Raw genomic sequence first — 244,879 nt, forward strand, 5'->3', positions numbered from 1 at the left:
CTGAGCCCTGAGCACCTCTTTCCAGCTTCAGGCCAGCAGCTGCCAGACGCTTTGGGACTAGTGATTCGCGCAGCTGGAGCCTTCTGTCCACCGGGGCAATTCTGCATCCGGCGCAAGGCCTCCTGGGAACTGGATGAATCCAGAAGCTGACAGTGCTAATGAGGGTCCCTAACGCCGGCGGTTGGGAGGGCGCATCCTATCTGCAAGGGCCGTGCCAGGCGTGCTACCATGCTGCAGCTTTCAGCTGCTGAAAAAAACTGACCTTCCCTCTCCCGGGGAAGTTCTTTTAAGACAAAAAGGGTGGAATTAATAACAAAATCCTCCTGGTCCAAAAGAGTAGGGTCTTTGACCAAGGAGTCTCGGTTTCTCCAGGGGGTGTGAGAACCTGGGACCACAATCAAAGGAACTGGTCTTGAAAAGAAAGCATGTGACGCCTGTCTATACCCAGGAGGCAATAGTTCTGTGAGTGCTTAAGTCTGCCACAGTCCTGGCAGAGACACTGAAGACTCTCCTGTCCCAGCAGCTCATGGGAGTGGTCCCAAGTCTCACTATTTCGAATTCATAAGCAATGATCCTCTAATATTAAACATAAACCCACCAAAACAAGGGCTCTGGGATGCCCGCTCCAGACCCGGACTTGTAAGGAAGGCAGAGCACATGTTGATCCTGAGAAGATTCCCAGGTCATTCAGTCTCCCCTCTCTCTACCTCTGCCCCACATCTCACACCCCTACACTGGATCGGTCCTCCAGCCCACCTTCTGTTCCTCTCCCAGACCCAGCTGCCCCTGAACGGTAGTTAAGTTTCCGGAGCTGACCCGTCCCCACCCCCTCCAGGGCACAGCTGCAGGAAACGGCCTCTAGCGAGCCTCTGGGGGCTCGGGAGACTTCAGTGCACTGAGGTGTTATCCCCTCTTTGTCTGGAACCCTGCCTGTCTTGACCTTCACCCTCCCACCTTGGAGCAGGACGATCCCGACAGCGAAGAGAGACCAGGATGAGTTAGGGATCCAGCTTGCGCTCCACCGCGGTCGCGCGGTGGATCGAAAGTGACTAGATTCCAACCGGGCAGCTCCGCGTTCTCACAACAGAGAAGGGGGGGGGAGGGGAGGGGAGAGGAGTGGGATGGGATGGGATGGGATGGGATGGGATGGGATGGGATGGGATGGGATGGGATGGGATGGGATGGGATGGGATGGGATGGGATGGCATGCCTCGAGGGCTGCAGCAAGGACATCTCCACGCCAGCCCCGCTCATTGAGTTCAAGCCTGGAAACTCAGATTTTAACCTCGTTGAGCTAATGGGACCCTGAAGCTAAACTTCCCCCATTTTACAGATGCGGAACCTGAGGCTGAGGCGGCATGCGACTTGTCCAAGGTCACATAGCAAGTCCGGGCTAGAGGAAAGGCTGTGGACCTGTAACATCTCTCAGAAGGGTCACTCCAGAGCCACTCTCGGGATGGCGGGGCTTTTGGGAGTGGCGTTGGGGAGACGGTACGAAATCAAGGAACCCAGCAGGGACAGGCCCGCGCAAACAGGTTTCCTTCCCAGACCTGGGAGGCTTGGGAAGAGTCCCTGGAGCGCTGCTCGGGTGGGATGGAACGGCAGGTGTTACCCAGAACGGAGATAGCTCAGATTCCTATTTCACACAGAAAAAAGGTGTCCCGCTTCCCGACGGTGTCGGGCTGCCCAACCTCTCCGGCGAGGGCAGCGCCCTGCCGCGCTGCGCGCTGCGCGGTCAGAGGAGCCTCCGGGCCCGGGGTAATTCACCGCCTCCGGGAACCTCTAACGCCGAGGCGCCGCCAGACCTGATATCCTGGCCACCTTGCCAGCCTTACAGCTACCGAACCGCGAGGCTTCCGCGCCTCAGTCCGGCCTCGGTCAGCTCACGAGCCCAAGAGTCTGGGTCCGAGAGAGAGACCCGCAGGGAATTGGTCTCGACGCCGCCGCCTCGAAAGTGGTTGGGCCCCGCTCTGCTCTACAGTCGCGGGTTTCATTCCCGCGGCAGCAGGACTTTGGGCCGGGCCCTGTGCCCTGTGCTAAGCGCGGGAGGGAGGGGACCGGGGAACGAAACCTTCCGTGAAGAAACCTAATTTATGTAAATCGAATTGCCTTTGAAAGTTTTGCTATTGAAAGAAAACCCATTGAGAATAATGTTTGAGAAGCCAAAACACCTTGAGAGAAACGTCCATCTCAGTCCGCAGCCACAAAACCTGGCTTCACTAGAACACTGCTTCCCGCTCCCCCCCCCCACGTCCAGCCCCTCCAGCGCCCCTCGGGGTCGGAGGTTTGGGGTTGCTATAGCTCTCCGTGGGCCTGAGACTGCCTCCCGCAGCCCAAGTCTAGCCCCATTTCCCTGCCCTTGCTTCCGGAAAAGCGAGGCCCACAATGCGCAGACTGGTTGCTCAGGTGGCCATCGCTACCCTAACTTGGTGGGTCCTTTCTAATCCTCATTTTAAAAACATCAAAGAGAGAAAGCAACCCACGGAGGTTACACAGCTAGTGGGGTCAGAGCTGATTCTTGCTCCTGGATCAGGGGTCTGCTCTGCCTGGCCCAGGTCTGTCTATAGGAACCATTGAAGTGGGTGAAAAGGGGGAAGAATTTAACCAGATTTTTCAAGAACCATGACAATTGCCTTTGTCAGGATTTGTTTTCATTACCAGTGCAGGGCTAGGTGGCTAGGTGTCACCTCTGGGGCTACCTTTCTCTCTCTCTAAAGACTTTAGGCAGTTGGGGCCCTTCTCCTAAGGCTCAGCTTCTCCATGTGCCTAATAGGGAGAAGAACCCCTGAGAGGAGGCCTCTAAAGGTTCTGAAAGATGAAGATCCATGGCTAGAGATTATTGTCATCATTCCACCAGCCTCATTCTAGAGCTGGGGGTCTGGATCCACTGCCTGGTCAAACAGTGTTCTGCCTAACCTGGTCTCCCTGGCCTCCAGGAGCCTTAACTCACACAGCAATTAGCTTTCACAATTGTAGTTTTTCTCCAAGGATGCTCCTGGGGGGGGGGGGGGGGGCGGCGGCAAGTTTCTATCTCCTCTCCCAGCAGGAATGAGAGGTCTAAGGGCAGAGAAGTCCCCCACAAGTTCCTGCCCCTCTCTGAACCTCTGTTTTTGTTTTGGTACCACAAGGAAGAAATTAGTCAAGAAAATCTAAGTGGTTTTCTGCTCAGGGCTGACCTCACCTAATCTTGGGCTTTGAGCTAGAAGGGCATAGAGTCTTCCCCATTGTACAGATGGGGAAACAGGTCAAGAGACAGAATGGAATACAGTTCTGAAGAAAGGAAAGGGAGGTCGAGAGGCCCATAAAAAGCCTCAAAGTTTGAAGAGGGAAGACGTTCACACAAAAAAAACCAAAAACAAGACCTGGATTCCCCCAGTCTGTCCAGCTTCTTGGCTCTCCTCTTCCCTAGCTGGGGCAGACAGGCTGAAGTGCAGTGTCACTTGAGATGTTCCCAGTTACCTAGGTAAGCGGCCCCTACCCCAACCATCATGAAGAGAGGGCGTGGCTCTTCAGAGTTATAAACTCTGGCCAGTCTAGCCGCACCCCCCCTCAGCCCCACCCGGGCCCATCTCACTGAGGATGAAATGCTTTATTGATTAAACGATTATTCAGGCGATTGAACTAATCAAAGAGCCTATCGACCGCCATGAATTACATTCTTCGTAGACAGCTTGTCCGGAAAGGCAGCCGGGGCCAGCTGTGCAGACCCAACCCTGAACACTCAGCGGTGTCTAACCCATTCCCAACACAAACACAAGCCTTAGTTCCAGCATTGGCACCTCTGGGAGTCCCACCTACTAAGAGACCCACTGGAGAAGAGAGGGCAGAGTAGGGATGGAGCAGAGGATGTTTTCAGGTTCCCCTTCCTGCACTCTCAACCAGGGAAATCCTCTTCAATTCTGCCTCTTCAATTTCTGCCTTAATTTCTCTTCAGTCAGGATTTTGGAAAAATATCTAAGCCCTGGAAATTGTCCTAGGTTTGGGGTATAAGTTCACCCCTCTCTTTTGGCTTTCTGACCTATATTTAGGGCTGAGGTACAGATGGGATTTCACAGATCCACAGGAATGGAGAAAAGAGAGTTCTTACCCCAGCCAGGAGTGTATTTGGGTGTGGGTTAGCACCCTTGGCCTACAGAGTAAAAGACGCTCCAATACCCAGCTTTTACCTCAGGGAAAACAGAGGCTTCCTCCTGCCTGCCACCTCCTCTCAGATATAAAAACACCTTGCTACTCACTGCCTGGGCCTGTGGGAGGCACACCTGGTTTTGTGCCAGAAAGGCCTGTGTGCATACCGGCACCAGAACTGGATGCCCAGGCAAGGCACACATGTCCACTGCACTTGAGCTCTCCTCCATTGGAGGGGCACCCACAAGATGAAACCTGAGCACACAGTACACACACACACACACACACACACACACACACACACACACACACACACCAGTGTCAGAGACTTGTCTAGGTGAAAGTGAAGGCAGACCAGGGGTCCCTAGAAACGTCTCAACTAGCCTACAGGCTTGCCTGCACTCACCTGCCAGGGCTGTGCCTGCCACTGGAGACCCTTTTATATAAATGGTAGGCTCAACTGTGCCTACAGAGAGAAGCAGTGCACACAACGCACTGAGGGTCTGCATGCACACCCTGAATTCACACCTCCACTCCTGGTTCTCCTAATAGAATGGGACCTGAGTCTGACTGTTCACAGGCTTAGCACAACAGACCCCCACAGGCCCCAGACTCATCTCTGTGCCTACAGGCTGGCACTTTCGTGTATATTGGCATGTACACAGTGGACAACTGTTGACATATACACATCTTTCTCACTTCCAAAATCACCTGGGATATGACTAATGAACACAGATCCTTAAAAGAGTAGATATACACACACTCAGACACTTTTCCAAATTATATATATGACACACATTTTGGATACAAAAGAACAGTACCCAGGAACATCAGCTCATAAACACACACTAACACATTCATGAATGTAAAGACATGCAGGCACCTAAACTCTTGGACACACACTCAGACATTTGAAAATGCGGTATACAGGGACACACAAACTCACTGTCACTCATGCACACCCTGGACCCATATGTAAACACACAGACCCAAACAAACTTTCAGACTCCCAGATAGACACCTACATAAATATTCAGAAACAGAGGGAAAATGGGCAAACTCTCTGACACTTGGACTGATGCAGAAGTCCGTGAATAGACTAGTGAAAAGACACACAAACGCGCCACAGACAGGCAGGCAGTCAATCCTGGCGAAAATGAGGCTCCCCCCCACCCCCAGGGCCCAAGCGCGGGAGGACCCGCACCCGGCTGGGTCCTGGAGTTAGCGCGCCTGGAGCCGGTATCGCGGTCCTACCTGTCCTGCCGGTCCGAGGAGTTGGGTAATTTTTCTCTAAATCCATTTTGATTTTTCAGAACTTGATGGAATGGACAGGGGGGAAAAGTTTCCACTTTTTTTGTGCTTCCTTTTTTTTTTTTTTTTTTTTTCTGGTGTCAGGGGCCGCTCACAGGTCGAAATAATTCAAGCCTTCCGCTCCCCCGCCGAGCTGGGGCAGCTGATCACTGAGCTGAAACTAAACGTTTTAGGTGGAAAAAAAGCGTCCGAAGGCACCGTGAAATGATTAAGGAACTAAAGAGCTTCTCGCCATGTGAGATCATGTCCTGTTCTCGCCAACATCACAAGATGTCCCCAGACACGCCGCGCCCCCAGCGTGCGGCCCCGCGCTGCGGGCCCAGAGCGGGGCCAGGGTGTCCGCGCCGCGCGGCGGGGCCCGCTCAGCTGGCCAGACGGGGCGGGCGGGCCGGGCCGGAGCAGCGCCGGAGGCCGGGAGAGCAGCAGCGTCGCCGCCGCACCGCCCAGGACTTTTATAGGGGGTTGTGGGGGGGAGGGAAGGAAGGCTTCAGACTGCCGGGAGCTAGCCCGCACTTACGGGAAGGGGCCGACCAAAGACAAGCCTGGAGCCCTGGCCTCACGGCAGCACCGTCTACAAACCCCTGCGTCTCGGTGTCGCGGCCCTCTTCTCGGAGCTCGGGGCCAGTGACCCCTCTAGGTGCAAATCCCGCGGCGTAGGCGGGTGCACACTGGGTTTTTGTTTTTAAAGAAATTAACCAATCTGCCAAGCAGGTGCTTTCGAAAGGGGGTGCAAAGGCAAGAGATGTTGCCAGGCATCCAATTTCCTCAGATTCACCCCTAGGGCGGCGCCCACCCCCAAAGTTCCCCGCTACCCCACCCCCACCCCAATTTGCAGCTCTAATACTCTTGCTGGGCCCCTAACTCTAGAACAGTGCCACAACCCTGAAGCCCCCAGGTCCCACTCTGCACCCTGCTCGCAGTTGTCCCCACACCATGTCTCATTCTGGCCCGTAACGCAGAGGTGAAGATGTGAAACGCTGGAGAAAAAATCCGGGCCTCCGCTTTGGAGCACCCGGGCTGAGCAGAACCATCTCAGGAGGTCCTGGAGGTTGGCAGGAGTCCCGGACCCCTTCCCCCGGCCCATAAATGGAATCCCTTTGCCCTCAAGCCCGGAGACGTCTCGGCGTCCCCGAGCCCCTGGGCTTGATTCCAAAGTGGAAATCGGCCCGAGAGAGACCAGGCAGAGGTGTGGCGAGTCCAGCTCGCTCTCTTCGGCCCAGGCTCAAGACCCCCTCCCCTGTCACCTCCCCAGTCCCGAGTCCAGCTGCTCGGCTCGGCCGCTGGAAGCTGTGGGGCCCCGCGGCGGGGTGGTCGAAGGGGCCAGGTTCTCCAGGGCGGGGGAGTGCTCCACGGGAGGACTCCGGGCCCGCCGGACAATGGCAGTTTCGGAAAGTGAACGGTCCTCAGCGAGGGTGTTGTTTGTTTTTTGGAGGGGGGTGGTCACGAGGCTGGGCCGCAACCTAGGGGGAAGAGCCCAGAGCTCGAGAAAAGGGGTGGGGGGCGCGGCGGGCACCGGACATCGCTTATCCACTGAGCGGATTTCGCCACAATCGGAAACCCTGCTGTGGACTCCCGGGCGGCCCCCCCACCGCGCAGCCTGCGCGGTGCCCCTGCACCGCCCCCTTTCTGCTGCCTGCGGGTCGGGGGTCCCTGCCCGGCGATTTGATTTTTGGCGGGTTTGGATCGCTTGGCTCTCCCCCTCGGCGGCCGGCCGGGCCCCTGCTTCCCGCGCTCCGCCGTGGCGCGCGCGGGGAGGCCGCGCCGGGCGAGAAAAGGCCCGTCCGCACCTGGAGGTCTAGAGCCCCCACGGAACTGACATTTCACCTCAGACTGAGGGCGGGAGTCGGTTGGGTTTCGTTTTGTTTTTCTATTTAGGCGGTTTGTTTGGTTTTGTCTTCTGTGAGTTTCTCTTTTTCAATTATCGGGGAGGCTTTTGTTTCGGCGTTCCGCGTGCTGTTTTTTCGTGGATTTCATCTTAGCGGGTTGCGCTCTGTGGGTCTTGATCTTCTGGGTGGGTTTTGATTTTGCGTGTGCGTGACACTTTGTTCTTGCAGGCTGTCTTTTTGTGTGTCGTTTGAAGTCTGCTCCTTCCGCGTGGTGCTTTGATGTGTTTTGGTTTTATATTCGTGGGCGTCACTTGCGTGGTTCGTGTCAGATGAATTTTGTGTTTTGTTTTCTTCTATTTTGATTGTTTTTATGGACTGTGCGTTTGGATGGGGTCTTGGGTTCATGTGTACTTGTGTTTGCTTCAGTTTTTGTGTTTGCAGAGTGAGTTTTGGGGCGTGTGTTTTTCTTTGTACGGCTTTTGGATTAGGGAGGGGACACCGGCCACCACCCCGTTCCAGTCCGCACCCGGGAAAGGCAAAGGATTGGGCCAAGACTCTCGAATGGAGGGTTCGCCGGGGTCCGAAATCCTTAACCCCCGCACCGTCGCGTCCTACTCTGCGTGTTCCAGACCAAGGCGAAACAATCGTGTTTCCCGAAGGGGCGCCCACCCCTAGTTATAACCCCTCGCGGGTCGTGTGGCTCCAGCGCCCAGGTCAGAATTCACAGAGCCCGCCCCCCCTCGCGGGGTACCCAGGCCCAGCCGCGGTCCTGTTGCCCACCCTTGCCGCTGTGGGTCCATCTCTTGCGCCTGGCCAGTGCGCTCCTGACCTCCGGGACTTCCGCAACGTGAGACCGAGGGCTGGCTCCCGGCCGCGGAGCAGGTGGCAAACCCCTTCCGAGCGCACGGAATCGATGCCGCCCGCGGCCCTAGAGATACTGGGCAAGGCGCTAGGGCTGCGTGGAGTGTAGGAGCAGATCGGCGTCGGAACCCCCCAAAAATCCCCCATTTCGCTTATCCGCAGCCTTAGAATCCTAGGAACCCAACTCCGTTCAGCTTTCGGTTTGGAGAGCCTGCCCTGGTTTGCAAGCAAAGCCCGAGAAATCCACACTCGATCACCCGCGCACACAGCTGGGGAAGGAGAGCGCGCCGGCGCCCTGGCAGCAGCGGCCTGCATGGCGAAGCCCGCGCTGGCATCGCCTCCAGGGGAAGCCAAACTAAAGGGCCCGGAAATGTTCCAAGGACAGAGCAGGCATTCTTTCTGTCCACGCTGGCGGAACTTCAACCTCCATACACGTGGGTTTGTTTAATGCTGCCCCAGGGAGAAATGGAGAGGCAAATTTAGAGGCAGAAAGACCTGCTGGCGAAAGCGGCAGAGGAATGCGGGGAGGATCTATATAGAGGCAAAAAATATGGAGAGAGAGAGACAGCGCTGTGGGGAAAGGCAGGCTGGAGGCACCGGAGAAGGGCTGGTGCGGAAGCTGTTCGGGGCCCCCGCGAGCTCTGGAGAAAGCAGAAACCGAGAACAGAGGGACAGGAAAAGGAGAGAGTCGCAGGAGGGGTTGGCCTGGTCAGGACGCGAGCTCTGCTCCAGCCGAGGGCACTGCAACCTCGGGAGGGGGGAGGTCGACGTGGATAAACGAGAAGCCTAGGTCGGGCTCTTCTACTCGGCCAGAAGACACCAAGGACTCCAGGGCTTATGGAGCCGGGACCCGGGCCCAGTTCCAGCCAGGCGCCCCCCTCCCCAATCCCCAAACGCCCAGCCCGGAATCCAGCAAAGGTTGGGCCACCGCGGCCCGCCGCTGGGCCTCGCACTGAGCCCCGGGAGAAGCCTCGGGGAACGGCCCTGGCCTTCGGGCTCTGGGCTGAGAGTGGGTGGGAGCCGCTGTCCAGGCGGGCGGCCAGGAGGAGGCCCCGCCCTAAGGCTGAGAGGCCCCTTCTGCGAGCCGCTGAGGCCGCAGCTGGGCTCGCAGGACTCGGGGTCCGCGCCGTGAGTGCGCACGTGGCACCAAACCTTGGGCAGGCGGCGCCCCTGAAGCCCAGTCCCGCCCCGCCCCGCTTCATTTGTCCCGCCTGGAGGGTGTCAGGTTTGAGAGTGGACGCCGAGTCGCGGCGCGTAGGTCCCTCTCGATACAAGCTGGGGGCTTGCTTAGGGGTGGCGCCCGGGTGGATGGGGGCGCCTCTCCACTCACATCTCTCCCGGCGCAGAGCGCAAAAAGCGCGCAACGCAGGCTAGTTGCCGCCGCAGGTTTTCAAGTGGCACCCGCGGCGGAAAACGGCTGAGGACTGGTTTGGGTCAAAGCACCCATTTCTGCTACCGGTAGGGTCCTCTGCGCATGCAGGGCTTCGAGCGCTGGCTCCCGACTCGCTGGGTCACCATGTGCTGGCGGCTCGCCACCCAAAATACTCGGGGACCGCTGGAAAATACGACGGGGCTGCTTTGCGGCTGGGGGGAGGGGGGGGACGGAACTGGTGCTCAGCGTGGGTGATTGCTATTGTTATTTTAGTTTACTGCCTTTCTTGCTTTAATTGTTATTGAGAGAAGCCTCAAAGAGCGTAGACCAGGGTCGTTTGGATGGGTTCATTTAAACTCAAATCCAGTAATTCAGTTCAGTTCCACGACTGGTTTCCAACGCACAGGTACGCACGGCAGACGACAAATGTATGCCGAATACATATGCACAGAGATCATTTGAAGGCAACTTTTGAAGAATTTTTAGATACAATTCACTCTCCTGGAGTTACATTCAAAATATACGAATATGGAAAACAGGCAGTCAGTTATATTTAAAATTTTCCAACACGTCCCAGCAATCCACTATTACCTAAGAACCCCAAACGAAGCATTGAAAAGATTTACTGGCACTCTGATTGCTTAACATTGAAAACAAGTGTAAATCAGTTTATTTCTTACATTTACTTTTAAATTTAACAATGCCATAATTTGTAAGTAATAAAATCATATGTTGCTAAAGAAAGTTTGCACGTAGGATGCTTTATTTCTAGCAATATTTATAATAACCATGAACTGTTAGCTCTCCCTACCCGTTTTCTTCTGATATTTCTGTGTGATGTGAGCTTTAAATATTCATGCACCAACCTAGACTTGCATTTATTTAATATGTTTCAAACTAATAACATTTTAATGTGATATATAATTTGATTCCATGAAGTACTGGAACTTAGAGGAGCCTACTTTCAAGCAATTCTGAGTAAGTGCACAGGTTAAACAGTTCAAGTTTTTGGATGTAGACTGGAATGTTAAACAGAAGTGAAGCCTGCCTGTGAGTAGGCCCTTTAATGTTCTCACTTAGTTCATTCTCCATTTTTTTCTGTACTAACATCAGAGCTATAGCAGAGGATCACAGCAGGATTGGGGCGCTTTCCCTAGAGCCTGTAGTGTGACCTTGCAGATACCTCAGTCTGCTGGCAGGTTGTGGACTGATGTTTATGACTTTTTTTTTTTTTTTTTGAGATGAAGCTTTATAGGGAGGAGAGGGTACTGTGGGATATAAAGTCTGGGTTTGAAAACATGCTTGAAATAACACTGTGCTCTAAAATGCTTTGCTGCTGATTACCTGATTTTAGCAACCTGAGGAGCTATTTGCTATTAGCTTCCTCCAGGACTCAGCCCAGAGTAAGATGGAAAAGAGGAGCTGGGCTGGGGTCCAAAAGGCCTTTGAGGTGAGCACCAGTGTCTATCGATCACCAGAGACACCTCCCACCATGCTTAACTTTCCTTTACTTTGTAGTGGAGGTGGGGGCCAGACCTTCAGACATTAAAAGCCAATAGACTAAAAAATTATCTAAAAGAAGGAAAAAAATGTCCCCTAATTTATTTTCAGTCAGATGAAAGCCATTTGGCTCACGCAGTTGGTATGAGGAGCTTATGAACATAGAACAAGAAAGTCATTCCCCTTCTAAATGATGGAAATATTTCTAGTGGTAAATCATGACGCTATAGTCTCCTTATAAATATATAACTGTCTACCTATCACACAAGGAAACTAACAGTCTGCTATTACTTAAGAATCCAAAATGGGACATTGGAAAGATTGGAGGTCTAAGACAAAATACTTATACTAAAAGAATCATACTAAATTATTTATACTAAAATGCTGCTAAAAATCTCAATGAAAGCAATTTTTAGGACAAATGTTGGTAATTTTCTGGAGAGATCTTTATAAATTCTCCCAGAGAAACAAGGACTATTTATTCAGATTTTATATTTTGTGTGTGTGTGTGTGTGTGTGTATGTATATGGGTGTGTGGGTGTGTGTATACACATATACATATATATATGGTTCTGTGCATAGGTAGGCTGAGAGCTCTCAGATGGGCTTCTTGTTAGGCACAAATTCTTACAAATAAGGTATGAGATGGAAACAGTTTGCTGAATTGAAAGGGGGCGACTTTCTCCTACTTTGGTACAGCAGTTGGCGTCTCATTTTTCATGCAATTTGCACGTAAACGCATGTACTCCATGAAGTGACAAAAGAGAATGAGTTGGGGACGAAAACCTGCTGGTGTCTGCATGCGGTGCCTCAAAGCGCTTCTTCGGACGCACGTTCCTGGTGGTGCGGAGTTTGCTGCCTCCAAACTAGGCCTGACCTTTTGTCTTTTGACCTCTGATGCATGAAATTAGGTAGCAAAAGAAAATGGCAAGAAAAGGATACAAACACATGGAAAAACAGCCCTCGGAGACAATAGTCATTGTATCAGATCATAGCGGAGCTGCCCTGCACAGCCCAAAGTGCTTGTTTATAAGGCTTGGGGTCTTCCTGGCCACTGGCAGTCCTGTTCTTTGTGGGCAATCTACATTTGTTGGGGGAGGGATTAAGCGCTCTTTTTAATTAAGCTAGTGCTGGGTTTTGTCCTGGCTCCTTTTACCAAAACCTGGTCAGTGAGCACTTGGTTCGGCTCCTCCATTTCCTCCGAAGCTCTCCGTGCAGGCCAGGCGCCTGGGTTTGGGCAGCCCAGCCAGCTTTGGAGACCCAGAGGAAAGCTCTGCCCTGAGCTCTTCTGGCCACCCAGGCAGAAGCTGTTTCCCGGCTGGCATGGGGGAGGGGGAGAGGCGTGCTTCCCAGTCCAGAAGGGTCATATACCCCACAAGGATAGTCTTTCTCCAGACCCAGTAGGGGAGTCTGATGCCTGAGGTACTGGGGTTCCCTGCCCCTTAGGCCTCATGGGCCAGCCCGGTGCCCTTCACTGTCATGAGTGCCAGAGAAGAGGGCAAGAACATTTGCGGAGAAGCCCTCAGTGGGTCTCCACACTGCAGTCATCTGATCCTTACAACCACCCCGAGAAAGGGTGCGTAGCCCTGTGTCAAGAGCCAGGGTGTACTGTCACTTGAGCCCCAGGCGCTGTGCAGAGGAGACAGACCTCTACTTAGCCCCCGAGAGTGTGGATGGATATAAGCAAAGGGGGCTGAAGGAGACGCAAGCAGGATGGTCAAGCCAGACTCTGGAGAGGGTGGAGACCATTTTGGGGGAGTGACCTAGAGGAGTGTTGAAGGGTGAGTAGGACTTTGTTAGATAAATAAGGACATGGAGAGCATGATTAGTATGGCCATTTTGCTAAGCAAAATGCTATGAAAAGAGCTGACCAAGGGCTTGGGTGCTGGTCGAAAAGCAAATGCTTCTGAGGAAAGGAATTTACTGCGGCTTAGGAAGTGAGGCAAAGGGAGGAGGCTGGATAAGGTGGGAGAGCCCCTGTCACCTCTCCCTCAAGTTTGCCAGAGCATCAGCTACAGAACACTCCCCTTACCAATCCACTCACAGAGTGTGTGTGGAATCCAGGGGCAAAGGGGGAGGGGTAAGGGAAAGGCCCTGGGACCAAAGGAGAGAAACATAAGAAAGCTTAATTTCTAACAGTTTTTGACTTTTGGCCCTGGGAAGTTTACAACAATCATGATCATCAAAATCCTCAGTCTGGAGCCCTGGCCAGTGTGGCCTGATCCCCTGTCTGAGGTGTGTGTATGGGAGGCAACAGGCCCATTTCTCCTCCTCTCCCCCTTTCCTCCTCTCTTCTTCCCCTCCCCCATTCCCCTCTCCTTCCTCCTCCCCCTCTCTCTCCCTCCTTCCCTCCCTCCCTCTTTCCCTTCCTCCAGTGTCATCCCAATGTGCCAAGGTTGCAAGTCAGGACACATACAAGAATCAACCAATGAATGCATAAATGGGTGGAGAGGCAGATGGGTACTTCTCTTTCTCTCCCCCTTCCTCTCCCTCTAAAATCAATAAATTTAAAAAACAAAACACCTCAGTATGGGATGTTAAACAAAACAGAACAAAACAACTCAGCCTGGGATGTCCCTGTTGCACCCTGCTAAATTCTCCCAGGCTGTGGGGGCCCTTCCAGAGCTAGAGCTGGTGGCTACCACCCACTGCTTTGGCCATGCAGGCCTGAGCACCCCCTTTCCTGTTTCCCTGCGCATGGGTGATAGGGTGCCCAGTCCTCGCCACTCCTTCTGGTCTGTGAGCTCCAATGAGCAGGGTTCCACCTGGGCCCCAGGCTCTTCCAGCAGTCATTCTGTTCCCTTCGAATACTAGCTTCTAAACTTCAGTGTGAGAAGAATCATATGCAGATCCCTGGGCTCCAAATCTTGGAACCTGAATGTTTAACAACTTTTCTAGGTGAATCAGATGCACCTTGAAACATCCATTGAGAATCATCCATTGAGAAGCTTTTCCAGGGCAAGGACTAAGCCGCTGTGATCCATTGACTCCTTCCCCCCTCACCAAGTCTACACCTGTCCCAATATTGAGAACTTGGAGCTTGTCAGGGTGGCAGCAACCAGATCCCAAAAGTACCAGCAACCCTATTTGTAAACTATTCTCAATTTGCCTCCAAAGGACCAAAGAACCGTTTGTCCCCTGCTCCCATTTTTAATTCAATTCCATTCAACAAAGAGCTCAGTGCTTAATACTAGAGAGACATGAGACTCTCCTTGAGTTGCTCAAAGTCAAGGCAGAGAAATAATCCTATAATATAAGGCTTTTAATTAAATACAGTTAGAAAAATGAAGGAGGAATCTTTTTCTGCTAGAGGGAATCTATGAAGACTTCTTGAGGGAGGTGGTATTTGATCTAAGCCTGGAAGACTGAGTTGGAAAAGATGGGCAGAAGGGTGCTATAGGTCAAGGGTTCAGTATGAGCAATGACTTAAAAACAGAAAATGCTTGGCCTGTTTAGGAATTGGCAGAACAGAAGGATAGCCAGTGTTTCCTGGTGATGAAACTGGGGCCAGCTGAGGAAACAGAGTCCCTAAGGAGATATAGTGAGAATTGCATTAGAGCAATCTCACAGTTTGAACCACTTAGCCACCACTCCCAGGTGGTACCCAGGGAAACATCTGAACTTCCTTCTGAGCTCTGCAAGACCCTCCTTCTTGCCGAGCCCCTCTGGCTAAACAGAGATCACTGCCACCTGCTTTTGGGGCTTTTGTGTCTGCCTTATGCCTAGGGTCACTCCCTGAGTGAGCACATCTGGTTCCCTCTAGGTCCCACATTTCTGCTAATATCTTCGTCACACTACTAGCATAGCAATTTTTGCCTTTCTCTCCTCTCACGAAAGTAGGGAGAGTGTCTGGTCCATCTCTGCAACCCCAGCACAACACAGGATTTTCACATAAAAGATGCTCATATGAGTCGAGTGTCTGATGAATGAAAACATGTGGTGAAGGGAAAGTCCTCTCTGGACGGGGCCTCTGCAGTACATACCTCATGCTTTCTTCTTTACCACATCCTAGCAGTATGACTTCAACTCTGCCCTCAGTTTTCTAACCTATATAATGGGGAGATTAATTGCCACCCACTCAATCTGCCTCTCAGGGCTACTGTGAGGGCCTAATCATATAATAGCCTAGCACTTGCTTCATGAAGCATTGTTACCATGGATTTGGATTTCCCAATGCTGTTTAAAGAAAATCTTTTTGAGTTGACTCAATATATTTCTCCTTTGGCAGAAGAGCCAATGGCCCAGCATTTGACAGGAGCTATGAGTGAAGGTTTGTGTAAGAAGAGGTCGACAGTACTCATGTGTTGAAAAATCATGTGGTTCTTTTTGAAGTATCCTTTGCCAGCCCTGCAAGAGAGAAAGCAAAGAACAAAAAATTCAACTCAAGCACATCTGAGAGCCATAGGTTAACAGCTGTCATGATACTGCTGCTACATTTCTGAAAAGGCAATGTGGGATCTAGAATTGCTGGGAAAAAACACAGCTGGGCAGAGCTGAAAGGAGAAGAAAACCTCAGGTCCTAGAGGGAAAATGAAAAGACATAATTGCAGTCAATAGTGCATTAATGAGGTGAACTCTACTATACACACACATTGTAGAAAGAATGTCACTGTGGGAAAGAAGGTTCAGAAAGACGAGTCATAAGTCATGTGTTCTGTCTGATTCTCCATCAGCACCTAACTCCAGGAGACCTCCAGTGGGCATTCTCTTCAGAGAGAAATTAGAATAAGCCTTGCCTGGCCGGGCGTGGCTCAGCGGTTGAGCGTCGACCTTGGATCCAGGCGATTGGGGTTCGATTCCCGGTCAGGGCACATGCCCGGGTTGTGGGCTGCAGCAGATCAATGACTCTCTCATCACTGATGTTTCTGTCTCTCTCTCTCCCCTTCCTTTTCTCTCTCTGAAATCAATAAAGATATATATATATATATATAAATTTTTAAAAAAAGAATAAGCCTTGAAGATGGTACAACAAGTATTAATGTATTGCTAAAATAATAATAAACCAGTAAATAGTTCATTAATAGCACAGGAACTTGGGATAGTGAGCCTCATTAAATTGTATAAGCTGTGTCTAGGCTGGCCTTTCTACAACATCCCTTTAAATAGTTACTAAGCCTGAGCTTGAATACCTCCAGGGACAGTGAGCTCACTAGTCCCTTATGGAATTGGTATTAGGAATGGCGGCCAGGAAGTTCTTTCCCTCTTTGAGCACACATCGGCTTCCGTGTAACTTCTATCTACTGGTTCTAGTTCAGCCCTTTGGGGATCAGTGCCCTCAGGAAAGAACAAACAATGTGTCACAGTGAAGGTTCCTGTGAAGATACCTGCTCAGACAGATATCTAAACTAAATATTATTAGACAAATTATCCCAGAGAGGCAGGACTAATGAGATTAACGGACATTTCCTGAGTGCTCACTATTTCCTGGGCACTGTGTTTTACATACATCACCACCGTGAGTTGAGTGAAGTCTCAACTCTGAGGCTCCATTGCAGAGCTGGAATTTGAAAGTCAGTTCTGACTTCACAGTCAAGTTTCTTTGCTTTTTAAAATTTTTATTTATTGATTTGAGAGAGAGGGAGGGGGGATTTGTTGTTCCACTTATTTATGTATTCATTGGTTGCCTCTTGTATGTGCGCTGACCACCAGGGATCAAACTTGCAACCTTGGCATTTCGGGAAGATACTCTAACCAACTGACCTACCAGGCCAGGGCTTAAACATCTTAACTGCTAACATGCGCTGCTTCTCTAAAACCCACTCCTCCTCTCTCCCAGACACTCACTCTCACCTAGATTCTACCTGTGTGTCCACCATTAGGCCACACTGACTCCTAAAGAAAAAAGACCCACAGGATGCGCTGCTGGAGGATTTGCAAAGCACTTTCATGCTTCCTACACATTATCTCAGGGGATGCCGACGACAGACCCCGGCGGCAGCCTGGGCAGGAATTAGTAGGCTCATTTCATGAAGCAGGACCAGGTGGGGCCCCTTCAATCCGACTGGACCTTCTCCACCACTGACCACACATCTGAGTGAGGGTCTTACAGACTGAGAAACGCGTGATGTGGGCATGGGGCCCCGGGTCCCGCTCACAGGGAAGAGCAGACATAGAGGGCTTGGCTGAGGAAACTTTTAATCCAAAAGAGAAAAGAGTGCGTTTTCTTTCTTTATACATTTTAAATAGAATAATGAGATAATCCTGGATTTTAAAAACTCAACTCTGGTGTTTATATTTTAATTTATTCTCAGAAAGGTAGGAGGGTCTGAAGGAAATGCAGTATGTGGGGCTTATTTTATGATTTGCTGTGGTAAGCCACCTTTAATCCCTTTCTTCAGTGAAAGGATTTATGAAGGATACAACAAAATGTACCTATCTGTTACTTTCATTGTATTTCCCCCACGTTTTTATTTAGTTCACAATGTTATAACTATAAAGGAAATTAAAAGGAAAAAAATCATCCATAATCTTACTATCCTAACAAATGAACAATTCACTGTTCCTTTTCTGTCCTTACATGCTGATAAAATTTACATAGGTAATTTATTAGTGTAGTTACAGCTTTGTATTCAGTTTTCTCACTTAACAGTTTATCATTATAATTCCACATGGTCTTTATAATTATCATTTAAAAATAAATGTTTTAATAATTATTTTAATGGCTGCTTAATACTCTTTTAAGTGGATATAGCACTCCCTAGTATTGTATATTTAGAAGGACTCAACTTAACACTATTACAGGTAATCCCAAAGTGCAACTTTCATACCTTTCACTTTTTCTTTTTCTTTTTTTTTTTGTTTGTTATTTTCTAAAATCTCCAGATCTAGATTTGCTGGATCAGAGGGCCCGAATTTTTATATGGTTCTTGATAAATATTGACAAATCACTTTGTAAAAGGCTTTTATAAATTTATTGTGCCTCTAATAATGGATGAGTATGATAATTTCATACCACCCTCTTGCCCAACCAAGGGCATTCTACTAATAAATGAAAGATAACTTATAAACAACAATTTTACTTGTTAAATACATGGTTTGACAAACCTGTCATTGGCTTTCCACTCTCTTATCTCTGTTGCTGTCATGAACTAAATGTCTTTGCCAAAGATTTGAGGAAAGCAGCAAAGCAATTGTTATTCCCACTTTATAGCTGAGGAAACTGAGTCTCAACTCAGGGCTTTGCCTAAGGATGATGCATACATAAGTGAATAAGTACCGGGACTGACAGTATTAGTAGTTGTAGTGAACCAAAGATGATTGCATTGTTTTCGTATAGCCTCCTGGAATATCTTTGGGTGTTTGTTTGTTTGTTTTGATCCCTGAGGTGTTTGAAGAACCTGGGAAAATATGTCCACATCAGGTACATTTGTAACTTCTTTCAACAGGCACCGTAGACCTCCTTGCCTCACATGGGCTCACTGTGGAGGAGATCTTTAATACAGCCTTGCCAGAACTCCAGAGCTGGAAGGAACTTCAGAGATAATCTCACAGAGTTGGCTTATTTTAGAAATGACAAAACTGAGATCTAGAGAAGAGAGGACTTAACTAGGTTCATTCATGAAGTTGGCAGCTGAGTCAATACCCACCTTTTTTCCACCCTCTGGTTTAAAATGTTGCCCAGAGTACGTTAGTGGGTCACTTGTGTTTTGTGAGATAGTAATAGGTGAATATTTTTGTAAAGGATTTTAGGGTCAAAACCTTTGGGAAACACTGGATACCTTATGTTTCTTTTGGAGTTCCTTGGTGAATTAACTCTGGTAACATAAATCAAGTTTATTTAGTAAAGTACTTCTCAAAGTCTTTAACGCCCCAAATGACATTTGTTTTTATTTATTTTATTTTTCTGGTGTTTTTGTATTTTGAGCAAATATTTCCTTTTTACTTGATTTTATTTTTAAATTTAATGTTGTAGTATTTTTAATTTGGTAGTACATATGTATGACTCAAACTCAAAAGGTACAAAAGGAACCTGAGGAAAAGCCTCTTCCTACTTCTGTCCCTCTGTCTTTCAACTATAGGTCCCCTCCTTGGTAATCTGGGAATCAGTGTTACCAGTATACTTCCAGAGATGGTCCATAAGTGTACACTTAACAATATATCTTGGTGATTATTTCACATTGGTAAATAAAGAGCTTTCTCATTCTTTGTTGTTGTTATTTCTGTCACACTGTATTCTGATCAATATTTGAATTTCCAATTGAAATATATTTTCCACCCTCAAGGAGCACACAGTGCCCTGGAAAAATAAGGTGTGTTCATTAAGATCACTAAAAGAAGATAGAAAATGCTCAGGGAAGAGCATGTAAAGTGTGGTGACCAAGTGAAAGGAGAAGATCACTCTCAGCTGGTTTGGTTTGGGGTGGGAGCCGGAACCTGAGAAGATGCCTGCAGCAACCGCCGAGAAATGGAGACAAGCAGTTATTCATCACATGACCTTTGTTTTAAAATAAAAAAGGCCAGTACGTGTGTATCTGGTCAGACCCAATATTTAGATGCTGAGCACAAAAGCTTGATTTTTATTAGCTGTATTTGTTGCCCATATAATGGAACCGATCTTAAAGTGGAAGTCAGACGTGTATATCAGATATCATTTGGAGTAATGAGTGTATTTTCCTAATCTTTCCAATACCAACCTTACAACTCATCTCCAATAGCATGCATACTAATTAATTTGTTTTCCATATAGTAATAAGATTAACAACCTCGCATTTACACGGGGTACTGAGTCATGTTCAAATAAAACAAGTTCTAATGAGAAAAATTGGATGTGGCAGCAAATTATGTCCCACTCGGCAATCCAGGTTTATGTGTGTTTGTCTGTCTTTGCTACACGTATTTTTGTCAGGAGCTCACTGTAAACAAGATGATTTCTTTCATGTTGGGTTAGTCTGGGTAAATTTGTTTAATGAACAACAAAGTCATTGTCAACATTTCACAAATCTAAATGCCTTGCAGCGTGGCTAGGAATCTTTTAAGCTGCTTCAAAAAATAAAACATGTTAACCACAAAAACAATATTGGGGGAAAACTATTAATATATCAAGGCTCTTAGCCCAGCTGGACGTGGCTCAGCAGTTGAACATTGACCTAGGATCCAGGAGATGAGGTTCGATTCCTGGTCAGGGCACGTGCCCAGGTTGCAGGCTTGATCTCCAGTCAGGGGCGTGCAGGAGGCAACTGATCAATGATGACTCTCTCATCACTGATGTTTCTATCTCTCTCTCTCCCTCTCCCTTCCTCTCTCTGAAATTAATAGAGATATATTTAAAAATATATACATATATATATATATATATATCTCAAGGCTCTTAGATATGCAGCCTGGCTCAGTTATCTCCTGAACAATTGAGATTGCGGTAAAAATACAGATTCCGGAACCCCAGGCCCCAGAGATTGGAGTTTAAGTAGAAATGGGAAATAGTAGAACAGCTTGGCCATTTGTATTACATTAAAGCCCCCCAGCTGATTCTGGTGGGACATTCATAGGCCTAGATAACTCTCTCTAGCGGATACAGAAAGAAACTGAGGTCCAGATTAAGGAAGGTCCAGAATGACTATACAAGGCCACATCCCATTTTACCACAGACTTGCCCCAAGGAGCAAGAAAAGCTGGAATAAGTTGAGTTTGAAATGGGGGAAGCCATGAGGGTCTTGGGAGTGCCTGTCTGTCTGTCTGTCAGGACATACCCTCATGCTCCTCTGAAAAAGAGCCAGATGGAGTAAGACCCACCACGGGGGAGGAGCCAGGAGAGACTCCTTTGCCTCAGAAGGATGAGCAGGTTCCTGCAGAGGAGCACAACCAGCCTTCACGACAATCGACAATCGCTGTTCTCAAAAGTCAGTTAGATGGCAGATGATATGCAAATGGATGAACCCGAAGGCATCAGAAATTAGGCTCTGGAATGTCGGGGAGGAAGGGCCTCAGCATTGCCTGGCCCAATGCCCTACTTGGCGAAGAGACTGAGATCCGGTGTAAAGTGACTTGTCCAGGGTCAGCTGGCGAGCTTGAGGGGAGCCCAGAACTAGAATCCAGGTTCCTGCTTTCGTAAATAGTTCTCTTTCTTGGCCCAGACCAGAGCAACAGTATTTTCCAACATGAGTTTTTAGAATCATGGGTTTTTATGGTAATGAAATCATGAAGAAGATAAATGTAAGAGCTGGAAAAGATCTTGGTAATTTGTCTAGTCCAGTGAGTCCCAAAGCAGGCAGGTCAGTGGGATCATTTGTCCATGTGTCTTCCTTCTTTCATTATACTTTATTTCCTGACTGGAATGGAGATTACCAGTGTTCACTTTTAATTACTCATTAAGTTATACATAGATGCTTTATGCATTTTTCAGTATCTATATTTCATGATAAAAGAAGAAAAACTGAGGGAGTACAAGACAGTTATTGTTCAATTTTGTCCCCAAGAGACAATATAGAATAGGTGCTCTAGTCCAGTTTTAGGAAAAGGAACCTGGGGTTCTGCAAGAATTTTTAGAAAAGGATCCTTGGGGAACATTTTCACTCAGCAACATTGCCTCAAAGTTCCCAATTACCTTTCCTTTCTCCACCCATTAGCCTGCATTCACTCAAGAGCAGCACTGCCCTCACCTCCTGGATCCTCCCCTAGCAAGTCCCCTAACGTGTTTCAGCTTCGGTTTCTTCATATGTAAAACGATGGTACTGCCTGGGGGTGGGGGCAGGGAGTGTGCACATACATAAGGTATCAGGACTCAACTTGCCAGACCTCTGATTGGGTCTGAATCTATACATGAGGGAAAGTAACAGTGTGGAAAATGGAAGTTAGAGGCTTTGTGTTTATAAACCCCCGAGTGAGGGGAGATCATCATTTTCCATTAGGAGACCCAGTTCAGCAACACTTCGGTATTACCTGCCTGGGCTGCCTCACGCGTGCTCTGTGGGGAGTCGGGGTTTAATGAAGTAGGATAAACCGCACACGCATAGTAGTTAGCCTCGGCACAGGCAGGATTAACTTTACACTCCATTTGCAAGAGCAAAGCTCCTCTCCTCGAGTTTGTTATAAAGGGATTTAGAATCACAGAATGATAGAGCTGGAAGGGAACCCCTAAGACATCATCATAATCCTCCCCTCCCATCATTTTATAGAGGGTCAAACAAGTCCAGAGAGTGGAAGGGACGTGCCCAAGGTCACCTACTGAATTAGAGGTGGAGCTGAGGTCAGAACTCAGGTGGGGGGTTCTGAGGTCCGTGTCCTCTCCAGGAATCTGGCACCATCTCCCCTTCTAGAGAGGGGGAGAAATGCCACGGCTTCTCCCTTTCCTCACCCTCCAGTCTCCAGCCAGTGCCTCCCATTGGTCAGTCCCATCAAAACCCAGCTGACATAGAAGCCAGAGACTGAGGGCCTGTGGGGGTCGGCACCCTCCGCCCCTGCAATCCAGAGAGGGGCAGGGTAAGGGCAGGGAATGGATATAAGGGCAAACAGGCCAGGGAGCAGCATGTCACTGCATGTCTTGTCAGAAGCCACATGGAATGAAGCAGCAGCAGTTCCCCAAAGGAGGTGGGTACTGTTTCCAGAAGGGGGAAAGAGTGGACAGTATTTGCCAACTGTCCAAGTATGAAATGGTTGCCCCATGAGGCAGTGCGAGGTCCATCACTGAAGAGGTTCAGAAACTGGACGCTCATCTATCAGGGATCCTATTAAGGGATGCATTGTTGAGTATATGCGAAGACGGATGGAACCGTCTCCAAATCCCTCCGGGTTACCTTGTGTATTTTCTACAAGGTTATTTTTACACGTCATTCCTCCTATAATGTAGGCCATTAATTTCTGTGATTAACACAGAATAACAAACTTGTAAACTGGAACATGCTGAGGAACCTGGCACCAGTAAGTGAGCCACTGACTGTGTTTCCACATCGCACCTGGTCCTTCCTGTTACACCTTCACTCCTGTGCCCGAAGGATGGTGGCCAAAAATGGTCAGAGACGTAAAAGTTTATCAGGAAGCTGGATCATTAAAGTTTTGTCTTCCCTCTTTGAAACTCCCCAAAGGAAAGAAATCACAAGAACAGATCTTGGCATAGAAAGAAAATGAGACAAAAAAATGTAATCATCATACTAGTGAATGGTTTTCAGACTGACATCTGTACATTAAGAATATGTAAAAATACCAATTTCATGCTCTGACAGCTTATTCTGCATCAGGGGTGGGGTAGTGCCTTGGGAATGCCAAATGTCAAAGCATTACATAACATCAGCTATTCATGTGCTCCTTTGATGAGATATCACTGGGAATGGGAATTCCTTAAGGGAGAAATGTCTTAAAAAGAGGGAGGGGAGAGCAGAAGCATAAGGAAAGGGAATAGAGGAAGGAAAACACTGTCAAATAATAAAAGAATGACTGTGCAAATTAAAGTTATATATATGTGACGCATAGATATTTATATACTTATATAAGTTATAAGTTTATGTGTTATGTATATGTAAACTTAGGTTTATATATGTATATAAAACTTATAAAACAATACATACAACCCAGAATCTAAGCTACCACATGTAAGGGTTACTTATCTCCAGTTAGAATATCCATGCTTGGTTTCTTTTCTTTCATATGTGTAGCAGTATTAATTTTTTGCCTGAATTTTTATAACATCAACAGAAATCTAAATGTAAAAATTCATCCATGATCTTATTGCTCCAACAAATCAAAGTTGCTTTTTCTGTTCCATTCTAGGTCTTGTCCAAATGCATCATTTCACACAGTGGCAATCAAAATAGTGTAAGTAAAAACTCCCATACTCTCTAAAATTTTGCCATAGGAATTTCCCATTATCATATGGACTTCAAAATGACCAGCAGAGTCCCTTTGCTCCCCATTTATGTTATTTTCACACTTAAGGTATGCTATTGAAGCTAAGTTGGTATCAATTTAAACTGGATTCATATAAATTTAGGATGTTATCTGTAATACCCATGGAAACCAATAATAAAATCACTAAAATACATACAGAAAAGGAAATAAACAGGGAAACAAAATGGTACACTAGAATAAATGAAAAACAAAAGGCAGTGTTGGAGGAATAAAAAAGATATCAGACATATAGAAAACAAATAGCAAAATGGCAGACATTAAGTCCTGCATTATCAATGATCAGTTTAAATGTAAAGAAATGCACCAATTAAAAGACAGAGATTGGCAGAATGGATTGAAATATAATCCAACTGTATGCTGTTTACAAGAGACACATTTTTGGCCCAAAGGCATAAATGCAGGGATTGGGTCTGTTATACTCATCATTTTCCATGCAAAACACATAGTAAACACTCAAGATTTATTTGAATGGATGAAACAATGAAGGTTAATATCAATCTTTTAAAATCTGTCAGTCTGATGAAATATATGGACATACATATCCAAGAAGCCCAACAAATTACAAGCAAAATAAACTGAGGTATGGTGGATAGGAAGACAGAATCTTCTGCAATTACTAGTCTGACACAAGAAATACACCACGCAATCTATGACTGGTATCAGTCATAGAATGTCAGATCCAGAATAAAGGCAGAGGAAGAAGACATTGACTGTCAGAATAGAGACAGGCCTTTGAAGCCCTGCTTTGCTAATGGCTTCACCAATTTAGTAAAAAATAATATTAGTGGCTGAAACACAAGGCATCACCCCTATAATTTATTGTGTATAACTGTGCTTAAGTCGACATTGTAAACTGTATACCAAACTCAGCTTGGTAGGGTGATCTTGATTATTCCCAATTATTTTTTATTTGTTGTCAGTCTATAGTCCTGAGTGAAGTAATTCATGCAAATGTCATTACAGAGACATGCCTGGCCTGAAAATTGCATGACTCTGGAGTCTGAGACAGGCAGGTGAAGAAAGTTGCCCCCTTACAGAATAAGACCTCAATAAAGTCTGTCCCTGTTTAAGCATGTGTCCCTTCATGCATTAAGAATCTGTGGGACCCAGACATTTAAAATAAAGACATGCCTTTTGGAGTGTGCGTACTTTGTCAACACATTACTGATGACATGCTTCGAGATTTCCTGTATGGAATCTAATGATTCTTAAGTAAATTAGAATCTCAATAGTTTTGCTAGTCAATGTTCATTACATAGTCACTCAGACGTAAGCTTTGAGGAATACACTTCCAACTAGGAATGATAACAAATGAGAAGAGGCTCCTTATTCCTTGGATTTTATTGTAATGAGGATATTATACAGTTTAATTTATAGTACATATATTTTAAATTTCATGATTTTATAAGGAAAAGCAGTCTCTAAGAAAAATTAAAAGCCATCTATATGAATGTCCAAATTTTCAAGAATGATTTCATAGCCTGGATGAAAATTGCGTGCTCTCTTCATCACCTTGCAATTTGAAGGACTGCAAAATCATGAATAATAAAAAAGGATGTTACACTTTTCAAGAAATCCAGATGGGTACCAATGTCATTGGGAATTCCTGAGAACCACCTTGATGGCTGCTTCAGACTAGGAGCCAGAGTTAAACAGTATTACTAGCTGCAAAGTATGGACTTTAAGTGACAACCGTTTCTATAATTATATCTTAAAATTGTACAGATACTGAGCCCGTATTTGTGGCAAATGAAAAGCAACCAAACTTTAAAGGGTAACATTCGTTCATTTCACTTGCCAGCCTCTATTTTTGCTTTAAGACTTTGGTGCCACAGAGAGAATGATGGGTGGCGAACTGGAAGCCAGTGTTAACACTAACTTTTGCTGGGACTTTGCAAACCCCTTCTCCGTTTTGGGTCTCAGTTTTCCCTTCTGCAACGGGAGGGAGTTGTACCAGATGTCCCTTTCAGCCACTATTCTACAGTCACTGGGTGAGGAGAGATTGCCAATGAAACCATTGGGCAGCCAGAACTCAAGTTTTTTCTTGCAGGGCTTGAGGCTGGATATAAAGATTTTAAATCTTCATTTCCAGTGCTAGGTAGCAGGGAAGTGCATACATCTGTGAATCAGGTTGCTTGTCATTTCTCTTCTCCCCCATCTCCCTTTGTCCCCACACCATGCTACATTCTGGACACTCAGAGCCACTGGCTGTTTCTCCACATGTGAGGCTCACACTTGTCAGTTTCCTTTGCTTCTCTTGTTCTTTTCCCAGAAGATTCCCCTGCCTTTTCTAACTGGTGAACTCTTATTCTTTTTACTTTTTCTATTTTGACATAATTTCAGACAGAGAAAAGCTGTAAAATTAGTATAAAGAATTCTCGTAGCCCTTTTACCCAGATTCCCCAAATGTTCACTTTTTAACGGCATTTGTGTCACCCTCTCTCTCCTCTTTTCCCCCAACACGTTTCTTTTCTGAATCCCTTGAGAATGAGTTTCAAATGATGATCTTTTACTCCAAGTACTTCAGTGTGTATAGCCTAAAAAAAGGACATTCTCTTACAGAACTGTAATAGAAATATAAAAATCAGGAAAATAATATCAATACAGCACTAAGTTTATTTGGATTTTGCGAATTGTCCCAATAATATCCTTTATGGAGAAAGAAAATCCTAGATCGTGCATTGTGTTTATTCTGTATCATGTCTGTTTTATTGTTGTCCTTTATTGGGGACAGTTCCTCCGTCTTCCTTTGTGTTTTATGACACTGACATTTTTGAACAGATAGAGTCCTTCAATTTGTGTTTGTCTGATGCTTTCTTCATGATTATATTTGGGTTATGAACTTCTAGTTGGATTATCACGTAAGTTATGTGGTTTTCTTCTCAATGAATCACATCTCACTCTTTTTTTTTTTAAGTGAAAGTCCCTCTTCATCTCCCTCTACTTCCACTCCCCTCCTCAGAGGTTACTGATTGGTATCCAGCCAGTACTTTCTCTATACATTTATATACACACATATCTATACACAGACTCACATATATCCTTTAAAATTATAACAAAAATGAGCACATAATAAATCTATTGCTCTGCAATTTTTCACTTAACTGTATGCCTTGGACTTCGTTCTATATTAGTAGATACAGATTCAAGTCATTCTTTTAAAAGCAGCATAGTTTTAAACATATATATCCTTATTTATTTTATTTCCCATGCATTAATATTTGTTTTCATTTGGCTATCACAAACTATCTTTGTATACACATTTAAGAATATAACTCATATACAATTTTGATACTGTCAAAAAGCTCCCCTAAAAGCCTTTTCCAATTTGTATTCCCATGGTCACCGTGTATGAGGTCATCTGCATTTTTCTGATTATTGGTGATGTTAAACACTTCTCTATCATAGTTCATGGAATTTTGGGTTTCTTCTGGGAATTGCCTGTTGGTGTCCTTTGCCACTAGAATGCTGGATTGCTGGTCTTTTCTTTTTTGGCCTACTCCTCCACAGAAGGGGGTTTCTCCACTTCCCCTAAGCAACCGGTTGCTCCCTTCTCTGTTGTCCCACACTGTGCATACTGCACTCAGGCCTTCATTTGACAGACATTTCATACTGGATCCACTCATTCCACAAGCATTCTCTGTGAGTTCACTATGTGATTGGCCTTGGGCTAGGTGCTGGGTGTAGAGAGAGGAGCAGGTCATCATAGTCTCTCAAGGAGTTTAGTTTTGAAAGGCAGCTTTGGGAAAAGAAAGGAGCATGGGTTTTTGATTCAGACAAGATTGGGGTTTGAATCTGTGTGATTTAGAGCAAGTCACATGACCTCGCCAAGTTGCAATTTCAATACTAGTGAAATGGGTTAACACCTCCCTTACAGATTCACTTTGAGAAGGGGAGAGAAACATCTCTCTCAAGTGGCTAGCAAGGGCCTGTTACATGGTAGCCTTTCAGTGAGTGAATAGTAATCAATAGGCAATTGTTAAGAGGTCAAAATGATTAGTTAGTTCTTAGAGGTTCTAGGCGCTACTAATAAATTGGAATAAAAGGGAGGTAGCTCCTCCTTCTGCAACAGAAGGGTAAGGATGAGTACTACATGCCTCTTGCGTAGACCCTGCCACAGTACATCTCTCATCTTGCCTGCCCTCTGTAGCAAGGCGAGCCCCTTGGTCCTGGCCCCTCAACCCAATTCAGCTGCTCAGTTGATGTAGCACCACCACTGCCCTGGGGAAAGCAGGTGCTTCCTTCCTCAAATAAATGAGCTCTTTAGAACACTCTCTGTAAGAGAGGCTTCAGGACAGTTGTGCATGCTGCCACCCATGATCTCAAGAAGTGTAGCCCAGAGACGACATGAGGTGGAAAGAGAAATACTGTGTGTGGCAGCCTCAAAGGGAGACTCAGAGACCTGCAACGCAGACAGTTCTGGCTCTGCTAGATGACTCTTGGCAAGTCTTCCCTTCTGGGCTTCAGTTTTCCCATCACTGCAACAGGACACTGGATCTTATGATTTCTAAAAGCCATCTAAATGAGAACTCACATGTAAAGGCAGAGTATGTGTCTGTATATACACTACTCTCTTTAGAAATCTTTTTATCCTTGGGACACCTATAGTTCTTTGTACCCACCTTAATGTCAGGGAGCACTACACTGCATTCTAGTTATTGGAGATTATGACATGGTTTCCACAGTGAACTGACAGCTGGTGGATCTACATCTGGTTCTTGGTTTCCTAGAGCCTATGTGGAGTTAGAGTGACTTCATTCTTTTAACACCTTTGAGTGCTCACTGTCTGCCAAGCACTATGTTAGCTGGGGAAAATACAAAGACAAAACGTCCGTTTCTGTCGTCAGGAAGTCCACAATCCATCAGGGAGAAAACGAATATAAACACAATATAGCTGCCTTAATGGAGGTTTGTCTAGGAGGTAGCCTATTCTGTTGGAAGGTTTCCCTGAAGACCCATGGCTTGGGCAGAGTAGGGTGAATAGGAGTATGTTAGATGGTCAGGGAGAATAACTTTACAGGCAGTGGGAATGCCCTCTGTAAAGGCACAGAGGTGGGAGAGCATAGTATGTTCTGGCTACTGCCTAGGATTTAGCATGGTGGTTAACAGGTAGGCAGATTCAGCTCATGAACTGCCCTTTATGCTATCCAAAGGACTCTAGGTTTCATGAAATAACCTAAAGCATTCTTAACATAGGAACATAGTAAACCTTGGTTGAATGCATGAGTAAGTGTGAGGATTGGGCACAGTAATTTGGAGCATTTCTAACCGTGTGACCTTGGGCAACTTAACTTATCGGAATCTATTTCCTTTTTTGTGAACTGGGAATTAAAAAATAACAACCTGGCACTTGATAAAAGCTCAATAAATTATTTTATTAAGATAACATTTGTTCTACACAACACACATTACCTAAACAATCTAGTAATCTCCGTGACCCATTTCTTAGTTGTTTCCTCCTCAGCAAAATGGGTCTTTCAATTTTACCTTTTCATTGTACCCTGTCCTCCTTCCTAGCTCTTACCATAATTTTAATTAAAATATCTAATTATTTTTCCCAGCCAAACTCTTAGATTTACAACCAAATTATCTTTATTTTGTGTTCCCAGCTAGACTCTTAGGTCTATGAGATCAGAGATTTAAAAAAAATTTACCACTATATCTGCAGTTGCCAGCACTGCATGCCTTTCAACAGAGGTTCAATACATGTTGGCCAAAAGAACCAATGTCAAGCGTGTCTTTCAGGACTGTTGCCAAGGGTCTGCGAATTGATCAAGCGCTTCATTATTTACAAAGTTGTACAGATGGGTTTATTATTACGAAATATTAAAATGAAGTGTGATAAGAGGAACCAAAGCCAGAAGCTCCCAACACAATCGTGTAACCTCTGGAGGTTTCTAAAGGGCCAGGATTCACTTCAATCTTTTGCAAGAGTCCAGCTTGTCAAGGTTCACAAAGAGTTAAATCTGCTGCCTGTAAGAAAAATAGAGCCGGAAACGCCCCAGAATGAACTAAGTTCAACTTCAAACTAGAGGTGGAAAGTACCTGCCTAAGGTCACCTAGCGCACAGGAGAATTTAGAAGCCAAGCGCTCTTGAAGAGGCTTCTCCCTCGCTGGGGATCCCTGGAGCAGCGGGCCAAGCTGCCGGCCACTCGGACCCCTGTCCTTACCTGGGCCTTGGCTCAGATCCCGCGCCACCCGGCCAAAGGAGGGTGACTCAAGAGGTGGAGAGAAAAAGAGGCGGAGCCCGTCCTGAAACCTGCCCAGGGGCATCATGGGAGATGTAGTTTTTGTCGCGGGCAAGTAATGGAGCGAGCTACCCCCTGGCTTTGTCAGGTAAGTAGGATCTCTTCCGCGCAGGTCATTCAAAGTGTCCCCTATTATAGATGTACCCCAGCTATCTTTGGAAGAAGCAGTGAAGTGAAAGGGGAAAAGCAAGGAAGACAAACTAAAAGATTATTAGCGGGGAAGGAAAAGGTTAACAGATGTTACGCATGCGTACAGAGGGCCCCCAGGGTGGGCGGGGACGGAAGAGGATTCCCAGGAGCTGTGTTTTCCCCGGAAGTGCCTGCCCTCCTCCTGGGTCGGCGCGGACGCGGTTTTCTTACCTCATTTCTCCTCGCCCCTCCCCGTCCCTCTACGCGTTTTGGTTCCTGGTTGGTGCTTCCTGGTCGCAGCCGCGGCAGTGAGTATGTGTGTGACAGACCCCGCGCCGCCCGTGGCCGGGGGACCCTTTCCCGCCCTCCGCCTCGCCCGCTGGGCTGTGGAACTAGCGCGTGTCCCCTCGCCGGCCTCCGCGTTCCCCGTCCGGCCCCGATTCGTGGCGGGGCGCGCCGTACTTGACCCCTTGGTGCGGCTCTGCCCCACGCGGCTCGGCTCACCAGCTGAGGTGTCTGCTTTACCCTGCCTGGCCAAAGCCTGAGGTCGTGGTTCGAAAAGGGCTTGCGCCCATGGCCTTGGTGGGGATAGCGATTCCGTATGTTTTACCTCCACTGCCCCCAAGATTCTCCTGTTTTGGGGGGGAAGCTGGTCAGTTTAACGCGGAGGTCCCGCCGCACCGTGAGGGGCCCGGCCTGTGAGGACCGAACAGCCCTCAGCCAACTCCGGTCAGAAGCAGCAGCTGCAGCGACAGAAAAATTTCAGGAGATGTGCCCCTTCCCCTTCTCTCCCGTGTAAAACGGGAGATGTGCACTGTGTTCGCTAAGATTCTCTTTATCCCTCACATCTCGTGAACCCGCAGTTAACTTCAGCTTTAAGGAAGAGCTGCTGGTGCGGTGGGAAAACTGCCTGGGAGTCAGCAGACCTGAGGTGTAGCAGCGGCTTTACAGCAGATTAGCTGGTGACTAGAAATCTCATCTTCACGTTGAGTTTATCCTTATTTGAGATTACAGGGTTGGATTAGGAGATCTTTTAGGCTCAAAGAATAAATAAGTAAGCTCAGATCTCGTTTCTCTGTGTAGAAAACAAGAGCGTTCAATTTAGTGACCCAGGTCCCTTACAAAACTCGATTTTGTGTTTTGAATACTTAGGCTATCACATCCAAAGACTTTTAAGTGAGTTGTGTGTATATTTCGACAGCATTATGCTTTTGGGACATTCAGTATTGCTGTTTTCTAGAGAATCTGAAGGTGGGGAAGAAGTGGAAGTGAGGATTGTTGAGATAGCTACAAGGATAAGATACTGCATAGCAAAAGGAAAAAGAGATGAGAAAGATGAAGGAAGTGCTTATGTATTCTGAATAAATTTAGTATAATTTTCTCCCATCAACATCTTGTATTCTTTTTTTTGTTTGTGGCTATTGTTTCACACCTTGGGTTCTCTACTCCAGTTAGATTTGCTTCAAAGTGAAAGTCACATTTGAAGAATGAGTAAACTTTAACACCAAAGTCAACTTAATAGTTTTAAATATCTGTCACTGTCAGGATAGCTCACTAAAAGTAAGTCAGATTTTAAGTTGAAAATTATTAATCACTTTCCAAGGAAAACTGGGTTTAAAATCAAGCTACCAATTTAAATCTTGAGAATTGGATACTTCTGTTATCAAGAAGTATCTAGGCGAAAAGTTGCTTGAAAGGAAATAACAGCAGAAGGTCCAGAATATTAAATTGGTAGACTGTTAGAGCAGAATTATTGGCTTTAAAGATTGTATAGTATAGTAAAATCCAAAAGCTTAAATAAGCCTTCAGTTGTCCAGTTTAAAAATCCAGTGAAGAAATACTGCTCCCACTTTTGAATGTTGAGAGCCTTTGCAGTTATTCTCTATGGCTGTTTAATATTCCTTAAGCCATTTTAATTGTTTAGGTAAGTTTCATTCCCAAACTAATATTTAAGTTTCTTAACATAGCCTAAATCTTTTTTGGTCATGGGATTGCTTTAATCTTTGAGTACCAGCTTGGGAGGCTCCAGGGTGATAAACTGACAAACTCAAATATGCTTTGCCTTTCATTTAAAATGCCTCTTTTACGGGTTTTATACTCCATTGGGAAGTAAAATGAATATTCATGAAGTAAATTTAGGTGTGAGAACCAATTCAAATATAGCTTTGAAGGAAGGTATTTTTTTGTTTTTTTCAATGTTTATTTAAAAAAATCTTAGTGAAGACTTGGCTGAGAGTTAGGGAAATGTGAATTGGTCCTAACTATATTCTTAACTACACCTCCTTATCTCTTTGGACCTCTGTTTCCTTATATGTAAATTGAGGATATTGTGTGAAATAATCTCAAAGTTCTTTATCAGATTTAAAATTTGTGGTCCTTTTAGGGAATTTATGTTATCTAGTTAAGTATGCTTGAGAATTGATAAAATTCTCAATTTATCAATGTATCAATTGATACATTGATAAAAAAGCTGAGAAAGCCTTCTGAATCAAGATATATTTCATATTCATCATCTTAATATACACTTAAAAAAAGTAAATTAAATGCATTTGAATCTAGTTACAGTAGTAACATAAAACAAAATAGCCTCAGGCAAACCTTAACCCTGGCATACATGAGCTACATAAATAGAAGAGCAAGTTATGCTGAGCACAATTTTCAAGTACAGAAGATACAAAATCCTCTTAAAGGCCATAGGGGCTAAATTGTTAAATTCATTTTTCTACATTTCAGGGAATGAGATAAACCCTTAGACCCAAGGAAGTCAGTTTTTATTATATTTCTGTAGTTTATTTTTGGCATACACTCACAGGTGTGCCTATGGCTCTATTCTTAATCCCTTTCCTTTGGGATGGCTCCAAGAGTAGCACAAATTTGTAACTCTGTAATTTAGCTCTTTAATTTTTTCTGTGCTGCACCGGAATTATGTTTTATCTTAAGTCCACACTGGATCCTCAGGATGGATCCAGTGAGGATTTTGAAGGAAGCATAATTCCTTTGACTTCTTTTAGAATTAATTTACCTATTAAATAAAAAGGAAAGGATTCATCTTTTATTTGAATTCCTCTGAGGCTAATATTTCAATATAAACTGATAAATGCTATGAGCATTATTATTCAGACAGCCACATTCAACTTGTATGACTACAACAGCATAGCAGCCTGAAGGACAGTGCAAGAAGGGAACAGGTAAAAAATATATATACCTTTTAGAAGAAAAAAGGCATTTCAAGTTTGTCCCCCCCCATATTTATATAATTGACAAATAACATTGTGTAAGTTTAAGGTGTACAACGTGATTTGATATACGTATATATGATTACCACATTAACATTAGTTAACACATCTATCATCTTACATATTTCCTTTTATTTTTTTTCAGTAAGAACATTTAAGATCTACTCTTTTAGCAGATTTCAAGTTTATAATACAGTATTGTTAACTCAGAACTTAATCATCTTTTTAAAAATCTAGTTTTATTGACGTGTAATTGACATACAACATTGTGTAAGTTTAAGATTCCCAATAAAAGTTGCTTTTTTTCTGTAAAAAATTTCCATTAATTCCATTATTGGCACTTATTTATTTGACTCTTGAAGTTAGCTGGTTTTATCACCAAAACTACCATCAGACCACCCTGACATTTTGGGCAGATAATTGGTAAACTAAGAAAATGGCTAGTCTTTCTAAATTATATCTGTATAAGTAAAAGGGGAGTAGAAAGAATAAACTGTCGTCATTGTTATTGTTCTCTAGGTTGTCCCTGGTTTTTGAACAAACACTTCTTTTTCCAGAGCTCTCATTTTGATCAATATTCCATCAGTACCTAATTGAAACATCTACCATATAGATTTTTGGTTGACGATATGAGAATAGTTGGAATAGTTGGTGACAACTGCAAAATCTATCCTATCATAATTTCCTTATTTTAGGCACATATTAGGTTTATTAGGGCTGAAGAACAAATGCCTGATGATTTATTCATTTATTTATTCTTTATTAATGCAACAGACATTTCTAGAGGTCCTGCTAAATAGCAGTTACTCTGCTGGGTTTTGGGGATCCATTGTTTAACGAAATGCATATAGTTCTGCCCTCCTGGGGTATGTGATCTGTGCTTGTGGGAGATTTACTTTAAATTAGTAATTAGAAATGTGGTGAGTGTTTTGAAAGTGCTATGGAAGCCTATGAAGAGGACACTTCATTTACTCTGGTGGGTCAAGTGAAGCTTCCCTGAGAAAGTGATGTTTAAGATGAGTTGAAGGATGACAGGATTTAATATGGTCACAGTTAGAAAGCAAGAGTTTTGCCTCCATTTTAGGTCCTTAGGAAGTTTATGTTTTATACATATCTTTATAGCTGGCACAGAAGTAAACCAGGGTTATCAGATACTTTTATGTTTTTTTGTTTTGTTTTGTTTTTTGTTGATTAGAAAGCCATGAGATTATTTTTTTAAGTTGAGAACAAAAATCTACACAAAAACAGTAAATATAATTGTTACCCATTGTAGATGTTGGTGATAGCTGAAGTAATATACCTATGAAAATGTATACCTGAAAAGGTGAGATCCAGAAACAAAGAGAAGATGAAGAATGGATGGAATAGTGAGAATTACCTAAAATATATTTGTGATTTTTAACATTTTGAAGAAAAAGTATTTGGTGTCTGAGGCAGTCTATCACAATCTTTTTTTTCCTTTCCAACATACCTGCAAAATACGACATTTCCTTTAATAACTACAACTCAATTTGTTGATAGTAATTTTCATTTGGGAGAGGTGGGAATTATTAGAGTAGGTCATAATTGGATTTAGAAATCCTTGGAAAAAAGGTGCTGTAAGAGAAAATGGTATTTTTTAATCCTCCCCCAAAGATATATTTGTATTGATTTTTAGAGAGAGAGGAAGGGGTTAGGGAGAGAGAGCGAGAGAGTTAGAGATAGAGAGAGAAAAAAACATTGGTTGCCTCCTATACTTGCCCTGACTGGGGATTGAACCCACAATCTTTACGGGACAATGCTCCAACCAACCAAGCCACCCAGCCAGGGCAAGAAAAAGGTATTTTAATATGTTAGTGAGAAATGTGATGGCTTTTGTATAAAAGTTAGCACTAAGCAGGCATGATCTGAGCTTTTAAAATACATTCTTTGTATGACTTTCTCTTACAGCATCACGGTTACAGACTTTCCATGATGTTTGGTGGTTATGAGACTATAGAAGCGTATGAAGATGACCTTTATCGTGAAGAGTCATCTAGTGAACTGAGTGTCGATAGTGAGGTGGAATTTCAGCTCTACAGCCAAGTTCATTATTCCCAAGATCTTGATAATGTCATCAGGGAGGAAGAACATGAAGACAAGAACTCTGGGGATTCTGAATCATCTAGTAGTAAGCCAAATCAGAAGAACTTAATTATCCTTTCAGATAGTGAGGTCATCCAGCTGTCAGATGGGTCAGAGGTCATCACTTTGTCTGATGAAGACAGTATTTATAAATGTAAAAGAAAGAATTTTAGAGTCCAAGCAAAAGGAAAGACCCGAGGTTCTCCTGCTTCTCTTCATTCTAATGAGTTGGATAATAAGAAGTGCAAGAGGGATATTGAGAAGCCTAAACCTGAAGAGAGATCGGGTACAGTCCGAGAGGTTATGATTATAGAGGTCAGTTCAAGTGAAGAAGAGAGCACCATTTCAGAAAGTGACAACGTGGAAAGCTGGATGCTGCTGGGATGTGGAGTTGAGGATAAAGATGATGATATCCTTCTCAATCTTGTGGGCTGTGATAACTCTGTTAATGAAGGTTAGTATCATATTGGCCATTTTGAAAAATAGTATCATCTTTAGAAGACTGCTTTCCTAGACACAATGGGTCTGCTCCATTTAATTCCTCACCTTTTGGTCTTGTTTTTTGCCTTGTTTCTTATGAGACTCATTTACCAGTGGCTACTCTAATGGTGGTTTGAGCATCAGAAAGAGTATGTCAGAATATCAAAGACAATGTGCTTCTGCTGTAAGCAATTTCACAGCTGCTTCTTCCTGTTTGGCTAGAGCCAGTTCTGGACCTGAAATCTTAGTTTCCCTCTCTCTCTGCTTGGTACCACAGGTGAGTACTCCATCCACCTGTGACATTGGTCCTGTGTTCTCATTCAGCCAACTCTGTTGGGACTGCTGCTTCCTAAGTGATTTGCTTACCTAGGAGTTATCTGGGTAGCAAGCATGGGGAATTTCTGGTACTCAGAGGATATGGAATTAGTATTAAGATTTTAGGAACTTCATAATCAGTAAGGTGGGAAACTGGAAAGCTCTAAGTCTACAGTAGGCTGTAGGAGAGAATGTGAATTCTGAAAGCCACATCATTGAGGATTGACATTTCGGTGTTAGCTTTGTCTCCTCTGTCACATGTGGTCGTCTAATATTGATACTTATCCTTTTGAAAAGTCCCTTTCATTTCTCGCCTTTATAGCTTCTGCGTAGTCTCTTATAATAGTTTCCTAAATGATTTTTCTTTTTAATATATCTTCTCTGCACACTGTTGTTAAACTAGTGGTCCTGAAATGCCCTTTTACTCATAGTACTTTACTACTGCTCCAAAACCTTTCATGGTACCTACTTGCCCTCAGAGGAATGATGATATTGAATGTCAATCATGCTTTGGAGCTCCAGAGATTGACAAACTTTTTATAAGGAGCCAGATAGGAAATATTTTAGGTTTCCAGGCCACAGAATCTCCTAGCTACTTAACTTTGCCCTTATTGTGGGCACAAAACCTAAGAAATGGGATGGTGGTTTCTGTCTTTATTTCTTCTTTTTTTTTTTGTTTTTTAGAGAGAGAGAGAGAAATGATGTGAAAGAGAAACATCAATTGGTTGGTTGCCTCCCACTCGCACCTGCCTGGGGATTGAACCTGAAACCTGGGTATGTGCCCTGACCCGGAATCCAACCTCCCACCTTTTGGTGTACAGGCAGATGCTCTAACCAACTGAGCCACACTGGTCAGGGCTGAGATGATTATTTCTACAAAATCTTATTTATAAAAACAGGTGGCTGCCTCAGGCTGTATTAGACCAACTGAGAATTTAACAGCAAAATGAAGAAAAGAAAAAGAATAGTATATAGAAGTAGTACTATTAATAGCAAAGAAGTAGAATAGAACATAGAGCAAAATCAAGGAAAGTTTTGTCACAATAAGGAAGATCTGATAATGTTTTTAGGTAGAAGGAAAAAACTTTTGAAGGAGATATTAAATCTGTTTGGTAGACTAGTAAGGGAGGAGCCAAGTAAAAGATGGGGTCAGGTATATATGTCTGAGTTAGTCTTAAAACGGAAGGCACACACCATTAATCATTAAATTATCAAATTTGTAGAGTAGAGAGCAGCATTGTTTTAGGGATATTTGTATTTAGTTTTATTGAGGTGTAATTAACATAAAATTAACTATTTTAAGGTGTTCAATTCAGTAGTATTTTGTTCATTCATAATATTTTAGAACCATTACATCTGTGTAGTTCCAAAACATTTTCATCACACCCAAAGGAAACCCTGCACCCATTGAAGTCACTTTCATTCCTTCCTCCTCAAACCCTGGCAACTGTTAATCTGTTTTCTGTTTCTATGGATTTACCTATTTTAGATATTTCATGTAAATAGAATCATACAGTATGTGCCCTTTTCTGCCTGGCTTTCACTTAGCATAATGTTTTGCAGATTTGTGCATGTTATATCCTGCATCAGTACTTCATTCCTTTTTAAGGCTGAATAATATTCCATTATTTGAATATACCACATTTTGTTTATCCATTCATTTGTTGATGGACATATGAGTGATTTCTATCTTTTGGCTATTGTGAACAGTGCTGCTGTGAACATTCATCCATATATAAGTATTTCTTTGAATACCTCTTTGGATATTCTTTTGGTTATATACCTATGAATGGAATTACTGGTATTTCTGTGTTTCACTTTTTGAGGAATTGCCAAACTGGTTTTCACAATGGCGTCACCATTATGCATTTCTACCAGTAATGTAAAAGGATTCCATTTAACTGCATTTTTTTTTATGATGACTTGTTGTGTTGCACATTTCTATATGATTTGCATATTTCTATTTGATAGGCTCTTTGTTATTTTTTATTTTTTTCTCCTAGTAGTCTGGTTTTTATAGCTGTTGCTTATGCTGGCTTATGTTTTTCTAGAATAGCTTTTTTGCATAAATTTTGCTTATATTTTTCATTCATTAATAGTTTTTAAAGAAACTAATTCATCCTTATAGTATGTATTCTTAAAAGTTTAGTGTATGTATTAGTAAAAATGTTTGATACAAGATCTGAGTAATACCAAGTAATTCTTGATTCCAGACATTCATTGTATGCTTCTGTTATCCATAGTGAAATGTATCCCTACTCTTTGCTTCAAGGATTTGTTTTTTTGTTTCAGCCAAATTGAAACAAATTCTGCAGTTCTGCAAATTAACTTGCTTGACTCTTGTAAACTCTTACAGATATTCAGACATATATCCCTATTTTATTTCCTTGATCTGCTAATGCCATAATCCTATTCTTTCCAGGTAATAAGCAGTATATTCAGTATTGATGCCTATTTGAGTGTGTTGTTATTCTCTAGTCATTATTATCTTGTTCATAAATAGATCTGGGGATAGATTTGGTTCAGTTTATATAATAGTCTTTGGAGAAAAGATTTTTTAATGTTGGTGGAAGTTTGTGGAAATTCTGGCATACTTTTGAAATGATGATTGTTAAACAGCAGCAACAGCTAATTTGTGTATTGCTCTCCCTCCCTCAACCCCTCCCCCCAAACTATGGCATATTAAAAATATCAATAGAATATAAGAGAAGAGATTATAAACTCCTTGAGGGTAGGTCTTTTCCATACTCAGAAGCCTCCTTATTATATTTAGAGTAATTCCCTGAAATACATATTACTTTGTTTTTCATTAATTGCTAAATAAACAAATACTTATTGAGCATCTACTCTATGTAGACTACATAGAGGGAATTTAAAGTGGTAAAAAGCAGTTTTAGCCTTAAGTTGCTTGTGTTTCACTGAAGAGACAAATATAATAAGAAGCTAAGTAATTTATGGAAGTCTCTTCTTAACCGTGGGAGTTAAGTCTCTCAAAATCCTGGTGATAGATGTGGTTGAAAACTTAATTCTTTACAAAAAATAAGATCAGTGAATTTGAGGTAGTACATAAACTTACAAAGGCCTGTGTAAGTACATACAGATTTCCCATTTACTATTATTAAATTTGTAGTAATGTGTACAGCACCACTCTTACCCTGTGGACAATTCAGGCTCTCTCCTATTATTTCAGTTCCAGTGAGATGCTTATATTTGTTTTATTTTAATACACAATTAGAGGCAATATACAATCAGGCAGATAATACATAATGGAAGGCCCCCCCCCTTCTGTTCTTCCTCCAGTTTCAATACTTTTCTGATTTTCTGATTTTGAATTTGTTGATTAGCTTCCTGAGGTTCCATTGAGGCCTTGGGGATGTAATGTTTATATAATGTGTTCAGCCTAGCCTTCCTCAGCATATACAGTTTTATGATGAGGGCTTTGCTTATAATAAATTCATGCCAAAACATAGGCCTTCAGTGCCTATTACATCTGGCTCTCAGTTTTCTCTACTGAGGGATGTAGGAGCTTATTTCTAAGATCAAGGCTTCATTCCTACATTTCTGTACTATTTTCTAAGGCTTCTTTATATAAGCGATGCCTGCTCTATCATTTGTTTTCTTTTAAAAATTCTCACCCTTTATTTTCTTTCTTTTATTATCCCCAGTAGGATTGACTCGCAGTTCTCATGTATTAGACAGATCACCTGGCTGAAGAAAAAAATGCACCAGAGGAAATCAGCATGGTTTTTTTAATTTGTGAGAGTGATCTCAAGTTTGGGAAGGACTATTGTATAAGACAGCCAAATGATGGGAAGAGACAATAAATACTGTAAGAATTATAAAAGAATAATCAGCAACTTATTTTCCTGCATAGGGAAGGGCTGTTATTAGCTCTGGAATTAATTGCTAACTCTGTTAATTTTTTATTATGGAAGTTTTAAAGTATATAAGAATAGAATGTTATAATGGACTCAGTATCATAAACCAGCTTCAACAAATTATCCACTTATAACCAATCTTTTCTTATCTTTAACTCCATGCCCCTGTATTATTTTGAAACAAATCACAAACATCATTTCATTCATATACAGGGTGGGGCAAAAGTAGGTTTACAGTGTAATTATGAGAAAGAGTTTATTCTTGTATTATTATTAATTATTGTATTATTTTCCATATGAACAACTATAAACCTTTTGCCCCACCTTGTGTATACATATACATACATTATTGCATTTTAATATGTATTTCTGAAAGGTAAAGATTATTCTTAAACAATCATATTATCACACCTAAACGATATACGCGTAAGAGTTTTGGATACAATTTCAGAGGATGAAAACTTTATTTAGAGGCAATTGCTGAATCCCTGGCATTTATTAGGCATTCAACCAAGACTTGATAATTAAAATTTGGGTAGAGTGGTTTACCTATTTGAATTTCAGTTTTTTAAATATGTCATATTTTATTTGGCCTGGATCTTTACATATGCTGTTTTTTTCTGCCTGGGTCAGTTTCTACCTTGTTTGGCTGATCTTACCTTGTCTCAGTTTAAAGTATACTTCTGAGTGAGGTAACAGTCATAGGTACTAAATTAGTGGTAGTTTATTAGGTTTGTTACAGCTCCACAGTTGACTAGCTGTAACTTTGGGTAACTTAATTTCTATATTGATAAAATAATAAATTTTATTTAATTAAGGTTATAAAGCTAAAATGAGACAAACGGATAGACTAAATTGAGGTAATAGGGAAATATCTTGACAAAACTCTTATAACTAAGATCGGGTCACGCTTACAAAGACAAGCATAGGCATATAGCCTCCACTTGTTTTTTTTGGTTAGAAGTTCCCAAGTTTTGCCTTGGCAGGTGTGGCTCAGTGGTTAGAGAGAGAGAGAGAGAGAGAGAGAGAGAGAGAGAGAGAGAGAGAGAGTGTGTGTGTGTGTGTGTGTGTGTGTGTGTGTGTCCCTTGCACCAAGGTGCTGCGGGTTCGATCCTAGTCAAGGGCACGTACCTGAGTTTCAGGTTTCATCCCCGTTTCTCATCCGTGGGAGACAGACCTGGGCAACCAATCGATGTGAAATATGTGAGATCAATGTTTCTCTCTCTCTCCCTCTCCCTCCCACTCTCTAAAAATCAGCAATCACTGGAAAAAATATCCTAGGGTGAGGATTAACAAACAAACAAAGTTCTCAAGTTTTTTTGTGAACTCAAGTTGCTTTTGAACAACATGTCTCTAGTATGACACTTTCATAACTAAATTTTCTTTGATTTGGTGACATTTTATGATCTAATAAAAACTAAATCTGAAGTCTTAAAAAATTAGTCCGAGACTTACTTATTGGATGCTTCCAGTGTACAAGCCACCATACCATTAAGATGTTGGGATTCAAGAATTGCTGTATAGGTCCTGCCTTTAGAAAACTTAAAATGCGAGACAATGTGGAAACTTCACTGTAATACCAGAGTTAAATATATTAATACAAATATAAGAGATGCCCCAGCACAATACATAATCATTTTCAGATGAATGTAATAGACTTTTAAAAAAAGTTACTGTGGGTAGGCAAAGTATAAGACTGAATTGAAAAGTAGCCCTTTGAACTCAGTCTTAAAGAATGGCTAAGATTTAAAGTTTAGGTTAAATGCAGAGAAAGAATAGAAGCTGAAAACCCTAATAGAAATTTAAGACTTTATGGTACCGTTAATGTTTAATTAATGGTTTAATATGTGGTTAATATGATTAAACATTTTAATAGTATGTTTTTTTAGACAACCACCTCAGCCTAAATGTAAATGAGAAAGAGCATTTATGTTTTGTATATGTTCAGAATGCTGACCAAGGTTTCTTGGTCATTATTTTGTTTCAATGTTTTCTACCTGTTCCTTGCTTTATATCTCCTTTTCTTTTTTAAAAAATTGGATAATTTATGTAATTTGTGGCAGATAGAAGAATTCTCTCAGAGGAACCAGGTGCTGTAAATTAGTCAAAAGACAGCTTTTTAAAGTGTGTACTTTATGCAGGGCTGTTCCAATTAGAGCATGTCTTAAATTATAACTGTGACATAGCTTGTATTCTTCCTTACCATCTTTAACATATTAATTTTAATTAATTAAATTTTGCTTTTAATACTCCTTACATCTTTTAAGGTAATATTCCCCTCCTTTCCTTTTTGCATTTGTCAGATAACTAGTCAGCTTAATTTCAGTAAATGCAGTTTCTTGAGAGATTTCATGGCCTGATAGGTCATAAGAGTGGGTTGCTGTTTGACATTCTTCTCGTTGATGTATAGTTTAATTTCTGCCTTATAATTGAAAATAGCCATATGCTAGAGTTCCAGTGACCAAGAGCATCAAGGAGCTTCCTCCCTGATGTTTTTAGCTTTTGTAAGCCTGTATTACACAATTCCTAAAGCTGCTTTTAAACTGTGTCTCTAGTTGTAGCATGTCACCTTACACTTAACTGTTGTAAGGGCATCTTTCTATTTAATTTCTAATTAGCATAATGACTTGAGCTGTTTTATTCACTGTTCCATGGTGAAGTTGTCATAGGGAAAGAAGAAATAAAAATGTTCAATTTCAACTTTACTTGTGAATGGAGTAAAGTTTGAAAGCCTTTCATGGCCATTGTTCAGCAGACTGAAAATCTCATTAGAAATCCCAGAAATGCTAAGGCAGTTTTGGGTTGGATTTCAATAACATTTTTGAATGTTGATATTGTATGCTGCTAATTTTTGTGATTTCACTATTGATCAACAAGCTAGGTATACATTCTTGCAAAGTCAATGTATGGCTTTTAGTCTAAATTCATTTGCAGTAGCTTTTCAACAGTGATAAGTACCTAGGGAGGGGATTAAATTTTACCTTTTTTTGACATGTCTTTTAGAAACTGATTTGATTTCCATATAAGATATACTAAATTTACTGAAAACTGCTTAATAAAAATACTATAATATATATTTATTGAGCTAATGACTTTATTTAGTTGCCATTATAAATTACTCATCTACAGGTTTACTTTTTTTTAATGGAGAAGCTTAAAATTAGGTGTGTTCATTTTCATTCTTATCTCCTTGTCATAGGAACTTTTATACTGATCTCTGGGTAAAGAGTGTTTAAATGTAATTTTCTTATAGTTGTTTGCTCTAAAGGTAGTGAATGTATTTCATGTAGTGATCACTTGTTTAAGAAGATAAGTATAATTTATAGATAGTATATTTTTATGGTCAGAAGGTAAATTTGATGGGAACTACATATGATTAGACTAAAACATTTTTCACAAGAAATACAAAATAGAGAACATTTGTTCTTTTTTTCTTGTAATAGTAAAGGCTATTCAGATAGTTCATGTCTTTAAGTAGGAGGTCCTGTTTTTAAGACTTTGCTAAATTTATATTTAATTTCCAAGTGATTTACTGATCTCTTGCTAACACTCCCCTGGCTGTTAACACTTAATAAATGGAAGTTATTAAACCAAAAGTTTTAATCTTTCAATCACTGTTTGTCTTTGTTTTGTTATAAATTAAAGTTATTGTCATGGTTAAATTTTTGGCATTTTGAGTATTTGCCAGATCGTTGTTGATTCTGCTTATAATAAATACATATTTTAATTGAGCATCCACCATGTATATAGTCATATTTTCTTTTTAAATTACACAGTTATACTTAAGAATATCTAAAAGAATAGATTTGACTTTTTTTTTAGTCTTTGAATCTTGATCTGATGGCATGAGATTTCAGATGTAATACTGGGGGTAAAAATTATTTTTGTAATATAGATTTGGATTCAAATGTAAATGAAATGTAATAACATATTATTTAAAAGTGGATCTTGTCTGCTAAATGTATAACTTTATTTCTATGACATTTTTACCTTAGAATTTCAGCTTTTGTCATTGTTTTGAAAATTGTCAGTGGTGGACTTGAGAGCATCTGCTCTTACTTTTGCAGATTCATTTTAAGGGAAGACAGCACAGTTCTAAAATGGTAAAATAATTTGTACTCCCTCCCCTGCTTTTGCCCAAATATATAGTTATTTTATAATTACCTCAATATGAAAGTTTGGCTGTTTAGAGCTACTTATTGAGAGGAAGTGTTTTTATTGGCACTACCCTTGAAGTGCATAGGTCACATTTGATTTTGCTTTGTGATGAATAGCGCCTGTAACAGAATTATCTACTCTAGGCAGGGAAAGCCCAATTTCTAGAAAATTTTTTAATACTATTTTTTTGTAGTTAATGAGAAATTTTAAAGATATAGGGAATAGACTATTTATATTAGCTGAAAAATGAGATTATTAAATCATTGAAAATTATACTTTGAAAAGTCGGGTGAGAGGAATTCAGGATATAGTGAGGAAAATGGCATATAAATTTAACTAAAGAAAAGAGGTTTTATTTAAAGAAAAGGTATGCAATTATATTAATCCTGTAATTACTCCTTATATTGCTCTAATCATTTTTTAGTGTGAAATGATCTGATTTAAACAAAAGTGAACTTTTGTCAGCGGTTTTACTTAGAAACAGTATTACTTCCACTTTTAAGGAAGATTTTAATTGCCAGTAAAATTTTATTGTTGTTCTAAGTACTTGAAAATTACCCCAATCCCATGTAATTAGTATTTTGCTTTTCATTCAGTACCCTGTGTCTACTTCATCTATTTTGGTTTGCTTTAAAAGTGACATAAATTTTGTGGGAGAGTAAATATAACAAATATTGCTGTAAATATGTTCTTACTTTAATATAGTATGATTGATTTTTATGTACATGAAATATTTTCCTAAAAAGGTTAATAATATTCAAGATGTTTTTGGATAGGTGAGTTACTGGTAAAAATTCATCAGGTCCTAAGTTGTGGAATATTTGTGTTGGTTTTTAACACCATGACTGTTTCAGTTGTATAAGTCCCTTTATTCTTCTGTTTGAGATGTTCTGGTTTTGGAAATTTCCTTTATTATCAGGTTTAACACATGAAATATAATGGTTGTACCACTGATTATCTAATTTTTAAGCCATTTTGATTAGTTAAACTAACTTGGGTATATAGTTCTTTATGGGATAGTCAAAGAGGAGCTGTGTGATCTTGCCACCACTTAGGTTAACAACAGGAGCAAGGGTCTTAATCTCTGACTTTTCTTTCTTTTGTTAAAATTTTTAATGGCTTTAACATCATTTAAATATGGAAGGAGATAGAGTTGTGAAGCAAATTTCTGATTTGCTAATTCTCAGTATTAAGCAGTGGGAATCCTTTCCCTTCCTTTAGATACATCACATACATATGCATATTTTGATTTAAGGGGAAATACTTAATCTTTATGGTACATTGTAGATAGTTATTCTTTTTTAAAATTAATAGTACTAATAAAGTTTGTTTGGAAATCTCAAAAGATCTTTAGTAGTATACCTGCAACCTCAGCAGTCCCTTTTTATCTATACAGATTTCCCTGCCTATTGTGGCCGTTTGCTCTAATTTAAATTTCCCATGGCTTTGGGTTGCAGACTTGGTTTTCTGCAAGAGTGCCCATGCTTACATGGTCATATATTCTGGGCGACTTTTCCACTTTTTCTTTTTTGTTATTTTGTTGATTGCTAAAGGGAAAGAGGATCTTTTTTCTTTTTTTTTTTTACTTGATTCTTTGTTTTGATCTTTCTTCCTTAGCCCATCTATTTGTGTGTTGTGTTGTTTTGTTTTGCAGATTGGGAAGAATTATTGTGTAGCTTTAGATCCATGGGGACTAGCAGGGAAAAACTAAACTAATTTTGTTCTTGGTTTTGTTTACTTAATAACTAGCAATTTTTGAGCCATTGAGAAGCTCAAAAGATATGTTAGCTTTATGCATGAAATTGATAGAAAAGTATCAATTCCAAAATTTTCTGTTCATGGTTGCTCTACTGGTGGAATAAAAATGTTATGTTATAGTTGAATTAAGTAAATACTACTAGAAATACTAATTAGCAGTAATACTGTTATAAATTTTTTAATTTATTATTGTATATTCAAAAGATATTCATGGGAAATCAGTTTAATCTGATATGTGATATCTCTTACATTCATTATTTCTTGTCATGGTGTATGTATATTCAAATAGACATATGAATATACATTTGATTGGATATGTACATTTTTAACTTGACCAGATCTTTAAAATTTGCTTATTTCTGCAAAACATGCTTACTTTTCAAATGTGAAGAATTTTGTTTTATGAAACAACTTTGTGCTGCTAAATGTTAAGTCTTTGGAGAAGTGATATGGCAATCTAAATGTTGAGTAATTTGTTACTGTTGTAAGGGAATAGTAGAGGCCTCTAATTCTACTTCAGAATATTTTTTCATTAATATGTGAAGACTTTAAAATATCAAATTAGTGTGATCAAAGCTACTTCTATTTTACATTTGTTTTGTGAGGATGCCATCATACAGTAGCATTATTTAACTGAACTTTCTATTCATTAAATTAATATAAAATAATAAGAGGTATATTTTAGCATTTAAAAAATTGTAATAATTTCCAAATATACCATGAAAACTGATGTTGTGATATACTGTTAACTAATAGGCTAAGAGAACTTTCTAACATTGATAAATAGGATGAAAAAGGATTTATTTTGATATGCATAATTTTAGGGTTTTTTGTTTGTTCAGTTGATTATACACCGTGGCAGTGAATTATCTAAAATTCTCTTTCTGGATGTATGTTAAGTACATTGGGAATTGGAGTAAGGGCAAGCCTTTGTTTCATGCCTGCTAACTGTAGTTTTTTTCTTGTGGATTTTAGTGCTCTTAGACTATGAAACTGATTTATAGAATTTGTTATTACCAAGAAACAAATGGCATTATTGAATTTGTGTTTTAACTATTATTTGCTAGTTATTATGTATTTCACATTTTGATTTCTATCTAATGATATCTCACAAAGCAATTTCTCTTAAAATCAGAGAGTTTCAAACTAAGAAAAAATGTATCCTGATAGTCTAATTAGTTGTATTATCCATTGCAATTAAAATAATCTTAAATTTTTTCTTTTCATCATTGTTGTAGAGGCTTCAAAAGTTTATAAAATTATTCTCCCTAATTCTAATTAGTATTTTTAAAGATAATTTATGTTTACTTTTGATATTCATATGTAATTATTAAAACACACTGACCTCTACGGTACATTTATTTCCAGTATTCACATCAAATCAGGATATAATCTGTGATATGAAAACTGATTCAACTGTGAAAGTGTACAGCTTTAAAAATAACAAAATTTTTCTGTTAGTGCATTTTACTAAATGTTTGTGTAAAATGTCATTAGGTCTTAAAGCTGTGGCACAGATTTGTTGTGTGTGGCTTTTAGTAGGAGAGCACTATAGAGCCGCGCTTTACAAAATTTATTAAGGAAAGCACACTGGTGAAGTGCTTTCATGCTATTAAAAAACTTCACAGTCGTCAGACAACTTTTTTTTTAAAAGGTCATGATTGCTTGATTCCTTTTCCAGTCTTTATTTGAAATTCTCATTTTGTAGGATTTCTTTTTTGTTCTCCCTCTCTTTTTTTCTTTTGGCAGTGGGTGGAAGATTCTCTTAAAACTGAATAGCTAAACATGTATAGTAACTATTAATGTGTAATGGAAATACTTTTACTCTTGATATTTTTTAGACCAGAAAATGCTGTGAAGGTAAGCCATTGAAGGTAAAATTACATGTGCGGTTGGAAACCTTTTAGTTTTTCCGTTTAAAAAAGTAGGCCCTAAATTAGAGCTTAAAATAGGGGTTGTTTGTGAAATATTTAAAATTCTCTTATTGCTTGGTAAGTTTGAGGTGTTTTTATGTTTCAGTGTTCTAGTTGATTGTTGGTATTTCCTGAAAAATACTAAACTGTGTGTGAGAGAAGATAGGGAGTGAGAACAGAACAGGAACTAGGAGGAAAGGGAAAGCTCATTTCCAAAATGTCTGTACTGACAGGTAGAGATTTATATGCCATTACAGATTTTCAAAACATAGAGTGCTTAAAGTCTTTTTTCTCAGAGTTTACTTAAACTTTGACATTATTTCACAGAGTTTGATTATATGTTTTAAAATTTTAAGTCTGGCATTTATCCTAAATTAATTTAAGCCTTTACAAAATTAACCAAACAATCCCTGATGGTAATTGCTTATATTCAATTAAGTTATGTTCAGTTAAGTAATAGTTCCTTGACTATGGTATTTTTTTCATTTAATATGATAAACTGAAATTATAAAAGGTCTATAAGAATGCAGACAGTGAATTATGTAAAATTTTTATATTTTGCTGTAGAGACAAATTAAAGTAGGTTTTGGTATATAATAATTTTATTTCTTAGTGTTATAAGGACATCTGCTGGCCTCCAGTATATAGAAAATTTAGACCTTTTAATTTAAAATATTGTAAATGAACTGTAGTTATATATATTTTTAATGCAAAAACTTGAAGCAAATGCATAAAATATGCTAGTGTTGGTTTATTTAGATTTTCAGCAATTAGACTTTGTGAAGTCAGAATAGACTTGGGATTTGATTTTATTTAAAAAACATAATTTAAAGATACTAGTAGAACTAGAGAAATCATGTCAAGTATAGTAAATCCATGTTCATAATTATTTTTAATCTCTAGTTAGAGAGGAAGGTATGAGATGCTAACGTCTTTGTTGGAAGTCATAAACTGTGTTTGGAAAGGATGAAAGGGAAAAAACTGATTTCAGGCAGATTTATATAATTTTGACATTGTATGTTGTTGATGGGTTCATGTCACAGAAACCTGTAAAACTTCACAGAAGTATTAGGTGTATTTTAATTCAGTAGGCTCGCTGAAAACTGTTTTGTGATACATCTAGAAAAATTTATATATGGAGTTTTTCTATTTTAAAATTTAGTGATTTTAGGTGACAAATAGATGACAAATCGTCTTGGCGCTTTTTCTCAATTTTAGTCTTGTTAATTTAGACAGATTCTTATTTGTTTAAAAATTTATTTACAGTAATATGTTATTGTTGGAATACAGTCTTACTATTCCAATTACATTTCATCCATCTATGACATTTTATCAGCCAGCTATTACTATATTATTGTTCTTTTTGTGTTGTTGTAAGGTACAGACTTCAAGTCTAAAGTAAGAGCTGGTGTATATTACAGTATATATGACCATTTCTAATTTGACCTGTTACTGTAAAGAAGGTTAACAAGTGTGTATAACTAGCCCACCCCTTCTGAAGCAGTTGAGAACAGGCCTCAGAAGACTCAAAGGAATTCTTTTAACTCCTAGCAGGGCCACGGGGTCAATGTCAGATTTAGTCATGCTGTTATTTTAGCCCAGTGGTCCAGAGAGATGACTGAAAAGTGAGTCTTTTATTTCTTTTTTTGTGTGGTTATTAACAGGATTAAATGTAAGCCATTGTGTACTTAGTACCAATTAGTTTCTCATCTGAGAGGTTCATTATGATTTTTTGTCACCCTTCGTCTTGTAATATTTGTTTCATTGTTTGATTAGTTAAGGGGCTGAATGGAGGAAAGAAAAGTTTTGTAGCAGTGCTTTTAAATTCATTGAGAATTTTAATACATAGTCAACTTTTCAGATATGTAGACCTTGATTGAAAAATGGACCACATTGAAAATTTGGAATGCAAGATGGTGAAGTTAATTGCTTAAAGTTTTCCTTTTTCTGTGTATTTTCTTTAGTCCTAAAAAACAGACTGTTATATCAAATAATACATTTACATTTTTAGAAGTCTGCTTCATATTCTTATGCATACTTTTAAATATTATGTTCAGTTTGCTGTGAATATGTAATTACTGTTTGGGAGGCACACACACCAAGAAACTCCAAAATTAAAAATCTCTTCTAATTTCTAGATTAGAAACATATGTTGAGCTATTAAAAACAGAACATAAAAATTCTAGACTAAAGATAATTATCAGGTGTAAATAAGCCTTAATTTAAAGGAAAGCAGCCTGAAAATTGATTCTTTATGCTATTATAAATAAGTAAAAATGCAAAGTTGTACCAGTTCAGAAAAGAGGAGCATACCTTTTAATTGCTTATTAAATTGGTGTGTGTTTTTGACCTTTGACTTAAAAAATTCTTATTAAAGTATTTTATTCAAAAACATTTCTTATTTAAAAATTGAGATATTTAAAATATTGAGATATATCAGTAAATTTTTGGATAAAAATTGGTCTTATAAATTGGATCAGAGGTGCTGATTTCAATTAAAAGCAACAAATATAAATCAGAATTAAAATAGAAGAATTATTTTGTTAGTGTATAATTGTCTGGGACAGTAGATATTATTATATTCTGTTGTTGAAGTATAGTTATATACTTTTACTCACGTATTCACCTTTAAATGAAATTAAATATATACATTTACTCACGTATTCACCTTTAAATGAAAATTCCTGTAGTCTGAGTCAGGCTTGACATTAAGTTCCTTTTTGTACATTAGAAACAATAAATATTAATTTAAGAAAGTGCAATTACTATTTTAGCTTTTTCTTTTCGAAGTGTTGCTTGATTTATCTCACATTGTTTGATGTACCGTATTTAGATGTTATACCCTGTACAAAGTCCTTTGCTTACTGCCAAAGTTGTTTTTTTAAGTACTTAGATTACTTTATCATAGAGTTGGTTATTGAAGATTTTATAACCCAAGTAATTATGAAGCATATAGAGTCTGACATAAAAGGTTTTTCCCCTCAAATTTGTTTCAGGCATAGTGAATTTATAGACTTTGCTTGTTAGTAGTTATGTGTCTAATTTTCTGAGAAACATATTTCTATAAAGTCTAGATGTATGTTACTTTTCTCTTTAATTATAATTTGGAAAGGATTTAGATATTCTAAATAAAAAATCTCATTTCTGACCTTATTACCATATTACCAAATACACCTAGTTTATTATTGTTTAACAGTCAATTTTTGCTTTACTCTTCCCACCCATTTTTAAAACTAAAAATGTGTGGTAGCTGAATTAAGTTGCTGGAAGATATTTAATTAACAAAAAGTAGTAAATCAGTAGTAACTTCCTCTTGTTATTTGTTGTTTATCAAATACGGAAGTAGTTTCTTTTGAGAGATAAATGAAATTTTTGCTGCCCAACATTTTCATAACATCTTTGGGAAATGAGAGGGAAGTCTTTAGTATGATGGCCTTGTAATATGGAAAAGGGCAGATTAAAATAAAAATCTATTTTGCCTTTTATTACTTTGTATTTGACTTCATAGGAAGCTGAAAGAAGTAGATGCTAAATTGAAAACCTGACCATCAGAGTAATAGAAATGCTCTGATGGTCATATAATGTAAAATTAGGAAATACCTGTATTGATTGACCTAATATTTGGAAAATGTAGCTAATAACATAAACTCTTTATAACTTGTATCTTGACTTAAAGTTAAATTAACTGTAGGTATCCAGTAGAATTGGTCTAGAAATTAACTTTCAAATAACTATAGGAAGTATAAGGTGAAGGACAGGCTAAAGGTAATTCATTAGGACTTCTGTTTCTTTAGCATGTTTAATAGTGACTACTATAAGGAATTGAATCGTATATATCAATTTAGTAAATAACTACACCCTTAATAGCATTCAGCCACATTTCTTTTATTTTGGTTTTGTTAATCTTCACCCAAGGATATTTTTTCCATTGAGTTTTTAGAGAGAGTGAGAAGGAGGGAGGGGGAGAGAGAGACAGAGAGAGAAACATTGATGTGAGAGATATATGGATTGGTTGCCTCCCGCACACACGCTTGCGCTCCGACTGGGGTGGGGATTGAACCTGCAACCCAGGTACATGCCTTTGAGGGGCAGTCGAACCCATGATCCTTTGGTGCCCGGGCCAACACTCCAGCCACTAAGCCACACCGGCCAGGGCCAGCCACATTTCTTGCGGTTTGTACCCAAACACCTTGAAGCTATGCTGTTTTAAAAACAGTACAGTGGAAGTTGGGGAACTTAGAGTAATACTATTTCAGCGTAAGACCACTATAGAATATTCTTTTCTTGATAAAGTTCTAGGGATAATTGATGTTGCAATGTAATTGAAAAATATTTTGTCTCATAAAAACTTTTAGTTTATACTTTGTTTTTCTGCCTAACCAGGTGAGGCCTAACAAATATAGCCCCCCAAAACCCCTAACCCTTTAAAAAGTGTCTAATGTTGTGGAATGTAGAGATAGATGTATTATCTTATTTTTTCTGTAAAATTAAAACTCAAAGTTAGAAGGGAAAAAAAACCTCTTAAATATCTAAATCCCAAGGAGATAAATGGAAGTTGAATGAGGAATGAATCAAATAAAGATCTAGTTTTTGGGTCTGTGAGCTAAATTTTATATCCACAGCTTTAACCTTTTGGGCTTTACAATTCCTGCAGTGCAAATGATTTTCTTTTGTTAAAAGCATGACAATCATGATAGAATTAAAAATTGTAGCTCATAGTGCTTTTTATTAACATCTAAGGAATCATCTGTATTTGAGTATATGGTAACTTAGAATTGATTTTCTTATGGCTTTGTAATGCAGACCAAACCTTTGTGGCTTTGGGGTAAAAAAAGAAAGCATTATTTTATTTTAACCTTTTGTATTTGATGAATATTTCATTTTCCATGAAAGGGCTATAGATCCTAACTACAAAGTAGTCATTTATATACTGTGATTTCATTGGTTCAGCCAGGCCCATTGACCACTTAAAAACATTTAGGTTTTTAAAATCACTACTATTTATCAGCTAATTTTTAATACATTATAACATACCAGTATTTGATTATAAAGTAATTTTTGCCTCTGTTTTATAGAGATGCTCTAAATAAAAGCACTGATGGTAATAATGTTTCTTTCTGTATCTTTTACTGACTTTTATCTGGTATCTTAAACTATCAGTAATTGCTTCTTTATATTAATTAGGAAAAAAGAAGACTGACTTGCCTCTGTGTTTTTGGGTTTTTTTTTACCATATAAGGCATGTTGTAGAAACTGAATTGAAAAGTCTGTAAACTTTTACCTATGATACTGGTTTGGAACAAAGATATAAACAACCTGAGACAGTAAATAATAGTCAAAGAAATATATTCTCTGCCCATTCATTCAGCCAACAAAAAATCAGGGCTTATGACTCACTGTAAGGTGTGCTGCTCCATACAGAGATGAACCAGCCATAGATCCTGACCTCAAAGATCCTATAGTTTAAGAGTCAGAGATGAATGGTCTAGGAAAGCTGTTGGGGTGCAGAAGAGGAAAGAATGCTTTCATATATAACACATGATTGGGGGACAGCAGACCCTCATTTCTGTTTTGAATAGGGCACTGTTTCTTTCACTGGGTTCTTCAAACTCTTAGGGTCCATTTTGTGGGGTTGGTCTTTGAGTTTATAAGAACTGTTAACATTTGTATTTTTGTTTTGATGTTTATAAAAGGTATTATACCAGTTATAAAGACAACACTTCACAGTGATAATTCACAATTGAAATACATTTGTTATAGAATGAGATCTGTTGCTTAAGTCATTGTTTGTCAGTTTGGGATTTGTAGACTGGTTTGATGTTTAAGAAAACTTTTCTTTTTTTAAAGGGGTTCATACATTTCTTAAGATTGAAAAACAAGGGCTTAGGCTAATATTTTGTATTCTCTGGACCACATTCAAATCCATGGCAGGAAGTAGGTGATCCAAAAGTATGTGAGTAGCAAGGGGATATATTTTGGGATTAAATTTTTTCAGGAGACAAGGCAGTTCTAGAAAGGTAGCTGAGAATTCACTGTAAGTCCCAAAATTCTTTGAGTTTTTTTGTAAGTCATTACCATTTAGGATTTAAATTGGTGGCAGTGCTGATGTATGGGCACAGTGTGTGTGATTTTAAACAGTAATGAACTATGAATTTATTAAATGGAGGGTAAAATTCCTAAATATATTCTGAACATAAACTAGACCGGTTAAAATGGTTTCTGTTATAAGCCTTCTACTCCAGTTTTAAATAGTATACTATACGATAGTCAAAGCCTCTTTGTAATTGATTATAGTATTACAATAAATGAACAGTGTAATTTCATTGAAGTTCATTAAACCTAGATTATTTTGTAGAGTATGGTCTAGAATTTTGTATCATAAGTTGGGAGGAAACTCATAAGGAATAAACAAGTACTTTGATTTACAGTTTATAGTCTCTAAAGAAAATTGGGTTTCACCATTAGTAAATTGAACATGGTAAGTTTAAGAATATCTATACCAAATATCCCCAAACTGGAAAAATTGGGGGGAAAAATACTGAAGAATATTTTCCATTATTTTCTCCTTTCTTTCCCTCTTAAAGTTTTTTAGGGATAAAAATACCCCCCCCCCCCCAAAAAAAAAACAAAACCCAAAACTGTCCGACCAAAGTAAGAATTACATGATGGCTTTAAGTTTCTTACATTTTTCTGAAATCTCTTCAGGCTTTTCGAATGAGGAATACCTATGCAGACTGTTTTGATAAGGGAGAGGAAGCTATGGTGACATTATTTGCTCACATTATACATAGAATAATTTTGGTTCGTCTGTGGATTCTTATTTTCTTACAGTGTTTTGCATGTAATATATGCTACTTTGAGGATATTTTATTACCATTTGAGGTTCTGATAGTCCCATGTGCCAGATTGCCTTTATTGAAAAATATATTTAAGTTGCTTTGACAGATACTTTAAATGGGAAACATGAATTTAGCATTGACATGTTCTTTTTTGTTTTTGCCTTTCTTATTTTTTTAAAAGCCTGGAGCAATTGTAAGCATTTCTCATAATTTCCTGTGAACAGAAATTTCCTGAAACATTAAGAAGCTGCTAAAAGACAAGCTCTGAAAGAAGTCCCAAAGATACATCACTGCTTGACTGCAAACATTTTTAAGAAGTCACTGATTATAATGAACACAGCCTTTAATGGCAGTTTTTCCTCTCCTTTTCAGGAGAATGTGACAGAGTGTCATTAAGGTTTTAGAAATGAATGCTCCTGAGGAAAGGAGGATCACTAGGACTACAATGATGCCCAGTATGTGGCCGTGGGATTCTCAGTTGGGCTCGTTTAGGTTTTTAATCAGGTTGGAGAAGGGGGATGGAGAGGAAGGGAATGGAAATAGACAGAAGCTTTGGGACACCTGTACACCAGAGCATTTTGCTTTCTCATTGATCTCTCTTAATGTTGAATTTGTTGGGTCTAATGTAGAAAGATAAACTAGATGCTAAATATTTTGAGAACCAATAAACATAATCAACCCTTAACAGTTTATATTTAGAAGCACATAATTCCTTTTTGCATTTAACTTAAACTGTTTGGATATATTAAATCTGAAATTTCATTTAAATTGTAATTCCACTTCTCTAAGGATATTGTTTTAAACCATTGTTCTTTTGTATGGTGACAGTAATTGCCCTTGATATATTCTGCAGGTCAGTCAGATTGTATCACAAAAGAGGCAAATAATAAATGTGTGCCAGAAAGAGCTATGTCTCAGTGCAAGAAAAGAAAAGCATAGTTTTGCATCAGGCATTGGAATAACGTTTAAGAAAGCATTGCATCACATATGTGTACAGATCTTTTTAGTGGAATGTAGGGTGAAAAGAGGAGTTATTTTGAAGTGTATGGCCATAATTTCCCTCTTTAGAATTCTTAAGAACAAACATTATAAACCTTATATTTTATATTTAATACATGATATTTAACAGCTAGGATTTGTTTTATGGCTTTTTAGTATTACAATATGTGTACAGGGCTGGATACTTTATTTTTCCTGTTTAATAAGTCTTAATGTAGTGTTTCTGAGCAGGTTTTTTCTTTCTTGTGAATCACTGTAGCATTGGAATTTATAAAGACATGACTTATTCAGTTTTTTTCAGCTGAAGTCATAAAGAAATTTTTAGAATACCTCAAGTGTGTTTCTCAGTAAGAGTAAGTCTTTTTTCTACCTAAAATGATCCTTCTGACCTTTATTTTACTTGGGATTTTTAAACATTAAAGCTGATACTGGAAAAGGTAACTTTAATTTTTTGGCCTTAGTTAGGTTTTATGAAAAATTATAAAATGATCTCCATATATTAAATTTTTTAAAAAATTATTTTTCCTTTGACTCTAGGGTGATGTTGAGGCATTTTTGAGCTCTGAATATAAATTTAGCTCCTGTTGGTTATTTCTAGATGGGCTTCCTAGTAGCTCAGTGTTTTTTAGCAATTCTTTATTTTGGCAGTGTTTACCCCCACACAAAATAATAACCCTTATGATCTCCCCTCTCCCCTTTTTTTTAAATGGTGAATTGAGACCAGCAATATTCCAGTTTCTTCTGAAAACCTAGGTTTAAGTTAGAGCACGCTAACAGTAATGGTAATACATACTAGGAAATATTTGAGAATTTCTTTCTCTTCAGATTGTTAAAGAAAGATTTCCAAATATCTACCTGAAGGTTAAATAATCTGCCTTGAATTATATAGAAAGTACTACTATGTAGGAAAGTAGTGCGATCTGAACTTTTCCCTTTCTTCTTTTTGGTCCCGTTTGCCTTTTTTCAAAAAATAAACTTTTTAGTTTAAAACAGTTTTAGGTTTACAGACAAATTGCAATCATAGTACAGAGAATTCTCATGTGTCCAACAGCCAGTTTCCCCTCATTAGTACCATCTTATATTAGTATGGTACATTTGTCAAAATTAATGAACTGATATTGATTTCTCATTATTAACTAAAGTCTATCTTTATTCATAGTTCTTTATTTTTACCTAATGCTCCTTTTTTTTTGTTCCAGGATCCTATTAGGGTAGTATATTACATTTAGTTGTCATGTTTCCTTAGGCTTCTTTTGGCTGTGACAGTTCTCAGACTTTCCTTGTTTTTGATGACCTTGCCAACTTTCGGGGGTACTGGTAAGGTATTTTGTAGAATGTCCCACAATTGGGATTTGTCTGTTTTTCTCATGGTTAGGCTGGGGTTATGGGTTTTGGGGATGAAGACCACAGATATAAAGTGCTATTCTCATCACATCTTAATCAAGTGTAAATGCTATCAACATGACTTGTCAGTGATAATGATAGCCTTGTAGCCTTGGTCATCTTGGTCACCAAGGTAGTGTTTATTTGCTTTCTCCACTGTCAAGTTACTGCCCCCACCCTTCCCACTTTTCTCACTTTTTGGAAGGAAGTCACTATATACAACCTGTACTTAATTAAGCAGCAGGAAGTTAATTCTCTGCCTCCTTGGCAGTGGGGCATACATATAAATTATTTGGATTTTTCTTGCATGGGAGATTGTCTGTTCTTGCTTATTCATTCATTCATACATTCATGTCAGTATGAACTTGTTGATAATTTATTTTATACTTCGGGTTATAATCCAGTACTGCTTTATTTTGTTTAAATTGTTTCAGCTTGGCCTTTGAGAGCTCTTTTAGTTGGTTTGTATATCTCTTTGACCTAATCCCATAATAATTTTTTGTTGTTGTATTCTTTTTAGCACTGCCTTACTTTCTGGCACTACAAGATGCTACAGGCTTATCTTGTATGTATATTTATTTTAGCATACCTAGAATCAGCTATTTCTCAAAGGAGCTCTTATTCCTTTTATTGGAGAATGATACTAGAAACCAGTATTTGAGGTTTCATTGTTTATATTTTTAACATAGTATAATGGACTGAGTCAAATTAGACATATTTGAATATCTACTCCTTAATAATATTGTCTAAAATGTAGTGACTGATTCAGATTGTAGCCACGTCCCTCATGGTTCATAAGAAAGACTTGGTTTATTTAGAAGTTAACTTTGATGTTTATATTTCTATATCAATTTAAAACTCTTTATTTGGTTGGTTTGTTTTGGTTCTTTCCAAAGGTCTTTGAAACTTCTTATATTTTAGTTCTAAGGAAACTTATTCCATAAGTTTTATTGTCTTTTGTATCTTTATAAAACTCATGTTAATGTTTTTATAAACCCTTTTGTAATTCAGTTATTACTTCTGAGAACTTGAGATATATGTTTTTCACCTTTGAGAGTTCTTAGACTCCGGATGGTTTTCAATAGGGCAGGTTACTCAAACCTTTGGCATGATTTCTTCCTTAATTATTGCAAGGTTTTTAAGCAATCATAGTATATGCAATATGCATTGTGTACTGGGATTATATGAAATATGTTAATGGACTTTAATGAATTTACTTTTTAGAGAAACTGCCATAAAATGGAAAGTTATTAGTAGCTAAGCTTTTTTAGGGTAGGGTGATGGTAAGAAAATAAGTCCTGTGTGGTAACCGTGTAGAAAATACTGCTGACTTGTCCTGAGAGCCTTCAGAAATCTTGATTCCTTTTGAGAGTGACAGGAAGGGGCAGACAACTCTGTTTTTTTTCCTTTTTTAATACTAGTTTCTGCCCCCCCTTCCTTCTTGGTATCTTTTCCTATTAAGCCTTCTCTTTCCTCATCTGTAAGGAAGGTAATAGTGCCTACCTTTTGGGTCTGTTATGATGATTAAATGCAATAATGTGTGTGGAACACATACCACAGTCCTTGGAACACTGTAAGAAGTAAATGTTAGTAACTGGATTGACCATATCACTAATCCACCTTGAGAGAACAACACTTTGAAGTGTTAGGGTGCCATGTAGGCAAGAATATGATATAAATATAAGGTTGTTTAGAATTGTATCTTTAATTGCATGGTATGTAACAACTTGATCTCAGTTTGATGTTTTAAAAAGTTAAGGTGAAGATTATAATATTTTGTAAAATAATCTTAATGAGTTTTGAGTTCTATTTCTTCAGATTTTATTTAAGTATAGAGAATTTAGAATTAAAAATAGTGTAATGTGTTTAAGTGACTTTTGGGAACAAATGAAATATATGTAGTTTTAAGACATGATTAGGTGGGACTTAATATTCTGAGGACCCACATTTGTGAGTGTTCTAACTATACCAAATATAGGAAGTATATCAAAATGGCAATTAAGATGACACTTATAGCCCAGCCGGGCGTGGCTCAGCGGTTGAGCGTCGACCTGGGATCCAGGCGATCGGGATTCGATTCCCAGTCAGGGCACATGCCCAGGTTGTGGGCTCGATCCCCAGTCGGGGGCGTGCAGGAGGCAGCCGATCAATGACTCTCATCATTGATGTTTCTATCTGTCTCTCTCCCTCTCCTTTCCTCTCTCTGAAATCAATAAAGATATATTTAAAAAAAAAAAAAAAAAAGACACTTATATCCTGGCTGCTATGGCACAGTGGATTGAGCGTTGTCCCATGCACCAAGAGGTTGCTGGTTCGATTTCTGGCCAGGGCACATGCGCGGGTTGCAGGCTCGATTCCCAGTAGGGGGCATAGAGGAGGCATCCGATCCATATTTCTCTCCCATTGATGTTTCTGTCTCTGTTTCCTTCTCCCTTCCTCTCACTAATATCATTAAAAACATATTTTTAAAAAATGATAATATTTATATAGTTCACTTAGCAATAACTAAGTCAATCAAACAGATTTTATTGGTATGCAACCCCCAGTGCACAGGACAGTGCCCAACCAACTGAGCCACACTGGCCAGGGCTAGTTTTATTAGTTTTAATAGTAATGTTTTATTATTGAATGTATTCTAGCAAATGCTTCTTAATTCTTCCTTTAAAATAATTGTTTTGTATAAATACTTATGAATTCAAGTTCTGTGATTGGATGTCTCATGTTATCAATTAAGACCATTCAGTTTGTGTAAACTAGCCATTGGTGTTCTGAGAAGCTGGATATTAGAGTGCTTTAATTTTTAATTTTTAAATTTTTATTAATTTTAGAGAGAGAGAAAGGGAGAGAGATAGAAACATCAATGATGAGTCATTGATCGGCTGCCTCCTGTAAGCCCCCTACTGGGGATGGAGCCCGCAACCCGAGCTTGTGCCTGGACAGAATCAAAGAGCGATCTCCTGGATCATAGGTCAATGCTCAGCCACTGAGCCACGCGACTGGGCTAGAATGCTTTAATTTTAAAAAGCCCTCGTTCTCAGAGTGCAGCCCAGTAAATTTCACCAAATTTCAGAGCTCTGTCTAACAGCCTTAAAATATACTGTCTTTGTTTTCTTTAAGTTCTTCCAAATAATCTTACCAACTGGTAATGGTTAAGACTGTGAATACAAGGAATATTTCATTTTGGCACCCCCTGTAATACAGTAGAAATGCCCCATCAGCTCACAAATTGATGGCTTTCTTTGTTACTAGCACTTATGATGTCTACAAATGAAATAAGACTAGTTTCTGACCTGTCAAGAATATTACCATCTGGTCCACCATCCATCTATAGCAAAGTGACCACAACTTTACTAAGTTTAGGCTCTACTGGTAGGTTGGACATGTTAGTTTGTATTAGCTATTGTTTTGTTTTTGTTTTATTTTTGTGGGAGACATGCTAAATATCTTAGGTAGCAAAACACTGGGATCAGGTACGCTTCATTCTCAGAACTCTTGATGGATTTCTTTGCTTTAAGCCATGATTTGCCTTTCTTGTTTTCTTCCTTCCTTCCATAGTAAAGCTATATTTTTCTGAATATTGAATTTAAAATGGTTTAAACCATTTAAATGAATTTTCTTCAAATTCATACTTTAATATTAGGTATCTCACTTCCTTTTAGAACGGCCATTGTGGTTCAATATATTTTGACTATAAAAAGGCTGTAAAAGAGATCACATTTTATTTCTCCTTATAAACTTCAGAGCATATAATAGAGTACCTGGTATTTGGCAGGTCTTCAATACATGTAGAATGCATTCTCTAAATGAAGTAAAAAATTTTGGAAATTCTTTTCTATAGAATGGATAATCCAAATGACCATTAAAAGATTAAAAAATATCTTGTATAAACATTTTGACTTTTGTTTAAGTTGTTAAATTCCTTGGAAGAGATCATTTTAAAAAGATGGCTACCATTATACAATAAGCCAAATTCTGTTACTCTGGTACCTGAAAGTTTATGAGCTTTTTAGTTGATTAATGGGAATGTTTAGATAGATTTGCCTTCATTGTCATCTTTTTCCTCTGTGATTGTTAAAATGGTATGCTTTCACTTTCTCAGTCTTCAGGTTAGTTGATATTTATTCTTTCATTAGAACACTTATTTGTTCATTAATTTAGATTTAACAGCTTTATTGTGGCAAGGTATTGTGATAAGTAAATTAATTTCCTGGCCCAAGGAGTTTGTAATCTAGTACAGCATTTCCCATAGTGTGGAGTGTGGACCCCTGTGGTTCTTGCAAGGTCAGAACTCTTTATCATCATAAGATGCTGTTATTTTCCTTTTTCATTGTATTGGTATTTGCTCTGATGGTGCAGAAGCAATGGTAGGTAAAACTGCTAATGCCTCAGCATGAATCAGTGCTATGGCAACAAACTGTACTAGTTGTCATTGTATTCTTCACCACTGCAAACTCAATTAAAAAAAAAAAAAAAGCTAGTTTCTCTTAATATCCTTGATGATGCAGACAAAATTATTTATTAAATCTCTACCCTTGTAATCACTTTTTCTCAATATTCTGTATGACAAAATGGGGCATACACATAAAGCACTTGTGTTATATTCTGAAGTATGATTGTTGTCTCAAGGAAAAGGTTTTGTTTAGTTTTGTGAGCTGAACTAGCCTCTAGCATGGAACATTTTTACTTCAAAGAACAACTTACAAGCTACAGCTATCAGAATTTGGTATTTTGCAGATATTTTCTTGAAAATGAATGAAGTAAACATGTCATATGAAGGAAAAACTGCCAATATTTGTTTCCAATGATAAAATTTGAGCTTCAAGCAAAAATAAGAATTTTGAAAAGCTTGTATCTGTCATGGTGAATTTGACAAAGCTTCCAAATTTTTGAAGACTTTCTGATGAGATCAGTTGTGATATTAACAAATGTGATTGTTTTTTGGATTAGTATAATGAAATATTTGTCAGCATTTGGAGGATTTTATAAATCAATGAACCAGTATATGACCAATGCATGATGTTACAAAATTGTGCATGGGTTAAAAGATCCTTTCAAGGTATAAGATAGACCAATGTATTTTAATGTTAACAGAGTACATGAAAGTTCACTGATATAGTTTCATATTCTGTACTGCAGCTAAGTTTTGTTAGAGTATCAAAGAAGAATATTTATAATTATTTGAATAGGCTATTAAAATACTCCTCTTTCCAACTACTTATCTATCAAACCTGATTTTCTTCATAATATTTCAACCAGGACAGCATATCACAACAGACTGAATGTAGAAGCAAATATGAGAAACAACTGCATTTTACTTATTTTTTTAATCCTCACCCAAGAATATGTTTTCATTGATTTTTAGAGAGAGATGGAGGATGGGATGGAGGGAGGGAAGGAAGGAGGAAGGGAGAAGAGAGAGAGATTGAAAGAGAAAGAAAGAGAAAAAGAGAGAAAGAGAAACATTGATGGTATAAGCTGATAGGACACATACTCAAATATAGTATGTTTGAATACAGTGGTAATTTGAATGTGTTAATAACTAAGTGATATAAAATTCCTTGTATTGAGAGAAGAAAGTTCTCTCGTTGAGAGAGCACCAAGAAAACTTCATGAAGGAAGTACAGATTAAACTAGGTTTTGAAAGAGAATGTGTAGCCTTTCTGGAGATGCGGACAGGATGAAAGAAGAGAATATTTAAGATAGCATCAAATGAACAATGTTCTTTTAAAAAATATGTAGGTAGAGGTATATATATCCACATATAGGTATATAGGTATATATAAAGGTTATCTGTATAAAGTTATCATAGCATTTATCTTCCTTACTGAATTGGTGAATTGATTTGTAGAGATTGAGGGTTGACCATTTTCAGAGACTCAGACTTCTTTGTAATTTTTTTCATTGCCTATCACTTCCCCATGCAAATGAGGTTTGGGAAATCTTTGGCTAAAAGCAAAGAGCTAATATTTCTTTTTGCATCTGTAGTTGCAAACAGAGAGCATGAACGTTGTTTTTATTGGCTGTAGTGTATGTAAAATCTAATGACGCAATTTTATTTTATGAAAGTTTTGCTTTGTCTGTCTATTCCTGTGCACATTTATGTTCTTCTGTGTTCTCTCTCTTTCCTTTTTCATTCTGGTTGTATTTCTTTCTATTTGACTTTTGTACCCAACTTGCTTATTGTGTCTATAGTTGATTCTCTGATTCCCCCCTTTTTTCATTTTTCTTTTCTCTCCTTTCATTATAGAACAAGAATAGATCAACATACTGTGTGTGTGTGTGTGTATGTGTGTGTATGATAGGCTTTTTCCTTTGACATAAAAATTGGAGTAATAATGTATTTTACATTTATTTCAGTAAATATTCCCAGGGAGAAAAAGAGCATTCTCATCAACAACAAACTTTGATGTGTGTGTATACGTGTCTGTTTATGCATGTGTGTGTACACATATATACCCCCCCCACACACCCCTTTTTCCTTAGGGCTAGAAGCTTGAGATTTTTCTGAGAACTAAAGTGCTTAGTTAGAGAGTCCACTCAGGTTCCTTAATGTTTAATATACTTACTAGATCTCTTTTGAGGGTTACTGGAAATTGAATGTGATATTTGGATTCACTAAGAAAATATGAACATTGTTTCTTGATTTTAGTAGAAACCCCTTTTTGTCTGGTGCCATCAGGATCTGTAGTCATTTATCTGATTAAAATGGAGAATCATGAAAAGTGATATATGTGAACATTAAATATATTTTAATGTAAAACACATTTTACATGTTAATATATACATATTTTAATATATACATATGTATATGTTAAAGTTAATATATACATATGTATATATTAAAGTTAATATATACATATATTCATTTGCCAATCTTGTGGTAGAAGATCAAGACCTTTTTTGAGTATCACTGCCACTCTGCTGATGAAGGTATTTCATCATATTTCTTTTATAAGCCAGTGTTTACAATTTGGTTTGCAAATGGCAACATGAGTGCAGACCCCCCCCCCCCGCCCCCGTGTTAGTTTTATATAATTGGCTTGTCTACAACTCATTTGACAACAACTTTTTGCAACTTGCTTAAGCCACAGCCCTGTCCTTTTAAATCATTTCATTGGTTAACTTAATACTTAATGACATTAAATATCACAATAAGAAGTACAACTGGCAAAATTAGCTTTGGAATAATATATAGCATATACTTCAGCTGATTAAAGTAGGAGTGGTTGAACTTGAGAGTGGCCTACTACTCATGAGCATTTAGCATTCCATAACATCAACACATTTTACAAAACAAATTGAGAGCATTGGTCATTTTAGTTAGTAGGTTAAGTAAAGATTTGTTAATATTTTGAGTCCAAGCAATGTTCCTGGACAGAAACTTAATTAAAATGCTCTAAGGAGTGAATAAATATATGCTATCTTTCCCTTTTTCTGTGTTCCTTAGGGCTGCTATAATCCCAAGGGAATTATTTGGTTTTTAAGCACTTAGCCCTACACTGAATAAGAACATGTAGGCAGGGGAAATCTGATGAGTGAGACAAAGGGAAGAAACAGATGCCAAAAAATTTTTTGATTATGGGTGGCGGTGGTCAAAGAAAAAAGAGATGTGGGAGCAGTGTGTAAGGAGTATCTGGAGGGAGTATGGAGGAGACTAAGTGTGTCCAACAGATTTGAAAGTTATATTCTTCCCTTGAGACTTGCACCTTTTATTATGAATTATATCAGCAAAGATAATAAATGCATATATTTAGCTAAGGTGGAAACAAAAGTTTCTTTTTCTGGAGTGGATTGACTAACATGTTTATTACAAACATAAATAAATTATAAAATTACAGTGGTAGCCTTCTTATTTTCTAATTCCCCTTAGAGTCTGTTGTTAGAAGAATGATTTTGTACAGAATGTGTGAAAGATCAAGGAATATGGGGCAACTAATGGTTGTTTACAATTTGGTTTGCAAATGGCAACAAAATATATTAGTTTGTCTGCTGAATAAAATTGAGCTTATTTTTCTTCCTGTAGCATATTAATTGTATTATAGTATGCCACAGCCACTTTCAGTACAATCCTCCTGGTCTTGGAATAGCAGCCAATTCCAGGAATTAAGAGAATTAGGTTACTTTGCCTAGTGGCACAAAACATACCCAAGTTATTAAATCATTGGCTTGTCTATTTGGGACACAATCAGAAATAAAGTTTAGAGATAAAAGTTGATTTGCATACTGTTCACATTTATTTACACTTTAACAGGTATATTTTTCTATTCTGTCTGGTTCATATAATCCTTTTTGAAATAGATTTTCAATTGCAGTTATGTCCAGAGGTACAGAATTTTAATAAAATTTTAGGATAAAGACTAAATTCAGGATTCAGCTATAATAACTTGATGCTGTTAGCTATGAAAATATTTTGTTTTGTCTTTAGACTATTTAAGCAAAGATAAAAAATACTGTGTTACCTTAATAGATGACTATGCAGTATAAAAATTTTTGAAGGATTTATTAATCTGTTGTCAAGTAATATAAGAAACCAGTTTGGAAGGAGAAGTGATAGTTTTATTTGAACTTATAGCTAACATGAGTACTGTATCTCTATAGTTTTATGAGATTTTTAGAAAAATTGTTTTAAATTTTTATTCCCAAGCTCTGAAGGCCTTGCAGAAATTTTTACCTTTCTGTTCCTATAATCATTGCTATGAAGCTACCAGAATATGGGATAAAATCTTCTGCTCTGTGGGATCTCTGATCTACAGTATCCCAAGAATTAGGGGAAGAGAATTGCTCAAGAATAAATGAGTAGAAATACACTGGATAGCTACAGAACTCTTAGTTGGTGGACCATGCTCAAATGCTTAAGACTAGCATTTCTGCATGTGACCCTTCAAGGCATTATGACACACAATGTTTCTTGAGCTATAGCAGACAGACATTGAGTCTTTTGCAGGAGAATGATTCAGAAGTCTCCTTATGCACATTAATATCCTATGAGTGAGCAGTCAGATACTTTGGGGAGGTGTAGAGATATCTTCAGTATCTAGCTCTGAATAAAAACCGACGAGTGAAGTATCATGTGGATGACTGTTAGCAAAGAAATACTTTTGTAAAAAAAGCTTTGTTAAGGTATAATTGACATTTAAAATGTACAGTTTGATAAATTTTGATGTTAGTATACACACAGGAAGCCATCACCATAATCAAGATAGTGAACATATCCAAAACCTTCAGAAATTTCCTCATACCACTTTGTAATCTTTATCTCTGCCCCTCATATCCTTCCTTTATCCCTAAGGAGCCACTGCTTTCTGTCACGGTAGGTTAGTTTGGCATTTTCTAAAAATTAGTCAAATTTATTGATCTTCTCAGAGTGAGCTTTTGTGTGTTTGGTTTCTTTGTGGTTTTTGTTTCAGTTTCTAATTTTTTTGTTTTTAGCTGTGATCTTTATTATTTTCTTTTTTTCTGTTTATAATGGATGTTACTTGCTTTTATTTATCTTGGTTCTTAAGGTGGAAGCCAAGGTTGTTAATTTGAAACTATTCTTTTAGTGCTATTATTCCCCCCTGAGTACCGTTTTAGCAGTGTCCCACAAATTTTGGTATGTTGCGTCTTCATTTACTCTCTCTGTTCAAAATATATTCTAATTTCCTTTTTTATTTCATCTTTGACCCATGGGTTATTTAGAAGTGTGTTATTTAATTCCCATACATATTTTGGGGTTCCCCAGAGAGCTCTCTGTTGTTGATTTCTAATTTAATGCATTGATTCAAATAACACAGTTTTGTATGACTTGAATCTTTTTAAGTTTATTGAAATTTGTTTTATAGTCCAGAATAAGGTCTCTTTTGGTAAATACTCTCAAAAAATTGTAATTTATGTCAAATTTGGAAACATTTCAGCCATTATTCAAAATTTTTTGGTCTCTCTCCCCACTTTGGATACTCCAGTTACATGTGTTAAATTACTTGAAATTGTTCCACAGCTCACTGATGCTGTTTTCATTATTTTTATTTATTTCTGTGTTTCTAGATCTTATTGCTATCTCTTCAGATTCACTAATCTTTTCTTTTGCAGTGTCCTCATCTGTCATTAATTCTGTCCAATGTATTTTTGATCAGAGATATGGTAGCTTTCATCTGTAGAAGTTTGATTTTGATTTTTTTAATGTCTTCCATGTCTGTACTTAATTTTTTGTAGATAAGAAATACAATTATTACAACTGTCTTAATGTTCTTTCTTAATTTTAACATCTCTGTCAAATCCGGGTTGGTTTCAGTTGACTGATTTTTCTCATTATGAGTCATATTTTCCTGCTTCTTTGCATACCTTCCAGTTTTTATTAGATTCCAGATACTAATTTTAACTTGTTTGGTGCTGATTATTTTTATATTCTTATAAAATATTCTTGACCTTTATTCTGTGACAAAATTAAATTAGCAATTGTTTGATCCTTTTGGGTCTTGCCTTTATGATTTGTTAGATGGGAACAGGAGAATGTTAGTTTGGGGCTGATTATTCCCCACTACTGAGGCAAGACCCTTCTGAATGCCCTACCTAATACCCCATGAAGTGTAAGATTTTGCAGCCTGACTGGTGAAAACAGACACTATTCTCATCCCTGGGTGATTCTATCTAATCCTTTTGGATGATTCTTTCCTTGGGCTCAGATGGTTTTCCTACACAAGTGTTGGATACTCTGCTAAATACTCAGTGGGTCAGACTTGCTGAGGATCCATGTGATTGTTTCTCTCCCCTTTGTTATTATATCTTTCAAATTTATCTGCCTTGGTGTTCCTGGACTCTCAGCTCTTTCTCTTAAGCTATTGGCATTTGTTAGCGTCTGCCTGGGTTCTCCTCCCTGTGCTGTGGTCTCCGGCAATAAGCTGGGACAATGCTAGGGCTCACCTACTGCTCTCTCAGGGATTTTATTGTCCTTTATTGCCTGATATCCAGTGCCTTAAACACTGTTGTTTGGTATGTTTTGTCTGTTGTTTTTATTGTTGTTCAGGGTTTTTAGGTGGCCTGGTAAGTCAGATCCCTGTTACTTTATCTTAGTTGTACGTAGAAGTCTGATACTCTTGATTTGTGTGTAATACGTTTTTGAGATTTGACTTTGTGCTTTATAGAGCACATTAGACTGTTTTTTCTGTATCCCTAAAGTTTTATATATTTGGATGCCAAAAAGCTTAGTTTTAAATGTGCTTATTGCAAAAATGGGTTTACTTTACATTTGGGATTTCCTTATATTTTGGCATATTCTACCATGTTCAGTATGTCCTCCATGATGTCTAGTAAAATGAATTACATAAACAAAGTACTGTGTTTGTATTTGTGGACTCAGTTAATAAAGTAATTTTAAAGGGCTAGGAGGCTTCCTGAATCCTGAGACATCACTCTAGTCCTGTGTACTTTGTGTAATAATTCTTTTGAACCGTTGAAAAATCTCCTAACAAGTTCATGTCGTGTTTAGCAGTCACCTTAACAGTAAATGAACTGGAAAGCCTAACTGTAAGTTCCTCTGTACATCAGGAAATAAAATACAAGGATTGTAGTCAGGATCTTGCCTAAGTTAGACTTCAGATTGTCTGAGTCTAGTAAGAATATAATCTTTCTTATCTTCTTTTGAGATTTGATATCACCTCAAGGGAACCATCCCATTGATGTCAGGGAGGCAGTTACTGTTGACTGAAATTCTGGCATAAACTCTTTCTAAACATACACAAATATTTTTTATGAGAATGGCAGCAAATATTTCACTGAGGGACCTAACTGCTGGGGTGAATTATCCTGATAGATGCTTGGAGGACTGAGAGACTCTTACATGTTTTGCCAGCTACATATCTGCCAGCTCCTCTGACCTATGTGGAGCTCCAGCAGGAATTTGACTATGGGTGCTTGATCTTAACTCTAATTCCTGTGGTAATTTAACATTACTGGTTTTATAATTTAATAGTCTCCAGAAATTCTTTAAGATAAATTTGGTATTTTCTTTATCATTGTCTAATGACTTTTGTAACAGGCTTATTGTTGCCAAAGAATGTTTTTATTGTGTTTATGCACTAGCATTCTTTTGGATACAAAGTAGACTATAAAGAAAGCTTCTAAATTCTGAATCCCATTTATTAGTAATTCTAATTATTGGTGTATTCTTTCTGGAAAATTTCGAGGCAGTGGAATATGGCATAGAAGTTATTGTGGCTCCTGAATCTGTTAGCTTGTCTTGTTTTACCTTCATGGTGCCCTGTTAATTTTACCTTTCTTGCCAAGTTTAATAAGTTTATTGGTGGTAACAGTTTCTCCCCTGATGTTTGTTTTTCAGCCAAATATGTAAATTTGTAACGTTGAGCAATTGGTAAATTAAGAATTAATTTAATGTATTTATTAGCCAAATAAAAAAGGCTACAGCCCGGCTGGGCGTGGCTCAGCTGTTGAGCGTCGACCTAGGATCCAGGCAATTGGGGGTTTGATTCCCGGTCAGGGCACATGCCCAGGTTGCAAGCTCAGTCCCCAGGTGGGGGCATGTAGGAGGCAGCCGATCAGTGACTCTCTCATTATTGATGTTTCTATTTCTCTCTCCCTCTCCTTTCCTCTCTCTGAAATCAATAAAGATATATTAAAAAATAAATAAATTAAAAAAGGCTACAAATTTAAATTTTTTAATTGAATTGTCCATATTAAATCACATTAAGTATGCATATAACTTTGCCAGTTCTGTTTGGATAGGGTCTCTTTTTGCCTGGAGAAGTTTAATCTGCCCAGTCACCTTTGCCTAGAACGAAGCATGTATTTTTCACCTGTTATAAACATGTCTTTCATAGAGGTGTGAGCACCTTTAAAAAAAAATTAAAGCAAAGTGGTGCCTACCATTTTTTTTCTCAAGCAAAATTAAAACCCTAAAACAAAAACATATTTGGGAGGAAGAGGAGATGCATAATTCTAAAATTTAAGAACATAAATGTTAGTCATTGTTAAATAGGTCTTACTTTATTATGGAGTGAGTTCATTAAAAATGAATTTCTGAGATTATAGAATTTCAGGGGTGATAAAAGTTTAGAAAGTATTTAATGATATTAAAAGTAGATGCGATATTACTGCTATGGTTATTTAGGATACAGTCCTTATTTTTAAGAAATGTATGCTAAAACAGCCCCATAGGCTCTTCCTTCAGTGCAGAAATGAGCACCAGGTTTTAAACAACAGTCTATCACTGTGTTTGGGGGAATTTAGAATTTTTTTAAAATATATGTATATTTTTATTTATTTCAGAGAGAGGAAGGGACAGGGAGAGAGAGAAACATCAATGATGAGCGATTCATTGATGGGCTACTTCCTGCATGCCTCCCGCTGGGGATTGAGCCTGCAACCTGGGCATGTGCCCTGACCAGGAATCGAACTGGGATCTCCAGGATCATAAGTCTATGCTCATCCGCTGAGCCACGCCAGCTGGACTAGAATGTTTTTATGCTAGTTCTGTATCCAGCCTTTTGAAGTTTTCACCTTGGTGTATGCATACTTTCGTCAGTAGTATTTCTAAATGTCAGTCACTGCCTCATGCCTGTGACTATGTTTTATCTGCTAGTGTTTAAATAACATTTCAGTGTCCTTGAGTTATACAGAGGTTTTTTTAAGCCCAAGCCATTTTACAGGAAGAATTAAAGAGACATAAGAAATGTAAACCCCAAACAGTATAGCATAGCTCTATGAACACTGTAACTGGGAAGACACATCAGCTTGCGTTGCGACATTCAATACAGAGCTAAAGCCTTGGACCAGTGATTCTCTTTCCTGGCTCTATATCAGATAACCTGGAGAGTTTTTAAAACTACTGTTGCCCAAGAATTCTGATTAAATTGGGACCTAGGTAATAGTATTTTTAAAAGCTCCTCCATAGGAGGATGGTCGGCCCAAGTTGAGTGCCTCTGTTTTAGACCAACTTTGAAAGCAAAGAGTCAGGCCAGACATATGTAGACTTGGAAAAATCACTATAGTGACTCAAAGAGTAATCATTGTGCAATACGGGAAGCACAGCTGGATTTTTTTCTCCCTGTAAGTCACATCTAAAGAGTTGTTAAAATAGTCATCTTCAACAGTGAAGAATAGTAGTATATTATTTTGGAATTTAGAAAAGTGTAAATGTGGTTTTTGTGAAGACTGAGGCTAAATTAAATCAGTGATAAGACAGATGATCAAGGCTGTCATCATCATTGATAAGTCATATCGATACCATTTACACTTGAGATTATGTGATGAGAAGGTCACTTTATCTCTGTGGTCTTCCTCCTAAAACCCCATAACTCCAGCCCCACCTTGAGAAAAGCAGATAAATCCCAATTGTGGGACATTTTATAAAATGACCTGATCAGTACTCCTCAAAGCTCGCAAGGTCATCAGAGACAAGGAAGTAAGTCACTGTCACAACCAAGAGGACCCTAAGGAGACATGACAACTAAATGTAATGTGCTATCCTGGTTAAGATCCTGGAACAGAAGAAAAAAATAGGTAAAAAATAAAGAACTATGAATAAAGTATGGATTTTAGTTATTGATAAAGAATCAATAATGGTTCATTAATTTTGACAAATGTACCATACTGCTGCCAGAAGAATACATGAGTGGGACCCCTTCATTGTTCATGAGGGTGGGGTTCTTGGGGCACCACTGAAATAAGAATTTTCAGAAGCCCCCATGGGGAGGATGAGAGACCATAGAAGATTTTATTGGTGTGGAGTTACATTCCTCAGTTTCTAATGTCCCATTTCCCCCAAGCCAGTCTTGAAAGAGGGACAGCTGGGAGTTCAGCAGAGCCAGACACAAGGCCAGTGTCCAGAGTTTCCGTTCCATGTTGTAGCCAGGTGTAGTTCAGCATCCAAGCTACTTAGTCTATTAGTCCATGTGTGGAGTCCAGCATGGCTGTGTGCCATGTGGGCACGGGGTAGTGTGCTCCTGCAACAGGAGCCCTAGGAGCCAGGCGCCCTGGAGCCAAGAGAGTGGCTTCTTTGTCTAGAAGTTTATATATTTGGATTTTGCAAGCTTGCAGTGGCCACACCCATCCTGGCCACTAATTTGACTGGCAGACAGGTAGGCAACCTTTCCACTTCACTCAGACCTTACTGGGAACATGTCTAAACTGCCTTTGTCTAGTCCCTTCCCCCATCAGTCTGTGGGGAACAGATTTAGAGAATGTTAAATGGAGCTGTTGGCAAAGTTGTATAAATGGCGTGCTTATATCTAGTCTTTTCTTTCACTCCTTTCCTGTTAAATAATAACCAGGTTATTACAATGGTATCAGTACTAATATAAGATGTTACTAATAAGGGGAAACTGGGTTTCGAGCATATGGGAATTCTGTACTATCTTCACAGTTTTTCTGTAAATCTTAAACTGATGCCTTGATAATTAAGACACATATACATTCTTGCTAGTTTTATTAACTAACCCCATGACAGTATAGATATGTCAGGCCAAATTCATCACTCCTTCTGGAAAAACAGTAACATCATGTGTGTATAATTTAGAGCACATTTCAGTGTTATGTACAGTTTCAACCTCTGCACCTCCACCTTATCCTCCCAAAGAAGAGAGAAAGTAAAACATAACAGGAAGGAAGGAGAGAGGAAAAGTAGAAGGAAAGAAAAGAGAAAGGCACAATGGTTGGCACATAAGCCTGTATATAGGGTAGGGCAAAAGTAAGTTTACAGTTCATGTGGAAAATAATAAATAATACAAGAATAAACTTTTGCATACTCAGAACTGTAAACCTTTTACCCCACCCAGTATTTCTAAAGTTGTGAGGATGAAACTAAACTATATTATAAATAAGTTATAAAAGATGTAACTTGGTATTGGTCATGATGTTGGAATAATTCACAATGTTATAAGCAGTGATATTAAGTTCAGCTGTTGCAGCAAAAGTATTTGAGTTTATAGGTATTAAGCAGTGAAAGTAAAAGTTGGGTTTCAATGGAGACAACTGAAATAGCCATTAGATTTTTTTAGATATCTGTGAAAGTAAATTTTGAAGACATGTTAGAAATGTTAACATTCCAGTTGTATAGGGAACTACAGGTGACTAAAATGGACTGGGCTTTTTATAAATAGGGTAAATTGACAATTTTTTATATATGGTGTTTTTGTTGTATATGAAATTAATGATCTGTACTGATGAGTGAAGTCCTAGTCATTTTATTTTGCAAAGTAGTGTAATATTGCTTGTTTTATTTGCTATTTCTTTTTTTTATCTTTTTCTTAATTTTATTTTTGTTTAAAATATTACAGATGTCCCTTTTTCTCCCCAGTGGCCCATCCCACTCCGTCCCATCCCCCTTCCCACACCCTTTCCCCACAATTGTCTGTGTATTTCTTGGTAAATTTTTTTTTTTAACCTGCCTTGTGTTAGACCATCATATTCTTGATAGTATATGATCATTGTTTCTTTGCCTTTTGCTGTGATATGTAATGTTTGCTTTTTTTTCTTAGCCTGGGATGTATCTTGATCTCCAAAATAACCAGGCATGCTATTTACATGCAGCAGATAAGCATAACCATGTAAATGTTCATTGATTCCCTGAGAGGTAGTGTATGTTTTTTTCCTTTAAAAAAATATTTATTTATTAATTTTTTTTGCTGTCAGCCTTAATAATGTTTTCATAAAATATGATGGATTTATAAGTCTGTTTAACATGCCTTTCCTTTTTTGTCTTAGTGCTTTGCTTCTAAGTTGCAGATGCAGTGGTTGAACAATACGCTCTGTGGTGTGACAGGTAAATTTCCCAATTTACCTGCCGTAATAGTGTGCTGTGTAATGCCATTCAATCATCTCTGAATTTTACTTGCCTGATTAGTTGAGTGAAGCAGATTTTCAATTTAAATGTAACTTCATCTGCTTGATTAAAAATGTAACAGAACATTATCTGCTGCAAATAAATTTCAGTGGAAGAGATGATTTTGCCTGTTTAAAAATAACATCTGTTTATATTGGCTGGAAGCAGACGATTAATACTTCTCTAATTTCGAGGTTTACCAGTCCAGCTCACCTGTCTCTTTGCATGGATAGTTGAAATTGATGGCTGTCGAGTATAAACATTTACCTGTTGATGTTTAGTTGATGGATTTCTTTTTTAAGGATAATACAGAATCCCATCATTGGGCATTCATTTATTTGCTGCTCATCAAGATGATTGACAGTTTTGCCAACAACGTGGAAAAAGAACCTTCCTTCATGATGCATACGAGAAAAAATTTTACCCCTCAGTGATGAGTGCCCTACAAAAAACACAGATTCTTGTGAATTCTTTTTTATAGTTGATATTTATTTGAATTCTGAGTGTAGAGTCTGTGAGTATAAATTTAAGTCAAGTGTGTAGTAAGTGAGAGTAGCTAGTACTCTCCTGCTGGCATCTTTCATCAAGTGATTATATGTGTAGGCCATAAGGAATCATCAGAGAAAAATAGGAAAAACCAAAATGGTTATTTTTCCCCCCAGCGCTTAGCATAGCGTTAGGCATGTAGTAGACCACTCAATAAATATTTATTGAATTTGAATTAAATATTAGACACAGCATATTTGATACTCCACAAATGCAAGAAACTAGATTTAATTGGTTTAAATATGTAGTTAAAAATTGTAGCAAAGAGAGATTATAGAATACTTGTCTCTTTTTTTAAATGAAAACTGCCCTTTAGGAGCTTATTAGAAGTATGTTTTTAAATGCAGAATTCTTCTATAAATATCCTCTAAAAAAAAGAAAGCCATTGTTCATTGTTAATTTTCCTAACTGGTAAGTAAAATTGAATTTAAAAAATAGATGTAAAAAAATTTTAACACCAGTGAAACAGCAGTTCAATCCAATGGTTTTTAGTATATTTAGTATATAGTAAAACAGTATTTGTCTTTAAAAATTTGGTATAGCTCCATCATCTCGGAAAATACTGCTTTTAAATTTTTTTTGAATGCTGTATTTATTTTGGTAGAGTATTCTGAACATGTCAGTTATTTGTAGAGGAATAATATTGCATTATTTTGATGACATTTTTTTCATAGAACAAACAAGATATTATTGACTTTAAAGTTACTAAATTGATGTATTGTAAACTCTTGTTTCCAGTTTATAACATTTAGGGTTCTTGGCCACATCTTATATAATTTAAATCAAAACTTATATTTTTCAGGCAGATATTTGAGGAGATCTGTAGCAAATGCTTTAAATCAACTAATTAAGAAAATTAATCATTTTTTGTTTACAAACCTAGGGTAAATTTTAACCTCCAGTCAGTTTTGCCATTTTGGACATTTTGGATGATTTAGTTCTGTTTACAAAAAGTAACTATTTGGAGGTTGAATCTTTTCAAATTCATCACTTTAATCTTGAATATTTAGTGCACATTTTTGCCATAGTGCTTTAGGAGAGTAGCTCAAACTGTAAAATGTACAGATACTTAAATAGAACCATATATGTTTGGTATGTTCTTTTATTGCAGATTTGTGATTTTATCATTGTAACAGATGACTTAAATTTTTAAAAAATATTTATGTCAAATGTGAGATATGTAGGTTTTTTTAAAAAACAAGATAAGATCAACATAAGAAACTTAGAATATTTTATGTTGTAGCTTTTTTCTAAGTTTTTTTTTCCTGTTTATTCATGTTTTGCAAAAGATAGATGAGAGGTTTTTTCTGTATCACTTGTTCATATGATATTTAATGAATAAGAATGAACTCAGAAGAGCAGTCTATACCTAAAGAAGAAGATTCTACTACTTGAAATTATATCAAGATCTTTAGGTTCTTCAGAGACCTGCTAGTGCCACTGTGATTTGCTTTAACTTAAAGCTTTGTCATATATCTTAAAAAGGGGGTGAAATGATAAAAAATGTTCATAGCAGCATTATTCATAATAGCTAAGATGGGGAAATAACCCGCATGTCCATCAGTCAATGAATGAACAAGTAAAATGTAGTACAGTAGTCCTCCCTTATCCACAGGTTCACTTTTCACAGTTACAGTTATCCCCAGTCAGCTGCGTTCCAAAAATATTAAATGGAAAATTTCAGAAATAAGCAATCATAAGTTTTAAATTGTGTGCTGTTCTGAGTAGCACGATGAAATTTTGTACTGTCCCGCTCCATTCCACTGGGACACGAATCATCCCCTTGTCCAGCACACCTAGGCTGTATGTATGACCGGCTGGTTAGTCATTTAGTAGACATCTTAGTTATCAGAGAGTGAGAGAGACCACATTCATGTACCTTTTATTACAGTTTATTGTTAAAACTGTTCTATTAGTAGTCATTGTTGCTAATGTCTTAACTGTGCCTAATTTATAAATTAAACTTTATCATAGGTATACATGTATAGAAAAAAACATAGTATATATAGGGTTTGGTACTATTTACAGTTTCAAGCCTTTTCTGGGGGTCTTGGAACATATGCCCCATGGGTAAAGGGGGGCAATATTGAGTATTCTTACAGTGGAATATTAGCCATAAAAAGTAATGAAGTACCGATACGTGCTGCAGCATGCATAAACCTCCAAAACATTATGCTAAGTGCAAGAAGCCAGGCGCAAAAGGCTACAAATTCTGTGATTTCATTTATGTGAAATATCCAAGAGGCAAATCTTAGAGGTAGAAAGTAGATATTAGTTACCAGGGGCTGGGAAGAGATAGGGATGGGAAGTGACTCTGTTGGGTATGGGGTTTATGGAAGATATGCTGGAATTAGATGATGGTCGTGGTTGTACACCTTTATGAATATGTTAAAAACCACTGAATTGTACATTTTAAAGGGGTGATTTTTATGGTGTGTGAATTATATCTCAGTTTCTTAAAAAGGGCTGGGGTGAAATAAAAATATATATGTACACACACACACACACACACACACACACACACACACACACAAATTGCCGGTTTATAGAGATTATTACCAGAAGAGCTGGCCTTTTTCATTCTTCTTTGATATATAAGACTATATAATCTGATGTATTAAATCATAGAGATATATTTTATCTAAATGTTATATCTTTATATTAGCATTACTTTTACTACATGTTTTTACATATCACTTAAAGATCCATAGTTCGGTTGTAGAAATTGAAAAGATGAACAGAAACATAAGATAGCTTTGTGCAATATCAAGCTATCTTGATATTGTGCAGTCAGTTTTTGAGGTTTTAGTGTACTTATTTCAGTTTGAGGGATTGACAAGCTTTAAGTTAGATTGTAGATACTATGTTAAATTGTAGAAATTTATCCTGCTGGAAATATTTAGGAAAATAAATAATTTTATATTAAAATCAGTGTAGATATTTTTGAATTATAATATGTCCTAATAAGAAATTATGTTGATTAAAAACTTTTAGCATTTTTTTGTATTAAAAAACCTTACACTCATATGTGGAATTTAATGAACATACTGAACTACCAAGCAAAATAGAGAAAGACTCACAGCAGGCAGACAGCTCTTGGGGGGAGGGAGGGAGGGAGTGGAGGGATTGAGCAAAAAAGAAAATAAAGAGAGAGAACTCATGAACGTGGACAACAGTGTGGTGACTGTGTGGGGAGGGGCTGTGGAGGGGGATGGGTGGAGGTGGAGGAGGGCTTAGAGGGGACAAATGGTGATGGGAAAAAGAAAAGAGAAAAAAAATTAACACATCAGCATTAACTTTGTAAATGTTCATATAATCAAAATTAGGCATTTTTAAAATTTAATAAATAACAGTACACAGGTTCCTTTTGACATTGTGAGAACATCCATTTTGTAACTTAGAGGAGAGAGGATAGATAATTGAATATAAAATATTAGTTCAGCTTTCAGAATCAATCCACTGTAAAATATTGGCTGATTTAGAGGCCAGTCATAGTGAAATGTGGTTTGTTTTAAACCTACTTCAGAAATTCCTTTCCTTCAGTTATATTTTAGAGCTGCCATGTGAATACATTGATGGGTTTTCTCTAATTTTTAGGGCTTGGGTCCTCTAGATATTCTTAGCAACTTATTTTCACACCTCTTTCTATTATATTCAGTTGAACCATTAAAAAACTGTTGCTGTTCAAATTGTTTTGACCTACAAAAATAGCAATTTTATATGGTTCAGCCCAATAGTAATTTACTTCCGGTTTCTGGGCAAGTAAGAGTACAATTTAAGTTCTAATAGTAAATATTCATTGTACTTTTCTGAGCACTTTATATGGATTAATTCATTTCACTCACCTAACAACCCAATGAATTGGTACTATTATCATCTCATTTATACATGAGGAAAAAGGCCTAACGAGGTAATGTCCCTAAATAAGTGGAAACTCGGGTTTCAACCCAGGCAGTCTTGCTCTGGAGCCTGCACTCTTAGCCACAGTGCTGTCTTGTCTTCTCCTCTTGACCTGGTCTCCTCTTCATTCCCTGATAGTTTTGTAAATTCAAGCCCAACTGTCTTGCTTTGAGAGCCTTTTCTTTCCCTACCCAATGTAATTTAGGCGTTAGGCTTTTATTGCAGTGTATTTGAACTATAGTTATGTGTTATTCCAGATGTGTGTTGTACTACAGGAGTAGGTACTCAAATGAGTCTTTGAGCAGAATGTATTACACTGACATTCACACTTGTGTTGTACATGTTATTTTGTAAATTTCAGAAGCCTTCTATAATTCCCATCAATTCAGCTAAGGCTTATTGAATGCTTTTGTGTCAGATCTTATGTAGCAACTTAATGTGTGTAATAATGTTGTTAACTGAATTGATAAATCTAGGAATCAACTTAGTCTTTGTCATCTGAAGATTCACACAATGTTTTGGATCACTGATAAAGTAAGTTGTTTCCTGTTTTATTCAGTCCTTAATGGCAGTTCTCCAAATTCCCATTATTGGCTTTCATCAAGGGAACAAGCATTTAAAAAAATATGCCAGACCTAAGAGGACAAGAAGTGTTTCATTTTTTACTGGTTGGGCTTGGCAGGATCCTGTTCCCGATCTTACTCATCCTGAATCCCCTGACACCTTTCTATCAGGAATTTTTATCTTTTGTACTTGGTATTAGGAGGGAAATAGTATCAGTACTCTAAAGAAGGCAGTTAGATTTAACATATTTAAATCACCATGGTATACAATTTGTTTAAAATTGTATAGTTCGTTGCATTGTCTTATGAATCTGGTTTGCTACAGGGGCAATTTGTGTATACTGCATATATAAGTAACAGATTCTTAGACTGATAAATATCTGGGTTGTTTTGTGGGTTTCTTACATTGAATAGAATGACCTTGGGCAGTAGAACTCTTGGGCCCAAATAACCTAAAATTCTGCCATAAGGAAATAAACTAAAGCTGACGGTTCATTTCAAAATGTGAAAAAGACAAGGCCAAGTTGAGCAATTTTTGAGTTTGAGAGTGAAATTATCATTCATTCTTTATTTGAATTACTGTTGTAATGACTTTTTAGCATATAAAAATTATTTGTTTCATTTTAGATTATCAGTAGTTTTATATTAGAGAGCCATTCAAGTAGGAGTGGAGGAGAGGGAAATTTTCATGCTATTTTTGGAATAACCTAAATAAGGAAGCCTAAGGAAGCAGCCATCTTATATATAAATTTAGAGCTGATTTTATTATTGTCTACTGTCACCACTAGATGTTTTTATTATGTATAGCTAAATAAATCTTTGATTTTAAAATTAGAGAAATAAATTGTGAATAAATATATCAAGACGAAAATTTCCATCATGATGTATCTAAGAGGAGAAGTAATATAAGTGGATAAACTTGGTGAAAATCAAAGTTAAAATGACCTATGCATGAAGAGTTTTGTTTTGTTTTCAGATTTAAGAAACATTTATTAAGACCTGCATCATTTCAATTCATACTCAGAATAGCCCCCACCAGATAATGTGCTGATTAAATGGAGAAACAGATTCACAAGGATAATTTCCCCAAAATCAACTTAGCAAAACAGTGGCATTATGGCTATTTCACATTCACGTCCAGAGGCTTCCAACAGCTTCATGAATCTAATCCCAGGTTGTCCGCTTTCTGTGCCTCTGGATGGTATTTAAGGTACCTTCCATTTCCCCAGACCCTGAGTTGTTATAAAGAGTTTTAAACTGGTGGGGTATTTTCTTTAGATTAGGTATTTTAAAATAAGGTCATATTCACAGGTGCTGGAAGTTAGAATTTATAACATAGCATTTTTGGAGGAAGCAGTATTCAGTGCACTACAAGGAATAAGTGTCCATTAGTGTATCTTATTTGTTGTAATTTCAGTCAATTTGATTAACATTTCATGCATTAAATCTCTTGCTTGTTTTTTCTGACACACAATATTTTGGAGGTTTGATTACTCAACTTCCCTCTCTCCCCCACCATTACTTAGAAAAATGAACTTTCATGGTGAGGAGGAATTTTTTTTTGTTAAACCCACTTTGCTGGCATTTTTTGGGAGGTATTAAAAATGTGTCCCAAACATATTGTATGATATATGCTTAGTTTAATGTTGTTTATTTTTAGATGTTTACTCCTTTTACTTTCTCTTCCTGTCCTGTCTATTGGGGATAGCATGTAAATAAATCTCAAAATTTGGGGCAGGAGAAGTGGAAAAGGTTAATCCACTTCTAAAGCTGACATAATTTTCAAAGTGAGTCCAGGGATGAGCAGAATATATTTTGTTTAATAACTATGAGAGATGGATTTTCATAAACTTTTATCCAAAGTAACTAGATTCACACATTCAGCATAAAGGGTGTTATGAAAATGTAAAGTTCATTAATATGCTGTATGTTTTTATCCCCTTGAATGTAATTTAGAGATTATATACTGTAATAGGATTTATGACATTATACTGTTTAATCTTTAGGGTGTTACTAACACATCAAGGACAGTTGGCAGTAACTGAAGTTTGCCTGAATTTTAAGAATGTGTTAGTATTACAGAATATCATGAGGTTTACGTAACACTAAACAAAATTTATACTCTTAAACTATTTACAGATTGAAAGAATTTTTTTCTGCAGGCCTAAAATAAAATCTTTAGGAACTAACAAGATGAGTTAAAGATAAAATGATTTGTTTCTAAGGTTAGGCTTTAATTACGACATGGGGGAGGGCTATGGCATGTCTTCAAAGTATTGTCTTCTGTGTATCTGAATTTGCTCCTCCTCAGTAAACTAACTGGGATTTATAAAATGGAACAATCTCTTCTCCCCAGTTTGGCACTGAAAAGGAGCTCTGATTTATAAAAGGAGGTAAGTGTATTTTTCTATCAGGAATAACTTGCCGCTCTAAAACACAGGGCATGCAAAACAGTGACCCTCTGAACCTTCCTCAGTGCTTTCTTTTCTTTGTGTATGACAAATACATCGAAATTTTACTGAAATAAAACGTGTATTTTACTTGAGTCTTTAAATCATTGCTCAATGTTTTTTTTTTGTTTTAATTCAGTTGTTTATATATTTTATGTTGGATTTAAATAGTTTAGATTGTAAGCTTCTAAAAGGGCAAAGAATCTGTTCAGCTTGTGTGCTTGACAATATCATGCACAAGTAGGTACTTACATGCTGTTTAATGTTGTCGTTTCTACTTTGGAAGAGAGGATCAATGGAAAGAAATGAGGAAAATGGCTGTGCTGTTAAAGATATATGGAAGTCAGGTTTTTCACTCAGTTGCCCTTTAAAAGATGCAAGTAGTAGTTTTGCTATTTTTTTGCCTTATTTTGAGTTTGGGGTTGCTTGATATATTTTTTGTCTAATGTATTTGATGTAGATACATTGGAAACTCCATCAGACATTGTTGCTCCTTTTGCTTTCTGTTTTCAAACATATTTTTAAGATCTTAACAGAAGGACTATTACTATTTCTGACTATTACTATTACTATTACTAATACTAATATTCAAGTTTTATTCTGATGTCATATTTGTTCTCTGAAGACTTCCCTTTAGCAGTTCTTTTAGAGCGGCCTGCTGGCAGTGAATTCTCTTAGGTTTCCTTCATCTGAAAATATCTTTATTTTACCTTTATTCCTGAAGGATATTTTCCTTAAATATAGAATTCTGGGTTAACATTCTTTTCTGTTAGTGCTTAAAAATGTCCTTCTATTTCCTTCTGGCCTCTGGTTTCTGATGAGAAACTCCCAGTCATTTCAGTTTTGTTGCCCTACAAGTAATGGAAGTAAAGCTGAGAATTTGAGTTTTCAGCCATTATTTCCTGTACCACATATTCTTTTCTTTTTCTGCTTGGATTCCAAAGAGATGAATATTAGATCTCTTGTTATTTTCCCACAAGTCCCTGACGTTTCGTGGTTTATATATATATATATTTCTTTCTGTTCAAATTAGAAATTCTTTTAAAAATATATATATCTTTATTGATTTCAGAGAGAGGAAGGGAGAGGGCGAGAGAGAAATGTCAATGATGAGAGTCATTGATTGGCTGCCTCTTGCACTCCCCCTACCTGGGGATGGAGCCCAAAACCCCGGGGATGTGCCCTTACTAGGTCGATGCTCAACTGCTGAGCCATGCCATCCAGGCAAAATAGATATTCTTTATTAATCTATCTTCAAGGTTACTGGCTCTTTCCTCTTATTGTCATTTGACTATTGAGCCTGTCCAATTGAGTTTTCATTTCAGTTACTTTATTTTTCAGTTTCTAAATTTTCCTTTTGGTTCTTTGTATCTTTTATTTCTTTGAAGAGATTTTCCATCTTTCCATTCATTCTGTGAGTGTTTGCTCTTGTTAGAGCATTTTCATATTAGCGTCTTTTGAAAGTCTTAGATAAATTCATCCTTTGTGTTATTTCAGTGTTGGGTCTATTGTCTTTTCTTAATGTGTCATTATTTTTAGACTGTATCCTGGACAATTTAAGTATTACATTGTGATGCTGTCATATTTAAATCATATGATAAATGTTGCTATTTTGTTTTAGTTGGCAATCAGTATGGTTGGGTACAGGCTGCAAGTTCTAACCAGCCTCCTATGGGTTGTGTTTTTAATATCAGTTCCTTTTACACAACCTTTGCAGTACAATTTGAATCTGACCTGCATTTGTGCCAAACAGTGGCCAATCTAGAAACTAGGTGGTTGTCCCATAGTTTACTTCTCAAAGTCTATGGTATGTTATTTAAGCATCGGCTCCATGTATGCACGCACAGCTTAGAGGTGAGCCCAGAAGTTCATCAACAACTTCATGGGATGGCTTTCCTCAGTTTCTCCCTGTTTATAATCTCCCTGGTACTTTTTGGTTATTTGGACCTCCCACCACAGAGTTGGGACTTTAATTATCCTCTTCTGTCATCATCTTATAATAATAATAATCATTATTATTTTTATTGATTGAGATTTTAGAAAGAGAGAAACATCCATTTGTTGTTCCACTTATTTATGCATTCACTGGTCGATTCTTGTATGTGCCCTGACGGGATCGAACCTGCAAGCTTGACATATCGGGACAATGCTCTGACTAACTGAGCTACCTGGCCAGGGCTGTATACTTCTCACAACTATGTCTACATGTGGGGTGAAGTAGCAGGTAGATGGAGAGAAAAAAGTAAGCAACAGGAGTTTATGCAATCCTCTTGAAAAAAGTTTCAGAGTTTAGACTTCAGACCCCATTGCTGCTGCTGTCCCTGCCTCCACTGCATCACAAGATTGCTTGGGGCCTGGGGTACAAAAGAATGTTGAAAAGAACACACATCTGATGGATTTCCTCTACTCTGAGCCCTAGGAGAATCCTTTCCTGATTCTCAAGCTGCAACTAGAAGGCTTGTCCCTGGAATTCCCTCTGTCTGCCCAAGTGCCCACTTGTAAGTTTCTGCTGGGTTGAGTCCAGGCCAGAGGATACCAAAGGGGAGAAAATAGTAAATTCACCACCAGTTTGGTGATAATTGGAATGCTGATCTTCCCCAGTCTGCCTCCTGATGTTTACTGTTCAGAGCCCTTATGCTGCTTTATGCAGTCTGTCTAGGTTTTATACTTGCATTCAGTGGGGAAGACAGGGTAGAGTGTGCTTATTCTATATTATCTGAGACTAGAACTCCTAATATATTTTTTAAATCACCAAAAATATATAGAACAAGTGACACAATTGTAACTCTATGGTATGAGTTTCCCCTCTGATTTCATGCCTCATGTCATAGTATGAGTACATGTGTTAGAACCACATGAAGAAACTAGCCTATTTATGGACATGTTAAAAGTGCAAATTTAGAAACACATTTTGGGCACTGGAAGCCACTGGGATTTTTGCTTTTCAGAGAAGCATGATAAATCTTTTCCTATGTGAAAAGTAATTTTATCTTCTTTTTATGCCTTTCTAACTTGACTTAAGATTCTAGTCTAGATACCTAACAACTATTTTCTAGCAAGTTTCCTTTTTGTTTGTTGACATAATTATTACCAAGCATTAGGCTTAGTTTTTTTATTTTTATTATTATTATTATTTTTAATCACCAGTGCATATTTTAAAAGTATATTGAAAATCTTTTTATATATTTTTTCTCTTCTTTCTCCCTTATTTTGTCTGTTTCTTCTTAACCTTTCTTTCCTTTTCTGTCCTTTATGTTTTATGACTGTATTTATTCAGGCTCCTTCCTCCCTCATCTTACTGCTAAAAGGAGTGGATAGGAATTATATAGGAGTGCTTCCCTGAGAGTTTAAACTCTGATTGGGAAAAGAATTCCTCCCCCCCCATGCTGTCTGCCTTGGCTAATTAGAATTCCAGAGGGCATAATAACCATTTTAAATTAATCCGATTATACCTGCAGTTGCTAAAGGTTGGGTTCAGGCTCTTTAACCTTCTATCGACAAACTTAAATACCAGTCAAAACTGGTACGAATTTCAACATTTTATTTTTATTTCTGCCCTATGGAAGAAAATCTGAAAACTTTAGGACATAAAGGTTATATAGACCACTCCACCTGCTCACTTGCAGCAATCTATTCCAACAGTGCAAGGAAGCTCTGTCATTATGTCAGCCTTCATTAGGAGATAAAAGCTAAATAGCTTGATCTTGTGAAAATACATTTGCATCGTTTGTGAAAGTCCTTTAGGGCAGAGCTGTAGAAAACCTCCTAACAGTAAATAATTTTTTAGTTAAAGGCAAAGTGTTATAAAGAGCTAAAAATTCTCTTAGCAGCTGATGTTGCAACAGTAATTTGACAATACAAATCTCCCAAGGGACATTAAGCAGGTGGAAAAACAGCTATAATTTTAAAACTTTCAATAAAATGGAGTGGAAATTGAGAATATCTTTTTATTTATATATTTTTATTGATTTCAGAGAGAGGAAGGGAGAAAGAGAGAAACATCAATGATGAGAGAGAATTGTTGATTGGCTGCCTCCTGCACATGCCCTACTGGGAATTGAGCCTGCAACCTAGGCATGCGCCCTGACTGGGAATTGCACCGTGACCTGGATCATGGGTTGATGCTCAACCACTGAGCCACACTGGGGAGGCAAAAGGAGTGGAAATTGAATGATCAGTCTTAGAGTCAGAAGAAACCTACAGGTTATCTAATTCAGCAAGTATTAAAAAGATAGTCCATGCTGCAACCAGATCACTTGTTAGTGTCAGAGAATCCTGATCTGAAATTAATAACTTTTTTTTCTTTTCTTTTACCCCCTGAGTCATAGAACATTATTTGACTACAGCTGCATGTTTGCTTATTTCCCCCCCTCTCCCATCCTCACGACCTCACCGCTAGATCAGGTGTGTATTTTTGAAATTTAAAAATATATTGGAGAATAAAATGTTTAATAAGCATGGCCATAAGAAAGCATTCTTCATACATGGTTGAAGCTGAAAAATTTTAAAGTAAGAATAGGAACAATCAATTGAAATGTATATCTCTTTCCATGTAACAGGCTATTTCTCAAGGAGTTACTCTTCATTTCTAATGTGTGTGCCAGCTATGGAAAAGTCTACATTCAGGAACTGAGTAAGAAAAATGAGTTGGTTTGAGAAAAAGACATCTACTGGAATCTGCACAGCACTCCTTCAACAAAGATATCTATTAGTCAATAGATGTCATCCCCTACACCTGTCTGAAAGGACTCATTTCTTTTCCTGATTACCACTTATAGATTTTTCCCTTTAAAAAAAAAACTTTACACAAAATGTAAACTTCATACATTGGGATTATTCTTTGGTCCGGATCTTTTCTTTGAATGAAATAAGCTTTGGGATGCTTATTTAGATGTTCAATGGAACAGTGTGGAGAACAGTAATTGTGTTTGGGCTAAAGAATTAATCCATTTAGTCATGGGAAGCATTACTTAGCTTTTCCTTAGCGGCTGAATTGTGGTGCGACTTAGGCGCTATTTTAGGATTTTAGCCTCAAATAGAAACTTTTAGGAATGAAAGTTTATTTGTATTGATGAACATACGCTTTTGAATAATGTGCCATTGAATTGATTTCAATGAAAATGAAATTGTTTTTCAATTTGTAGTTCTTTATGTTTAACCATGAATTGAAAGCTACATCTTTGTATTGCGCAAATCAAAAAAAAATCAGGACCTTTGAGTCAGTAAAGTACATTCTGACAGAGAATGGTTTAATAAGTAATAATTGGGATGGCTTCAAAAGGACCTGTAACTTCAAAATTTTCTGATGGACACTACTACACTTTTGTGTCATTCAGGCATTTTAATAAAATTATTTTTATCAACTGTAATTATTCTTTTAAAGTAGAAGAATTTACTGAATTTTGATATCCAGTAGGCCAAAGAAGGGGTGTCAGAAAGTTATGTTTTTATCTCAGAATAATAATTGTCCCATATGTGAATGTAAAGCATTTTTTTAAAATTGTTAGTTTAAATGATTGGGTAAAAAGGAATTTCCCAACTGATGGAAGCTTGCCTGCATCATGTGCACCTGTACTATAGTCTGCCAAGGTCTGCACCCTGAAGAAAAATAACTTTTTTTTTTAAACCTTGTGCTTATCGTAGCCCATTTATGCTATTGGATTTTCCTTTCTTTCATATTACATTTTATGTGCACTACCAATTAACATATTTATTGAGCATTTACGATCTGCCTAGTACAGATTTTAACTATACTGAGATGGATAGATATATAATAAGACAGAAGAAGAAACAAGTTGTTGTTTCAGCCCAGACCTTCAAAGCAGGAAGTTAAGGCTGTTTAGCTCACCTCCAGACCTCAAAGAATTAGCTGTATGTGTATTTTTGTGTGTGTATATGTACCTGTGTAGGGAGCGGTACTGGACTTTTTATACTCTGCAGTATAGTTTTATTTTTTTATTAAAAAAATTATTTTAGAGAGAAAGAGGAAGACAAATCAATTGGTTGCCTCCCACACCTCACCCCTGGGGCCGGGGATGGAACTTGCAACCAAGGTATGTGCCCTTGACCGGAATCGAACCTGAGACCCTTCAGTCTGAGGGTCAAGGCTCTAACCACTGACCCATGCCAGCCAGGGCCATGGAAACATTTCTTTATTCTATTGGGTATATGCCTAGGAATGGAATTGCTGGCTCTTACTCATTTTGTCTTTTTTAGAATTCATAATTTACTATTAGCTTAGTGTCTGTTTCTTCCAGTCTCACTGGATCTCTCCAAATCAGGCCCTACTTACTTTTCTGACCATCTCTCTGTCTCTGCCTGAGGAAATTGTATTTATTTTTCAAGGCATGGCTCAAATGTATATCCAGTCTTCAGCACTTGAGTTATATTGCTATTGTATTAAATTTTGTGATAGTTACATAATGTGATTATTCATATGTCTCACTAGATTTTGAATTCTTGAGTACAGAGATTGCCAAGAATCTTTGTTGTTTTTTTGTGTTTTTTCGCTTTTGTTTTCTTTTCTTTCGGTATATAGCAAAATGCCTGACACATAGCATTTAGAGCAGGGGTGGGGAGTGTCTGGCCTGAGGGCCGAATATGGCCTATGAAATCATTTGGTCTGGCCCTGCCACAGCTGTCTCAGGTGGGACTCGAAATTCAATAAATCTAGGAGCTTTTTTTCATAGCTAATTTTTAAGTTGATAATTTTGTATGGCCTGTGAATGATGTTATAAATATCCAAATCGCCCTTGGCAGAAAAAAGGTTCCCCACCTCTGACGTAGAGTAAGGGTTGTTGGATTAACTTTTAGAGTCGTCCTGCCCAGTTTCTCCATGATATAAATTCATCTTACACACTAATGATTTTCCTGTTTTTCGCTCTGGCATTCAAGACTTTTTGGTTTCTACATTGTCAACAAATGTTTTCATTGTTTCCCCATATTTTCTTGCTTTCCGGTTTTCTCATTTCTTCCTGCTTTTCCCCCTGTGCAGATTAGAATGTTCCTTTCTATCCTGTCTTAACCTTTTGATAGCCTTCTTACTTTTCAAGCCTGATTTGTGAAGCAGGTCATCAGACATGTATTCCTAAATGACATTTCAGAATGTTCATTTATATTCCTAGGGTTAGCCTAAACTTTAGAATCTATATTATGCATTTATCTTCTTAGGTTTAGACCCAGGAACAGAATGTACATTTAGGCAGTCTCTAGTTTTCAAAATCTATTTTACAAATTCCTGGTACAAATTAAAGACCACCAACACCTGTATGTGAACTCCCTACCCCAGTCACCCAAACAATTCTTTTCTCCTTCCTATTCCCTGTACTGCTTTTCTGTTTTACTCCTGTTAAAGTGCCCTTTTTCCTTGGTAGGTATATACCCAGCTTTTCTGGTAAGAATAAGACAGAATAATCACATTATTCTTTGCTGAGGATAGACCATGGATGAGTTATTTTTTATGGAAGGCACTCATTTGAATAACTATATATTTGCCAGAGAGGTACCTAGGTAACAGTACCTTTTAGTGCCAAATGTTTGCTGGGCAGGTAATATTGGATTTCTGCTTTTCTACAGGTCATATATTTATTTATGACAGTTTAAAGGTATACTTCATTTTGCATTGATAGAAGCAGTTTTAGGTATAAAATAGATGACAATGTGATAATAAAACCAGTTCTTAAAAAGAGTGGTAGTTTCATGTAAATCTATGTCAGAAGTATCAAAATTAACTTACCTTGGGTTGATAGCTTCTGTTTATTTTTGATAATCCAACTCTAGAAGAATGATAGTGATAAGGCATTAGAATCAAATTATTTCCTAAGAGGCCAAAGGCAGCTTAAGAAAGTTTAAAAGATGGAAGAGATACTGAGTGTTGTGTAAAAAATAGCTAGAAAAATATACTGTGGTTAAAGAATATAGAAAGTGTATAGGCTTTGGATTCAGATAGACCAGGGGCTTCTGCTTTAATTTTGGTGCTATGAGCCTCAGAGTTCTCTGCTATAAAAAGTGGAGTTGATAATACAAAGTTTTTCTGTTAGGAGGGAATGAGAACCTGTGAAATGCACTGAGCACAGTACCTGCACATAGGAGCTACATATAGATCTTAATTCTTTCTTCCCATAAATGTGTTTATTGAATCAAATTGCCTCTATTCTTTTGCTTTTCTCTGTCCTCAAGAATTTCCTTCTTCCTCCTTCCTGGTCAGTCTATTGAAATCTCATCTTTATTGAAGCATTTCATTTGTGACTTTTGTGACCTGATTTTCCTCATCTTTAAAGTACAAGAATTGAATTCACTTCATTATGACACTTAGAATCAGTCCAAGATATGGATACTGCTCTTTGATCTCCTCTGGCACTTACTTATACTACACAATTAAGTACACTGAGTTATCTTGTACTTGGTGTTAAGTTTTCATATGAATGTGGATATATTGGGGACAGACTGTAAAAATTGGACAAATACTCTCTGTATTTCACCACTTGTACCGTAGAGGCATTTGAATATATAGAGGAATATTATTCTTGTTTTGTTGGGTCAGTATTTTTAATGAAAAATTGGATGATGATTAGAATCTAGATTGTGGTTTAAGATACAATACAGAGGTCCTCTGAGACACTTTAGAGGCTAGTTATTGGATAGGGTAGAGTTAAATAGAGCCTGGCAACTCAAGAGCAAGAATCTTAGATCATACAGGTAGAGAAGGAAGCAGAATGAAAACCTGGAATTTCATATAGGGAATTGAATTATTTGGAGTAATGGTACTCAGGAAACACATCTTAAGTAATATAGAGAATGTGTGAGGTTAGATTAATAGACTCTAGAGACATTTGGAGGATTGGGGTGGAGCTCGGGTTTGCATTTTAACTTTAAATGATGTTTGCGCTTTAACTTTAAATGACGTATTCATTATTTTCATGGAGCAGTTATTCTTCTCAGAGGGAAGATTTATTTTGGGTGTTGCCCTGGTTAACTCAAGAAGGCTCCTTGCCTGGCTGGCGTAGCTCAGTGGTTGAGCATCAACCCCATGAACCAGGAGGTCTTGGTTCAATTTCCATGTCAAGGGCACATGCTGGGTTGCTGGCTCAATCCCTGGTAGGGGGCGTGCAGGAGGCAGCAAATCAATGACTCTTATCATTGGTGTTTCTGTCTCCCTCTCCCTTTCTCTCTCTCAAATCAATAAAAACATGTTTGTTTGTTTTTTAAAAAAAGAAGGCTTGTGTGTGAAATTATGCTGGAATTGGTTTTAAGGATATAAATTCCATAAATCCACAGCTTGAGTAACAAATTGAATCTCTAACAAAGAAAGGAATTTAAGAGAAAAATCCCACTTATAAAAGAATAATAATATATTACAAGCAGTTATTATAAATATAGGTTCTGTATCCAAAGGATATATTTGTATGTCATTGCTTGCCTACTCTAATTTAGGCATTGCAGAACTACAACCCAGATTTCTTGTGTTCTTTTGTCTCCTATAAAGGCAAAAAGGCCTTATAAAGCATACCACATTGCACACCTAAGTGCCTAAATGATTTTTTTGAAAAATTCAGTCAACATATAAATTATTTTATAAGCTACTGTAGGCACTACAGAAAAAATATATCATACAGTTTTTTTTGTTATTTATTCTCTTCCCATCTCCTTCAGATATGTGAAAAATACCACCAAGAAGTAATATTTGTGATGCAGTCATGCACACCAGTGTGTTTTGTGTCTAATGTAGCAGTTCAGCAGGGGGAAAGATGACTCCTGGAGATTCAAGCTTTGACTATGTAGTAGAAAAGGGAAAGGCATTTTAAACCAGGAGAAGTGGTGATGATGTGTACTGTGAGTAGATAGGAGAGACACTACCTACAGAACTGTTAGTTTAGTTCAAAGTTTGAGGAGGGGTAACTTATACTAGGCTGGTAATGGTAGTATTGAAGTAAATGAAATATTGCCAAAATAATTTTGAAATAAAAGTCAACAGGGCTTGATGGCTTATAGGATGATGAAAAGAGTTCAAGAGTTTTGAGATTGCAAGGTTGGGAATTTTTTTAAATGGTTCTGCTGCTGACAGAAATAGGGAAGTTGGGAGAAAAAGCCAGTTTAGAGAGAAGATTGCAAGTTTAGTTTTAGATGTATTGAGTTTGAGTAATCTACTAGATTCAAGTGAAGAAATTATGAAGGCATTTCAAAACACAGGACTAGAATGTTTGTGGTGATATAAGTATATGTAGATTTTTGGTCATGGAAGTTATCTCAGAAAGCATGTAATGCACCAATTTTATGATTTTTGGCACACCCAAACCTGCCTTTTTTCTTTTTTTAATCCTCACCTGAGGATATGTTTTATTGATTTTAGAGAGAGAAAGGAAGAGAGAAACATCGATCAATTGCCTCCAGTCCATGCTGCCTCCGGGCATCAAATCCTCAACTTTTTTGGTGTACGAGACGATACTCCAACTGACTGAGCCACCTGGCCGGGAACAAACTTTCTGCCTTTTGTGTCTCTGGGTCACACTGTCCACTACAGAAATATATTTGTTGTTATGTATTTTGAATTAACAGTGAAAGAATGAACCATTCCTCCTTACCAAACAGTTTATTAGAGTGGAATTTTATCTATAGGTGCAGCCACTTTGTCAGATCTCTGATGTGACTAACAGTAATATTGTCTACTTAATTTAATAAGCCCTTTGTCAAATGTTATTGAAATGAACAAGTGTAACTTATGATTCTATAGTAGATAAAAGAATATTTAATTGAAAAGACCCAATTTTAAGAAATAGGCATATTTTTAGTGGTGCAGTGATTTTGAGACTTTCTAGAGTAGAACTCATACCTTACAGAAGACATTTTGTTTCACATTTCCTATTCTGTTTTTAATAGCTCTTTGTTCAGTGTTAGCACTACAAAAGTTAAATATATTAATCAGTTTTAGCAAGTTACTGTTTACTGAGTACTTTTCTCCCCTTCTGTGTTCATTTTTGAGCTCCCTGTTCTTTTATATATATTTGATTTATAAATATTATAAATATTTGTTTTCTGTTTAATAAAATTTAGTGTTATGATTATTTTAATGTCATTTGAGGACATTAAAAATTCTCCCAAAATAATCTAGGATATTGTTAAATGGTTAAAATCTGTAGCTTTTTAAAAATATTTTAAGTGGCAATTTTAAAATTTATAATATCCACTTTGTTTTTTTAAGGATTAAGTTTTAATGATATCAGGTTGGGTAATTATTAAAATAACTGTAATTATTAAAATTCATATTGTTATCTGAATACATAACACTTTTAAATTGGTTGTGTTTTAAATTGGTTGTGGTTAAGAGGTCACTTTGTTATATTTTATTCTTATACAGGAGGCAGAAAAGCAATCCAGAACAATAATCAAAGCCAAGGTGGAGCAAGTTGTTAAACACTTTAGAATTACTCCCCCTCTCCCCCCTCCCCCCACTTCTGGTGTGATACTTTGAAGGCAGCTGCTACAGATAAACTCTAGAGCCCCAGATGGTGGTTGCCTAATCCTCATGAGAATTCATGTCCTGGAAGCAGCTCTTATCTCTCCAGACCTGACATTGTCTGTGAGCTTTCGCTACGGAGGGAATAATATAAACATGCTATGCATGAGTTTCACTTCTTGAATATGTCAAAGACACAGGAAGTTATAGTAAAGTACAGTGAGAACAGAGTTCATATTATGGAAAGTGATGTTGTTTAAAGCACTTGATGCTAACTTGTGATGAGTGATGGAGTGTGGTTTGGGAGGAAAGACTGAACATTTTTATAAAACAGAAATGCCACTCTCCCCAATATCATGAATTCCGAGATGTAGAGTTGTCATTAAGTGTGCAATACCCAAAAGAATTTGCGGTTATGTGATTTGCTTTCACAATTTAAAACAATTCATTCTATAAATGAATGTCTGGCTTTTATTTACCACCCACTAGTCCTCTTTGTTTGGAAAGTCAAAATTACAATTCTACGAGTCTGGATTTACTGGTTTGTTAAAAAAAAAAATTCCAAGAATCTTATCTGTGAGATCTGGGTAGACTGTGGCAACTAGAAATGGTTGTTTCTTTAGCATAGCAACCAGATGCTCTGAAGCGGGGTTGTAGAGACTATCTACTCCAGGCAGTGTCTCATTGACTATGTGAACGGGTGTCATCATGAATAATGTTGAATCAACCGTCATTTGATGATATGACTGGGGGGGGGGGGCTTTTTCTCTGAAAATCACAAAATTTGTAATCAAATGAGAAACTATAATGTCCCTCATAACAAGGCCTTAGCCTGTCTTTCAAGTCTGATATTCATTTCCTCTAAATACTCTGTTCTCTGGCCACTGTGGACCTCTCAGAAGATTTATTAGATAGGACAGATGATCGGGAGAAGGAAAAGGCATCAAAGACCCATGTTCAATCAAGTTTTTACATTGAATTAATTGATGGTCAGGCCTTGGTGTGTTCGTCATATTTTCCTTGCTTTATGAAATTCTTTTGCGTAGATTGTGCTAGAGTAATCTGAAATGTCCTGCTTACCTCCTGTGTCCTTTCACAGTCAACCCACTGAGCTCATTTTCCATTGCTTCCTGTTGCTGTCAAATTTGCCTCACTCCCCCTTCCCACCCACATTCTCTTTTTGGGGTTCTGTTTCATGCAGCACATTAAAAGGCCAATGGAAACATGCCCCAGATAGTGCCCTTCTTTATCTTGATCTCTTGCCACTTTGTGTTCCTATTTAAAAGAACAAACGAAAAGCAAAACAAAGACACTGCTGCTGATTTGTAACCCAGCTGGCTCTGATTTCTCTTATCCTTGTCTTTGCTGTTCTCTCTCATACTTGGTTTCTACTCTGTTTCTTTTTGTTACTTCACTGTGCTCCCATATCTGTTTTCCTGTTTGTATGCCACCGTTATAAACTCCTTTATATTCCTTCTCTCTGGCTCTATGGTACATTCTCTCACTTTTTCCCCCCAATTATAGTTGACATACAATATTATATTTGTTTCAGGTGTATAACCCAGTGATTGGACTTTATATAACTTACTACATGATCACCCCGATAAATCTGGTACCCACCTGATATCATCCACAGTTATTACAATATTATTGACTATATTCCTTATATTGTACTTTAACATCCTCGTGGCTATTCTATAACCACCAGTTTGGATCATACATTTTCTTATTCTTCCAATTCCAAATCCTCTCCTTTTCTCTCTTTTCTGTGTTTCTAATTTCATATCTGTCCATCATCTTTTCTCTCTGTTTTCTTCTCCGTTTCCACTTTTACCTTTATTATCCTCAACTCCAGTCTTCATTCTTTACTGCATATCAGTTTTTAAAAGTCAACACACAAACAGAAACCCCCAAACCTCAAAAGAAAACTTGTAACTCCCCAGCTGTATCCAGACCTCATTTTATATTTCATTTCCATATTTTCTGTTGCTTTCATTAGAGCTGACTGACTCCATGCTTTCCCTTCATTTATTACTTTTCATTCTGTTTTCCGTATTTTTCCCCCTAATAAATCTTAAAAAGCTATACTGGCTGTTCTTTATCATTCCTTTCCCACTCCATGTGCTCGCTTTTTCTATTATTTTACTGGTGGTGGTGGTGGTGGTGGTGGTGGTGGTGGTGGTGGTGGTTGTGGTTGGTGGTGGTGTGTGTGTGTTAAGGCCCTAAAATGAAGGTATGGCTACAGTACTGAGTCCTGCAATACTGGCCATTTTACGTCTTAGAAGCTGTAGTGGTAAGGGTAGAAGCAGGAGCCAAATCAAAAGGAGAAAATAAAGAGCCAAATAAGAAATTGGAGGATGTTTATAGCTCTTTTAATAAATTATGCTTTGTGGAAAATGGAGTTGGAAATGTAATTGAGGAACAAGAAGATAAGCTAAGTTGACCAAAAGTAGACCATTGGGAGGTTCTCTGCTCAAAGATATATATACATATTTTCTTCCCTTCCCCTCTGACTGTGTCTGCCACCAAGTTCTGTTCACTGGAAATGCATGTTTTTTAACTGGTCTTTTTAAAAATGCAAATGTCTTATTAAGTCTCATTTAGATCTTGTGTGAATTACCCCTAATCAGATTGTGAATAGGAATGTTAATTTTATGGAGTGTGCAGGAAGGCTAGTGTAAGGAGGGCAGGCTCATAGAAAGGACTATGGGAAACATGAGTATCACTGCAGTCTTTTGTAACTTTTGTTTTGAACTCATTGCATTTTTAAACTGAAGGAGTAATTACTGAAGCTCTAGCTTAATTTATTTTATAGGTAAAAAAAACATTCTAGAGAGAGGTTGAATTGTTTAGGTCTCCTAGCTTCTTAGTGATAGAAAAAGGACAATTCTATTGTTCTCGTTACAGCATCATATTATTTTTGTGCTACAATGGATTACTAGCCATTCCTTGGCTTGAAGTGGGAAGAACAGGATCAAAGAAAAAAAGGGACAAGAGATAATATATATACATGTGCCTACCACCTCCTCCTTCCTTTTTCCCATTATTCTCAGCATACTATAATATTCTAGATTTCCACATTTGCAGAATAGATCCCACTTGAGTAACTAAGGATGTGTTGTATTGCCATTAGAAGAAAACAAAAATATAAGATCTTTATTAAAGAGAAAAGCTAATAATAGGTTTATTTAAAAGTCTTTCTTCTCTGCTGTTTATGTTCATCAAAAACACGATTTCTGAGATGATAAGGTCACTTTTTGCAAGAAATTTTGAATGATTGAGAGGGAAGCCAAAACTGACTGGAGAATCAAGTGGCTCAACATTACTTGAAAAAGTAGAATGTGTATAAATCAGCAGGTCCCAATGACAAGCATCAGGGCACTTAAAGATTTGGCAGATATCATTGGAGAGGCACCAGCAAATACCATGTACAGGATGTGAAAAGGGCAGAGTAATGGTAGCCCTTCTCAGCCACCACTTTTGCCAGTCTAGTGCTCTTTACCTCCTCCCCCTAAAGCTATAGAAACAGACGCTATGCAAAACCCACATTATTTGCATTGCATTGGCCCTTGAAAACACCATTTACCCAGCCATACCTTATTTTTATTTGTCATCATCCCATCTTATGCATTCTAAATATAAATCCATTCTGGGTGTTAAGGACTCATATACTGTCTATGGAAAACTAGTACTTCTGTTCACTAGCGTTTCTAGAATTCCAGTGGTCAGAGTACTTTTAACAGACCGCCTCATTTCATCTCTAGCCAACCCATAACGTTTCTGGTGTACTGTGTAACAATGAAGAAAGGCTTGCATTTATTGGATTCAGTTTGTTATTAGTCCAGACTTAGTTACATGTTTATTTTTATATTATACATTCTTCCTTCTTCCACAGAAGGATTTGAGATAGATTGAGATAAGATGCATATACACTAGGACAGTTAAATATAAAGTCATAGAATAAAAGATCAGATAAGTTTCTCTCTTTTAGGAACCTGAAGTGAAATGAGTATTGCACTTAAACATTAAATTTAGCTCTCAGCTTTGGCAGCCAAAGCAAAGGGAAAATATGATGAGTTATATGGTTTTATGCTTAAAGGGAATCACATTAGTCTATACTTATTTCATGGTTATTTATGTACACAATGTATATGTCTGTAAACTCCTTTAGAGTAGGGACCACATGGATCCATGTTTCTTCTCGTGACAGTGGTTAGCATGAGTGAACAAGTAGTTAAATATGATTTCTTTTGAAGAAAATACTTCTTGTGGCACTGAAACCTAAGATAAGATTTGTCATTTGAAGTCTTATGAAAGAAACACTGAGTAACAAAAATTGTAGACAACTATCCGCCAAGGCTTTATAAGGGGTGCAGAACAGTTCTTCATATAGCCCTTGCTTATTATATTGAAACCCTTCCCCAACCCCAACACAGGAGATGAGTGGGAGGGTCAGAGTGGTCTCTGGAACAAATCAGCTTCAGAGTTAGATGGACCCAGGTCTAGTCCCAGGTCTACTCCTTTGGGCTCTGTGACCTTGGACAAGCTGTGTAACATTGCTGAGCTTTAATTCATTTGTAAAATAGGGCTATTAATACTGTTCTCATAGGAATTTGGGGTTGATTAAATGAATTCATCCAGGGAGCTACTCTGCTGTTTCTTTTTAGAGAAAGTAATATTTGAGCTGAGCAGCATGGTTTTGTGCATCCCTGTAGTTCTGTTTATTTTGTTTCCTTCAGTCCTTCATGCGATAGTTGTCATATATAATACATGTGTTTTTGATACCTCTATAATTAGCTAGTTATTAATAATAGGAAAGGAGCAAAAGGAAGGCCAAGTATTATAGGTGTGTCATTTGGGCAGCTTCACCAGAAAGGTAAAGCTTTACTCTCCTCAGGGAGCCACTGGTTTATTCCCCGCAGATCGCAGATAGCTGGGGGAAGGGACTGGACAGAGAGGAGAATAGATGCATTCCCAGTTAAGATGAGATGACTTCAGGAAGCTACTTATCTGTCAGTCACATCTGGGAACAGGTCATTAGCAAGAATGGGTGTGGCCACTGCAAAGGCACAAAACTTGGGATAGTTAATCCCCAAAACAAAGAAATTCGCTCTCTTGGTTTCCCTTGGTTCCTTTTATGCTCTTGGGACTCTTACTGCTCCGAGTGTGCTCTCCTGCATTCACCCACATGGCCCGTGGCATGTGGACCCCACACACAATGAACTAATGGACTGTAACTATCCTGATGCTGAACTGGACCTGGCTGCAACATGGAACGGAAACTCTGGACACTGGCTTTACTTCTAGCTTTACTGAAACCTCAGCTACACTTCTTCCAGGACTGGATTAAGGGAAATGGGATTTTGGAAACCCAGAGATGTAATTCCACACAAATATAAATCATTCATTCTCGCAGGTGAACCTTAGAAAAATTTTTTTCTTCAGGTATCGTAAGGACCCCACTCCCAGCACCCAGTGGGTAAGAGAACACCCCACTTTCTCCTATAACGTTTTCACTACAAAGCCCACAATAAATATTGAAATTTTTACTTTAGATAGTCATATTTTTTTAAACTTAGGAAGAAAAATATATATTTCTAATTTACCTGTTTGTTTATTGTACCTGTTGTTTTTCATTGCTTCCTGAAAATATGAAGTATCCACTTGGTATCATTTCCCTCCAGCCTGATGAGCTTTTTATCATTCTTGAAGTACAGATCTGCTTGTGATAAATTCTTAGTTTTCATTTATCTGAAAAGGTCTTTATCTTGCCTTCATCCATTTTTTTGTGGATATGTTTATTGAGGTACAATTTATATACTGTAAAATTCACTCTTTTAGGTAGAAAGTTTGATGAGTGCTGACAAATGTGTATAGTTTTATAGCCACTACTATAATCAAGATGAAGAAGATTCATATCACCCCTAAATATCCTCATGCCTCTTCTGGGTCAGTGGTTTGCCCTTTGTTTACTTCTTTGATGGATTTAGGGAGAGTTGTTGATTTACTCAGCTTTTTACATGTTAGGATGATTTTTAAGCTCCTTACATGCAGGACCAGAGACTAGAAGTCTGCAAGCATATTTAGGCTTACCTTGACTATAACATAGCTACTTTAGAATTCTTATCTGCTAATCCCAACATTTTGGTCATCCAGGATTAGTCTCCATTGATTGCCTTTTCTTTTGAGTTTACATAACATTTTCTGTTTTTCATATGTCTAGTAATTTGGGGCTGTTTGTTAGACGTTGCGAATGATACATTGTTAGAGACTTTTTGGATTCTGTTGTATTTCTCTGAAGTGTTGTTTTCTTTTTCTCTCATTTAAAAAATGCTTCTCAGAGCTAACACTACCTTGACTGTAATTTAAACTTCACACTTTATTTTTCTTACAGTTGACCACAGGTGGCATCTCTTCAATCCTTTTTGCCTTAGCTGGGCTGTTTGGAGTGTGTTCTACATATGGATAGGTCAGTAGTTAGTCATATATTTGGGCAGACTTTATTTATAGAATCTTGAGGTATGGCACATGCTCCCAGCTGAGGGGAAACAAATAGGCGATGCTCTGCCTTCTTGTTTCAGCTTTCATAGAGTGGTGACCAGAGATTGGAAGTGGTGGGAGACAGTACAGAAGCTTCAGCTCTGGGGCCAATTGGGCAGAATTTGAAACCCGATTTTGGCACCTCTTAGTGGGGCAGCCTCAGGCAAGTCACTTAACACCTCTGAACCTTGTTTTCCCTTTTGTAAAATAAAGAAAATAGAATCCACCAGGATGAGTTGTTTTGGGATATAAGATTATAATCTATGTGAGGTATGTTTGTATACACATATACATATGTATATTTCTCTTAGGAGCAGTGGCTCAGAATTCACTAATTCATTGTTCGTGGCAGCTTTATAGTACATACCTGCTGTGAACAAGATTCAAGTGCAGTTGTTTTTATATTCTGTGTAGAGTTAAGGTGTTCTTTCTCCTCTGCCTTTTTCAACTCAGCAGTCACATCGTTTTAAACATGAGTCAAATGATGTCATTCCTTTGCACAAAACTCTTCAGTGATTATCTGTTTTACTGAGAATAATATCTAGTGTCCATTCCATGGTATGAAAGGCCATGTATGATCTGGCTCTCTGTTACCTGTCTGATCTGATCTCCTATCGCTATCACCTATTATTACTCTTTTTCAGCCACACCGACTACTGTTTCTTGAAAGTGCTAAGTACATTCTAGCCTTAGGGCTTTTGCACTTAATATGCCCTCTCTTGGCTTTGCTTTTTCCTCAGTATTTGCATGGCTGTCTCCCTCACTCCTTTTAGATCTTTGCTCAAATGTCATCTTATCAGAAAGGATTTCTCTGACTTCCTTATATAAAATAGCATCTGCTCTTTACCCCATAATTCTCTATCTCCTTTCCCTATTTCATTTTTCCTGATAGATTGTATTGCCATCATATATATATATATATATAAAATATGCATATGTATGAATGTATATATGTATGTGTGTATGTATATAATAGTTTTACCCTACCTGCTAAAGCAGAGACCTTTTGGTTCATTATTTTATCCTCAGGGCCTAAAAGAGTACCCTGCTAGATACTCAAATATTTCTTTGAATGCATGATTGAATATATTAGATGGGATGGACAAGAAACGATTGTGTTTATAAGGAAAACCAATCGCCATATAACAAACAGCATTTAGAACTCTGTTGATGTGTGGAGAGTATGGTTAGTTAGGAGTGGCCTTAGGAGAAAAGGGACTGGAACATGTTTGTGCTGAAGATTGTTTAATGGGCTGATTAGTTAGGCCAATAGTAATACATGAAGTCAGAAGGCTTCAAGCCCATTCTGAATTGTCAGTCTGTTTTATCCACTAAGGATAAAGTTTCTTTCCATTTGCCTATTTAACCCCATGCTGTATAGTCCCTTTTTTGTGTGAGTGCATGTGTGTTGTTGGCAGTGGATTTTTTTTGCCTTACAGCATGAGTAACCTTTCTTTTACCCTTTCTTTGCTCTCTGGTTTCTTGTTGTGGCCAGTTTCCAGTCCTTTCCTGCCAACTTGTCTTCCCTCTAGTGGCTGGTTCTCATCTCCTTGGCTTCTTTTTTTTGTCAGGGAGGGCGTTTTATATGTGCACTTTATCCCTGAATAATGGGAAAGTACTTGTCAAACTGACAGATGTGGTGACTACTGGTTGCCACTTGACATGGAAAGCGACACCTAAAAGTTTACATTTGCAGCCATGGGCCTTCAAGAGACTCAGTGTAAGAGGCTGTACTTTATCAAGTAGAAATAACCATATTGATAAACATTTAGTATTTATGACATTAAAATGTGTCTTTTCTATAAACTTACATTTTTCTCATACTGTCCATGCTAGTCTTATATCATAGGTCTTTTTCATAGGATGAACAAGAGAATATAGAAAACACCAAGAATTATGAAGACTGGTGTCTAATAATGAACTAGATATATTATTTCATTCATTTATTCTGTACATTACATTATTTATCTCCCTCCTCTGTTTTGACAGTTGCAGTAGATCCATAATATTCACTGAAATATAACTCACAAAACAACCATTTAAGGCAATTCATAATATACTTCCTATTTTACCTTTTTAAATTTCTTAGTTCATTCTCATATTCCCCATATTCTAGTCCACTGGTTTTCAGAGAGTTCTTCACAGCTTCTGAAGGATTCCCTTGGATGGGGGCAGTCAAGTTCGCAGTATTCTGTCTCCCTTCTTTGACCAGGGCCTTCAGGGTTTCATCTCTTGCACGTTTGACTTTCTTTAATATAGTTCTGTAACTAAAAGAATGTTTCAAAATCACTCCATTTATTAGTCTGTGTGTCTGATAGTATCAGTCACACACACATGTGCACACACCCTCAAAGTCCTGCACTCACACTTTGTTATGGTTTTCCAATTTTTCTGTAGTTCTCTCTGCCTAGAATGCTAATGTCTACAGTTGGTCATTTACATAGTGAATTTTGCTGGTTACTTGGAGCAGTGTGACAGTTTTAAGCATTTTAGTTCAAAGAATTTCCAGAGAACTGGGAATTAACTATTTTCATTATCAAAGTCCTAAGGATTAATTAATATATGTTTTGTTAACTTATGGCATTGTGAACAAAGACAGATACTTCTCCTAAATGTTAGAAATACTAAGTCTTGAGGTTGGGCCAGATTTTTTTCAGTAAATGTGTGCTTCTAAAATATTGATGAATAGTAATGGAAGGAGACTTGACTTGGGGTGGTAAACACACAGTACAGTGTATAAATGATGTGTTGTGGAATTGTGCTCCTGAAACCTGTATAATTTTGTTAACAAGCGTCACCCCAATCAATTCCATAAAAAGGAAAAAAATATATATATATTGATGAAGTTTAGTGGGAGAGTGTGGTTTTGGCATACATATGGTGGTTTTACCTGCAGGTTTTGTTGTTGTTTTAATACATACTGTATATAAAGCCAAGACATTACATTTGCCTTAAAAAAATGTTTTTTTCTGGTTTAATTCTAAATCTCACAGAGCAGTTTTGTTTTCTAAATTCAAATGCTTTTTTTGCAATCCTAGCCCTTCCTCCTTAACTCCTTGATGAAATGGTGACTTAGAATTTCATTTTCCTAATAATTAGTGAAAACTTTTGGTTTTATGGTACAATTTTTTAAAATACATAGACTTTTCCTTCCATCTTAGTCATAAAATACTGAGTTCTCTAAAACCGCTTTGATTCACACGAGTTATTTTCTTTGCATTTACGTAGCATGTAAGAAGTATATTGTGCAGTGGGCGTTCTTTCATTTCCACATACTTTTAAAACTTCAGTTTTTATGTCTGGGAAATATGTTAATTATGTATTAATTGTTTTATATTTAATATTTTCACTGTAGAATGTTAATATGTAATTGTTATCTAACAGTCTGTATAATTGTTGCCAGTGTAAAACATTCAAAATCATTTCTCCCAGAAAACCTGTAGCTAAAGCAGTGGTTCTCAGCTGGAGGTGCTTTTGCCCCTAGGAATCATTTTGGTATTATCTGGAGACATTTTTGGTTGTCACATCTGAAGGGATACACTGTTGGCATCCAGGGGGTAGAGGCCAAACATTGCTAAATATTCTAAAATGCACAAGACAGCCTCCTACAACAAAGAATTTTCTAGCTCAAAATGTCAATAGTACCAAGATTGAGAAGCCCTAAGGTAAAGATAAGTGTCAGTTTTCCACTTCATCTAAAAAATGTTTATTTTAATTATAAGAGAAATATTTTTATTTTTATCTCTCTGTACAAGCATACAGATTTAGTCAGCCATCACCTTAAAAACGGTTAGTACATCTTACTTTAGAAAAGAGCAGATCTTTTAAAAACAAAAACATTAATTGCTTTTTTCCTAAAAGAAAGGTATAATTGTGAAATAGTTGTCTTTTCTTTTGTTTCTTTTTTTTCCATTAAAAAAATTGGCTAGTTATATAATTGGGGTGAAATGAAAATTAGATTATAGTAAATATTCCTGCCCCAGAAATGGAACTCTAAGGCCTATATGTCAGCTTAAGGCAGCTCAGCCTTACTTCAGAGTCCCCATCTAACAGGATAGATCAGGTCACCTTATTGGAGGAATTACTTTCCCCTCAGAATTAATAAAGGAAATGTTAATTATCTTACACTCTCCCCTTATTACCTTGTCCGTCAAACACGGTGTTAATACTTTCTGTACTTTTACACTAGCACTGTACCAGTGTTAACTGCTTCTATATTCTTCTGTATATTTCTTCATGCTCTATAAAGAGCATTTAAATACACACACACACACACACACACACACAGTAGTTTGGGTCATTATTTGTACATCTCTGAGACATAATTTTTTCACTTTAACTATATAACATTCTTTGGTTTATCAACACAGAGCTTGACTTTTCTTTTTAATAGCTATGTGATATTCTATAGAATATGTGGAGTGGTGTTTCAGAGTTTATTGAACTCTTGGATATTGAATTATTTTCAGGTTTTATTTTTTTTAACCACTTTAAACAATAATCCAAGTGCATGTATACTTTTGTGCTGAATTGTTTTCTAAAAATGAATTGGTTAATTAATATTAAGAAGAATAATGAGGATGATCACAAATTGTTTATTTGACTTAACTTTTTTGGAATTTGTATTTGACCAATATTTAGTTTTAAACTGTGTGATAACTTTAATTAAACCACAGAAGATCCTGCCTCTATGGCATTTTGAAGATAAATGTCATTACTGCCCAGTCTGGCCAATGTCTTTTCCTTATACAAGGGAGGTAAGCAACTCTTGCAGTTAAAATATCAAAATACAACAAAAACGTGTAGATCTAGAGGAAATGGAAAGAAATGCTTAGAAATTATTTGAGTATATATATATATATATATATATGTAAGAAATACTAGTTAAAAGTTCAGAAACAGATTGTTCAAGGCCAAGAAAACCTTTTTGTTAATTATTTTATTGATGAAAGGATCATAATACTATCTGGAAAGTTTTAATAAGCTGTCAAATTAAGAATGTGCTTTTTTATTGTTGGAAATAAGTTTATTTGATGACTATATCTCTATACTGAATAAATATTTAATTTAATTTTATTTATTGATTTTAAAGAGAGAGAGGAAGGGAGAGAGAAGCGTCTGTTTGTTGTTCCACTTATTTATGCATTCATTGGTTGATTCCTTTTTTTTTTTTAATCTTCACTCAAGGATATGTGTGTGTTGTTTTTTTTTAGTGATTTTAGAGACAGAGGAAGGGGGAGAGAGAGAGAGAGGAACGGCAATGTGAGAGAGAAACATCAATTGGCTGCCTCCTGTACATGCCCCGACTTGAGGATTGAACCCACAACCTAGGTATGTGCCCTGACTGGAATTGAACCCGTAACCTTTTGGTGTATGAGATGACACTCTAACCAACTGAGCCACCCTGGCCAGGGCCATCGGTTGATTCTTATATGTGCCTTGACTAGGAATTGAACCCACAACCTTGCTGTATTGGGACAATGCTCTAACTAACTGATCTACCCGGCCAGGGCCTGAATAAATATTTTAGATTATTGATCTGCAAGGCAGGATGGTATAAGGATAGGCTGGATGTATGGATTTTAATCCTAGTTGTGCCGTTGTTCACCAGCTAATATGCCAAGTTTTCACCTCCTGGGATATCTTTTCTTTCCTTATTGGAAACTTGATTGTTTCTAAAGTTTTTCAGTTCAAAGTGTTCTGATTTATTTTCTTGGATAATCTTCTAAAGAAGTGTATGATATATTATGTATTTAATAACACTCTGTCTTCATACTTAACGTTTTTCTGACTCAATATAGAGTAGTAAATCAGTAGCCTTGAAAACCCAGATGAGAATTGGAGACAATCAACTCTTTTAAAAAGTAGTTTTAGAGTTTTTAGGTTCTTAACCAATGTTTGGTATGAGATCTGCTCAGTAGTGTGTGTTTGTGTGTGTGTGCATGTGTGTTAGAATTCATCAGCAAACAAAATTATATCATAGATATTTTATAAATAATCACTTATTATTTTTGCCCCTCAAGACATTTGAAACCCCTATTTGCATATCTAAGTGGCAAAGCTCTAAACTTAAATTATCCAGTAGTTTAACAAAGATCATACTGAAATACTCATTAACACATTTGAGTACACAAAGTCCAGAATGTTAATTATCTAGTAGTGAGCAATGCTGCATTAAGTTATTCTTTATGTTGTCAGATTGTCCTTATGTAAAGAACACATTTTCAAAGAAAACACTGTTTTTGGTTGTACAGAAAGGGAATTAGTGAATGTTTTATTTTGAATGAGCCGTGCATTTTGAAACTGCTATACATACGAAACATTTTTATGACAGTTTAGCCTTTCAACTCATTTCATTATGCTGTATCTATTCTAAGTCTATCCAGAGTATTTTTAATGTCTTGATTAAGAGAATACAATTTTTGAGCTGTATTTCTGAGTCATGTGCTATTTCCCTGATCAGTATATGAATGGAGTTAATTATCTGGTAGCAGAATCCCTCTATGTTTCCCTACCATCCCAAGATGCTTATTTTAACTTCTGGCATTAGCTGTTTTGCTTTTTATTTTGTTTTTAGGTGTTATCTTTTCAAACCAGCATTTATTTTCATAATTATGTTTGATAATTCTATACAGTAATTGCTGGAGGGATGTAGTTAGTGAAAACAAATTTAAGGTGATGAAGATACTATTATTTTCCAACATTAGCAATAATGAGGTTGAATTTCATGTCATATACTCTCTTGCAGTTATTTTGGGGTTTGAATCCTCAAAGTCTTTGCGAAGCTAATATCACAACCTAGGCAGTTCAAGAAAGAGTTTATTTCTGATGTAATCTTAGAAAATATGGTACAGGAAAAGAAAAACTTTATTTTGTAGAATAAAGCTCTCCCTGTGTTATATTAAAATTTAATAACATTGATATTCTGCTTACTTTATGAAACCTTTTATTACAAACAGTTATGAATATGAACATCTCATTTGACTACTGATGAACAGAGGGAAAAATCTAAATTAAAACTTTAAATACCACTATTTAATTACCCAAATGGCTTTGACTGTGTTAAAGAGTGCCTGGGATTATTCTGTTTTTCAATTTGTTTTAATGCTTCCTTGGTAAAAGCTGATGGATTCCCAGGCCCATTGCTGTCACTGATGAACTATATAAAGATAAATGACATTATGGTAAATTCCACTTAATGACACATTTTTAATTTTCAGAACACAGGCATTTTCAGGCTAGTGAATGAAGGCTAATTACCTCAAGATCAGAACAAAATAACTCCTCATTTCGAAAGATAATAGAAAAGAAATGTTGCAGATTAATGATGCTATTTATCTTTAAAGGAAAAAAAATTTATCTTTATCCAGATAGCATAGCTCCCTGAGGAGCATGGTTATAAAATGAATCTGAAGTCGCAACTTAATAGGTTATTAAAATTGTTTGAGTGCAGGCTCTCCTGCTTTAGTCTTTCCATAAATTTAAATTGAAGGTCTGCTGTATTCAAAAAGGAGCAGCTTGTTTATGAGGCCAGAGGGAGCAACATACGTTACTGACAAAAGATGCACTTAACCTCATTCTAATATCTTTCTTTTTTATTTCTCTGAATGAAACTCAACTATTTGAGAAAGTGTTTTCAAATTTGTTACCTCTCTTAATTAATACCTAAGTGAAAGGACCACACTTGGACTTGTTTAATTTAATATGAAAATAAAAATGAAAGCTGTAAATGTACAAGCCTTTACTAAAATACACATAAATCAGTTTGTAATCGTATTTAATTGCATATGTGTGTATAAATACATATGTATATTTTTAAACATTTTAATTTTGTTATCTAAGTGAGAGGAAAATATCTTGACCTGTGAGGGTGTGATTTTGTGGTCACAGTTGGAATTTATGTAGGAATTGTTCAATAAATCATTATTCACAGTTAAAGGATTAGCAATAATCCTTTTGCTACACTCCCACACAAGTAACAAAGTAGGACTCAGAGAATATTACTTGATCATAGAGGCTTTAAACTGTTCCTGACATCCTAAACTCCTGTCTTTCACACTAAGTAATATAACTATAATTTCTTTACTAACAAGGGCATATAGCATTTTCTATCATTTTCATTCTTGTCTCTTAGATAATACATGATTTGCCTATATATTGATCATATTTCTGAGCCACAGAAAGATTTGTGACCACAAAAGGAAATAAGTGTGTTTCTTGCACCTGAGAAATTTCAGTATATTATTGTGAAATATTATTTTACTCCTTTTCAATTTCATCTGCTCTAAGTAGTTAGAAGACATGTTTTATCTTATAGGGCCAACAGTGTACTGATAGCCCACAGCATTATTTTCACAAGAAATTTTCTGTTAAGATATTTCTTCAGAAAAGTCAAGAAAGGAATTCTGTGTAATTATAATTGCAGTATACATTTGGCTTTATGTTAACTGTTATCAAAGCCTCTTTATTTTTAAAGTGTTGTTTTTAAATAGTCTTGACTCTGTAGGTTGGGGTAATTTCTAACAAAATAATTTTAAATGATTAAATCTGAAATTAATTAGTCATCTACTAAAAACTCAGGGAAAGTACTAAAAATATATACTTTGTCTCAAATCCTCTATCTCTCTTAATATTAGTACTTAATTTTTACTATGTATTTGAAATTTCCAACAATATTCCTACCAGGCTTTCTTTATTCTTTATTTGCTATAGGTGTATTCATCTTACAGTGACTTTGGGAGATAAACTGATAAAAATTCTGAAAGTATTTCTTATAGACAATCGTAATGTGAAAACAAAAATGTTTTTCTTAATATCAAAATAATTTTCTTACAAAATGTCTTATTTATGATTCTTAATTATTTCCAAGTGTAAAAAAAATAAGCATATTTATTGCATATGAGAGAAATTGTAGCAATTCTTCATTTGTATTCTCTAAAACCGTCAAGTGCTATAAGCTTGTGTTGTTTCACAATGATTATTTGAAGGTTTCCTGATTTACTCTTATCTCAATCTTTAAAAAATATTTCAAAATTTTAGGAATTCAGGCAATCTTTAATTAAGCCTATAGTTAAAAACATCACAGTAATATAAAGACAGGAACTACAGTAATTTGACACACTACAAAACTTTAATTGATTAAAATGGATACTTAGAATAAATATAGTGTGTATTCTCTATGTGGTTTTTATGCTTGAATTTAAAAAATGACCTTGTAATTACTGTTATAATAATATATACTGAAATATTTTAGAGCATTAATAATATTGTGTTAATGCTCCTATCTCACCTTTCTCAATTATTGCTATTTTTAAAAAATTTCCAACACTATCTCCTATCTAGCTTTAAAGATGAATTCATTCTAAAGACATTTACATGCAACAAAGAGAAAATGTAAGGAATTATCAGGGTTATATTTTAGAGTTAACAGTAATCCTACTATGGATATGAAAACACCATTTTTCTAAATATGTGTGGTTTTGCATCCACTGATGATGATTTTGAATGAATGTTCTATTTGTAAAAGCTCTGCAATGGGCTCTCAACATTTATTCTTTTGATGTGCACTTTGAAAATTCTGTTCTCTAAAGCAAGTCATTGATTCTTTAGACTTAACCCTCCTCTAGTTTTTACTGACAGATTTTGATATTACAGTATAGCAGTGACCCATAAAAATCATATGTAAAAGGGACAAATTTTATTGCCATTGAATTGCTGATCATGGTTTCATAGCAAGGATCACAAGCTAGTTACTGTTATACTTTGTTCAAAATTCTGGAATTTTGTTTGGATCTCTTTGTGATAGGTAACAGATGGATCTAAATATAAAGAGTCTTGACAGGGCAAAGAACAAATCACTGTGGATTTAAGCACTCAAATACAATCAGAATAAGGCGGCCCTATCAGAAGTCCGAAATGATAATTATGTCCTTTGCCTTCCTAATTTATTGCTAGCTGACTACCCAAGTTAACTATCATGGTTTAATGGTATACAACCAGGAGTTGAAATGTAGATTTTAATTTTAACACTAGTTCTAGCATCCTTTGTGATCATATATAAATTCTCTCCCTCTCTATAAATCTGTTTTTTCACCTGAATAAATGAGGGGTTTAAACACAAACATTGCATTGAAAAGAATTTTAGAGGGAGGAAGAGTTGGGTATTAGAGAGGGGGTGGTCAGGCAGGCCTGTTTGTACTCTACATCCCCCTTTCCCACCATATCTGCTTAACCAGAGCAACTCTAGTTTTTTGTTTGTTTTATAATTTGGGACTCTGATTAAGGGTTGACTGAGAAAAAGGAACTTAAAAAACAAACAGAAAAAGTTTTAAAACCACTCTAGCCTAAGTCAGAGATTGGCAAACTATGGCCAATTCTCCAAATCTGGCTCAACACCTGTTTTGTGAAGAAAGTTTTATTGGGACACAGTCACACTTGTTTGTTTACACATTATCTATGTCTGCTTTTGTGGCATAGTGGAGTAGTTATAACAGAGGCTGTATTGCACACAAAGCTCAAGATACTTATCTACCACTTTTACCAAAAAAAGTTTGTTGACTCCTGGACTAGGTACTCACCAGTATTTATACTTGTAAGTTATTTCGTAGAGATTGCTTAACTTCCACTAAACGCAGTTGTCCTGAGATTGTATACTAATTCTTGGCTAATTCCTCTTGTTTTAAAACATTATTTAGGACTAGTTTTTATGAAACTATGCCTAACCATTCAGGCTCTGTATTTCATAGCACTCTTTGAAGACCAGTTAATTATTTTGTGCTTATTATTTGTCCTAAAGGATATAAAAGGAAATACTGTTGTAGGAAAATGCTTCATAGCCCCAAGGTAATTGGGTAGGTGATATAAATACATCTGAAATGATTATAGGATATTTAAGACATAATATGGTAAATTTTCAGATTATATGAGTCTAAAAATGTTTAGTAGAAGTTTGGGGAAAGTCAACATGACCTGAATTGTCCATTAAGGTTTTTTTGTTTTGCTATATTTTTTTTAAGAAATGTGACTTGAAAAGTGGTCACTAAAGGCCAGGTAGAATTTGAATAGCTATCAGGGAAGTCAAGGATGTACATTGGAACAGTGGAAATAAAGCTGTGTTAGTAAGGAAGGAAAAGATAAGGTGGCAGATGATGTGGTACTTTTAATTCATATTATGTTCCTAAGTAAGGAAGTGATGAAATCATTATATGTAAAAGTAATCAGTGAGACCAGTTAGGCAGCTATTGATCAGGCCTATGCTAAGTGCTTCAGGAACTATGTAGGATTTACAATATGGTCACATATTTTTAAGGAACTTATGTTCTGGATAGATGCTCAATCATCTATTGGAGAAGGGTATCACCCGGTTGTGTCCAGTGTGAGTTACTGAGTAGAATGGGAGTTTAAAGAAGGGAAAAATTACACCTCTGAAAAGTGGTACGGCTAGCACTTGTGCTGGGCCTTGAAGGGTAAGGAGTACTTGGGAGGCAGAATTCATATAGGTAGAGTGAAGGGTATTATTGGGAGGGAGGAGACAATAGGGTGATGGAGGCTTGGGGCGGGGCTGCAACCAGGTGGAGTGGGGCAATAGGGGAAAATAAGGGGGGACGTCTGTAATACTTTCAACAATAAAGATAAATTTTTTAAAAAGATGTGGAGATAAACATCGTTTTCTATAAAGAACAATAAGAGAAATAAGTTGAAATTTGAGTATAAGAATAATAAAGTTGGGAAAATAAGGAATTCTGGGCATAGCTGAACAAATTGGATTTTTTTCCTCTGAAACTTTTTCAAGCTTTTCTCCCTACACAAGTAGTGGAACTGTCTCTTTAAGCAGAATGTTGTTAATAATCTCAATTTGTAAAAGATTAAAGCAGAGAAGCTTTGGTTGACTAAGGGGTTGAAGAACATGGAGCCTCACTTACCAAGTCCCACCAAGGTAGCCATAGAGGCACATCTGTGGAACCCTTGTTGCTCTGTGGAACAGTTTGAAAAATACTGTTTGTCTAAGCCTTGCAAAGCTGTTAAAAGTTTCTGAATAGGCCTAATGAAATGTTGACAATGCGATTAACCCACTGACATACAGGATAAAGCAGGAGAAACCCAAAATAAAATGATTATAGTACTAGAGATTTAAAGACCTGAGCAAGGATGGTAGTAGTTAGAACAGAAAGGAAGGGAACAGGAATGAGATTTTCATAGCGAAATCATGTTCCGTGGCAGTTATGATTATGAATGAGATCACCAAGATCAAATACATGAATAAGAAATGGCTAAGGAAAACCAACTAAGATACTGGAAGGAGAGAAAATAGCAAAGCATATACAAACAGGAAAGGATAATAGAGCGAAACAAAGTATGGACCACTTTAAAGCAAAGGTAGTCAGTGCTGGATTCCACAGAGAACATGGAAACTACTTTTGAAGTGAGTCATGGTTAGTGAGCGCACAATGTTTTGTTTTTTGTTTTTGTTGTTGTTTACTGATTTGGAACTGTTTATTTAGCCATACTTATTTTAATATTTTTTCCTTTTTTTACTTTTTTAAACATAATTTTTGTTCTTGGGGTAAAATATAAATATGGTGAAATGCATACATGTTAAATGTATCGTTTGATGGGTGTTCATAAATGCATACTCAGGGTTGCATTATGACTTTCTTGGCCCCCAGGTGTGCCCCTTCATAAAAACATTAAAAATTATATTCTGGCCCTGGCCAGTTTGGCTTAGTGGTTCGCGTGTCAGCCCGCTGACTGAAGTGTCCCAGGTTCGATTCCGGCCAAGGGCATGTACCTCAGGTTTGGCCCCCCCCCCCCCCCCCCGCACGGTCCTCAGTCAGGGCCCGTGGGGGAGGGAACCAGTCGACGTGTCTCTCTCACCTTGATGTTTTTCTCTTTTTCTCTCTTTCTCTCTCCCCCTTCCACTCTGTCTGAAAAACAATGGAAAAAATATCCTTAGGTGAGGATTAAAAAATAAATAAATAATATTCTGTAAATGTGTTAGTAGATCAATCAGAGCACACAGTTCTTAAAAATTTGAAAATGTGTTTTCTGTGAATGGACATCAAGATAATAAGTAACTAGATTAACATGAATGAGAGTAGAACAGAGAGAGTAAACTCAGAAAGTGAAAGAAAAAATGGGATTTGTTCATTAATTGAATATAGAAAATGAACGGGAGGAGAGTGAAACATGACTCCTAGAAATGATCTTAGTAGGGTTTTGTTTTGTTTTTTAAATATATCTTTATTGATTTTAGAGAGAGTACAGGAGAGGGAGAGAGAGAGACAGAAACATCAATGATGAGAGAGTCATTGATTGAGCCTGCAACCCGGGCATGTGCCCTGACAGGAATCGAACCCCGATCGCCTGGATCCCAGGTCATCACTCAGCTGCTGAGCCACGCCCTGCTGTGCTTAGTAGGGTTTTTTAAGATGTGGTTTATTGTAAGCTACAAGTTTAGAAATTAGTATACTATGTGACTATGAAACAGTGTCATTCATGTACTCATTAATGTGGTAAGCTTGCTCAGTGTAAGTCATTGTACTAAGCTCTATGAAGAATTCAAACGTGAATCAGATGTGAGTATCTCCCTTCAAAATATATCATTTTAAACCGCAAAGCAAATAAACAAACAGAACCTCAGAATAAACTTAAGAGGAAGTATGTGGAATTTATGAAGGATACTGTAAAAATCAACTGAGAGATGTTAAAGAAGAGTTGAACAAATGGAGAAGCATACCTGATTCCTGGGCGAAAGACCGTATTATTAAGATGCCAGTTTTCCACAAATTCATCTATAATTGTAACAGCCTTAGAGCAAAGTTTCAAAAGGATGAATTTTTTGCTGAGTACTGACCTGTGCATGTGTTGGGAAGAAATTACCTGAGGCTGAAGAAAAACTAACTAGAGGGTCCAGCAAAGCATTTTTCTTTGGTCTGTTGGTTGGTTAAGAATATGTTGTATGGAGGCTCAGTTGTGTGGAACATCATCCTGTACACCAAAACGGTTGTGGGTTCTATTCCTGGTCAGAACACATACCTAGGTTGGGGGTTTGATCCCTGGTCGGGGCACATTCCAGAGGTTACCAGTCAATGTATTTCAGAACTTTCTGTATTTCAGAAATTTAATATTGATAAAATTATTTTATCTAATGTAGAATGCAAATTAAAATTTCACCAGTTATGTCTTTTACTAGAGTCTGTTCCCAGCCCCCTGCTTCCCTTCAGACCGTGGTCTGTTCCAGGATCAGGTATTACATCTTGAGTCTCCTTTAATCTTGAACCAGGTTGTCAGTTTGTTTTTCATGTTATTGATGCTGTTGACATTTTTGTGTTGAGTTGTTTTGTAGAATGTCTTTTAACTTGGGCTTGTCATAAGTAGATTCAGGTTCTGTAGTTTTTGGCAGGGATACTATGTAAGTGATAATGTATTTTCATTGTATCACATCACATATCGGGGAGTTCATGTCTTAGTTTATCCTGTTATTGGTGTTAACTTTGATCATTTGATTAAATGATTTCATAAGAGTACATTTTTTTCCTTTGTAAGCAGTCAGTGGAAAGCAGAATATTCACATCATTTCAGATACTTTGAAATGGTGTGAATATCCTGTTTTCCAAATAACTTTAACCTAGTGGTTTTAACATCCATTGATAATTTGTGCCTAAATCAGTTAATGCTGTTGTGGTTTAATTCACAAAATTTGCATGCACAATTTTTAAGAACTTATATAAAAAATATTATATGCATGTATAAATATAACAATCAAATACTTTTAAAATTAAGAATATCTATAATGTGGTATTTGTACTAGTTTCCTGTTGCTGTTGTAACAAATGACCACAAACTTGGTGCTTAAACAACAGAAATTGCCTGGCCAGCTTGGCTCAGCGGTTGAGCATCCACCTGTGATCCAGGAAATCGCAGTTCGATTCCCGGTTGGGGCATATGCCCAGGTTGCAGGTTCGATCCCTGGCGGGGGAGTGTAGGAGGCAGCCGATCAATGACACTCTCTCATCATTGATGTTCTGTCTGTCTCTCCCTCTCCCATTCTCTCTCCTGAAATCAATTAAAAAAAAACACAGAAATTTATTCTCTCATAGTTCTGGAGGCCAGAAGTTCAAAATTAGTATTACTGGACAAAAATCAAGGTGTTAGCAGGGCTGTACTCCTCTGGATACTCTAGGGGAGAATCTGTTCCTTGCCTTTTCCAGTTCTAGTCGCTGCCAGTATTCCTTGGCTTTTAATTGTATCACTCCAATCTTCAAGTGCAGCATTGTCAAATCTCTTGTTTTGTCTTCTCTTCTCAAATCTCCCTCTGCCTTCCTCTTATAAGGATACATGTACTTGCACTTATTTATGTTATTTATTCCAAATGCTAGATTTCTCTTAATGCAACCCCAAAAGCTCTTTAAGTTTGTTTGTGTTTTTGTTTAGATTATTTCATTTTACTCTAACCTGTAAGGATAGGAATTAAAATAATTTGGAATGCTGTCATTTTCATCAGCAAATTTTAAGCAGATGACCTGGGATAAATGTAGACTCTACCAGTACTTTCTCCTTTTTTTGTCTTTTGGGCCTCCTATTGAATTTAATGCTATAATATGTTTATAAAGGTTGTTTTTGTATTGGTTATGATAGTGCTTCTTACTAAGGAGACTTTCTGCAAATGTTGTTTTTCTTAATTGTAGGCAAGTATTAAGTGGGAAATGACAACTGTTTGAACTTGCAGAGATTATGTTTCCTTAAGGATTGATTCTATAGACTGTCCATACATTGTGCATTACTTACCTTGTTTAGTGGCTAGATCAAGTAGCAATAAAACAAATACATCCCCCACTCAGTCATTCATCCACCATCTTTCAGTACTGCAGTGGAGGCAGGGAATTACTGGGAGTAGCGGAGAGTGATACTATATAAAGGAAAGGCATGAAACTGACAGGATCAAGTGTAGGTGTCAGAGGCTTTAGTAATCTGGGCTCTTGGTTGCATATAACAGGAATCAGATCCAAAGGAAAGGGAGAAAGTAAAGGAAGGGAAGGGCTGGAGGAGAAGAAGGGGAGGGAGGGGAGGAGAGGGGAAAGGTAAATCTAGGCATTTAGCTGGCCTTAGCATAGGTGGAGTTTTCTAGATCTATTCTAAAGACCTAAGTATTGACACACTCCCCCATTTTTCATTTATACTTATCTCTGTGCTGGCTTCATTCTTAGGCTAACTCTGGTTGGAGAAAAATGGCTTTTGGCAGCCTTAGGCTTACGTGGTCCTTAACACCTGTGTCTCATATAGTGACAGTGCCTCTTTTCTGATAATTCTGGTAAAGGCTCTGCAGTTCTTTCATTGACTCAGCTTGGGTTATGTCTGATCTAATCAGTGGGGTCTGATGCTTGGGTTGGTCAGATTTGAACTGGTCAGGTTTGAATCATGTACTCACCCCTCTAATGGGGTGTTAAGTGGGGAGGAGTGATCATTACTTATCACCATCCAAACCATACGGAATGATTTTCCAGTAAGAAACACTATTCTGCTACCAGAGAAAGGAAATGGGTACTAAAGAGGTAAAATAGTTATCTATTACAAGGTCAGAATCTAGCACATGTGGCATCTGATGCAGAATTCTATATGCACTGTACACTCAATAATTTTTTTAATAAAACATGCTTAAATAGTCTTTTTGAAAACTTCAGTGATTTTTTTTTTAGGGTTCTTTTATCTGTCATTTAAGTTTCTCAGGGTGACCAGATGAAAATATTTCAGCATTTCAACAATTATTTATTGAATGTCTGCCATACTATTTTACATGCAGTGTTATTTAATCTTCTTTAGGGTTATGTATAGTTTTCAAATAACTTCTCTGTATAGAACTAGATTTCAAGACAATTTTAAAGTGATTTTTTTCATATTTTATGTCAGTATATCAACTAACCAGGCTAAAAGGTTTATGCAAGCCAAGGAACACCAAGTTATATTTTAAAACATATTTTAAACAAGGATCACAAGCTATCTCCTTACCTTTTATTTATCTAAAGTGCTATGGGATTTTTAATGTCTGTGCAGAGCATACAGTAAGCCTCATCTGGAAGACCCATGCATAGCGCAGTGCAGCTACTCAATTTATCTACCTTGGAAGGATGAAAAGCTAAGTTGAAAAATCATTTATCAGTTCCACTTCAGTTGTTACATTTTTGCTTCAAAAACATCCTTCATCTCCTGAGTCTCATAATCTCTTGCCTTTGAGGTTGTTTCATAGACATGCTTTCACTCAAATGCCTTCAATTTGAACTTCTTCAAGAGGGGTGTCTATCTCCCAGAAGTTGCCTCCAGGGACTAGTTTACAGCTGTTAGTTCAGCTCCTCCCACCTAGCTTGTTGAAGCAAGTTCTTTTACCAAAGGCATTTCTAATAGGAAACCAGTACTAGTCAATCCATACAGCAGCTTTGAAGATTGAGCACCCAACCTGGAGTTCCTTAAAAAGAAGACGCAACAACAAAACCAATAAGAATGGCCAAGATACACTTTAGTTCTTCAAAATGAACTTCACATGCCCTTGCTTTCATGTCTGGAATGTGAATGAATGGACCCACTGAAATGAGATTATACTTTTGGCTTTTCATAATAATAATAATAATACTCAGAAATGTGTTATTTGGCCATATTCAGAGTTCCATCTCCTTAACCATACTGTAAACCACTCAGAGTCAGGAACTCTGCCCTTTGTGTGAAAATACAAAATAATTACAATTTTGTATTTTCACACAAAGGTCAAGTAAATATTATTTGGAATATGGTAATTAGTAAAGTAATTCATTAACTTTTAGCATCTAGGTATCGTGGCAGACACAAAGATAAATAAGACATAGTTTCTGCCTTCAAGGAACTTTTTAACCTTATAGAAGAGATAGGATATGTGTACCAGTTTTATATAAAAGAATTATTACGGCATGAGCAATCATTTTTTCCTCAGGAAATCAGGGTAGGCTGCTTCCTGAAGGAGTTGGTATTTGAGCCAGCATCAGATTATGGGGATATTTTAGTTTAATCATCAAATTTCTGAATTACAGCATTCTAGAAGAGACATTTCAAGAGAAATAATAGTGATCACCCTTCGTGTGTGGTCGTTGACAAAGCTTTTTCACATTAATTTCTCATTTGTGCTTTATAACCCTATGAGTCTGTAGAGATTATATTTTTAACCTGTACATATCTTACCTATTTAACTTTCAGAGTTTATTTTGTTTTCTGATTGCCCTGAAGATCAGAAAACAGCATTATCGTTCTTGACTTCCTCTGCCAAGGTCCTTTGTCCTTAAGCTTAGCACTCTAGAAGAAAGGGGTCGTTTCTTGTTCCAGCATCTGCACGGAAAAGTCAGTACTGATCCTGACTGGCTTGACCAGATTTGTCTGTGACCTTATAATACTGTTCTAACATTACTTTTGTCAAAAAAAAAAAAAAAAGTAGAAACTTTTGTCTATTAGTTTGAAGCATTCTTGAATTTTCTGTGTATCTCTTATCTGTTCATGTTTCTCTGAGGTGTTTCTGCACAACATACCTGCTAAGATAATGTAAAATATTTAGATTGTGCCGTACCTTGCTAAATAATTTTTCTCTCTTCACAGAAGTATGTTTTAACTATTTGGCTCCCTTTTTATTTGTGTTCAGTTAGTCTTTGAGGAGTAGAGAAAATGGAAGAAGAAAACTTAGTGAAATAAGTTTTTTTGTGTTACCAGAAAATTGTTAATGATAAACTTCCCCCCATCCACCTGATAGCTACCTGTTTTTAAAATGGTATTTACTAAACGCAAAGTTTGGTTTTGATTTTGCCCAGATAAAATTTCATTCTTTTGCTATTATTAAGAAGCCTGTGTCTCACCTGATTGATCATTCCAACTATTTCACTCAGTGCTTCAAATCATCAAAATCCCATTTGCCCCACTGCAGGGTTGGCATGAGAATGAATGTGATGGCAGCAATTAACATTATGATCGCAATTGAAGACTTGAAAAGGAAATAGCTGCTTCATTAATATCTAGCTTTTTTTTCTTTTTTGCCCACAGTTATATCATTAATAAGAAGTGTTAGTTGGGGAAACAAGCAGGAAAAGCTGCTTTTTATAACTAATTATGAAATTATTTTTATTTGTCTCTTGAAAAGTAAGCAAAATTCTATGCTTATTTTCTATTGTTTCTATCATGTGACAGGATTCTTCATAGTTGTGGTTAATTTTGCTTTTAAACTTTAGGAACAACAACAAATTGGAGAAGTCAGTGTTCTATATAGATTAAAAGAAATTCATTATTAATTAGAAAAAGCCAAAGGACTTGAGTCTGCCCTCACTCACACACAGATTTAGGCATCATGTTTCCTGGTTAATAGATCATTGTGTTTTTGTATGCGCTGCAGGACTTATTTCACTTGAATTTAAAAATAATTATTTAATGTCCTGGGTTTCAATTCTTATTAAAAAAGATGATTGAGTATTTACATAAAGCAAAGCAGCCATTCTTGGCAATCCCTAATGTTTATTATTTTTTGTAGTTAGGACTATTTTATATAGACTTTTCTTTTTGTTGTAATTAGATTCTTATTGTAATGCCTTTGCTCTTTGCCCTGTGATGTTGCTTTGTTGGTTTGTTCATCTACCTTGTAGACCTTGATGACCCTCATGTTCTAGTCCTTTGGCTTTTTACTAGGCTGAACCAAAAGAAAGCACTTGGTTGCTAGCAAAAGAGCTGAACAAAGGCAGGAAGGGAGGGTTTTAAGCATGGGATACTGCCATAGAAAACAGCAAATATATTTCAGCTCGGTCTATGAAAACCAGCTTCTGCAATGCTTGGCCACTGCACTGTCATTTTTTAAATTATCCATGCTTTAGCTCCTGTACACTGTTGAAAAAGTTATATTTCGTCGCAGAAAGGTTTTACAGAATTGGCCTGTTTGAACCCTTTAAAGTTGGGGGAAGTTGGTTTTGTACATTATATAACCATAATGGGGGCAGCCGGCCTTTTAACTGCATTGTGTTTCATCTGTACATTTAGTTCAGGGTGAGATTTATTCATTAAAGCTTTTAAGCAAAGACTTTATTTTTTCTGTTTTTTCTTTTAATATCAGCATTGAAGAAAAATGTATGAAAATCATTAAGATATGATCAGTAGACATTAAATAGGAAAACATTTAATACTTCCCTTAGGTATCAAAGTAGAAAGAGGTGTACACCATATTTAAGTAGTTACTGGCATTATGAAATGGTAGTAGTGAGTTTTTCAGTCCTGTTTTAAGATTGCAGGAACTAGCAGGTTGTAGTGAGTTTTTCAGTTCTATTTTAAGATTGCAGGAACTAATAATTGCTTAAAAATAAGAGCTGTCCGGATATTTATATAGTGAAGTGATACATTGAAAGCTAATTACTAGAATAACGGTTAACATTATCCCTAGATTTTAATTTTCGTGCCATTTGAAGACAGTAAGTTGCTAGTGAGGTTTTGGTGTCTAAAGATCATTAATATGTCTTGCAGTATACATGTGAGTCTGTGAATGTTACTTATATAAAAGTGACTCATGTAATGAGAACAAATATAGAAAAATCTTTAAAAACTCTTCTTACCTACCTTTTTCCATTATTGGAGTTTGGTTTTTGAAGGCTGGTTCAGGTCCTATTTGCCTTCCCCTAATAAAATATTTCATTATATTTTTTGCTTCAGATTGTTACAGATTTAATCTAGTTTCCAAGATTATTACATTTCTATATTTAAAGGTTTATGTGTCATTTAAGTATTCTGAGGGAATTTGTTTCATACAGATTATATTTGGGCAGTTACCCAAATTCTAACTATGTTAACCTGACTTTTATGTTGGTTGTATTAGAAGGCAGATATATAAAATTGAATTTATACCCACTAATAATGGTTTACAACAAAATTCTTGTAAAGTGTTATATAAAGGTCAAACAAAATAAAGTATTGATGTTTAAAAAGGTTTATGAATAAGAAATCTTTTAAATTATTTTTATGTCACTTAAGAATAAACCAAAGGATAATTATTTTATATTCACCAAATAAATTCATTTAAAACAAACTTTACACAGGGGGGAAAAACACATTCCAACTCATGACTCCTAAACTAAAGTACAAGAAGCTGTAGGAGTGGCAAAGGTAGGGGTTGGGATGGGCAGACTATGTAATTTTACCTATTTTGATGGAACAGAACAAAATTTGCTCTTCTTGCTAACAGGCTATCATTTTTTTGTTTGTTTATTATCTTTAAGAAAAAGCAATCCAACTAGGATTAAACACATTTAATAAAAATGAAATGTTGGTACAAAGAAAATAGCCAAGAGATATATATTTGTCAACAATTTAGGTATATTTTCAGATTTTTAATATTGATACTATTATAGAAATATTACAGTTATAAAATGTTGGGTAAAATTTCACATTTTAAAAACAACCACTTTATTTACTAGAATAATTTCCAAAATTCATCTAAGCTGCTTAACACACTTGGACTTCTCATTACACTTGGACCTCTCATTCATTTTATTAAAGGATTTGTACACATAATAATTGTATATACATGACAATAAGGTGTCTGGGTTAAAGATTTTTTCTTGTTTTTCATTTTAAGGCTCATTTAGGAATTTTGCTTCTAAATATACCAAATGTTTAGCTATTTAGATATAGCCTGGTGATAGCTAAAATGTTTGCAGTATAACTGTGCGTTTGGCATGGTATTGGCTTGGCTAATGAGTGTATAACCAAATGTTCTAAATGGAAAGCCATTTCTGACTTAAACTCTTGATTCTTCTACATAAGTGCTGGTAAAATTGATGTATTCTTAGGTCCGAGTAGTGGTATTTTATAATGCCATAGCAAAAGCATGGCTGGAAATGAGAAGTGCTGTCTCTTAGAAGTTCTCTCATATTTCAGCTAAAACATACTCAGCAAAAAAGATATGTAAATTAAAAGAAAATCTCCAATTTCCTATTCTGAGTAAAGCTTTGATTTTTTGCTGATTCAGGAAGTAAGGTTGACATTGGAGCTTCTCATTTCATCTGGAATAATCACTTTTTCCTTTTGAAAAGTCTTTCATTTTAGCAGCAGTATCTTCTAAAACAGTCCATTTTGCATGGATGAACCTGTTTTTCTCTAGATAACACAGAAAATACAACTATCATAAACGGTAACCTGCTTTCTATAGTATTGCTTTCCTGGGTGCCCAGTGAGATACTAAAGTGCCAGGCTGTTCATTCTGGAGATTTCACTGATTTTCTTAGCTACATCCCTACTCCTACCCCCCAAATAACAACCCCAACAAAATAATTTTATAACTTCCAAATTGACTACTGCAATAAAATGTTTAACCCCAGGGTTAGATAAATAAGAAGCTGACTACCTAATGAAGGTGGTTAATATCAATAGAGTCTCCCATAAGCCACTGGCTCATCAGTTTAGGATCATTCAGAATATATAATTGCAGTTTTTGAAACATTGCACTGGTGATTTTTTCTGTTAAAATAGATGTTGGATTATTATCTTACTGATTCTGATATTTTCTCAGATTTTTTCATTAGTATTTTTTTCTCCCATGTGTTAAGATATGCTTGAAATCTGAATAAATAATAATAAACTTGCTTTTGTTACAGGGTAAGTGCATAGGGTATTCAACTGCATTCCAAATATTTGGCAGCCAAATAAGGAAAGTATAAACTGCTTATTTGTTTAAATTAGTATTAAACAAAATGATTAGCATTTAAAAATATGTTCTAGTGTAATGTACATAAAATCCATTAAAATTTCTAAACAAAGGTCCAATTCTTTATTGCTTAGATTTCTGCCAAATGATGCTAAAAGCAAATTGAGTTTTTCTTTAGCATCTGTGGTAAATGGAAATGTATATGTGATGGTTTACTTTTTTATAGAGAGTTATAAATAGATCCATTGTGTTTCAGGTATATAATTTCTGTACTGTATGTATTGGGGGCATTTCTTTGCTTCCCACAGTACTTGACAGTGCTCTCAAAGGAGCAAATGTAAGTTTATTTTATCGTGGACACTATATATTTCTCTTGCTATTTAGACTATTAATGCTCTGTGACACAAAGTACATGAAATTTTGTATTCTATATGGACAGTGCTTTTAAACTTCTTCCTGATAGTACATTCTCTTGTATGAATGCAATAAAGCCAAAATGACATAGTGAGGATCTTATTAAAAACATGTTCTAATTGTTGCAGAGATATTAATGGAAATCTACAGCTTGCAGCCTTGAGTTATTTCAAATTGTGTATTTTATATTTACAGTTTACATTTACATATTAATTTTATCTATTAAGAATTGCTTTCAAATTAAAAGATTTACATATGCTTAAACAAAAGCATGAAATTAGATTTGAACTCCAGAAACCAATCCATTGTGTCAGTACATTAAATGGTTTTGCATTAAGGAAAGCCAGATTCAGTGACAAGTTTGGCCCTCACACTTGAAAATACCACGAAGAAAAAGCAATCATGGGAGTCATGTGTGTATATTTATTATATAAAAAGCATATTTCTTTTATTTTAGAGAGCTAACATGCTCAAATTATTATGATTAACATTTAAGCTTGTCAGCCAAAACATAGGGAAGAATTATGGTGGGTAATTTAAAATTATTTCTGAGTGAAGTTCATTACATACAAATAATACAGCTTTTAAAGGAATTAATGATTAATCCATTTGAAACATATATATTTGTTTTCATCTTGATGTCCTAGGTCTAATAAAATTTAAGCATATTATAAAAACAGATTTTAAGATTTTAGTAAGGCCTTCCTTAGAAAATTCTAAACCTTTGTGTAAGATTGGCAGATCATCTGACCAGTCTCGCCCTATGAAATTATTTCAGTATTGTGTATTGCTGGCTGTAAGTGCTTTGGAAACTCTTTAATCCAGGTAATTCTTTTTTGGCAAAGTATCACTTGCTTTCGAGCTTATTTTAGAGGGTATGTCAACATTGCTTCCTCCTTTGGATCAGTTTTTAAAACTGTACCATTTTGTAGTTCATTGGTACATAGATTATGAGTGCCGTAGAAAGCACTGTGCAGTGTTCAAGAACCATGCTTTCAGGGTTAAAACTGAGTTTATATACACACATACTACATCCTTTTAAAGCCATGGAATAACTATTCAGACTGCACTGTGGACTGTGCTGGAGGAGTTAGCGTGCTTTCTTTGCAGACATGGTTGATCGGAAAACAACCACCAAAGAAAAATTATCCAGACTGGCTACTGAAATGTTTTTTAGTCTTTACTGTACAATTGTATCAGCAAAGTGTTGATCAGAGTTCAAATGGAAACATTAACAAGTCTAGCTAGACTTCCAGTGTTTTCATTAGTTAATTCACAGAGAGAATCATACAATAGACAGGATTTTCTCAGAGTATGAATGTTTGCCATAAAATTGTCTGATGTAAGGACATGATGATAGAGTTTGTCTCATGTCTCCAGACTTTCTGTCCTGCACATCTTGACTCTCATTGTATTCATTTTATAATCCATTAACCAGTAAGGATTTACCTTAAATTAAGCATTTTTAGGTATGCCTATTGTCTCCCAGTGGTGCTTTGTAGTGCCATATGGTTGCCGCTCAGCTTGACTTACAGTCTTAGTCTTTTTGCTTCTTATACTAGCCATTTGCAAAGATAGCCTGAACTTCTTTGTGGTACAGGTCAAGTACTTGTGGAGTGAACTGTAAGGAAGCAAACTTCCATTGTGCTGGAATGTCTTCGTAAAAAAAACTGCCCCAGCCCATAGTTTTTCAATAGATACATTTCTTATTTAGAATACCCATTTTACTTTAGGCAGAGTGCTTTTTAAAAACTAGTTCAATTTGTAAATGAGTACTTATTTAATAAAAAGATTACTTTCAAAAAAGCTTATCCATATGAGTTCTTTAAAAGGCAATTAATATATTTAAACACAATTTGATTTATTATGAACTTCTAGAAAAGTGAAGGAGACATTTAATCTTCATGTATTTATAGGTAATGAATGATAGTGAATTTTTTTTGCCAAGATTTTTTTTCCCCTTTGTAAAGCCTAACTAATCTTACCATTTTCACTTTTCTTTAAAAAAAAAGGGTGGTGGAAGTTCTGTTCTGCTTGTTAGCTGTGACTGCCATGAGGGTTCTGCCATGATTAACCACTGAGGGCCACTATGTTTTTTTTCCATATATATTCACTGTGGAATAGAATCCACAGTTGGATTTTTCTGTTTTTCATTTATGGAATAGTGAAGAATGGTGGTAGAACATTTGTTCCATTGAATAATTTGTAATAGCTAATTTCCTTGTAAGGACTCACCAAAACATGATTGATACATCTTGCTTAGGAAAAAGTTGTCTATAAAGTGAATCAAGTCCTATTTTGATATATCAAATAGATATATCAAATCCTTAGATTATCAAACTGTGTTTACTCAATTATTTTACAGTATAAAATTGGGGAGGCATTATTCCAGAAAACAAATTGGTTTTTAAGACAAAAAAATCAAATTTAAGATCTTTGTAAAAGAAAAGAATCACTTCCAGATATAACAATACTAAGCCAGATTATGAATGCAAGGTAGAAAAATTTGTTTTATATTTGGCACAGTAATTTAAATATAAATATAAGCAGCACGATTAAATAAGTGTGGTTTTCAGATTCTCATCCTCTCGAAATGCTCTATTAGAATACATAGTTCTTCTTTCATGTTCAGTATTCTGCATTCTAGTATTTTGGATAAATAGCTATTTTTAGAAATTAGCAGGTTGAAATAAGCCAAAGAGAGGATTTGACATGTAAATAGTTGAAACTATAATTTAAAATATAGTAGTAAATTATTAAATAAGCAGATAATTTCTTGGAAGGTCAAATTCAATTGAACAAATAATTGTTGAGCATCTACCAGTGCAGTAGACACTTAAGCTGTGACATTGCCTGAAGGTAGCTAGGTCATATCTTGGCAGGGAGTTAAACACATAAATGGATATTCACAATACAAAGAATTAAGAGCCTTGGTAGATGTACATTCAGGACATCATGGGGGCACATAGGAAGAATTCCTAATTTCGTTCTGAGAGATGAAATAAGACTTCCTGGAAGAAAACTGAAGCAAGATCTGAATAACAAATAAAAAGTAAGCTAAACAAAGGTGGGAGAGAGCAGGTTTAGGGAATAGCAAGTATCTAGGCCAACTGCTATTGGTTTGTCAAAGGTTTATGTATAATTAGGTGTGGCTGGAACATAGGTTGTGAAGATGGTGGAAAATAGTGATTAGTCTGGAGTGGTAAATTAGGACCAGGTTATGAAGGGCCTATGGTCAGAAAACTCAAGGATTTCTAGAAGGGATTTTTAGTAAGATGGTAACATGGCCCAGTTTGCCGTGAAGAAAGTCAGTTTGGCAAGAGTGGACAGTAACAGAGGATTGGGCAGGTGAGAATAAGGTCAGATGTAAAGACGCTGGTTGCTTTTGGGAACAGGTGAGAGCTGATCATGCCATTTGTCTAGATACTAAGTGACACTAGAGGAGGGCCAAGTTTGAGGAAGGGAAAAATAAAAGTACGGTGGTAGAAACTGTGCTTCATGTAGAATCAGGAGATGTGGAACGTTCCTTTGGCTCTGCTGCTGCTGAGCCGTATGATAATGTAGGGCAGATCATTTACTCTCTTAGTGCCTTGTTTCTTCATCTTTGGCATCAACATAGAATGTTTTCTTGTCCAGTTTATTGCATTTCTGTGGCCATGTAGAAGGTAAATGTGAATATATGATGCAGTATTTACCATGGTATACAAATACAGAATATTACTTAATGTAATGGAGAGTACAATTATTAAATACATTGCCATGATGTTGTAAAACTAGTGTAGTAAACTATGGACCAGTGTGGACCATAGTTTGGGGTAGGAACATAATTTGTTACAGTGACCCTTCTGCTGTAATAGTTTTTTTATAATAAAGTTTGACCTCATTCCTTTGTTAGTGATTTAAGAATAAGAGACCTACCTATTCTGTGTTAGGTGCTGTATTTTATATATTTTTTATGTATTTATATGTACTGTATGTTTATGTTCTTTAGTTCACTTAATTCTTTACACTTCACAATTTGTGACTGTAGGTAGGTATTTTTATTGTTGTTTTCCAATTAAGAAAACTAGTGATGTCAGGTAACTTTCTCAAAGTATTATTGCTCACTATTGACTGTCAAATTAAAACTTTGAAAAGGGACCAGTGTAAAGAGAAATGAGGGGAAAAAAAAATTTTTTCTGTGAAGGAGAGGTGACATTTCTGCATTTAAGTATACTTGAGAATTAAAGCATTTCTTATTTATTCAGTTTAAATGTCTATTATGTGCCTGACTTTGTTCTAGGTGCAGTAGTATCTATACCTATATGTGTTGTTTTGTTTCTAAAAATTATTTCCAAGGTAGCAGTTAAGGACATTAAGACTTCAAAGCCATTGGTCCAATTTTGATTTTAAAAAATAAGGTTGGAGTCTCATCTCCATGCATCCCCCCGTGGAAAAAGTCCAGCCTTTCTTCATCAAGCCCAGTACAAAGGCCAAGGTCCAAAAGTCCTGTGCCATGCAGTAGCTTAGTCCAGTTTAGGCCATGTCCTTGTCGAGCCAGCTTAGCCTGTGTTCCCTGCTGCACTCCGGCTGGTGCTGTGCCCAGGCCCTCAGTGTGCCCAGGGCCCCAGGCCACTGCTAGGGCCACATGGCTGCTGTGGAGAGAGAACCACAAGACAAAGAGGGCGAGCAGGTGTTACAGGGACAGCCCTGTGTGTTTTCTTCAACTTCAATAAACCTTACCACACACCGTACATACACACAAAAGGCTGGAAACAAGACATTTTATATTTTCTTCATTACTTCACTTGACAATAAGATAAGTCATAAGCCTGAAGAATACTGCAGTTTTATGAGAAGACAAAAACTTGTTTCTCAACTCTTTTCACTAGGTATGAATCTATTAAAAATTAGTCTTTAGTGTTCTGATGAACATAAGCCAACATAAAGGATAAATGGAACATATTTGTACAGTTTCAAATCTTAAGATTTAAGTACTTTCACATATTTTTTCATATAATCCTTACAGTTCTTAGAGGAGGTAGAACAGGTGTTAACTCAATTTTATATTTGAGGAAATAGGTTCCAGAAGGTGAAATTTCAGATCTAGAGCTTTTCCTATCATGCCACGCTGTCTCTAGATGTGCAGTCTCTACAAATTAAAATAATTTAAAATTAAAATAATGTTACTGCATATTTTTTATTTTCCTTCCTGGAGTGTTTCAGTAGAGATTCCTATATTATTTAGAAAGTTAAACCAAGCTTCTTTTTATGCTCTTGTAGTTAATCCAGATTTCCTGCCCAATAGCAATGTCGAGGAGCTAGGGCTTTCTGGTTGGCAGAACCTTGTTAAGGGCTTAGAAGCCATATAGAGAGAATGTTCAATGAAAGGAAGAAAACAACCCTTTATTGGATACCTGCTGCATAACACACTGTCAGGTGCCTTCATGTGACCACCAAGACACCGTGATGGGATCCATAGGCTTGTAATTCAAGCAAACACTTGCTGTTATGTATAGCTATGTACTGAATACTTTCCAAATTTTACTGTTTGGGCTCTTGTTCATGTTCCTTTACCTGGAATGCTTTGTCTCATTTCAGTCTGCCGGAATTCAACCAGCCTTCAAAACCATCTCAACAGATACTTCCTTTGTAAAGCTTTCTGTACTTGCACTAGCAATGATCTAAATTTTTGTAGCAGTTTGTAATGTTCTTAATGCAGATGATACTTGTGACTTTATTAGTTTAGTTATTTGTATATATAACCTTCTTTGGATTCTTCGTTATAGAACCTAGTCGACCCAGAACTTTGAATATTATCCTTTCTCTTAGGTCTCTTGATCAGTTTCTCCCACTTAAGTCCCTAATCCCAATCGCTTATAAATCTACTTTTTTGCGGGGGGGAGCAGGGAGATTGTTACACCACCAGAATTTCTGCTTCTTAGGGCTTTTGTTAATGTGAGTGTTCCATGACATGGCCTTGGGGGGGGGGGGGTCAGACTTATATTGGAATTAGGGCAAAGTTCTTATTATTTGATACAAATTATTTTCTGACCTTTGAATCATATAGCTAATAAATAGTGGAGCCATTTTACCTTCAACATTTACCTGGATTAATTCTATGGGTGTTTCAGATAGAATATGAGAATCAGAGATTCAAAAAGAAACTTATGTTAGATATTTTGAGAAAGAATTTCGTAAGTACATAGTCTGTTATATATACTATTGTTCCATTTCTACATTTGTCATAGCCAAGTTAATCTTTTAAAACATTGCCCATATACATTTCCCCCTACTTTGAAAACCTAGTGACTCACTATTGCCTAAAGAATAAATTTTAGCTCTGATTTGTTTAACCCCTCACATTCCTTCTCTGGTTACCTGAGTTCTATTATTATTTCAAGTTCTATTGAACACCCCCACCCCCACTCCCAATTTTCCTGTTCACTGAATTCATGTAACTTTTGTTATGTTACAGTATGTGCTTTTCTTTATTGCTTCTCACTTTTTATGTGTCTGAAACCTGATGCTCTCTCTGTAGAATGAAACTGCAAAGATAGAGCCATGTTTTACTGTGCCTCTCCAGGGCCTGATACATGGCACATAGAAGACATGTGCTCATTAGGTTCCAATAGCAATAAAGAGGCAGAGAAGGATTGTGGATTCATTTTCTTTTGTCTATCTAAATACTTGCAACTTGACCTAGATATTGGACTGCATGAGTAGGTTGGTTTTCTTCTTGTTACCAAAAACTGCTTCTTGGAGAGAACAATCTGTCGACCTTTCAGCCAAGTTGGTACTAGGATGCCGTTGATTGTAGTGACAGTATGTTGGGTATCTTGGTAGTGAAAATTGTCGGGGACATCAAAGAACCTTGGGTATCGTGGTAGTGGAAGCTATTGGGGACATCAGAGAACCTTAGAAAGGGAAGGCAGCACCCTCCTTTTCAGTATTGTATCTGCATCCTGCTCTGGCGCACATTGCTGATCATTCCCCTCCACACCAACAGCCACTTACCTTGTTCTCTATAGAAACCAGTTCCCAGCCCAGTAAGGCAGAAATTCTAGCAATAGGCAGTTGTTCCCAGCACACTAGGAATGTTTTTGTCTGTAGGTTTTCTAAAATGTTCAGCACTTGAATTATCAGCTTACATGCCACCCTTTATTCATGTGATTAATCTTTCTTTTTTTTGTAGCTCTCTTGGACTGCAATATAGTCAAGGATGTGTAGAATATGGGTTCGCTGGGTTTGCCAATTTCTGTGCCTTCTAAAGGGAAATAATAGTTCCACCCACCTTCCTACTTAACTCCTGGACACAAGCATACAGATTCAAATTCCTGCTCTTCTAGCAGTGCAGCCTGTTGAGATTATTTATCCTCACAGTTAGCTAGATTCTTCATTTAAAAAATTCTTTCCTCATAGGGTTATTGTGAAGATTAAATAAATTAAGTTCTGGGAAAGAATCTGGCATAGCGCTTAGTACATAATAGTTTACCAGTATATGTGGCTTCCCTAGGGTGACCAACTTGTCCCTGTTTGTCTAGGACTTTCCCAGTTTTAGCAGTGAAAGTCCCACGTGTCCTAGGAACCTCTTTCCCCCATACCCCCATATCTCCTCCCATCTCTCTCACGCACATTTGACTTTCCTAGGCTTATTGGCCATTCTTCGAATAAGTGTGGTCAAGTTTTACTTTATAGGTGAGACTTTAAAGTGGATCGGAATAAATTTCCTTAGGTTGTATATGTATGTTTGTTTCATGGCGTTATGAGGTTGCATTATTCAACTGCTTTGTTGATTGAGCCAGCCAGGCCCTTCATTTATGGCTGGCCTAATCTGGGGGTAGGGAGCCTTATGAGTTACTTGGCAAAGACTGAAAGTGATGATTTTGATCTGTGCTCTTATAGATGGGTTCTGACTACTTTAGGGAACTACAGATCATATTCACAAGCCTAGAGATTTTAGAACGAGTTCTTTATATTAAAGTATTTTATCATGTAAAACCAGTCCTTTTATATTCAAGTTCTCTCAGTCTAGACATAGAATTTACAAAATGATTCTTTGTAAACTATTGTAATTTTCCACCTTTATTTAAATACTTATTTAAATATTTGAATAACTGTTCTAATGTCAGTTTAATGCATTTAACAAGTGAAGCTACCTTGTTTTCTAATGAGACAATAAATTACAATTATGATTTATTTACATTTCCTCTTTGTTTCTAATTTTTGTTCCATCTTTCCTGTCTTCAACTCTAAGTTTTCTTTTTTAATTAAAAAAATGAAATAGAAAACAAATATCTGGTGTTTTTGTCAATGTCATGGCCTTATGTCAAGATGTTGAAAAGTATCTCTCCAAATTATTGTTCTGCTGTAGTTACTTCTTTCAAAGAAGGCCTCTTGTATAGCTATTTGTTGAATTGTGTACCTCCTGAATTAGTCAAAGCTCTAGCTAAAACCATTTTTTTTCTTTACCTCCCCCCTCCCCCCAAACTTGCTTTTGTTATGTATTGGCTTGCTAATCCTTGTGTTGAGCAGTATCAGACATCACCTTTCTTGGGGGCAGTTAGTCCACTCTTCCGCTTTCTTTGTCAGAGGGCTCCCTTAATAGGAGAAGTCAACAGTGAGGACAAAAAGGATTGAAAGTTGTATTTAATCAGGGTCAGAGAGGTGGTGTTCAGAGCGACGGGCCCACAGGCAGGCTGGCCTTTCATGCTTGCCGACGCAGATGGCCCCAGAGCATTCAGCTAAGTGAAGAGAAAGCTGCCCGGTGAAAGCTATTGTAGGGCAGCATCGTTACAGTTGAGAAAGGTTGCCAGGGGTAACTAGAGAGTATCACCAGTATCGTGTGATCACTAGTCTGTGCCATTGAAAAATCTTAGACTGAGGATTGTATTGGGTCCCTTGGCATCTTGGTGTTCATATGTAAGCAGTATTAGCTTACATTAGTGTTTTTAATTTAATTTTTCTCTTTCTCCCTTTGTTCTTGCCTTGCCTTTTTTAATACATAAAACCTAGATTTATTTATATTTGTAATTTCAACAAATCTGCTTCTAAAAGCATATGGTTGTTTAATATGTCTATTATAATTTGGTATAAACTATACCAAATAGTTTAAATTTTTGCAAGTAAATTGGGTTTATGGAAATAGGATCTAATATTTCTCAGTTGAAGAGCTTTAAGTTGATTTTCCATTGCTCTCAAACTGCCCCACTATATCCAAGGTGGATAGGTGTGGTTTTTTTTTTTTTTTCTTTTCTTTATGTGGTTTTAAGTAACTTATAAAAGAATATGTTGAAGTATTTATCTGAAAACAGGAGGTATAACCTTGATTGAAAAGTTGTAACCAAGAGTTCCCAAGTATTTATGAAACCTATCTTTAATTTTTTGCCAAAGGCAAAAGTTAAAATATGCATCCCAAATGAGCCAGAGCCAAATAGCGTAACAATCATTGGCCTTAATTTAATATACTCTGAATATGATTTTAATAGCCAATTTTAGAATTTTTAAAATTGTACCCTTTCTTGTCATCTGAATATTTTTAAGAAATGACTTATAGTTACGTACAAAATGTAAAACCAACAGTCTCCTGCATTCACTAGAGGAAAATGCATAGAAATTTCTGTTTAGTTTAAAAATGAAATTTGAAGTGCACCTAAAATTCAAGATGAAGTGATAATAGCCTTGCAAATAATTGTTTTAACTTAGATTACTAGTCAACCCAAATTAAGTTAGCCTTATTTTAGCCAGAGCTGATTTGGGCTTAATATTTCTTACCCACCTGTTGGTATAACATTGAGTGAAGACAAACCTAATACCATATTGTAATACGAACATTGGTGTTTGAGAGCTAATAATTGTCAATAGAGTTATTTTGTATAAAAGGTATCATTGTTTTTAATTGGTCTTTTACAAGTGGAGACAGACTAATAAAAAAATCATTGGTATTAATGTGAGCTATTTTCCTTTTTCATCTTAAAATATGGCTGAGTCATTTTTATTTTAGGCATTTTAGAGTCACTTCCATAAGTAAAAGCATTTGTCACCAAAAAATGTGTGAATCTGGTGAAATTTAGAACAAGCATGCCAATGTTCAAGTAATAGTATTCCAGGAAGTCTACTGATGAATGACAAAGCACTTCATTGGTAATTTCAACTTTTATATTAAAAAGTTAATGGTTAATGTGATTTCCCTTTATTTCTTGAAAAACAAATGAAGATTAGCAACTAGTTTGTGCTATCCTTTTATTATTGTTCTTTTTTTTAAAAGAATGATGATGTATGAGTCTAATGAAAAAATGTCTGTTAGTTTATATCACCTATAGTGGAGGATGGTTTTCCAGGATTTATGAATAAAGATGGCAGTGTTGAAGCAAATTTAATTACATTGCTTCTTTAATGAACCTTGGTGAGTCAAAGACATTCATGTTATTGCAGTTTATGGCCGTTCATTATTTTCAGTCAATTGATCAAATTTTTCTTCTTTATCTATATACATGATATAGATTTGTCTAACCGAGGTAAACGGAATGAGCTTGAAGAATAAAAGAGAATGAATTTTAAACTTACACATTCCATGTATTTTCATTTAAATTGACTGTGTGGTGTGAACATCTATATAGTGGGACCAAGGGGCTTGACATCAAAGATTTACATTAAACTCCAACAGAGATTTCTTATCACTTTGGTCTTTGAATCATGGCAGGTGACATGAATATGAAAGGAAATATAAAATAACTATCGGTAATCACCTCAGTAAAGATTGAAAACAAAATTGCTTTTAAGATTCACATGTATAACTATAAATATCTTACTTCCTTGATATAGCTTAAAGTTGGCCTTTAAAGGCAGACTGTTTATGAAGTTAAACTATTCTATCAACATATATTTTAGAAAGCATAAATTGAGTTATTGAATGTCCACTTACATCTTTTGACAAGAAATCAGGAGTCAGAAAACTAATTTAGATTTTGCTGATTTTTAAAATTTTGCTAAAATGTTAATCAAAGTCTCTTTTTTATTCCTTTATTATGTTAGTAATAGTAATACAAGGTGGGGCAAAAGTAGGTTTATAGTTGTATGTGAACCACAGAATTTATTCTTGTATTATTATTTATTAATTATTGTATTATTTTCCATACAAACAACTGTAAACCTACTTTTGCACCACCCTGTATATGAGTGTTATTAATAATTGGAATGTATAGCAGAATCTAATAATAATGATGGTGTTAATAGAAGGTCTGTCTCTGTATTTTAGATGCATGGGAGTAAGAAAAAGAGTTGTCTTTAATGGGAAATTACTGCTTTTGTGGTCAAGTTACAAAGAATTGTGAAATTTTAAAATGCTTTTAACCTTTTGTTTGTTTTAATGTTATCTGGGAAAATTCAGAAGACTCTCTGGAATTTTGAGGATCCCAGGTTCATTATTATGAATATCAATTGTTTTTTTAAAAGGGGGAATGGAAGGGGAAATGATCACAACTAGAGAGTTTTAAATGATAGAATCTAGGAAAAAGCACTAAAAGGAGTCAAAGGTTTGGATTTAAGCCCATTAACGTGTGTTTATTGCTTATCCATAAAAAGGTGGCAATATCTCTACCTATTTCAAGAATTATGTACTGGGGCCCTGGACAGGCAGCTCAGTTGGTTAGAGTGTCGTCCCAATATTGCAGGATTGATCCCTGGTCAGGGCACATACAAGAATCAACCAGTGAATGCATAAATAAGTGGAACAACAAATTGATATTTTTTTCTCTCTCTCCATTCCTCTCTCTCTCTAAAGTCAATCAATAAAAAATATATATATTGAAAAACGGAATTTTTATATACTTGAAATTAGATAAAGGACTTGAAAGTACTTCTAAAACTAAACAGGAGTACAAATGAATGATGGTTCTAATACTCACAGATACTGCTCACATTGCTGCTACTGCTGCTACCCTGTAACTAGGGTCAGAACAGCCTGCTGGTATGTTTATAGTTTGATATTTGCCAACATTGGGCATTTGAATTCAACCATGTCAGGAAAACAAGACTATAAATAATTGAATAGATATTAATGGACGAGCATGGTGGTATTCTACTCAGCTCTTTGGGAATCCTTATGATTACATGTGTATTTAGCTCTTTGACTTCATTCATCTCATCAGAATGGGACTAGATGACTCATGGTAGGTTTTATCATACAAGTAATGGAAGACTAAATGCATGAAGTTCTTTGCTTAGCCAAATATTCTTAACAGTGATGAGAGAAAGATCCTGAGATCTTCGTAAAATCATTAATTAATATATGTCACTATAACATATTTTCTTATATATTTTCTTATTTCATTCCATATAACATTTTCTTCCAATAAATATTTTTAATTTACCTGTTTAGATAAACTCTAGCAGGTGACTTTTTAGTAAGGGCAATGTGTTTGTTTTTTACAAAGAAACTAATTTTATCATTTACATGATAAAACTATGGTAACATTGCCAATACTGATTAAGTTTACTTATTTGCTTCCAAACAGCAGCCTTGTTGAACATGCCATTCAGATTCATGAGTCAGCAGAATTTACAAATTATTATAGGTCATAGATCTTCATTTTTCTTCCCAAATTTCAAAAACATCAAGTACCTATTAGCTTTATATACTCTTTCTTTATATTAGCCAGTGACCTACAGTAGTTGTTCTCAAAGTGTGGTTTGTGGGAGTCACTGAGTCCTTTCAGGGGGTCTTTGAGGTGAAATCTATCTTCCTAATAATACTAAGAAGTTATTTGCATTTTTTACTATGTTGACATTTGCACTGATGGTGTAAAAGCAGTGATGAGTAAAATTGCTGGCTCCTTAGCACAAATCAAGGCAATTGCACCAAACCATAATGATATTATATTCTTCATTTCTACACACCCATAGTTTTGTGTGTGTGTGTGTGTGTGTTTTTTAAGGCTAGTTCCACTTAAGAGTGTTCTTGATGAATGAATAAAAAAATTAATTTTATTAAATTTGAATGCTTCAGTACATGTCTTTTAAATATTCTGTTTGATGAAATGGGAAGTGCACACAAAGTATAACTCAGTGAACCAGTATTTTCCACATGACCAATACATGATGTTATAAAATCATACATGGATGAAAAATCTATTCAAGGTGCAAAATAGACCAATTTCAGATTTCACATTGTAACTAACCTTTAAGAAACTACCACTTGTTAAGTTTGGTGTAGTATTAAAAAACAATATTTACAGTTATATTAAATAACTTTTGAAATTCAGTTCCCTTTCCAATTGCATATCTGTGTGAGGCCAGATTATTTTCATTTTCTTCAACGAAAACAACATACCACAACAGTCTGAATACAGAACTAGATATGAGAATTTGGCTATTTTCTGTTAAGCCCTATCTTACAATTATCAGTTTATAAGTGTATCTCTCCCACTGTTATTTAAGCCTTCAATGGCTTAATTATTGTTTTTAAAAAATTTATTTTAGGAAGGGAGAGAAAAAAACACATCGATGTGAGAGAGAGGGATATCGATCAGTTGCCTCCTGTATGTACCCCAACTGGGGATCAAACCTGCAACCTGGGCATGTGCCCTGACCAGGAATCGAACCAGCGACCTTTTCAGTGCATGGGCCGACGCTCAACCAACTGAGCCACACCGGCCCGGGTGGCTTAATTATTTTTTAATAACTATCAAGATATACTTGCATATAGCCTCAAAAAGTCAATAGTTTCCAGATTTTGTTATGAAGGACAGCATTCTGTCATCACCACAACTGCCATTTCACCTTTTCCCAAAGTCAATACAATTAGTTATTTTAGCTGACTCCTGGTTTTTACCTCTGTTCCTCTTACATTCTTGTAATTCCTGGTTTTTCAGTTTTAGAAATTTCTCTAGACTTCCCATTATAGAAGATAAGATTTATCTTTACCTTCTTCTGTTCTCTCTCTATGCAGGCACTCTTTTTGTCTTCCCTATAAAATTACATTGTCCTTTTGGTTAGATCAGTAAATATTTTACATTATTTTGACTACAATAAATGTTATTGAATAGCTGAATTGTTAGATAAAATCATCTTCTTACTTGGTTTGTGTACTCATTTTAAAGAGTTCATCTCTAATAATGTTCTGAGAAAGGATGCATAGAGGTAGAGCTCTTATGTTGGAAATGATGGCATTGCTCCATTGCTTGCTAATTTCTAGTCTTGATGAGATGTCTTAAGCTCTTCTGATTTCTGATCCTTTGAATGTGACATGCCTCTTTGTTTTTAATCTCTGGAAGTATGTAAGGTTCTCTTTGTTCCTTGGTTTGTATTTCTTTTAACCTACTATGCAGGGTGCTGGGTAGAACTTTTCAACCTGGAAGTGCATGTCCTTCCTTTCTGGGAAGTGGTTTCTAATTTTTTTTTTTAGGTTTTTTATTGATTTTTTTTTGGGGGGGGGGAGGGAGAGAGAGAGCAACATTAATTTGAGAGCGAAACATCAATCGGCTGCCTCCTGCACACCCCCTACCAGGGATGGAGCCCACAACCTGGGCATGTGCCCTGACCGGGAATCAAACCTCGATTGATCTCTTGGGTCATAGGTTGATGATGCTCAACCACTGAGCCACGCCAGCTGGGCGTAATTTTCTTTCCTTTTCTCTGCTTTGTGGAAGAGCTCTTCAACTTTATTTTCCCATCTATTGAATTTCTTCTTTTTGCTGTAATTTTTTTTATTTTCCAAGGACGAGTGATTATGTTTATGTGTCTGCTCGTCTGCCTCTCTGTTATTTGACTGTTCTTTAAAGTATGTGTATGTGTGTTTATGTCTGTATGTTGGGAGAAAATTTAATGAAAAAGATTTTGGGTTAATTTAGCGATAAGCATATAGGAAACTAAGTTTAAAAAAAACACCTTGGGAAACTTATAACTTATGGGTACAGTATTTTATGTTGGAGAATATTCTTTATAATTTATTTTAATTTTTCTTATTTCTAAATAGTATGTTTCCTCCAAGCTGCCTTTTCTGTTTTTTTGTTTCTGTTGGCCTTAGCTTTCATTTCAGTTGTTTATCACATATTTGATAATTCTTAGTTGTTTGCTCATGATTAAAAGTGGGAAAGTTAACAGATTGAATGCCCAGAGCTTATGTTGGGTATTTGTCAGCATAACCTTCATCTAGGGAAATTTAGCTGATTTATTTTTCTGGGAAAACCCCTTATGTCAACATATTTAGGACTGACTTCTAGGCTATTCAGAATTCTTGGAAAAGAGAAAAAGTACTAGATCATCTGCCTCAAGAAGTTGGGGGAGAGTGCTGGGGTGGGGCGGAGTGTCTCAGAATCGTTAAGTCTATATTCACTGAATCTTTTTGTTTCAGTTTGTTATCCCTGTCCCAATCCAAACACTTTCTTTTTTACTTACTACCTCCAAAAAATAAGCTTTTAGTCATTTGCTGAGGTGCAGATAAGATAGTTGCAAAGAGTAGGAAGAAGAATTTGGAGGATATTTGACTCTTTAAACCCCATTACTGTCATTTTTAGTAGACTTTGGGGAAGGAGCAGCTATGTATGCATGTGTTAGTCCTGCATCTTCACCTGGAGTCCTTGGGCTTCATTATATATGCCTCCACAACATTTAGTATGGTACCAGCACATGGTAGGTAATAAATGTTTGAATGAATGGTGAGACTAGCTGTGTCCTGAAGGTTAAAAGAGATACTGATTCATTGCTAAACCTCGTGGTGCTATAGAAATGAGTCTTTATGGAACTTCCCTTCAAGGTAATGGTGTAGCATATGCATACATACAAACTTCAGTAGAAAGTCAAAGTAATGAAAGACTATTTCTTGATGGGAAAAATCAAGGAAGAGATCCTAAGGGAAGTGTCATTTGACTGAGTTGGACCTTAAGGCATGGACAGAAATTTGTTAGGTTAGCAAGCAGATGAAAGACTGAAGTACAGAGCAATGTTGGAATAGTAGGAGATAGCGATTTCAAGTACAGATTAAAACCTAATTTGAGGAGTTTGGGTTGGTGGTCCTAAAATTTTAAGTTTAGGAGCTTTACTTATCTTCTAGGCAGTAGTTAGATATAAAAGATCTTGGATGAGAAGTTGATCTGATGGAAGTTTTTTTGTAAATTGGAATTCTCAGAAGACTAGATATCATGATGTAATGGAGGGTGTTATCCAATCAGACCCCTTCTCAATAGCTTGAACAGTTTGCTTGCATTGTGACTTTGACCAATGTACTTTATTTTTCTGTTCCTCAATTTCCTTAGTTGCAAAATAGGATGATTTTTACATCAGAACTTGCTGGGTACTGGTCTTTCAGGAGTTTATGAGGTTCAGATGATAAAGATACTATGACTGTCTAGGATGATCACAGTGAGTATGGATTAAGTTACAGAATCAAGAGTCAAATCAAAGGAGATCTGATCAGACTTAATGACTGATTGAATTTAGGGAATAAAAGGAAATTATTGTTCAGTATTCTGAGGGTAACTAATTGGAGGGATTGGGAAGAAAACATAAAATGGATAAAATCCTGGCCTCTAAGATCAGGATTACAGGCTTGAGAATCACAGCATAGAAGGTAGAATAGAGAAAGGTGGCCAGAGATAAAACAGGCAGGACAAAACAGGTAGAGAGGGACATAGATAACTGTATGAGTTTTATAAACAACAGCCAAGCATTGAGAAGAACTATTGGATTAGCATCCCTAGGGCAGAGCTGGTTACCTATTTTGTGGGATTCAGTACAAAATACAAATTCAGGATCCTTGTTTTAAAAGCAGGAAGAAATGTAGTTAAAGGTACTAACATTTAATACTTTTTCCTATAAAAATATGTTCTTATAAAACATAAGAGGTAATAGCAATGCATGAGTAACAACATAAATATGAATTACCAAAAAAATAATATTTAGGGGGTTATGATTTTATGTAACACTAGAAATTATAATACTTATCCATGTGACATCGTGATTCATCATTTGATTTTTCTGGCTGGCTTTTCTGTCATTTCTTTAGGTCAAAATTTATACTTCTAGCAACTTCATTTTTTTTCCAAGATTTTTTATTGATTTTTAGTGAGAGAGGAAGAGAGAGAGAGAAGCATCAGTGTGAGAGTGAGACATCAATCAGCTGCCTCCTGCACGCCCCCTACCAGGGATTGAGCCCACAACCCGGGCATGTACCCTGACTGGGAATCAAACCGGCAACTTTTCAGGGCATGGGATGACATCCAGCCAACTGAGCCACACCAGCCAGGGCTAGCAACTTCATTTTTAATGGATATAATTGAAAATAATGTTAGTCACTCTTGGCAAATGCCAGATCCTAAATAATTTTTTGACAATTTTTAATTTTAAGAAGGCTCTGATGATGCAGTTGTAACTGGAGCTATTAAGAACTTTTTATAAGCTAAGCTTTGACAACGTTAGGATAAATTTCTGATAAATTTTTTCAGAATATAAACTTGGGAACATCTAGAGCTAATGACTCTTATAGAACAATTTTTCTAAAAATATGTAACTTCATATGAATCGGTTTTGTGTGAATTTAATTTTCAATGCAAATTTATACAATGGCATTTCAGTATTTTCTCTGCCATTTTTTATAACTTGTGGAGGCTGTACAGAAAGCCAAAGTGGCTTCATGATTTGTATATAATACAGAGTGCCTGGTTATGCATTCTATTGCTACATCTTCAATTATAAAGAAAAATTAATTTTAAAATTGTCTTCCTCATTAATAATTGGTTCATCCAAAGCTTCATATGAAAATAGTGTTCTTTTTCATCAAATGGGACAATCTTTAATTCTTTTTCTAAGTCTGTGGGTATTGCTTTGCAATGTTAACAACAGTTTTCAAACTAGAGGTTCTAAATTCTTTTAAAAATTCTAATAACTCCTTAACATGCTAATGTCATGTTTATGCTTTTACTTTGCAGTAATTTACTGACCAAGTTTACTGTCTGAGCACTGGCACACCCTGTCCTGGCTCTCAGGCTGAAGAGTTAATATTTGTGCATGTGCTACTGGGACATGTTCCAGGGTTAGATGGGTAAACTGGCTCTCCACTGCATATTCCCACACAGAGAGCCCCTTTTTCCTGTGGCAGCTGCCACTATTGCCACCACCCATGTGTTCTTAGTCCTGGCTTACCCTTGAGTGCCTTATGGTACCCCAGACTCTGCCCCAGGTGTGCACATTTCATTTGGGCAGCAAAGGCCACTGCTTGGTGCATGTGCTGCCACTTAGTAGATTTCCTTTGCTGGTGTTCATTTTCCCATTGGTCTTCACTTACTACAAGTTCAAAGATAAAACTTAAGAGTTTTAAAATGGCAACAACAGAGTATTAAATCAAGCACAGGCCCTTTCTGAGAGCATGCCCTTGTGCAGCTGTCAGGTTGCACACCCAGGAAACTGCCCCTGTCTAGTTTTATGAAAAAGTTTGCTGCCAAACTGCCTTTAAATTGAGCTGTTCAGAACTTCCTTTAGATGAACCGTTTGGGGCCTTTATAGTCTTTAGGGACAGAGACATGGTAGTTTCCATGCATGTTTTTGCTGAGTTTGTTTGCATCTCCCCTAGGGGCCTCTGGAAGCTGAACTCCTTAGCATCCAGAACTGTAACTATGAATCAGGCTGGAGTTCTAAGAGGCGGGCCTTTGCAATGGAGTCCAGACAAATTACACCATCATTTAGTTCCCTGTGTTTTATTATTTATCTTTCTTTTAATACCATTTGAATTTTTTAATTATTAATCTCTTTTTTTAATATGTTTTTATTGATTTCAGAGAGAGGAAGGAAGAGGGGGAGAGAGAGAGAAACATCAGTGATGAGAGAGAATCATCGATTGGCTGCCTCCTGCGTGACCCCCACCAGGGATCGATCCCGAAACCCAGGCATGTGCCCTGACTGGGAATCGAACCATGACCTCCTGGTTCATGGGTTGATGCTCAACCACAGCCACACCCACCAGGCTCCTTTTTGGTTAAAGGAAAGGGGACTATGGATTAATATTTAGTTCTGACCCCTGATGACTTGGTAAATGATGTATTCATACAATAGCTTACTGGTCCTCAATTGTAGAAACCACAGTTTTGGCATTTGCTGAAACTAGTTTTCTCCCTTAATCTTGTACCCATCTGAGAGAGATTTTTAAAGAAGAAAAATAAAGAAAGATGTTTTCTATAGCCTCATTTATTATTTTTTTCCTCTTTAAAACTGCAATAGTACTTTTAGAGGAAGTTTCTCTGTTAAATGCTTTTAAAACTTTTTGTTAAAACGGACAGGAGTTGAAACAATCAGTGTATATGAAAGGTAAAGAAGTCAAAGTCAACACACAGACCCCAATCTATGCTTGCTGCTGCTTTGCTTCCCATAATATACTTTCTATCATGTAAAATGGAGTCTTCAGTGAACTAGGATTGCAGCTACTGCTTGTTCCTCCTTTTATTCCCTTACATTTGGCCAAAGATACTTATATTCTAAGTTTCTAACTAATGTGCCACAACCATTGCTATGACAGGAATAAGTTACAGGTAAGCGATATATTGAGTCCCTCTCTTCTCGGGATGATACAAAGGGTGGACTGGCAGGACCTGGGACATTCAGACTTTTTGGGCAGGTTGTCTCTGACTAAAAGTCCCCTCCTCCATTTACCCTAATGTGCTGTATAAACATCGTTTTCTTTGGAAACCATGACAGGAAAAAGGCTCAGAAGTACTCCCTTTAAACCTCAAATCAGAAACTCACAAGGAAATAAAATTCCATCTTTAAACAGTTACTTTTTAGCCATTTTATGTACTCAGTATTATCTTTGTTCTTTTTCATTATTTTTCCTAATTTTACTTAAGGTAAACAGCAGCAACTAATGTAGTGATAAAAATAAATATTAAAAGATTTATAGTTGTCCTGGCTGGTGTGGCTCAGTTGGTTGGAGCATTGTCCCATACACCAGAAGGACAGGCTGCAGGTGCGATCCCCAGTCGGGGCAAGTACGGGAGGCAACCGATCAATATTTCACTCTCTCATCATATTTCTCTCCTCCTCTCTCTCTAAAATCAATATAAGCATTTCCTTGGGTAAGGATTAAAAATAAAAGATTTATAGTCTACGTTTCTTCCAATTACTATGTTAATAGGAACCAGAAGTTTGTTTTAGTAACTGAGGGCTGTAACTTTTGACAAAGAAATTACCGTGCTCTCTGTGCTCAGGTTGTTTCATCCACATACTCTTTGAATGGAACTATGTCAGTTTATACAGTCTTCTAATTAGAAAAGTCTCAACTGTTTATTATACTTTTGATTGAAAACAAGGCAGGTCTAAATGATCATTGTGGTCCTTTTATTAACAATACAGATCTTCAAGTTTAGTTAGTAACAAGCAGATTGTAAACAGAACCTATTTCAAAGATGTGTATAATCCAAGAGAAAGTACTAGTAGTAAAAGGAGATAATTTTTTCAAATCTTTGATGTATGATATACTACATTTAATTATATTCATTACGTTTTTGTGAATTTATTTGAAATTTGGCTATAGTTTGGCTATTTGAAAATTTAGATAAATGGTAAGAAAGTAGTTATTTACAAAAGTGCATTGGTGTATATAAAATGAATTGTTTCTTTTAGCTTCATCTTAATAAAGTTCAGATATTAAAAAAGAGCATTGATGTAAAAAAAGATAGTAAATCTACATCAGTAGTCATAATGACTGTAATTGCCAGCTCTGTGTATTCTCTTCATCTGAGAGGATCAGGAACTTGAGCCTCATCTGATTTTTATGAGCTCCAATTTGCATCTCAGAAATCTTTCTTACTGGCTGCTTGTTGTAAGGACTATTATACTTCATCTGTTTAGAATTTTTACTTTACAGTATCTTTTTACTTTTTACAGTATTTTTACTTTACAGTATCTTCTTCATTATTTGATTATGACAAGTGTAAGGTGGAGTCTCCCCTTGATGTCAAATAAAGGAATTCGAGTCCTTACAGCTGCAGTGGTGAGCTGCCCTCTCCTGGTCATCTCCGCCATCTAGAACTCCCATTGGGTCCTAAGGAAAATCACTTTCTGCCAAATAAATAGGTATTTTAGTTGTGTCTTTGATACCAACATTATTCTAATCTGTGACTGTGCAGTATAAAAGCTCTGTTCTAGCTTTTTATTTTTATTTATTTATTTTTTTAAAGACATTGTTGACAGAAAAGATCAGGCCATCTTCTCTCTCACATGTTCTTGTAGGCAATCGTCTCACCTGAAAGTTTTGCCTGTTACTTCAGTCTTAATGAGTACAATCTGTGCTATTCCTTTGTTTACTAAATTCTTATGATTTATTTGGAAGATGTTTCTTATTGTATTTTCATCCCTCCCTGGGAAAAATTATTTTCAAAACTACTTACACAAGTGGATTAACCAAGATGTTCTTTTCATGGAAGATATTTCATATATATTTTCTTAAAAATGGGCATCAAGTTTTCCCTGCTCTAGTTAATAATTTCATATTGGAGATGAGTTTACTAATGAAATTATTAAAACCAGTTCTTTTTTTTTTTAGTTTTCAAGTCTAAATTCTTTGTGTCTTACTTCTTATAAGCCCATTCTTAACTTATTTTACACTCTGGTCTGTGGACCTGTGGGATTAGCATCAATTTAGGTGCTCACCAGAACTATTAAAGCCAGAATACGGAAAAGAATACATTTTAGAATTTCACTTCCTTGTTGAAATGTAGCATTTTATACCTGCCTTTTTCTTTATTTACCAGGAGATTGTTCTATGTACTCTTGTATTTTAAAAATGGAAAGGAAAAAACCCCCCTGGTTTTTATTTTATTTCTCAGTAAAATTTATAACTTGCTACTAATTGATATGTCTCTTAAAAATACATATAAGATTTTTTATGATGTTATTTCTAAGGTTCACATATATTTTAATAACTCAGTGTATGTCATTGTTTACTAAGGAAAGATACTAATATCATATATTCTTCTAAGACCCCTACAGTTGAGATCAAAAGACTAGAGTAGAAATCTTTAAACCTTTTCATTTGTTAGTCATTTTACTTTTCAGACAATTTCATGTAATTTTTTTTACTTGTCCAATTTCATTGCATATTATAAATATACATTTGGAGAAGATTATAGGTGCAAAGACTAATATGGATACTTGAAAATTCCTTCCAGAATTAGATAGAATTTATTTTCGTTTTCAAACAAGAACAAAAAACCCAGCCATTAGTTCAGACCTGAAAGATTTTAAGATACTAATCAATACTTAAAAACTATTTTTATAAAGTAAAATAGTAAATACGGAAAACTTGAAAATAAAGTCAAAATTGTGGGAAGTAATTATTCACAGCAGGAGTAGATCATGTGCCACTATCCCCTACCCAGTCGGCTTTGTCTTAGTGAAGATTTATGGATAGCTAAGACCTGAGCTGTCTTTGGTGACCATTGATAAATAAGTGAACAAGACTCTTTAATTCAATATATGCCGTGCTCTTATAAAATCTTAAAACTTATCAAGCCTCTCTGCTTGTCACTGATGATATTATTTAAAGGTTTTTTGTTTTGTTTTGTTTTTAATCCTCACCCAAGGAAATTTTTTTCCCACTGCTTTTTCAGAGAGTGGAGGGGAGAGAGAGAAAGAGAAAAAGAAACATGTGAGAGGGACACATTGAGTGGTTGCCTCCCACTGGGACCAAGCCTGCAACCGGGGTACATGCCCTTGGTCGGAATCGAACTCCGGGACCCTTTGGTCTGTGGGCCAAGCTCTAACCACTAAGCCAAACCGGCTGGGCCTGTTTAAAGGTTTTGACACCTGATTTTGAGCCCCTGCTGCTATGTCACTATTTGTATGACATACTTGCCTGGTTTCTTCCTTCATAAAATGGAAGTATTAATTCCTGTAATGGATGCTTGTAAAATTAAAAAGAGTTTTAAGAGCATTTGGTAAACTATTAAATGGCTCACAAATGTAAAGCAGTATTACTTATAAAATAAAAGTGCATATAGAAAAATTTAATCTACATTACCAAAGGGGAAAATGAATGGTATTACAGCCCATGCTAAACTAGACTTAATGGAAGACTTAATTTTTCTTCTCATAATTACTTAATTATATTCTGTGTCAAACTTGTGCACTGATAGATTTTCAACTTATTTGTGTGTGTGTGGAGGGCAGTGAATTGTATAACTTTAATGCAACTCACTGCATTTTCTATTGTGTATAGCATGCAGATCAAAACAGGATTTACATATTTAAATATTTTTTTCCTCATTAAATCTTACCTCCAGACTATCAAGGACTAGGAAAGTAGACATTTCATATATCAGTCTTTATTTTATGAGTTTTTTTACCTGAGATTCAAATCATAGTTTTTGGATATGTTTCCTGATAAAGATGCAGAGCTAGTACTATATTTTCCAGCAGCAACTAGATCTTTGTCTCACTTTCTATTGCTTAGGAACCTTTCAATATGCTCTTTCTCTAGACCTCTTCATGGCAGTTAGACTTGAGCTTTCATCAGAGAAGAAGAAATTGCTCATGAAGAGAGATGTTAAAAGCCTTATGTTTGAGATTCAAGCCCAGGCTCTCCTAATGTTTAGCAGTTAACTTGTAACAAAACAAGCTTTGATCTGTGTATTCCTGCATTTGAGTTTGTATTTCTGTATTTCTGTATGTGTGTGACAGTGTAGGGTATGGGATAAATTTGGTAGCCTAGGAAACCTGTATCCCATCAGGAGAGAAAACAGATGTTCTTCCTCCTGGTAAAGAACTGCAGCTATCCATTTAGCAATTATGAATCTCTTCCCTAGATAATACTCTGGAGAAAGGAGTATTTCAGCAGGCAGGATCAAGAAGCACATGACTTGTTTTTTACTGTGTGGCACTGAATCTTTTTACATTTGCCCTCTTCATTTCATGCTTTCAGTTTAAAAAGTAGAGTCCAATTTGAATTACACAACTACAGGACTAAAATCTTTACTTCCTAGGGTCAGTGCATAGAAGGCGTTAGAAAGTTCCTCATTCCCCCACCCCCAATTCAGTTCAGTCAGTTGTTTCTAGATGTGGTTTGTTTGTTTGTTTGTTTTTTACCATCTTCAGATTTGGGGGAGTTTTTTTGAAATGGTACTATCCAAGTCTTGTATGTGTTTCTCTGGAAAAGGCCAAATAATCTTGGTTCTACTTAGATAATGCCCTTCATCTTTTTCCTTCCCCATGCTACTATAGTGGCTAAAAATTTTTATGTCTTACTCCACCTAGACTGTTACAATAATTGTCACTTTGTCACTTTGCTCTCCTTACTTCAGTTCCTTCCACATTGCTGTTGGACTGGTCTTCCTAAAATAGAGGTCTCATCATGGCTTTCTCTTTTTCAAAGATCCTTAGTGGCTCCCCATTGCCTATAAAATTAAGCATAGCCTTTTCAGCTTAGAATTTAAACCCTTCAGTGATCTAGCCCAGGTCTGTTTCTCCAGCCTGTGTGCCATAGCACTCTTTATTGAATGACTCAGTCTTCCATACTTCGCTGCCTCTTTCCCATTCTCAAATCAGACTCCTTCTCTTCCTTCATTTCCTCCTCCCCAGATACCTGCATGTTGAAATCCTGCCTCTTCCTCAAGATCTTTCTATAGCAATATGGTAAAAATAACACTTTAATTCCTTTTTTAAACTAAAATTATGTAACCTAGTTCATTTGGACAGTTCACCTAAGAAAACAGGCATGACTTTCCCAAATGCAAATGCCTAATATGTAAAGTTTTATCACTATATTTAAGAAGAACTTTTTCGGGGGAAGCATGCCAGAATACACCTTTATTATAATGAAATAAAATCAGTGTTTTCATACGATTTATAGATTGACAGAAAAAGTACAAAACTATAGATTAACAATTGTTAGGTAAAGCATATATTAGAAATTATATCCCTAAAATTATGATTAACATTGAATAAGTTAAATTTACCACCTTAAGAGAATTTATGGATTCCAAGTAATATAATTAGAAAACTTTAGGTATGAAATAGGTAGATTATTTTTCCCATTACAGTTGTTTCCCCCCATCCGTGATTTTGCTTTTTATGGTTTTAGTTACCCGTGGTCAGTTGTGGTCCGAAAATATTAAATGGAAAATTCCGGAAATAAACAATTCATAATTTTTTTTATTGATTGATTTTTAAAAAGAGAGGAAGGGGAAGTGGAGGGGAGAGAGAGAGACATCGATTTGTTGTTCCACCCATTTATGCATTCATTGGTTGTTTCTTATATGTGCCCTGACCAGGGATCAAACCTGCAGCCTTGCTGTATAGGGTCGGTGCTCTAACCAACTTAACTACCTGGCCAGGGCTTATAAATTTATATTGACAGTTCTATCTAAACTACTGACTGTCCTAATTTCTTAATGTCTTTTGATGTGTAAAAGTTTTAAATTTTAATGTAGTTATTTTATCAATCTTTTCCTTGATAGTCTGTGTCTTTAAATTTTTTCCCATCTCTGAGATTTTAAAATATATTATGTATTTCCTTACATAATTCTAAACATTTCACTTACTATATTTAGAACTTTAATCCTTGAACTTGGAATATTTTTTTTATGTGGTAAGAAATGAGTTCTAATTTGCTTTTTCCTGTTATCCCAGTACCAGTTATTGAGTAAACCACCCTTCCCATATGGAATGGTGGTATGTATGTCATATATCAAGTTCATGAGTGCAGGTCTTCCCTTGGGCTACATGTTTATTCATGTTTAAGTTTTAGCACTTTATACTAATTATTGATATCTGGTGGGACAAGCCTCTTCAGCATGTTCTCAAATTTAACATCTACTTTGATGAATGGCTATACAGCAAACAGCGCACATAATCATCCCCTAGTGAAAATATAGGATACTACAGCACAATGAAGCCCTTGGTATGTCCCGCCCTGGTCATAGACTTTACTTTCTTTCAAGAGGTAGCCTGACTTTTTGTGATTATACTTTCCTTGATTTTCTTTATAGTTTTATCACTGATATATGCCCTAAACTATTGTCTAGATTTGCCTGTTTTTGAGATTTATATTCATGGATTTGTACAGGGTATATATTTTTGTATGAGCCTGCCTTCCTTTATATAACATTATGTAGCTTTGGTTCATTTGTTTGTTTTTTAATTGATGTAGGATACTTTATTATATAACTATGCCAGAGTTTATTCATTCTACTATAAATAACAATTGCTAACAGTGTTGTTCTTAATGTTATGTTTTGCATTTCTTTCAGGTATGCAGCTAGGACTGGAATTGCTTTGTCCTATAGTATGCATATCCTGCACTTTAGTAGTTAATGACAAATTCTTTTTCCAAAGTGGTTGTACCAGTGTGCATTCTAACACGGTGCTTGAGAGTTCCCGTTGTCCACATCCTTACTAACGCTTGATTAAGTGTTCTTAATTCTATCTGTTTTGGTATATGAATAGTATTTTATTGTGGCTTTAATAAGTATTTACCTGATAACTAAATGACATCAAGTACCTTTCATGTTTCATGTTTATTGGTCATTTAGAAATCCATTTTTATGAAGGGCCTTTTAAGTCTTGCTAGTTTTTCTATTTGTCCTAATAACTTGTAGAGGAAGCCCAAATTATGCATATAAGTATTTACCAGAGTTTTGATTTTTTTGAACAAAACATCAACACTCTTTAAAGGAACATAACAGAATCCATAGTCTACAAAGTATCATTCACAAGGTTCAGGATACAATCCAAAATTATCACACATAGGAAGAAACTGGACATTTTGATGTATACTCAAGAAACGGTGATCAGTGGACACTCTGGGATGACCCAGATGTTGGAATTAGCAGACAGGTATTTTAAAGTAGTTAATTTGACTATGTTCATGCATATAATAAAATAATACATGTGAAATCTCAGTAGAGAACTAAATGGAAATTCTAAAACTGAAAAATACAATATCTGAAATAAAAGTTAACTGAATGAGCTTAATAACAGATTGAAAATGTCAGTGAACATGAAGACCAAAATGATCCAACCTGAAAAACATAAAAAATATTCTAAAAATAAATTTAAAAGAGCAGAGGCACAGTGACCCATTGAACAAAATTAAAGGACCTATTGTGTGTCAGCGTTCCAGAGGAGAGGAAAAAGAATACATTTTTAAAAGAATATGGGTGAGATCTTCCCAAATTTAGTGAAAGATATAATTGTACATATTCGAGAGACTTATATCAAATTGATGGAAACCAAAGATGAGAAAAATTTTGTAAATAAAAGATGGAAAAAATATAACTTGGTTGGGTAGCTTGGTTGCTTGGAGCATCATCCCGATACACCAGGGTTGCAGGCTCAATCCTTGGTCAGGGCACATACAAGAGTCAACCAAAAAAATGCATAAATAAGTGAAACAACAAATCGATGTTTCTCTCTCTCTCTCTTCCCCCCTCTCTAAAAATTAATAAATAAGAATTTTATTCCAGTATATTATTATAGTTGTTCTATATTATTATTAGTTATTGTTACTAATCTCTTATTGTGCCTAATTTATAAATTAAACTGTATCATAGGTATGTACATATAGGAAAAAACATAGTATATATAGGATTCGATACTACCCACAGTTTCAGGCATCCACTGGAGGTTTTGGAACATATCCCCCTCAGATAAGGGGAGGACTATTAGAATTCCTCAAGAATGTGATACTGCTAATCCTTTGACATGACCTACACCTTAGCCTGTGGCACCTTTTTTTTTTAATCCTCACCAGACGATGTTTGTACTGATTTTAAAGAGAGGGGGAGAGAGAGAGAGAAAAGCATCGATGTGAGAGAGAAACATTGATTGATTGCTTCCTACATGCACCCCGACCAGGGTTCAAACCTGCAACCTAGGTATGTACCCTGACCAGGAATTGAACCCTCGACCGTTTGGTGTACAGGACAATGCTCCAACCAACTGAGCCACACTGGGCAGGGCAGCCTGTGCCACCTTTGGTTAAAATGTACTGTACCAAAGATAAATAAGGGCATTTCAAGAAGATTAAAGGACCATGTTATCTGGAAAGACACACAAGAATCAAACAGACCTTCAAAATAGACAAAGCAAAATTTGGTGGGGTTAAAGGAAGAAATAGAGAAATCCACAATTATAATTGGAGATTTTAATCCCTACCTCTTTCTTAGTAATTGCTAGGAATACTAGAAAAAAAATACCAATAAGGACATAGGTCAGAATAATACTACCACTCACCTTGACCTAATTGACGTTTATAGAACCCTAAACCCAGTAACTGCAGAATATCCATTCTTTTCCAGCATACATGGAACATTCAACAAAACCATATGCCAGGCCATAAAGTAAGCTTCAATAAATTTCAAAAGATTGAAATCTTACAAAGTATATTTTCTGATCACAGTAGAATTAAATTACAAATCAAAAAGATATCTGAAAAATCCCCACAGGATATTTGGAAATTAAATTTGTTTTATTACTACTTGGTTAACTAATTGCTGCAATTGGTTTTCTAGCATCTTTTTGTTTTTTATCATTTAATTATAAAGGAAGAAAAAAGGTAAAATTCCTTTCCCTTAGTTTTGCATAGGTTTTCACAAGTCTTTTTCTTCTCCCATATTTAGGATAAAGTATGGGGTTATAAAGCATTTTATTTACAACCTTTTAAAATTATTTCCTTTTGGGGGCGATAGAGTCAGTGTTTGGTATTCCTGTTTTTATCTGAGAACTTGGCAAAAGTGTTTATAGTCTTTGTGGAATATTCTTAGAAATCCTTCAGGTTCTTTCTTTTCCTCTTTCTCTGTAGCACTGCCCTTCACCACCACCCCACAGCCACCAACTGCCTTCCTCTCACCCATCTTCAGTCTCACCCCACCCGGCTCAGGAATCTGTTTTGAGCTCTGCTGAATTTTCATCACCTGTTTATGCGGATTTTACAACCCAGGGCACTCTAAGTGTTGTAACTTCTGTACATGGCTCTGTTATTCATTTGATCTTCTCTGCGGATCAGTTTGGAATCTTGCGTCTCTGAAACGATCTTCCGTGGGTTCCTACCCATTTTAACCCACATACTTTTTTTGTTAGTGTTTCTTATAATAATTTTTCAATATTATTTTAATCTGTTTTTAGTGTTCTGATGGGTTCATTTTAAGGGAATTCCCATTAAAAAATACTGTCCTATAAACAAGAAACAGAGCAGACTTATAGTTTTGTTTCTGTAGATGACAGTAACTGGAATCAGTTAAATATGTAGGGGGCAAGGAGACTGACTTTCTTTAGTGGATGGTGTCAAGCTTGTACAGAAAACAGATTTTAAAAAAATATTCCCCATGTCTTTAAGTACATCTTTTACCATGTGTAATTGTATTTTATTATTCTCATTTTGAAAGCCATTCTTCATTTTGCACTATTTGGTATAGGAATTTACAGTATGGAAATGATTTTTGAGGACTAGCATTTGCCAAGGGAAGGAAATATTTAAGCTTGAATGCGCACACTAATTTCAGCATGTATACATTTAATGATTTAATACCGTCAGGTCCCAGTAACCAACCTAGGTACCTGGCAGGTTCCATTTCCTAGCTAAGGATGTCCAGAGAACTCTGTCACAAAAGAGCTGAATTATGACCTCCTTTGGTTATTAAAATATGCAAATATGGGTAAATGTTCTTTAATATTCTGCACTTAAAACATTGCTTTTTAATAAAGACATGCACTTTGTCCCTACTCTGGTGTATGGTTCTTAAGGTCACAGGGTTCCAACTTTCAAGTTTTTCTTTGTCTTAAGCCTTTTGAGCAAGCTGTGTAATAAGCATCTCATTTCCAGTCTCTTCAAAGTGTAATACTGCCAACATCAGCTACAGTCAGGACTTTGAAACCTTGTTAGAACAAGAACATACCTTCCAAATTCTGCATCAAAAGTTGGTAAAATATTAATGGATACAGAGTTTCAGTTTTGCAAGATGAAAAAAGTTACAGAGATGAATGATGGTGATGGTTGCACAACAGTGTGAATTAATACCACTGACTATACAGCTAAATATGGTTATAGTGGTAAATATTACATTATGTGGATTTTAACACAAAAATGTTCTAAAAAAAAAAAGTTGGTAAGAAAATTTAAACAATAGGGCTTTGAATCACTTTTTCTCTTATGAAAATGGCATTAGTCCCAGAGGCAAAATGTATCTTGTTATTGATTTTAAGAACTGTCCTAGCTGCTTGCAGTCAGTATTATAGAAATTGTAATATGATAATATGTATATAAAGTATTGATAGTGCAATGCTCTTTCTGTCCCATAGGGTTCAGAAATCATTTGGGAGAAGTAAAGAATAGGTAGCCAAGGTGTATCCACCATCCCTAAAATTTGTAATCATCATTCTTTTAAAAAAAGTATATAATATAAATTTCCCTGATTTCAGGGGAAACAAATTTTAAATTGTTTTTCTTGTTTTTACTCCTCATACCAAGATGTCATATGTCCAGATCTAACTATAGTCTCTCCAAATATTCCCCTTGTTTAAAAACAGAGAACTCTATAATAGAAGAGTGGGCTCCTTTTGTTCCTCCCCACGTGAATTTTTATTGTAGATGAATAACAGGAAGAAATTAACAGGCCTCTGATGTATTCTACCCCTCTTTTCCTCTCTCCCCATTACTATTTAATATTTTGCTTTTTAAAAAAATATTTCTGTTTTGCTATTTTTTAACAAGATTTGAGGACCCATTTTTGTTATAGACACCTCAGTCAGACTATAATAGTAATAGTAATGTTAGAGAAAAACTGGCTCTCACAAAATTATCAGAAGAGGAATTTTTAAGTTTATTGAACAGAAAAGACAGTTGGTTTGGTTTCGTCCTCAAAATAAACTGTGACCTAGTAGATTCCCAAGTTCTATATTGTGCTTGAATTTTCCATTGGGAATGAAACATTCCACTGTCCCTTTTTACTGTTTAACTTAAGCTGCAGTGAACACTGGGAGAATGGCCCTGTGGCTGAGCTGCTTTTTTTTTTTTTTTTTTAATCTATTCATTTTATACTTTCAGACAGATTTTTCCCTGGGGTGAAACAAAGGTTAACTGAAATTTCCTCTGTTGTGTACCTGAACGAATCAGCAGTTTGAGAAGGAAATCCCATTGATGGGCCAAGAGAGTGACAGGCTCTATTTAAAGAATTCCCCCGACTGTGTGGTAGACCAGCCATGCCATGAATTTAACTGTTCCTGTGGTCCCCATACTTGTACCCACCAAAAAAAGAGAGAGAGAGAGAGAAAGCGACTTTGTTCTGCAAACGTAGCCCTAAGCTTTGAAAACCACGAGCCATTGAGTTTTGTGAATTCAAGTTAGACAGCAACAGAGGCCAAGACTCTAGGGGAACAATATCTGAAAGGGAGTACACAAAAACAGGTAGAAACTGTTTAACTGTTTTATTTCTCTGTGTGTATACAGATTTATGTGTGTTTATGCACATACCCCAAAAAACCTATACCTTTTTCTCATTTTATGTAGCTAGTCCTAATTATATTTAACCAATATGCTTGTTAAATTTTTTAATTTGTTAAATTTCTTGTTTTTACAGCTTTTTTGCTCCATAAAATATTCTGGTTCTTGCAGAACATATTATATGTATTGGAAAGGAGAGTAAACACAGTAGGAGTTTAAATGGTTAAAAAGATGGACCTTTATATTACCTCTGCAGGAGCTTTACTGTCAGAGTAGCTCATGTATTTTGTATTTTTCCTCTTTAAGGGAAACTGCTTTAAATATGAAAAGATGGTATCTTGAGTTGGATTAAACATCCTTAATTCATGTGTATTTAACCTTGGGACTTGTGAGCCTTGTTGAAAATCCAGCTTTAACCCTGCCTAGTAGGCCTCAGTAGTGCGTACTGCATAGGGATTATAAATAGTCTTTTTCTGAGGTGGAGGTTAGTGTATATTCCCAGGGGGCATGAACTTTTTACGTTTCTAACAAACATTTCACATATGTTGATAATTCATATTACTATTTACAAATTTTGGATTTAATTTAAAAAAAAACAACCTTCATTATTTGCAACTTTTGTTATCAAAAGTTTCTTAAGTGTATCCTCTCTAGTGTGGCCAGGAATTTATAGAGATTTTGTAAAACACTAGAATTCATAAAATAATACAAAGTGATTGGTCTCTGTCTGGGGATTTTAAAAAAGCAAGTACCATTTGAGTTGGTTCCTGAGGGAAAAAATAGGAATTTATCTTAGAGATCATGAAGGGACTAGATTCATGCTCACAAATGAGAACTTGAAGTCTAGAGACATTAAATTATTAGTACAAAATTATTCAGTATGTTTTAGAAGAACTTAGGTCTCAATTTATACCTGGTGTGTACTTGCACAATAAACTGCCTCTCTTTTATTCTCCAGTGGTATTTTTAAAATCATTTCTCTCATGCCCCGGTCAAGTGGCTCTGTTGGTTGGAGCGTCATCCTATACACCAAAATGTTGCAAATTCATTCCTGGTCAGGGCGCATACCTAGGTTGCAGATTCAGTCTCCAGTCAGGGCATGTATGGGGGGCAGCTGATCCATGTTTCTCCCTCCCACTGATGTTTCTCTCTCTCATATTGGTTAAGAGGATGGTTTGGAAGTGAGCCTCAAGCCTGCCACTCAAAGCTTTGCGACATTAAGCAAATTATTGAAAAATTCTTATAGACACTTTTTTTCATTGAAATAAAAGTAGTAATGTTTACCTCTGTAGGATTGTAGTGAGGGTTAAATTAGAAAAGTAGGTAAAATGCTTGATATAGTACTTAGTGTAGAAAAAGCTCTTTATATATATGAGCTGTTCTTATGTTTATATTCTTTAAAAACAGTTTTGATTTTCTTCTTCTGGTAGAGTCTGTTGGGTTTTAAAGAAACAGTTTTGTGTTTTTTAAGATTTTTTTTTTTAAATGTTTTTATTGGTTTTAGAGAGAGAGGACAGGAAGATAGAGAGAGAAAAACATCAGTCGGCTCCCTCCTGCACGCCTCCCACTGGGGATTGAGCCAGCAAACTGGGCATGTGCCCTGATCTGGAATTGAACCCGTGACTTCCTGGTTCATGGGTAGACACTCAACCACTGAGCCACACCAGCCAGGCAAAAGGAACAGTCTTTACGTATTATGCATATTCTCTTTGTCTGAAGGTGCTACACACTTAAATTAATTTCCTCAGAAATTAAGGTGAACATTTGTACAAAAATATACCATCAACTAGGCTGGGTTTTAAAAGTTTTATTTGCCTTTGAACACACTGTTTAATAACTTCTAATTCCTCGTAACTTCTTGCTTGTTCTCTGGCAATCTCAGCTTTGAGTAATGGTTATCATAGATACATTTGTAAATTTTTGTGTTTTGGAATTAAAGACAGTTTCTTCAGTAATCTTTCTGGAGCTAAATTGAAACCTGAGTAGTTTATGGGGCTTATTTTCCATGTGATAATCAAATTCTCCCCCACATGCTGAATCATCTGATGCCGTATTAGAAGAAGTTTAAAGGGATTGTATACCAAGCTATAGATAATGAGTATTTCTTTTTGTGGTCAGACTACTGAAACTTACCTGTGTTTACTACCTCCATATTCTCTCCTCCAGTTCTCTTCAGTTCAGTCAAGTGTTTGTCTCACCACTTTATCCGAACTTCTTTTATCAGGATCACTAGTGACGTTGCTAATAAATAAAAGAGTCATTTCTCAGCCTTTATTTTACCCTGACCTATCAGTGGCACTCCCCATAACTGATAACACCTCTTCTTTGATACGTTTCCTGTAGTTGGTTATAAGGCCCTTGCCCCCCCAGCACCAGTTTCCTCCCACCTCATTCCTTACTCCTCAGTCCTTGCCCCTCTTCTCTTTGTCTGCACTCAGTCCCTTGGTACCATCACCTAGTCCCATTCTAAATACCATCTCCATGCCACAATTGACAAGTTTATATTTCCAATTCAAATCTGTCTTCTAAACTTACAACTAGTATATCCAATAGCCTATTCAACATCTTCATTTGGATGTCTACTAGATGTCACAAATTCATTTAGCCAAAACTAAATTGATCTTTCCCCCCAAATATGTTCATCTACAGCTTCTGGTTGCAGAAAACCTAGGAGTCATCTTTAACTCAGTTCTCTCTTACATTCATATTCAATTCATTAGGGAATCTTGTTAGATCTACCTTCAGGATATACTCAGAATTCCTCCTCTTCTCAGCACATCTGCTGCTACCATCCTGGTCAGAGGTACCATCGTTTGTTGACTGAATTATTGCAGTATCCCCCTAACTGGTCTCCCTGCTTCTGTACTTATCCCTCCCCTCCATTTTTTATTCTCAACAGAGTGATTCTTTAACTTGTCAGTCATCATATCACTCGTCTGCTCAAAACCCTCCATTGACTTCCCATTTCACTCAGAATAAAAGAGAGAATTCTTATAATGCCCTACAACACCCTTCACAGACTGGTACCCTTGTACTTCTTAGACTTCACCTCCCCCTCATTCACTCTGCTCTTACCACTCTGGTCCCCCTGCTATTAATCAAACACACATGGAATATTCCTGCCTTAAGGACTTTGCTTTGGTTGTTCCTACTGCCTTGGATGCTCGTATCCCAGAAGTGATTGGCTAATTCCCTGATCTCCTTTAAGTTTTTGCTTAAATGTCAATAAGGTCTACTTTGTCCATCCTATGTAAAATTGTAATTCATATCCAACATTCCCAATTTCCATTATCCTGCTCTACTTTTTCTTTATTCCAAAGTATCACTATCTAATATACATCATTTATTTATTTATTATGTTTGTTGTTTATTATCTCTTTCTCCCACTGTAATGTAAGTTCTATAAGGGCAGCCCTATCTATTTTGTTGGCTGATACGGCAGTAGCTCAGTACATATTTGTTGACTGAATGAATGGTAAGAGTTGAGAATAATCATGTTGTTTGATTTAACCCTTAGTATACTATCAGGTTCATTAGACCCAATTTTAGTTTGAATTTCTTTTTTAAGCATTTCTAACTAATTCTGAGAATTTATATTTCATGGTTTTTATTCTTGTTTAGAAATCTCCAAAAGACCAGAGAGAAAATGTACTCATCTTAATAGAGTAAAACTCATTCTAACTCAGAATTAATATGTGGGTCCATTGAATCCTTTTATAAATCTCGGATACATCATGGAAACCTAGTGGGAACAGATTGACGAATCTCAGAGGGAAGGCAGGGGTGGGTGAGGAGAGATTAATCAAAGAATTTATATGCATATATGCATAACCTATGGACACAGACGATAGTGTGGTGAAGGCCTGGAGGGGTGGGGTTCCAGGTGAAAGGGATGGAGGGGAAGGGGGACATTTGTAATACTTTCAACAATAAAGATAAATTAGAACATAAATAGGGATAAATAGGGATGCCATATTTTGAAACATTTTACTGTTTCATCATTGTAAGAATAATGTTATCATTACTCACCAATTATACCCAACTATGCTAAAAAAGACTAAACTAATAAGAAAATAGAAGAATGGCAGAATTGCCTAGAATAATGATGTAATGGCGACCTAAGTCATCACTGTTGCATCATCCTTTAGTGTTCTCAGTGTGTTGTGAAAGTATTTCATTATCTTTCAAGAATGTATAAAAGAAATCTGGAGACACCATCTTTTTTAGCTTTCATTAAACACAGTTGAGAATTTAGAATTTTACGTTTTTTGCCCAAAATGGCAAATAGAAGAAAATTGACAGAGGAAGACATTTTATAATTATTAGATTAGTCAGAACATGAATGCAAAAGACAGATAGTAGTAATTTGAATTTAGTGATATAATGAACTTGATCTTTTAAGCGAAGTCTCAGACTGATTTTTCAGAGGATATCATAGATGAATTTTCTCAAATTCAATAATTAATGAGTGAACAACATATTTCTAAGTACAAAAAGAAAATTGGCTATTCTCATCTGGTTAGTCATTTAACAGGAAGGTATTTACCACATAATATTTTATGACAAGAACCTGGACCATCCTGCTTGGTAAAAGGAAGTGTGACTGTATTCTTTCACATTTTATAATATTTGTGCACCAATATTTACTTGATATAGTTTAATACATGCTGAAGGCAGATATTTATGCAGAGGTGACTAGAAGGAAGCAGATGATATAGGAGTGAAAAAAATTAATGGATGATCATTCCAATTGGTGTTTATAAATCTAAAAGTGAAAATGTTTGCATAGAATACTATGCAGCTGTAAAAAAGAAGGAGCCCCTACCCTTTGAGACAGCGTGGTGGCCTGAAGATTATTATGCTAAGCAAAATAAGCTAGTCAGAGAAGGACAATTATCACACGATCTTACTCATATGTGGAATCTAATGAACAAAATAAACCGATGAACAAAATAGAGCCAGAGACATAGAAGCATGGAACAGACTGACGAATCTCAGACGGAAGGCAGGGGTGGGTGAGGAGGGAGAGATTAATCAAAGAACTTGTATGCATATATGCATAATCCACGGATACAGACAATTGATGAAGGCCTGGATGGGTGGGGTGCAAGGTGGAGGGGATCAGTGGGGGAAAAGGTAGTACATTTGTAATACTTTCAACAGTAAAGATAAATTAGAACATAAAAAAAATAAGTAAAAGTGAAAATGTTTGGAACTATGAAGCAAAGAAGAAATATATTGAAATCTGGAATAAGTATTTACAAAATACTTATCCATGTTCGTACATTAGAATTGAGTAGTTAGTTATATTCCAGGATGTTGCCCATTTCAGATATATTTAGCTTCAAAAACAGGAAATGTATGGAATAGTAATTTGGTTTTTCCATGTTTACATTCTTATTAAGACTTTTAATAAAATTGTTTTTCATTATCTCCTTATTCCTCTGTAAATTATTTTTGAAATAACTTAGATTATTAAAAGGGCCCACTGGACCCAAATGATTAATGATGATAACTGTTTTTCCTAGTATAATGCACATATAATGAATAGGAACTACCCTAATACTGGAGATATGAAGATGACTACACCTTAGCCTTTTTAGAGAGATGAGGTGCTAGTGGCTAGCATGGTAGTAAGTAGACTTTTCAGAACAAGTAAATGAAACAACTGAACTGGTATTAAATACAGGAAAATTAAAGAGTTGTATAAGAAGGGAGACCATGTACTACTGCATAGTCACAAATTGAATATTAACCTGAGAAGAGGGTAGAGGGAGAAGAAATTCAGATAGGATATTATAAAACTAAATCCTCTTTACCTTTATTAGGAATTTAGATATTAATGTTTAAATAGCAGAATGAACATTATTTAGATATATGTAGATATATACCAAAAGAAATAGCTAAAGCATTGGAAGTGTTTGCCTCTAGGGACTGGGAGCTAGAGTAGAAAGGAAATAACAGCTATTTACTTCTTAAACACTTTTTAAATATTATTTAAGAGTTTTAAAAGTCATGTGCATGTGTTATTTTGATAAAAATAAAATATGAAATTATGAATTTAAAGAGAAAATCTAGCTGGTATGTATCAAATGAAGTTGAAGTCACAGGGACACTGCAACAATTCTGGGTCCAAGGTGTTGATCAAATGGTGGTGACTGGAAAGAAACCAAAGTATTGGCCTGGAAAGACAGTTTAAGGAATATACTGTGTAATTATAAGACCTGGCCTGATTGGATAAAGGGGGTGAAACATTTGGTTAAGATGAAAGTAAACATACAGTTTGAGCCATTAATAACTAACAGGGAAGAAAGTGATTGAGCCACTTTCAAGTGGGATTGTAAAGGTGAGTTTTGCTTTGAATGTTATATTTGCAGTAGTTGTAATATAGACATTTGTGATATATCCTATAAGCAGTTACAAATGTGAGCCTGAACATATTTGGTCTTAAGGTTTGGAGAGTGATTTGAAGAAAAATTTACCAAAATAAATGATAATAAAAGCAAACTGTTTTAGAGTGACTTGTTTCCCTGAGAGAGGTGACAGAGAACGAGACATTGAAGAAAACACATGTGTTCACACACAAAGCTAATGATAGGTACAGAAAAAGAGATAAAAGATCCAGGAAGGGGTAAGGAAGTGTTAAATTGAAGGGTGACTGAAAGAATATAGCTTCCAGTTTGGTATTTTTACTAGTAGGTAGATACCAACTTATATATAGCCTTCAAATCATCTCTAGAAACCTACAATATATGTTTTAAGTAGCTTCTTAAAAGCTTCTTAAGTAGATTCTTGATTAAATTTAAATGTGTTCTATATGTGCTTGTCATTTTACAAATATTTCAAGTGTGTGTATGGTATATTTTACTTTTTGCCTTTTGGGGTGGAGGGAGGGTGGAGGTGGGGACCAGGCACCATATTTGATATTTTTTTAAAAAGAAAATACATGGCACAACCACTTTGGAAAACAGTTTCTCAGTTCGACAAAAAGTTAAACACAGAGTTAGCATGTAATCCAGTGAGTCCACTCCTAGATATACACACGGGAAGCAAAAATATATATCTGCACAAAAATTTGTAAACAAATGTTCATAACAACATTATTCCTAATAATCAAAAAGTGGAAACAACCCAAATATTCACTAAATGATGAATGGGTAGATAAAATAAAATTTCACTGTGGTATATCCACACAATGGAATATTATTTAGCCATGTAAAGGGATGACGAATTGACACATGCTGAGTGAAAGAAGCCAGTCACAAAGGGCTACATATTTGTTTCATTTATATAAAATGTTCAGAATAAGCAAATCCATGGAGACAAAAAGTAGATTAGTAATTCCCAGGGGCTGGAGAGAGGGAGAATGGGGAATAATTGCTTATTGGTATGGGGTTTATTTGGGGGTGATAAAAATACTCTGGAATTAAATAGTTGTGATGGTTTCCCAACCTTGTGAAGAAACTAAAAACATAAATTGCACATGTTAAAAGGGTGAATTTTCTGGTGTATGAATTGTATCTTAATTTTTAAAAGTTTAACATAAAGAAAGCAAGTTTGTATTGGGCCTTCCTCCAGAGTTAAAATCTGCCAGCGTATCTGACTTTGAGATTAAATAAATTCACCCATAAGTAAAAGTGAACATTTATGTTTGTATTATTTCCCCTTTTCTAATAACTGCTTTTAACAGTAACACCTTTCATATTGTATATTTTGCAAGACTTGTTCTTCCAGATGGGATGGAAAAAGTTTTGTAACATCTCTTTATCTTGAGCGAGTTACTAACAAATTTCCTTACCTATATCTACCTACCTTATTAGGTATTAAATAACTAAATGAGGATTAAATGATTATTCCATGTAAAGCTCTTAGCACTGTGCCTGATACATAGTAAATACTAAATAAATAGTAGTATTCTTAAAAAAAAAAAAGACTGTGACTTTAAAAGAATAAGGAAGAAAAAGAAGAAAAAAACAACTCCCATAATCCCACTGAATTGACTGCCTCTGTTCATAATTTTTTCTTTCTACTCTTGTTACTTAGTTTCATTTGAGGAGCCTTTTATTTCTAAATAAGTATTTCTAGTTTTATTTCTAAATAAACATTAGTCAGGCGGTTTACTGACTATATCCTTGGGGCAGAGGGAGCAGGGATGAAGAGAACTGGATGTGTCTGTGTCTGACTGTCCTGCCTGTCTGTCTGGTCATACACAAAAGCCTCTATATGACAGATAGCTTTGCAAGAGCTCTATAGAACCCTGTGCTGAGCACCTGTGTTTATTTCCTCTTTCTTCTTCCTCCTCTACCTCTAAAAAAAGAAAAACTAAATCCCCATTTATCGTTTACATACATTTAAAAATATAAATTGTTTCTGGTAAATTTAATGTGATTTAAAATAAGATGGACAATTTGATGCCTAACTTGCAAATTCTTCTATTAAAATTCACTTTATTTAAATTATTGCCAGTACAAAACTTTATGACTAACATGATTTTGTGACCAATGTTAAATGGAAATGTATAAATTAGAGAAAACCAAGACAGAAATGAAGAGCAGTTTGAGAAGAATGCAAGTTGAGTAAAGTGGCTCAACCCACAGGGGATTTGCATGTGGCATTGTGTGTATTTCAAAAGTTTCCGTTGAAATAACAGATGCTGCTGATGAAGTTGGGAATAGTAACTTCATTTGTGGCTGGCTCAGTTGCTTATTAGAAATGTGAATATCCCAGGGGGAAATCTGGTATAGTAAAAGCAGGCTCAAGAAAGGATATGACATAAATAATGACAGCTTCATCTTTGTGATCTTTTAACCCATAAACACTGGCTAGGTACAGGCATGATTATGTATAAATATCCAGTTATCTTATACTTTGTGTGCATCCTGTGTCTGCCAAGTGATGTTACTCAGTAACTGATTTTTTAAAGTTTTTTTGGTTCCTGGAGTTGCTTACTACAGAAATTCTAAGTTTTAAGTCTTAAAACTTTAAAAGTTTTAAAAGTTCAAGTTTTAAACTGACTGGACTTTTCCAGGAGGTTATGAAGGGTTATCAGGGAAGACTTAAATGGAGGAGGTAACACATTATCAGGTACTTGAAGATCCAAGTGTAAGTTCCATATGGTTGAAATTAGGTTTGTGTTTCAGGGAATGAATGCATAGGCAGAGTTGCAGAGAACAGCAGTGCATACTGGGAAATTATTAGGCATACTTGAAGTATCAGGACCAGGAAGATAAAGCTAGAAAAATAGGTAAGGGCCAAAGCATGGAAGGTGTTATCTGACATGCAGAGGAGTTTCACATTTATCCTGTAGGTATTGAGGGACCATTCAGGGCAGAATGTATTCATATTTCCATTTTAAAAACATTACTTCAGTAACAACGGAATGGAAAGGGGGTCGTGGTACTAGAAATAGAACTAACTTGAATAATCTAGGTGAGACGTTAAATTCTGTTTGCCAGTAGCATTGAGGTTGTTATGGATAGAGAATTTTCAGGATGTGGTGAGTGTATGAAAAGTGAGAGGGAAGAGTTGAGGTTTTCTTTATAGAAAATAGACTAAGATACAAGAAGGAAAGAAGATAGGGTTGTTTGTTTTTAAGAGAGAAATGCAAGGAATGGGAGAAAATGAATTCATTTTTAGTGATTATGAGTTTGAGTTACCTATGTTTAATACAGATGTCCCATAGATCAGTAACTTAAGAAAAGATTTGGCCTAGAGGTACAGATTTGGTTTCCTCTGTGGGCATGCATTACATAACCTGGGACAAAAAATGTAAAATGAGAAGGACGGTTAAGAGTAGAACATTGGTTACTTGCTGATAAACAATGGAAGAAGAGGAAACCTCAAAGGGAGACAAGAACTTGGAAAGTGTTTTGTTATATCAGCTTAGACAATTGTAAATGCTCACAGAGGTCAAGTGAGAAAAGTACTGACTATTATCTGTTTGCGTTGACTATGAGGAACTGAGCCTTAAAGGTTATTCAGAATTTGTAATCATGGAAATTGGATGGGTTAGGTGGAAAATTGGGCAAAGAAAGAGACAATGTTTGGAGATTAAGGGAATAATATGAGCTGAAGTACAGAGATGGGAAAGCACTGGGAGTGTTAAATTACAAACAGTAGGACCTTTGGGTTTAAAATATTAGTTATATTAAAGGGAGTGTGGGCAACAAACTTAGAAATGTAATATTGTTAATTTGTTTTTTATGCTGTAACTGCCAAATTATTTAACCCCAAATTATTTAACTGCCAATTATTTAACCCTCCCTCTGGTGGGAGGGTTATTCACGATCTTCTCTACTTTTATCTTCTTTATGTTTTCTTGACCATTTCACATGTTTGAGAGGAGTGAAAGAGTGCCATCATATATGAGTCAGTTTGGACTGTATATTGCAAGTGAGTGGATAGATATTGAGAAGACCCACAATCTTGGTGCCTTAGTGATTGCATGTATATATCAAACAGTGTCTTTTTTTCCCCCCAGTCCCCAACTGTGAGCTGCCTATTGATACACTCACAGATTATTTGGGGACAAAACAGTTGTTAAAGGACTTACATGTTGTAAGAAAGACTGTTTAGACAATACAGTCATCATCATAAGTTAATTGCTCATTGGCAGACTACATTTGGTATTTTTGTTAAATAGCCTATTTTTCCAAATAATAGTGGATAGTTTGTTTTATTTAAAATTTTGTTAATGAAAACAACCTTCTATTTTAAAAAGTAAAATTATCATAGTTATTTAGTTATCACAGTAATGCTTTTTAGATTCTTTAACCCAGCAGTAGCACAGGTTACTCTATGGCAAGCACCGTGTCTTAGTCATCTTTCTGTCTCCTACACTGTCTTTTACATGAGAGATATTCAGTAAATATTTGTTGAAAATTATCTTGACACCACATTAAATGAAAACATTTTACAGTTTGAGGAAAGTTGCATTTGCTTTCTTAAATAATGAGTAGTGGCAAAATAAGTTTATATCTGGCTTGCTGAAAGTGGCAAAATAAGTTTTTATATCTGGTAAATTCTAGTCCATTGTATGCTGAAAATATAAATACATACCTTGTCACTAAACTTATTGAGATTTACAATTTTACTTTATTTTATTTTATTAAACTATATCTTTATTGATTTCAGAGAGAGGGAGGGAGAGGAGAAGAGAGAGAAACATCAATGATGAGAGGGTCATTGATTGGCTATCTCCTGCACGCCCCCTACTGGGGATCGAGCCCATAACCAGGGCATGTGCCCTGATCAGGAATCGAACGACGATCTCCTGGATCATAGGCTGATAGTCAAGCGCTGAGCCAGGCCAGCTGGGCGAGATTTATAATTTTAGATGTTACAAATTAGGATATCTAGAAAATGTAAGGCATCTATGGCTTCCTTATAAGAAGGGTATTAGGCTCAGGAAAAGATTCTCATCAGTTCCTGGCACCTGTACTGCAAATGACCAGCTGGATGTGTCAAAGTAAGTCCTTCTGTAATCTTTGGTGATCTTTGGGAAAACACTTTACTAACTCCTGTTTCCTGTCAAATTATCCCAAAGGTAGAGAGAACTAGCTCTCTAGTTATCTATAGCTGCTCTTTCAGCAAAGGAATGATCTTCAGCTATCCCTACCCACCAGAATGTAGGCAAACTAAGAATAACTGAAGCAAACTATAAACTGGCTTTGATCCTAAGAAATCTAGTCCAGACTTTTCTTTAGATCCTTTGAAAACAGAATGCAGTCTTATGGGTAAATAGCTACATTAGCACTACATTCCACAGAAAGCACCGGTTGCCATTTTTTGTAGATAGTACATACATAGAAAAGTAAACATTTATGCAACCATAATGTACAGGATTGTTCCGAGGATAAACTGTATATTTAAAACAATCTATAGACTCTGAATCACCATATAAATATGAAAGACATTTATCTTTATTACCATGTAGTAAAAGAGAGGGGGGAAAATAGCAGAATAGTTCCACAGATAGGAGAAAATGTGGTAGTGGGGGGCAAGGGGAAATGTGCAAGTTTATGGGTTCACTTTTCTTTTGGGTTCACTTTTTTGTTTTGAAAGTTATTTCAGGAGATATGAGACATCCTGGTTGTTGCTTGGTGTTAGCAGAGCACCCTGTAACACTGTTTTACTGTCTCTGCCTTCATTGTTACTGCTCTGGTAGAAAGAGTCCTGCTGTACTGTTCATTGGAGAGATCACACAGGAGAAAGTCAAGACTTTTAAAGTTAATCTGAAAGGGGACATGGAAAACTTCTTAGTTGGAAGAATAGATTTAATGTTAATGAAGTCTTCATATGTGTTTCAGGTAAAAGGCTTCTTATAAGTAATAGTATTTTAATTCTCAGTATTCTTTATATGTAAAAAGATCTGTGGAAATTCCTAGTAAAGGAATTATTACATCCTTATTTCCAATCAGACCGTACAGTTTACTGTTTTCTTTTACCTCTTCCATTACGTTGCTTGTGCCTTTCCTTTTAACTAGTGTCCTCCTGCATCTTTTCTATTGAAATCCTTTGCAAGCCCGGCCCGGCGTGGCTCAGCGGTTGAGCATCAACCTAGGATCCAGGAGATCGGGGCTCGATTCCCTGTCAGGGCACATGCCCGGGTTGCAGGCTAGGCAGCTAATCAGTGACTCTCTTATCATTGATGTTTCTATCTCTCTCTCTCCCCCTCCTTTTCTGTCTCTGAAATCAATAAAGGTATCTTTAAAAATAAATAAGTAAATAAAGTTTAAAAAAAACAAAAATCCTATACAAGACTTCTGCTTCCAGCCATACTGTGTTAACTTATTCCACACTTGCCCTCCTGATAAGAGATAATGAAATTCTCAGGCAGGGACTTTAAAATTAAAACAACTATTATAAATATATACAGAGATTTGAAGGAAAAGATAAATATAATGAGAGAAATGGAAGATATAAAAAAAATAGAACTTTTAGAACTGAAATATATAATATTTGAGATAAAAAATTTACTACTAGATGGGCCTATGTACAAATTAGAAGAATAAAAGGAAAAGCATAAGTCTATTATGGACAACTTTATGCCAATCATTTTGACAATTTAGAAGTAACAGACAAACTCTTTGAAAGTCATAAAGTCACAAATTGCCAAAACTGGCTCAAGAAGAAATAGAAAATGTAAACAGCTGCATATCTATTAAAGAAATTTAATTACTCTTTTAAATCCTTTCTACAAGTAAAATTCCTGGCCCACAAATAAGAAAAACTCCAGCCTCTGACTTTGCTGGAGAATATCAGATATTTAGGAAGAAATAACACCAGTCCTACACAAACTCTTCCCAACACTTCCCAACTCTTATGAGGCCAGTTTTACCCCAATATCAAAACCAGACAAAGACATAAGAAGAGTATAAATCAGTATCCTTCATGAACTCAGATGTAAAAATTCTTAATAAAATACTCGCAAGTTGAATTGTACAATGTATTTTAAAGAATAATCCTAAACAAGTATGTCAATCCTAGAATAAAAGGTTGGTTTCACTGTAATTCACCATATTAACAGAAAGTGAGAGAAATTTGCAGGATGCAAGGTGAGTAAACAAAAATCAATTGTATTTTTATAAACTTTTAACTAAAAATTGAAAAATGGAATTAAAAAATAAGCCCTTTGCAATAACAAACATGAAATACTCAGGGATAAATTTAGTAAAATATATGTAAGACCTGTTCACTTAAACCTATAAAACATCACTCAGAAAAATTAAAGAGACCAAAATAGATGAAGAAATACACCATAATCATGTTTTGGAAGACTTGATATTGTTAAAATATTTTCCCAAGCTGATCTGTAGATATAGCACAATATCCATCAAAATCCCAGCAGGCTTTTTTGTAGAAATTGACATTTATTCTAAAATTTATACAGATATCAAAAGGGTCTAGAATAGCCATAGCAATCTTGAAAAAGAACAAAAAGGTTGGAAGGCTTACTCTACATGGTTTCAAGATTTTTAAGTAAACCTTTAGTAATAAAGACTGTAATATGATATAATGATAGACATATAGCTCAATGTAACATAATAGAACTTCAAGAATTTGACCCACATGTATATAGTCAATTGACTTTCAACAAGGTTGCTAAGGTAATTCAATGAAGAAAGGGTCATCTTTCCAACAAATGATGTTGGAACAACTGGATATTCATGTGGGGGAAAATGGGTAATAACTAAACATAAAAAGCTGAAAATATAGAAGTTTAGAAGAAAACCCAGAAAGTGCTTGTAATCTTGCATAGGCAAATTTCTTTGGGCACAGAAAACATTATCAAGGGAAAATTTGTCAAATTTATTACTTCTGCTTTCCTAATAACTGTTTTAAAAATCAATGAAAAAGCAAGCACACTGGGAGAAAATATTTGCAGATCACATGTCTGATAAAAGACTTGTATCTAGAATATATAAAGAACTCTTGTGATTCAATAAAAAGAAGAAAACCAACCACCTATCAAAAAAAGATAAAAATTACCCAATTTAATAATGGGCCAAAAATTTGAACAGTTTTTGAAAGAAGATATATGAATGGCAAATAAATACATAAAAGATGCTCAACATCATTAGTCATCAGAGTAATATCCATTAAAATCCTAATGTAATACTACCTCACACCCATTTTAAGGCTAAAATTTAAAAGACTGACAATTCCAGCCCAGGCCAGGTGGCACATACCTAGGTTGTGGGTTCAATCCTCAGGGTGGGTACTGGAGGCAACCCAAGCGATGCTTCCCACATCGATGTTTCTGTCTCTCTTTCTTCTCTCCCCCCCCCCCCCCAAATCAATAAAAACATATCCTTGGGTGAAAATAAAAGACTGACAATTCCAAGTGTTGATGAGATTATGAAGCTACTTGAACTCTCAGACATTGCTGATAGGTATGTACTATGGCACAACCTCTTTGGGAAAATTTACCAGTTCCATATAAAGGGAAAGGTATTCTTACCATATTTAGTAATTCTACTCCCAAAAGAAATGAAAAAAAAAACTTACGCCACTTAAAAGGAAGACTTTTGCTAGAATGTTTATTGCTGCTTAATTTATAACTGCTCAAAATTGGAAACAACCTAAATGTTCATCAGAAGATGAAACAGCTAAACTATGATATCCACACAATAGAATACTGCTCAGCTATTAGAAAGGAACAAACTACTACTACCCAACAAGATGGGTGAATCCCACAAATACTCAGAAATTAAAGAAGCCAGACACAAAATGGTACATAATCTATGATTCTATTTATATAGGGTGGGGCAAAAGTGGGTTTACAGTTGTTCATATGGAAAATAATAATAATAATACAAGAATAAACTCTGTGTTTCATGTATTCACAACTGTAAACCTACTTTTGTTCCACTCTGTGTGTAGTCCTAGAACCTGCAAAATGAATCTATTATGATAGAAAGCAAATCAGTGGTTGCCTGGGGTAGGAGTTTGACTGCAAATATGCAAAGGTAACATTTTTGGATGATGGAAATGTTTTACATTTGATTTTTGTGGTGGATACACAGATATATACATTTGTCAAAGTACATCATACTATATTTTTTACATTAGTATATTTTATAATATGTAAGTTACACCTCATTAGGATTTCCTTTATGGCACAGCTTCTGTGGCTTTTCCCCCCTTTCTCCCTTAAATTCAGACATCTCTTTCTTTCTCCAAATTTACCATAGTATTTTTTATTCTTTTCTTTATATTTATATATATATGTATGTATATATATATGTTATATATGTTGATTTCAGAGAGAGAGAGAGAGAAACATTGATGATGGCAGAGAAACACCCATCCGCTGCCTCCTGCACCGCCCTTGCTGGGGTCAAACCCACAACCCAGGCCTGCACCCTGACTAGGAATCAAACAGTGACCTCCTGGTTCATGGGAGGGCTCTGAACCAACTGAGTCCCACCAGCCAAGCTGATTCTTTTCTTAGTCCTTTTTTCATTTCTCTCCTTGTGTTTTATTATGTTATAATCTCTTTTTCATCTTTGTTTACACTATAGCACCTTGCTTATTGTAACCTTTCAATACGTGTTTGTTAAACTGAGTTGATTTAATGCAAAGAAAGAGTTGCCAGCTATTGCTTTGATTATAATTCTGAAGTCTGAAAAGAATCACAGGCCTGGATATTAGCAAAACAAGGCTATAAAGCAGCTAAGAACTGATGTTAGGCATGTTTAGGGCAATCCCATTTTATATTCAGTTGCCCCAGGTGGTAAATACCTGGAAAATGAGTACTCCTGGGCCCTGTGGGAAGTTGTCTCTAAAGCAAGGTGCCCTGTACCCGTTGCATAGGCCTGGAGGTGTAGGTGACTAGACTAAATGGCAGTGTACTGATTCCAGAATAAATGAAAATCTGGTAGACTCACATACATTCTGTGCTAGAAGTTACAATGGCTACCATTTAGTCCAACCCATTATACAGACCCAGAGAGGACAAACAGCCTGCCCAGAGCCACACAGCAAATAAGAGACAGGGTTAAAACTGGAACCTAGGTTTCTGCTGAGTCCCATACCACTCATTTTACACCGTGGAGAACGGGCTGCCTGTGGAAGTTCTAATGAGTTGCCCCTTATACAGAAGCTCTCACTAGGTTGGGACTTGGAGTTAAGCAAACAGGACAGAGAAAAGATCAAGGGCAGGAGTCAGCTGTCATTTCCAAGATGGAACCAGAACTGGAACCATGGGTAGGGCCAAGAGTTGATTTCCATGTTCCTGATTATGTCCTTGTTCATTTTCTACTAAGAAGTCTGATTTAATCTGCAATTGAAACCTATTTTCTGTACTTGTTGATAGGTTTTCTACAGTAAGAACACACTGTAGCTTGTTGAAGAGGAGTTAGTACATAACCCAGAATATTAATTCCACAGGAATGTTAAAACAATGTCAGCGGAGTGGATCTCCCTCTCTCAGACCTTCCCTTTTCCACTGTTCCCTGTTGTGTGTAAATTTATTGGGGATTGAGGGTGGCAACTGTTGCTATTTTGCATTTCACTGGTTTTGAATTTCATTTTTTAAGGACAATATGAAGTCAGTTTTATAATTAAAGTGAGTTTAAGCGGTCATTTTGAATTTTAATGATGAAGGACATTGAGATACAAAAGGCAGCTTTGAAAGCTACAGCAAAGCTGGCTCCTTAGATGAATCCTTTGAATGAAAGAATAATAGCATGGATGGTGATGATGAAGGAATGGGAGCTGCTGCTATTTAATGTATTCTTCACTCTCAATATATGGATGCAGCCTCCAAATTTTACAAAGGAAATAATCATCAGCACAGCATCTCTGCTCTCCTATGGATTGGTCTTTTTGTAAAGCAGCCTCTTGGGTTTTCTCAGTAAAAGTATTTTATTTTAAAATATATCTCTAGACACTTACTCCTGGTAGGCCTGGGAACATGTAGATTACTTCATGTCTCTTCAAAATTCCTTTCAAAGAAAAGAGTCAAGCTCAATTTGTGTTTTTTGAGATAGAGAAGAGGAGTAGATAGGAAGGAGGAGGAAATCTTAACTTTGCTTTGGGGGGAGAAAAAAAAATCTTTCAGTCCTTTGTTGACACCTTAGCTTCTACATTAGTCATATGTCCCTTCCTCCTGGGCCGTAGGTGGACCAAAGGAATAGCAGCCATGTGCTGTTTTGTAAAGGAACAGTGCAAAGAGAAGAAAACAGCTGATAAAAATGTAGGGCTCCCCATCCCCCCTAGGTTTTTAATTTTTTTTTTAGTCAATCAATGGTTTCAGGATATTTGGCCTCCTCTTTTGCTTTTTTATTTTACTATTTTTGATACTAGTTAAAAAACAGTACTGAATTCCTAGTCCTAATTGTGAGATTGTGTTCAAAGTCCAGTTTTTAAAAAATGTTAAAATGTAAGTCAACTACAGTAGGAAGCTAGTGGACACAATTAATACTGATATTGGAATGAAAACCTTGCCTGTAACTGCTTGGGTCCAAAAAGGTGTGTGTGTGGCAGGGAGGGGGGCGGTGGCTGTGAGTTAACTGACAATAAAGAGCTTAACAAGAGAAAAGACAAAGTGTGGGAGCGCTCCATAACAAAGGTAAAGGTTCGTATACCAACTTAACAAAGGGGAAGATTTAGGGCCTCAGAAGATGAAAGGTTTTGCCCTGGCCGGTGTGGTTCAGTTGGTTGGCCTCCTCTGGACTCCCTGCCTGGGCACATGCTGGGGTTGCGGACTGGACCCCTGGTAGGGGCGCGCAGGAGGTGCCGATAGCTGTTCCGCCCTCCCGGTGAGCTTTCTCTTTCTCATTCTCTCTCCCTCTCCCTATTTTTCTAAAAATCAATAAAAATATATATTTTTTAAAAATTAATTAAAAATATTTAAAACGAAGATGGGAGGTTTTGCTGATGCTTGTTTACAATTTTGGGGGGAATATCCCTGTTATTCAAGGTCCGTGACTTCCCTGACTGGAGATCTGGAGGGAGGTGGTGGCTGTGGTCACTGATTCTCAAAGCTCTGCTATAGTCAGATATGGGGAGTTCAGACAAAGATTTCTTTCTGCCTCTGCTGTTAGGTTTTTGGTCCCTTCACTGATTTTCTTATACTTGTTTATAATTTGATGCTTTTCAAAGCATTTTCACATATCTCATGAGATCCTATTTTTAGATAGACAGGGCAAATACTATTATTCCCATTTTATAGGTAAGGAAACTGAGGTTAAGAGAGGTTAAGTATTTGTTCAGAGCCACACAGGTAACAATGAAACCAAGATAAGAGGTTAAGGGATTCACATCTCTCACTACACCTTTGGGGTCCAATTTCAGTACTGAGAAATTGAATAATTTATTGTCAATTTATAAGTGCTTTAAAGGTTTTAAGATTCAATAACATATTTATTTATTTTGTAGGAGAAGATGGTGTAAACTGGTTCATCAGTGACAAAGACGTTGAGGTAAAATTAAATTGTTTTTGAAGTTATGCATAATAGATTAACAATTTGTTTGATTCCTAGTTTTCTTTCACTACATTATGGTAACTAAGTAAACTTTTAAAAAATAACAACAGCCTGAGTATCTTGTAAGAAAAAGTTGATTTTAAGTATACGGGTAATAGAATTTTTCGGAAGCGTGGTTCAGCCTTGATTTTTGTCAGTCAATTAATTGCCATAATGAGTTAGTCCCCTTTCCTTTCTGTTTCTTCTCTGAGGAGGTGAGTCCTCTCAGCTCATATTGCCTGGTACCACTAAAGATCAACACCGGAAATAACTGCTTCTTCAGTGTAAGGAAATGGTTAGGCTATATTTAGGATGTGGCAGGTGTTTATTAGCCTTAATTGTGGCAGGTGGCTAGAAAAGAGAATAATTTTACAAGTTGGTAAAAGAGAAGTTTTAAGAGATAATTAGATTATGACATCTTTGGGCCTACTTGGCCAGTTCAGCATAATAACAAGTAAAAGATGAAAGTTTTTTCAAAAATAGAATTCTGTCAAACAAGATAAAAGCATGGCTGACATTTACATATTCCTCTCTAGGTACCCATATGATGTGCTTTGCTAATATTTTCTTGCAAGATACTAGCTTTTGGCTAGAATATGGGACAGCTAGCATTGGGTCATTGTATGCAGAATGGATTTTTAAAAGGACTCTGGTGGAAGGAAATTAATCTCATTCTCTCTTAGAAATTATAATTCAGTTTATAGGCAGTAACCCTAGGCTATTCAATACAAGGAATACATTCAGTAACTATGTGGCTTTATAACTTTATAAAACAAATTTATTTTTATAAAACACCAGTCCTTGTCTAAAAACTTAAGCAAGCTTCTCATTCAGAAAAATGTGATATATGTTCAGATATAGAAGTCAGCAATGTATTTGACTGTGAATGCCACCACCATGTCTGATGCATATCAGTGCCCTAGCTAGACCTGAATAGTAAGTAGAGAAAGATACAAAAGAAATGGAGCCATATGGACAATGTGAAACAATGTGGCAGGGGGGCGGGGCAGGCAGGCAAAAAGTAGAGTTGTTTTTCTAGCACACCCTTTTAGTTTTTCTAACTCCTTTTAAGAACACAAAGTTTCATGTTTCTGGGTTCTAAATTGAACCGACTATGACTATTAATACTCTTGAACAAAATGAAATAATATTTTTTTAATTCTTGATTTTTCCCCCCCCAGGCCCAGATAGGTAATAATAGATCGTCTGGAAGATGGACCCACCGATACTATACAGCAAACAAAAACGTTACCTGTAGAAATTGTGACAAGTGTGGCCATTTGTCAAAAAACTGCCCCTTTCCACAAGTATGTGAAATATGTAATGTTTCTTTCTACCTTGTTAAAATCAAAATCTTAGGACTGAAACCATATAACCTTGGAATTCAAATCTTATGTAATGTATGTGTTAAATTTCTTGTTAATTTTTTATGTAGGTCATAGCCTAGAGTAGTAATAGAGAAAAAACAATAACTTTCAAGTCGGAAAAACCTGGACTCCATTTCAGCATCTCATCTGTAGTTGTACAACTTAAGGCAAATCATTTCATTCTCTGTGCCTGTTTTCTTGTCTATAAAATGAGAAGATTGAATCTGATGATTCCTGAGACCCCTTTCACTTCGAAACCTACTTTATGAGACAACTTATTTCATCATGGAATAATTTTCATTGTTAGAAAAATTATAATTTTAGGCATTTATAAATGTTTACTGATGTAAATTATATTAAGTAGATATATCAACTTTTGGAACAACACAGAACTAAAGCTCTCAGATGTTCCCTGACACATACTAAGCCTTTAACAAACACTTCTGTTACCTACTCCCTCTTCCAAATGATTGTCTTTCAAATTTTTGAGACAGCTCTCTTGTTTCCTCTGTCTTTGCTTCTCTAGGCAAAGCTGTCTTTCTGTTCTTCCTGTAACTCGGGTTCCAGATCCTCATTCCCCTCCTTTCCTCACAGACACATTCCACTTTGCAAATGTTCCTGCAAACAAGGCCAGAGACATAGAGGCCAGCTGATAGTACAGCCAGAGGATATGGATAGCTGTGTTAAAGTGCTGATTTCAGACATTTTGTTTTATTTTATAATTAGGCTCCAGATTTGACCTTCATTGAGATCTCAAATTGGAAATAACTTATGGAATTACACGGAAAAAGAAAAATTAATCTTCTACTATTTAAGACTATTTCACTGAAGAGATTTTCTGTTTGTCTGCCACACAGAAAGTCCGCCCCTGCTGCCTCTGCTCCGAGAGAGGACACCTCCAGTATGCCTGTCCAGCCCGCTTTTGCTTGGACTGTTCTTTGCCTATGTCTTCTGCTCACAGATGTCATGAAAGACCTTCCTGGAGAAAACGATGTGACCGATGTGATATGCTAGGCCACTATGCTGATGTAAGTATCCTGCATATAACTAATTTGTCAGGCTTGGGGGCAGTGTGCCAATTTGTAACCATCTGTTAGCCTACCTAAAAGAATGTTTACTCTGTACTGTATGTGATAGTCATGTCCCTTTGGCCACTGATCATGTAAAGCAGGGCTCTGATATATCAGGATAGGGATGCTATGGAATGGTTCATCAGGAGGCAGAATCAACAAATATTGTAAAACCTTGCTGGCCCCTTTTGCTTAATGTGCTTGCTGAATAAAACTTGAAATTTAAGAGATATGTAATAACTAATATGTCAAATTTATGTACCCATGCATGCATAGTTGTATGAAAATACATACACACTTAGTGGTTGTGTGAAGCCTGGATTGATGCTGCTTATTGATGGCTCTGGCTGGTGGAATAGTATTATGCAAGAAGGACAAGCCACCAGTACTTTGAATCTGCTCATTTTAGTACTTTCCTTGGATTTTTTTTAAAAAGTAAGTTAGAAGGCATTTCAGTTACTTGTAGCACATTAAATTTTAGCATATTGTTATTTGGGACATCATTTTGCATCATCTTATAAATGTCTGTGGGGTTCTAGTCACAGTTTTAAAGACCAGAAGAGTTATAGAAGTATCTTTAAAAAAAAGTAAGAATCTTTTCCCTTTAATTTGTACTCTCCAACGACATGATACAAAGCACAAACATTTTTCTTACTTTATTTATAATTGAAGTATATTTTATAGCCTCGCTCAGTAAACTAACATGACTTTCTATTGAGGTGAATTTCACATTAAAGTGAACTAGAATATGAATGTGTGTTATGTGTGTTTCTTACTTAAGTAATATAACAATTATAGATTTTTAAGGGGTCTTTTTAAAATAATAAAAATAGGGCTACTGTACTACACACTGACTTACAACTTGATTTTTTTCCACTTTGGAAGATTTGTGAATGTGTCTCTGTATCAGCTCACAAAGATCTACCTTTTTAGAGGCTAAATTTTATTCCATTGTATGGATATACTAATTGGCTCAGCCAGTTCTCTACCAATGCATTTAGATTTATATTGTTACCCATTTTTTTAAGCAAACAGTGCTGCAATAAACATCTTTAATGTATGCATACATGTAGGAGTATTTTAGTAAGTCAAGTTCTAAATTCAATTGTGTAATTAAAGGATACATACATTTATGTCTGGATAAGTATTGTGAAATTGCTCTTCTAAAAGATTGTACCAATGTATCCACCTGCCAGCAGTGTTTAAGAATGCTCTCAACGCTAACTATAATCGACCTTTAAAAATTGTGCCAAATCAGCCCTGGCCGGGTGGTTCAGTTGGTTCAAGTGTTGTCCTGTACACCAGAAGTTTACGGGCTCAATCCCCAGTCGGGGCACTTACAGGAGGCAACCGATCAATGTTTCTCTCACATCGATGTTTCTCTCTCTCTCTCTCTCTCTCTCCCTCCCTTCCTCTCTCTCTAAAATCAATAAAACATACCCTCACGTGAGGATTTTTTTTTTAAATTGTGTTAAATCAGATGAGGAGAAAATTGTATATTATTGTTTTAATTTAGGCCACTAGTGATGTTGACTATGATTCTCAAGACTAGAGAATATAAAGAGCATAAAGATAGAAGTTGTCATTTCATTTCATAGTAGTTTAAACTTATTTTTCAATATTTAGTAAGTCTTAAAATAGTATACCCTAAGTTGTCTTAGCTTTATACTGTCGTTCTCTGCATTCAGTTGTCAGTTATAATTTTCTCTTATTTCTTTGTGATAGCAGAAGGGGCTCAGACATTATCATGAACAGTTTTTTGTGTTTTTTTTCAAAATTAACTATTTTAGTACAGAACAGTTAAAAACGATTTATAAAAGGTTATATAATCAGCTGTGAATTAAATCTATAGCCTATTCTGCTTAATGTCTTAATTTTGGTCTCTAATGTATGTTAAACTCTTTATCTAAAATGGCCTTGAGGATTAATAACCGCAGTGATTATAAGTTTTTAAGATAGGGTTAGGCTGTGGCCAACTTCAGAGACGGCAGCACCCTTTCACCGAAATCTGCCAAGATCTGCTGTCCTGTGTTTTTTGTAATTACGTGCTGAAGGTTCTGGACACTAATTGATCTTTTCCCAGTCTGCCCAATTGGTATAGCATTCCCTTGGGGCCAACTCAAACCTGGGTTCCACTGACTCCTTCTGAAGAAGCTTAGAGTCTTTCCACCATCGCAGAAGCTCTTCATGAGGTTTACTTGGGAGCAGAGTCATTCTGACCCCAGGTTGCAGGAACTATTTAGCCAGTCCCCACCCATGTTTTAATTCTGTCTTGAAACCTGGCATTCCACAGAAAAGACTGTTTCCCCTGCAAGCCTTTCAAACGCTTGCTGCTCACTCTTTCTTGACCATATGACTCTGAATTACGTTGATTAGGATCAGCCTCTTTCTCGCTCGCCATGGCTGCTTCTAAATTGTTACTCCTCCGTCTTTATTTAGATTTCTTTGGCTTATTTAAGGTGCATACCCTCTGACAATACTGTCCTCCACCCTTTGTCACTTTCGTCTTCCCTGCTACTGGGCTTTCTGCTCATTCACAGAGGATTTCTGAAGCCCTGGGTAACTGCAGATGCCCTGACCTCCTATAAATTAAAGAGATCAAGAAACTTCCATTTTTACTGTATATATCCTTATAGCCACACCTCAGATCTCTCTAATGTCAGAGTGAATTTATAATGAAAACTGATGGGTCATATTCATATTCTTACTATAATGAAGAATATGGATTTTTCTTTCCTGAACTCTGCTTCAAATACGCCTCATTTGTTAACTACTTTATAAAAGTATTTGGTTGAAATTCCAGAATTTTACAATGTAAAGGATAGAAAGATGGCTCAAGACCTACTAAAGTTTAACCTGCATCATTGGTATTCCACAGGAAGAGCAGGCATATACGAAGAATTGATAGATTAAAAAAGTAATTAGAGATGACCCCAAATGAATAAACTCACTATAGGAAGAAACTCGAGAAAATCCTAATTCATTCCTCAGTGTGAATAGAGAAGATAGAGGAGACTCTAAAGTAAAACGATCAAAAGAAATTCTGATCAAAAGAGCACACACTCTATATGAGGGAGAAAAAGACCCACATCTGGGCATATGCTAGTGAAATTTCTGTGTGTCAAACATAAATCATACATCCAGACAGGAAAAAAACCTCCTCTCCCTCTTCCCCTCCCCCCTTCCCCTTCCCCCTCTCTCTCTTTCTCTCTCTCTCTCTCTCTCTCTCTCTCTCTCACACACACACACACACACACACACACACACACACACACACACACACAGAGTTTGCATCAGATTTCTCCTGTGCAGTAACTAAAGACTAGAAGACAGTGGAGAAATCTCTAGAGGCTAGAGTATTCTCAGAAAAATAGATGACATAGCCAAGCTGTTCTTCATTTGTGAATTTATTAGAAAAGTCCGAGAATAAAATAAGTAGGAGTGAACAGAGAAACCAGGAAAGCATAGGGTACAGGCCGAAGTACTTCCTGTTAATCTGTTTTTAAAATTAATATAAATTTTCTGCCCTAGCCGATTTGACTCAGTGGTTAGAGCATTGGACTGTGGACTGAAGGCCCTGGGTTCAATTTCGGCCAAGGGCATGTACCTCAGTTGCAGGCTCGATCCCCCGCCCCGCTCAGGGCGCGTGCAGGAGGCAACCAATTGATGTGTCTCGCACATCGATGTTTCTCTCTCTCTCTCTCTGTCCCTTCCACTCTCTCTAAAAGCAATGGGAAAAAATATCCTCAAGTGAGAATTTTAAAAAAAAACCAACAAAATGTATAAGGACAAAAGTAGGACCAACTATATCAAGTATCACAATAAATAAATGCATTGAATTAAATGCTCTCATTAGAATACAAAGACACCAGTGTCAGAAACCATAAGGAAAGGAAGAATAGATTTAACTTTAAAAAAATGTCTGTTTATCCAGAGACCATTAATAAAATTAGATGATAAACCACACATGGGAAAGATTTTTATAAAATATGTGATAGGATAATTACCTGTGATGTATAAAAAGCCCTTACAAATTAAAAAGAAGAAAGAAAAATACCTCAATAAGAACACCCAATGTTAGGGAAGTTGTGCTGGGAAAGTACATTTGGATAACCTTTCTGGAATTCAGTAATGGACTTTTACAAAGATATAGCTGCAAGAATCTTCCTCTCAGAGTTGTTTATAATAATAGAAATTAGAAGCTATCCAAATATTTAACAATGCAGCTGACTTAAGTAATTTACAGTATGTCCCCTATAATGGAATACTCTTCAGCCATTTAGGAAATGATACAGAAATTATTGAATATGAAGAAAGTTACTCCATTAAATGAGAAATGCATAAATTACAAAGCATATGAAGTATAATCCTGTTTTTATATAAATATAAGTACTTATATATGTGTATAGGTTTGCGCAGAAAAAAACTTGTAATGAAGTATTCCAAAATGTTTACTGTAGTTATGGTTACTATAAGAAAGGCTAGAAGGAAGCTGGGGTTTTGTTGTTGTTTAAACATTGTGGAAAAAGGAATTAAGTAAGCTTTAGTAAACTGAAGGGAGGGTATATAAACTTTGAGAATGATGTGGAATGCTTTTGTGTTTTATCAGTGATCAAGACATTTTAGGTTTTTCAGCCCGGATGGGAGTGGCTCAGCGGTTGAACGTCGACCTAGGATCCAGGCGGTCGGGGTTCGATTCCCGGTCAGGGCACATGCCCGGGTTGCAGGCTCGATCCCTGGTCGGGGGCGTGCAGGAGGCAGCTGATCAATGACCCTCTCATCATTGATGTTTCTGTCTCTCTCTCTCCCTCTCCTTTCCTCTCTCTGAAATCAATGAAGACATATTAAAAAAAAAAAAAAAAAGACATTTTAGGTTTTTTAATTCCAAAATTGAACTATAAAATATGAGATCAGATTTATCTGATCAAATATTCTTTTTTGTGTATTTTTGAACAACTAAAAACATTACTGAGTAGGCCTTAGTTGAGTATGAAAATAGATACATTAGATATAGTAGATGCTCAATGATGTTTCTGAAATTGTTTTTTATACAAAGAAGGTGGCCACAGCAGCTATATCCTAACAAAATCTATCATTTTGATTTGTCCTTTTGGATTTTTTTTTCTCACTCTCCTATCAACAGCTCACTTAAACTGAATTTTTGCTTTCTCAAGTTTGGACACATCCAAGAGTTGACCATTGTATAGTACATTTCACTTGGTTCAGCTACCTTATTGAATTTCCCCATGATCAGTTTTTTGCATGAAGTATGGAGAGTGCCGAATTGACATCATCACAGTAATAATTAATACAACAAAGTGCTTGCTGTGTGTCAGGCGTTGTTCTAAGGACTTCATACTTCTCAACTCTTTACCCATCACAACAGCCCTTTGAAAAGGTTCTGTATTCCCCTTTTTATCAATGAGGAAACAGACATAGAGATATGTAACTTGCCAAGATAGTAAATAGTAGAGCCAGGGATTTGAATCAAACCATTTTGGCCCTAGAATTGCTGATTTTACCAGCTACATTATCATGCTTCATTTTATCGGCTCTCATATTGTTTTACCTTTAGCTAACAACTAGCAGGTATACTACAAGCATTAGCAACTATTTGTAAAATTAATTTATGTTAGCAATCTAGAACTACAATCAAGATGTCTCCAGAAAGATTTGCAATTCTCTAGTGTGAAAATATTTTTTAAATGAAAATATGGTTCCTTAAGATAACCCAGTATAATATGTGTATGATTTGTTTTACTTTTTGTTTGATTCTTTTGATATAATTTCCTATAAAACATATTTTCAAATAGAACTGAAATGTAGTCTATTACTGACAAACTTTATGCCCTCATAACTGCACTTAAGTTAGGAGGAGAATATCAAAGAGAAATATCTTTAAGCAAAAAAAATTAGGCTTGTCAGTTTTCCTGATTACAGAGGATTAAGGGTATAGGGATTGATTAAAATTTGACCTTGTATGGAAAGATGATTTTATGAAGTCTGATTCATTTTGGAGGCAGCTTAGAGATAGAGACCAATGCATGGCTTTCCATACTGATTGGTGAAAAAAAATTTAGATGGATTCTGTACACACTGCCACATATATCTGTTGTATGTTTATGACTCCTCTTTATCATGAATGACACATTTTTATACAACAGAAATATAATAAGCACTATTAAAACAGTAATGTATCTTGAATTTTAATTGTATATTTCTTTGACTGATTGAAGGCTAATGCCCAAGATGTAATCTTCAAAATCTTCCTTATAGGAGAAATTTTATTTCGCCTATATTCAGTGTACATGTATTATAACCTATATAAGTATTTTGTGTCTCTGAGGAATAGTGTATATACACAGTGACTACCAAAGCGGCTGGACAGTCAGATGGCTTGATGGCTGTAATTTATGAAGAGCGTGCTGCCGAGACTCCAGAGTAGGGGTATTCTTTTTAACGAAGGCACTAAAATTACATTAATGCGCATATGGGAAAGTTAAGATGGTTGAGTTCAGAAACCGGAATGCTTTTCTTCCCATATCTTTTCATTTGACAAATTTTAAACTAAATTAGTCTCTTTATTCTCTTTTATTTATGTTATTCACCATCAATGAATATTGCTTGTTTTATTAAATCTTTTGTTTTGCTGCAGTGACTTGAGGGGGCCAGCTCCTAACAACGGAGGCTTTGACAAAGCACCAGAGGATTCTGTTAAAAAGTTGTGTTTCGTAATTGTAGTTGTCGTGTCAGAGCCTAACTGACTTGGAGCTGAAGGATTTTTGTGAGATGAGTAGCTGTGCCAGCAGGGACCCAAGTCTCCTGGGCTGGCCGCGCTCTCATTAAGATTTGCCGCTAGCAGTGGCGGTGTTCAGCATGTATGTGACGTGCATTCTGTTATTGTATGCTTGGCTTGTCAGCCTGCAGCTTTCTGACACTCACTTATGTCACTCTTTATTCAGAGAGGAAGAAGCTTTTGATAATTTGACAAGACAAGCTCTTAAACGATCTAGGTCATGGCCTTCACTGTCTGTGATTGTGAACATATTTCCTGAAAGCCCTGTCACTCATCACAGCTACATTTTCTCCCGGGGAGCCACAGGCCTGTCCTGGTCTCTTGTCAGCGCATACATTTTGGTTATTCATATACCAAATACAGTACTGGGGTTTTTTTTCTTCCCTTTTGCAAATGCTAGCATGTTAGTAAGGCTAATCCTTTCTCCTGTGCTGTGTTCCCAGCAGGGCTGCGTTCAAGGGCTCTCTCTAGTACAAGGCAGACAACTGGCCAAGGGGAGCTGAGGAGGAGGAAAGGCCGCTTAGTGCTGTTTTTGTGTTTGTTCATTGTTGTGGAAATATGAGAACTGGTGGCAAGGGCCTTGTCTATTGAGCACTTGAGTCTTGGTCTGCTGTCAGGGGCTGTTTAAGATTGAGTGTTTTATTTTCTTTGATGTTCACATTTGAGAATAGGGAAGTGGGAATTAAACAACAGATGCACTAAGCCGTTGTTCTGGTAAAACAATAATTAGCACCTGATAAAATTCAATATGGGCCGAAATGCACAATATAAACTCTCAATTCATCTGGTGTGGCAAACTGTGTTGATTCATCTTTGAATTTTATGAATAATAACACTCAGTTATTCATGTATGGTTTATTATACAAAATACAATAGAGGGGAAAACTAGTTGGGCAAAAGTTGGCAAACAATGTAGCACATTGCTAAAACAGATGTACAAGTACATTTTGTGTGTTTTCAGTGGTGAGACTTGAGAAGGCCCTTTGGGTTGCCATCCATCTAAGTGCCAGTTAGGTGAGATCACCAGGACAACCAGTAAACACAATTGTATTTTAATAGTTTGTTACATTTTCATCTTAGATGAGTTCCACAGCAGACTAGTCTTTCATTTTATAAATATTTTAAAATAATCTTTTAAGTTCTAGTTGTAATAGTAATCTTCTTGCTATAGAAGTTACTTTGTCTAAATTTTCCATACAATAGATATATATATGGTGGATACTGTGGCATTCTGTTTGATAAAAATATATGTGTGTGTGTGCACACGCAAGCAATGACTAAGGAATGGTAAAAAGAAGTAGAAGCCACAAGCAAAAAAAATTAACATTTTAAAAATTCATTACCGATACAGTTATATGTCATACATTTAGAAATAAAGATGTGCACTTTATATTGGTACCTATTTTGAAGTGAAAAATATTTTACTTCTTTTTAACCTTACCTAGAAATATATTGTATAGAAAATAGTAAAATGAAACTATACATGGGAATGTTGAGTAAGAGTACTTGTGAGTTAGTCAAGGAGGATTTTTTTTTTAAATTGCAATACTATTATCTAATAAGAGAAAAGAAGTTTCACGTCTCTCACTACTAATTTTTTATTATTAGCCATCATCTTCATGTACAGAGCAATCAGGTGATTGTTCAAAAACCAAGTAATTCTTTCTTTTATTACTAAGTTGCTGCAACACAAGAAAAGGTCACATGGTAGAGTGGCATTCTGCCAGTGTATGACAACTCAGTGATTGCGATTTTTCAACCGTATTATTCTGAGGATACTGTGGTAATCAAGAACTACCCATAACTAATGTACAAATAACTGCTTGCTTATCTCTACAGTAATCCAACTCAAATTATATATACACAGCAAAAAGCTTATGATAGAAGGTAGGAAATGAATAAAGAAATATTGTACATTAGGTATTTGTGTGTCAGTATGTTTATAAAAATAGTTATATATGTGTATATATACATATTCATATTCTTAAGAACTTTTGTAACCTACAGGTTTGTGGCTGTTATTTGCTACCTAACATGATTTTTGCCTTCTGAAGCTACTTTCTACTTTTTAAAACTAGTTTTCTTTTTATCAGTGTTGTTCATCCATAAATCACTGTGTATAAGTGACATTTTTTAGTCAGACACTTGAGTTTGCATGAATATGACATTTAAATTAGAAAGCTGATCACTAAATAGTCTAATTTCCACATATTTCTTTAGAAAATTACATAGGAAAGTTAAGCTTAGAAAGCATAATAGATAAAGTATTCAGCATAGTTGGGACATTATCTCCTTTTTTTTGTTGAATCACTTCTGATGGCATAACCAGAGATTTTGCCATGAACAGTTATTTTCTGAATTACCACACCCCTAATATTTTTAAATGGTGTATGAATTATCTTTGTTAGTTTCATCACTACCCTGAAAAATAAATGAGACAGGAATGACTTTCAGGTAAAAAATTGTTTCGAAGAATATGTCAAACTTTATAAAGATTTTTAAAGCTTTAAGTCATTCTAATTTGAGGCATGTATATGTGTATGCACATACACATTTTTAACGAAAGCTATAAATTCACGTTTACTTTAAGAATTGACATTTACTGAGTTGGTGGTTTAACTTATTGAAACCATTGCTATAATATAGTTATTTAAGAAATACTTTCCATCATCAACAGTTCTTTTTCTGAGAAGATGGTAAACCCATCAACTCTTCATAAAGACCTTGGTTAGGAAAAGTGCCTCCTCACAGAGCCATCGCACGGTGCAAGGAGAAGACTTACGTATGCACCCATAAGAAGATTCTCCTAAGTCGCTTTTGTTGTTGCTGCTGCTGTTTTTTGTTTGCTTTGTTTTGTTGTTACCTATTCTGGTTTCAGTAAATCCATCTTTTACATAATTATTCAGGTTTTAGTTTTTTTTTAAGTGATAGCTCTATAAATGTAAAGGTGGAGAAGACTCGACTTTTAAGGGAAAAGACATGGACTTTAGATTCTTGAGATTTTGTTTGTTTTGTTTTAACTCTGTTTTTACTCTATTTCATAGAGTGAAAGAAAGTGATTAGGTAAAAGACGGCAACAGGAATCAGAAATATATAACCACAGTGAAGTCTTCTTAAAAGCAGTTTGCTATTAAATTGTTCCCTATCATGCTACCAAGGTTCAAAATGTTCTTTTAAAAGGTGTACTTGGTGAGTCTTACTGATTTTGACTACTGCTGTTCATTTATCAGTTTAACTGAGTTATGTCTCTTACTCGCATCTTAGTGCCCAAAACTTCTAACCTGAAAAGAAAAAAAGAGAGAGAAAACTTTGTTACTGGCTTTCTGACAATGGCAGGGAGTGTGTTAAACCAGTGTAAAATTCAATTAAACTGTCTAGCCAGGTTTTTGAAGCTGAAATGCAGACCCTTTCTGTTAAGCTTCTTATTTTCCTGTGACCGACACCGGTGGATGCTGGGTTATGCCAAAACCAACAGGCTGTAAAGTACCTTGTTTCATGCTCCTAGCTGATCAATATTTTTATTTTCCAGGCTTGCCCAGAAATCTGGAGACAGTATCACCTAACGGTGAGTAGAAACACCTTTTTTATTTTCCCCAAGACCTAGCCTGTTTACCCTTCTCTGAACTGCTGACCATAAAATATAGACAAGCATCTTCTACTGGAAGATAATAAACATCTGAAGAGTTTGCACTGGGAGAACAATAATATACTTTTTTCTCTTCTCCCCTGCCCACTACTCTTATCCTTTATCTTCCTGTTCTTAGAAGATTTTGATTGTTTTTTTTATTACTCACATCATTTAATGATAACACCATGGTATCTCTCAGTCTTCCCACACTACATTCAACTAAGGAGAGAAAAGTATACAAGGAACCATAAGAAATAATAGTAATCTAGTGTCTAATATGTTGTATTATCTACAGTCCACAAGCATACAGTCAACAGTATCTTCCATTATCAATTTTCTGGCTTTACTGAAATATTTACATATTTTTTTAAATGAAGCTAAACAAGGCTTAGAATATTTTTCATAGAGAACAAGTCATCTGTCATATCCTTAAGCCCCTCTTGACTAACTCAAGGTGTATAAATATCTGCTTAATACCATTCACGTTATTCAGTTCCCTGCTTTCCTTTTATTGTGATTTTAGGCTAAATAGAAGCAGAAAAGATAGTTTGTTATGGAATCAATTGACTAATGCTCAGTATTATGAAGTCAGTTTATTTCTAATATTCAGCTTAAATAATTTTGAGAATTCACCATAGCCCCACTAGTCATTTCTTTTAGTGTATTAAATATGTTGTGCTGAGCAAGAGATAACAATAAAAATTCTCTTGTAATTATGTAGTTATACAATGTAATTAAAAGCTGTTTTCTTAAAGTTTAACATATGAAAAAGTTTTCTTTATGGAAGACAGGTAGTAAAAATAGAAAAGGCAAAGTTTTTATAAAACATGTCTTCTTACTGCTCTCCTCTTTTGGAAATAAAAGGTAAACCAATAAGCTGACTTATACTAGCGATATGTCTACCACAGGCCCAAGAAGCAAAGAATAACATCAGGTGGTTTGTTTCTACATTCTGTTATCACCGTGTAATTTATTTAAAGATTCTTAGTAAAAAGAAGTAATTCCTCAATCCCAAATTGGGTTTTTGTAAAATCTTTACTATAAAACAAACAAAAAATACATATACACTTTACACATATACATATTTTACAGATGTAACCTATGTGGATACAATACATCTGTGCTTATGTATCAGTTTTTTTACCCTAACATACTATGGTAAAATCCTTACAGCCTAAACTTGATTGGAATCCAACCATATATTATACTTTCAAGATCACAGTCACTCTTTGTATAGCATTTTTATCAGTATTTTTATTAAGTAATAGCCTAATGGATTTGCAATTGCATTTCTCTCCCCTTTTCCCCTAAATTAGAGAATTCTACTCTTGAAAACTTTTAAGTGTTGGCAGTACTATTTTAAAGCCACTCTTTTCATTATTTTCACCTATATTCTTTTATATAACTCTTGTAGAAGACTAGAAATTGGTATTTAGCATAACAGAAATATTTGAAAGTTTGTTTAATATTGTAACTCTAAAAAAACAAATTATAAAAAGAATAGTTAAGAAAAAATTAGTGAAACAAAGTGAAATATATTCTATCTATAAGTATAACAAAATCATTTTGAAAAATCCATTTTTCTCAATCTCGAATCCTGATTAATTTTCAAAATAATATTGTAGCAACTATCACAATTTGTAATTATCAAGTTTAAATTAATAATTAGGAATAGTTTACCATGCAAATATAAATGCAAAATTTGTTTATTTACAAATATGTGTACATAAATATTAATCCATCTAAAATAAAATAATTATGTATATAGGCAATATCCAAATGTTTCCAATTAGGCAATATTTAATCTTGAATAAAAGCAGAATGCATGGTGAGTTTCGTCATCTTCAGCTCTTTTCCTAGGCGATGGACTGCCATCTATTGACTCACAGTAGCCCTCACATGTGAATGTGGCATTAGTCAGAGCAATTACCAAGTTATAAAGCCTAGGTTAGAATTGCTACTGTATATAGATTTAAAAGTCTTCTTAAAACTCTAGACATTTCTGCACTTAATCATTGGTTAATTTCTGTTTCCAACCAAAAGTTTCCATTTCTCATCCAAAATGAACTGTCCTTTTTTGGGGGGAGGAACTAATTAGTATATTCAGTTTAGACATGTTTATTTACATTTGAGAACTTTTTAGTCGTGTTATCTGCCTTCTGATCGGGAAGACTAGAAGGACGTTTACACAATCTAAAGTTTAGCAAATACAATTTAAGATCTATCCAGGAATCACTTTCTTTAAAAATAATTTTTTTTAAAAGCCTATAGGTTAGACAGAGTATTATTTTTGAAACACATAAGAAAGGTGGTGAAATTGATTGGTATAAGTGGACTTGTGAAATGTTCCAAATCAAAAATTTCTTAAAACATATTCTAAAAGAAGAATATTAAAGAAGAGATGTGTTCACTACTCTCAGCAACTTCATGAGAAATTAAATAAAGCCTCCTTAACTGGTATCTGAATAGAATAGCTTTTTAACCAACTTGACTAGACTTACTACATTAATAAAAACTAAGACCATCATTCTAAAGGGTACATACTAATAAAACTCTAAAACACTGCCTGTATTTCTATATAGATATATGTACGGGGATGCTATTTTGCTATGCCATTTTTCTTAATATATTTTAATAGCTACAAAATTGTCATATAATTTAAGGACTTTAGATTATTACTTTGGAGACCTGCATGGGAAAAAGAAAAATGTGATTTTTATTTAGCAATTAAATAATTTTCCCAAATAGTTATTCTATTTACATCCTTCAGAATGTTTAGAAAGTTTTAAAAATCTTTAATAGTATAGCACTAATTCTTGTATTTTAATTTGTTATATTTTCAAATTTTAGCAATGCCTGACTTTGAATTTTCTTTTTCCTCTTTGAGATAACTCATTCTAGATAAAAATTTCCCCCTTTATTCAAGAAGGAAAGTCCCTTCCCCCACCCCCTGTCATTTCTAGTCTCATTTATATTAAAAATCCTAGGCCAAAATGGCCACCAACAGAGTTTTACAACCAACAGAATTTTTAAGTACTAGAGGCTATAATTTGACATGCTTTGGACATTTTGTTAATCTTGATTTTAATCTGCTTAAAAAGGTAACTAGGAGTTTGCTATTTTGGGGCTGTATGTGTTAAGAACCAAAAAGGACAATACATCTTTTATGTTTAATTTTGCCCTTGGATTTCTTTGTGTGCATTGTTAAAATGCGTTACAACCTGCTACCTTTTATTTTAACTGAAAGTTTAAGCAGAAAACAAATGTAACCTTTTAGGAAGAATTACATTTTAAATGTTTCTTTATATATAATGTTTGGAATGCCCAGAATTCACACTTCAAAAAGTAAAATACTTGCTGTCAGGGAAATGGGGAGTAAAGTTTCCTTGCCTTCCTTTCTAGCCTAGAAAAGGCTTGTGACCAGAGGTTACTAGCAATTAATAGTAATCTTACCTGAACTAGTTGAATGCCAGAGTGTATCTTATGGACCATAATTAAAAATATAATTTAATTTTGCCACTCAGTTTTCTCTCCTTACCTGAAAATATCAATTTAGAAATGTTTTCTGAGTTTTCACAATATGGAAATGAGCTTTTTACTCTAAATGAGAATGTTACTCTCTAAAGCATCCTATGCCATACCACCGAGTAGGTAACCCTGAACATCAACAGATTTAAATTTAACTTTAGAACCGTGTTTTATAGTCAAAAGAATAAGAAAATGGAATTTGATTGTGAGGCTCTAGCTATACAGAAGCCTTTGTCCTGCAATTACTGTGATGTAAGATAGGATGGGTAACAATTTTCTAGTTGCCTAATACTAAAATGGAGTTTTTTAATAAGTTAAAATATGAAATAAAGAATGTCAAAAAGTCATCCTCAAGCCAGAATATCTTATTTTCATGGAAAAAAAGAAAACCCTCTCTTAATTGAATATATGTTGGGAATTCTAAATCTCTCTCTGAGAGCTCCTTGGCTACAGAAACAGAACTGCAGAACCTACAGGAACCCCATCTACATGGTAGATATCAAGTGATAGGTCTATAGAGTGAGAGAGAGAGAGAGAGAGAGAGAGAGAGAGAGAGAGTGTGTGTGTGTGTGTGTGTGTGTGTGTGTGTGTGTGTGTGTGTAAGAAAATAGAACTGGTTACATACTGCATTTTAAAATGTTAAATAATTCCAAAATAGAATGAGAACTAGGCCTCGCTTTTTTTGGAGCTTAGTTAAGTCAACTTTTTCTTTGTACCGTATTTTTGAGGCCTGGCATACAGATTACCCTAAAATTACACTTTTATAAATTTATTTATTTTGGTAGATCACTTTCTTAAGACCCATGAGTACTTTTGCTTAAATTGTAGTTTTTTCTCTATCTCTAACATCACTATTTCAATGTTTTGATTGGTTAAGTGTTGTTATTGAGATATTCCATCTCTGTCAAATTTTCGGAGATTTCGTTTTCATTAAAAATACCCTTAGTACTAAAACACTGCTGAGGTGAATACAGTTGTGCTCTGATGATTTAGAAGGTGCATGACTATTTTGTTGTACCTCAGGGCCATCTTTCCATTATAGTACTACAGAATAAATCACACTGCTTTATGTTTAAAGTTGCTTGGTGTCTTAATAAAAAGAATTTTCTGAATAAGCATTGATAACATTTTCTAAGACTGCATCTGTGATAACGGAGATAGAAAATACATTTGGACAGTGACTAAAATTTTTAAAGATTTTTTAAATGGAAATTTTATGTGAATAATATTTATTTATCTGTTCTTAAAGAATTTAGGGTGGACCTTCTGCTGGTAATTTTATTACTTCAGTCTTACCATGTTTGGAATTTAGTATAAGAGATAATTACTACATTTACAGAGTAGGTCAACTGATTTTATTTTTTTAAATCTTTATTTCCACTGGCATGTTGGACCACATCTTGCCAGAACTTATCATTTGAAGCAATTGGAAAATGCAATTTCAAAGCAAATGAAACCTGGAATTATCAATCTCAATAAATGAGATTCATTTAAAAATAAATACAATTTGCCAAATCATCAAAAAGCAATTTTCTAAAGCTTCTGTAAAAGGAAGAAGAAGAAAGCGAATGTTGTGAATTATAAATGCATGTGTTATTTTTCCTCTCACAGTGTTTCCTCAGACATTTAACAGTTTGTATACAAACTTATTTTTGAATGGGAGTAGAATAAAATTATTTAGATTTAGATATAATTTATTTCTATTTATTGAAGCACATGAGAGGACCTTCATATTTTCTTCTTTTCAAAGAAATATTGAGGTGTCATCCCCTTCAGATAATTCCCAACTTAATTGATTTTCAATACTTTAATGAAGAAATTAATTTGTTTTAAATAGGAAATCAATATGGCATATTCTGAGCAGGATTTTTTTCTTTTGTTAATATATTTAAATAATATCAGTGCTTAATAACAATAATTCTAATGTAGGTTTAAGTGTTTCAGATAATCAAGCAATGAAAAGTATGCAGCATACACATTTAGAAAACAGTCATCATAAATGTTTGGCCTAGAAGCAGCTGTGCTTTTGCCACCTTCTAAATATCTTTAATGTTCTCATCACCCATTACCGCGATTTCTCTTCATTTTTTAGGTAGTGCTTATTGCTCAATAATGAACTAATTGCATCTGAGACTCTGTTATAAACAGTGACTTCTTCATTTGACCAAAAAAATGTCCATGTGATTTGTTATCTGCCTGAGAAGCTGGAGGCAAAGACTGTTAATTTAGGACGTAACATATTTACTGTATGGGCTTCAAGTTTTACTCCTGTTTTAAAAATTTAAAGAAATACTTGTTGTGGTCTTCATTTTTTTATCTGTTAAAAAATGTCGCTAGATGGCCCTGAGGGTGATAAAAAGATGGACAATTGCGCTTGGACTCTTCACTGTCCCTTCTCTGCTCCTAGGTGTGCTTGCCTTTACAGCCTCCTCTTGATGCTTAAACTTTGTGGTAATTAAATTCCATTAATAAGGATTTATAATTTTAGTATACATAACTTTTAAAAATCTTCTCTTCTAAAAAACACATACATTATTCATATGACCTCAAAGGCAACTACATATTTTTTACTCACACCTCTACACTTTGAAAAGTGTTCCTTTTATGACAAAATAAATATAAACAGATAGTCCAAGGATTTTCAAAGTTCATGCAGTCTTACACTGCCCAGTACTGACTATATAATACATTGTAGTTTAAAAGTCTGGAATGGGGCCTATTCTTTGTCATGTTAACTATGCATAGCAAGCATGGGACTATTGTGTAGAATGATTGTAGTCTGTTTGAGTGATTATTTTCATATACACTTTAAACAGGTGATTCATGCCATTCCTTAAGTAAATATATTCCAGGTGATCGAGCTTGTCATAATCTTCTCTGGACATTTCAGTGGAAATAGATAAAGTATAGTGGACCAATGACATTTATATTAATACATTCCTTTTACTAGTCAGGCTTGTGAATGTTGTGGTAGATTACAGTAATTCCTAACAGGCCTTAAGTATTTAGAAATCAGTTAGATACTGACAGTCATGATCAACCATAATCTTTAAGGGGTTTGGTTAATTATTTGAATAATTTGCAGGGAAAGATGACTGAAAGAACCCCTTGACTTGTTGACATGAACAATCTCTAAACTAGTATTATATTTCCTGTTATGATATAAACTGCAGTAGTGAATTTAAGTTGAATTAAGTTTATGGTTTTAAAACCTAAATCTCTCAAATGACCAAAAGTTAATGAATTGTTGATAAAATCCATCAGATTTTAGACTTAAAATTCATTTGCCATTTGGTCCCCACATACCAGAAAGTCATGAGAGTTATATTTTGAGTTACATTTTTATACATTGGTAAGTATTTGCTTCCAGCTATATTGAGCTCAGCAATGCTCCTCCAAGACCAACAATTCTTTTTTAAATATATCAAACATATTATATGGAGAAAAATGCTTCATGTTTAGAGAATATTTAACTGGGAGGGGGGAAAAAGAATTCAGATATGTTTGGAATTAAAGTAGCCTTCATCTTAATTGGTGTAACAATATACTGGTAAATTATTTTAAAAACGAGTTATTCCATGGGAGTGTTCAGAAATAAGCTTTTGTATAAAGAATTCACATGTGTGAGTCAGTTGGTAATAAATCTATCCAATTACTTTCATTCCTTTTTTTAAAAAAATATCTTTATTGATTTCAGAGAGAGGAAGGGAGAGAAATAGAAACATCAGTGATGAGACAGTCATTGATCGGCTGCCTCCTGCACATCGCCCACTAGGGATCGAGCCCGAAACCCGGGCATGTGCCCTGACGGAATCCAACCACAATCTCCTGGATCATAGGTTGATGCTCAACCACTGAGCCATGCCAGCCAGGCTTCATTCCTTTTTTAAAAAGTCATGTAGAACTAAATCTGTTAGATAGATTATAAGGTCATCTTTATAATTTTGTAATATGCCCATGTCTATAAGTACCCATTTTACATAAATATTTTTCCTTTAATATATTTGTGGATTATCCCACATGCCTTTTCAGTTTAGAAGAACTAGGTTTTAGATCTTTCCTTAAGTTTGTTTATACAATAAAATTTCAATTTTGTCTTGGAGCTCTCACGTTTCCTTATTTTATAGCTATGCCGCGTTTCTTTCTCATTTTACTTAAGTCCTTAGAAAACATTCCATAGAATTGAGCTGGAAGGGCAGACTTATTTCTGAGGAAATTACTAGGGAATTTTCTTTTTTGTCATAATATAGGGGAAAGAATGCCAGCTTTGGAATCAGACATCAGTTCAAGTTCTGGCTCTTTCATTTACTAGATACGCAAACCTAGTTAAAATATGTATCTTCTAAATCCTCAGTTTCTTCCTCTAAATAATGGAGATAGTGCCTTCTAAGGTTGTTGTAAGTAGGCAATGAGATGATAAACGTAAAGTACTTAGCACAGTACCTAGCACAGAGCCTGCGTTCAACACCATGTGAGCTCCAATGCCGCCTACCCATCGACGACTCATACCTGGACAGAGGGCCTCCAGACTGGTAGCCCAAACTCCGATTATCGCAATGTCTTTGCCAAGACGAGGAGATTCATGACCTCTTTACTCTGTCTCCTAAAAATGTTTCCTTCTTATAGTGATTGAAATTAAAATACACACAAGCACTGTCCTTTGTTAACAAAATTATTTACCTCCACTTTTATTCTCTAATTATTTATGCTTGTCTTCTGTTCTAGGAATGTAAGTGAGTAACTTTTAACTAAATATAGCAAACAAATTCTTTTCTTAACATGATTAACTTTAAAAATCATAAAGACATTTAAGAGTAGATCACAAAAAATCTTTATGCTACTTCCTAATGAAAATGATTGTATAAAATATGTACCATATAAAGGTCAGACCATATCATTTTGAAAAAAAGATATTAAGTGAATAAGTATATAATTCTTAAGTGGTGACTTCAGTGTCATCTGAATATAGTTATCTATCATAAACGAAATTATATAAATCTTTGCTTCCCCTGTAAATAATGGGAATAATATGAAATCGAATAACTCTGACACACAAATTCCAATTATAATACTTTCTACTAGGAGTAGAGGGTTTATGTTAATCAGATGAGGAACGAAACAAATAGCGTGTCAGTTGTTTGCACTTCAGGTGAAACTGCTTCGTGCCTTCACATGATGCCTGATGTCAGAGGCCAGCCTGATTTCACAGCAGAATGTGGAGGTGTGAGGGCTTGGTCAGTTCTTCTGCACATTCCCGGCTGTATTCTCCTGTAGGTCCAGCAAACGGGCAACACAAAATCGAGCACTTTCTCAGTGCATGGGATTTGTATTCTTTCAAAGAGAATTCCTATTTTATGTTTGTTCTTTATTTTAAGACAAGCAGGAGCTAAGATGGAGCATATTGTGAAAGCAAGAAAGCATTACTTTCCCCCCTTTAGACAGCCCTTCCAGCAGTGGAATTCCCGGCCTTTGTGACATGGTAAAGAGCCTTTTTCAGGAGAATAAGCAGGGTTTGGTGTGGGAGGGGCAGCTCTGTGTGTTGTAATCATGTGGAATCATGGTAAAAATGAAAATCTTGGGGTTTGTTTGGATCCTCTATGTATTAGATAATATAATAAAGCTACAGCTCTATTCTGCAATTTTTTCAATGATGATTTATGTACAGTTGTATGCAATGTATATAAGCAGATTTGAAAATAATTCATATGGTCGGAAGATGTATATTAATGTGGACTTTCTGTTTTCTAGCCCCTCCCCTATAAAGAGTCAGCTAAAATATCCATGATTCACATGTATGTGTGCTCTTTCCGGCCCCTTCCCCCCACGTCCCGTCTCCATGCCCCCTCATCCCTCCGCCCTGCATCAAAGCTTGTGGCCCTTTTCCATCCTTGTACTAAAAGGTTCTTTGTAAGCCAGGCCATTTGTCCATCATTGTTTGGGGTCCAAACAGCGGTAAGATACCCTGTCACCGATCCCGCGTGCTGTGAATGGCAGCTCCTCTCCGGACAATTGGCGGAGGGGCCGAGAAATATTCCTGAGAGGATTATTTAACCTTTCAATTTAGAGGGCACAAAGCCTGGCTGATTAATGAACTTTCTGATGGGCGCCGATAAGCGGATCTATTTCTTTATTTCTCCTAAAAGTGATTCCTTCTCCGGTCCATATTACTATAATCTTAAACATAAAATGTGGCAAATAGATTAAAAAACAGCACTAAAGAGTTTATCTGGCTGGCAAACTGAAGGAGCTAAATTAAAATTGGTAATGACAGCAGTGGCTCAGCCTCATATATGGTTTTTAAATGCACTGTGTATTTTGAAGAGACTTATTCTCCAGCGCGCCTGGTAATGACTGCTTTTGGTGCACAGTCTGGGGCTGGCTTCTGTTATCCCCCCCCTCACCCCCCCCAAAAAATGAGTTGTGTTATCTGGATGGCTGCAGACACATACGCATCCCCCTTTCTCACTGCATGGGCAGACAAGGTCGATAGCATTACAAGGTATTTGTGGCAGTGCTTGTTTCAGTTTTCAGAGCTGCCAGTTTCCAGGCGGATTTGAATTACAAAAGAAGAAGCTGGCATGAAAATTGAAAGGTTTTATCGGCTGGTCTGAAGCCTCATAGCACATTGCTTATTTATGCAGTCCATTTGCACCAGGAAATATAAAAAGGAAATACATTTTTAAAATAAGGCCATAAAGACCCAGATATGTTTAAGATGGCAAATAAAATATAGATACCTATAATATCTTTCCAGGAAACGATTTTCACTTAATGTTGCACATTACTTCAGAAGAGCATTTATGTTGCTGTCATAAATTTGTGCGTTTGTGTCACTATGTAGGTAGTCTCTAGGGATTAAGAAGGAAGCCTTTGCTAACTTACTTTAAAATTAAAATAGACGGAGGGATAGCTCTGCAGGTTGAGAGCTACATTGGAAATATTTAAATAGGGTGGTAAATTAAACTTAAACTAACATTTTTGCATTCCATGTAAAATTAGCTATGGCCCAGTGAATAAATGCCACTACCTTTGGAGAAATTGGGATGCTTTTTAAGCCATGAAGATTTGGAGCATTCAGGGAGTGAATTACTGTGATCCTTACTGTCTTGCATACGTTCATTGTTCTCTGCTTGCTGAGGTTTTCTTTTGTTGTTGTTGTTGTTGTTGTTTGGGAGGGGAATCTCATTTACAAAAAGAAAAATCATAAATTAATAAGTTTAATAACTTCTTTTTATAAAACTTGTGTTTGATTTCTTTTAGTCTTTAAATATATTATCTCTTAGATGTTGCCTAATGCTTAATGTTGTTAATATATAATCTTTTCATATATTAGGAGTTACACCAACAGTTTACCTCTATTCATATTACTTTAGCATAGCTTTGACTTACTAAAAAAGATATACTCATGCAGTCCTTTATGCTCTCGGTTCCATAAAATGAAGATATAAGTATATAGACATACAGTACTGCAAGGCCTTGAATAATTAATAGTCTTACCACTGGTCATTTGGAGCCTTCAGCCCATTGGTTTGTAAAACTTAGGAGTATCCAAAAGAAGGGTAGAGAGGAAGTTATGTGTATTTTGGAAATGCCAAATCAATACAGCAACAGTCTTTACCCTGCCGCAATTCAAATAAACACTGTTTTAGAATCCATTTTCCAGTAAAGCAAATTACTCTCAGGAAAACTATGAGAGATGTAATTTTTTGCAATTTTCATTTTCACCAGAGTCTGGTACCTTTCTCGTGTTTTCATGACCTGGACTAATTACTTCATGTAGTGTTTTTTTTTTTACAGAGAAAAAGCAAAAAGCATACACGTCTTTTGCATGCTAATGATGTGCTGTACATTTTTTCATGAATTTTCATAAGGATTTTTTTCTACGTAGCATGTGTGGCTTAATGATGTAATCACCCGATAGACTAGAAAATGCTCCAAAGGAGACGTTCCGGTCTGTTGTGTACATAATACATGTTTCAAAAATCTGCCTAATTAAGGAATTACCCGATGGATTGTGGAAGTCTGTTGGGTACATGTCATCAGTTTTTTTTAACACAAAAAATGTAGGTATATCATTATATATGGTGCTTTTAATGGCATTTTTAGGATATAGGGAAAATTAGTAGCAGTGTCCACTGGAATACAATTGAATTTTTTTTTTTCACTGAGAAAAAAATAAAAGCTAAAGAAATTCATAAAGGAAGCTTTGTTTTAAAATAATTTCAACGCCTTTAGCTTAGAGAAAATTCCTCCCAATATTCCTCAAAAGGAAGTAATAGTGTGAACGTTTGCCAGAATGCTGTGCAAATGGATGGCTTTGACCAAAACCATGGTTGGAATAAGACCTGGATTTCAGATCCCCAGGTGTGAGGAGGACCTACCCCAGAAAAGCTCTGACAAGGGGAGACAGGGCATCATTTGTATCTTTGGTTACATGGGATCATCATTTTTGCCTTCTCACAGACTCAGCTTTGGTTCAGTTCACTGCAAAACTGTTTGCCCAACTTTTAAATTCCTTTCTTTGATTCCTTTAGGCCCCTGGTGTGATTTTTCTTGATTGCGTACCAGTTGCATTTCTGTTGGCATTTATATTGTAAACAGTACCAAAGGAAAGAGAGGGCACCCATTCTTCTTTCCCTGCCTCCTCTTTATGAAACAAATAAAATACTTAGACAACTATATCTGATCTCTAGAGTAGGCAGAAAAAAATAATATGTTTAAACAGGAAAAAAGGTGTATTTTTAATTCAAACTTTTGTTCTGCTCAGATGTCAGATTCATATCATTAGGTCCCTTCTTCAACTAATGGACTTTAACTGTGATGGCAAGCTTTTGACTTGGAGTAACATTTTCTTGAGAAATTCTATTTGATTACTTGGGTTAGATTTTTTTTTAAATACATGGATATTGAGGAGAGGCTTGTGCTGTTAGCTTATTGAAAAAATAAGTTGATTGGGAAAACTTACAAAGAGTAAGGTTTTCAAACATGAAAAGCGTATGGATTTACGAGGTGTAAGTGTAAACTCAACTTGTTCAGAAAGACTAGAGCTAAGCTAGTGCTTTACTCCATGTTATGTTCAGTTGTGAATACATTTACATCAAGTACTCGACATATTTGCTTTTTAATATATGTTCATATAACACATTGGATTAATAAATAAAGACATATAGTCTTTAAGCATATGTATGATTATAAAAATAAGTCCATTTTGTGGTCACGAGAGTAGAAAATTCCCTTTAATTAGTGAAATTGATTGCATATCCTGTATAGTAATGAGCTTCAACAAGATGCAGGTCCTCATTGGATCAAAGTCAGTTTAGATAAGGGCAGCTCAAGGTCACAGAGGGAGATGCCCAGCAGGTTCATTTGCATAAAAAATTACTGTTAGAAATAGGACACTGAGGCAGCTCTGGCGTTTTGATCCCTTGGCCTTTGTCATGGAGATTCCTAGTAGTGAAGGGAGGGAGGCCAGTGTCCCAGATAATGATTAACTGTTTTAATGGCATTCATTCATTCATTCCGCACCAACTACTCATGCAGAAAAAAGGGTTATGTAAAATGACATTAGAAGAAAATCATTTGTAATCGTTGCATCAGGCTGCACTTTGAGGAGACATTAGGAGTAAATCCGTGGCGTAGTAGGCTTATGCTTTATCTTCTGATATTTACTGAGTTTACTGGTGCATGAAAAGCTTTCAGCAAGAATAGCAGATGGGGTGGACCTTTCATAGGTAATGCTATCTACCAGGTTATTACTTCTATATATTGATAGTAAAGTAATCTCTAAGATATCACCCTACAAATATAGATTATTTAAATGTCTGAAACAAAAAAGAGAGAGAGAGAGCTGCTTTCATATATAGTTCATTTGGTATCCATTAGGTCAGAGTCTTTCAATAAATTTTTTAACTTAAAAAAAGTTCTAAAAAACTACATCCGTTCCCTGCATTTAACTTTTCCTCGGCAGTATAGACGGGTGTGACAGAACCCTGAACTTAGAGCTAATCGGTTGATATATTCTGCTTTAAATTGGACCTTTACTGTTAATTAAAAATAAAGACATGCTCCCAGGCAGAAGTATTGAGTCACAAATTTATATTTCTAACACTTTAAATAGCTCTAAGATTTCTGTTAGATCATAGTATGAAAACTTGTCCACTGGAAATCATTATTGAGTTTTCAGTACTGTATTCTAATACAGAAATGTTCTCTAATTAGGTAAGATCTAGGCTGATTTCATTCCTATTAAGTCCCAGTACATGGTAGTTTATTAAAATGAGAGTATGTAGATAGCGTTTGTCATGTCATTTACTAATTAATTATTGTGAAACAGTTTAGAATTTCATAGCACAATATAAATACGGTTGCTATTTTTATTAGTAATAATGGAAGTTTTTAACTAGTGACATTATTCAGATGAATGAACATCCAAATGTCTGCACTTTATCCACGGGCATAAATGAACACTAGGGCTAAATTTGAGGCTTTTTGAGTGAGATTATGTTCAAAATAAAATAAGTGTCAACATGAGACATGCTTTCAAAATCTTGATTAAAAAGCATCTCTTTATCCCTCTTACTGTGAGACTGAATTCCTAGTCTCTGTATTAGCAACACCTTCCTAATTCTGCCAGAGTATGTGCCACACTCCCAATGTGAAGTAGGGGAGACACTTAGGAAGTTGTGTTGATTTATTTGGGCATTTTAGTATATAAAAGCATAATTTTATAGGTTGTCTTTAGTGCTTAAAATGTATAGAATGCTCACTAAAGGTCATGTGCTTTACAGGTGCAGAACCTCATTATTCACTTCTTAATATTTACTGTGTTACTCTATGCCTGGCCCTATTCCAGGATCTGGGATACAGCAGGGAACTAAAAACAGACAAACCCCTGTGAGTGGGGGTATAGACCAAGCAAACAAGTAAAATATATAGTGTATCAGATGCGATAAGTGCCAGGGAGTTTAAGAAAAAAGGGCAGTGAAGCAGGATAGGGAGCACCAATTGGAGAGAGCTAGATATTTTAAATAGGGTGGTCATGAAGGCCTTACAAAGAAGATGACATTTGAACCAAGAGATGAAGGAGTTCTCCATGTTTATCTGGTGAAAGGCATTGGGACTACTTGTAATTTCCTCAGACTTAGGCAATAAAATAAAGTCAGAGGAACTTTGGAGTCTTTAATATCTACTTATTCACCAGCTATTTATTGAGCACTTACTATGTTTTAGGTCAGGGCTCATCAGACTTTCTGTAAAGAGCCAGATAGTAAATATTTTAGCTTGACAGGCCATATGGTCTCTGTCATGACTGTGCCCCTGTAGCATGAAAAGCAACCACAGATAATCCGTAAACAGATATGCCTGGCTGTGTCCCAATAAAACTTTATTTATAGACACTAAAGTTTGAATTTCATATAATTTTTACATGTTGCAAAATATTTTTTTAACCACTTAAAAATGTAAAAACTATTCTTCCCTTGTGAGCTATACAAAAACAGACAGTGGGCCAGATTTGGCCTGCTGGCCATAGTTTGCCAACACTTATTATAGACTCTTGTCATAGGGGTACATGGTGCACCAAACAAAGATCCCTGCCCTCATGCACCTCACATTCTAGCAATGGGGATGTAGGTAATAAGCATAGTAAATAACCAGTTTAGTACCCTAGAAGGTGAAATAGGGAAATGCAGATCAAGAGCAGTGAGGCAGTGTTTAAAAAAGGTGGCCTTTACTCTCAGTGGAGGTGATGGAAGTGAACCTCTGGGCAGTTGTATAACAATGTGACTGTCCCTGTGTTCTACACTCCTGAGGAGAAGCCAGAATTGCTGTAGAGGTATGGGTGCCCCTCCCATGAGGGAGTCCCTACTTGTATCCACAGCAGTCAAGTCACATTCCATGTCAGGATATCCCTGCTAATTTGGTTCTCACCAGCCCACTTCGTCACTGCTTCCTGATTCATCTTGTCCTTTGCATAGGATTTGAACCAATGGAATCTCTTATTCAGTGGAATAGACATAGCATATTTTCCTTCTCAACAATGAATCTAGAAATCTTGCCTCAAAGATAAATTGCTATGTATTTATACAAATGAGCATAAATAGAAAAATTTATAAATATATATCAATTTTTCAGAGAACATTTATTATTCGAGAGTATGGATTCTTTCTGTCATCGCTTGTAGTGTTTTAACAACTGCCAGCTAGTTACTGAGCACCTACCATTAGCTTCAAACTATCTTCTTGTGCCTCACCCCATCCAATGGTGGGTCTCCCTTGCCACTCCATTAATACCTGGACATGCTTCTATCACTCGTTTACATTGTCCTGTCATTATCTACTTATGTGCTTGTCATCTTCTACTGGCCTATTATTATTTTCTATCTGAGATACTTAATACCTGACACAGTACTCGGTGCAGTGCTGAATGGAATGAGGAGTGAGGAAGAAGAGGAAAGCACACACTGACGTTAAGAATAAAAGAATTGTTTTCATGTCATATACTTTAATACACAGAGTCATCTGAATATGGGGTTTCCACACTAAACTCGAGGAGGCAATATATCTAAGGACTCTCTTACCTAAAAAGAACTTTTTAAGAAAGAATGAGGTTTTAATTTTCTTCTAAAATTGAATAAACTCTTACAAATATTAATGTTGCAGACTAAACCTGGACCACCCAAAAAGCCGAAGACCCCTTCTGGACAATCAGCCTTAGTGTACTGCTACAACTGTGGTCAAGAAGGCCATTATGGACACGTAAGTCTGAGTGGCATTTGTACATAAAGCATTCTGTTGATAAAAGGTGTACTCAAAAAGAATGTAATTCTGAACACTTACTTTTTTAGAAACTAACATCCTGAAGTGAGATTTAATATGGTTTCTACTACAGTCAAACCTTGGTTCTCGACTATCTCCCATCTTGAACAGTTCACTTCTCAACCCGGCAACCCTTTCATGCTGATACCTGTCATGCGTCTCTCAGGCGACAAGAAAGGAGAGAATGCGTGAATATGAGTCAGTTTACTGCTAAGCCTCATGTTGTTAACATCTCAGGAAATTGTGCTGTGGATATTTTCATGTTTTTTTGCTTTTGTTGCTGCTTATTATTGTTAAATTTTTATTTTTTACTGTACATTGTATTTTCTTTTTGTTAAGTTTTTATTTACACTTCATGTCCTTTTTGGTTTTGTTTTTTGTTTTAAATATATCTTTATTGATTTCAGAGAGGAAGGGGGAGAGAGAGAGATAGAAACATCAATGATGAGAGAGTCATTGATTGGCTGCCTCCTGCATGCCCCCTACTGGGGATCGAGCCCAAAACCCAGGCATGTGCCCTGACCAGGAATTAAACAGCAGTCTCCTGGATGATGGGTTGATGCTCAACTACTGAGCCACTACAGCCAGGCTCCTTTTTGTTTTTAAAGTGTTTATTTATAAACGGTACATTAGACATGTACTGTATATAAGAAAGGTTAAAACAGGGAATCATTTGGGGGTCTGGAATGGATTAATTCAATTGACATTCTTTCTTTCTTTCTTTCTTTTTGGTTAACACTCACATGAGGACTTTTTTTTTTTCAGTGATTTTTTTAAGAGAATGGGAGTTGGGGGAGGGAGGGAGGGAGAGAAACATCGATGTGAGAGAGACACATTGATTGGTTGCTTCCTGCACATGCCCCGACCAGGGCCGGGGATCAAACCCACGGGCAAGTGCTCTAACCACTTAGCAACACTGGCCAGGACTATATTATTTCTAATGGGAAACAATGATTCAGTTTTTCTTTTCTTTTTTTTTTTTTAATATATCTGTATTGACTTCAGAGGAAGGAAGGGAGAGGAGGAGAGAGAGAGAGAAACATCAATGACGAGAGAGTCATCATTGATCGGTTGCCTCCTGCATGCCCCTGACTGGGGATGGAACTTGCAGCCTGGGCCTGTGCCCTGACCAGGAATCAAACTGTGATCTCCTAGATCACAGGTTGATGCTCAACCGCTGAGCCACACTCAGTGGGGCTGATTCAGTTTTTGAACAGCCTTGTGAAACGAATAAAGTTTGAGAACCGAGGTTCCATTGTAATTTACTTCTCCTATTTCTGCCAGAGTAACAGGTCTGTCAGAGCACATTCCTCTAACTGTTTCAAATATATGTGAACAGGTTCGGCTAAAACAAATATAGCTCATAAAATCAATCCAAGAAATAATAGTAGTCAACAGAATGGTAGCTGTGCTATTGAGTTCTTGATCACTATTACTTTGAAACGGCCAAATCATGATTTTAGATATCTACCTAGTCCTCCAGTATCCCCATTTCTCCCTAGCGCCATGTTAGGTTAAATCGTCATCGCTGATAAATGAATGCTGACACTCAGTGTTGGAAAGACAGAGGTGCTGCATCATCGACTAGCCTCCTACCCCACAAATGCCCAGAATCCCTGTCCGGCCTGCATATCCCCTAACCCCGACTGCGAGGACTAGACTCCATGTGTTCGAGATGCTGAGGTCTCAAAACAGAAGGGACTTCTTGCTGTGAGGTGGGACTGAGTCTCCCAGCGGTGCCTCAAGTGTGAAACAGCAACAGCTCCTCCCAGGGACGGGCTGCACTAAGACGAGGCTCAGACGCCGTGTATTCTGGGAATCCTGCGGCAGAGGAAAGGCAGTGGCAGCAGAAGTAGAAAGTCCGAGGGGAGAGCTGCATTCCCAGTCTCCAGGTTGGCTCCCAACAGCCTGGAAACCAAAATAACTAATATCAAGTCAGATCTGAGGACAGGAGGTGGAAAGCTGACGGAGGGTAGAGTCCTCAAAATGGGTTGGGGTCTGAGCAGTAGGCTGGGGGAATAGTATTGCAGGTCATGTCTTGAATTGACTGTCGCATTTCACTCGTGCAGCCCTTGGGGCTGGAACTCTATGCTATAGGAAGAGACAGAAAAGCTAGCAGGAGAAAAAGTGCTGCAGGAAGTCCATCCACAGATCAGGTTTGTCTTCTGCTTGGGGCAGCAAGACCACGGAGTGCAGGGGCAGTAAATGAAAGCTAGGATGAGGTTTTGATCCTCGGTTCTGATTTTTGTACAGAAGGACCTCTCATCACTGACATTTGGATGCTATTTCCAATGTGATCAAACATAGAGTTTGGTAGTAAAGATGGAGAGACCTTGCAGTGTACTTATTTCACTTCTATAGAACGCTCACTGAAAACCTAAAGATTTTTTTTCTACAAAATTATCATCTCTAGATTTTTTTACTGCTCTGTGCATGCCTCCTTGTTGCCAAAATTCAGTTGTTGCCAACACTGTTTAGGGAACCTATTCACATAAGCAGTCCACTGCCACACAAATCACATAGACGTACAATTTATGTTTGCTTACCTCTTTAAAGCAGAGGGGTATAATTTTAGCATTTATGTTTGCTCAATTAAAGAAAAACAATTATAGTTGGACACATACTGCTTATTAGTCACCCCTGTTAATGTAGATTAAGAACAATATAAGACCAAATAAAATAAACCCTCTAATAGGTACGAGACATGTGCAGTAGGACCCACTCACCCCCAGCCATTGCTGTTAACTCAGACTGGGGGAGGGGTTCGGCAGGGAAGATTGCAAAACAGTAAGGGTTTCCTAGGTAAAGAAGTAAGGTAAGAAAGGCTCATAAAATATTGTGTAAACACGATTGGGTGTCAGCCTGGGTGATCCTCCCAGTGTCTCAGCAAGACCACAGCCTGCAGCCAAGAATGAGTATCAGTGATGTGGGGCTCATCTCTAATTAATAGTCATCCATAATCTTGCAAAAGGTTTTCTGACCAGTGTGCCCTTGTGACGTCCTGATTTCAAATACAATTTGCAGGAATGTACAGAAAGGCGGATGTTTAACCAGACCTTTCCAACATCTCCATTCATCTACTACTATGATAACAAATATGAAATTCGGGAGAGAGAACACAGAATAAAACGAAAAGTAAAAGGTATGTTATCAGACTTCTTGCTAGATCAGCTTTGCAGTAGTTCCCAATTTTCTGTTTTTGCACTGTCTTTACCAGCTTTGGGGGTCATTGGTTAACGCAGAAAATGTTTTTAATAATTACCGTGAAAACTGGAACTTTCTTGATCTCCAGAAATCAAGCACCCACTTTAAAATCCTGTGTTGTGCCCTGACTGGTGTGGCTCAGCTGGTTGGAGCATCCTCCGTGCACCGAAAGGCCCCGGGCTCAGTTCCTGGTCAGGGCACATACCCAGGTTGCAGATTCCATCCCTGGTCAGGGTGCATACAGGAGGCAACTGATCCATGTTTCTCTCTCACATCTCTCTCCCCCCCTCTCCCTTCTTCTCTCTGTAAGATTAATTTTCTAAAACCCTGTGTTGTATTCTATTCACAATAAACATTTTTCTAACATAATGATCACTTTAGAAAATGTCTAGAAAATACTTCTATCCACATATGTATGCAGAGTTTTTAAAGGCTCCTTTGAGATTTTTCTATTTGACTAGTGATTCTTTTTCCCCCTTTGTATAGCTCTAGTATTTTTCATGGAAAGAAAGGCTTTTCCTACTGGGTGAATTCCTGGAGCTTCCCCAGAGAAGTCACTTCTTATCAGCCATGATAAGCCAGAGCTCCAGCCCGAAGCCACCCTCTGTGGCTTCTTTATCTTTTGTTGCTCTAACATAAAGTTCTTTCTCACCAAATTATCTTATAATGTAAGCCTATTTTCTCTACCTCTGTTCTTTCTTGCAGTGTACTTCAAGACGGTTTACCAAGTTATTTTTCTTGCTTTTAGAACAAAACAGTTCTGTTTTTCAAGTTGACCTATACAAAGTTGACTCTTTGGGCCTTTTTTGTTCTTCTTTTCCAGGCGCATTTTAAAGATTAAAAAGAAATGCACCAAAATGTCATCTCTGGATTAAAGGATTCGGGTGCTTCTGTTTTATTTTCTTTATACTTTTCTGTATTTCCCAAATTTTCTGTAATGAGTGTTTGTAAGCCTTATAATCAGAGAAAAACCATTTGTTTTCCTTTTTAACTGGTTCTATTGACAGCTCCGCAGCATGGATCCACTTTGAGGCTCACTGTAATTCATTGGAATTTACATTTTATGCCAAAGTCTATAAGTCTATAACTTATTTTTCTCTATATTCCAAAATTCTTTTTTTTCTGTCCCCTAAATGTCCTGCTTTGTACTTCATTTCATTGGAAGGGGGGCACTTCTTTAGTCTTTGAAGGTTCTGTTGGCATGTGAATCTTCATCCCTCACTGTAGCCTCATCTCCACCTGCCCTGTCAGAATCACTACTGTCAGACACTTGTAATAAGAGCCAAGCTCTAAAAAAACAGCATCAGATCTGCGCTAAGACCTATAAGATACACCTGCGTGCACGTGCACACTCACTCTCCAAGCCAGTGATCTCTGCTCTGGAGGAATAATCTGTCCTCTTTGGCATCCCCCTCTAAGTACTGTAGCCAGACTTTATCTTCAGAGGGAAATTGAAATGTCGTATGAAACTGTCAATAGGACATTTTATGCATCTTGCTTCACCTTATCATCAAGGACTGTCCCTTGAATTGGTCACACGTGACTTTTCTTCATGAAGCTAAGATGATTACTGCTCTCACTCGCCCTCGTCTGCGTTGTTTACCCTAGTTAGATTGTATTGAACAGAATAAATATCATTGGAGGGATCAGAAATATAGAACTGCAACAGTACGATTCTTACTGAGTGATTTTTACCTTCGTAAGGGCCCTTTGGAATGTCATATCGTAATGCATTTAAATGTCTGGCTTCCCTCTCTGTTAAGTTATTTACAGACCTAGGAAAGCTCTGCATGGACTGTCTCGCTGTAGAAAGTGCAAAATATACTTTTATATTTTCCAGAACTCCAGAAAAGTGGGGATTTTCCAAGGCAGTTCAAGAGGCCATATATGAAAGCAGCAAATCAGAGGTCCCACCATGACATGAGGAAGAGCCAGTCCTCAAGGAGAAACACCAGGTGGCCTCAAGAAAAGAAAGAAACCCAGAAGGAAGCAGTGAGCAGGAGCAACAGGGAGCGTGAAAAGCACAGGAAGGCTGACAGGTGTCACGACGAGGATGAGGACTTTCCCAGGGGCCCCCGAGCCCACTCTTCCCCTGGCACCTTCAAATCCCAGAAGCCTCACAAGTCCTTCCACCACTCACATCAGCACAGGCCAAGAGAAGACAAGCCGCCCAAAGAGGGCAGGCGGGGCAAGCATAGGAAAAAGGCGAGCTACGCGGAGGACGACGGTGACAATTTGTTCCTGATTAAGCAGAGGACAAAGAAGTCTAAGCTGTGAGCCGCGTCTGATTTGGCTTCCAGCGTTCGCCTGGTCTTTGTGCCTACAGCATTGTGGCACTCTTTTTATTTTCTAAGATTAATTAAAGTGAGCTTTTCTGGTGTGTGTTTTTTTTTAATCTCAGCCATACCTAGAACGAAGATCTTGGAGATCTGTCCTCTGTGTCCAACAGGTGGTTATTAGGTAAGAAAATAGAAAGATAGGCTCAGACTTTCCCTGTTCCAGCCAGTCATTCTTACTCAGAATCCTACAGGTAGGAAGAATTAATGTTTTCAAGAGAATTTTTAAAAATACTTTGAAAAAATAAAAGACTATCAAATGTAATTCATCTGCAGTGTAAGTATGTAAATCCTTGCAGGAAGAGAAATTAATACTAATATGAAAAATTCATTCATCTTTTTCATCATTACTCTTTTCTTAATGTTGGAAAGGATAATAGCTATAAATCTAAGTTTTTCTTGCTTCTGGAGCTGGTGTCAGTATCTTCCTTTGGTCAGAGCATCACTGGCTGAAAAATGAAGGTGCTGTCACTGAAGCCCTGGAGAGGCAGGGAATTGGACTGTTACGAAATACAAGCAAGGAGTCCGTCCAGTGTAAACGTCATGAAAGAGGTTTCCTGAAACAAATGAAGAGGAGTCATCAGAAATTTTGAGGTAGTCACAATGAAATCATCTTTACAGCCACACTTTAAGACCGTCACTGAGCTATGTAGAGATAAATATTGCCCAACTTTAAAAAATTGCTTTGTTTTCATGGGTTTTTTAACCATATATCTATACAGAAATTTTTGTACTTGTGAACCTTTTGTACTTATCAAACCCTAATGTTAGAATTAGAAAAATAAAATGTCTGAAATAGAGTAAATAAATGTGTCTGATATGTAAAAAGACAGCGCTTGGGCGACAAGGGGGCATACTTGGGTAGGACAAGTGACTAAAGTTATAAAATCTCCAATAATTGGGGTTAACATGCTCTTGTTACCCAAGTACTAGTTCTGTGTCAGAATAAAATGAGATAGAATCTGTTAACTAGGACAGTTTTATAATGTTGGATTCTTAAATTTGAGTTGATGGGTAGGCAGGACCTCTCCTGCCTTCCCCTGGGTCTTCCCATGGGTCTTTCTAACAGATTTTTTTCCAGGGTAACAAAAGTAGAACAGCCCTTCAAGGACAAGGAACATGCTGGTAAGGGCATGGGGCTATGAAACAGCACGCATGTACCCCATATTTGTTTCCTGAGGCCATGGTAACAAATCACTACAAACTAGGTGGCTTAAAACAACAGACATTTGTTCATACAGTTCTGGAGGCCAGAAGTCCAAAATCAAGATGCCAGCAGGGTTGGCTCCCTCCTGATGCTCTGAGGGAGAGTTCGTGCATGCCTCTCCTAGACTCTGGTGCCTGGTGGCAGTTCTTGGCCCTTTGGGCTTGTAGAAGCGTAGCTCTGATCTCTGCCTCCATCTTCTCCTCTCCTTGTGTCTTGGCTTTAGGGTGTTCTAATCCCAAGATCCTTATTTACATCTGCAAAGACCCTATTTCCAAATAAGTCCACATTCACGGGTACCAGGGATTAAAGCTTGGATGTAACTTTAGGGGGAACACTGTACAACCCCAGAAGCTGTAAGAATTGCTTCTACCAAGTTGCACTTTCTTATTCCCTGAGCTTTTACTGGGGGATGCAGTATTTTCTCTTATTTTTCTCTTTGAATCTCTTTGTTTAAGAGATTTACTTTGCTTAAGACTATTGTAATTATTCATAATTTCTGATCTTGCGTATATCCTTATACCTCAGTTCCATTGTGAAATAGGTGTTGGCCAAGTAAACGTATGAACGGAAAGCATCTGTCAGATTTGGGGGCATGCAGCCCCTTGGAGACCTTTACCCAGGGAGTGCCAGGGCAGTGGTGGGCCAAGAAGCCAGCCTTCCGTGCACTGAGGAGGGAGTGAGTGGCCGAGGAGAGGAGGGAATGTATGTCTCTTTTGAAACTCGGCTGTGAAAGGCTGTGAAAGGTGGACAGGACAGGACTGGCTGGAGTCAGGTCGCTGTTGACAGGTGCTGAAAGAGAAGATGGTGGAGAACTGAAGAAAACTCAGTGGCAGTCGAGGAGGGAATGGATGGATCCAGAGGGATGCACGAAAGGAGTTGAAGACAGGTATGCAGATAGGTGAGCAAGGTGGGCAAATGGTATCCTCAGTGCCTCCCTTTTGATGGACAAGCCTTTCCAAGAATAAGGAGTTAGGGGTGAGAGGACTGGGGAGGTACAGAAGGACCATCCAAGGGAAGGGGGAAAGGGAGGTCTCGGGGGGTTACTAGAATGGTGCTGGGGGCTCAGGGCAGGCTGGAGACCAGGAGTCTCATGTCTTGTATTCACATGAGGAAAGGTCCTCTCTGGAAACACCCTGTGGCTGCCTGAGTGAGGGGAAGAGACAGGTACACATGCAAAGGAAAGATTTCCTGTGGAAAAACTAGCCCAGCACTGTTACCTGCTTAAGTTCACATCAAAGAGTCCAGCCCTGCGTACACTAGCGAACAGTCCTTACGGATTTCCACACGTCCTCCTGAGTATGTCTGCCCACCGTGACAGCCTCTTGCACCTAACAGACCAGTGTAAACTCATGGCTGGTCAGATGCCATGACAAGGACGTGCCATTTTGAGCTCTGATAACCTCTGGCCGCCTCTCCGGGCTTCGGTTTCCTCGTTCTGAAGTTGGGAGCAGTGGGATCATCCTGGATGAGTTCTCAGTCCTCCCTCTGGTGTTCTGTGGCCTAAGGGCCATTGGTGGCCCTGGGCGTGTCCAGGTAGCAACTCGGGCCCTTACTGTAAGCGGCTCCCATGACCCAGCCTCTGGGAACCCACTTGCTCTGTGCACCCCCCTTCTTCCATCTTTCTAGCTGCTCATGTCAAGCCCGACCCCTCTCCCAGGAGAGTCTTCCAAATAATTCCTCGTGGCCCCACCAGCACTCGCTCACTCATCCCTCACCAGCATTGCTTAGATGTGGCTTGTGCATAGCCCAGAGCTTCATATGCTTGTGCTGTGACGGTTGTATGTTGTCATACTTGTGGCCATTTTTAGGAACTGTTCCGTATCAATCCCTAGAAAATGGACGTAAACCCTTCTTTTGATACTATCTCAATGGGAAACCCTGTTTCAGCATGGGTCAGGTTCCTTGGCAGTGCCCTTTTTTTTTTTTTTTTTAATATATCTTTATTAATTTCAGAGAGAGGAAAGGAGAAGAAGAGAGAGTTAAAACATCAATGATGACAGAGACGACACTGATCGGCTGCCTCCTGCGCACCAACTGGGGACTGAGCCCACAACCCGGGCATGTGCCCTGACTGGGAATCGAACCACGATCTCCTGGATCCTAGATCGATGCTCAACCTCTGAGCCACGCCTGGCCGGGCCGCAACACCTTTTTGAGCACACAGCTCACCTTAGGTGCTTAGAACTGGCTCTTCCATAGCAGCTTCAGGGACACAGGTCTCTTTTTAGCTTTCACACCATTAATAGTTCAATCTTCAAAGTCACAAGTAAGGAAAAGAGGTTAGTTACATAGGAAAGCAAAGCCGACAGTTCCCATGGCACAGCCAGATGGGAACCCACCCGTGAAGAACCCCTGGTTCACACCCCACCCCACGTCCTGGTCCTGTGCTGACATCGAGGGCACCCTACCCTTGTGGAGCCTTCATTTTCTCCAATGGGCAAGACAGATGCGAACCCCATTCAGTTCTAGAAAGATTTATTGAAGCTCACACAATTGTGGGGCTGGCAAGTTCAAAGCAAAATACTCAGGGCAGGCCAGCAGGCTGGGATTCGGGCAGGGTTTTTATCTTATAGGGGTTTTTTTGTTTTGTTTTTTTAAATCCAGTATATCTTTATTGATTTCAGAGAGAGAGAGGGAGAAGGAGAGAGAGAGAAACATCAATGATGAGAGAGTCATTGATCAGCTCCCTCCCACACACCCCCAACGGGATCGAGCCCGCAAGCCGGGCATGTGCCCTGACCAGGAATCAAACCAAGATCTCTCAGATCCTAGGCCAAAGCTCAACTGCTGAGCCATGCCCAGCCAGGCTATCTTACAGTTTTGAAGCAGAATTCCTTCTCCAGGAAACCTGTTTTTGCCTTTATGGCCTTCAGCTAATTGGATGAGTTCCACATTGTGCAAGGTGATCTTCTTTCCTTAAAGTCAGCTGATAAAATCACATCCACAAATACCTCTCCAGCAACATCTAGATTAGTGATTGGCTAAACAGCTGGGTGCCATAGTCTAGCTAAGTTGACACCTAAAATTAAACCATCACTGTAGTCTTTATCTCAAAACTGGAAACAGGCAGAAACTTGACAAAATCCTAATCCCTAGAACAAGGTACCAGGCCTGCCATGAACTTTTGTTCCTTGGTAATAATTTTACATTATTTATTCCTGCGTCCTACATAGAATCCTCCACAGACTAGAACCAGGCTGAAGAGCTCTGGGGTATGTTGCACCACATGCCAGTGCAGCTGGGATGCAGGCTTTGGCTTGGTGCCGAGAAGCCCTCCCTGATTAGAGGTTCCAACAGTGGGATAGGCCTGAAGCACAGTGGGCTTCTGGTCCCAGAAAGTGAGCAACCAGAGATTCAGGCATCTACTGAGACTGGGACCAGGGACTGGTCCATGAATTCTGATAGCTCTAGATACAGAAACGTTGCTCAGAAAAGCCCCTGCTTCCTCTTGTCCACCCCCCTCCCACACCCCCAGGGTAGGCGGCAGAAGCCGGGGCAGAACACGGAACCTCTCTGAAATGGAAACTCTGTGCCTTTCTCACCCTCCGCCAGCCCCCTCTCCCCGGCCAGCCGGCTTCGCCTGGTTAGTCTTCTGGGAGGGCAGCTTGTCAACTCTACTCTGCCTTGGCCTCCTTTCACGCCCCACCTCATCCTCCTTGCCCCAGGGGCCCAGGGGATCCACCATCCACAGGTCATGGGTCATCGGCCACCTCCCTTCTGTTTTTGCCTACACCCAGTTAATCATCTCTTCCTGGTGATTTGCATGGCAACCCTCCTGCACTTGGCTACTCAGGGGAGTTTTCTGGTTTCGTTGCCTCACTTAACCTTGGCCTCCTGGTCACTGGATTCCCCTGCCACCCTGCCACAGACCTGGCCTCTGAAGCCTGACTGCTCCAGGGGTCCTTGTCTTCTCTTGAACCACCTCTTCCTATCAGCAAGCCAGACTGCCCACAGCACCATCTTGCAAAGGGTGGGGAGACCACCATGGCAGGATCCTTGAAGTTCTGGTGGATATCAGAACTGCAAAGGCCTAAAAGATTGTCTAGTCCACTCTGGCTCACCCCGTTTCACCCCTTTCACAGATGGGGAAACTGAGATTAAAACAAGGAAAAGCCTTGCCCATAGTCATACCTCGAGTCAGAGGCAGAGCCAGGTCTAGGCTTTGGGGCCCTCCACCTCAGCCCCCTCCCCGGTTTCCCTCTGCCACACTGTCAACATAATATAGCTCCTCTGAAAACTTCAACATGAAGTGAGTGAAGAATGCATTTAGTGTTTAAATATTGATTCTTAACAGCCTTGTAGCCTCTGCTTAGATGGCAGCTGTGTGCAAGAAGCTGTGGCCAACAAGCTGGGCTGTGGCATGGTGCCAGGGGCAGGAGACCTCCCTCCCAGCTGGGAGCTCTTTTAGCATGAGCACCTTAGAAGCAACACCTGCCTGCAGAGTTATCATCAGGAGCCAGGGAGCAAATGGATGCAAAGATACAGGAACCAGACCTGAGAATGGGGAGAAAATTGGAAAGAAAATGGGAGCAGTAGCAGATCCCAGGAACGGGGGGAGACACATGAAAGACCTCAAGCTCCTAGGCCATCCGTCGGGTCAACACAAGTCTCAACACTTGCTATCAAAGAAACTGAGGCAGAAACAGTTCCTAGGACAAAGAAACTAAGATCAGAAAATCTACAACATGGAGACCTGCAGAATTTATCAAGTCTGGAACCCTCTATGGTCCATATGGGGAAACAGGCCCGGAGAGAAGCGCCTCATTTCCCACACTGAGGGGCAGAGCCAGGCCTGACACCCAGGCTCCTGCCTCCCGGTGGGGGAGTTTGGAGGGCATGAGGCACTGGACGTCACTGGCTGGGTGTTCAGCTTTTCAGAGCCCTGGGGGCTGGTGAGGCAGAAACACCCCAGAGGAAAGCTGGGGTGTCTCTGACAACAGACTTCTGAGGTGCTGTGGAGAAACCCGTGTGGCTATGATGGGGAAAGAAGGGCCGTAAAAGTGAAATTTGCAATTTGTGACGGGGTGGGAAACTGAAAATGTGTTCTCCATCCCATGCAAATTATCTGTGGCCTTTTGTCTTGCACCTGCAGCAGCTCACAACATACACAACATGAGGGACACTCAGGTTCCCACAGTGTGTGCTCAGAACAACAGCAGAGAAAGCCCCCGCAGTCTGGGAGGGATGTGCGGGGATGCCCAAGCTCTGTCCGTAGGTGTCCACTGGGCTCAGAGCTGCGTCCTTTGTACCTGGCTGAGGGGACCCTGTTAGGGACTACCCGCCTAGGGACAGCACTCTGGGCCCTCTCCATCAGCTCCCTAATTCCTGTCCTGCTTATCTCCTATCACTCCCTCTTTGTCCCCCCCCCCCCCAGACACTCCCACATGGTCACTCCTGTGAGAATTGGCTCACCCGATGTCCCCTGCTGGAAGCACCCTTCCTTTGCTCCCCCGAGCCCTGTCAGCCTGATCAGAGATTTCATGAAGACACCTTCCCTTCTGTGCCAGGCACCGCCACTGTCTCAGCTGTGCCCCCCAACCTCTGTGGACCTCGTCTGGCCCATAACTACCTGCAATTGTCTGTTTACACTCTCAGTTTCCTACACAAGACTGGGAGCCCCTTGGAGGCAGGTACTATGTCAAATCCATCTTTGTATCCCAAAAGCCAAGCTCTTTGCCTGGCCCGTTTGAGGAGGACAGAGATGGCAGACCTGTGGCATGCACACTGCCACCATCCCTGTCAGAGCCTGGGGCAGACATTGCTAATCAGTCATGATCACCCTTCCCTTGGCGTCTCAGCGGCTTCACTCCTCAGCACCTGCTTCCAGGTAGACACTGCCTGGCAAGCAAGACTGGCTCTCTCGATGAAACTAGTGACTGTCCCTGAGAGGGGTGCCAGTAAATGTGTGACTCAGGCCTCAGCTGGGGCTGCTGGCCTCAGAGATTTGGCTCCCCGTGGAGCCAAGCCCATGGTCTGTGCTTTCTGTGACTGCTGATAGATCGAGGCTGACTTCCTCAGCCTCCCTCCTGAAACAATCCAAGCAGGAAACACAGGCCCTTTCCCAGTACACACACACACACACACACACACACACACACACACACACACACACGCACACACACACACACCTGTTCACATCACCCACATGCACACATTTGCACTCACAATACACACAGGCAGATACATACACGTACATGCTCACATGCATATATACGTATTCACACGCTCACCCATGTACACACACAAATACACTCCCATTAAGCATTTCACGAGTTTGGGGAGCCTCAGTGAAGATTTCGGGGCTAGGGGAGCTGTTACAGACCACAGGGCCGCCCTTTCGGTTCCCTCTGCCGCCTCTCCATCCTCTCCCCACCTCTTCCCTCCATCCCTCCAGCACTGCCCACCCCAGGGTCACATTTTTGTCCCTCTGTTTTGTAGAGCCATTCGGCCGCCCACTCGAGCTGGGGACAGTCTGCAGATCCCAACCCACCAAGTAGAGTCCCTCTCAGAGCCCTCAGAGCCACACGCCTCTCCCCATCCTGTTTCAAATATGGCAGGGAATCACCGGATGGCTGTAACAAAGGACATTTGCCTACAGCCCCCATTTCCTAAACTAACACGATTCAATGACAGACGCCATCTCAAAGCCCCTGCCTGGCGCCCAGCACTGCACCTGGTATTACAAAGACAGTAGTGTCCCCAAAAGAGCACCCGCCTGATGGCAAACGGACACCCAAACAAGCAGTGCCAAGGGCAGGGTGTGACTCATGCCACCCCCGGAGGCAAAGCAGCCACGCCCCTGCTGTGAAACGAAGGATGGCCAAGTTCCAGGTAAGACTGGGGGGTTTTCTCGGCGGGAAGGACAGCGCGTGCACAGGTGGCATTGTTGTGCCAGGCGTAAGGCTGGGGGCAGAGGAGCAGTGTGGAGGCGTGGAGGGAGCGAGCAGAGGCCCAGGCTTGGGCCCCGACTCTGTCCTGCCCGTGATGGCCCTGGGCCGCTTGTGAAAGCCGTGGGTTGAGGAGGAGCTGGCATCCAGCGGCCCCTCTCTGTCCATCACCGAGGCTCAGCAGGGCGTCCACCCAGGACCTGGCTCTCCAACAGATGGACACGCGGCCCGGGCAGCCGTCGTCTGATGGCTGTCACGACGGGCGAGTTTCCCCCGTGCTTGAACTTCGTGTAAACGGGACCGTCCAGTAAAGGACCTCGTGTCTGGCTCCTTTCGCTCAGTGTGTCTGTGAGGCGCACTCGTCGGCTTTTGAAGTTTTGTTTCAAACCCTGCATGGTGGGGCAGTCAAGTTGGAGGGGCCCGGACTGAGCACAGCAGCGCCCCGGTCTCCCCGCTCTTCTCTTAAAGGCCCGCCCGGGCCACAGCCTCAAGGCCCGCAGTGTACAGGCGCTCGGCCGGCTTAAGAGACTATTAAACCCAGGGCGGATTCTCCATGCCCCGCGGTTTTCCATTTTGTCGTTTAATTTTTATCATAAGGACTTAATTCTGACAAAAGAGCCAAATTACCACCACACTTTAAAATGAACTTGTTTGGGGGAGTTAAAACCAGGCTTTAGAGTATGGAGCTTTAATTAACTTTGGAAGATGGCTCTGCAAAGGCAGAGAAGAGAGACCAGAGACCGCAAGTTAGCACCTTGGCCGAAACCACCTGAAGAGTTTCACGTTTTCTCCTGCGCAGACTCCACCCCCAGGCCAATGACTTGGGGACCTGTTGGGTTGGAACCCAAACACCAGGGTAGTGTTTGAAGCTCTCGGGCAATTCCAATGAGCAGTGAAGTTTGCGAATCTGAGATTGATTGACGGATGCCAACAGGGATGCCATAAGAGAAGGGGAAGAAGAGAGGTGGGTGAGGCTAGAGACACAGAGGTCTTCACACCAAAATATATCTCAGCTCTTCAAGGAGCCAAGGGGACTGCAACCAAGTCAAGTGACACTAAGGTATATTTCCAACCTTTAAGGAAGAGCTGTTTATGGGCTGAACTGTATTGCCCCAAAATCTCATGTTATAGCCCTAACCCCCAGCACCTCAGAGTGTGACTATATTTGGAGATCAGGCCTTTAAAGAGGTAATTAGGTTAAAATGAGGCCATTAGGATGGGCCTTAACCCAATCTGACCGGTGTCCTTATAGGAAGAGATTAGGACAGACAGAGAGGCACCAGGGGATACATGCCCAGAGGAATGGACCCTGTGAAGAGGCTGCAAGAGGGTGGCTGTCTGCAGGACAAGGAGAGGGCCTCAGAGGAATCCAACCCCGCCAGTACCTGACTCGGGGCTTCCAGCCTCCAGAACTGTGACAAAATAAATGTCTGTTGTTTAAGCCACCGAGTGTGCGGCATGTTGTTATGGCAGCCCGAGCAGACTAACCCAAGTTCCATTTCAGCTCTTTGGCCTTATGTGTCAACAGTCGTACAAGGGCTACTCCTCTGGTTCAGTGTCTTTATTTCTAAGACTTTACCCTAAAAAGTAACCAGGAATGTCCTTAAAGAATTCCCTACAAAGATGTCCATTGAATATTCTTTATAATTGTAGATATTGGAAATGTGTGACAGTGAGAGAATGGAAAAGCCAATGATAGCACTCAAGTCAACTGAGCCTGCAGAAGCCATTAAGTTGTCAAGATTTTTAAAGTTGTACGTTCAGCATCGTATCCCACCCATGCAGAAATGCATTGACCTTGATCTTGATCAAGAAGCTCATCCTGAGATCGCCTAACTGCAACCCAGGATGCTGGGCAAATGTCTACTTTCTTTGGCCTCCAACTCCTAAGTTAGAAGTTACCTACAGGTAGCTCCCTCTCCCCCAGGCACATGGACTGATGGGAGTCTTTTAGCTTTTCAGGTTTTTGTGCCTCAGCCTACCCATCTGTATCCCAAACCCGTACATGGATGTATAAATATAGAAAAGTGTATTGAGCTGTAACTGCACATTACTGTATGTAAGTTATATGTCATTTTTTAAAAGTATTTTTAAATGCAGTGCAAAAAGGCTATAAGTTAATATGGTACATACACAGGTGACTGACACAAGGTCTGTGGAGCTGGGAGGGGTCGGGGCAGGAGCTCGGTTCTGACCTGGGTTGGGAGCGTGGAGCCCGGATGGCTTTCCCTGGGAGGTGGCTCTTGCACTAAGGCTCAAAGGTGAAGGCAGAATGAATGGGGGAGAAAGAGCATCTCAGACGTGCTTGTTCCAGGCCAGTGGAGGATGCATTCAGGTGGCGAGATTGGCTGGGGCTGGGCCTAGAGTGTGGTGGGAGAGGCAGAGGGACAGGGCAAGGGCCACACGGCTGCAGTTGCAGTTGTCCCTTGTGCTGATTCCGGGAACAATCCTAGCTTGGAGGGTTAAGGGCGTCCTGTGTTGTCAATGACCTCAGAAGGGATCAGGCAATCCTGCCAGCTGAGGGGCACAGGGGAGAGAAGTTGGGGTGGATATGGAGCTCAGGCTCCAGGCGATATGGCTGAGGTCCCAAGTCCCTGTCCTCTGGGATATAGATGGAAAGGCCAGGCACAGGCTAGAGAGTGAGGCTCTCTATGGGTTCGTGGGGGGGGGGGGCAGTAACTGAAATTTGGGGGACCAAAGAAGGTAGACACAATGTCCTGGGATGGGGTGAGGGGATCTCAGGACAAGATCCTGGGTTGCAGCCTTGAACCCAGGCTGGTTCAGGGGATCTTAGCTAATCTGTTTTCGCCTTATTTGTTTTTAGAAAATCAGATTGGGAAGGATTTTTGGCGATTACCCTCCTCATTTTGTTTTATTTTGGAATGAACTTTTGTTGTGTCCCTCACCAGCCCTCACCCCAGAAGAGAGTTGAGAGGGAAGGGGCGCGGGTGGGTGAGTGATGTGAGGAGCCTGGCAGGGGTCCGGCGCTTGGGGGGGGGGGGGCGGGGGGTCAGCAGACCATTGGGCTCACTGGAGAGCAGCCTGGGGGGGGCTGCAGAGGGGCCCCGCCTGTCCCCCCGGAGGGCCGCCTGAGCCAGTCATTTCAGAAGCGGGACTGGAATGAGATGCAGAAAGGCGCCGGGTGTGTTTGCACAGAGCAGCAGCGGTTCCTTCTGAATTTCTGTGGGGTATTTTGCTCGGGTTTTTTTTTAATTATCCAGATGCCCACTAGGTGAATTCCCATGTTTAAAGGGTTCCCATTTTACAAGACCAGCTGTCAAAGTGGAAGTGGGCACCTGTTGGGTTTGCCCACTAGCCGGTGGGTTTAATGGGGAGGCCACAGTGGAAGCCCCAAACTCCACCCTTCACCTCATGAATTAATTTCTCCTCACTATGTAAACAACACAGGCCTCGTACAACTCTCTCCTTACAGTTTAAGTACAGAACTTGCTTTCATGACGAGCCGGGGCCCCAGTAACCTCTTCTGCAATGCCAACTGACCCTCTTCTCCTAGTGGGTCACCCTGGTTCCCAATGCTGGAGGGCCTGCGGCGGCAAATTGGGGGCCACTGGGGGGCAGGGGACCTTGGGAAGGAAGACAGGGAAGAAAGATGTGTCGTGAATCAAGGCGTGGACCTGTGCGTCGCTTGGCAGCCATTGCGGGGGAGGGTGAGCCACAGAGAGGCTGGCCTCGTCTCCCCCCCCAGTCCCTTCCCCCCCCCCACACCGCCTTCACCCCCCTCTCTCCCAGGGAAACCACGCACGTTCGGCAGCCGCTCAGCAGCCTTGACCGGGAACAGGCAGCACAGAGCACAGGCCCCGCGGCCCGCAGGCCCCTCAGGACGGCTGCCCAGCGGCCACATTCGCGCCACCATCCGGGCCACCTCGTTCTGGAGCCAGCCCCTCGACCTCTGCGGTTCCCCAGAACTTTGCATGTTTTTATGCTTGTTTCAGAACAATATGCATTAAAGTTGCAGAACTAGTGCGTTCTCAGATCCATTTTTGATAAAAATAAAACTACCATTTATGTAGACGTGCATAGAGATGTTTGGGAATGTGTGCATATTTATAACGAAATATGTCTTTGTATATTCACCAAAGAAATCTGAAGGACACGTACCAAACTGTTCCTCTTGCTTATCTCTAAGTGCGTTTGCTGTCAGAGAAAGTATTGTCTTCATTTATTACAAGTATGTATTATGTTTTTAAGCTTTTAACCAATTTTTCTGAAGAAGGGAAGTTTCCTGGATTTGCATCTGGCTTCTCCCTGCCTTCATAATTTTACTCTGGGCACCACTCAGATGCTTGGGCACCTCAGACCCATGTCCCCAGGAGCAGAAGAGACACCAGCAGGGCCACAAACTGCTAGTTCCGCACATGAGATAAGGGGCGTGCACCAGGGAGTAAGGCAGCACCCTGCTTGCTTCCGAGAAGGGCTCGCCACGAGGCAAAGCTGGACGGACCTGTGTGCCTAGCGCCTGGACAGTGGTGTATTCTGGGGCAAACTCCTTGTTCCTCGGGGACGGGTGACCCGGAACCTGCAGACTGGCGTTGGCCTGCAGGCACATTTTGAGCAGTGCTTATCTACGCAACTCCACCAAACACGAGTAGTTCATTGTGGCAAAGGTTACATCTGGGTAGATGTGTGCCTGGGTTCTGGAAGAACATAACTGGCCCTCCCATGAGCCCGGTGCTCTGCTTGGCCTTCCTGGGCAACGCCGTGCAAAGAACGCCCCCTCCCGCAGCGCGCCCGTTGCTGCCAGCTCCTGGGGCCTGCTCCGTGTGCTCCCCGGGCGCCCCGGCGGGTGCAGGTTGCAGATCTCCCGCACGGGCCCGGACAGCCAGGGCTGCCCCTGGGAGTGGGGAGAGCCAGCGCAGCTCAACCAGAGGGGCCACCATGCCTGCTGCCCTGATGGCACATTTCGTAGGACCCTTAGGATACTGTTAAAGTCAGAGCTTTTACAATTGAATTCCAATTATTCTCAGAAAAGGGGAAGGATTTTAAGCCGAACCACGAGATGGTCAGGCTTGCATTTTAGAAGGAGCAAACTAACTACACTGTGGAGAATAGATTAAAGGGGGTGAGCCCAGACATGGAGACTCTCAGGAAATGGTCAGGACTAGAGCAGTAACCGTTTCCCACGGTACCCGCAGTCCAAACCGGCTGCAGCCCCCGCGTGGAGGGGTGCACTCTCCTAGCCCTGGACTCTGGGCTTGCTCTTGTGACTTACTTTGGTCGATGGAATGAGGCAGAAACAACTGGATACCAGTCTTGACCTTAAGAGGCCTCATGTGTTTCCTCTTGCCCTGTGTGCATCTCTCATTGCCATAAGAACGGGCCCCACCCACCCGCTGATCCTGGAGGAAGAGAGACAAGTGGAGCAGAGCTTCCTTCCCACTGCACACTCCTGAGCCAGCCCAGCTGAGGTCAGCAGAGCAGCAGAGCCACAAGGAAGAACTGCTTGTTGCTGCAGGCTGTGATGTGGGGCTGTTTGTTAGGCAGCATTGCCAGAGCAGTGGGTGACCGATACAGTGGGGCTGAACAGGAGGGAACAAAGCAAAGGAGAACCTAGGAAAGCAGATGGGGTTGGTGGTCAGCTGGGGTGTGGGTGTGACTGACAGGGAGTCTGGACTTGGGGTTTTGCTGGGGTAGCGGGAGATGGAAGGTACAGTGCCTGGATGGAGGGCACAGCAAGAGGAGGACAGGAAGCGACCTCCCGCATCAGACTTTCATCAGCTGCTCTCTCTCCTTTCCTCTAACTCATTCCTGTTTCTGGAGGAGACTAAGGCCTGGGTCTGTCAGGATTAACCCCTTGGGGACTGAACCTCTGAGCGGGATTACAGGTGTCCCTGCTACACTCAGTGCCCTCACGGGCTTCCGGCTCTGCCAGGATGTCTCCTCCATTACAGGCCCATTAGGAGAAGCCCTGATTTGGACAACAGGGCGAACCAGACTTTCCAGCCACCGGGGCCACTCAAAAGAGGCCCCTCTGATTTCCCAGAGCTTCCTGCAGAGAGACCAGCCTATTCTCGTTACTTTCATTTACTTAAAATACCTGCCTTTGCAGCAGTGAAACTGCCCAAAATAGTCACTTCTTTATTTCCAGCTAGACAGCTGAACTCAATTTGCATTGGATAATTATTTTCCATTAAGTGATAACAATCCTGTTCCATGCAAAAATAATCTTGTCCAACCACCAAACAGTTTTTCGTAGCCAAGAAACAGGGGGGCAGTGACAGAAGGAGGCCTATTAGCATGCTCGCCATGCGGGTGGAGGGATGTCCCCTCCGACTCCCTCGTGGGGCACCTCTGACCCAGTAGGCCAGGTGGGACCAATGGCCTGGTCTGCCCTCTGACTCCCCTGCCCTACAGCCTCTCTTCCCTGCTTTGAACTAGGAAGGGAGCACCTCCTGGCTGCTGCCCGACTCAAAGCTCCTAGTGCAAAGAAGGGCCCGGGACAGAGGCGGTAGGCCTGAGCTCTGGGCTGGCTGTGTCTCTGGGGAAGCCGTCACTCCCCTGGGCCTCAGGCTGCCCCTCTGCATGGGGAGCAGTGAGGTGAGGTGTATGGGACTGCTCCAGCTCAGATGTTCTGTGTTCTGATTCTGTCCTGGTCATCGGAGCTGCCTAGGCCTCAAGCCAGGTTTCCTACAGAGGACCCAGCGCAGTGGCCAAGCCCCGCCTCCTGGGTATTCTGTGTGCTGCTGAGGTGCGGCTTCTCCCCACCAGCACAGGGAGCGGGGCTGCGTTCCCAGCCTCGTTCAGGAACAGCGCCCTTCCTCCTGCCCGGAGCTCCATCTTCGGTGCGAGCCTGAAGGCGGCCGCACGCATAGCTGTGCACTGGGAGGCTCTGTGAAGGCCCTCGAAAGCCATGCACGCCTAATCACATTGATTCGATTTACCAGAAGCAGCAAAACCCAGAGCCCAAAAGCCTTTCCCCGAGCCCAGTGGACCGGCTGTGGCTACCACGGAGCCCTAGTCCTGTGCAGGTGGCGCAGACCCCCTGGACCCCACTGGCCTCCTGCTCCCTTCTGTCCTCTCCAGGGAAGCTCAGGAGCCCAGGGAACGATCCGGGGGAAAGACGAGGAAGCCACAGCTGAGCGTGCAGGGCGGACTGTTCTTACACAACCCACTGCCCTGGAGAAGGCGATCGGTGTGTGCATGGGGGGGGGGGGGGCATGGTGTTTTCAATACATTAACTGAAGTGAATTGTTCATTCTATAAATATTTATTTACATGGAAAGATGTTTAGAGTACACGTTGCTAAGTGAAAAATGAAAGTGACGATGCATATAATCCCATTCTTAGGGGGCCGGGGTGGGCGCGAGGGAAAACTACCTTCCAGTCCGTCTTCCTCTTTACTTACATTTTTAAAAGCGAGGATCGAGATGGTCCAGACAAAAACTGAAGTGCCCAGTACTTCAAATATTTAGTGCTTCAGGAGAGGGTGATACAAAAACTAAAACAGTGATTCAAAACCAAAGCTTTGGGTATGTGGAACTCCCCACCCACCCCCAAAATCTTGCACTCTGGAGGCCTCTGGGCTGCAGCCTGATGCCATTGGCAGTTGATCCAAAGGATGCTGCTCAGAAACAGCCCGCTTTTCCCTCCTCCCGCTTCTCCACCTCCTAAGACCCAGTCAAGTGCCCCCAGGCTGGCGGAGAGGAGCAATGGAGGGGAAGCAAGACTGTCTAGAGGCTGGTGGGGCTTCCGAGAAGGGGCCTTGTCCCTGGCCCCTCACCCTGGGGCTTGGCCCAAAGGTGAGGATCATGGCCCCATGAGCTGGGGGACCTGAGCGCTGGGAGGACCCGGGACTTGCTGCCCTGCCGGGTGGAGGCAGAGGCACCCACCACCCCGACTCAGCACCAGGCAGCAGTGGGTGGAGATGGCCACGTGGAGTGTTTGGGCCACCCACCAGGACAGCTTAGAGGTGGAGCAAGAGAGCCACAGACCCCAGGGTGCCCAAGAGGGTGCCTAGGCTCTTTGCCAGTCCCCACACCACACCCCGCTGTCCCTCTGCTGTTCTGGCTGCCGCCGGTGCTCCTCACAGCTCAGTCCCACCCTGAGTGGCCCAGGATGGGGAAGGGCGGCAAGGCCACCCCGGGAGCTGCTGCTGCCTCTGAGAAAAGCTCTGTGCTGGGTGCTCGCGTGTGTCCCCTGGTGTGCAGCTCTCCTACAACCCTAGGAACTAACCCTCTTGTCACTTACAGATGAGGAGACAGAGGCTCAGAGAGGTTATGTAACTTGCTTAAGTCACACAGAGTGGAAGTCAGACTGTGGTCCGACTTTTTGTTGATTTCAGCTGACTTCAGCCCCAGGATTCTTTTCTCTGTTCAGTGGAGACAGAAGGAGCCAAGATGACCGAGCTACATTGTGTGCCTTCAGCCGGGTCTGGGGCCGAAATGGGACAGGAGGAGGGAAAGGAGAACCCACCAGAGCGGCCATATCTCTTAAATATGGTTTACTATATTCAAATTAGATGGCACAATCTCCATGAATAAAATTACAGTTCCCAAAGGGATCACGCCCAGTTTATAAGAGGCCACTAACGGGCCAGGCTGGCTGTTAGAACTGAGCTCCAGTGTCCTTTCTGGTGTGGTTCTGATGCTATGTGAGCAGCACTTGGGATACCAGAGGCACCCTCAGGCAGAGCCCACTTTGAGAATATCCCCGATGGCCTGGGCCCTCAGGCTGGCTGTGCTGAGGCCCAGGGTGCCCAAGAAGCTCTGACCTGCCCTCCTGAGTTCGGCAGAGCTTAGCTCGGTCAGAGACAGTCAGACACCCTCCCTTGATTCCAGCCCCCTTGTTATTTAGCTGAGTAAACTTGACACATGCTGAAGGTGGGGTTCCTGCTCATTTTGGGGGGGGGGTTAAAGTGTAAATAAAGATTTTTTTTTGCCTTTGGTCAATAGCTGGGCTTTGGTCACAGTAGGGCCTTGTTCTGGCGGTAGCTCCTATGATTGGGTGGAGTCCTCCAAAGAATTCAGTGGGCCATGGCCACCTCCAGCATGAGAGTCCTGAATGGGGCCAGCCTGTTTGGTTTTATGAACAGGCATTTTTATAAAAGTCACGTAAGACTATCACAGAAAATTTGCAAAAGAGGAAAAATAAAATTACCGCAATCCATCCCTTGGTACCATCCCTGAGATATTGGTGTGCTTCCATCCAGTATTTTCTGTAAGCGTGGGTGGTGTGGTCCGCTGCTATGTGTCTTATCTCCAGATCACGTGGTAGTGATCATCCTGTCCATGCACATTTTTATTCTGCTTTTTCCACTAGTCCATGCCCTAAGGTAAAGGGCATGATCCAGGGAGGCCAGTAATAGCGGCATCAGTTATTGCCATCAATCCACCATACTCCTGGTTGTCATTGCTGCCATTTTTTTATAGCAGTAGAATTTTTCATAGATGTAACCCCTTTTCACAGACGTACCATTAAATGGGGATGAACCACATTAAATTTGTTCACATTTTTCCTCTAACAACAACTTGGTAGAGTTTTAATCTTTGAAGTCAAGAAAAGCAATGTCTCCTGCCCTCAATCAAAAACCCAAGGTCAAGCAAGAAGATTGAGCCAAAGTGTTCCTGAGCCCCTTCAAAGCTGCGCCACCTGAAGACCTTCTGAAGTTCCTCATCTGACCAAATTCAAATGTGTCCGACCGTGCTTGCTGATGAAATCACTTTCAAGAGTCCCTTTCCATATCATAGCATTGGCTTCCCCATCTGTAACACAGAGGGCTGGACTAAATGCTTGAGGGGTTTGAACTAGAGCAGTGTTTCTTAAATGACGTCACTCAGGTCTAAAAGCCAAAAAGATGCCAGTAACATCCTTACATGTATTTTCAAATACGTAAGTAACACAAGGCACACCTGTATCACTCTTCCCACCCTTCGGTGACCTACCTTTAAGAAGTGATGTCATGTGCAGAGCTGAGGGGGCGAGGAGGTGCCCAGCCAGCATGTGCGAGGGTGGTTGTTAGACGTGTATCTGGCCAGGCAGCCATCATAAGGCTGCTGATGACTGTGGGCTTCTGCTCAGTGTCTTGTCTCGTAATCTCAACATGTATTTGTGACCTTGCTCTATGTTCATTGTCTGTTAAATACACTACAAAATTAAATCCTCCCAGTGTGTGGCTGAGCGAAGGAGCTTTCAAAACAAACGTGTGTGCATTCTAGCTCATGAGTTCTCATTTTTTAAGACTTGTTTTTAGAGCAGTCTTAGCATCACAGAAAAATTGAGGAAAAGGTGCAGAGATTTCCCATGTACCCCTCCCCACACATGCACGGCCTCCCTCATTACCAACCTCTGGCACCAGAGCCCTACACTTTTAACCTACAGTGACACATAATCGCCAAGGTCCATCATTTACATCAGGGCTCACTCTCAGTATTGTACATTTTATGGATTTAGACAAGTGTAATGGCATGTATCCACCATTATAGTGTCATAGAGCATCTCCACTGCCTTAAAAACCCTTTGTGCTCCACCTATTCACTTACTTAGTAATTTTAGCATTTACTAAATTTTCATCATGCTGAAAGAGCATCCACCGAGTAGAAACTGTTCAAGGAACACAGCCCTACACTCTTGGTTTAGGTTATAAAAGAGAAAATTTGCAGAGGCCTCATGAACTCATCCCTTCCACCAATAAGAGCTAGACCCTGGGCTGGACATGGCAAGGAGGCCACCTGGGTGAGTGTCTCCTCTCAGTGGCCTGGGAGGTCAGAGAAAGAAGATACGGACACCCAGTGCCCACAACTGCAGGAGGAAGTGAGCATGCAGGCCGGGCGGGCAGAGGAGGGGGCACCCAGCTCTAGGGCTGGCTGGGACCCGCGGGCACTGCGAGTGCAGACAAGAGCGAACATGAGCAAAGACAGAGGCAGGGGGTGCGGGTGAGCCCCAGGAAGCAGCCAGGATTTTGTCTGGCTGAGACAAGGCACAGGAAGGGGACAGTGACCCGTGGGGCTGGAGGGGTGAGCTGGGGGAGGGGCCCAGTGCAGGAGAAAAGCAGCTGGGCTCCGGCCACCTTGCCCGGGACAGGCCGGCAGGCTCTGGGCCCCTGTGTGGACCTTGCCTTTTATTATTAATCTCTTGTGAATTCAGGTGGGGAAAGGTCTGCTGAGAGTCATGCCAGGATTCACGGGAGAAAGCTTCTGTAATTTCTTTGAGCTCTGTGACTCTGGACAAAGTATTCAGTATTAATGCAGTTGACCATGACGTCTTCTGTGTGTGCGACTCACAGACCAAATTACCTTTTCTTATCTCCTAGGGAGAAAAAAAGGACCATTTATTTGACATATTTCATAATCATTTCACCTGCTTGCCCCCTACGGAGAGCGCCTGTGACCCGGCTCCCTCCTCTCCCGCACGACGCAGGAAGCATGTCACCTAATAAAGCCCCGTTTCTAAAGAATGTTTTTAATCTTGGAATCGTGAGCGTGATTTTCTATTGTATTTTTAATTCTCTTTCTACTTTTTAAAAGCCCACATTTCCGTTCTCTCTGATTCTCATTTGCCTCGTTGGAACGGGGAGGGAGCTGGGACATGGGCCGCTCCCATCTCCTTGGCATCTGGCAGGAAGGCGATAGGTAAAGTCCCCTGCGAGCAGTGGGGCCTGAGCTGGGGACTCAGGGCCTGTGCCTTCGGTGCCACTGGGCCCAGTTCTCTAAGTGGTGGCTTGGAAATCCCCAACCTGGGCAACTACAACACCTCAGAGGATTTTTTTTTTTTTAAATTGTGGTTAACACATAACATAATATTTACCTTCTTAGCCATTTTTAAGTGTACAGTTTAGTGGCATTGAGTACATTCATACGATTGTGCACCCATCACCACCACCCATCTCCAGAACTCTTTCTTCTTGCAAAACTGAAACTCTGTGCCCATTAAACAATCACTCCCCATTGCCCCACCCCAGGCCCCCGCCCTGGCAACTGTGTTCTACTTTCTGTCCATGTGAATTTGACTCTCTCGGTGCCTCATGTAGGTGCAGTCATTCAGTATTTGTCTTTTTGGGCCTGGCGTATTTCAGTTGGTATAATGTCCTCAAGGTTCATCCATGTTCTAGAATGTGTAGAATTTCCTTCCTTTTTAAGGCCGAGTAATTCTCCCCTGGGGTACATTCCACATTTTGCTTTTTCGTGCACTCACTGAGGGACGTTTGGGCTGCTTCCATCTATTGGCTGCTGGGAATGATGCTCTGGAGAAAATCTCTCTTCTAGTCCCTGCTTACAACTCTTTGGGGAACATAACGAGAAGTGGGATTGCTGGATCATATGGCAGCTGTATGTTTAACTTTTTGAGCAGAAGCGTTTTTCCCTTACCGCCTCTGTCCCCCCACGCCTCAGGCCAGAGGCCCAGCCAGGCGGCGCAGGGGAGCGGGAGAAACAGCCCGCCCCAGGCTGCTGGGCCCCCCGGGTTCCTGAGGGCTTCAGCCAAAGGGGAGCCGCCCGCCTGCCGGGTTCGGCACAGGGTCTCTCAGGGCTCCTCTGTGGGCTTCAGGTCAGTGTTTTCTGGGGTTACAGAGACCCTGGCGCTGGCCCCTGGCCCTTGGGAGCCAGTGGAGTCCGCACCCCCACATCGAATAAAATAATAAGTGCTGGAGAGCTTCCATGCAGCCGCATTCAGTCCTCTCCTCAGCCAAGGGAGGCAGGTACCATCACCGTCCCATTTTACAGATGAGAGCACTGAGGCTCAGACAGGCTCGGTAAAGGGCCCAAGCTCCCCAGCTAGAAAGTGGCAAAGCTCAGACGCAAGCCCAGCTCTGCCCGCGTTCTCTCCACCTCGAGCTGCCCCTAGTGGCGTTTGGGTGCAGCGATAAGCCGCACAAACCTGGAGCTGTGGGAGGGTGAGGGGCAGGACTAGGAAGGCTGCGTTTTAGCAGGACCTTGAAGGACAGGAAGATGTCGGAAGGTGGAGGGAACTGTGAAGAACTCCTCAGATGGTTCTCTCTGGATGGAGACAAAGAAAGATGATAGATCTTAAATGTTGTAGAGATTACTTTAAGATTATACCCCTAATAAATTTAAAAGGTTTACAAAATGGGTAACTTTCTATGAAAATAAATATTTATAAGATTGACTCAAAAGAAGGTAGAAAGCCTAAAGAGGCCATGGAAGAAATTGGAATTTTTTTACTTTCTGCATTATATATTTCTGTAATATTTGAATTATACAACACATATGTTTCTTTTGAAATCTGAAAATAGATATTTCATTATAAAAAATATGTATGACACACTGTTAAGTATAAAAAGCAGATTGCAGACCTGGCTGCTGCGGCTTGGTGGTTAGAGGGTCAGCTGGTGCACCAAAGAGTCGTGGGTTCGATTCCCAGTCAAGGGCACCCACCTGGGTTGCAGGTTCAATCCCCAGCCCTGGTCGGGGCATGTATGGGGGCAACCAATCGATGTGTCTCTCTCACATCAATGTCTCTCTCTCTCTCCTCTTCCCGTCATCCCTTCCATTCTCTCTAAAAATTATTGGAAAAAATATCCTCAGGTGAGGATTAACAAAATAAAAAAAAGCAGATTGCAAATTGGTATGTGTAGAAAATGACCCCATTTGTGTAAGTGCATGTGAGTGCAAATTTGAAAGGATACGACCAAAATTCCATCAATATTTGTCCCTGAGAAGTAGAACTATGGGTGACTTTTTTTTCCTGTTGTTTGTCTTTTACCACTAAGGAAGAAAAGTAATTTGAAGAGAAGATTTCGATGACCTTAGGTATGGTAATGCCTTTCAGTTACAACACCAAAGACACAATCCATGAAAGAAGTATTGATACGCTGGACTTCATTAAAATTTAAAACTTCTGCTCTGCCAAAGACAATTCAGAAGAGTCAGAAGACAAGACACAGGCGGGAAGAAAATACTTGCAAAAGACATATCCGGCGAAGGATTGCTATTCAAAATATACGAAGAACTCTGAAAACGGAACAATGAGATGCCAAACTACCCAGGCAGAAAATGGACCTAAGGCTTCACCAGACAGAGTCCAGCAAGGAAGACACACAGATGGCGAATCAGCACGTGGAAAGATGCTCGGCACCACAGGCCATCAGGAAAATGCAGGTTAAAACAACAGTGAGATACCACTACACAGCCGTTAGAACAGCCAAAATCCAGAACACTGACAACGCCGAACGCTGGTGAGGATGTGGAGCACCCGGAACTCTCACTCATTGCTGCGGGAATGAAAATGGTACACGTGGCCCACATTTCCTGCACATTTCAACGTGCAGAAGGCAGATGAGGAGCCTGAGCACCAGCAGCTAGGAACACATTCCGATTTCAGAGCCTGGCAACGTGAGCCGCTTCGAATACACGAAATACTGTATATGAGAAATAGACAGAGTGACAGAAAGGCCGAATCGGTGAAAGCCTGCGGACGAGCAAGGGCTGTCCAGGCAAAACGCATGAAAGACACACTTCGCTACATAAAAATGAAAAATCCCTCGCATCAAAAAAGAAAATTAAAAGCAGAAGGACCCATTGAGGAGGAAATATTTGTAACACGTGTGATAGACAAAGGCTATTTTAAGAGGCCTTAGGTCAACAGTGAGAAAGATGAACATTCCAAGATAAAAATGGACAAAGAGCTGTAACAGGAAATTAATCAAAGAAGAACTAAAGATGGTTAAATATATTAACTGTGTAAAACTATTTGGTAGTCAAAGAAATGCAAATTAAAACCACAAGATGACACCTTTTTTAAAACCATCAAACTGGCCGAGATCTGAGAACTGGTCATGGGGTTTGCAAGGACTGGAAATGAGAACCGGTTACCCACTGGGCGGGGTGAGGTCGGGCGCCACTCAGCCCTGTGTTGTGAGAGCTTGAAAACTTGTGCGCCTGTTGACCCAGGAGTCCCGCCTGGAATTTATTCTAAGAAAACAAGTTTTCAAATCTTAAAGATATACATATGAGGCTGCTAACCACAGGGTTTTGTTTTCCTTTCTCAATTACAGTTGACGTTCAATATTGTATTAGTTTCGGGTGTGCACCCCAATGATTAGACGTTTATGTATCTTGCAAAGTGATCCTCCCAGTAAGTCGAGTACCCACCTGGCACCATACATAGTTATTTCAATATTATTGACTATATTCCTTATGCGGCACTATTTTGTAACTGCCAGTTTGTACATCTTAATCCCCTCCCCCTTTTTAACTAGCCCTCCAACCCCCTCCCCCTAATCTGGAAACCATCAGTTTATTCTCTGTATCTATGAGTCATGGGGGGTTTTTTAAATTTAGTTTTTATTTTTACCAAAGTTATACATATTTTTGCAAAGTTATACATAATTTTAAAAGTTGAAAAATTCTTCATGGCTTGTTACGAAAATCAGCAATTCCCTGAAGCTTCCCCCCCCCTTTCTTTCTCAGTCCCAGAGAAACTGCTTTCATTCCTTCCGGTATTTACTGTATTTTCTCTAAGTAATGTGCTTATAATGCTACTTCTTCATTTTTGAGGTTTGGGTATTATCTAATGATTTCTCATCATGAAAAGAGAAGATGAACTTTCTCACCAACCCCTCCCCCTAAACACACCCCCACAAAGCCCATACTCACACTCCCCCCTTCCAGCTCCCCCTTCCCATACGTAACCCCTGGTCATCAGCCTCCCAGTATAGATATTTGTCATTCTGATTAGATCAATATTCATTATTTGCCTTATTTTGACTGTAAACTTATTGTCAAATGAGCTGCATAGGATACTACCGTTTTGTTCTCGTGCACATTTAATTTTCCTTGGAGTTAATAATTGACTGGTTTTTATCATTGGCTTCGTTTGCTAATTTTTATCACCATTTTAACTACAAACTCTCTTTCAAAATTTTGAACATATTACTCCATTGCGTTCTGGCTTCCACTGGTGCTGTTTTAAAAATCCAATGCCATTCTGAGCCATAGCCCTTTGTCTACAATCCACTTTTTTCTCTACAAACTTGTAGGATCTTTTCTCTGTCCACCCCAGTTAACCCCAGGCTAAGATACTTGGCAGGCCTGGTTCTGGATCTCTTCAAGTTTCTGCGGCATAAATCAGACTTCTTTTTCAAGTTTGAGATTTGGCTTTCTTGGGCCTACTAATCCATTTACTTTTTAACTTACAAAATGCTGATGACTCCTGTATTATTCTCATCTTTCTTATGGGTTTTTTCTTGTTTTAAATCAGTTTACTATAGTTTAGAGAGAGCGACATTGCAGGAAGTTTAAGCCTAGTATGAAGGGTCCCCAGTTAGACTCCCCCCCCTTTGGCCTCTGGCCTCCAGCTCCATCCCCTCCGTCCCACCGCTCACTCAGTTCACTCAGAGCAGTTGCTGTTCGGCTCTGTTCAGACTGGAGGCAAATACCCTCAGGACAAACTAAGGACCTACGTGCTCCAATCTGAGTTTTTAAAAAAAATACAATAAACCCCCAAACAATATAAGGAAAGAGAATATAAACAAAATGGAATTCACTGAAATAGAAAACAAAAATGCAATGAAAAAGGCCAACAAAACCAAGAGTTAATTCTTTGAAGAAAAAAACCCAGGTCAATCTCTGGGAAGATCAGTGAAGGGAGAAAGATGCCGTAAGCGACATATACAGGGAAAGAGCAGCACAGCACAGTGAAAGCAGAGGTTTAAATGATGAAAAGGCAGCCGACTATCTGGAGATTTTCCTTTTCATGGGGCCATATTTGCAAATAGAAGATTACTGAGAAAAAAATAGTAAGAGAATGTTACTAAAAACTCTATGCCAACAAATTTAAAGTCTTTGTAGAAATAAATTCCTACAAAATTGGAAAAAAAAATAGGTATTCTGAATAGTCCTAAAACTATTAGAAATGAAAGGGATTTTCCTTAACCTGATAAAAGTTATCTATAAAAAATTTTTAACAAAACATTACTTGATATGTAAACTATAGAAACACTTTCTTTAAAATCAGGAAAAATTAAGGATGCCCACTATTACCTTTTTTATTCAACATTGTACTTTTGAATTTATTTTTCTTAAATATTAAAATTAATACATTTAATGACAGATGTTTTTACATAAACTAATAAAAAAGAAAATAAAGTAATGGCATACATTTGAAAAGAAAGAAATAAAATGTCATTATTTGCAGATATGATAGTTTATTTAGAAAACCCAAAGAGATCTACTGACCAATGATTAGCATCAAGATTAGCAGATATGAAATCAATAGACAAAAGTCAAGGACGTTTCTAGTCATTAAAAAAGAAAGACAAATTGTAGATAAATTTATGCAAATATGCTCAACCTCTGTAGTTATCTGGGAAGTTCAGATTTCAACAGATATAGCATTTTACACTCATTGAATTAACAAGTATTTTAAAAACTGTGACACCGCTAAGTGTTGGAGAAGAGATGGAGTAATGAGAATGCCCGTGTGCTGCTGGTGGGAGCGTCATCGGTACAACCACCTTGGGGCACCATTGGTACCATCCAGCTAAGTGAAGTCCAAGACACCCTGGACCCAGCAAATCTAGGCCATGATACATGCCCCAGAAAACCTCTTCCGAGTGTGTGCAAAGGGACATTTACAAGAATGCTTCTGGCAGTATTGTCTTTGATGACCAAAAAAATTTTAAATATTTACTGACAAGGGAATGAGATGGTACTTTCATGAAAAAGAAAATTATAATATTGAGTAAATAAGCAAGACACAGAAGGATATGATCCTACTTAAAACTGCAACATTCCACCTCTGCATCTCCGACTTTATTTTTCCCTTTGCACCTCTCACAGTCTGACATATTACATGACTTAGCTATCACCCATAAATGTCGCTTATTATTTGGCTCCCACCACAGGAATGGATGCACCACAAAAAGTCACCTTGCCTGTGCTGTTCACCAGTGTTCCCAGCGCTTAGACGATGCCTCACATATAGTAGGTGCTCAATAAATACTGGTTGAGTGAATCTGTGGAATAAATACAAGACACTATGAAACCACCGAATGTTTAAAAGCACACAAAGCATTACCCCATTCCGGCTTGAGTCACCTCTGTGAGGGCGCTGGGGGTCGGGATCAGGAAGGGACACCCGGGAGCCTTTGAGTGTCCCTGTAAGGTTTATTCCTAAGCTGGCAATGGAGTTGAGTGTTTGTTGCATTATTACCAGCGTTTGCATGACGGAACATTTTCACACTGCAACTCAGTTTTTTATTAATAGGTTGGGTGTTAGAGTATCTAAGGGTTTTCCCACATGATGCCAGGGGTCAAGTGTGTCGAAGGGGCATCGTACAAGCCCAGCTCAAAACAAAGTGGGGGCTGGGGCTGGGGATTCTTCCAAATCTCCCAAGGTGGGAAACCCCAGCCTAAGAGAAAAAGGGCCAGTCCAGGGGACACCTCTGCTGGGTGAGACCGGGACGGTGGGGGAGAGCAGGGTTTTGTCTTGCACTGTCCTCACTCGGGAGCTAGGGGCTACCCCAGCAAAGAGGACCTCCCTTCCCATCTCCTGGCTCTGGGGCTTGCTGCTGGGTCCCCAGGTCAAGGGACAAGCTCCTCACTCGGAGGCAGCCCTGGGCTCTGCATTAGGAGACCCTGGGGCTGTCCCAGTTCCGAATCTGAGTCCCTGTGGCTTCTCACCGCTCAGTCTGGTTTCCTCCCCTGGCTGGCGGGAGACTAAGTCGTGACCCTGCTTTGTCTGCCTCAGAGGGCTGTTGTGAGAGAGAGGAAAGAAAATTGCCCTGACGGTAGAGACCAGAGTCTCAGTGCAGCTTTGCATTTGGCCTTTGATAGGAAACCTTTGAACAGAAGCATCATCCACGTTGTCTCTCCCAAAATGATCGTTTGAATTGGCTGACAAGCCACCAAGGCCTCAAGCATAATTTGCTCGATGGTCCCCGTTGTTATGACTGAGTGTGCTTGTCACTTTCCTCACCTGTGACCAGCACGGCCATTAAGATCTTTATAGGCTTCCATTTTTGCTTTGCTTTTTAAAAATTATTTCAGTAGAACAAATTCCAGAGGAAACAATTGGTCAAAATATGCAAATGGTTTCTATGGCTCTCTTTTTTAAAAAAATTTATCTTTATTGTTGAATCTATGGCTCTTGGTACGTTCTGTCCCATTGCCGCCCACCAAGGTGCTGGCCCCCGGGACGGGACGGTGTGTGCGGGATCCTGCAGCTCACGCCAGAGGGGCCGAGTCCTGCTGCGGAGTAGGTGGAATTCAACACCAATCCTGAAAAAGTGGGAGGAGACATTTATATCTTTTACCAGTTTTTAAAACACCCTATTTGGCAATCTTGTAAATCCAGTTCGCAGCTCACTTAACTGGACAGCTTTGAAATTATTTGTTCCTTGGCATATGTTACAGGATGCTTCCACAAGGTGCTGGTTTTGCCACACCATCTCCACCACTATTTTTTTTTTTTCTTAAACAAATAGGTCTTCTAATGCCCAAGCTTGCAGCTCCAGGCCTGTGAGATCCTGTTGTAAGTCAGGGAAGGAGGAAGCAATGTCATACATACAGGCTGTCCCAAAAAAATGTATACACATTTTTAACAGCTGACAGTCTGTAGATTCTATCACATTTTGAAAATGAAATATATTTTAATAAACACTGCCTTTATAGTTATTCAAATTGTGTATACATTTTTGGGGACACCCGGTATATTTGCCTCTCCTGGACCCAGTTAATGATATGTTTCACTTAATAAGAATTTCCATTCTGCCAGGCACTTTTCTTGGGCTATCTCATTTAATCTTTTTAAAAAATATATATTTTATTTATTTTAGAAAGAGAAAGAGAGAGAAAGAGAGAGAGAAACATCAATGATGAGAGAGTCATTGATCGGCTGCCTCCTGCACGCCCCACCTGGACATCGAGCCTGCAACCCGGGCATGTGCCCTGACCGGGTCTTTGATCCTATTCAATAGGTACAATTATCCCCACTTTACGATGAGGAAGCTGAGAGGCAGGTCCCAGGGATATAGCCATTATGGAGGTAGTCGGTAGAGAACAAAGATAGGACTGATGTCAAGAGGCCTGGTCCCAGCTCTGTTCCTTTTTCTGGCTCATAATTCAACCCCTCTGGACTTTGTCTTTACCCCAGTGAGAGGCTGAGGGCTGGGGATGGGCCTGGTCATGTAACTTCTTCACATCCAACAGGTGGGTCCCCTGGCCCCCTGGAAGGGGGACTGCCTGCCTTTTCTTTCTCCACATAGAACACTAGCAAAGTCTCAATCTCGAGGCTCAGCTGAGCATGGGACAGGCCACATGATTGTCCCGGCAGTGGTTGGCACCTCCTGTGATTACAGCTTCTTCATCGCTCACTCCGGGCCCCAGAACTCAGATATACTCTTTCATTCATTCTCTAAAAATGTTTTGAGCACCAACTGTGAACATGGAGCCCGGCTGCACTTCACCTTGTGTCGCCAGCTGTGGGACCTGGGTAAGTCACTTCTGCGGCCTCTGACCGCAGTTTTCTCATCTGTAAAATGGGGATAGTAATGACTACCCCAGAGGGTTGTTGTGAGGCTTAGGTAAGGAAAAGGGTGTGACTGAGGCCACAGGAGCCGAAGCAGCCTCTCCAGGTGTTCTCTGGGCATGACTCAGGGGTCCGAGGGGGAGCTCAAGGACACCCAAAACAGGTCTCAGGGGAAAGCGTCAGGCAAGGAGGGGGTGGGGCAAAGTTTTCCTATTGATTGGGAAAGATTCTGGGAGGGCTCCCAGGAAGAGTGGTGTTTGCACCAAAGGAAAACCAGAGCTGATCAGAACTGCCCCCTGCCCCCAGAACGTCCATTTAGAACCTGGACAGCAGATTTCACACAGGAGGGAACATCAGGCTGACTCCACTACCCCAGAGGGGACCCCAGAACCTCTTGGGGGCTCTGCCCACCTTCTCTGTCAAATGACAGATGGGCTTCATTCATTCATTCATTCATTTGATAAATATATCTTGAGCATCTGCTATGTGCCAGGCCTTGCTGTCCATACTAGAGATGTCAGCAAACAAAACAAATCTCTAAGTCTCAGAGCTTACATTCTAGAGGGAAACTAGACAATGAACTAATTAACTAAATAAATAAAAATAAGGCTGTATCAGGCTGGTGTGAGTGTTAAGGGGATAAACAGAGCAGGGTGAGGGGAGTAGAGAATGAAGGTGGGGACGGGGTGATGCAATCAGGGAAGTCCGTGAAGGGCTGATTTTTCAGTGAGATCTGTAGGAAATTCAGGGAACAGTGTTCCAGGCAGAGGGAACAGCAAGTGCAGGAGCCCTGCATGCTCCCTTGGCAGAGTGTGTAACAGCAAGGACCCCGGGGAAGCAGGAGAGGCAGGGAGAGCAGGGCATCTTGTGGGGGTGATGGGCTGAGGTAAGACTCCAGCCACCCTGGTCATCCCAAGGGTGACAGGAGCCCTCAGAGAGCTTCTCGGAGGAGAGCTGTGCAGGGCTCCGGCCGCCAGGAAAAGAGACTGGATGAGGCAACAGGGAGCCGGCCAGGAGGCCGGGGCAGGCGTGACAGTAACTGAGGCCTGAGTGGAGGCAGCGGAGGGGAGACGAGGTCGGATTCTGGGTGTGCTTAAAGGTAGAGCCCAGGAGAGTTTTTGATGCACTAGACTCCCCCTCCCTTCCCTGGCCCTCCTGGGGCTGCAGGACTGCAAGGCTCCCTGTGACCTGGGAGCATCTGCAGACGACTGGGGAGAGAAGACCTAAGTGCTTCGTTTTGGGTTGATTTGCTGAAATATAACCAAGTGTAATCACTGTAAGAAAAGCTCCGCCGCCAGGGCGCTGCTCCCTTGGGTGGAGGCAGGGATTAGATAAGCTTTGCAGGACTGTGTTGACTTGCAATTTACATGCCTTCCCTACATTCCTTACAGAGGCAAAGCCAGGGAGGGAGGCCTGGGCAGCTCTGCCCGGGCAGCTGGGCTGCAGCCCACCGAGCCCGGCAGGCTCTGGAAGCTGCTGGGACTTCTGATTTCTGCCTGAAGCTGGCTCCTCTCAGTTGCTGTGGATTCATCACCAGGAGAGCACTTGGGAGAACACTGGGTTTTAGGGTTTTTACTTGAAGGCAATGGGGAGCCACGGAAGGTGGTAGGCGGGGAAGGGACAAGACCAGATTTGCTTTTTAGAGGGGACCCTCTGGCAACTCCAGGAGGGAGGGGAGGCTGGAGGCCAAGAGGTTCAGGTAGGGCCTTGAGGGAGGTGAAGGAAGAGCGAAGTGGGTTCAGCTAAAGGTGCAGGAGTCGTCACTTACACCGATTCACCTCCCTGGGCCTAGTCCATTGAAGCCCTGCCCCTGGGGCCCAGGCCCTATGCCCACCTCACCCGGGGCGCTAAGCTTCAGTTAGTGCAGCCTCTTGGGGCCCAGGTCAGGCCAGTGACTCATTTCTGAATGGTTTTAGCTGAAATAGGCCGCTCTATCTTGCACCTGAGCTATTTGTCCCTCTTCGTCACAGTTCAGGGTTTTGGCCCCAAACAGCGGCACATGAGAAAGGGGTTTCCGGAGGTGGTTTATGGGACTTTTGGTGAAATGGTTGAGTGAGCGTCACCTGCAGACCTGTCTCTCCAAGCTCCGCCCTCCCCGTTGGCCCGCCCTAAATCAGGGATGGGTCGTGGCCCTCAGCCCAGTGGGAAACACCAATCGTGTCCTTCGGCACGGTGCCTGAGCGCCTCCCTGGGTCCTTCACACTCAGTCATCATACAGAACCCCGCAAGGACATGCTTCCTCCTCCAGGAAGCCGCCTGGATCTCCCTGGATGGTCCTGACTAATGGGGTACAGGGAGTATGGAAGCCCAGCTCCATTGCCTGGGGCCCCAACAACCCTGAGACATAACTACACTTCAGAGACCCCCACAGAATCAGACTAAAGCCACCGTCTGGGGGCTCTCCTTCCTCTCCTGCTTCCCACTCCTTTCCTGGCTTGTTCTGGGAGCTCTCCCTGAGTAAATCACTGCACAGGAATCTGGGCCTACTCCTGGGGACTGGCCCAGGACAAAGATCCCACGCTTTCCCTCCCGCCGGTTCCTTGTTTACACCACCCTCCTCGGCAGCTCGGTTACAAACTAGCATGATGCCCGCCAGTCCCTCCACACTCCCTCCTCCTGCAGGAAAGGTTCTCGGTGGGAATGGCGCCACCCTGATGTCCCCTGGTTCCTGATGACCAGCCAGGTCCCTGGGAGGCGGCCCCTCCCCCGGGCTCCGTCCTGCTGCACCTATAGCCCAGTCTGCTCGTGGGATGGTGCTGCCCAGTTGGATCTTGGTTCTGCCTCGAGCCTCACAGCCTCGCTGGGCCTCCGTGGGTCCATCTGCAAAAGGGGGCCCTGGGCTCCTGCCTGGTGTGAGCACTGTTGCTCCCGTCCTGGATCCTGGCTCCCTGCTCCCCCTGAAATAAAGGAGCCGGCTGGGTTAAGAATGAACAGTTGTTCCTGCTCACAGAACCAAGCACTCTGGCTGCTCCAGCTCATTACTAAATCTCAGCCAAGCCCTGAGAAGGATTAGCGACCCAGCTCTGGTAGAAATCCCAGCAGAAATAACGCACTCCCTCCCCAGGGGGCCCTGGCAATCCCACTAGGTAATCTCCTGGCCCTCACATTCCAGCTCTCACCTCTGCCCGGCTGGCAACAAATGGCCCAAAGAGGCAGCCTTCAGATCCATGTTCAGGACTTTGGGCTGCCCAGCTGCCTGTAGGCCAACTACCCCCCGAAGGGAACCTGAGTCTGGACAGTAGGAGGCCTGGTCAGGGCACTGCTCTGCCTGGAGCCTGCTGGTGACCCTTAGTTTTCCCATTTGGAAAATGGGGGTGGTATCCGCCTTTGCAGGGGTTCACTTACAGAGAGCATGTGTACCATGTGCGCACCCTGGCTGCATGCTGGGGCCGCAGAAAAGGCTTGGACCCTACCCTGTCCCTGCCCTGGTGTGGCTGCTGGTTCATGGCGAGATGGGCAAGGCGGGGGAGTAGCAAGGGTCAGAGGAGAAATGGGGTGTGTGGTGGGGGTCATGTTAGCACAAAACCAGAGGCTTGCAGCCAGCATCCCAGGCGTTAGGGCAGAAGCAGGCGCTCCAGGAGCTGCCCAACATCAGAGGCTGGGAACAAACCACCAGCGGGAAGTGTGGCTGCGGTCTGGGTCATGGGCCGTCACGGGTATGGTCAAGGGTCAAGGGCTTTGGGGTCACTTTGACCTGGATTTGAGGCCCAGCTCCAACTTGGTGCCTTGGGCAAGTCCTTCTACCTCTCTGAGCCTCCTTTATTTCTATTTGAAGGTGAGAGTCATAACAGTGCCCACGCTGGGCTGTGTGGTGGTGAAGGTCACTGAGCGAAGCCGGCACAGAGCTGAGCTCGGTCTGGGTAGAGGTGGCTCCCTGTGCCCCCGAGTCCCTCAGAAGAGCAGGCCAAGGAGCTGAGAAAGGGGCAGGTGGCCTCCTGGGCTGGATGCAGGGCTATAGCTGGGCTGCGAGTAGAAGGCGATCCAGGTCCACCGCTGAGCTGGGAAAACTGGGAGGCCCACCCAGCTCTCCCTCTGCCTTGGTGAGTTCAGCCTCCAGAAAGCCTGTGGGCCAGGGCCAGCTAAGCCTCGCTTCCTTCCTCAGGGAGGCCCTGGCCCCTCACCCTGAGGCTCCACACACTCACCCCAACCCTGTGGACACACCTCACTGAACCAACACTCAAACGCATTTTCCAGGGGCCTGGGCTGGCCAGTGGAACCCAAATTGGTCCTCTGCTACTCTGTGGCCAAGGCTTGGACCCTTGTATGGTAGGATCAGCTTCCAGCTGCCAGATGGGAGCCTAGCAAGGGCCAGGGTGAAAGCCGCATTGAGCCTAGCTTGGTGTACGTCACCAAGAAAGTTCTTTCCCCTCTGTGGGCCTCAGTTTCCATATCTGTATAATGGGCAAGAAAGAGATCTCTAGGGTCCCTTTGTAAATTATTATAGCCATTGTACTCTGTGGCCCAGAAAGGTGACAGGAGCCCAAGCAGAGGCTCTAGGGCCACTAGGATAAGCAGAGGGAGGACCCCGGGTAATGTGCTATCAGGCCTGAGACCATGAAGATGAGCCAAGACCTCAGGGCTATGGGGTGCAGCCCCTAGCTTCCCGCATTTGCCCCATCAACATGCCTCTCCTCCAAGCACAAACCAGGGGCAGACACTCCCATTAGGGAGGAGAGAAACAGTTTGATAATCTAGATAAAATCCAGTTCTACCTTTTCAACTGCGTGATCACCTATCTGTGCCTGTTTCCTCATCTGTAAAATGAGGGCCTTAAAAATCTACCTCACTGGGCTTTGCAGGAATTAATGAACTCCTGTGTGTGTAAAGTGCTGGCATGGATCAAACACTCACTAAGCTCAAACACTCATTCCCTTTCCTTGGGGCCTCTTCCTCTCCCCCTTCCACTGCCCATCTCAGCTGCTTCCACTTCTCTTCCCTTTTGGCACAGGCCCATGCTTTCCAGCCTCCAGGCCTTTGCTTATGCTGTTCATTTTGCCAGAAAAGCCTTGTCTCATTTCCACCGTCCCAAATCTTATTGCCTTCATTGTTCAGCTCAAGTGCCGCCTCCTCCAGGAAGCCTCTTCTCCAAGGAGCTCTGTGCCCTAGACAAGAACACAGATAACAGGGGCACCGCAAGGGGCCGCTCTCTACCCACAGTGGCCTCCTCTGTCTTCTGCCTGGGTCCGACTCAGACTTGTAGAGCAGTTTTCTCCCCCGCTCGGCAGTACATAAAAGTCCCCACTAGGTGGTGATAAAATGACGTATTCCCCGCGGGGAAGAGCAATACAGCGCCAAGCCCTGCCTCATTCACTCATTCCTTCAACAAATATTTACTGAGCACCTGCCATGTGCGAGACTGTAGCTCCACAGTGGTAAACAAAGCAACACGGTCCTGGGTCTCAAGGAACTTATGTTCTAGTAGGGAAGGGGGTAAGAGAGGGGCAGACAAAATAAGGAAATAAATGAAGCAAGGAAAACATGAGACAGAGGTGAAGGCTGTAAGAAAACGCTGGGCCTGCTTGCATCCAGACCCCTGAGTGAGCAGTTCTTTCTTGAACTGCGGGGTCAACAATCAAAGCATGATTTTGAGGGTCTCAGAGACTCGCCAAGTTGGAAGATTCCCTGGTCCCTTGCTACGCAGAGCGCGGTCCGTAGGCCAGAGCATCAGCATCATGAAAAGGCTGATTCAGACTCAGCGCACCAGCACTGGGCCCAGCACTGGTGGGCACTTTTCTCTATTTTGCCTCTTGTAGCCAGCCCTTCGCATGGCCTGGGGGGCAGCCATGCGCTCCCCGTCTCCCACCCTGCAGCTGCCTCCTGGGTATTTGACCTTCTGGTGTCTCTGGGCCACATGCCGGGGCTGAATCATTCTATGCCTGAGTGGGTGTGGTGAGGGGGGCTGGGTTACAAGGTCAGCCCTCGGGTGCTGCCATGGGACCCCAGGCCAGAGGACTGAGATTGGACTCTAGCCAGGGCTGCGGGAACAGTGGAGAAGAGAGCGGGGCAGGTCTCCAGGACAGGTGATTGGGGTGCAGGAGGGTAACTGGGCTGGCTCAGGCGCTCAAGGTTCCAGGTTCCAGAAGTCAGGAGTAGGGATCAGGCAGAAGCCAGGTGACCGAAACAGATGCCCAAGGGCCAGCTGCCCTAGGCCCAGACCCCTGAACACTCTGCAACCCCAGACCAAGGGGAGGAGGGGTCCAGGGCCTGGAGCAGGGGTGGGGGCTGCAGGGAGCAGGTACCACAGCGGTGGGGAGTGAAGCGAGTGGGGACAGGGAGGCAGGCAGTGCCCAGCGTGGACATGGCTTGGGCCTGTTTTCTTCCCCTGGCCAAAGGAGTGAGGTTGAAAGTCAATCCTATTGTTTTTGGTTCCTGCACGCCCCTGAGGCCCAGCCCTGCACTCAGTGCGCACCAACCACCATGACACCATAGGACTTCCCCATCCTGTAGTTTGGAAACCAAGGATCAGACAGAAGACATGGTTTGCCTGATGTCGCCTGTCGACTTCGTGGCCAAGTCGGAGCTTCTGAGCCAGCCTTGTTCTCACAGAGCCTCAGAAGTGACACAAGTTCCTAACTTTCTGCTTCTAAAGGGACTTCAGATATGTCCTCACCTGTGTTAGTGCACTAATGCTGCGTAACAATGACCCCAGATTTAGTGGCTTAAAACAGTACCCCCTCCCTGTCTCACATGACTAGTCACATATGACTAGACAGATAGCTCAACAGAGCAGAACAGAATGTAAGGGTCAGAAATAGACCCTAGTAGATCCAAACTTGGTATATGATAGTAGAATTTCAAATCAGTGGGGAAAAGATGGATTATTTCATAAAAGGTATTGAACTACTTTCTGGCTATCAGGGAAAAAATAGAAAGAAAATGAAAATCTCAGTAAAAAATTAAACCAGAAAAGTACTAGGCCTAGAAAGCATGAGAGAGATTTTTTAAAAAACTAAACCCAGCCCTGGATGATGTGGTTCAGTTGTCTGAGTGCCTTTCCATACACCAAAAGGCCACTGGTTCCATTCCTGGTCAGGGCACGTGCCCAGGTTGTGGGCCCGATCCCCACTAAGGGGTGTGCAGGTGGCATCAATGTTTATCTCTCTCCGTCTCCCTTCCTCTCTCTCTAAAAATCAATGCAATTTTTTTTTTTTTAAAGAAAAGCATTTTATCAGTATCTATCAAAATGTATAGTGCACATATTTTTTGACCCAGCAATTCTGCTTCTAGGAATTTATCTCACAATGTATTTACACATGTGCAAATCAACATCTGCTAAAGACTGGCCATTGTGGCACTATAATTATAAAAGATGGAAACAACCTAAGTGTTCATTAATAGGGGACTGTTCACTACAGTTCACTCCCACAGTGAAATACTCTGCATCGATAAAAAGAGGCAGCACCATGTGTACTGAGGTGGGATGATCTCCAAGATATACTGTTTAGTGAAAAAACTGGGTAATGCAAAGTGTATATGCTACCTTTTTTGTGAAAAATGTATGATCTATACACATCAAACACCTCTGGGAAAATGTGACTGCCTCTGGGGAGAGGACCCAAATGCAGGGAGATGGGGCAGGAGAATAATTTCTACCTTGCACCCTTGTGTACCTCTGGGAATTTGTATCTCATGCATTTATTATCTATTCCAAAAATAAAGGAAACACTAATTTTAAATAGTACTTAAATAACTAGTTAACCATTTGGAAAAACTTTAAGGGTACCCCCACCTCAAACCATGTGCACAAAATATTTCAAATGGATTCAAGATTTAAATATAAAAGTGAAATTATACAAGTCCCACAAAAACTTCTTTTCTTACTGTTATTTTGAACTTTTGCACACTCTAAATTTCAATTCCCCTGCAGGAGCCGTGACCCTGACCTTCAGTCAGTCGCTCAGGTGTCGCCCAGGCTGCCACTTCCATGCTCCAGCCCCCACCTCTCACTGACCTTCAGATCCTTGAAAGGCCTCCCTGCAGATTTCTCCACCAGAACATCCTCGAGGCATCTGGAGCTCAACTCCTGCAGGGTTGAATTCAGTCATCTTCTTCCCCACCCCCCAACACCTGCTCATCCCCCTGGACAGCCACCAAATGACAGCCACCTCCAAGAATCCCCCCAGGCCAGTGCCTAAAAGTCATCCCTCACTTGTCCCCTTCACCTTCTGTTATGGGCTGAATGTTTGTGTTTTTCCCTGCCTTAAAAAATTCATATGTTGAGCCTTGGCCGGTTTGGCTGGGTTGCAGGCTCGCTCCCTGGACCCAGTAGGGGCTCTGGTGGGAGGCAACCAATCAATGTGTCTCTGTCACATCAATGTTTCTCTCTCTCTCTCCCTCTTTTCTCCCCTCCACTCTCTCTAAAAAATCAATGGAAAAAATATCCTCAAGTGAGAATTTAAAAAAAAATTCATATGTTGAAATCCTATCTCCCAATGTGATGGTATTAGTAGGAGGGGTCTTTGCGAGGTGATTGGGTCATGAGGGTGGAGCCCTCATGAATGAAATTAATGCTCTTCTAAAAGAGGCTCTAGAGACCTCCCTCACCCCTTCCACCATGTGAGGACACAGCGAGAAGATTGCCCTCTGCAAGCCAGGAAGAGAG

General features: G+C 38.7%; 1 protein-coding gene across 3 annotated transcripts; it reads left to right on the plus strand.

Annotated features, from left to right (window-relative positions):
* The first annotated feature begins 30,468 nt into the window (after positions 1-30,468).
* Positions 30,469-208,553, plus strand: ZCCHC7 (zinc finger CCHC-type containing 7). Of its 3 annotated transcripts, none has more exons than XM_016222876.2 (9): positions 30,469-30,517; positions 35,375-36,002; positions 172,915-172,958; positions 174,182-174,307; positions 175,225-175,395; positions 185,763-185,798; positions 202,049-202,144; positions 205,229-205,346; positions 207,249-208,553. In XM_016222876.2, the coding sequence occupies exons 2-9, from the start codon at positions 35,396-35,398 to the stop codon at positions 207,683-207,685; spliced, it is 1,635 nt and encodes a 544-aa protein (XP_016078362.2). In that variant the 5' UTR covers positions 30,469-30,517; positions 35,375-35,395; the 3' UTR covers positions 207,686-208,553. The 3 variants fall into 3 exon arrangements, with proteins under 3 accessions (XP_016078362.2, XP_016078363.2, XP_016078365.2); XM_016222877.2 differs by lacking the exon at positions 30,469-30,517 and adding an exon at positions 31,005-31,171; XM_016222879.2 differs by lacking the exon at positions 30,469-30,517 and adding an exon at positions 33,223-33,397.
* Positions 208,554-244,879: the final 36,326 nt, after the last annotated feature.

This window comes from Miniopterus natalensis, chromosome 12 (genome assembly GCF_054644295.1).
Source record: "Miniopterus natalensis isolate mMinNat1 chromosome 12, mMinNat1.hap1, whole genome shotgun sequence".
In the NCBI taxonomy this organism is placed as follows: Eukaryota; Metazoa; Chordata; class Mammalia; order Chiroptera; family Miniopteridae; genus Miniopterus; species Miniopterus natalensis.

Bases quoted from the DNA above. Each gene is read 5' to 3' on its own strand.
- ZCCHC7 (XM_016222876.2), top strand. From the start codon at position 35,396: ATGATGTTTGGTGGTTATGAGACTATAGAAGCGTATGAAGATGACCTT. The intron at 36,003-172,914 runs GTTAGTATCATA...TTTATTTTGTAG, and splicing joins TGATAACTCTGTTAATGAAG to GAGAAGATGGTGTAAACTGG. The intron at 175,396-185,762 runs GTAAGTATCCTG...TTTATTTTCCAG, and splicing joins TGCTAGGCCACTATGCTGAT to GCTTGCCCAGAAATCTGGAG.